General features: G+C 39.6%; 7 protein-coding genes across 16 annotated transcripts; 3 read left to right on the top strand and 4 right to left on the bottom strand.

The window, feature by feature from the left end:
* Nucleotides 1-3,262: 3,262 nt before the first annotated feature.
* Nucleotides 3,263-13,576, bottom strand: LOC127439974 (pentatricopeptide repeat-containing protein 2, mitochondrial-like). Its single transcript, XM_051696300.1, has 10 exons — nucleotides 13,438-13,576; nucleotides 13,031-13,123; nucleotides 12,143-12,272; nucleotides 11,759-11,876; nucleotides 11,273-11,351; nucleotides 10,995-11,086; nucleotides 10,772-10,885; nucleotides 10,442-10,516; nucleotides 10,253-10,366; nucleotides 3,263-10,014 (listed from the first exon to the last, which is right to left on the bottom strand). The coding sequence occupies exons 1-10, from the start codon at nucleotides 13,547-13,549 to the stop codon at nucleotides 9,790-9,792; spliced, it is 1,152 nt and encodes a 383-aa protein (XP_051552260.1). The 5' UTR covers nucleotides 13,550-13,576; the 3' UTR covers nucleotides 3,263-9,789.
* A 2,688-nt stretch (nucleotides 13,577-16,264) lies between these two features.
* Nucleotides 16,265-139,477, bottom strand: LOC127434981 (microtubule-associated protein 1B-like). 4 transcript variants are annotated; one of them, XM_051688079.1, is made up of 7 exons: nucleotides 139,340-139,477; nucleotides 40,083-40,184; nucleotides 25,672-25,754; nucleotides 25,236-25,376; nucleotides 19,781-25,040; nucleotides 18,948-19,180; nucleotides 16,265-18,861 (listed from the first exon to the last, which is right to left on the bottom strand). In XM_051688079.1, the coding sequence occupies exons 4-7, from the start codon at nucleotides 25,365-25,367 to the stop codon at nucleotides 18,706-18,708; spliced, it is 5,781 nt and encodes a 1,926-aa protein (XP_051544039.1). In that variant the 5' UTR covers nucleotides 25,368-25,376; nucleotides 25,672-25,754; nucleotides 40,083-40,184; nucleotides 139,340-139,477; the 3' UTR covers nucleotides 16,265-18,705. The 4 variants fall into 4 exon arrangements, with proteins under 4 accessions (XP_051544039.1, XP_051544029.1, XP_051544020.1 ...); XM_051688069.1 differs by lacking the exon at nucleotides 139,340-139,477 and adding an exon at nucleotides 135,601-136,197; XM_051688060.1 differs by lacking the exon at nucleotides 139,340-139,477 and adding an exon at nucleotides 43,008-43,286.
* On the bottom strand, nucleotides 124,087-127,209 carry LOC127435020 (soluble scavenger receptor cysteine-rich domain-containing protein SSC5D-like). Its single transcript, XM_051688127.1, has 2 exons — nucleotides 127,155-127,209; nucleotides 124,087-125,621 (listed from the first exon to the last, which is right to left on the bottom strand). Exon 2 carries the CDS (start codon nucleotides 125,121-125,123, stop codon nucleotides 124,530-124,532), a length of 594 nt encoding a protein of 197 aa, XP_051544087.1. The 5' UTR covers nucleotides 125,124-125,621; nucleotides 127,155-127,209; the 3' UTR covers nucleotides 124,087-124,529.
* Nucleotides 138,830-146,506, top strand: LOC127434999 (prostaglandin E2 receptor EP4 subtype-like). The gene is made up of 2 exons (XM_051688096.1): nucleotides 138,830-139,948; nucleotides 143,155-146,506. The coding sequence occupies exons 1-2, from the start codon at nucleotides 139,148-139,150 to the stop codon at nucleotides 143,752-143,754; spliced, it is 1,401 nt and encodes a 466-aa protein (XP_051544056.1). The 5' UTR covers nucleotides 138,830-139,147; the 3' UTR covers nucleotides 143,755-146,506.
* A 2,939-nt stretch (nucleotides 146,507-149,445) lies between these two features.
* LOC127435009 (tetratricopeptide repeat protein 33-like) lies at nucleotides 149,446-188,882 on the bottom strand. 2 transcript variants are annotated; one of them, XM_051688106.1, is made up of 5 exons: nucleotides 188,773-188,882; nucleotides 187,238-187,462; nucleotides 169,421-169,502; nucleotides 159,384-159,515; nucleotides 149,446-150,945 (listed from the first exon to the last, which is right to left on the bottom strand). In XM_051688106.1, the coding sequence occupies exons 2-5, from the start codon at nucleotides 187,459-187,461 to the stop codon at nucleotides 150,577-150,579; spliced, it is 807 nt and encodes a 268-aa protein (XP_051544066.1). In that variant the 5' UTR covers nucleotide 187,462; nucleotides 188,773-188,882; the 3' UTR covers nucleotides 149,446-150,576. The 2 variants fall into 2 exon arrangements, with proteins under 2 accessions (XP_051544066.1, XP_051544075.1); XM_051688115.1 differs by having other exon boundaries at nucleotides 188,858-188,879.
* A 2,417-nt stretch (nucleotides 188,883-191,299) lies between these two features.
* LOC127440188 (fructose-1,6-bisphosphatase 1-like) lies at nucleotides 191,300-215,079 on the top strand. 4 transcript variants are annotated; one of them, XM_051696648.1, is made up of 8 exons: nucleotides 191,300-191,511; nucleotides 192,141-192,303; nucleotides 194,686-194,778; nucleotides 194,880-195,020; nucleotides 195,813-195,950; nucleotides 196,358-196,477; nucleotides 196,576-196,729; nucleotides 214,559-215,079. In XM_051696648.1, the coding sequence occupies exons 1-8, from the start codon at nucleotides 191,321-191,323 to the stop codon at nucleotides 214,579-214,581; spliced, it is 1,023 nt and encodes a 340-aa protein (XP_051552608.1). In that variant the 5' UTR covers nucleotides 191,300-191,320; the 3' UTR covers nucleotides 214,582-215,079. The 4 variants fall into 4 exon arrangements, with proteins under 4 accessions (XP_051552608.1, XP_051552611.1, XP_051552610.1 ...); XM_051696651.1 differs by lacking the exon at nucleotides 214,559-215,079 and adding an exon at nucleotides 197,802-197,951; XM_051696650.1 differs by lacking the exon at nucleotides 214,559-215,079 and adding an exon at nucleotides 197,446-197,790.
* Nucleotides 215,080-218,767: 3,688 nt separating this feature from the next.
* Nucleotides 218,768-233,794, top strand: LOC127439703 (erlin-2-like). 3 transcript variants are annotated; one of them, XM_051695967.1, is made up of 13 exons: nucleotides 218,768-218,859; nucleotides 221,534-221,638; nucleotides 221,719-221,800; nucleotides 221,878-221,924; nucleotides 224,469-224,530; nucleotides 224,659-224,784; nucleotides 227,517-227,590; nucleotides 228,022-228,080; nucleotides 230,219-230,310; nucleotides 230,427-230,516; nucleotides 231,368-231,447; nucleotides 231,973-232,208; nucleotides 232,933-233,794. In XM_051695967.1, exons 1-12 carry the CDS (start codon nucleotides 218,783-218,785, stop codon nucleotides 232,150-232,152), a joined length of 1,074 nt encoding a protein of 357 aa, XP_051551927.1. In that variant the 5' UTR covers nucleotides 218,768-218,782; the 3' UTR covers nucleotides 232,153-232,208; nucleotides 232,933-233,794. The 3 variants fall into 3 exon arrangements, with proteins under 3 accessions (XP_051551927.1, XP_051551925.1, XP_051551926.1); XM_051695965.1 differs by having other exon boundaries at nucleotides 218,768-218,871; XM_051695966.1 differs by having other exon boundaries at nucleotides 218,768-218,871; nucleotides 231,973-233,794.
* The last annotated feature ends 10,856 nt before the right edge of the window (nucleotides 233,795-244,650 follow it).

The raw sequence follows: 244,650 nt of genomic DNA, 5'->3' as shown, positions 1-244,650 counted from the left end.
TACGAATCAAACTCGCTCAGACTCCCGACAGTTTCTTTTCCACGCATAATTTTTTTAAATTACATCCATGTATGTGGTTATATGGACAGGGTTGCCACTCGTCCCGTAAAATACGGTGGGGGTAGCTCAGCGAGTATTGACACTGACTAGCACCCCTGGAGTCACAAGTTCAAATCCAGGGTGTGCTGAGTGACTCCAGCCAGGTCTCCTAAGCAACCAAATTGGCCTGGTTGCAAGGGAGGGTAGTCACATGGGGTAACCTCACTGTGGTTGCAATTAGTTGTTCTCACTCTCAATGGGGTGCGTGGTAAGTTGTGTGTGGATTGTGGAGGGTAGCATGAGCATACACATGCTGGGATTCTCCAATGTGTCATGCACAATGAGCCATGTGATAAGATGTGCAGATTGATGGTCTCAGAAGCAGAGTCAACTGAGACTTGTCCTCCGCCACCTGGACTGAGGTAAGTAACCATGCTACCATGAAGACCTGCTAAGGTAGTGGGAATTGGGCATTCCAAATTGGGAGAAAAGGGGATACACAAATAATGCATATTAACTCAATGCATTTATTGCTAAAACTGTGGAGGATGTGGTTAGGGGCTGTGATCCCCCCCCCCCATTTAAGTGTCCCTTACTTTAAAAGTTAAAAAGTGAGATTTGGCTACCACCCCTGGATTTCGCAAGTTTGAATCCCAGTGCGTGCTGAGTGACTCCAGCCAGGTCTCCTCAGCAACCAAATTGGCCCGGTTGCTAGGGAGGGTAGAGTCACATGGGGTAACCTCCTCATGGTCGCGATAATGTGGTTCGTACTCGGTGGGGCGCGTGGTGAGTTGAGCGTGTTTGCTGCGGTGGATGCTGTGAAGCCTCCACACGCACTATGTCTCCGTGGCAACGCGCTCAACAAGCCACGTGATAAGATGCTTGGGTTGACGATCTCAGAGTGGAGGCAACTGGGATTCGTCCTCCGCCACCCGGACTGAGGCGAATCACTACACGACCACGAGGACTTAAAAGCACACTGGGAATTGGGCATTCCAAATTGGGTAAAAAAAATTGAAATTAAAATAAAAAATGGAAACCCTATACATGGATATAATAAATATACTCAAGGTTTGACAGTATCTCTGCATTGTTGACCCAAGCACTAAACAAAGGAAAGGCGAGATCAAGCAGTTCATCCTCATTGTCAACATGAAGCTCAGACTGGTCTCCTTTCTGTAACAACAAAAGACACAGTCTGGTCTTGTTTCGAAGGCTGCATGCTAGGTAGGACGCGTCCTTTGAAGGGTGCAGTATACCGAGTGTCCTCCTTTAAACAAGCCTCTTTAAACGAGACGGCCTTCATAGGACAAACGGAAACGGAACGTAACATGGTTGCTATGACAGCACGCCACTCTTTAACAAACGCCAGCGCTTTGAGTGAGAAGGGAACAAAGTCCCTCTGGAAGGGAATGTATGAGGCACATTTTAGGAGAGTTATAATGATGTAAAGAGAAAAGAAAATAGATTTTACAGGTGTACTTTTTGTCTAATAGTTTATTTTAATTATATATTAATATAATTATACATATTATATACTCTGCACCCATCTACTGAGGTATTTCAACTTGGGAATTAACATTCCTTGTAGGCGGTTATTTCCCAAAATGTTCACGGAAGTTCATGTAAAGGCTAACGAGGATTGACACTTTTAACCTACTTTATATGCTGTTGTTCCTGTGAGGATCATAGATGCTGGAAATTAGTTTTATATGGGGACGTTGGAAAAGGTAATAATTAATAATTAATAATTCCCGTGCGAATTGGTCATGCCAGTAATTATGACGGATTACACGTTGCATGTTTTTTCTCAAGCATTTTATGCTGTCCAGTGTTTATTTAGCCATGTATATATATATATATATATATATATATATATATATATATATATATATATATATATATATATATATATATATATATATATTTCAGAACATACTGTATTTTGCATAGGGACAAATATTATGTGTACGGATTGTCCTTATTGTTTATTCAAGGATGTAGCCTAATACAGGATTTCAGGCTCGCTAATATCACCAGTTCTGTTATATTTTGCCAGATATTCCAATCAGTTTCTTCTTATAATCCCAGATGCAGTATATGATCATGTTTAAAATGTACTGCATAATAATGCACTGCAATAAATATTCTGATAGGTCAGTTATGTGGCGACAGTGTGATTTCTGCAGACATCGCTTAAGTCCCATCATGCAAATCGACGGTAAATTTACAGACATCTGCAGTAATAACATCGACATACTGTAAGTCCGGTAAATGTATCCCGTCCGAATAGGGCTTTCCTTCCCCTTAAAGGTCCCCTTTACTGTATATCCCTTAAAATCACCATGATAACAATAGTTTTTCCACAAAATGCCATATTTACTATGCTATTATTTATCATTTGTCACATCCTCTTACCCCACGTAAAATATATATAAGGTCTCTTATCTTTACTCCCCCTGCTGGTGACTTTTGAAAGTGTTGATGAGAAGAGTTATGTAAATTAAAAATATTTATTTATTTATTTATTTATTTATTTTCGTTTTTCTTCTCTTCAGTTTTAGTTTTGAGAAGGGAGAATGAGAAACAAAAAACAGAAAAAGGCTAGAATTCGACTTTTTAAAAAATGAATCAATCTTTCTTGTGCAGAAAAATGAAAAAGAAAACACTTATCTGTAGTTATCTGTTTTTGATTTCAAAACGGAAATGGAATGAACGGAAGATACAAGGATTATGTTCGGCAGGGTCAGAAGTCTACTTTTCCATTAAGGGGCAATATTTGCCCCCTGGTTTTGATTTTCAGGGGCTTTTTATACTCTTAATGGGCAATGTTTTCTACCCTAATAAAAGATGGCGTTGTCTTCCTATTATGTCAAATGCTTTCAATTTAATCAATTAAGAAAAATTCTCAATATGAATAACTCGACTGATAAATTATTATCTCTAACACATTAATTCAATCACCATCAATTTGTACTTTATAAAATAACATGTATAAGTAAGTATGCCTAAATATAGGAATACGTTTTTCACTAATTTGTAATTTTTTTGTCCCCATATTCTGAATTTCTGGGGCATTTCATGAGGCACTTTCAGTCAGGGCCGGCCCGTCCTACAGGTGATACAGGCCGCCGCCTAGGACCCCGACATGCCTGAGGGGCCCCGCGAACACATGCAAAGTAAATGAACAAGTCATCAAATTAAGGTACATTGATTAATTTTATTTTGAAATTTTCCGTAGTCCAATGGTTTCTATCGCACAGTCACTGAGAGTGCAACACACGTGGACTTGATCATTTAACATACAAATCACAATGATGGTGAAAACTAAAAACAACATATTAAGTATAAAATGAGCTCTAAATAATCACAAAAATACAAACTACTGAAAGTTACAAAACTAAAATAACAGCAGTGTATATAAAATGGTCAAGAAGTAAAGCTAAGCAGTACACCCTAATCAGCAAAATGTATTCATAACGCAAAGCATTGCTGGGAACTGGAGCGTGGCTTCTTATAACAGTATTATTAGACACAGATTGCACGCAGACCTTGCTAAATAATGTGCATGCCTGACAGAAATGCAGGAAATACGTTATGAAAAATATTGCTTTGTGGCTATTTGAGTCTTTGAGGGTTACTTTGTGTAAATGATAGCAAATACAGCGCTTGCCAAATCATTTGGTCTTTTCTCGTTTTCTCAAGAATAATCTGTGGAAGGAATTAAAACACTGCTGATATAAAGATGCAAAAAACTCGCATAGAGTGAACATATGAGCAATTAGTCTCAAAAATAACCAAACTATCAGCAAAGATGTCTGCTCTCTAAGAGGTGTGTTTATTCTTTAATTTTGTTTATAAATATACATTTTGAGGTGTTGTGTTTATAGGCCCTATTTAAAATATGTAATTTAATTTATACATAATTAACTCCCCACCCCCATTGCTGTAGTTACCTTATTTTCCCTAATGTATTAACTTTTGCACACATTCTGGCAACTTTTTGTTTTCATTGATTTTGTTGCTCTAAATAAACATTTACACATTTATGCGGGTAGTTGAAATTGAATTTCAGGCATTGTCCGCAGTGTCCTATACTATTAAAACTATCTAAAATGATTTTAAACTGCATTTTCTTATTTTGAGTTACTTTAATTGGTAACACTTTTGGTTGTATTTGTTAACATTAGTTAACTACATTAGTTAACTTGAACTAACAATAAACAATACTTAATAATCATGGTTAATGTTCATTTCTACATATATTTTAACATGAAAAATAGCATGAGTTAACACAAAGTGAACTAACATGAACAAACAATAAACAATTTTATTTTTATAAATTGACATTAGACAAGATTAATAAATGCTGGAAAATTGTATTATACATTCTTAAAGGTGCACTCGGTAATTTTTTCCTCATTAAAAAAGTTTAACTCCTAAAGACATGAATTGTAATTTTGCAATATATGTAGGAAATTATGAGCACTCATATTAAAATGAAGACTCCAGTCCAGTCATATCAGTAACCTTATAAAAGCTGTTTTATTCTACATGGAGAGGGTCCGCACATGGGAGCTGCCATGTTAGAATCACATGACCAGCCGAATACTACTCGCTTAATCTCAGTAACCATCCTGTTATTTGACACTTTCACTCACTGATTAAAGTAATCATGGCTGAATGGGAATACTACATTTCTACAATGGCATCTGAAACTGAAAACTATTGATTTTAAATTATGCTGCATCCACACCACTAGGTGTCAGTGTAAGTCCAAGATGACACAAAGACAAAAGATACTGAGTGCACCTTTAATGATACCTATGCAAACCTTATTGTAAAATGTTATCCAGTAATTATCATACTTGCAGTTTACATGACCTCATATTAACTGAGACACGAATTTATTTGTACTTCTAGAAAAAAGTTGAAAGGCGATCAAAATAAAATCACAGCACCTAAAATACACATATTCCCTTATGCATGCATGTAAATTTTAACCTAACATCTTCATGTTGGGGAAAAAAGCTATCGGACACGTTATTGTCATCTACCGAGCTATACAGTATAGTGCTTTTTAAAAAAAAATGCTTTCTATTAAAAGAATCTGCTCATCACTTTTGCAGTGGTTCTATGGATGTTTTAAATTTATGACAATTGTCACACCGGGAGGCCCGTTTTCATGATTTTGCCTAGAGCCCCACAAACCTAAAGGCCGGCCCTGCTGTCAGTGGTCTAAGCCACCCCTAATTTCTGACCCTGATGTTGGGCATGCATTTTCATCCACTCAGATGATCTATTGTCTACTTTACTTCCCATGAAAAGTCGCCTAATTTCAACCCATAATTCCTGCCTGAAAGTGGAAACTTGGTAGAAATATCTTTGGCAATTTTTGTTAAACTGAATACATTTCACTCTGTTTATGTGGGTAATGGTGGTCATCCCAGATGACAGCATCTTATTTTCTTAACACTGTTCCAAGTAAAAATGATTTGAGGGTTCCCACTCCTCCAGAATGACTTTGTATGTGGTCATGTAAAAATTATAGGACAATGATTGCAAGGATACTGCATTGGGCATCCCAGGACTTTTCTCCATTTTTTGTCTTGCTAGATTTTGCTTTACTTGTGTTGGGTTAGGCAATGGCGTAGATTTGGTTTGAACATTGAGAGGGACAAAATGTGGGTCCGGTGGGGGGAGGGGCGGTGTGGGAGGGGGACGTAATGTTTCATTACAACATATTACACAATGCATAATAACAGTTCAAATTAATGCACAGATAAATAAAAAAGTATATTCAATGTAGGGATGCCGCGGTGTGAGTTTTTGACGTTAGATTACCGTCTGAGAAAAAAAAGAAAAAAAATCGCGGTTAACTGCTTTTACAATTATGCTCATTTTCTTATTATGCAACAGCACTGATGCAAAAAAATGCACATCATATTACAATTGTCCAAACGTCTAAGTGGACGTATTTCTGGGGGATATATGGACGCTAAGGGAAGCCCTATAATAAGAAAACTGATAAATACACACACACACGTAATAAGAGACGCTCCAATCTAGGGCACAACACAGCTTATGCACATCTCAAACTCAGTGATGTGCTTAAGTGTAAACAGAGTGCTTCAAAAGTGCGTAACTGTAAGATTATTGTGGGTGCGCAACATGTAGGCTAGCCTAGTTCACGGCATTAAACAGTTTTTTCTTCTGCATCAGTTTATTATAGTAATCCGTTGTCTGCCAGGCAAACCTAACATAAAGAATCAGCAACAGACTCTAAATACTGTCCACAACACCTTACAAATAGGCTAAACCTTTGGACTATGCATAATAACGGGAACATTGCTTACAACAGTTGATTTAAAGTCCTATAATGACTAAAATTGACATTTAATATTGAATGCTGTGAATTTGTACAGAAACAATGCTTTAAACAATGAGGACGATTTAAGACGCAACTTTTCAGTTTACTCACTGATAGCTACAGGCAAATGCACCATGCGCTCTCAGCAGGCTTAAACATTAAAAAAGTGGCATATTTAATTCATCACTTTAAAATCACCACAGCTAAAAATATTAAAGAGGACCATCTTGTGCCATTTGTAGAATGTGTGTCTTTCTATGACTTCTGTCTGCTTGTTTTACATCCGTCGTCTTCAGTCAGTCATTTAAATGCTGCCAAACAGCTCCTTTAAGTCGCTTTTTTGATGGATATTAATCTGGAAGATCGAATTCCTCAGTTATATTTTGGAATTCTTGTGTTTAAGCTTCAGTTTCACATGAACTGAAAGTTCAACTTCAGTTGCTGGACACCTGATTAAAGCACCATGGCCATCCTCCGTAACCATAGCAACAGCTCCAGTACCCACATAGAGTTTTCCCATTTAGGCTTACAAAATCTTACGAAAAACTTTTATATTTTATATTTATACATTATATATAATATTCTTTGCCACGTGTAAATAAAGCATTTCACGGTTTTTAACCGTATGATTCTAAATTCTTATGGTTAAATTAACCATGATATTTTTAATCGCAGTTAATAGTAAAACTGTATAATCGCGTCATCCCTAATTCAGTGCATACTCTTAAATATTTATAAACTGGCTAGGTGTTATTTGGAGCTTGTTTTTAGCATTGTGAACAATGTCACACAATGTAGTACAAACAACCATGAATGTCAGGCTACAAAAATGCCAGTTTATGAGAAACTTACAATGCAAAACTCACCTCTTCTAACGTCTTTCAAAGAAGTAATTTTAGTTAAATATTTCCCTTTTTAGATTTAGATTTTAGAAAAGGCAATCACACTCACACATCATTTTGATGTTGCACTTAAATTTAATGTATCGTAAAAACGTTTAAACGCTGATTTTGTACTAACATAATACGGTAGAAAAGAACATGTTTTTAAATACACTATATTGCCAAAAGTATTCGCTCACCCATCCAAATAATTGAATTCAGGTGTTCCAATCACTTCCATGGTCACAGGCGTATAAAATGAAGCACCTAGGCATGCAGACTGCTTCTACAAACATTTGTGAAAGAATGGGCCGCTCTCAGGAGCTCAGTGAATTCCAGCGTGGTACTGTGATAGGATGCCACCTGTGCAACAAGTCCAGTCGTGAAATTTCCTCGCTACTAAATATTCCACAGTCAACTGTCAGTGGTATTATAACAAAGTGGAAGCGATTGGGAATGACAGCAACTCAACCACGAAGTGGTAGGCCACGTAAAATGATAGAGCGGGGTCAGCGGATGCTGAGGCGCGTAGTGCGCAGAGGTCGCCAACTTTCTGCAGAGTCAATCGCTACAGACCTCCAAAGTTCATGTGGCCTTCAGATTAGCTCAAGAACAATGCGTAGAGAGCTTCATGGAATGGGTTTCCATGGCCGAGCAGCTGCATCCAAGCCATACATCACCAAGTGCAATGCAAAGCGTCGGATGCAGTGGTGTAAAGCACGCCGCCACTGGACTCTAGAGCAGTGGAGACACGTTCTCTGGAGTGACGAATCACGCTTCTCCATCTGGCAATCTGATGGATGAGTCTGGGTTTGGCGGTTGCCAGGAGAACGGTACTTGTCTGACTGCATTGTGCCAACTGTGAAGTTTGGTGGAGGGGGGATTATGGTGTGGGGTTGTTTTTCAGGATCTGGGCTTGGCCCCTTAGTTCCAGTGAAAGGAACTCTGAATGCTTCAGCATACCAAGAGATTTTGGACAATTCCATGCTCCCAACTTTGTGGGAACAGTTTGGGGATGGCCCCTTCCTGTTCCAACATGACTGCGCACCAGTGCACAAAGCAAGGTCCATAAAGACATGGATGAGCGAGTTTGGTGTGGAAGAACTTGACTGGCCTGCACAGAGTCCTGACCTCAACCCGATAGAGCACCTTTGGGATGAATTAGAGCGAAGACTGCAAGCCAGGCCTTCTCGTCCAACATCAGTGTCTGACCTCACAAATGCGCTTCTGGAAGAATGGTCAAAAATTCCCATAAACGCACTCCTAAACCTTGTGGAAAGCCTTCCCAGAAGAGTCGAAGCTGTTATAGCTGCAAAGGGTGGGCTGACGTCATATTAAACCCTATGGATTAAGAATGGGATGTCACTTAAGTTCATATGCGTCTAAAGGCAGATGAGCGAATACTTTTGGCAATATAGTGTATCACTTGCATGAGTAAGACCTTACCCTGGCCACATACAAAAAATAAACATGTTAAAGGAATAGTTCACCCAAAAATGAAAGTTCTCTCATCATTTACATACCCTTGTGCCATCCCAGATGGATGCAACTTACTTTCTTCTGCAGAACTCAAATGAAGATTTTTAGAAGAATATCTCAGCTCTTTTGGTCCATACAATGCAAGTGAATGGGTGCCCAAATTTTGATCCATAAGACTCCAGTGGTTAAATCAATATCTTCAGAAGCGATATGACAGGTGTGGGTGAGAAACAGATCACTTTTACATTCTTCTTCTTGTGTCTGTTTCTCACCCACACCTGTCATATCACTTCTGAAAAAAATTAAACACTGGAGTCCTATGGATTTCTTTTATGCTGCATTTATGTGCTTTTTGGAGCATAAACATTTTGGCACCCATTCACTTGCATTGTATGGCCCGACAGAGCTGAAATATTCTTCTAAAAATCATAATTTGTGTTCTGCAGAAGAAAGAAAGTCATACATATCTGGGATATCATGAGGGTGAGTAAATGATGAAAGAATTTTCATTTTTGGGTCAAATATCCCTTTAAGCACCCAATTATCTTCTAGCAGAACTGCTTTGATTTCATGTTTTGTTTAGAAAAGACATGCATGATTCTTACAATGACACTGATTATCAGTGTTTTTTTAATATTTTGAAGTATATTGCTCATAAGCAGGGTTATGACAACTAAATATCCTCTGGGAAATTAAGAGGGTTCACAGCTCTATTCAGCAAACCTCCTTTATATTTCACAAAAAAAACAAAAACAAAAATAAAAAATAATAATATTTCATAAGAGTTTACAGCATCCCAAATAACAATAAAAAAAAAATAAAAAAAACAAAACATAACTTTCTGATTTTAAGTCTTTAAATTACTTCAAAAGTTGAAGGTAACAGTAGGTTGTCTTGATATAAAAGGAGGTAGATGAAACCAAAGCCTGAGCTTGGATGTGCCGTCTTCAGAGTGTGCTGATCAAGGACCTTCACTCATAATAGTGCACACTAAAGCTGAGAGTCTTGTTCAGTCAGTGTTCACTCTGACAGTAGTGTGGACTGCAAAGGTCTACGAGTCCTTTGACTGGTCATTCTTTCCTGTTCCATTACTCCCAAAGGCCTCCTTTTCCCTGAGGGGGTGTGACACAGGAAATCATCCAGGGTCTGCCCTGTGATCTGGCCAGCCTCCTCTAACCGCCTCACCACCTGCTCCACCTTCTTCTCCCACAGTCCATTAGTACTCTTCTTCTTCAATACATTAACCTGTGAGACCAGAAGCAGGTAGAAGAAGGCCCAAAAGGAAAGACAGAGCGAGTGGGAGAGGAAAGGTATGAAAACATGCTTTGTGACCTGTTTTTTATTTTATTATTCTTTTATTTTTTTTTTACTTTTAATGATTTTGATACTAGAGGTAAATTAATGTGTTTTTAAATTGAGGACCTGGTGTGCTATCAGTATTATGTGCTTGTTTTTAGATCTAATAATAAAGTTGAGGTCTCACCACTTCCTGGGAGAACTCAGGTTTTTTCACAAGTACTGGAGTCTTTGACACTAAAGCTGTTGTGAGGGCAGAGACTGCATCTTTCATGGACCCTGTCATAGCCAATATGAGCACCTAGAAACAGTTGTTACACATTAAAAGCTCGATTTAAAGCATTAATTCAGATATAAAACAAAAAATTCAACTTACTCTTAAGTTCTGGCAAAGTCGACTGTCTGTGCTCATGATCTGAGAGTAGATTGTCTGGGCTCTCTCCACATCATTCTAAAACGTCAGTGAAATTGATCAGATTGTGAGATGTATTGTTCATCTTTCAAACACTGTGATTTAATGACAATTTCACAACACTTAAATGCCATTTGTCTACTAAAATCAGCTGTTACAAGGCATAACCCCCATCAGGACTAATTAAAATGATGTAGCATATATATATATATATATATATATGAGTGTCAAATATAAACCTTACTTAAATCCTATAATTTGAAACAGGATTGTGAGGGATCTCAATCAGCTTACGTGTTTAAGAGCAAGGGCAGCTGCAAAGCAATAGGCATGCCGAGGGATGAGGCTGCCCTTTGTATGACCTTCTTCCAACAGGGCCAAACAGATATGATATGACTTTGAAGTGTTCTGCCAATCCCAAGACACAGGGATACATATATTTGCATCTAATTCTTTGGTTTTAATATATTTTCTTCAATACAACACTTTGACATGCTTATATATGACTTGCCCTTACCAGTTTATAGCAAGTGGCAAAGGCTAGTATGAAGGTGTCTTTGTTGAATGGCACTCCTTGTTTCTTCATCTCTCCAACCACCTCTAGACCACCTGTAAGAACATGGTCTCTCACAGATTATTAAAATAAGAGACATTTCAGTTCTTTATCTCAATGACAATGCAACACATTTAAGCCAATGGGAAAGGCAACAGAAACAAACTGGGAACAGTATAACTCTCCGACTGACCCATAATTTACATTGCTGCTTTAGAATAGAGATAAACTGAAAAACTTACTTTCGTAGCATCCTTTAATGAAAAGCATGTCCATGGCGATATTAAATGATGTGGAGTCTGAAAAGAATCCTTTCAGAGCCTATGCAAGGGAAGGATGGAAAAGCAAATGTCAGAGTTATGCATAGCTGTTAGTACAATCTAAACCAGTGGCTCTCAACCATGGGAACTGCCAGATGAATAAAAAGTAAACTAAATATAATATATATAAACAAATTTAAAATTCTAAAACCAGCTAAAATATGGCCTATACCATATCAACAGATATTTCCTGAAACTTTTATAATAATGAAATTAATTATGTTTAAGAATTTTTTTTCTATTTTCACTCCTAGTCTCTGGGGGCATGGCGGACTTTAAATATTGTCTTGGACAATGGAGGGCCTTGGAGTCAAAAAGGTTGAGAACAGCTGATTTAAACAGTACATTCTGTATTGTTCATCTAGAAACAACAATGGATATGTACATTGTGAGTTCATGGGCATGTACCGGATCTGTAATAGTTGTGGCTGCCAGCTCCTCTAAACCCAGCTCATAGCATAACCTCATAAAAAGAGGGCCAAACCTGAATTCACCAAACGCCATGTTACGATTCTCTTTATGGTACCTGCCATAGACACAGAGATATACAGGGAACAGTGCTATCAAAAAAATTCAAATGCATCCCTTGCATAATCTCCAATTAAAGTGGTTTAAGAAATAGAAAAATATTGAGTAGTCTTGCTTAATTTCTTTATTATGATTTATGAACAAATAAGCACTCAAAATGCATCAAATTCCAATAGCATTGCTTTTTAGGTAAAATTATATCTCAGTACTCAAAAGATGTTCATAGCCCTATATGAGGAATAATGGATTTAGTCACATTTTTACCTGTAAATAGCATTTCTAGCCGTGATAACATCTTCAGCAGACTGGCATAAATGCAGAAGAAGTTTCAATTCGTCCTTCAAGATTAGCTCGTTTTTCTCAATTTTCTGATTTACGGTATCAAAATAATAACCTGTAAAAACAGGTGACATTCAGGGCAGGGCAAGAGAAAATGACATTTTCAGTTCTGATTGTTAAAGGAATAGTTCACCGAAAAAATGATAATTCATTTAAATCGTTTACTCACTTTAATGCATACTCAAATTTGTATGACTTTCCTCTGCTGAACACAATCAAAGATATTTTGATGGAGATAGGTGAGTTAGAGGACGAGGATGGAGAGGTGTTTTTGTCCATACAATGCAAGTCAATGGGGTCCAACACTTTAAAGCTCCAAAAAGGACATAAATGCAATCCATACAGTTTGGGTGGTTTAATCCATGTCTTCAGAAGTGATACAATCAGTTTTGGGTGAGAAACCGATCAAAATGTAAAATATAAATTTTGACATCTGCAGTCTCTTTGGCGAGATGTATGGATTGTATGGGTTACCTTTATGCTGCCATTATGTCCATTTTGGAGCCTGAAAGTGTTGGACCACATTGACTTGTATTATGTGGATATAAACACATCATATATCTGTCAAAACAACTTTATTAGTGTTTCACAGAAGGAAGAAAGTCATGCGAGTTTGAGATGACATAAGGGTCAGTAAAATGAAATAATAATAATAATAATAATAATAATAATAATAATAATAAAATAAAATAAAAAATGAAATGAATGAGAATTATCATTTTGGGGTGGACTATTTCTTTAAGGTACTGGGAATCACAGTCCAGAGAGTGCTCAGGGTACTAAGGTATTAAAATCATGCCAAACAATGCCTGCCCTTTGATCCTGACACTTGGTGTGCAACAGCGAGTTTTCTCTGCTGGAAATCCTGGAGCTTCACCACATCTTCAGACAAGAGATGGCGTTTTGCTGAAAAGAGTGACACGTTTGTAAACATTTTCTTCTTTCATCAAATGACAGAACTGTCAGCGGGAATTTAACACCGGCAAGACTATTTTAACATTTTGTTTACTTAAAGTACCACAGCCAAGAGAAATAGTAATTGTGCCAATATACAACTGTGCATTTGTGTAAATGACAACTCTGAATAAAAACATTTCCGAGATCAAACTAGTCTCCCAAATGACATTGGCCTTGGACTCTATTAGGGCCACTTGCTATTGTATGTTTAGTTAAAGTAAGACAAAACAAAGAAAGCATTCGCACGCAGCAATAGCAAATACCTCCATCTCGACATTTGAGACAGTGTGACTGTAGGGCGCCTCGAAGCACTGCTGCTCTTGATGCATCGGTCAGTATAATGCGAGCACAGCCGCTCAGTCCTCTCAGCGCCATGTCTGAATTCACTAACACACACACAGTGTGTTTCACTGTGTACTATTTCTGAGGACAACAAATGCGGATGAATATTTTAGCTGTTTGAATTCAGTAGATGTATTATTTTAAAAATAAATATTCTTAGTTTCAAAGCACATTAAGGAAAAACATAGAGTTTTGGTGATACAGATAAATAAAAGCCTGTTAATAAACCCTACACCCCCGTTAAGGGAAATTGGAATATTCCAACATGGCGTTCTCCTGTTGACAGAATGCCTGTTATTATTCTTAATACAATCAACCAGTTGCTTTTTCAGAAAATAATGTGATTGTGGGGGGAAAACGTTTTATTTTTTTATTTTATTTATTTCGTTTTTTGGTTGTTGCTTTCTCTGTGTTGATGATCTCAATGCACAGTGTATTTACCCCGTTTAAAGACAATGCGCGCATCTCAAACAGCAGGTGGCGCTACTGATTAGAGACTAAACATGTATACGTTATTATATATTTTGAAATAAGGGATGTTAATGACTGACATATTAGTAATAGCCGGTGACCTGTCTCAAGAAGTTGTCTTTACAAGAATTGAATCATATTGGAGATGTTTCAATAGTTGTTTTAATAGGAGAACTGTTCGTTGGAGGATGTACCATTTTTCCTGCCAGAGATAATAGTGGAAAAATTAATAAAATGGCGCTTTGAGATTTCCTAGATGCACTTTAGAATCATGATATATACCATGATCAGTGGAAACATGTAGATGCTTCACGCTGCACCCCTAATCCCCCAAATCTATGTCCTTGTGCAGGGATGTTTTATTATAGAGACCAGAGTGAGCAACTGGTGGGGAAAGACAAAGCAAAATATCTGCGTTTGCAAATGCTTTCCTTTGTCATCTGTTCTAACCACACAGCAGAAGATAATTGATTATAGCTGGTAATTGCCCAGCTTCTTTTCTCTACAGCTCTACAGAAATGGCACAATTAATGGTGGTGAGAAAGAGGGATATAGAGTTCCCCTAATGCATATGTCACAATAATACATTGTGTGTGACACATGAAGTCCTGTGGGAAGATTTTGTCATTGTCAAGGCAAGTTTTATATCAATTGTTATTGCCTGTCTAGATGGGCGAATTAAAGCAGTCTTTGGGAGCCATAGTCTCGTAGTTTTGTGATCATTTTCAGCTCTTGTGGGTGTGCATAACTACAAAATCAAAATGTCCTATCTAAATGGCATTTTCTAATTTGTAAAGAATATTCACATTGCCATTAGCCATTTTTGTCTAAATGTGTGTGACTCATTGGGTTATTCTGGTGCTGAGTGTTTCCTTAGCAACAGTACCTCACCCCATTCTGCTGAGACTCACTTGTGCCCAATTGGATGCTGACTCTTAAGTGTGCTGCATTATTGATGAGATCTAAAATAGCTGTGTTCAAATAAAATGGTGTATTTTGGATCAGCATAAAGTAAATTCACAACTTCATTCCTTCATTGTTCCTGCCATGGATATCATGTACATGTGTTCATTTATAAATTAAGATTTACAAAACTATTCGTAACACAAAGCTTTGGCCTTGGTATTGCAGCTTCACAGGTGTATTTTCTTGGTTCTTGTGCCTCCTCAAGACACTTTCGGTGGCATTTTTGCCTTGAATCCTGATTGATTTCTGACCCTGCTTCTCTGTTGTTTTGCATTTAAAGAGAGTATGGTGTACATGGCCAAGTTACGTATTTGTATCTAACCATTTAGGCTACACTGTATTTATTGTTTTTTGTTTAGCATAACTGTGCTACCAATTAGTAACTTAAGAGAAAACATTAGGAGTAATGAATTAAAATTACTAGGTTTATATTCATGATCGTAATTAATTCAATTAATTCATGGAAATACTTATAACTGATAATATTAATAACAAAATAAATATTCATAACATCCACATGTAAAATACAATACTTCCCTTGCTCCATTCACATAAAAGGAAAGGCAGCTCAGATCTAAAGTCATTTTAGGCTGCATGAACCATCTGACCTGCATTGATCTGAGGACATCATGTTCAGATACATGAAATTCACTGCATCCTGTGACCCAGAGTTCTCGCACTGAACTTCAGTCAATGTTATTTCACTGGCACTTCGCCGCTAGACATTTCCATTTTGATTTAGCACTACGATTCTGTCTGGGTTTGAAAAATGCCTGCAGTGTCCAAGTCATCATTAGTTAATGTCCTCAATGGCATGGGCATTAACATGGAAGACTGCCAAACACTGAGCAGTGACTTGTCTGTATTCACTCAATGCAACAGTCATAAATACATTCTTGATTTATTATAACCACAGCAGCACTTATTTTCAAGTGTCCATTTTTTTGTGTATTTATTGTTTTAAAAAGGCATATGGGATATTTCTATCCTTATGTCCTTATAGTTATGCACACTATTTTCTTTTAATATTTTGTCCTTTTGAGATGTATCAGAAAAAAAAGCACTTGTTGAATTTGACATATATGTGAATATGTACTAATCATATAAATCATGTGATCCTCTAATCATGTTCCTGACTAACCTGTAATAGCACAAATCCTGCAGATGTTTATAAGTAACCAAAATCCCTACGAGACATTTGATCCCTGGGGCATAGGCCTGTGTTGAAGCCAGTTAAACTCTCAGAAAAGCATGTGAGCAATCCCAAAGGCACCCCCTCCCCCCCCCCCCAATCACACACAAGAACACAAATCATTTTCCACAAAACTATTTATTGTGGGTTGATGTTCCCTCTTTTTAACTGTAAGTACCTTTACATCAAACATCCCAGATTTGGGAGGAGATATCGCACACAAACATCAGAAAAAGCACAAGTAATACTTTAATTGGAGACTATTAACTCTAGATATGGGATTAGGAATGAAAAGAGGAAAGATGCAAATTCACAAGTTATACTTCATACACAACTGCAGACATATTCTTACTAGCACATGAAAGTGTAATTAAGGAGAGATTGTGAGGGTTTGAGAGGAGAAAGTGAAGACAAGTGTTTAATAGTTGAATAGAGAGATGAAATAGATTGAATGAGCAAGGTGTTTTTAGCCATTTAGATGTCTTGCAGGTGAACAATAATGCATTTTGCTGAAGCATGTGGTTTACATCTGTTGCCTGTTGCTGCTGTTATCGTGGAATTAGAGATGATTCCAGTTCTGAATCGTGACATATATTGTGAAGTTTAAGAAGTTTGTTAACGAGTGTACTGTACTTCTATGAACAGTTGAAATGAGTTTGACCAAAATGGCACCAAGTTGTTCTATTTAAATTCCATTTATGGATTTGAAAGATTGAACAACAGGTTGTATAATCTCACTACATGATTCTTAGACTTATTTTCTCTATTGTTAAGTAGACATCACACAATTTAAATACTAGTATAAATTGTGTAAAATCTGTTCAGTATCGTGTGGTAGCATCATAGGAATAGGTGATTGAAATGTTATCTCACTGACAGCCTTCAATGAGATGGTAAAAATTCAGTGACTGTGGCTATTGATTAAATGCAATAAACCTGGTCCAAGTTTATGTTTCTCCAACTGTGAATTATTTTAGTAATTTCCTTGCAATGATCTGTTGGCTGTAAAGAGTGAGTTTCTCCTCTCAGTGAAAGAAAGTACAGATAAATGTGAAGTACAATATATTATACATGCACATCCGGCCACTCACTCTGTCACCAAGCTATTTATAATTACAGTACAGTGCAATTTTATAAAAGATTCCTAAGGAAAGGACAGTTTTCTGTTTCATCACATTCAATGTACCATAATCTGGATGGCTCTTGGCAACATTGACAAACTAAGAAAATAAAAATTGTAGATGGATAAGATTTGGACAAACAATGCTGAATAGCTTTAAACTTCAAAGACTCAATTTGGAGAAAGCAATAGTTTAAAATTTTTTTTTTTTTTTTTTTTAAATTTGACAATCTGAATCAACATAATTTCCCCCTGTGAGAGTCTTCATTTCACAATTGACTGCATAGGAATGCACAACTACTAAATTTCTAAATGTTAAATTAATGAAGCAATAAATAAGGCATTGTAAGATTTGGTAACTGTATTAATCAGTTAAAAGGATAAAACATATCATAAAGTGTGCAAATAATAAGCAGTGCAGACTGATGAGTAACAATTTTTTTCAAACATTTAATTTTTACCTATTTAAATTAAAAAGCTGGTGTTAAATTCACAAGATGTCAAGCTAATGATGGGTAGTTTTTTAAAAATTATCTCCTACACATAAAAAATTAAGGTCTATTACACTGGTATCAGTAGACAAGTCAGTATATTGTTTGCTAGTCCTGGAGGAAGAGGTAAAATATGAACGTTTACTATATAACTTTTAGGTTTTAATGTATTACTTATGGAATTTAATGTTCCATAAATTCCATTTTCCATTTTTTGTTTTACTCAAAAGTCTTTAAATTGGTTCTTTATTCTATTTTGCAATTCCAAATGTGGCAAGCCTCGCATTCATATTTTATGCAAGTATTACACAACTCAGTGCTGCTGGAATATGATTTTTTATGTTGCCTTTGCATAATATGCTATATATGTAATTTGTTTTGTGTCTTCTATGTGGTTGTGGATCATACACACCATTCATTGTCCTCATATTAAGTGCATCATGTTTATTGTACATTCAGTTTAACTTTCTAACACATTAAAACAATCCTTCAATCCTATTTTTGCTGATTTGATACACTTATCAACTGTTTTTAAACGATTAAATGATTAGTACTAGGTTAAGTTTTATTGGAACTGCTCAGTACATTGTTTATTCACCATCACTGTGTGTGTGCGCATGTGTGTGTGTGTTTTGTGTGGGTGGATGTGTGAGTGTGTGTATGTTTTGTGTGGGTGTGTTTGAGGAGGTTTCATACACACCAAACGCTACTCTAGGCATGGTCAACAAAACCTTTGCATAATCCTTTTGTTCCAAATGTTTTCACAATCGGAGGCCTCAAAATGTATTAGATAATTATATTGAGAAACATTTTAACTACTGGTTCCCCCATTTAGTATTTGGAATGTGATCCAAAACATTTGTTTTTGTAATTTTGTGTAGTAAGTTTTTTAATTGTTTTGTTCTTCAGTATACACCATCTATAACATCTTGATCATGAGTCATGACAATCACAGCTCAATCTTACATGCAGGGAAAGATTCATCTTGCATAACGACAGTGCTGCTGCTCGCCAAAACCATAATGTTTAAGTCTTGCTGCTTCTCGTGGGTTTCCTGATACCACTCCCTCATAACTTCTGTATCATGGGTTGGGATCAGTGTGACCTAGAGGGGACAGAAAATAAGTACAAATATCCTATGTAACCTTTTTGCTTGGACAAAGATTGCAGTATTAAATATTGGTAAGGTACCTGCATATTATTTCCCCATTGGCTCTTTCCTTCTAACACAGCATCAAGGACTGCCTTACTGGGCTCTTGTGCTGTTGGATCATTGCCACTGACTACATAGTAGGAGGATCTAATCTGTTTAAAGAACTCAGCATCCACATTCTTGGCATTGCAGTGATTTGGGATGTAAACTAGGTCCATATACATTGGAGGACAGTTAGGTACTGACATTCCACTGCTAGACTTGGTGCCTCCTTAACAACAATGAAAAAACAAAACATATTAATTATAAAAGATTTAAAAATTGAAGGGCTGTTTGAAGTAAAACCATGTTTTTACTGTCCCTTCAAAAATAATTTACATTTTAAGTTAAAATGTATATACTGTATATTTGTATAAAGGAAAGTGCACATTTTAGATGCTGTAATTGGGCACCATTTCTTTAAAATGTTGTACCTTTATGAGTTCATATCAATGGTCCTGAGATGTGACAAATGGGAGGCAAAACAGGTTCTTACAGACAGTCCTTTGATTGTCCTGGATTTTTTTTACTTGAGTCCCATGAATTATAATTTTGTTTTCTATCAAGACAAGTGTCATTTTTGCATGGTAAAATTGAGAAATATTGAGAGATGAGAATTTATAATAAAAATGCTTTATTCTTCATAATAAAATTCCAGGTGTATTTATATTTGTACATATTTTTATATCTTTTTTTATGAAGGAACAGTAAAAAAATATGATGTCATGTCAACTGCCCAATGATATACTGTATAATTGTAGAATACTATAGAAACAATGTGTTTTGTGGAGTATTGTTTGCCAACATGATTTTTTTTTTTAACTAGGGTTACCTGAAGTGTTGCTTTTCACTCCCTTTGATGCAGAGGTATTGGTAGCATTTTTGGCATCTTTGTTCTCTGTAGTCTTTTTTGGAGAGGATGTTTTCATCTCTTTCATGACACTTGCTTTTGTCAAGCTCTTTGTTGCAGATGACTTGGTCTTGTTGCTGATTTTGCTCTTTTTAGGTTTCCCTCCCTCCTCTTTTTGGGATGCCTCCTCAGCCTTGAGGACATCTGGATCCACCATGCAGACATCAGGATGTGGAGGAGCAGGAGCAGGGTCTCTGGGCGTAATTGGAGATGGGTCTGCATGACGATAAGTGAGAGTTCTATCTGTTGGTAATGTTTCTGAGTCATCCTCAGAGTCAATATTTGCATCTGCAGTTATTGATGGACACTCCTCTGTGCCAGGAGGAACATCAGAGTCAGTTTGAGAGGGCACTGATTCACTTACAGAGGTTGGTGGAGTTTCCTCACACTGCTTGCTCTGCTGTTTTTCTCCAGGTGGAGGTTGTCCTCCTCCAGACTTAGCAAGTGGCTTTTCTTCCTCGAGAGGATTTTCCTCATTCATGAAGTATTCAAGAGGGCTGGGGTTTATAAAGGAGGGGGAAAGCTCTGTCTTTGGATGCCTGTATTCACAGGAGGTCACCAAACACAAGTCCACATCTGCACGTGACTGAGAAAGGCTTTTATTTGAGGTATCTGGCCTTCTAGAGCTATCATCACATTTCTTGGTAGATTCGCCATATTGAGTGGTGTGGGAATTTGAAGTGGAGCTGCTGGAAAAATTTTCTTTTGTCTCTGTCTGATTGGAAGAGGGAGAACGTTGGGATGGAGATGACATTTTTGGACTGGTGGGGGACTTCGAGTCTGTAAAGGGATTGGTTGCTAGGCTAATTTTAAGCTCATCTGTCTTCTGAGAAAGACAAGATAATACAGTTGGAGATGAGGGTGACATAGCCTTCATTTTCTCCAAATTCTGTTGGGTGTCCTCTGTTTTAGGCATACTGCTCTCATGGTAAAGTGAGGTGGGACTTGTTTTACCTTTGTCCATTCCTTCATACAAGGTACTTGGTCCACCTAGAACAAGAGATGAGTCAGGAGATTGGGGAGAAAGGGACTGATTGTGGGGTGACAGTTTTGGAGTTATAGACTCTGAAAAAGGACCTGTAGTTGGGGACATTTCTTTTGGCTCCCCAATTTGGGAAGGTGTAGTAACTGATGGGGTGGACTGAGAGGCATCTGATGGGGAAGAAGAGGTAACTTGGGTGCTATCAGACTCTTTGAAAAGCATTGGCTTCTTCTCAGTTCCCCCAGGTCTGCCCTGTTCTCCCATGACATCAGCTCCATCTGAGGGGCTGTAATCAACTTCTGTTGGGCCATTTTCAGTGGCTTTACGCTGAATTCCTCCTACAGATGGATGATCTGGTGATTGCTTGCTGAAATCCAATGCAAATGAGTGTTCTGGGGATTCGTGGCCACACTCAACTGACATGGACTGTTCAGGGGATTTTTTTTCATGTTGAGGCATTCTCAATTTGGCTGTTTTTGATGAAACATCAGGGGAGATTGACATAGGCCTAGGACTTTCCTCCTTAGATGGAGAGACTTCTGCTTCTTGCATTGTAGTTGGGGTCTGAACAACAGAGACAGAGAGAGAGTCATCTACCTCTGTGGAATGAGGGGAGCCCACCTCAGCATGTAGTGATGGGGAGACATCATCAGTTGTAGGTTCGGGTAAAGAGCTTGTTGCAAGGGATGCTGTTGAGGCAGAGGCAATGTGAGAAAATATATCCTCTGCAACAACCTCATCAACTGGAGTGCCAGACTTATCTGATGTGGTTCCCTCAGATATGGACATTTTGCTGTCCTCTTTAAATGTTGCAAAAGGATTTGTATCAGACAGACTCTCTACTTTAGCTGGCGGCAGTGAAGATGTAAGTGAAGAACTATCAGTTGCTGACATTTTACCATTATTGTCAGTCTGGGTTGAGGTCTTGTGGTCAAGTTCGAAATATGAATTTCCTTCCTTGGTTAAAGAGTTTGCTTCATAACTTGGTGATTTCACCTTTCCCACTTGTGGCATAGGTACAGCTTCATCAATAGGACTAGCCTCTCTAGGAGAGTATTCTTTGTCACTTGTGATGTCAACAATAATAGGACCCTGGGGCTTGGACGATTCCTCAGTTGATAGAGTGCCAGCTTTCTCCTCCACTGGGGATTGATAGTAAGGTGTATGACCTGAGGACTGAGGAGATAAAGGACCCTCTAATGTTTTCTCATCTGGACTGTATGAGGAGTCTATTCCTTTTGACATTCCTGAAAGTGTGGTGCCCAGCTCAATTGGTGAAGACACACCTGCATGAACATGTGCAATGTTCACATTTTGGTCACCTGACGGTGATCTAACAAGAGGCAAAGTTGTAGTGGAAGCAGTGAGCCTGTGTGAATCAAAAGGGAAATTATCTTTAGCCAAAAATTCCTTGCTAGATTTGTCTTCCTCCAGTGAAGAAGGTGGTGAAATCGTGGAAGCTGATGCATGATAATCATGCCCCTCAGTGGCATCACTCTTTGAGTGATCTAACTCAGGAAGAACTTGGAGAGGTGAAAGTTTATTTCGTTCATAATCTGTAGTGATTCCGTACCTGACAAAATCTTGAGAGGGAGAATCAGTCTCATCATTCATAGTCTCGTCACTCATTATGTCTCTTGGAGTTGACATTTCATCCATAGGAGTTGGAACACTTGATATCTCAATTGTAGACTGAGTGTGTACTGATGTGGTATATTCTTCTGGAGGCTCATCTCGATTTTCATCATCAGAGGCAGCCTCACTTTCTGAACCTGCTGGCAGGGTTTCATCATGAATAGAAGCAGTGGGTGACACAGGTTCACAGAGATTTTGAGGTGTGGTTACTACCAAATTCTGCAACTCAGTTTCTTTGTCTTGCCCATAATGTGGTTCTCCTGCACTATCATCTAATCCACCCATGTTTTCCTGCTCTTCTTGCTCTCCATCAACTTTTAACTTGGCTATTATTCGTTCCTGCTCATCCACTTCCTCTGTATCACCTTTTTCTTCATAGTCTCCTGTCTCAGATGACTCTTCCAGCCCTGTTCCCTCATCTTCAAATTTTTCACTGGTGCCATTGCTTTTTTGATTTGTTTCTAGATCCCCTGGGGTACCTCCACATTCCTCCTCAGCTTCTGTGGTTGCTATTCCTTCATCCAGGGACTCTGGTGCTTCTGGAGACTCTTTGCAAAGAGTTATTTCTTCACACTTGACCATTTCTCCTTGATCAAAATCTTCTATTATGGTCTGAGTTAGGATTTCATCATCTTCAACAATCTCCTCTGCTTTCAGAGCCTCAAAGTCTTTGGTGAGGTCCTCTGGAGAAGACATCAGTGATCTCTCTACTTCAAGAGCATCTGTGACATCTGTGGCTTCAGTAGCAGGCCCTTCAACAGTAGCACCTAAGGCAGAAGGTGCTACCACTGATTCTCCAGCATCTTTTCTAATGGGCTTGGACTTAGCCTTGTCTTTGGATTTTGCAGGACTACCAGGTCCTTTTCCTCTTGTTGCAACCTTTGGTTTTGGTGCAGGTTTTTTCACCTCAGCTGCCCCAGGGGCATTTTTTTTCAAGCTTCCAGATTTCCTCATATCTCTTTTAATCTCTTTTTCATCTTTCTGAGTTTCTTTCTTTTCTTCTTTCCTGCTCTCCTTCAAAAGGGAATCTTTCCTAATGTCTCGTCTTTTCATCTCCTTCTTCGCCTCCTCTTTCTTTACCTTGTCTTCTTTTTTGACCCTTTCTTCTTTCTTGGGCATGGGCTTGTCATCCTTTTTATCAGCCTCACTCTTTTCCACTGTTTTCTTTGTCTCTTTTTTTATTGTTTTTTGTTTAATGTCAGATTTCTTTTTTTCAGGAGTGTCAATTTTGGGCGTTTGCTCACTTTTGCTTTTAATGTCCTTCTCTCCAGCTTTCACTTTTTTCACAAGTGTTTTTTCTTTCTTCTCTGTTTTTTGTGTCAGCTCTTGAGTTTCCACAGAACGAATGGAGTCAGCTTTACTAAGTATTTTTACTTTTTCAGGGGTTTCTTCTTGTAACTCTTTCTGAAGATTTTTGCTTGGGGATGGTTTTGATGTGGACTTAAGGCTCTCCTTGCTGTCTGTCTTATGTTTCAGCTTTGCTTGTTTGAGTGTCGGGGCTACATTTGAAGAAAGATCTTTCTGTGTGACCACAGGATGTTTGAGGAAGTCTAAGTGTTTAAGTTTCTCTAGACCTTCAAGAATATTATATTGAGTGGAATTACCTGGGAAAAGAACACGAACTATTTTTTCGAATGGGTTAGCAGGATGCCACACAATCAATGATGAGATAGAAGACAAATATGAGATTGGGAGCTCTGATTCCTTTCCATTTGGTAACAAGATGGCAGCTTTGTCTGTTTCACTGCCAGTCCATTCTTTCAGAAAGTACAGCAACTCCTTGCTATTCTTAGCTGGGTTGAGAACATACATTTCAAGCTTTCCAACACCCATTTTCTGGAAAAGTATAATGGGATCTACTGTATTCCCTATATTCCTGTGCAGAGGTTCAGATTTTAAAGACAACTTGGTTAGGTACTGAAGAGTGAGAGATGCCTCCTCAGCAATTCTCCTGATCTTGTAGTTCGGTTCTTGGTTATCCAGGTTCTGGGGCATGTTGACAAACATAACACCAATATCAGGTGAGATCATATTCTTTGTCCAGTCACTGTTAGCTGTGGAACTCTGTGACTGCTCCTCTTCAAGTTCAGCCATTTTGCGCTGCAGCATGCTATTGATACCAGGAAGGTTGTCATCTCCAATGTGTGTTAATAGAATAGAATCCACTCGGTCCAAATGCCGCACCAACTTCCAAAAACAAGACTTTCTATCAGATCCACCATTAATCAGCATGTTGAAGCCATTAACTGCAAACAATGCTGAATCGCCTCGCCCACCAGGGAAAATATAGCAACATGGTTTAGATAATTTAAGGAACCCTCCTGAGGTTGGAGGTTCCAGCATGTCAAACGGAGATGGGATCTCAACAGATTCTGAGAGGTACTCTGTGAATTCAGAGAGACCCTCCATTTCTGGAAGGATGGTTGGGGAGTTAAGTTTCATATTAATGAAGTCCTGCAAGTTGTGTTTGTCCAGATTGGAGTTTTTCCAGTCACCATGTTCAGGACAGAAAAGGGTTAAACTGGCTTTGTTGGCGGGATGTATGGTGCTTAGAAGCTCCCCAATCTATGAGACAAATTAGTTGAAACATTTCACACATAAGTGAGCTTTCTTTGGAATACCATGTTCAACTGCACTGTGCATGCGGAATCTTAAAATTTGTTGACTATTGCTAAATAATCTCTGCTCAAAAGAGACACATTCTAGCAATCATTGATTGGTGTCAAATCAAGCAAACAGCAAACACTGACAACTACTCACCTCTTGATCTGTAAAAATGTCTATGAAATTGGAGAAAGAAAAGGAGCCTGACTGGAGAATCAGCTCGCCTGTATTTTCAAAACACTGTCCCGCAAGGACAATCAGCTTATGGTGGGCTGTGTCTGAGATCATCAAACGTACCTGGATGTAGAAATAAAGTTTATAAAATATGATTGGCCAATGCCTGTATTGGTTGCAACAGAAACAAAACCTAACATATGAGGGCTATCCTTAAATATTTACATGCAATATCTACAAAACATACTGTTGCCTAAATTAAGTAATATTTTGGACTATAAAATACTAAAAATGCCAAATCATGCCCTTTACTTTAGTTGCAAGAACCAGGCTAACAGAAGTAAACTTGTAGTAAGTGACTGAAATTTCAACTGGAACAAATTGCGTTACTTTGGCTGTTGGTTTTCTTTCTCTTTACCTCTGTGCTAACAGCTTTATCTGAGGGGTTGATGAGCACGACAGTCTCCAGCACATTGCTTTTGTGATGCAGAATCTTTTGCCCTGCAAATACAATTACATGTTACTAATGCTCTTTTTGATGCTTTGGGTTGTGTTGTACACTGAAAATGTTTTATATATTTATATAAATTTAAGTCAAAATTTCAGTTAAATAGCTACAATGTTCAGGCTTTTTTAATTTTATGTAACATCTGTCTCACATAATTGCCTAGACCCATGCACATACTTTCTCCTTCTCTTCCTAATTTCTCTTTATACTTTATTGAAACAGATATCTAATTAACCATCCTTACTCTAGCAACTTCTCATCCTTTCTCTTACAATCACCTCACATGTGGAATATGAAAAAGCTTCTAGTATTCCAATGTGGTGTGCAGTAACCTTTCTGTTTATACATGTCCAATGAAACTATGACTGTACTGTACTGACTACGTATACAATTCAGCCTCTGATTGTCCAACATCTTATTTTCCCCATCTCCTTTTCAAAGGGACTAATGATAAATTCAAGTTAAAATCTCTCATCTGTGTGGGTAAATCAATCCTATTATTAATTCATCAAGTTAAAGCTTCATCAAGTGGTGAGGCTGTTGGATTGCAGGAAACTACCAGATGTGTCACTGTCAGTAGAGCCTGCACTATTACTGCAGAGATCTATGAGCCAATCTCCCCTTCTGTAACATCAGCTTCATCACTCGGTTACAGCAATTGTTGTTCATAGTCTCATAATACTCTACCCCTCATCCCCACCCAGTTGTTAGTAAAGGTTCGGTGATAGGGCTCTCCATGAATGCTGAAAGATTGCCCTTTTTTCCCTTGACAATACATAACCTCTCACATGCATTGTCATCACATGGCCAAATTAAGTTTGACAAATGACACAACTCTATGTTGTGGATAAATGTAATGCTTTGGTGCTCAAGAGGTTTGTACAGACATATGCGTATAAGCACATCCAGGTGGCTCTCTCATGCAGCGTAGGTAATTACAGTGATGTTTCCCTCTTTCTGAGTCATCAATAATGGTCTGAATTTCTTCCATCTCTCATATGCCTTGATCTCACTGTTTTTTACAGCGCGCCCTGCCATTCGTTCAATAATTTCACTATCTTTTTCTTCTTTCATTGTTTTTCTTCATCATTAGCTTTTTTCCGCTGCTCCCATCCTTATTTTTGGTCTATGCAGGAAAGAAAAAAAAATTAATACAAACCTTTTCTAAAAGGTACTATCATCATGTAGACTGAAACTCTCAATGTACCATATAAATAATACCTTTGTAGAGAAATACTGTAGACCACCTTGATAACCACAACTGAATGTGTGTGTCCTTAAAATGAGGTGCACCTGCCACTAAAGAGAGAGAACATCAAGTTTCCTCTCTACCGAGGTGTTCCTCTCACAGCAGTACTCTCTGTTCTAATTTAGCTGCATATATTCTTCAGAGCATAGACAACCAGATGGTAATGAATGACTCTATTCTAACCTTATTCCTTATTCCATTTGCTCTGCCTTCCTCCCTGCCCCTTTAAAATTGAACAGGTCTGTTAAAACAGCTGAGATGGCAATACATTTTCATGAATGCTGCTCTATCAGGAAGACTCGCAGACTTGAGTGAAATTTAAGATTATATTTATTTGAAGAATATAAAACAGAAATGTAATGTCTCTCTTTGGCGTAAGCCCCGTCTGGCGGTCGAATAAGTTGCACTCGGAACCGTCATATCCTGCTGGAGATAGGAGGCAGGGGCGAGGACCCTACCCCCATGCCTGACGGGACTCAACCTGGTGGTGGTGGGGTGGTGGAGGTTGCCCTGTTAGCACACTGAAACGCAATGTGATAGATTGTGAGCAGACTTATAAAGCATTGGCTTACATGTGATTGGCTAGGAGTTACCTAGTTAATGGTGCGATGATGTACAGCTGCTAGTCTTCCTGCAAGAACTAAGCTGCGCTTACATTTCCAGTGCTGCCCAACACACACCCAAACTCAAGCAGATAAGAGACATCATTACAGGCTAGCCTCACACTGCGGGGACAACCATTTACATGACAAAACAGTTGTTGTCGGGAACTCCAAAGAGATGAAAAAACAAAAACAAAAAAACAATTAGATTCAGTGGTGTGAACTAAAATTTCCCCTTGGTCGATAGCAGTGTGTTTTTCTCTAACTTTGAAAAATCTAACTACTGCCACTGAGTATTGTCCATATTGGTGGGTAAAATAAAGCTTTTACAATGAATCCCTCACCATACCCTACATCAGAATGTGTTCTTTCTACACCAGTGAATTTATTCTGTTTTCCTTTAATATTTTTATTTACAATAACATTTTGTTTGTAATAAAAATTTGTGATAAAATGGGTTATGGCATTGTCTGTGTAATTGCCTTCGTTCATTTCTGTTAAATAGATGTTTTTTCTGTAATTCCCTACCAATTGATAGATATCACAGATATAGGTGTCTAGAGAAATCTCACCTGTCTCTAACAGGTTAAATGCTCTATTAAATGTTCATTCTGACACCTTTAGTTCCACCAAATCTCACAAATCCATGTTTTTATAAAAGTAAAAATCTCTTTTCATGTAATCTTACACTGATTCTTGAGATGAGTGACAAAGCATGTTTTAAATCTGAGTTTTTATTTTTTTAATACTAAATTAATTTGAAACGGATATACAGTATTTGTAGACAAAGGTCTCAGCTAACGAACCATGTAAGGGAACAGGTTTTTATATAAAAAAATAACTGTTTTTCTGAAAATGGACATTTATTCACTTCATAACTTACATCTTACTGTAATTTGTGTAAACTCCATCAGACTCACTAAAAAGCATTATATTTTAATATGATCCATCCGACAAGAGTGTAAAGTCTTTAATTGTGTTCAGTAAAGGAGTTAACATTCTATACTTTTTTCCCCCGTTTTTTTCACACTATTCTAAAAATTCTGACGGAGTTGACAGAATTGAGTATTTTTCCAACTTAACCATGTGTTGTACACGAGCCATTTAGTTTTTTTTCCACAGTTAACGCTGTCTCTATAACCTAAACTACAATGCCAAAGTTATTCCACAACTCTTAACAGAAATATTCATAATGGGAAGATGGTGTTGACTAGGGGTGCAACTAATGATTATTTTGATAATCGATTAATCTAACGATTATTATAACGATTATTCGACTATTCAGCGATTATTGCAATGATTAATTATTAGCACTTAACCAATTATTCAACTTGTGTCCTGACTTAAAAGGTTGTATTAAACGTGCTTACTAACAATAAAGAGGACAACATCATCTTTTACAAATACCTCTAAATGAAATTCACTGAATTAAAGGGGGAAAAAATACTTTTTATTAAGTTTAATTGAGTAAAGAAATTCACTACAAAAAATCCTATTGTTATCAAGTGTTTTTGTCTTGTTTTTCATTTAGAATTGTCTAAAAATCCTTAAAACAAGAAACATTTACTTGAGAAGCAACATATAAGATATTTAGACTTGCTTTCAGAGAATGTATCTTAAATATAAGTGTATTTTGTACATAAGTGTATTTTTTCACTTGGCTATATTTCTGCAAATGCAGTATAGACAAAATATACTTATATTCAAGATCTATTCTCTAAAAGCAAGTCTAAATATCTTATATGCTGCTTCTCAGGTGAATGGATCTTTTTTTAAAGGATTTTTAGATATTTTAAAATAATTTTATTTATTATATTATATTCAGCATTCTCAGATAATTTTTTTTTCTTCTGCAGTATAGCTGCTAAAGTGAATGTACATTGTTTTAAAGGAGTTTTAGATATTTATATGAAAACAAGCCAAAACAAAAACAAATCAAAAATGTATTTTGTTGTAGTGTAATAATGGGGTGAAGACCTCACTCACCTTTCTGTACACTTCAATCCATCATTTAACTAAAAAAAAACAAAAAAAACTCTCTCTTATTAATAAAGCTGTGTATTGCCAGTTCTCTTCACGATAAGAAATGCACAGTGACACATTTATTATGATTCAATAAGTCGTGAGCCATCACGTTATAATCTAGCTGCATTAAGCATGCGCGCTGGAGGGATGAGTGTCCCCGCGCCAGAGTTTGCCTCAGCCGTGTGCAGTTTCAATCTCATCCCTATATATCGGGACATTCGCGCAACTCATAGAAGAGGGGCTGACCGCACAGAGAAATGCCAGTTTCTGAGTTTGTAGTAATTTACTTGATCTGCTTCCATATTATTTGAACTTTAATAAAGCTATAACGCATTAAATATAACTGCATTAAAGATGTAACGCTGGGGTATTTCCTTTAAAGATGCTCGACCCGCAAGTTTTGCTCCAGCTCCACTTATTCCACAACGAGGGTGCTTCTGTATTTACTTATTTGGTATTTTTGTGTAATTCCCTCATACTTTGTGATCTATATCACCTGAGGCTGTTTGGAAGTTTAGAGTGCATCTGGACTGTGAGCTTTGTAATTCTTCCTCTCCTCAGTCAGGCGCAAACTGCAGTGCTGCTCTCGTGCGTCATCATTAGAGTTTAATGTGATCTCATGTTACGTTAAATGAGATCAAATGACTATTCGACAACGAAAATGTTTGTCGACAAATTTTTTGTTGTTCATATTGTCGACTAATCATTTAGGCCCTAGTGTTGACATGTTGAAGCTGTGACCGCAGAGACTCAAACTTTATTTTATTAAAATATAAAAAATATAAATCTTACCAGAACACGTGTCCTACTGTTGCAGCCACCATGAGCAGGAAGTATGAAAGGGGTACTCAGAGTTATAGCTGACAATGACATTGTCTGATTTATTCAGGATTATAAAAAATCTGACACAAAGTGGGGGCATAAATTTGATAAGCAGTTTTTATGGAAAATATAATTTAAACTTTACTTTATGTATTGTTTAACATCTTACAGATTCCTGCATTTCATTTGAAATTCATGTTTATGAATTTGTTGCATTTTTAAACACTTTGTTTGGCACTTTGTTTGACCTGTTGCTGATGACAGGTTAAGTTACATGTGCTTCCAAGTATAGAATATGCATTAAAACATTCTAATGAATTTATTTAAAAATATACTGTAAGTAATAAATGCAGAATACATATATTTCCTTTAGATTTAACTTTTCAGTATTTTTATTATTATGATTTATTTCTAATTTTTTAACAAAAAGAGGACTTTTGTATGTAGGACTTGTTTTTCCCTTATATCAAGAATTAGTGCTTAATCTTATATATCATGCTTATTTAAAAAAAAAAAAAAAAAAAAAAAAAAAACCATTATCCCCTTTTCTCCCCAATTTGGAATGCCCAATTCCCACTACTTAGTAGGTCCTCGTGGTGGCGCGGTTATTTACCTCAATCCGGGTGGCAGAGGAAATGTCTCAGTTGCCTTCGCTTCTGAGACAGTCAATCCGCGCATCTTATCGCGTGGCTCATTGTGCACGACACAGCGGAGACTCCCAGCATGTGGAGGCTCATGCTACTCTCCGCGATCAACGCACAACTTACCACGCACCCCACTGAGAGCGGGAACCACTAATTGCGACCATGAGGAGGTTACCCCATGTGACTCTACCCTCCCTAGCAACCAGGCCAATACGGTTGCTTAGGAGACCTGGCTGGAGTCACTCAGCACACCCTGGATTCGAACTCGCGACTCCAGGGTTGGTAGTCAGCATCAATACTCGCTGAGCTACCCATCCCCTATATATCATGCTTATTAAAAAAGCAATTTAAAACTATATAAATATTAACTCCTTTATTGGTATTAAAATAATATGGGCTTTTCTGTCTTCTTGTACAAGCCCAATTCTGAAAAAACTTGACACCATATAGAAAAGCCAAATAAAAACAAAAAGGAGAGGTTATTAATTTAGATTCACCCTGTGCTATATGGAAAGCACCACAACAACATATTCTTTGATGTTTTACCTTGTGAGTTTAATTTTAAATTTGTATCTACACTCATTTTAAATCAGATGATTGTGACACGCTCCAAAAAAGTTGGGACCATAGAATGTTTACCATTGTGTAACATCACCATGAAAACCTTAAAATTCAAACGTCTGTCTATCTGACAATTTCTTTACATTTAATTTTATTACAATACTGTTGCGTATACTATGGGAAGCACAAAGTGTTTGTTGGTTCACTTTTTAACTCTTTTGCCGAATGCAAGTGGCAATTTTTTGTTGTGTGGTTCAAGTTTGCAAAATGGCTTACAGCACCTTTAAATTACCATATAACTTTATAGCTATTTCACAAACCTACAGTCCTCAGGGATAGTATAATTCTGTCGTCATTTACTCACCCTCTTGTTGTTTCTAACTCGTGACTTTCTTATGTGAAACACCTAAAGGAAATGTTAGCAAGAATGTTAGTCTCAGACATCAATCACTTTCATTGCATCTTTTTTTCCATACTATGAAGTGAATGTTAATTGAGGCTGTCATTCTGCCTAACATCTCATTTTTTGTACCACATAAGAAAGAAAGTCATATGGGTTTGGAACAACATAACTACCCTTTTAAGCTGAATCAGAGACACTTGATTGTCATCTAAAAGCTGGTGTACTTCCATGCCATTTGATTCTTGGGGCTGATGTGTCAACTACAATTGTTTAACTCACACACTAGCTTTGCTGTGCTACACTCTTGTCCTGATCTCAACTCACACAGTCGCTGATACTAACACAGACTGAACACCCTTTGGGCAGACAGCCTCATCTAATGACACACCACAACACACAAACCAAACAAGCATCCACAGAAAGGCAATGTCATAAACGTGAACTTGACTTTCTCCCTAGCATTGTCTCGCTTCCAACTCTGTCCTGTCCTTTCAATGTGGTAACAAAATGTGATTTTGGAAAGGGCACAGAAAAGGCCCTGGCAAACACAATGAAATACTTGAAAGAAATAACAATGCCTCTTAACAATCACAGTCCCTCTTAAAAACATTTAGACAAAAACACAACATTGAAAAACTTAGAAACAATGGCAGCAGAATCTCTTGGCCTTGACAAAAAGGCACTTTCCATGGCTTCATTCCAAAGCTTCATTAAATGCATATTTACAAGAATTAAAATTAATTGTGTAGTCTTCGAAAAAAACCTATTTTAACTTTATCAAGTAACATACAGTACTTCATAATATGATATCATATTGAATCACATTGTTCGTTCAAATATCATACTGCACTATATCATACCATAAGGTTAATATTAATCATATAACATAGTTTCAGATGATCAGGCACCATGTAAATATGTGAACAGTGTAATCATAGTTAAGTGCTTATTGATTACATCACAAAACCTGATGCATTACTATTGATTACATACTGCACTCTCTGCTGCTGTGCAGTTCTGCTGAACTATGATGGCTGATCTAATTTTAAACCTCCAGGCATATTTTAAGGCTCAATCTCCACTCCAATCAATGCAACAGTCAAATTGTCAAGCACTATATGACCATTCCAAAAGGCCCTGAGTTAGCTGAGATGCAAAGAGATGCATCCAAGTGTTTCAATACTGTGCCTTCCTTTTATCTTCTGAGCCTAACAGCCAAATTATCTATTCTCTCATAACTTTTTCTCAAGCACTCTTTCAAGTGCTTCCTCATCTTATTTTACTGTAATCTCTTTTTACTGTTTCAAACCTTCATTCATCTTCCTTTACAGAGGGGTTCTACATGTTTTAAATGCATTTCAATGGTATTTTGTACAAAGGATCTAATGTTGTTATAGATGACTCCTCAAATCATTTGTTTCTTCTTTTTACTTTTTTTTCTCCATGTGGCTTTAGATCTCTTTGATGGCTTATAGTGATAATAAGCATGTTATTGTGTTTATTTGTCTATGTGTGTGTCTATGCTCCCCGTGTTCTCCACAAGCCTCAGATATTTAATTATTTATATTTCACCATCCACCACACAGACTAGTCATCACCCTCCTCCTCTGCCCCCATTTATCTGTCTAAGTCTAAGGAGACAATATAGGAAAGTTAGACTCTCTTTCAAATCTCCTATACTCTTCACTGAAAATCATGAAAGACAAATGTTTTGAATGTAAAACTATAAAGTGCTATAAAATTGGAAATGCTGTAAAAATAGGAACAATACAAAACAAAATGGTCTTGTTGAGGTAAAGCCATTATCCACTAGGTATTTGTCTTTGGTGGACAGCAAATGGCTTTTCATTTAGAAGGTTTTACAGCCAACAGCATTCATTTTCTAAAAAGGCTCTTTGAAAACCACTCACCAAGCAATAAATCTGATTATGCAAATTAATCAACACGTAAATGTGTTTATCCTAAAGGGAGTATTAGTAGCCAATGATATATTCATGTTTTTTTCCTCCTAGACATTGTAATAAGTGAATTAGAATTCCAAACTGAATTCTGATGATCTCAGCAAAGTAAAGAGCTTTGCTGCCCGTGCAACAGCAGAGGTCGCAATGTCTAGATTGCTTCCTATACTAACAGAAATAATCAAAGAGACAGAAATAATGAATGGTCGTTATTGTGTTATTTGTGTATGTGTTTGTGTGTTTCTGTTTTCCTTGGCTAAAACAGATTACATTTCAGTGATAGAAGGTCAGTCGTGTTGGCTCATCATTTGCTGAGCTTACATGAGCAGACTCACTGTCTCTACTCAGGAAGAGATATTTCCATTATGACAGACAAAACCCTTGTGATTAATTTTTCAGCTAATTATCTTGTGTTTAGCTTTGCAACCCTTACAGCGAATTCAGCTAGAGAGAGACGAAAAGGGAAAAAGATAAAGGAAAGAGAGAGAGAGAGAGAGAGAGAGAGAGAGGGAGGAGGGGACACAAGTGACAGGGTTTGATCAGACAGAGCTCCAGGCAGCCAGTCTAAACTCACCTCTTTTATCTCCCATCAAAAGAATTCATCAAAAACACACAACAAAATCACAATGTAACAGAGAAACATGGTTTAATCCTAAATCAGATATATATAAATGAAATAAACTGACATTTTTTGACAAATTATAATAAACTTGGTATGCTTTACTAAATTCAACAATTCAACAGGAATATTGTGACAAAAATATCAATATAACAATGCACGTATAGCTTAAAAAAATGACTGAGAAATACTGTGTGGTACCCTGAAAATTGTGAAGAAAGTGTACATTTATGATCCTTTGTAAATAATCTGTAATTACCACCTCCAAAGTACTGCCTTTAAATTAGAATGGGTCATGGGATAGTACATTTAACAGTAACAGTGATGTGGTAGACTATGGTATTTACATTTACACATTGTGGTCATAATGACAACTTCACTATGCAATAAAGTTCCATGTTTTTGTTTGGCCATTATACTGAATTTATATTAATGTTGATGTTTGTAGCATATCTATTTTAGAAAGAAAAAAAAGATCAGTGACTAAGTCAACAGTGTAGACTGTTGTGGAAAGGTGACACAAGCTTCTGAAATTGTTTAGGTAAGATCATATTTGACATTGATATTAATGCAGTGTTTTAAGCCTAAGAAACAGTATTCACCTTATTCAGCCCCGCTCCTTTTCCGCGCTCCACTCTTCCGAATTTTGTCATCTATCTTCCTGTTTGTATTGAAGCTACTGAGAAGAGTTGATCAAAATGGATTATGTGTGTGAGAACAGAAAGTATTTTTCCCCAATAGTTGATGGTGTGAATCTACAGCACTCCTTTACTACGTGAAAATGCTAGTGAGGTGTTTTTCTGTCACTCTAAATGTTCGTTTTTGTTTTTTTCCGACACCCGCTGAGGTAAACTGGACCTGGCAGATCACATTCAGACTGCTATGACACACTGCACTTTTTCATAATACAAGCGTTAAATTGTTATACGTGTATTTCTCCTTAATTTTTAGGTTTCAACTTATTTATATTATAAAATTATTATAAAATAATTTGTGTTAAAATGTGTGGTTGATATGAAATTTCAAACAGTGGCAGCACGTATTATTACATATGCAAGTTCAACATTAATGAAAATTATGATTGTACTTTTTAAAATTAATTTGTCTCCCTAAATTTTTTAGAGGCTTAAATGTGATTAAAATTGTTGTAAACAGAATATTAAATAAAACATACACTGGCGGGACACGTGATGCCATGCGAGAAGCAGATGTGTGAGCGACTAGCTCTGTGCACTTTGCTAGTTTTTTTTATTATTTTCATGTTATAATCTGGTGAGATTCGATATACCCAGTTACATACTTGCTTTTTGAGGTAAACATGGCAAAGAAGTCAAAATCCTCAAGACTCTGGAGACATTAAAAGACATTTACGTGTTCAAGCTGAGGCCTCTGATGGGCCTGCAAGCCGGGGACTCGATTTGGAAGGCACGTCAGGAGAAGAAATTCAGCGTCAACTGTCCAACATCTCGGTGATGCTGACGAAGGTTGTTGCTGACTTGGAAGATCTCGCTGTAATACATCGATCGATTACGGCGATGGAAACAAAATTCTCTGAGTTGGTCATAAGAGTGGCAGATGTTGAGAAACGGATCGATTATCTGGAGTCATCGTAAAGGGAATTATCCGCTAATCTGCCCGCGTCCAATACATACTTGGAACACATTTTGGAAATCTGGAATATCTCGAAAATATGAGCCGACGGAATAACATACGGATTGTTGGAATTCCTGAGCATGAAGAGGGCAGAGCATGAAGAGGGCAGAGATATGGTGAAATTCCTTGACGAGCTCTTCCCGAGTCTGCTCAACATAACAGGCCATAAACTGGAAATCGAGCGAGCTCACAGAGTTCCTGCTCGAAGATCTGCTGAGGGAGACAGGCCTCGATCAATTCTGGCCAAGTTTCTGAGATCATCCGAAAAAGATCTCGTGCTACGCGAGGCGAGGAGCAAAGGAAAGCTTTCTTGGAAGAATCACAATATTTTCTTGTTCCCGGACTTTGCGAATTCGACAAGAGAGAAACGCGATCGGCTCAAGGAATGTAAGAAACTCTTACATCAAAGGAAGACCGCTTTTGCACTAATGTTTCTGGCCAAACTGAGAATAGACACCAAGGACGGCAGCAAAGTATTTACATGTCCCAAACAGGCACTCTCTTTCATAAATACATTGGAGTGAGTAAGCCATTTGAGGTTTCTTATTATCTTATTTGTGGACTAACTCGCTGTTCAGTGACTCGATTGTCTGAGGAAGCTGGGCGCCATTTTTGTTTCTTTTTGCGTTGGCTCCGCCTAGCGGCTGGAATTTGTTTTGTGGAATGACACTTCCTTCAAGAAATATTTGCATTGACGGAAGATCGTTTTTACACTGAAGTTCCCAGCCAGATTGAGAATGGACACTACGGATGACCGCAAATATCTACATGCTCACATAAAGGACATCTTTTATAAAGTTGACGGGCTGAGTAAGTCATGGTGTATTTTTTAATTTTTTATTTTTTATTTTTTGTGTGGCCTCCGAGTGAGTCTGGCTCTTGATCATCGCTCTTGATCATCCGAGGAACCGAGATGCCTGTTTTTTTCAGTTTTGTTTTTTTTTACTGGTTCCGCCTAGTGGCTGGAGCTTGTTTTGTGGAAAAACACTGCTTCGGGGCAGTTGTGGATGAATCTATTCGTTCTTTGTGCTTATGCCTCCTGTTGGTTGGAGTTTGTTTTTGTGGAGTATTTTTAAAGGACATTAGAATGATTCCGTCATCTGCCGTTCTCATAAACAGGCGGCTCAATGACCACTTGGTTGTCTGTCCAAGGAAACTGAATGGCTTTATATCAGCTGGAGTCTGTTTTGTGAAGGAACACACCTTCGAGACTGTTCTGTGAATGAATCTACATGTTCTTTTGTGTTTATTCTGCATGTTGGCTGGGGTCTGTTTTACAAAGTATTTTCTGTTATGTAATTTTGCCTCACAAAATTTGTGCAGAAGCTCACATAAACTTGACTTGAGCAATCCGATAGCAAAGTTGTCGCGGGGACTCTCATAGGCGTACATGGACCTTATGAGTTTAGAGGGATTGATGCCAGTTGGCGCTGTCGTGCGCACGTTTTTCTTTTTTCTGTTTGTTTTGTTTGGGGGGAAGTTCGGGGTTTGATTGTTGCAGTAATGGGGAATGTGGTCTGTATAATCTTGTTTTTGACACACAATTTATTTTTTTTTTATTATATCAATATGTCAAATGTTAATATGAGTAGGTTATCTCTCTCCACATGGAATGTGAATGGGTTGGGGCACCCCATAAAAAGAAGGAAGGTTATTTCTTTTCTTAAGCGTAAGAAATATGAAATAGTGTTTCTTCAAGAAACACATCTTTCCCCGCAGGAAGCTGAAAAATTTGGGAAGATATGGGGTAGACATATTTTCTTTAGTGCTGGCTCAAGTAAGAGTAGGGGAGTCATTATACTGATAAATAAACATCTACAATTCAAATGTCTCAAACAGAGTAAAGATAAAATAGGAAGTCATTATTGTTTTAGGAGAAATTCAGGGGAAAAGGTTGATTTTGGATAATATTTACGCACCTAACGCTGATGATCATGGCTTTTTTATAGATCTTGCAATAGATGTTGCAAGCCACTGGCACTCCTCATGATATAATATTGGGAGGAGACTTTAATCTTTTGATGGACTCAATCCTTGATCATAGTGAAGCAAAAGTGTGTAAGCCCCCTAGAGCAACACTGACGCTTCACAGGATGTGTAAAAATCTTGGTCTTACAGATATTTGGAGACTTTTTAACCTATTTGGGAGGGACTATACATTTTTTTCATCAGTCCATCAGATTTATTCTAGAATAGATTTTTTTTATTTTTTATATAATAAAGTCCCTCATTTCATCTGTTTTTGACTGCTCAATTGGAAATATCTTAGTCTCAGATCACGCCCTGGTGAGTTTAGAAGTGTTGCCACATATGGAGAAAAAGAAATCATATAGTTGGCGCTTTAATGTATCCCTTTTGCAAAATCCTGATTTCCAACAAATTTTAAAGACTGAAATCAATGTATATATGGAGACCAACTGGTCCTCAGTATTCTCTGAGGGCGTGGCTTGGGAGGCACTTAAGGTGGTTCTTAGGGGTCAGATCATACAGTATGCCTCATTCATCAAAAAATCCAAAGCACGAGAACTCGTGGAGTTGGAAGGGAATATTAAAAGTGCAGAGGCAGAGCTAAAGCGGGAGTTTGGTAGGGGGAGGGGATATAGTGGGGGTTTAATGTTAAAAGTGATTGATTTTCTTTGTGTTAATTTATGAATCAATAAAAAAATGTTAATAACAAAAAAAATAAAAAAATAACATACACTTTCACATGTGTGTGTGTGTGTAAATATAGTAGTTCCCCTCCCCTCGTCCCAGTTTAACACTCAAAAAATGACATGATATGATGGTCAGAGGTGTCATACAGAGATATTTTAAATGACTTTGTGTTGTCTCTTGGAGTTTCATGAGCACAGAGGTCCATCAGTATGCCCACAGCTTGAAGGTAGTGTATTTCTGTGTATTTCTGAAAGAAGTACTCTTGTTTTAAAATCTCCCCGTTCTGCTTTCTGTTGTTATGACATCCCCTGGCCTGAACACTTTAAAATACTCATGATAGCTTTTGACAACTCTGTAACCTGTAAATTCCACTTATTTCTGCTTGATTGACTGATGTTTCTTAAAAGTTCAGTTTTATATATATATATATATATATATATATATATATATATATATATATATATATATGTATATAATGTATATATACAAGATAGATTTGGAGCAGACTTTCTCAGAAAAATTAAACTCAGTGTAAAATTGTTTTAAAGTTGAATGTGACAAGAGATTTTGCTCAGTCATGCTAATGCTAACTATGCCATTTATAATGCTAATGACATCTTGTACAAATGCATAATACAACTTGTTTTATTTATCTCTAGACAATGCTTACTCTTAATTGTATTATCACAATTGAACCTTGGGGTCCTTATTGTATTAAATCTGAAATGTATAATTTCCATGCCACAAGTGTCACCAAATTAATTTTTCAAAATAATTTTTGTTTTCAACAGGTGCCCCGAACTCTCCCAGCATCTGCAATTGGGCAATAAAAAGATTGCCCTGCCCACTTACTCATGGCATTAATTGAGCCAGCGTTGCTGTGTCGGGTTGGTCAGGATGCTCAAACAAACAGAGCAATGATTTGATAGAGTCTCAGTATTTACGCTTTTCAAGGGATATCAACCTATTGTAGAATTGGCACACTTGTAGCTAGATGTCTCTGCATATTAAGCTGAGCTATGAAAAAATTTAATTCAACACTGAAAAATTACTTCAGCTTTAAATATTTAATATTAGGTCATCATTTAGAGCTGGCTAAGTGAGAAGTGAACAGATCATGTTCAGCCTACCTCTCACATCAGCTGAAAACCTGGCAGAGTGTCGAGAAACAAAAAGCTTCAGCTCCTGGTCCAAGTTACAATCAATAAGATTTGTGTCCCATGAACGAATTCCTGCAAGTCAGAAGAAAAGTGTAAAAATACACAATGTGTACCACTCTTTATCGATCATGAAGTTTCTAAAACCTCTTGAAATCAGTTTACTTATGCATTTACAAGACAGGCTACCGCATGTAACAAATGCATTTTTAATTCAACAGCTTGTTCATGAGAATAATAATCATAAAAAAACAATAAATTTGAAACCAAATTGGTCTTATTTGAATGCCTGTACTACTTAATAACATTTACTGCATGTCAGATCAGACTAAAGAAGAGAAAAAAGACAGGCAAAAAAAAAAAAAAAACAATCAAAAGATATTCAAAGAGAGAGTGTTTTTGGTTGTTTTTCTTTAAATTCCATGTCTTTTCCCCCTTTCAGATACATCATGCAGTAAATGTATGTTATTAATAAGGAGAGGTATTCAAATTATCCCAACTGGGTTTGTCTGAAGCACAATACCACTTACATTTGTTTTACTATAGCTGGGTTCTGCTGGTTCACATGCAAAAGCTAATCAATGTATGGAAACATCTATGAAATGTTCTGAGACGGGACGTCTGTACTAATACTCTTAGCCAAGTCATGATCAATGGTGAGCCAGAATAGAGATTATATGTTGAAGAGAAGAGGGCATTACTGCTGTCTGCCCTTGAATGGTGTGAGCTTAAGGAGGCAATTCATCATTTATGACAAACACTTTTATGATGGCCTATAGTCTATTGCAACCCGGGATCACAGAAGAATATTACTACCTCTATAGTTCTGCTGTCCCAAAAAAACACACACACTATTACAATTAATAGGCTATGCCTTCAAGGCAAGTACTGCAATATACAGTACAGCTATTACAATAGTAAATTTATGGTCTCACTTATTAAGTATTTATGGTCTCACTTCAGAAGTAGGCTACTGCATATTTCCACCTCCATCTCTGCCTTGGTTACTTGGTTGTTTATAATTGCAAATCCCTAATATCGTTTATCAAATTCTGCATGTATATTATACATTTGCCAAAATGAAGAATTGATTAAAAGACATTTAACAAAACTGAATAGATATATTCTCCTTCAAAGTTCTCCTTTGTTTGAATCAACAGTAATCCTAAATCTTCAAAGGCTCAAAAATGGTACGACTTTATACAGATGACAACTGTATTATCCACCTTTTTTTTTTTTTTTTTTTTTTTTACGTAATTTGGGCATGGCCATTTTTTATCTATTGTGTGGGCCGCTTCTGGTATAAGCTACTTCCAGTTATTTTAGTGGTACAAAAATACCATATTATGCTGCTTTATATACGTACTTCTATTGCTTCAGCTGTATTTGCCCCAAAACTGCATCTTGTTTTATCTTGGCAATATGATAAACACACTATTCTATCTTTTTTGTTAGAGTGAGAGAACATTCTCCCTTTCTTTGCAGGTGTACAGTCACACGTGGCTTGATCTTACAATCAGCATGACTTCTGAAACATCAGTGTTCCATTTCTGAAACTTTTGAAACGTTTATGTTCCATTTGGGACAGTGCTACACTTTGAAAATTCAGACACTACATGGCTGATATTATAATGTTAATTGTAAGTGCATACTGTCTAGTGTCATTTGTGACACAGCTATATAATCTCGGTACACGGAAAAGCTTGTTGCCTTACCTTAATATATTAAAAGGGGTCTCTAACGACAGTTATAATTAATTTCCCAACACAATGTTATCATATTCATAGGGACTTAATAGATGACGCTTTCCGCAAGTTCCAGTGACTGGAAACCAAAACGCCCTTCTGGCAGAAAAGAAAAACACACAGACCTTCTGACTTTCCGTAGGGACTGCAGTGCGGACCGCGCCACGCCTACAAGCCGGTGTCTGACAAGACAGGACAGGAGTGAGTTGAATGCAAGAGGATGGAAATCAGTTAGATGCGCCGCAACAATGTCTCTAGGTCTTTCAGGTGGACAAAAGTTTTGCCTTTAGCCATATAACGGTAATCTGTGCATACGGCCATTTAATATGATTCTTTTTTTAATTACTGGGTGCATTTCGAATTCATTTAAAGAATTTATTAGTCTTTGTTGCATTGAGCGCAGGACAATCTCTCCCGTGCATAGCATGATTTATTTTAGGGTAGCTCCCACTCGAGAGACATATAATAAGAAAAACACAAGCCTAGGAAACAAAGAAGTGGCGCGCCACATTAAATCCACGATCCACGCTCCTTATGATGACTCTCCATCCCTTACGAAAAGCAATACGCTTTATTGATTGACACTATAAATATGCATGCTGAATCATCCTAGCCCACTTAGACCTGTTAGAACTCTGAAATTGAACTTCGTCGTAGGATTATGGCCAACAACAAGACATCTGTATGCAGCTGAGCGCGCCCAATGAAAACAGGCATAGCCCAGAATGGTGCTGATGATGCTGTCTTTGGGAAACGGGTGTCAAAGGGTGGCGTGATGCGATCTCTTTGATAAGACATGCAATAGACTCGCCATTTGCAAACAGGGAGGGGCTGCGCTACAGTTTCCATCTACATATCCACACAACAAAGACATACAATAACATGATGCATGGAAAGTTTCTTGCAGTCAGCAGAAATATTTGTCTAGAATTACCAATTCAATAAAATATCACCTATTCTTTCTGCACCCCCAAAGTGGCTTCAATGGTAGAGAACTGAACTTGAAAAGGCAACTGCAGAGCCTGTGCGCCTCAACATCATTTCAAATAGATGTAAAATAAATTACACTGAGGCAATACACATTATTCATTCAATAAGATGTCTTTTTCAATAAGCAGTCTTTTGAACACCACAGATATGACAGCTGAGCTACCTTTCTCAATGTCCGCAATGGCACACTTCAGATGCTCGTCAGTCACCAGCTCCCCAATGACAACCAGCAGGTGATATTTGCTCTCATCGAAGTGATGTGTCGAGGCCGTGGGTGATGCCGTGTTCCTGATGCTACTGACACCACCAAAGGGTGCTGGAGCATCTACAGGATCAACTAGCGTCGCCATTCTCTCAGACACTCACATACACAAAATAGACGCACTCGCACCCTCTGTCCGGCAACCTGAAGTGAGCTCGTAGCTACAGTATCTGTAGCCGAGCAGCGGGGCGCAGAAGGAGTGGCCCAGGCTTTTATATCCCCAGACTGTGTGTCATGAGGAGCCGCTGCTGCCTCTCCTCTCATCCAGCTGATGTCATCCAGCAAATCATAAAACAGCCCGAGACCAATCGGAACCTTGAAACGGCAGCGTTACATAATTAAGGGATGTCCAGATTTACCACTGACACTGCACTAACTTGTCGACATGTGTATTAAACATCCATATCCATAAAAGTTCAATCACGAAAGATTGTAATAGTTAAAAACTGCTAATAAACAGTTGACTATATCGCTAAATTAGCCTATCTCTGTTAAGCTGAGTAACTACATAGGCCTAATGTCCATTAATTTTTTCCATTGCATTTTGAATAAACAATTGCTTTTATTAGCACTCTCACACATTTAGACTGGTATTTTCCTTATACTGGGTTATGTACTGTACTTATACACAATTATGCACCTATCAGATTGTACTGCACACCTCAGTTTGCATCACTGGTCTTACAAGGTTTCAGTTACACGTAAGCTAATGCAATGAAAAACAAAAAAAGAAAAGAAATGATGTGTTGGCTCAACGACACTCATAACGTATGAAAATAAATAGCTTCTACTCAGAAACGTACACAGCCTATGTATAAAATTTTTAGCTTTACTTAATTTGCATCAATGTGTACAACACAAAATATCAATTATAAGATGAACTCAGAGTGATACATAAAGGCAATGAATAAATGTGAGTTCCTTGTACTTCTTTGGCTTAAAAATCCACAAAATTAACATTTTAAGTACTGCTAACTATCAAGTACAGAACTGGTTGTGGGGAACATACATAAGCCCTTGTGCTTGAATCATTTAAGCATGTTTGTTTGGTCAAAAGGCACTTATGTGGGCATTTAATTCGTTGTTATTAAGATTTCATAGACATTTTAGCTGTTTAGTCTAATTGATGTTGTTTTACTGTAAATAGTGATTTGTGTTCCATAAGTGGTGAAGTTGAATCCTGTTCAATCTTTTCTTGTGCATAGCTGAAGTGTAGCTTTCTCTGCACTTCTTTGGGGACCTCAGTCATTATTTTCTGTTGAGTCAGTTAAAATAAGTAGAAACACTAATATAAATATAAGTTTAAATCAATGTGGTATTAGTTGTTAGATCTTATCCGTGTGACATACCTTTTTAAGTAAATAAAGTTGAATGAACTGATACATTTGTGTATTTCTAACAAAGGTTTTCTAGTTATGCTGACATAATATGACCATAAGTTGAAGTTACTTAAAAAGTGTGATGCAAAAATGCTTCATACTGTATATATTTTAAGTAACTACAACTCATTTTTTTTTTCAGTTTGAAGATTGTACATAATATCTTGGATTCATTCATCTATTTGTTGCTCCCTTTGCTGTAATTTGTTTGGTTATGGAATTAAAGAATTGCCATTGTATTTATGAGAAGCAAGCTCTGATGATAACAGATGAACAATTTTGAAAGACAATAGAAATGCAAAGGAATTCTGTTTGCTCTTTTTCTGCAGAGGACCTTATATTGATGGAGAAGAGGGTGTTCCTCTTTGTCTCATCTTGATGATGTCATGTCATGCAGAGTCATGGCACTGATTTTGCTGTTTCATTTTTTATAGTGCATGCACTGTGCAGCTGTGTCATTGGGCTTCGCCTGGAACTATGCATCAGATCCAATGTCTTTGGGATTCATAATTCAAGTTATTATGTGATTTATACATACTGTACACAAATTGCAGTCTTCTATAGAAAAATATGTTATGCCATATTGTTTTAGAGCTTCAGGGTTATTTCCATTGTTTATTACTAATGGTGTAATTTTTTTTATTTTATTTCTATTGGTCATGTCACAGTCTAGTTTTCACAAATGTTGCTTTTCATTTCCTGCAGCTATTTCAAATTAACCTGCTATCTCTATGTGTCCATTTGTAAATATTTCAGGCAGATGTATCAGTGTGTCACTGTAGTGTGTACTTGAGCCTATTGGAAGTAGGGCATGATTCAGCATATTATAAGATAACCATGTGTGAGCCAATCTGATGTGATTTTGTTAAACGTGCTGTGATGTTAAAGTTTAGAATGGTGTATGATGTAAAGTGACAGGAAGGAATATCTTGGAAACAAAGACTGATTATGGACAGGGCCAAACGGGCCAGTGCCTCGGGGCCTCTGACTACCAGGGGTCTCAAGTTAAGTGAAACCAAGAAATATGACAAGCACTGCAGATGTAAAAATTGAGATAGACAGATGAAATGTGTTAGAATATGTGCCGGTGATTGTTGGCAAAATGTGAAATAAATGAAGAAATTACAAATGCTATCTGTTCCTGGACCCTTCTCAGAACAAATAATGTCTTCTGACTATATTATTGCACCTTTGATGTTGAGTACAGTGATAAATTGTCTTCTCTTTTGCAACATATTACGCACATGAATTGTTGATTCTTGCTATTTCCATTTTATTTCTCGTATTTGTGGCTTATATCACAATTGCAATTCTATTTCTCATATATGCACCTCTCGTTGGTTGAATTCTACATCTCACAAGTGCGACAAAAGGGCCACCAATGAAGCTGGTGTCCAAGATCCGTCCATGCTTGAAGGAAGTGAAAAATGTTAATGCTGAAAGACAGTGTATGCAATATGATTGTGTTTCTTTCACTCTCTCTCTCTATCTCTCTCTCTCTCTCTAGAGAGAGAGAGAGAGAGAGAGTTAAAATCTATATAAGGAGATTGAGTTGCTTGTGTTAACATTCAAGAATGAAATCAGGATACAGAGTGAAGGAAGACAATGAAATTATTTCAGCAGCAATTATGGTTAAGTGATGTCTGTCATGACCACAGCATTTGTTGCTATGGTAGTTGCACCACTGGGACCGCAATCAGCCCATCACTGGGTACGAGATTAAAAAATTTACATTGCCATGGAAATGCCCAATCTGACATATGAGTGACCAATACTGTACAAGATTGTTATAGTTACATTTGATACGTTTTTATAATGTAGATCTTTAACTAGAAATGCTCCAAATGTTGGTCATATTCTTTTATAATTATGATAAGATATTTATCTCCATTTTCATAGAAACCCATAAATGCTTTCCAAATGTAATTCTAATTTCATATCTTTTTTTTTTTTTTTTTTTTTTACAATAAAGTATATGCAAAACTTAATTTGGTTTGAATCAGCATTTCAACTTTTTTAACACATGTAAGACCTATTCTTAGCTGAGGACTGAAATTTAAAAAGGGAATAATAAATATAAACAGAGGAATGATGTGCAGGACTAGTCTTAATCTGGAAAATCTTAACAGGCACATGAAAACTCAGTGGGGGGCATTCAGTGTGTAAAAGCACCTAATCTAATGCCCACTTGCTCACGTATTGTCGGATTCCTGTGGAAGACACTCACAGCAAGCAGTCTTGTACAGTCAGCATTGTTTTTAAATGCACCTGAAAATAACCTTTCAATAATATGTCAGTGTAATTATTGTGATAAACATGTCAGCCTGAGAATACCAGCAAATTAAAGGATAATCCCTTTCACTCTGCAGAACTGGTAAAAAAAAAAAAAAAATCCAGTTTGATAGTTTTTGACTGAATAACTGTGTGGTGATTTGATATGTCTGAGTCATTCTGCCATCTACACAGTGGTCTACCTGTCATATTAACAAGCCCCATATGGGTCAAATAAGGTAAAAGAAAGGGAATATACCATTCAACACACAAGACACAACAATCTTAATCTTGATCTACTACATTCCACATTTTTTTAAAAAACCATTTATTCTAAAAGCTGAAAGTAGATCTGGTTTCGAATAATACAATGCACGTTTGGGAATACTGTCCAAGCTAGTAAATAGCTCTCTATGTAGGGTACAACGGGGCTAAAGGCTCCATGGGTAAAAATGCTCAAGATGCTAACACTAAATAGCATCAAAAACTACCACAGCACTTTCCTAAACACTTGCTTGTCACTATGCACTGCAAAATTTTCCTGATCCATGAGTTTATTGAGTGTAATGTCTAAAATTTAATTCTGAGGTCATTTGATCTTATTTTTTATATATATTTTTAAAATGCTGTAAATTTATGTAGCTAATGAAAATCTTTATAATTAACAAAATTATTTTGAGACAAAATACATATTTACATTTTCAGCTTTGTTTAAAGTCATTAAATCATTAAAACATTTTTCAATAACTGTCCCATAAGTGAAAGGATAGCATTTGGGGTAAAAAGCCCTCCTGTTGCAGGGGCTAAAGGCCCCTATTAAACACATTGTTTTTCTTAAAATGGGGGGAATAGATTAATTATGAAAAATGTTCAAAGTGGGCTCACATTGACTGATCCAATCATAATAGAGATTAGTTTGTTTATAGAATACTTGAGATGTAATACAATTTCAAATGTGTTTGAAATAAAAAAGAAGAAAAAAAAAAAGGCAAACCCTTTTTTGAAGTTGTTATTTTGAGTAAGTATTATCTTAATTTGTTACTCAAAAAGCATCTTGCTGTTTCAAAATTATTTGCATTAGCTGACAACATTTTTCAATATAACTATTGCCCTTATCCACACAATATCACTTTAAACCCCCCAAGGGGCCTTTTACCCACCTTTTTACCACCTTTTTTTAAAAACTGAATTTTAATAAAAACAATTTTCCATTATAATTTATTTTCACACCATTTATGTTGCTCTTTCAATATATATATAAAAAGAAATACATTTTCCGATCTCGATACATTTGACCAGAAAAAAGCAAAATTTCCTTAAAGGGTGCCTTAAGCCCCATTGTACCCTATAACTTTCATACAGAAAATGTGTATACTATGCACAGTAGTACTGTATACTAAACACTTTCTTCAAATATACCAATACTTGTATATACTGTATAATATATGTATACATTTCATCCATATAAAGGCCAAGAGTAAAACATTTCCTCAGTGTTATCTGTTCAGGCAGATTAGAATTGTATCTGTATTGTGCAGCCCCCTAGTGTTTAGAAGATGTGTGACACAATGTAGATGTGTTCTCTTTTTTTAAAACTAGTTTCTACATTACAGCATCTCCAATATAGAACACCTGTATAAGACATTAAAACAGTAAAGAACAGTAACAGTAAAAAAGACATTAAAATACTTCTTGGACAGTTCAAACCAAGCACCCTGTACAGAGAAAAAGGAAGAGCATATCGTTCCAAACCTGTGTGACTTTCTTTTTTCCATGGAACATAAAAGTGTTCAATTAGCATGAATGGGGACTGGTTATAGTAAGTCCCTAAATTTCTGCCTGTGTTCTCCTTGTGTGTTCCATGGAAGCAAGAAAATCATCATACAGGCATGGAACAACATGAGGGTGAGTAATTGATCACAAAACTATATTTTTGGGTGAACAGTCACTTAAAGATTCACTTTCTTCACTGTTCACTGTACAACTAGAAGAAGAAAAAATGGTCAAGTAGGTGTGCACATCCAAAACCCAAGTTGGGCACAGGTGCAGGACGAAAAATGTTCGCACACTGAAATTAAAGCTCCAAACCTTATTACAAACCAGTTAGGTCTTCATCAGGCACCATCTCCATTCACCAGGTGCCTGATGAAGACCCAGCTGGTTTGTAATAATGTTTGGGGCTTTAATTTCAGTGTGCAGACATCTACCCCTTTTTTTGACACTTCAACTTGAAACAGTCTGCAGCAACCACAGCTTTCCATCTGTCTCTCAAATATCTGCTACAGTAAATAACCAAGATTATTTACAGTACTGTGCTTTTATAGCTTTACATTGGTGCACGGTCCTTCTAATGTTCTCTGTAGTTCAAAGAGCTTTGAGATTGTTTGTGAATTGAACTTGTTACCGTTTCCTTTAAAACTCTTCCGGATCATGTCCACTGGGTGGCGCCATTATGCTGTTTGACACATCTTTTTGCGCACATGTACTAAATACTGTATGTATTCTTCAGATGCATACTTGAGACCACTTTTTTCCCTCCTCTTTGATGTCTGTTAGCTTTTAAAGAGATGAACAGACTCTCGATCTGCAGATTGCAGTAATTTATGTTGAGCCACTCTCAAATCAGTCTGCTGAAAGAGTTTTTCTCTTTGCCAGTAAACAGTGCTTCTAACTGCAAGTCTAAGCAGCCTGTGTTTGGATAAAGGGGGTGTGCCATGACTCATGTATTATCCAGTCATAGTTTATGGTTCTTTTAAAAAAGCGTTTTACTGAGGACAATGCACATCTTGAGGTATTTTAGATTTATGGAGTATAAAACACAAAACCACTAATCTCTGGTGTCAAATGAGCCCTGACATTAAATCTCCATTTGCAAATCCTTATTGGCATGTCAAAAGATATCTTCATATATCACTCTTAACCTAAGTCCAGACTCCTTGAATAATGATTGTTATATTCACTGTTGCTCAATGGGTGGTGGTTATGGCCATGATCATAGTCAGCTTACCTTACAGAAATATAGGGATGTATGTGCCAAACATGTGTATTCCTTGGGATATCTCTTCTGTTCATTAAAAAATTATTAACTTCTGCCTGTTTTAAATTGCTGAAGGTCTTTTTTAAATAATTGGTAACCCATAAGTAATGAGTCGAGTGTTTCCACATAAGTATGAAGGAATTACTAATTATCTGGACCATTATTTTAAAGTGAGGGTCATGGTAACACATTATTAATTAATGAGATCTTACTGTTTTCTTCCTTGGGAGTTAAAGGTTCTGGAAATTCTAAAGTGTAAACACATTATAAACCATTAATAGTAACTGAGGTGTTACTTGTCAGTTAGTAATGAATACTCAAGTGTTTGTTCCTACATTTTATTCATTTAATCAAACAGATAGTTAAAAAACCTTCACATACATTCAGAACATTTTTTCTGGCATTAAATTATGAATCATTGAAATAACTGAACATAATTGCATAGGCTACAAACCTTTAGCAGGATAATGCGTTTAATTGCTGGTGCTCACGGTTACTACATGTTTTAAAAGTCTTATCTCTTAACTTAAAGTAAAATAATAAAATGATGTGTCTAAAGGACAAGTGTGTTGATCTCCACAAGACTTCAACAGAAAACGGAGAGGAAACCGTGAGGACGATTCAACATGTGTACTTCCGCTCTAGACAGTCCACTCTGTAAATACGTAGTTTTTATTAAATTTATTTGACATGTTTCCTCATTTGCCTATGTTCGGTCTGAACAGATCAGAATGTATGTTAAAGTTTAACGGGTGCAGGCGGATCGACGGGAGGGCGGAGGAAAATCTCACTCGCTCTCCTTTCAGTTTCAGCACGAGCATCGTATATGACGAACCCTGATAAGATTAGAAGCTTGATGGACCAGACATTCATTTTTTTTTTCCACATTGGATCCATTAAGTTACTCAGAAATAAATACATAAATAAATAAATAAATAAATAAATAAAAGAAAAGAAAAAAAAAATGCACTTCACATAAAATTAAACACTTCTTGTAAGATTAACCTATGAATATAAAATTCATTTAAAAATATTGTGTATATTCAAGAGTGTATTCATTCATAAATAATGCATTACCATGACACTCACTTTAAAATAATTAGTAATTCATTCATGTTTATGTGGAAACACTTGACTCATTATTTATAGGTTAGCAGTTAAATAAATAGTAAGTTATTTTAAAAAGACCTCCAGCAATAACAAACCTGCCGAAGTTAATAATCTGTAATGAACAGAAGTGATATCCCAAGGAATACACATGTTTGGCACATACATCTGTAAGCTGACTATGACACTCTACCAGACACTGTAGCCATGATTTAGAGAGCTGTTATGTTCATAAATTAATTCCAGCAAAGAACACATGAGGCATATGTTTCTCTGAATGCGCATTTCATGATCATGTTCACAAAAACATAATATTTCACCTTTTAGACACATGTTAATGTTTTGATTAGTAATTAATTATTAGTTATTTTAAATTAACCATAGTTAGTTAATAGTTCTCAATTAGGCAGATCAAATGCAGTAATTATTGATTACCTAACAGTGAACTACCTCAGTCATCAGTTCGCTATTACTTACTAATGATGTTTCCATATTAGTTAATAGCAGTAACTAAAGTGTTAATGTAGTACTACTCATTTGTCCTGCATTAATTCCTTCATAGTTACCTATTAATGACGGACCATTATTATAAAGTGTTGCCTAAATTTATAGGCTACATTAGGGAAGTGAGGGAATATCATTCAATTTTGTTACAACTATGGCAGTTTATAAATGTTTATATTTTGTATTTATAGTTTTAAATGTGTTTAGGATACTGTTTTTCTTTACAAAAACGCCAAAGTTTGTTTTATAGAAATGATGTTACATTTTAACATCTCACGATCCATGCTTGGTTTTACCTGATGTTACCATGGTCTTGTTACAAATAAATACCACTGTTTAAACTATAAAAGTTATGGTACATTTTCATAAGGGCAAATGCAAAATAGAATAAAGGCATTTAAAGCCCTAACGATTTATGGACAAAGCTAGTTTTCCTTCTGTGTAAAATCTGTTCTCTTTAAAAAAAAAAAAAAAAACGTTTATTGAATGTTTCCTGAATAAAAATAAAATTCATGATTAAAGTAAAACCTTATGCACTTTATTAGACACATTTATATAAATAAACAAGGCAATCCCTTAAAGTTGTCAATTTTAATATTTCAAAATTGAATATAGGGTCAAATGCTTTTCAGTGCTTACAGCAAATTAGTTAATCCCTGGAGATGATTTTACAAGTGCTTCCAGAGAATGATAATGATATCAGAGGAACTCTAGCTGTTGTTCTACTGAACTTTGAATATAAACTATTGTAAAAGTATTTTTCCCCAGTAATGACAGTAATGACTTTTTTTTTTTTTTTAGGACAGAAAAAAGTTTACATACTTAAATTTCAACCATCATTTAACTGTAAGCATGGCTCTGGTGATAAGCTTGAAAAATTGTGCAATTTGGCTAGTGGAGTGCTCATATTCTTAGAATTGCTGATATGGTTGACTCACAACATCATCTATGGCAGGCACGTGCCGTGGGCTTTGAGACTGGGCAAGCATCAGCATTTTTTAACACACATTACTAAACACTGTGCCCAAAACGTTTTATATGGGTAAGTTTAATGTCGTGGATGTGTTACAGATGTAAATTGTTGCCTTAGAACCCACCAGTCAATGGAAACAATTGTCACAGTGGTGAAATTCATGACAACAAATTTTAAATTCAGGACAGTAATATTGCTCATATCACACAAATTAAAGATTGCCATATATTGAGCCGAGCATGTTTATGTCCATTAAATCATACAATGAACCATAGTGCCAGAAGAGCTTGTTTTGACATAGCAAAAAGAAAAAGAAAAGATTGCCAGTTACTAGTTTCAACATCATAGGCCTTCCAGTTCAGAACCACTGGAATGGACAGCAGTAATTAACTAATCTGACCACCAAAGACAATAATCTTTACCTGAATGCACAAAGCAAATGTAACGTAGACACGGCAGTCTACATTCCTTAAAGGTGCAATATGTAACAATTTTCATGTAATATTCGCCTTTTTTTTTGCCAATGTGTGAATGGCTTTGTAACATGACTTCACAGCAGAAGGGAAGGAGGACACAGGGAAGTGGGTTCCAGGATCAGGTAAGACTTTTTAATCGGCCACTTCAGTGCTTTACAACTTCACAAACTCATCAGCTTCACAGGCACATAGTTACTTAAACATATTAGCTTCACAAACACAATAGGTTAAACACAACAGCTTCTCGAGCACCGTGGGCTTCCTTGTACCAGGCTCTCTCTCTGTGTCTGCAGGTAGCGTGGCCGCTTATATGCCGCTCTCCCCATGCTAACTGGAATTAGAGACAGGTCTTAGACATAATTTAGCTCAGGTGTCAGCGCCCTCACCGCTTTCTCTCTCCCCAGATGGACGCTCGACCTCGCCCCCACTGCCACATATCCCCACCGCCCGACTCAGGCCGGGGAACTATCTGGCCTGTCTACCACTCCCCCCCATTTCTGGAAAGGAAGTCAGCGACAGCCATCTGTGCCCCCAGTCTGTGGACCACCTAGAATTTAAAGGGCTGGAGAGCCAGATACCACTGGGTGATCCATGCATTGGTATCCTTCATGCGGTGGAGCCATTGGAGTGGGGCATGATCTGAGCAGTGGGTGAAGGCCCACCCCAGCAGGTAGTAATGGAGAGAGAGGACCACCCACTTGATGGCCAGACACTCCTTTTCCATGGTGCTGTACTTTGTTTCCCTCAAGGAGAGCTTGCGGCTGATGTACAGCACTGGGCGCTCCTCCCCCTCCACCACCTGCGAGAGTATGGCCCCCAGCCCCCTGTCTGAAACGTCCATCTGCAATACAAAAGGGAGAGAGAAATTAGGTGCATGTAAAACCGGCCCCCCGCAAAGTGCGGCTTTAATCTGTGTGAACGCCTGTTGGCACTGCTCCATCCACTGGACCGGGTCTGGAGCTCCCTTTTTAGTGAGATCAGTCAGCGGGCTGGTGACATCCAAATAGTTAGGCGCAAATCTCCTATAATAGCCAGCAAGCTCCAGGAACTGTCTCACCCTATTTTTGGTCTTGGGTCTCGGGCAGGTCACAATCGCCGCCGTCTTGTCAATTTAGGGATGCACCTGCCTGTGGCCCAAGTGGAATCCCAGATACCATACCTCCACCCGCCCAATCGCGCACTTCTTAGGGTTTGCTGTTAGCCCCGCCCGTCGCAGCGACCTCAGAACCGCCCTCAGATGCTGCATATGCCGCTACCAATCATTGCTATAAATGATGATGTCATCCAAATAGGCAGCGGCGTAAACCAACTGCGGTCTGAGGATTCAGTCCATGAGGCGCTGAAACGTGGCCGGAGCCACAAACAAACCAAACGGAAGTGTCACAAATTGGTGTAGTCCAAATGGTGTGGAGAAAGCGGAAAATTTCACGGAAAATTGGTGTCAAGGGGATCTGCCAATAACCCTTTGTCAAATCCAGTGTCGAGTAAAAATGAGCAGTGCCTAACCGATTGAGCAACTCATCAATACGAGGCATTGGGTAGGCATCAAATTTAGACACCGTATTGACTTTTCTCCGTATTGAGTAATCCACACAGAACCAGGGGCAGTGGTAGCTCAGTGGTTAAGGCTCTGGGTTACTGATCAGAAGGTTGGGGGTTCAAGCCCCAGCACTGCCAAGATGCCACTGTTGGGCTCTTGAGCAAGGCCCTTGACCCTATCTACTCCAAGGGCGCTGTATCATGGCTGACCCTGCACTCTGACCCCAGCTTGGCTGAGATATGTGGGAAAAAAAAGAATTTCACTGTATATGTGCAAATGTGTGATAACTAAATATAATTAATTAATTAAACTATTATAACCATACAGACCCGTCGATCTTAGGCACCAGAACAACCAGGTTGGACCAGTTGCTGTGGGATTCCTCTGTTACTCCCATATCAAGCATTGCATCCAATTCTTTCCAGACTATTTTTTTGTTATGTTTGGGCAATCGGTAGGGACTGGTAGGCACCACCACCCCTGGCTCAGTCTCAATGTGGTGCTGGATGAGGTTCGTGCAACCCGGTAGAGGGGAAAACACATCTGTGAATTCTTGTTGTAGTTTGGCAACCTCTGCGAGTTGGTACAGTGAGAGGTGGTCTCCGCAAGTGACCGTGGTGACTTCATTGTGTTTTGTGTTTACATCCGTCCCAAGCTCCGCCCTCTCCGGAACTACCGTAGCCAACATTACAGGGTCCACCTCCCTCCACAATTTCAGGAGATTGAAGTGATAAATTTGACGCGCACCCCCTCTATTGGTTCGCTTTATCTCATAATCAAGATCCCCCACTCGTCGTGTGACCTCAAAGGGTCCTTGCCACTTGGCGAGTAATTTGGAGCTCGATGTGGGGAGTAATACGAGTACCTTATCTCCCAGTGCAAATTCCCATAGCTGAGTTCCCCTGTTATACAGTCGGCTCTGTCGTTCTTGAGCTTGGAGCAAATTCTCCTGTGTTAGTTGCCCCAAGGTGTGGAGTTTTTCTCTAAGATCAAGAATGTATTGAATTTCATTCTTACTGATTGAAGGTCCCTCCTACCAAGCTTCGAGTATGACATCAAGGACGCAGCGCGGGCGCCGCCAATACAGCAGCTCAAATGGGGAAAACCCAGTGGAGGCTTGTGGGACCTCTCGTACTGCGAATAACAGGGGATCGAGCCATTTGTCCCAATTTCTAGCATCCTCGTGCATGAACTTACGAATCATATTTTTAAGGGTTTTATTAAATCGCTCCACCAGGCCATCTGTTTGTGGATGGTAAACGCTGGTGCGAATTGACTTAATGCCCAATAATTCTTAAAGCTTGCGTAGTGTCCGTGACATAAAGGTTGTGCCCTGATAGGTGAGGATTTCTTTCGGAATCCCCACCCAGGAGAATATTTTGAAGTGTGCCTCCTCAAAACTGCGTGCTGAGATGTTGCGCAGGGGCACTGCTTCCGGATATCGCGTTGCATAATCCACTAGGACCAATACAAAGCGATGTCCGCATGTTGACCACTCTAATGGCCCGACGAGGTCCATGCCAATTCTCTCGAAGGGGAACTCGATCAGTGGAAGGAGGTGCAAAGGCGCTTTTGGGGTGGCCGGTGGATTCACCAGCTGACATTCATGGCAAACCGCACACCACCTGCGAACATCGCCGCCAATACCTGGCCAATAGAAATGGGCTATTAGTCGGTTCAGTGATTTCTTTCCCCTAGATGCCCCGCCATAGGATTAAAATGAGCCGCCTGGAACACCATTTCCCGGCAATCTTCCTTAGTTTGAGCATCCTGCGTCACTCTATACAACCGCTCATTTATGATTGCGAAATAGGGATATGAAAGTGTGACATTCGGCTGGAGTTGTTGACCATCGATCACTCTCACTTGGTCGAAGGCGTGCTTGAGGGCTTCGTCTCGCGACTGCTCCAAAGGGAAATCCCCTTCAGGAAATCCCCCGAGGATGGGAGGGGCTGCAGCCTCTCCCCCCTCACGTCATCCTGATGTGGAGCTGACGAAGATGGCCCCGACTCCACCTCCCCCGCCAGAGCATCGCACATTTCACATTTTCGCTTTTGTGCAGGACCCATCCACGCATATTCCCTTTAATACATTTCTAAATTCAGGCCAATTAGTCCCCAAAATCAGCGGATGGGTGAGGTGGGATCTAACTTCGGCCTCCACTCTATGTTTTGTTGCCCAGAATTTAATCACAAGGGTCACCACAGGATAGTTGTGAATATCCCCATGCACACATCTGTCCTCACTATTTTAGCTGTGCCCAAAGCCTCGTGTTGAACCAACCATTGGTGGATAGTGGTTTGATTACTACCCGTGTCCACCAATGCTTGGTGAGTACCCCCCTTGACACTTACCAGTATCCGGTACACTGTGGCCCGGTCGAGGGCAACCTGCGGAGTGTCGGGGATCTGGACCACCATCCTCAGCTCCATCACAGGGCAATGATCCCGGAAGTGTCCCGGATCTCCGCAACTCCAGCAGGCTGGCCCAGGTGCTATGCCCGCACCTGCATCGGCGGGCGCCTCCACCTGAGGGGGAGAATGTCGGGGCACCATAGATGTTGGGGTCCCGACCCCGCTCACGGGGAACTTGCCTCGGTGGTGGGACTTCTCGCCTCCGCGGGGCAGGAATGCGCTCTGGACAAAGAGCAGAGTGAGAGGGAAGAGGGGAGGGGGAAGAGAATGGGGAAAACACAGGGGGAGGGAAGAGAGAGTAAGAGGGCTCTTCTGCCCTTGGGTACGCTGCCATATGGTCCTCCGCCAGTCGGACAGCTTCCTCCAGCACCACCAGGCGGTGGCACTGGACCCACTCCGCCATTCCCTTTGGCAGTCGATGGATTAGCTGCTCCTGCACCACCTGGTCAATCACTCCCACGATGTCGTGATCCCCCGCCAGCAGCCATTTCCGGCAGGCATCTCGGAGCCATTGGGTGAAGGCAAACGGGCGGCCGGTCTTCTCCAGCTTCATGGACCGGAAGAGCTGGCGGTACTGCTCTGGACTGTGGCCAACCCGCTGCAAGATGGACTTCTTTAGGTCATCATAAGCCAGGAGGATAGCCGCCGGCAGTTGTTGAGCAGCAAGCTGGGCTTCCCCGGCCAACAATGGGAGGAGCCTAGCCGCCCATTGGTCATGCGGCCAGCCCCAGATCTCGGCGGTTCGCTCAAACAGGTCGAGGAAGGCTTTGGGGTCATCTTCCGCCCCCATCTTCAAAAGCGTGGGTGGGGGCAGGGGGCAGTGGTTGCCCGGGGATGCGGCCGGGGCTCTCTCCTGGCTGAGAAGGCTACGGATCGCATGCCGGTCCTCTGCTTGAGCTTGTAGGATCTCAAAAGAACCGGCGATCTTGGTTTTGGCAAAGCTCAAGCAGGGATTGTTGGTGGGTCTGGTGTAGGCTGGCGAGGGACATGAGGATCTCTGCCAACTGCGAGGACTCCGTGGGACGTACTTCAGTGTCCTGGGTTTCGGCACCAGTGTAACACGACTTCACAGCAGAAGGGAAGGAGGACACAGGGAAGTGGGTTCCAGGCTCAGGTAAGACTTTTTAATTGGCCACTTCAATGCTTTACAACTTCATAAACTCATCAGCTTCAAAGGCACGTAGTTACTTAAACACATTAGCTTCACAAACACAACAGGTTAAACACAACAGCTTCTCGAGCACCGTGGGCTTCCTTGTGCCAGACTCTCTCTCTCTGTGTCTGCTGGTAGCGTGGCCGCTTATATGCCGCTCTCCCCATGCTCACTGGAATTAGAGACAGGTGTTAGACATAATTTAGCTCAGGTGTCAGCACCCTTACCGCTTTCTCTCTCCCCGGACAGATGCTCGACCATGCCCCCGCTGCCACAGGCTTGTAACGCAACTTAAAAAATGAGCCCTTCCCGGACTTCCTAGGTTGCCTACTAAAGCCTGTAGACTGATTTTCATGCGAAGGGAGTGGGTCGCTTTTCCAAAGGATGTGACGTTTATGCGTGCTCCTGAGAGCCTTTTCCTCAGACAGTAATAGCTTCTCTTATGCTATTCAACAGCGACAACAAATTGTAACACTATAATTTATAATTATAATTTTATTTATTTATCACACATTTGCACATATACAGTGACATTTTTTTCACATATCCCAACTAAGCTGGGGTCAGAGTGCAGGGTCAGCCATGATATGGCACCCCTGGAGCAGACATTGTCAAGGGCCTTTCTCAAGGGCCCAACAGTGGCATCTTGGCAGTGTTGGGGCTTGAACCCCCAACCTTCTGATCAGTAACCCAGAGCTTTAACTGCTGAGCCACCACTGCCCCTGGTAACCCTCTAGGTAATGTATCTTAGAGATGGAATCCAGCAAACATCCGGCTCCCAGCACAACACCGACTCCTACACAAACTCAGAGCAAGCCAAAAAAATAAATAAATAAATAAATTATAATCTATCTACTGAATCCCATCTGGCTAAGCGGGAATGTGATCGTGGTTGAGCGAAAAACTAAAGTGAACATCAGCAGGGCATTTGATTCCTGGAGGGACCTTCGTTCAGTTTTGGGGATCAAAACTGACCCTGAATTGGCGTTCTTCTTATTGGACAGGTAAGCATACATAACTACAAAGCATGTGAAATATAGTGCCATAAAGATTGATCTGTGTAAATTTAGCTAACTTGATCTTGCATGCACAGTAACTGTCATAAACAATGTTAATCTGTAATTATTCAGCAAGGTAAACTACAATAACACATGAAATGAATGCTAGACAATGTTCAAGATAATGCAAAAAGCTCAATTCATTAGTGTAACATAACTTGGTTATACAGAAAATATACACATTCTATTATTATAAAACAATAGCGCATCGATATATCAAAATGACAGTTGTGATGGAATCACATCAATACTGAATTGTGTCAACATATTTATAATGTACAGTCTATTTTATAAACAGCTACTCTCATCATCCACCGAATTTAGCTAACAGTTATTGATAAAGCTGGCTAGCAAGCTAACGCCGACATAGGCTATCGTATAAATGCAGTCAATTTATCATGCAAAGAAAAGTGATTACTTCAAACTACAGTCTCGCATAGTCAGACCTATATCCAGACTTTGTTTTAACCCTGTACCAGCACTGGAGAGTCAAATATAATATACAGTCTCAAAGTTTGTAGTAAAACAATCATAACTGTGTAATTTTAATTATGCTACCTCATCTGTCAGTATGATGCCGGTGAATCACATTGTCTCTTTGTGCATTACGTCATTGTTTTGGCCGATGCTCATGTCCCTATGGAGTGTGTGCACGAGCAAGAGTAACAGGTAGCTGGCTACAATTCACTTAACTGCCACAGGTGTCATTAATAACAAGGGTTTCTGAATTTTACATACTGCACCTTTAATATATTTATTTTTAAACATTAGAACTGTAAACATAACACAAGAAGGACATGATTGCCAGATCACCACTTCATAGCCTCAGAATAACCAGAAACAATGACCTACTATCTACAGTATAACCTAGTATCAATAACACAGATTTTTATAAATATATTAACTTACCTTTACTTGAACGCAAAATCCATGCGTCTCTCCTTGCGAACGAACATCTCCGTCACCTTGTTGTAAAAGTTGCCCACTTGTTAAAGTTTCGATAACCTCTCTTTCTCGATTTGTAATTGAAATTAACGTTGCCATATCCGCATAGGTCATCGATGCTTACACTGCAGGTATCCATTTTAACGATTAATAACGCATTAGTTATGTGAACTTGAACATGTTGACACAAAACTAAAATCTAGCCTATCAGATAGTGTGACTGAAGGAAGGAGCTTCTGATTGGCTTGCTTATCTTGGCCATTTGTAGCAGGCGTGCTTCCATTTGAATGAATGTACAGTGTTGAATGAAAGAGCGGTAAACAATGCTTTGAATCAGAGATAGCATAACATTAAGTGCTTTTACCTGAGGGTGGCGCCAAAGCGAATAAATGAATAACTGTCTGTGCTGCTCAACTGAGATGAAAGATGACGAATTTGAATGAAAACAGTAGTTTATATTAACAATTATATTTAAATATTTAGTTGAGTCATTTTTCTTTTCACCCTTCTGTTAGGTAAGCACTGCTTGCCTTGCTTATATGGACAGCATGTCCCTGATCTATGGGAACAGCAAACTGCAGTTCACATTTATTTCCTTCAATCAAACCAATATCTTGTATGCTAACCAGGGGCATAGCATAGCCAGAAAATTAATTTTGGGTGGGCCTCAATAAAAATGGGTGTGCAAATATACATACACACTCCATGGCATATTTTCACCAGATGTTGTGTCCTATAATTTTTTAATTTGTCGGACATTTTAACAGTCAAAACCACTGGTAAATATCAGGTTTTGACCATTAAAATGTGCAATGTCCAGTTAAAATAGAGTTTTAACATTTCCAGAAAGCTTGCAAAGACCTAATCCACAACTACAGAGGGTTGTATCCTGCACACTGGCAAAAGCAGCCTGAGTTATTCCTGCCTCGCATGTCCGCAGTGAGAAGCTTCATACTTCAGAACTGTAATGTTGGGTTCTTGGAGTGGAAGAGGAAGAGAGAAGATGCAGGAGTAGATACCTTTAATAATGAATGTTGGAGTGGAACAAACGCTGGAGTGGAACAAACAGTAAAGCTTAACAATAGTAATCGCTGGAGTGGAACAAATGCTGGAGTGGAACAAACACTGGAGTGGAACAAACTATAAAGCTAAACATCACGAACTAACAACACAACGTAACACTTCATCTACACAACATAACACTTCAAGGACTACCAAATGAATGAACTAGAGGGTATTCAAACACAAGGAGCTACATGAGGGAATGGAATACAGGTGCGAATGATGAAGAACAGATGGAAGTGATGAGGGTAGTGAAACTTGGGAGATGTATTCTGGAGGAAAACTTCAAAATAAGAGTCCTTGAAGAACGTGAGGGAGACAGACTGTGACAAGAATGACATTAAAACAACCTTGTGTTGCCGTCTTCTGGAGGAGAACTACACCCGGCTTATGTGCATGTTCAGAAGCTGTAGAGAAACGCTGCACACTTTTGATGTCTTGCAAGATGGCGGTGTGTGCACAACGTGAGGCTCAGTGTCTCTCCAGTTTTTGAAAATTAGTTATTATTTACCTAGTTATTTTCAGCTCAGTTGTTTGTCACAAATTTGCATTAACTTCATACAGCCATCACACACTGTTGGACATCAAACTTCACTGCACAAACACTGCAGTGGATACAACATTAAACCTCCATCTGCTACCTCCAGAGTTACTCCGGTCCCTGGACTCGAGTGAGTCAGCCAGTCTGACAGGAAGTGCCCGGTGCCGCGAAAGTAAACAAAGACGGAGTAAGCGGGGCGGCCTGTAGGCTAAGTTAAAGCTCAACCCACATCGCCCAGCGCTACCGAGCATCTTCCTTGCTAATGTATGGTCTCTAGCAAATAAGATCAACGAACTACGGCTCCGGATTACTCAGCGAATGTTTTTGGACTGCAATGGTTATGGTTTTCACAGAAACTTGGCTCAATAACACCATTCCAACCAGCGTGATTGAGCTAGAGGGGTGCAATATCTGTAGAGCTGACAGAACGGCTGTGGACTCCGGTAAAAGCAAAGGTGGGGTGTTTGCATCTATGTAAACAGAACTCGGTGCACTGATGCTGTTATTACCAAATCCCACTGTTCTTCTGATATTTAGTACCTCTTTATCAAGTGCAGACCCTTTTACCTGCCCCGTGAATTTACATCTATCATAATTGCTGCAGTATATGTACCACCGGATGCTAATGCTAAGTTAGCCATGAAGGAACTCTCTTTTGTTGTAAGTAAACTGCAAACAACGCATCCGGACGGAGCTTTTATCATTGCTGGGGATTTCAATCAAGCCAATTTGAGGACAGCACTCCCCAAATTTTATCAGAAAGTTTCTTGCCCTACAAGAGGAGACAACACTCTTGATCATGTTTATACAAACATCTCTGATGCCTACAAAGCCACCCCCCTCCCCCATGTTGGACAATCTGATCACTTATCCCTGTTCCTACTCCCCAAATACACCCCCATCATCAAACGTGTGAAACCCACAGTGAGGACTGTAAAAGTGTGGCTGGAAGGAACAGACTCTTCACTACAGCATGAGTTCCCGAACACAAATACTGTTCTGCAACACATCAACACGTGTGTCGACAAGATAACCACCCATAAAACAATTAAAACATACCCCAATCAGAAACCCTGGATGAACAAGGAAGTCCAACTCCTGCTGATCTGGTGACTGGGAAGCCTACAATTTATCCAGGGCCAATCTGAAGAGTGGAATTAAATCAGCCAAACACAATTACAAACTGCAGATTGAGGACAAATTTAAGAACAATGACCCCCAACGTATGTGGACAGGCATCCATGCCCTCACAGATTACAAACAAGCAAACAGTACCCCCCCAACCAGAAATGCCACCCTCCCAGACGAACTGAACACTTTTATGCTCGCTTTGATCATGGAAACACAGAACCACCCATAAAAGCTGAGCTCCCACCTAATGATCTGCCACTCACATTTTCCACCAGTGTTGTGTGCTCCACCCTGAGCAGAGTGAATGCACATAAAGCTGCTGGCCCTGATGGCATCCCTGGCCGAGTGCTCAGGGCCTGCACAGAACAGCTGGTAGATGTCTTGACCAACATTTTCAACCTTTCCTTGGCCCAGGCCATTGTCCCCACCTGCTTCAAAACAGCCACACTGCACCAGAACCAAAACATGCTGCTGCAGTGGCCCTCAACAACTTCCGCCCCGTTGCTCTTACTCCCATCATCGCTAAGTGTTTTGAGAGGCTGGTCCTCTCTCACCTGAAAACATGCCTGCCCCCAACACTGGACCCATATCAGTTCGCTTACAAACCCAACAGGTCAACTGAGGATGCTATCGCCTCAGCTCTTCACTCTGCCCTGACTCACTTGGACAAAAACAACACATATGTCAGGATGCTATTCATTGATTTCAGTTCTGCCTGTAATAATGTGATCCCATCCAAGCTGATCTCCAAGCTCACTGATCTTGGCATTAGCCCCTCCCTCTGCAACGGGACCTTGGACTTTCTCACTAACAGACCACAGTCTGTTAGGATCAGCAACCACAACTCCTCCACCCTCACTTTGAACACTTGTGCACCACAGGGCTGTATGCTGAGTCCAATCCTCTACTCCCTCTTCACCCACGACTGCATACATGAGCATGGCTCCAACTCCATAATCAAGTTTGCAGATGACACCATGGTGGTAGGCCTGATCAGTGGCGACGATGAGACAGCCTACAGGGAAGAGGTACAGCACCTGGCAGTGTGGTGTGCCAACAACAATCTCACACTCAACACCCAGAAGACCTAGGAGCTGATTGTGGACTACCGGCGGACTATGAAGGGCCACACATACACTCCCATCTACATTGATGGGGACGAAGTGGAGCGTGTGACTAGCTTCAAGTTCCTGGGTGTCCACATCTCTGAAGATCTTACCTGGACCTACAACACCTCCACTCTGATCAAAAAGGCGCAACAGCACCTTTACTTCCTTAGGAATCTAAGGAAAGCTCATCTGTCCCCCCACATCCTGCTGAACTTATACCGTTGCACTATTGAAAATATACTAACAAACTGCATCACAGTGTGGTAAGTCAACTGCACTGTCTCAGACCAGAAGGCCCTCCAGCGGGTGGTGAAAACTGGCCAATACATCACTGGTGTTCAGCTACCCTCCATCAAAGATATTCACCACAAATGCTGCCTAAGGAGGGTGAGAAGCATTATCAAAGACACCTCGCAACCCAACCATGGTCTGTTTACTCTTCTCCCATCTGGGAGACGTTATAGGAGTCTTCACTGTTGCACCAACAGATTCAGGAACAGTTTCTTTCCCTCAGCTGTCAGCCTACTCAACTCAGGCGCTGAACACTACATCCCACTCAGACAATATATTTTTTTGCACATTCCCTTGCACATTTCTTTGCACATAATTTCTACCTCTTGATGCCACTTGCACTGTTATGGTCACCGGCCCTATATATATAATTACATATTTATACTTCATTCTGTACAATGCAACTTCAGTGTTTATACTTCTTCATTTGCACCTTGTACTCTATTCATAGACATTTGCATTGAGCTGGTCTCTGCTGCTCTACCTCATAACTTTGCACTCCATAAATAATCTTTATTGTATATACTCATATATATATATATATATATATATATATATATATATATATATATATATATATATATATATATTGCTATTTGCACATCTGGTTAGATGCTAACTGCATTTCATTGGCTCTGTACCTGTACTCTGCACAATGACAATAAAGTTGAATCTAATCTAATCTAAATCTAATGTCTCGTCGGCAGCAAAACACTTCTGTGTTATGAAAAAAGTGGAGGAAAAAAGCAATAAAAATAAAGAGAAAATAGCTGCAAGCAGCGATGACGGGCCAAGGCACAACTGGTCCATTTCCACCCGGTGGCTTTCTGAAAACAATGCAAGGTTGTCACATGCATTTGGCATTTGACATTATTCTAAACAAGAGGACTATTTTAAAGTCTGTTGTAAGAACCACACTTCCTGCTGCCAGGTGGTAGCGCTATGACTGTGACCCAAAATAGTCCAATCCATGTGATTAGCCCCCAAGACTAAACATACATCCCAATTTTGATCTAAATCACACATTGCACACAGAAAATATGTGACACTTCCTGTTTCCCATTTTTCGCCATTAATTTAATGCCTCGCCATGGCAACACCTTTTGATATATCAAAATCTGTTTGCAATTTAGCATCTTCAGTGTCTTGGCATAATGTTGTCTAATTGTGGTGACAGTCTCATGAATCACCTAGGAGGAGTATTTAAAAGTTCAGAGACTGCAATATTCAAAAAATCCAAAATGGCTGACTTCCTGTTGGGTGTACCTAATGACTATAATGATATGATACATGAAAGTTGTCTGGCTTGATGAGAACTATATATGTACCAATTTTGGTGACTATAGGTGAAAATGGGTGTGCTACAGAAGCTGTCTTACACACCCGTGTGTGAAATTTTGCCCAGACTTAATGGCCAATGACTCTGATGTGTCTGCAAAATTTCATGACATTTTAAAGGTGCTATATGTAATATTTTTTACTATACTAAATCAAAAAATGACCATAATATGTCATTAGAGAATTAGGAAACATGCTAAGTTGAAATACTGGCTTCTCCGATAACAATGCAACAACCAGTATATTCTACTTTGAAATTTCCATTCTGGGCCAGAATTTCTGTTTATATTTTGGCCTGTGTGATCCCGCCCACTGCCCACTGCCCACTCACCAGTAGTATTTAGACACCGCTGGCTTGCCAGATTTGAACAAGTTTGCAGGCAAACAACACTGCGTGCTGCAGCCATGTAAGCCAGCAAACAAACTGGATCAGAGATAACAGATTCCACCCAACCTAAAAAGCCTTGCCATCCATCTAAAAACCACCATGACCAGAGGCGTAGTAAAACAAGAATAAATATTGGAGATGCCTTTGGAAGATGGAGACAGCTTAAAGCCCAGAAATCCTTTAAAACGGATGCTGAGTTGGCTAGTTTGCGTGTCAACATTCTGGCAACCCGCATGAGCTTCGAGTCTGGGGTGAGGCAGACAACTCTCCAGTATTTTGAATTGGACTGCAGTACCCATTTCAAATGCTTGTTGTCAATCTTACATATAGCACCTTTAAGCATGCCAAGTGCCTTAAAAACACCCAAATATAGGAAGAAAGGAATAATAACAATTAATGCATTGCCATGGCAACAGTATTTAAGATATCAAATATCCCTTTACAAATTTACATCAGCAGTGTCTTTTGAATTTTGAATTTTGAATTTTGAAGCAATTAATGTAAACATTAGAGGGCTATTTCAAAGTCTGTTAAAAATGCCATACTTCCTGCTGTCAGTTGGTGGTGCTATGACCGTGACCCATAATAGCCGCATCAAAATCATACAATGCACACAGAAGATATAAGCACTTCCTGTTTCACATTTTTTGCCATAAATTTATTGCTTCACCATGGCAACACCTATGGAAGCCCAGGAGTGCCATTTACAAAAGAATGAAGGAATAAATTATCAATCTATTAATTTGAAAATAAAAATGTGAATAAACCAATTTATAAATGGACAAATGAATAGACACTTTTAAATTTGAATAAATAAACCAATTTAAAAATGGACAAATAAATAGACACATTTAAATGTGTTTATTTCATGTTTTAAAATGTACTTAGATTTAGCAATAAAATAGCACACTAATAAGTCATTTTTAAATGCACCTTAGAAATGGCGTTTTAAAAAGCATTTGGCAATTGCTTTTCTTCATCCATTTTCCAGTTGCTTTTCTTCATCCATTTGCCAGTTGCTTTTCTTTATTGTTTGACTTTTCCTTTTCTTTTACCATTTGTCAGTCCATACCAGCTGAAGCCCAGGAGTGCCAATTAAAAAAGAATGAAGGAATAAATTATCAATCGATTAATTTGATAATAAAACTTGAATAAGTAGATCAGTGTATAAATGGACTAATAAAAAGACACATTTAAATGTGTTTAATTAATGTTTAAAAATGTCATTATATTTAACAATAAAACAGTGTATTAATGAGTCTTTTAAATTCACTTTTTAATGCACTTTAAAAGCACTATTTAAATTGCATTTTAAAAGATATTTGGCAATTGCTAAAGTCATTTGCCAAATGCTTTTCTTCATCCATTTGCCAATGGCTTTTCTTTTTTGTTTTGCTTTTCTTTTTCTTTTTCTTTTCTTTAACCAATTGAGAATCGAGTTAAAAAAAAATGCCATTGGACTGTTGACTGTGAGAGCAACCAATGAACTTTTGATTCAGTTATAAGTCACACCCCCTCTCCCAGTGCCACTCGAAGAGGATGTAAGACGGCCTGTAATTGGACAATGGTACGAGCAGTTTACATGATATTATTGGATCAGCGCATAAGAAACGGATGCAAAACATATCAGAAGTTAATGGTGGCTTGTTCACTGTTGCTTTGAAATACTGAACGCGGCACTGTCATGGCTCCGGTGTTTGCCGGTTCATTCTGTTGTTTGTTTTTCTCTCTCCCTCGTGTTTCACAGGTGGAGTCAGTGAGCTTAATCGGCATTTCCATGGCAACACTGATAGCTCCCGGGGAGGCTTCGATTACGGTAATGGATTTCTCACACACCCTACCAGTCTTCCTCAGATTGCACAGCCTACTTTATCCCTTGTGTGTTCCCTGTATCTTTGCTGGTTTATTGTTTGCTGTACCTTAACGTTGTTCTCCTGTTCAGTGTGAAGTTTCATTCTGTTGGTTGCTTTGTCTCCAGTGGTGTTTGCCCATCAGATTGCCGTTGCCTGGTGATCGCGCTCGAGGAGGATTCCTTGGTTTCTGCCCACGTGTTGGGAGACTTGTTCTAGGCTCTGTTTCGTACCACACCACTCTTCAACGGATTGTTCCGGACCTATAATTGTCTCTGCGATAAGAGTCGTTATTTTAACATCGGAAAAAAATCACTTGAGGATGTTGGTTCACATTATAAAAATATATATGTATATGTATTACCGGTCTGAATTGGCTGCATACTATTAGTGCTTATAATTTAATTCACCCTTAAACCAGAGATAGTTTGTTTTCGGAGATCAGCCTTATCAAAATCAGCTGAGGATGTCAGTGAATTGTAACAGACTGAACTGTACGATGACAACGTAAACAGAGAACGACAATCCCCTGCACCTTTTGGGTTTCAAATATTTATTTGAGGGCTTGCTTTCAAGAAGGCCATGAAGAGGGCACGTTAAGTGGTTTGATGATAGTGGTGAGTGTTATTTAATTTTATATAGATCTCTGTTTGACTGTTTTAGTAGTTTTAACATGATTGCATGGTAAATGTATCTATCCTCACTGGCATGGGCTATTATTGTATGTATTCCACAGTCTAAACAAAATTATTTCTGTCTGTGTTCATACTAACGGCCATTCAAGGGCTGATGTATTTACTATTTGTTCTTTATTGGACAAGCTTCAACATGTGTGTCATTGGTGAGTCTTCTGTGATCAAATACTGTATGTTGGTAGTTTGCGACTCTTTGGGTCATGAGCGAATATTTAGGGGCGTGGCTCATGAATATGAATTATTAATTTGTTTATTATGATGTTGATCACGTGACCTAATTAATATTCATGAGCTAGCCCAGGGCCCCGGGGAGGCTTAACCCGGTCCTGACTGCGGGGGCCAGTTCCCCTCTGGCTGAACAGCATGAATATAATGCCAGTATTAGTTATTTGTGTGCTGTGCAAGCCATGGTTTAAAATTAATAAACTTAGTAAGTGTTAAGGGCCATCATTTAAACAAAGATTTTGTATGAACTGTAAGATTAATGACTAATGTCTTTGAAGTTCATCCTAGATTAACTGCAGAAGTTCACATAGATGCATTGTCCTTTGTTAGTTGGCTGATGAAGGCTTTTGTTGGCAATTAAATTATAGTCTATGTATTCCATTATAAGAGTGTAGTCCATCATTAGACCAAGGTGATACAGGCAGAGATCGGTGACGTGCATCGCAGTTCAACCGGCAGGTCATTTTGGTGAGGTCTATCCTAAGTGCAAGGTTCAGGCAGCGGCATATGAAGTATCCTATGTCTTATGGTTGGAGTTGGCATCAGTTCATCCTCTGAAGTCCATCGTAATAGACTGAAGTGATGTCTGACTGGCACCGGCTGCAGTTAGTCGTCATCACTCAGCGACACGTAGCAGTGGAGTCTGACACCAAACAAGAATGGAGCTGGATCTGGCCGGCTATGATAACCTTGGCATATGAATCCCGAGGTTGAGACAGGGAAACAAATAGAATAATATTAGCATAGATGCGCGCACACGCATATTCTCTCGCACACACACACATGCACACACACGTGCAATGTTGAAACTCCGACTATAGTGTGGTAATAATGAGTAAATGGTGTACTGTGAGATTTCCCTTGTGTGTGTGTGTGTGTGTGTGTGTGTGTGTGTGTGTTTCATGACCTGTTCATGATCTGCCCAATTAACCAGCCTGATTGTTAACATTTAGACAAGAGACCACACTGTAATATAAAGACCATATTAGTAACATATGCACTTTTGTACTAAAGTTACAATGAGGTTGGCATTTGACTTTTTAGTCATGTCAAAGCATCACTTGATTCTCAGTGTTCTTACAAATGGCTGTATTTCTTTAGATATCTTTTCATGTTAAATGAGGACTACAAAGGGTCATCTGTGGCAGAAGAGATTTTCCAGATATGAATATAAAAATTAAATAATGTTTAATACAAGATTTCTAAAAACTCTACTTTTTCCATTCATTAATTTTATCTTGACAAATGAGTGATAATATTTGGAGTTGCCTGCATACAGAAGTCAGTGGAGAAATGTTACCCTTCATACAGCAGACCAACTGAATGTCACAGTATGCTAAAAATAAAACATTACCTCACAATTTCTACAAATACCTCCATTATAAATGGTTTGTAATATGCAATATGACAGGGTACTTTATCACAATCATAATGATTTTCAATCACGAGTAACATGGACTTATATCTGATGGTGACCATGTGCATATGTTCAGGATAATAAATCATTACTGAACAATTTCTCTTTTAAAATATCTCTGAATTATGCAAAATGGGAGCCAATTGCCTAGTTTTTTGGAAGTCCTTAAAAAAGAGGGGTTAAAAAGAGTCTAAAAGCTTTATAAATGTCTTGCATGATGCTCTTGGTTGTATAATGATCTACAGCTCAGATGACATTTTATTCTGAAGAAAAGACAATTTATTTTTTCCCAATTTGGCACAGGTGCTTCATTTCAAATTGCAATATTTTATGGCTTGTTCACTTGTTCTTTGCATTCTGATTATAATTATGATGAACTAGGTCTAGAGAAATCATCCACTGTATACAGGCATACCAAAATGACACAAAGTGGGCCACCTAACAGAATAATACTGTTTGATTCTTTATTATGGGAAGATGCTGAACCCATCTGTGTTAGCATCAGGCGCGTAGCCACAGGTGGGCCTAGACCCAGGCTATTAGAGATTATTCTTTTTGAGATACACATTTATGTAATGTTAAAAAAACAAAAACTTAAGTTCTAATTTTAAGTTAATTCTAAAGTCTGTTCTCAAACAAACTCTAACAAATTTGTGAAACTGAGAAAATAAAATTAAACAAATAAATAAATGACAATGAAATCTAATTGGCTGTGCTGCTGTCAATCAACTCCTCTAGATATGTCATCAGCATGCCAGCGCTGTAGTCTGCTGGTAAGTGACAGTTCAAGCATGGCAAACAGGCACAGCAAACGATAGTTTTGAGTTATTTTGCCTGTACTTTTTTAAAAAGATGATTGAACAACAGAATTAGTCAAATTAGTACTAGACATTGTCATGATGTGCACAAAATGTGAGATCTCCCCTCAGAGACAAAGAGAAAATGATGAGGTACAAAGGTAATTTAACAGAAATCAAGTCATTTTATTTGTAAAGCGCTTTTTAAGATGTACATAGTTCCAAAGCAGTGCTGCAGAAAGTCATGCCTTAACCTTGGAATCTCATGCCTTGTAAATATTCAGACTTGCTGTGAGATGTGACCCCAGCATTAAAAACGGACTTAAGACAACACCTCAAAATGCCACTCGAGTCCTACAGTGGGTGGGACAGAAGGGAATATAGAAATACAGAAGGGTGATGTAAGCACATTTTTTTCATGGAATGGTATGGAGAAAATATTCCTACTCCCTGAAAAATATCACTGAAATAAGTGTCCTAAAATTAAAGCTGAGCTACACGAATCTCCGTTTACTCTTGTGGTCATCTCTGAAAGTCCCGACACCTTCGACTGATGCGTCAAAGTATAAGCCAAAAGTGTTTAAGCTATTATTATTCATACACCTGCCAAGGCATATGCAGTTTTTATACAGTGTTTAGGTGACTTAAGATAGCATCTGTAATTATTGTACTCATGTTAGTTCATTGGAACTCTTGTTGGTCATGCATCAGTGAATCTGTTATAAAGTTGTATGTAGGCTATCATATTTTTCCCTGAAAGCAGCCACTTCTCCTTGTCTATTCGTACATTTGTGTTAGGATTTTTTCCCCCAATCCATTCAGTATCATGCCTAATGATTATGTAGATAGGCATATGTTCAGTTTATGTCTAATGGAAGTAAAAGTTCCTTTCTTATGGAAAGCTTTATAGCAGTTCACTATTGACAAAAGAAACAGAGATGTTGTTTTGTGGTGCATATGATGTCTTATGAGTTTTTTATATAATATGTTTCTTTTTATGGGGTTTTTGGGGTTCCCTGTCTGTCACTCACTCGAAGTTGTGTCGATATAGTGACATTAGGGGTCACTCTTGGGAGCCCGAGACACCTCTGGTCTTTGATAAAAGGCCAATGAAAATTGGCGAGTGGTATTTGCATGCCACTCCTCCGGACATACGGGTATAAAAGGAGCTGGCGTGCAACCACTCATTCAGATTTTCTCTTCGGAGCTGAACAGTCCATGTTTACTGAGCTGACTGTTCATTCACCTCTGCTGGATCTGACGGCGCATTTCAGCGGCTTCTCCCTCCTCTGCACTGATGCACTGCAGAGAACGCCCCTGGGCACTTCTGCAGAAAAAAGAGAGTATATTTTCCTAAAAGAGTAATATTTCTCTAAAAGAGCGGCACACACGGAACGTCTTTTTAAAGACGCGTCTTTTTAAAGAAGCCTTTCCGTTTGTGTGTTATTCCTGGTTGCGGTCGTTACCTCTCAATGGTCACAATCGCTGTCTATGTCTGGGTGCGACCCACGCAGAGACAGCATTCGTGGATGGTTCATGTACTCACTGCGAGAACATGACCGTGGCAAAGTTGCGGTCGTGGCTGGCTTTCGTTAGAAAGCAAGCCACCCCAGCGGCTCCCCGCCTTGGTCCTTCTACCTATGGGTATGAGGACAGTGCGGCTTGCACTGTGGGCGATTTGGGGACCCCAATGGGACCACCTCAGCCGGGTATCCCCCCGCGGACCTCCTATTCCCCAGCACGTTCGTCTGCCCTGATCGGGCTTCCGGATGAGTCCGCTGGCTCGTCTCACGGCGAGTTCGACCCCTTGTTCGGAGCCTGTGAAGCTGATGAGTTCTCGAGTGCAGCATCGGAGAGCAGGCTTGTCCAGTCGGACACAGAAGCCTCAGCTGGGCTACCCCCTTCGGGGATGATTGCCCAGTCATAGGCTGATGCAGAAATGACGGACATGCTTTCCCGGGTGGCTGCGAGCATCGGGCTAGAGTGGAACCCTCCGCTCTCCCCCGAATCCCAAGAATCCTCCCACTGCCAGCTCTGGTACGCCCTGACTGAGGCATCTCTCGGTATAGATGCGCTGGCACACAGCTGGCCCCCTGGCCTGCGCAAATATGCGCTTCCCCCAGTGAGCCTACTTGCACAGACTCTGTGCAAGGTCAGGGAGGACGAGGAGCAGGTCGTCCTGGTAGCACCCTACTGGCCCACCCAGACGTGGTTCTCTGACCTCACGCTCCTCACGACAGCCCCCCCCCCCAGCGAATTCCCCTGAGGAAGGACCTTCTTTCTCAGGGACGGGGCACCATATGGCACCCACGACCAGACCTCTGGAATCTCCATGTCTGGCCCCTGGACGGGACGCAGAAGACCTAAGCGGTCTACCACCCACGGTCACTCAGACTCAGTGGCGTCTGTTCGCTAAGTGGTGTTCTTCCCGACGGGAAGACCCCCAGAGATGCGCAGTCGGATCGGTGCTTTCCTTCTGGTAGGAGAGGCTGGAAGGGTGGCTGTCCCCTTCCACCTTGAAGGTGTACGTAGCCGCTATAGTAGGACACAACGACACAGTGGACGGTAAGTCCTTAGGGAAGCATGACCTGATCATCAGGTTCCTGAGAGGCGCCAGGAGGCTGAACCCCTCCAGGCCACACCTCGTTCCCTCATGGGACCTCTCTGTAGTTCTTCAGGGTCTAAAGAGAGCCCCCTTTGAGCCTTTGCAGTCAGCTGAGCTTAAGGCACTCTCCTTGAAGACTGCCCTCCTGACTTCGCTTACCTCCATCAAGAGGGTAGGAGACCTGCAAGCATTCTCTGTCAGTGAAACGTGCCTGGAGTTTGGTCCAGGCTACTCTCACGTGATTTTGAGACCCCGACCGGGCTATGTGCCCAAGGTTCCCACGACCCCTTTTAGGGACCAGGTGGTGAACCTGCGAGCGCTGCCCCAGGAGGAGGCAGACCCAGCCCTGTCGTTGCTATGTCCGGTGCACGCTTTACGCATCTATTTGGATCGCACGCAGAGCTTTAGGATCTCTGAGCAGCTCTTTGTCTGCATTGGTGCACAGCGGAAAGGAAGTGCTGTCTCCAAGCAGAGGATCGCCCACTGGCTCATTGACGCCATAGCTATGGCATATCATGCCCAGGACGTGCCGCCCTCAGTAGGGCTACGACCCATTCTACCAGGGGAGTAGCAGCAAACTGCGTCTTCCTTGGGCAGAGGCCCCTCTGCCACAGTCTCCATGTTTGTAGTAACTCCTCCCCCGTTGGGTAGGACTTCTCCACATGACATACTTCCGACATAGTTCGGCAAGACCATGTGACTTATTTTCCACTTAAATATCCCCCCCTCTCTCTGGGCGAGGTGTGGTCTCTGTGGTGTCCTCCCCTTGGGAGGGACACCCCCCGACTAGACCTGGTCGGCCCAGTCAGATATTCCCCCTTTTTTTTAGGGAGTGGAAAAAAAAGAAAGGGAAAAGAGGCCACGACTGGGCTAGCCTGTCTCTATCTTTTGGGTAGTCGACTTGTCCCCAAAGGGCCGTTCGACACTCATAACTATGTTGGGGGAGGTTACGTGTCGGCCTGGTGCACTGGCTACGAGGCACACAGTTGTCTGCCCGTCACACACCGCCAGTTCATGTAACACAGTTCAGCCAGTTGCGGCGTTTTGTATAGGGACCCCTAGTGTCACTACATCGACACAACGTCGGGTGAGTGACAGATAGGGAACGTCATGGTTACTTGCTTAACCTCTGTTCCCTGATGGAGGGAACGAGACGTTGTGTCCTTCCTGCCACAACGCTGAACTACCCGCTGAAATGGCCGGACCTTGTCTCGGCTCCTCGGCATAAAACCTGAATGAGTGGTTGCACACCAGCTCCTTTTATACCCTTATTTCCTGGGGAGTGGCATGCAAATACCACTCGCCAATTTTCATTGGCCTTTTATCAAAGACCAGAGGTGTCTCGGGCTCCCAAGAGTGACCCCTAGTGTCACTACATCGACACAACATCTCGTTCCCTCCATCAGGGAACGGAGGTTACGCAAGTAACCATGACGTTTTCCACTGCGTTGCGCCGTAATGCGATGGACTATGCAAATATTCTATATAATGATGATACAATCAAGTCAAATGAATGATGAACAATTGCTCATTATAGCTGCTTTTTCCATTAAAAAAAAGTAAATCTCTTACCTTGGCTAATTTTTAGGGCCCAAGCAATGAAACTGCAGAGGCCCTATTGTTCTTCTAAGGATTATTAAGGCCCAAGCACTGAAAGTGCGGATGCCCTATTGTTTTTCTAAGGATTATTATTAGGGCCCATGGACTGAAAATGTGGAGGCCCTATTGTTCTTGTAAGATTTATTAGTGTTATTATTTAGGGCAAAAGCACTAAAAGTGCGGTGGCCCTATTGTTCTTCTAAGGATTATTATTAGGGCCCAAGCACTGAAAGTGCGGAGTCCCTATTGTTCTTCTAAGGATTTTTTTTTTTTCAAGGTTTTCGGTACTTTTGGGGTACATAACGTGTGAAAACTCTTGAAATTTTGCACACACATCAGAGTCATCGGCCATTAGGGCTTGGCAAAAGTTGCAGGGGAGGGGGGCAGGGAGGGTGGGCTCTGTAGCACCCTCTTTAAAATGGGTGTGTAAGACGGCCGCTGTAGCACCCCCATTTTCACCAACAGTTCACCAAAATTGGTACATATATAGTTCTCATGAAGCCAGACAACTTTCGTAATTATAGTCATTAGCTCAGCCCAACAGGAAGTCGGCCATTTTTGATTTTCTGAAAATCGCAAGCTCTGAACTTTTAAATATTCCTCCTAGGGGATTCATGTGACTGGCACCAAATTTTTGCAACATCATGCCAAGACAATGTAGATGCTAATTTGCGAACGGATTTTTGATGATTTGAACGGTGTCTATGGAAGCTTACAAAAGAATGAAGGAATAAATTATCAATCTATTATTTGAATAAATAAACCCATTTATAAATGGATAAATAAATAGACACATTTAAATTTGAATAAATAAACCAATTTAAAAATGGACAAATAAATAGACACATTTAAATGTGTTTATTTAATTCATGTTTTAAAATGCACTTATATTTAGCAATAAAATAGCACATTAATAAGTCTTTTTTAAATGCACCTTTTAAATGGTATTTTAAAAAGCATTTGGCAATTGCTTTCCTTCATCCATTTGCCAGTTGCTTGTTCTTCATCAATTTGCCAAATGCTTTTCTTTATTGTTTGACTTTTCCTTTTCTTTTACCATTTGTCAATCTGTACCAGCTGAAGCCCAGGAGTGCCAATTAAAAAAGAAAGGAGTAAATTATCAATCAATTAATTTGAAAATAAAAACTTGAATAAATAAATAAATGTATAAATGGACAAATAAAAGACACATTTAAATATGTTTATTTAATTCATGTTTAAAAATGTCATTATATTTAACAATAAAATTGTGCATTAATCATATTTATTTAATCTTTAAAATGTCATTAAATGTAGGAATAAATGAGTACATTAATGAGTCTTCAAGAGAAAAGGAAAGAATTCCTGGTCACACACCCTCCAACCCCAGGTGAAAGATCTTCACTATTCATCACCAACCATGGGTTGTCTTCTCAAGGGGGGTAGAGTGTGGCGGAGTGAATATGTGCCCTGTCACTTTAAAGATCTGCCACTAATCCCTAACCTGAGACTATAAATGGCTGCCCATTGAGGTAGGATAAAGTTGTGTGCAGAGTTGGCGAAAGGAGAGAATTTGCTATAGTGTATTGTACTGTGAGAAATGAAATGGCGTGAGATCTAAAAGGGACTCCTAAATAGTGCCTGACACTACAGTTCATGTTTGCCTGAACTTATTGATGGAACAGCTACCAGTGAAACAATTCTGTTTTGTTTGGAGTGGTGAGTACAAAGCCTGCTGACCACTGAATTGGTCTGCGACGGAGTAGATCTGGAGCCAACATCGGAAGCTAAGAAGCTATTCTGACCAGCCCAGATCCCTTAAGGTTTAACTTGCCCTCCGTGTTCTTGCCGCTTGTGCCTCACACTCATTCAAGGGACAGGAAAACGCACTCCTGACCAGTGCACACTATTTCTTTGATCCCAGAGCGCTCAAACTTTCTCCCATACACACATACTGTATACCTCTTACACACATATACCCTATACACACATCCACATACACGCAGATGGGTTTATCACTTGTTTAATTTAATTGATTGTTTGCTTTATTTACATTTACTTATTTTATCAAAATTTTCATTATTGTTTAAAATAAATATTGTATAGTGTTTGTCACTGGCACTTGTGGTTTATCTTGTCTGGTGCCCGAATTTATTTATAAAGAAAAAAAAGGTGTTGAAATTTATTCAGGACAAGGCCCCACCGTTACAGTGGCCTCTTTGTGCATGTGGGATATGTGTGGAAATCGTTACAATGTTCCAGCCAAAGTAAAATTTGTATGAGATCAATGACAGATTATCAATGATAGTAGGAAGAGTGTTCAGGGGAACTGCCTGAAAATGTATTTATTGTGAAACCAATGGCGGAATTTTTTTTTCTCAGAAATACTCTACATTCATAAAATACGCAAGTGTTCAATGCTCAGTCTTGTTTTTTACTGAATGTTTGAGTTTGTTGCTTTTGTTTCTCAAACTTCTGCATTCAAGCCCAGTGTTCTTGTCTGAATGACAAATAGCCTTGCAACCAGCATTTGTGTTTTGGATGCTGGTCTCCAGCACGGCTTCCTGGATGAACCAGTTTCACCAGAAAGACCATGCTGGTCGAGCAGCTTCACCAGCTTTGCAGGTGAACAGCATGGCTGTGTTGCAGAACATTACCAAACCAGCAATGAATATAAACTAACCTTGACCAGCATGGAAATTCATGCTGGTCTAAGCTGGTCTTTTCATAAGGGAGAACTACCGAACACATTTACATGCATGATACATGATTACATACACTGATTATACTTTATAAATGACAACATGTGGTGGTGCAAATGCCTATAGACAGCTTTTCCATAAGGTCTTATATGATTTAAGCAAAAAGTGATAGACACTGATGGATTTTTGCCCATTACTTCAATTTTGCTCTGCATGTAAACACGTTTACTGGCATTTTTAGCAGCTTATCCAATGTATGCAAATGTGTGCAAATGTATGCCTGTTTATGTTTTGACGTCAAAAGCTAAGAATAACCAGATGATTTCAAGATGATTTGCATTGTGAAGTTTTTTGAATAAGCTGATTTAGCTGTTATCAGCGTATTGCTATTCATGTAAATGTGCTTAATATGAATAATCAGTAAGTCTGTAAACAGTCCTGAGATAGCTTTTCTTTTCCCTCTAAAATGTGAAACTTCTCCATGTCCCGCAAACTAAACTAGCAACAATCTCAGAATCTGGTAAACAAGAGCAGAGTTAATGCATAATACCTTTAAAGGACTGATGTGCCATTTCCTCTTCATTAAACAATTCTAAACATCTTGTATATTGGCATGACAAACAGCATCAGTATGACAGGTGGCTTGAGAATGGACTGGGGAATCGCATGGATTATTTGGAGTCAGGACTATAAAAATGATATAAAATGCCTTTAGAGTTCCCATCTGTTTGCCAGGGGAAATGCCAAGTCAGATCAGTTTCACTGGTGTGCTCACTGAAACCACAGCATTTCTGGACAGAATTTGTACAACAAGAGGGCCAACTATCCACTCCATGGGACAGCTGCTTTGCCAGGAATGCTTGGGAACGCTCCCGAGTGTCTCAAAAATACCACACTGTATGCTATTTTGTCTGTTGAGTCAGCTATGTCTGATTTATATTCAGAAATGCTCCATCATATTGTTCAATACCCAACCCGTATGACTTTGTGGAACACAAAAGGACATGTTAGACAAAGGAAGCTGTAGTTCTGCCAAATATCTCCTTTTGTGTTCTAAAGACAAAGTCTTATGGTTTTGAAACAACATGAAAGTGAACAAATAATGACAGAATTTTCCAAATGTATTTCGCACTGGCATTTACAAGAATGCCAAAAAGTCATGCATTTTTATATATTGGGTTTTTCTCCCATGTTTAGCAAAACAAAACTGTGATAATCAGTAAGTTTTTGAAAAAATTCAAAACAAGGCAATGTAAATTAATTTCATTTTTTTTATTTTTTTTTATAAATGTGTAAATTTATTATCCTGCCATGTGAAACTGGTTAGTTCTAGACAGATTACTTTGAATGCAGTAAACACATTCAAAACCACATCAGTAACTTACCAGTCAATAATAAAATTACTGATCAATATCAAAAGTCTCAAAAAGTGATGACACCTTTGTAAAAAATTGTCACCTACCTGAAAATGTCAACTCAATTTTCTCTCACAAAACATGAATGAATTATCAACTTAAGAGATCTAATTTCCTGTGCTCTTCACAAAGAGATGTTTCATTCAGTGTCTGTAGAAGTCATGCTAAAATATTCAAGATGATGTATGACAGCTGTTGAGGCACCAGCATACTCTGCTCCACTAAAAAGTTATTTCACCCAAAAATGATTTAATCTTCATTTACTTACCCTCATGACATCACAGGTGTGTATGACTTTCTTTCTTCAGCAGAACACAAATTAAGAGTTTTAGAAGGATCTCTCAGCTCTGTAGGTCCATACAATACAAGTGAATGGTGACCAGAACTTAGAAGGTTCAAAAAAATGACATAAAGGAGGCATAAAAGTAATCCATATGATTCCAGTGGTCAAATCCACATCTTCTGAAGCAATATGATAGTTGTTGGTGAGAAACAGAGCAATATCTAAAAAAAAATTATTTATTTTTTCTCTATTAATCTCCACCTTTGACCAGCCCCAACCAGTATGTGGCTGAATGTAAAAGTGAAAATCACTTCAACACCAGAATGTGAAAGTTAAAGTGAAAGTGTAGATTTGGAGTTAGAAAAGGACTTAAATATTGATCTATTTCTCACCTACACCTATCATATCACTTCAGAAGATATAGATTTAACCACTGGAGTTTTATGGATTACTTTTGTACTGTCTTTTGGGTCTTTAAAGTTCTGGCCACCATTCATTTGCAGTGTGAGGACCAACAGAGCTGAAATATTCTTTTAAACATCTTTGTTTGTGATTTACAGAAGAAAGAAAGTCATACACACTTTGGGGGTGAACTATCCCTTTAACACGGCAGCACTGTGTTTAACCAATTCATCATTTACAATTAGCTTAAATCTGTAGACAGTCACCAATTACCTCTAATCATCCTTCATTGCTTGCTTTCTAAAGCCCACACATTACTGTATCTTTGTCAGTCAATTCTGTCTCAAATTTATTATGTTCCAACTACTGATTAGTACAGAAAATAAAAAAAACAGTAAGAACATCTTAATTTAGATGATTGTTCACCACCTTCTAACTTCGGCTAAAGATGTTGACTTTACACATTTACCACTTACACACTTCCATCAATTAGTCTGATGTAGTGATGAGAAATATCTCAAGGAATTCATGCTTGCAAGCTGTGAAACACAGAATAGGACTGTTCAGCACTGCAGTATCTGATTATACCAAAACTTAACCATCTCAGTTCCAACCATAACAGATCAAATAAGGTAACCCTAAGCTCCACATTCTGTAAATACCCTACTGCTCAAGCATGGGTGATTTGATAGGAGTCATATCAGAAGATAACAGATACAGATCAGGAAATGGAGGACTCTCTTAGTACTCTTCTATGTGCAATATGTGTGATATGTGCAGCACTGTTTTGAGAAGAATAAATTGTTGTTTAGTACTTGTAGGCTTTGGAATCACTACATGAGTATTGTGTATTTAATGAACATCTTATAGATGCATTGAAGCCCTAAGGATGCTCTAAGCCATGTATAGTGTAAGTGCTTAACTATCTGCACAAATACATACAGAGGTATAAGCACGAAGCGTGGGGCCTGGTGCGACTGGACCAGTTGCACCGCCCTAAAGACGGCCCTTTCTGAGAAAATAATCATATTATAACTGAAAAGAAGAATGACAGTGACAAAGCAAGAGAAAATGCTTACGATAGCGAAGTCTAACAACAAAGAAAGAAATCTTATTAGCATGGTTCAAAAAGGTCAGTTCTTCCTGATTAATGATTTGCTGCCTGAGGTCTAGGTTTTTGTCATCACTAAGCTGTTTTTAGTTTTTATCTTATAACTGGGCCAAATGTCAGTGGCTTATGAGCTATTTTTGAAGAATAGCACCATTCCCAGGTGACATGATATTTGGCAAAGGGTTGCAGGTCATCCTCATGCATTGGACAGCTATCAAAGTTGTCGTTTAGTCAAAATATTGTTTTTGAAATATTTGCATAAAGAGCCTATGTGCTGCCTCATAAGTTTATAGTTCAAGATATTTCTTATTTTTTCTTAAATTCAAATACATTGCTTTTCCCATGCTAATTAGCTAGTTAATGTGGAGTAATGTTTCAGATTAAATTCGGCCAGTTAGTTTGTATATTTTTCTCTGCAAACAAAACTAATTCCAAAAGAAGCCAATTAGCATGAAGCTTTGCATGTTGCCAAACAATGCAGAGACTGACAGCCTGTTTAATGTGTGTGTATTGTGTGTGTAGAAGCATTCTGTAATAACTGGTAAAAGATACCCCACTCTGAGTGATCTTGGAGTCAGAGAAAACAGTGACACACAAAATCATGCAAATAATAATAATAATTATTACTTTTTTTTAAATCACAACTTCACTCCTCGCTCTACCTCCACTCCGCAACGCTCTAATGCTCTGGTCTGATACACCATTTGGTCTGTCGAATTAGAAGACCAGAAATACCTATTGTATGCTAAACAGATCAGAAGCTGTTGTACATTTAAATATTCATGTTTATATTAAAAAACATTTAATCCAAGTTAAATGACATTTCTTGCCTGTTAGCATTATATAATGTCATAATATTTGTTTGTTATAAATAAAAATTATTTGAAAGTGTTATCAAAATCACTACAAAAATTAAATTAAAGTGATTGCAGAATTAGATAAAGCACCATATCAGCAGTCTTAAACAACTGGAATAGCACTTGTCATCTGTTCTCTGTCTTTTTATTTGTCCATCAATGCTGTAATTCAAAAGTTATGGAATTTTTTTATTATTATTATTATAATTAAACATCACAAAGATAGTTATTGATCTCTGCATTACAAAAATGAATTAAATAATTAAAAAATAATTATTTTAAAAATCACATAAAAACTATGTTAGAGGCCAGAGATGGGTGAAATTTCTGTTACATATTGTACTTACATGCAAATGCTTATAATACAGCACTTGTCAAGAACATGCATTCTTGACTTGGAGTAATCACATTTTCTAATAAAAGGGTTATTGTTAGCTTCTTTTAGGCTTTAAATGAGTACAGAGGTATACAAAGGAAGACCACACTAGCAGAATTATGTAATTTGTAACCCCTGGCATATCCCACGCTTTGGATAAAATAACTCCCAGGTTTATTCAGCCTCCAAGCACATGACAAGTAAACTCTCAAAATCCCTTACTATGGGACTCAACAAAGTCCCACAGAAACATGTGCACACATAATACATATACAAAGGCCGATCAATGCCGGGAGTGTAACCTCCAAAGATGGTGTTTGTTTATGTTGGTTTTTTCCACTAATTTTGTTTGGTTCATTGTTTGTTATATTTTCCATGAACACTCTGGAAGTATATTGAGCAGTTGTCTAGAGGATTAATAATCTAGTGATTTTACATACCAGTATTCTGGGGTAATTTATAATTGACACCCTGGTTGCTGATATATCCAGAACTGATCTGTAGGACTGCCTTTAAGAGACAAATAGAAAAAAAATAAAAATAAAAATTTTGCGGTTACAACATAACGTTAAATGCATTTAGATTAGAAATGTTGCTTTAATCTCGTCTAGATACAATAATAAAGCTCTGTCAATGTGCTCATGTTCTGTGATCATTGGATGATAAAACAGTCTTCCACTGACCTTGAGTTTTCACCATATTTTCTAACACAGTTCAAAGAATTTTCTATTTAAATCTTAATGTGTATAATTTTTTTAATTTTAAAATTACATCACCTATCCCATCTTAATATGCAGAGTCAACTATAAATAAGCCATTTGTAGGCGGTGGCACTATTAAAACATCTGTTTCTTAGAGAATCCTGACCAGCCTGACACAGCAACATTAGCTCAAAGGCGTTGTCAGGCACAGGAAGGATGAGGAAGACTGACGTTGTTGGAGTACCCAATTTTGGGAGTATTTTAATAAAAAAAATAAAATAAAAGAACAGTACAAATTTAAACTTTCACGATAACAAAATGAGCACAAAGAATAAGTAACGCTTAACTTGGCAAACACTGAAGAGGATGGTGTCAGACTATAGCAGGATACACGGAAGGGTGTATGCACAATCAAGACTTGACAAAGACTGAACCACTGTAACTGAAGGGCTTAAATACATAATTGAGGTGAGCAGGGTGGAGCCGAGCAGCGTCTGGGAAGAGCGAGGCCGGGAAGATAAGTGGCGAATGACTTCCACCTGCGTGCCACACCGGCCTCACGTTCCAGCGAGGGGAGGTGGGAGTATTTAAGGAGAAAAGACAGTGGCAGACGGGAGAGAGATGTACGAAGCTTGTCCACATGTTTGACTGTCTTTATGATTTGACGCAGCTGGCTGAAAAGCAGTGCGTGTTTTTGTTTCTTTATATACTGAAAAGTGTCATTAAATGTCTATGTGTTTGTCAAGACGGTCCCAGCTTCCTCCTTACCGTCTTAAGTGTTACAATAATATACCGATTAAGGGAATGGGCAACAGGTGTGTGGAATGAAGAGTGGGGCAAACTAAAACACTGGAGAGGTGGTTCTCGTGAGAGCGGGAGAGACTGGAGAGGGCGTGACATTTGTGAGTTTCAAGTGGGATTATCTGTTTGTACAGCCAATGGTAGACAAATGGAGCCTAGAATCTGCAATCTGAAAACAGTGGCTGTGTCCGAAACCAGGAAAATGAAGCCTCTGGAGGCTGTATACGGAGGTAGGAAGGGATCAAGGCACATCCGAATCCAATGTTTGTGTCACATCCTGTCTACTGAGATACCTTCATCTGATCGATTTTTGAAGGCAGCATAGATGTATCCTTCGCTGCCTATGAAATCCCACAATTCTGTGTGCACAGATCCACGGCGATTGAGCTGAAGGAAAACAAATGGTGGTAGAAGAGGCAGCTGATAGCCAATTTGTGAATAAATGTACATTTATTCCCACTTTTTCCAACTTTTTATTCCATTTCTAGTGAGAAGTTAGTATTGTAGATATGAAATATACACTTGGTTTTTGCCAAAACTCTTTTGATTTTGTTTTAGATTTTTAGACCATTGTAGTTTGGTTGGATGAATGAAGTAGACGCATTACCTTTAGTGGATACCAGATGGTGATAATCAGTTGCTGGTATCATTCCTAGCAACGATGTGACATTATGCTGCCTCAGTAGCCTGTCCAAAACCAGTTTCTGGAGGTACCTTTGTTTGCAAACACTGTCTGTTGAGTCATTGACTGGTAGGGCAGCGAGGCCACAAGACAGCTTCCTTTGGTTTCGGATGCAGCCAGTGAATATTTTTGTTATCCAATCTGGTGATGCCAAAGTGGTGCAGAAATTACATCCTTCATTTTTAGATAAGTCTAAAACTTTCTGTCACAGAACTCCTATAAATTTACACTGAGGTACAACTTAATAAAGAGTAATAATTCAAATGTAACTATCAACGTCTAAAAGCAACTGAAATATATGTCTTATTTTGTGTGCCATAAAAACTAATCTTAGGCAAAACATTTGAAAGCTTTTACCAAGATTATGGAATGGATTTAACTTTATCTCCAAACATTTTATGACCTTTATCACTAAGGTATTTTTAAAGACAGCATTAAGATAACAGAATGATGTATTTGATGATATAACTTCTTAAAGTTGTTGTTATAGTACTGTATTCTGTTTATCACATTATGTCAGTACAGTTAAGTAATGGACACATTGAAAGTTTAACATTTAACCAAGATGTTTTCTGAATGTGTACCCATTAATTGCCTGCACTTCCTTGTTAATATTCATAGAGTTGAGAGAGGCTATTTAGAGTGTGAGCATGTATGTGTGTGAGCGTGTGTGTGTGTGCACGCGTGCCCATGTTCTGAACCTCAGCAAGAAATTCTTCCTGGCAGAAGGTTATAAATTATCTCCCTAAACAGTCCATTATTTCCATAAAAAAGCTGCTTTCTTTTATTTGTAACCCTGAAGGCACCAAGGTTTTGCTTTTAGACTAAACCTTGACACTTTGTTCTAAAACATAAAAAGAAACATTTTATTTTTTGTAAATGTTTTACTTTTCAAATTAAAAATATGGCAAAACTGAATCACCCAGACTGTTAGACAGACCCATCCTCTTTTCTTCCTATTTAATCTCTGTCTCTTATGTTAAAATATTTTCTGTGGGAGCATAATCTTTTAATTTTATAAGGTTTTTAACAAGAGAAGATGGAAAGGATTTAAGGCATTGAAAATATGTTGAATCACAAAGAATAAAGAGATCTAGCAAGTCTCTTTGCAAAAACGTTGCAGGAATCTAATGTAGAGAAATGTACTAAACTTTTCATTACATAGCCATAGAATTAAAGGAATAGTTCATCCAAAAATGAAAATTTTCTCTGTGATGCACGCTCATGAGAGGGATGATGTAAGGTCTCTTGTTTACAAGAGAAGGAGCGCTGCACAAAAGTTTAGTTGTCTTTGCTGTAGATTTGCCTCCCCGAGACTTTTGATTGCACCGCTGCTGCAGCCTCCTCCATCTCCCTCAGTTCCTCATCGGTGTATTCGAGCTCAAATAGGTAGGGTTGGGCGAAAAACTCCATCTCCTCTTCTAAAATCAAAATCCTCAGAAATCGTGTTTGAAATTGTTTTGGACTGTTTTGGTTTGTGAACGGCGCTTGGTCTGTGGTCTGTGCAAATTTCTCTTGTAAACAATGACGCGCTTCCTGCCTCCTCCTCCACGCATGACCTTACATCATCCCTCTCATGAGCGCGTGTCACAGAGATGTACAGAAGTGAACATTTGTAGTTAAAAAGTATATAAGTATTGTTTTGTTTCTAAAAATAATCAATTGTTTGGGTTCAGAAGAACTTTATTTGTCAACTGGAGTCGTGTGGATTATTTTGATGCTAAATATGCATTTTGGACCATCAAAAAAATGGAGTACATTCACTTGCATTGTTTAAAGGAGGTTTATGAAATCCTAAAAATCTTAAATTCTGTTTTGTTGAAGAAAGAAACTCAGATACATCTTGGATGGCCTGAGAGTGAGTAAATTATCAGCAAATTTTGATTTTTGGGTGAACTATTCCTTTAAGTGTGGATAAGACATTAAATGTGTATGTCTCACATGTTAAGCTCTAACATGCTGAATCATACTGTTACCAAATGTGTCATGTAAATGACTTAATGAAGACATAAATGATAGAAAGTACATCTTAGATATTTGAAGAGCTCATAATTTTACATAATATTGTCACAATTTGTCATAATTTGTCTTGGAGATTAAGAGCTATTTTTGTACATCTATGATTTAGAAGAATGGCTGGCTTGCAAAGAATGGCATTGCTCAAAGGAAGAATAAATTCAGCTAATTGGTGAAAAGTGATCATTTATTGTCAAGGAATAGTTAACTTTAAAATCAGATTTCTCTCATCATTTACTCACCCTCATGCCATCCCAAATGTGTATGACTTTGTTTTTTTGTTTTTTGCTGAACACAAACAAAGATTTTTAGAAGAAGATCTCAGCTCTGTAGTTTTGTACAATGCAAGTCAACAGTGTCCAAAATCATGATCGTGCATTAAGAGTGCAATGGCAAGATGTACAGTGAAAAAGGAGAAGCAACTGTGTCTGTTCTCACCCAAAACTGATTAGATTGCTTCTGAAGCTTGGATTAAACCACTAGAGTCATATTTATGCTGCCTTTATGCTGAGATATTTTTCTAAAAATCTTCATTTTGTGTTCTGCAGAAGAAAGTTGTCCACATCTGGGATGCAATGAGGGTGACTAAATGATGTAAGAATTTTCCTTTTTGGGTGAACTATTCCTTTAAAGTGGATGAAGACAATCAACAAAATTAATGGAAGCAAAAGCCACTTACTTCAATTACACTGAACAACACTGAACATCTCTGTTGATAGATCTTCTGGGGGATATTTATGAGATAGAATCACATTTGTATTCGAGGTACAGTATACGTATGTATGAGTGTGTGTGCATGTGTGTCTGTGTGTTGGGGGTGGGGGTGAGGGGGGATGTAGTTAAATAATTTCATGGCCAAACTAATTTTCACCTTTCACCTCTTTGTGAGAAACACACAATTTCTCAGAGGTGCAGATACTGATAACACAGTCACTGTGCGAACATACTTAAACAATGCAACAGATGCTGAGATGAAGCATGCCAACTGATATAAACAAAGGTTTCTATTTGTTCCTGTTTAATTTTTCCACCAGGCTATTCAAATGATTGGAGGGGGTTGACAATAGAATGTGTGTTTTATATATTTTAGATATTTGAGGACACAAGAAGTAAATTCTGGATTCGCTCCATGTGACTAGTAGGATTCACTGCAGGATTATGAGCTCACATGGAGGCAGGGTTAGATAACCGATGACGCAAAGAAGAAAAGAGTCAATCCCTAATGCAAAAATTAATTTATTGCCTTTATTGTGATAAGATAACTGTTTTATATTATTTTTGTGAGTACAGTTATATACTTTTTTCTTTCAATATGTAAATATTAGAAGTCAAAACACATTTCGCCTTTATATGCATACTGATATTTCGAAAGGAAAATCAGTGGCCATAGGTAGGTGTGTTGCTATATGTACTGACAACTTTAAGATTTTGGTCCTGATATTCTTAGTTTCACCACAAATTTTATGCCATCTTTTTGTCTTTCAATCTTTTCTCATGCCCTCAGACACTGAGAAATAGCCTGAAGGTTGCTTGCTTGACCCAAGAGTTTAGCAGAACTAATAGAGCCTCGATGAACTAGGAGAGATTAAGCCTCCCGGGTTCTGATTGGCCAAACCCTTAGCTCTGTCTTGCACACAGGAAGTGGGCTGTGTTAACAGGAAGTGCTTTGTCTCATACAGCAAATATTTGACTCCCACACAAGTGACACAAGGAATACACACACACAATTTACTCTGCTTGTCTGTGTTCACTGTGTTTTAGACAGGCTGTCAGTCTGTATGTGCACAATGACATGAAACAGCTGATCCTGCCTTGGTTTCGTTTGGAACTATTTTCATTAGAGAGCCCTCCAGAGATACTGTTGTACCGTTTAAACTGTTGTAATCAGAGATATAGCAGCAGAGCAGCAGTCCATCGTCTCAGTATTACATGAAGCTGAATATTATGTTAAACTTGAATGATCCACTTCAACTACCATGCTCTCAGCTTCCTGCTTCCCATGTACGTATGGGCTGCCCTGTAAACATTCAAAATGATTGACAAGCAGAAAGCACATCAAAGTCTTCTGATTGGCTAAACTCAGAATCTGACACTGGCTCACAATCACATTTTTGCTTCTAGTTGATTTTAGTGCTGACACAGAGATAGGGGTGATATTTCAGGACACCTAATTTGCTGTTATGTGTCAGGTAATATGAATATTTTATGTGCTCCATCAAGTACGTTGGCATGTTCACACGAGAACTGATGCAATACAACCAGAAGTGCAGCTCGATTTGTTTTCAAGAAAACACTTTTCACAGCCTTCATTGATTTTTCATTCATTTGAACATGCCAGCGCATTTATGTCACACGAGAGGCAGCATTAACAGATTCCCTTCATGGACGCACTGTATAAACGAGTGTTACGGCCCTTTTAAGACCTCACCTCAGACATTTCAAGTGATACAGCAAGAGAAAATGTGAGAGAAAGGGCGTGCAGAAACAAGTTGGAGAGTTATACGTGTGCATGCATCTTATAAAGTGAGTTTTCCATTGTTAATACACTTATGATTCAGTTGCATGTTGTAAACTAGCATCTATGTGAGTTTATGGTAATTATGTTAGAGTGAATGAGCGCGTTTAGCGTACGCTCATTTCATGCATGTTTGGTTGCACGTGAGTTGTTAGAACAGACGATTGCATTAATAATAGTGTTTGCACATTATTATTTCGTTTGATAATTGTTGTATGTGTTAGATATCTGGTGTTAATTACCAGACTCGATGTGAACTGATGATGTTTAATATTAAATGGATTAGTATGGCAATGTCAGTATGGCAATTCAGATTGTCAATACACTGATTGCAGTAATATATTTGATTACTGATAGTGTTATTAATTCTTGTAGTGACACTTGAAGTCTGTATTGTTGTTCTTTCATTTGAACTGCATTGTAACTATTATTTAATCTTTATTTTGTACAGACCACACATCCTATGTCATTGTTCATCCTACCTGTACTTCATCTATACATCTAAGCCATCTAGAACTGATTAAAGTCACTAAAAGTCACAACTGTGGTTGACTGGGTTATCAGGCTTTGACCGACCTGCGAGTGGTTCCAATATAACAGTCCTCAAAGTGTCAAACCCAAATTTCGTTGTTCTATCTTACATTGTTGTCCCTTAAGCCGGGTCAGCACTTCCCCTGGATTAAGATGTCAGCCAGTTCTGAACCAGTAACTCCCTCTGTTCCCCTAAAGTGCCATCCAGCCCACCTACAAGATTATGAGGTTGATTTCCAGAGCCGTCTGAGATCAAAGCCACCAGCCAGTAAAACAGAGCAGGCACTGGAGTCAGATGACTTCTCCTTGTCACATGTGGGAGCGGCTGCTCCAAACCCTAAAAGAGCACACAGTCCACCTGTTTTATCCCCTACATCAAGCCTGGCCATCATGGATGAGTGGTGTACCCCCACAGATCCTACACAGCAGCTCATTTCCCACTCTTCGTATCAGTCAGCAGCACAGTTTTACAACTGACAGCCACAGCCTCACCCGAATGCATTGTCCCTTCCCCTCTGTGATAGTGATGGATATCAGAGTGATCGTCAGATGCTAGCTTTATAAAATTACAAAAATTCTAATTCAAAGCTCCGCAAAACACAACAGACTATTCAGGCTGACCATAAAAGATTTGAGATAGTCAAAGACAAACTGATTAAGCTCTTAAAGAGAGCCTGTAGTCTCCAAATGCCTTCATACACACCTAATAACCAGTTCAACCATCCATCAGTCACATTCCGCAACCCAGCATAAGTCGGTGTTGAAGATTGGCCAGATCTGCATCCTCCAACCTCATTTTATGAATCAAAATCCATCAAGGAGCGAGACATTCCAAAAACCAGTTGTGTGACGGGTTGAGGCTGCCCAGCGATATAAGAGCTCCACCCATAATTATTAGTCCCAGACTTGCTTCAGAACCTGTAATAAAGAATGTCAGCCATCCATCTCGAAATGATGACCAGTGGAGATACAGCCAGTATCCTACACTTGTCCAACAGATAATCAGCCAAGTGATGCCTCCCACATCCTTATCCTGATAGTTATAGGATAGTGCCCCATAGCATGATACCTGCCCTAGTATCTACAGATCTGACAGAGAAATAATACAGAGGACCAAGTCCCAACATTCATTATTTCCGCAGTAAAGAGTCCAAGTGAGTTTGCTTGCCTGAAAATGGCCTTGGACAACCTCTTCACTCAGTCAGGGCCAGGATGGCAGAGTCTCTTATCATAGTCTTGGAGGAGTAACTTCACTATTGGATGTCTGGAATCCAGTATAATAGGATACTTAAGGTTGGGATCTAATGCCTCAGCACGTCTCAGCCTGCCGCCAACTCAGATTAAGTCTGATTAATCATACTCTGGAGCCATGGTAATTAAATGACTGCTAGGTTGGAGGGCTTTACTCCTGACTCTCCAGCCGCCCCGTGTAACTCCTGTACAATGGTCTCTACCAGTTCTTCCCATGTTTGGTACTCCTTGCCAACTAGTTCTTCTGCAGCTACTACTCCACAGAATGCAGATTTTCTGAGCTCAGACATGTCCATTCCAGGGCTCACTGTAGGTTTTTTTGGTCACTTTTCTGGAGGCAGGGGGAGGAATGTGGGACCTTGACTCCATCTATTTGCATGGTCTTTCAGGGTCTTCCCTCTCGTGAGGTCATCATCTGGATTTTGGGCTGAATCCACGTAGTGCCAATTGGTAAGATCAGTAAGCTCATGAATCTGAGCCACTCTGGTGCCGACAAAACCTTAAAATGGCAAGACTCTGATTGGAACCAGGACTGCACTGTGGTAGAATCTGACCAGAGCACTGTGTGATGAAACGGCAAGGTTAACTCTTTCTTCAAGAGTTTCATAAACTGTGCACAGAGCTCCAAACAGTGCTCTTTTGGTGCTACTCTAGAACGTGCCATAGTGAATGACAGATGGATCTTACCGAGCTGGTCTTCAGTGCGCAGGTAGGCAACTGCTCCAGTGGCTTCCAGTAGCTTAATGGCTTCTCGGTCTTGATGCTATGATGTAGTAGCACTCTAACCACCTTGAGTAAAACCTTATTACTGCCAGCCGGTTTATTCACGTACAGCGTCTGTGTCACTGAACTGACTAAGCAGGTCTCTGTTTTAGACATGCCTCTCGCTGACATCTCGTTGACCTCGTGGAGGACACATAGATGCTTTCTCTGGCAAAGTGGACATGGATTCTTTTGATCACACTGAGCAGCCTGATGGGCTCGGCCACAATGCCAGCACTTTCTGTTGGTGCGTATCCAGTCTGAAAGCTGGTCTTTGGTGAGAGTTGGGATTTTGGGGATAATGGCAGTGGTTCAACGTGAACGGGAAGGTACTTGTGACTCAATTTTAGGCCAGCTTTCTCTTTTCACTGGCTGGCAATCGTAACTCTGGCACCATACTTTAGCCAGTATGCCAGGTCTATTAACGAGTAAATTGCCCCAGGCTGGTGCAGCATGTGACAGCAGAAATCAGCCCTTCTTTTTGGTGGGAGTTTACTTAGAAGGCATGCAACATGGGACCCACACTGCAACTCAACGCTACCCTCACGTCCTAATGTCTTGAGCATGCCAACAAGAGACTGCACTTGAAGGGAGAAATTCTCGAAGGCTGATGGGTCACTGCAGCTGACATCAAGTGAATCAAGAATAATGGCTATCCTCCTCAGTGCTATCTGGTGAGGCTGACCAAATAGCTCACTAAGTGCTATCATGGTGTCTGTGTAGGGCATAGGGGAGTGTAGGAAGGAGTCGCTTATTAGACAAGCCTCGTCTAATTACAGGTGTTCGACAAGGACTTGATATTTGAACATTTCAGTGCTGAACATTGATTAGAATTAACACTAGCTTACTGATCCTTCAAATCAACAATCATCAAAGATAATTATCAATAATCAAAATCAATAGAATATTAATAAGGATTAATATCGCCAGGGCACCACCCTGGAATCAGGGACTAAAAACCAGACAGTATAGCAGTCTCACTATAGGATTGTTCTCTTAGGAAAGTTGATGTCCAGAGAACATCGACATTCAAAAGGAAAACAATGAAGGCTTGAATCCAGTTCATGCAGAACAATACCAAAACATTTCTCTTTAAAGTATAACAAAGTTTATTAATGCAGTAATATCAATTAATAATCAATACAATACAGTCAATAAACTTCTGACATCCAACTACAAACTAAACAGTAACAAGATTAGACATGGTAACAATTAAGCCAATAATACATGAGAGGACGGTATGTATGTGTGTGTGTGTGTGTGTGTGTGTGTGTGTGTGTATAAGGAGGAAAGGAGGGCACAAAATGATGGACGTGGCTCTCGTGGAGAGTACGTCATGTGAATGTGGGCTGAGAGACTGGTTAATGGTGTCTGCCCGTTTAACGCATGTCTCCGCTGGTCATTAACTTAGGGACAAAGCTGAGCTTTATAACCAAGTTATCTACTCGCCAAATGTGTGTGGGTAAGTTTGTGACTGGTCATGTGTGTGTGTGGTTAGTACGAGAGAGAGAGAACAGGGTAACGGCACGAAGCCAGTTTTAGCGATTGTGGTTGAGAATTCAACTGTTAGTTTATCACTCAGAGACACGGTGAACGGCTCGTAATCCATCCGCCGGGATCGTTGGTTCTTTAATGGATAAACTCAGTGTGCCAGTCTCACCTGCAATGACAGAAATACACAACAGTCCAACGTGGTTGGACAACACAGCAAATCTCATTCGTGGTAACAGTAAGTTACAGTAATACCTTGAGTATTATTAGCAGCAATGAGAGGATTCAGCGGTCCGTAAACTGTACAAGCAATAGCCTTGATACACAAGAATAACACACTATAATCATCTATCTCTGCCCAGACGTAAACCTCTTACTTTAGTCGTGTGAGGACGCGGGTAGAATGTGTGTTCATCCGTCGTTTGACTCCGACTCGGTTCCTCAAAGCTTGGGTGATGACGGGAGGCCATTTCCTCGCTCTGTCGGTGGGTGGTACGGCAGCTGATTCTTGGTGGGTCGGCAGAGAAAACAGTGAAGTCGACTCGGTTGAAGAAGGTAGGCAAAAAGGTGAAGATGCGGACTGCTTGACGGTCTCCTTCGGATCCGTTAGCATGTTCGGTGGAACACAGAGTAATCTCAACTCGAGATGGAGATCGTATGGCCAAAGTTTCAGGTACTTACGTTACTTCATTGGGCAACGAAGCTACACCTGGGAGCAGCAGAGCTGCATCTAGACACGGCACATACTGTTGCTGGAAGCAACGCCTAGAAAGATCTCAGTGGTTTTTATGCTACTGATGATGTCATGGTTGAGGGACGCATTCTGTTGTGCACCTCATCCAATAGGAGTTGAGGGTTCGATCCTTCAGAATTTCACACATAGGTGTAAAGTGAGCAAGGCTTTGGAGGGGTGTGGGAGAGGGAATTCAGGTCCATTAAAGTGGCCCTATCTGCAAGCATTGGTGCCTAAATGGTATCAGAAGAAGTACTCAGGACTGTGTTGATTGAGGTGGAGAACATCTTGAATTCATAAACCCTTGGGTACGTCTCTTCAAATGTGGCCAATATCGATCCAATAACACCAAACCTTCTACTTATGGAGCGACTAGACAATTCCCTGACCACGGTCATATATCCTGAGGAGGAGGGCCTGAGTCGTCACAAGTGAGGACACTCTAAAGTGCTGGCTGACCATTTCTGGTCCTCTTTCATCTGCCATTACCTTCCAAACCTGCAGATCAGACATAAGTGGCATCAGACATTGCCAAACATAATGTCTAGGTTACTGTCATAACCCCCGTTCCCTGATGGAGGGAACGAGATGTTGTGTTGATGTAGTGACACTAGGGGTCACTCTTGGGAGCCCCAAACACCTCTGATATTTTAAGAAAAGGCCAATGAAAATTGGCGAGTGGAATTTGCATGCCACTCCCCCGGACATATGGGTATAAAAGTAGCTGGTGTGCAACCACTCATTCAGGTTTGTGCTGAGGAGCCGAGCCAGAGTCCCGGCCATTACAGCGGGTAGTTCAGTGTTGTGGCAGGAGGGACACAACATCTCATTCCCTCCATCAGGGAACGGGGGTTACGACAGTAACCATGACGTTCCCTATCTGTCACTCACTCGACGTTGTGTCGATGTAGTGACACTGGGGTCCCTATACGAAACGCCACAACCAGCGTGTTACGTGGATTGGCGGTGCAGGTGCAGGCAAGCCACTGCGTGCCAAGTAAGAAAAGCACCGGTCCCACAGTAACCTTCCCAATGCCCTGTGCACGTCGTATGGACCCTTGCCCCCCGAAAGCATAAAAGGGGTGGTCAGACGTGCCCACAATGGGAAGAGGCCGCACCAGCTGGTTTGGCCTTTTCTCTTCTTTCTTCTCCCGGAGAAAGAACTTGCTTGATTCCAGCGTATTCATGTCAGGGTAGGTGTCCTTGGAAAAAGACACCGCGGAGACCACACCCTGCCTGAAGGGGAGGTAATTGTGTGGAAATACGTCACATGGGCTTACCGATTCCTTATCGGCAGTATTGCATGTGGAGGAAGTCCCCGTGGTAGGTCCTACCTGGAAGGGACAGAGCTCTACAAACACGGTGACCAGTGACAGAGGGGACTCTGCCCAAGGGGAGACATGGGTCTACAGTCAGGGAGACCGTACCATGGAAGATTACATCATATGGTGTTACCGACAGGGAACCAATGCATATGGAGCACCTATCCCAGTACAGGAGCTGACCTGAACAGGGCATACTGACACAAGTACTGGGACAGGCGTCAAATTCCTCTGCCGAATTTGCTTGTTGCAGGTGCTGGGGGAGGAATCCAGGGTTCACCGATCCCGGGAACTCACGTGAATGAAAGAGCGCATGTCTTCCCCTCAGAAGGGGAAAGGCGCTTGTGTGCCAGCAGTACACCCGGCCAGCTGCCCGCATCCTTACCTGTTTGTACTTGCCAACACACGGGACGAAACTGGCTCAACCCGGAGATGATAAAATCTCGCAAAGGTATTGGGTGTGGGGTGGGCCCGCTGCCCTACAGATGTCTGTTAGAGAGGCGCCGTTGGCCAAGGCCCAGGAGGAGGCTACGCTCCTGGTAGAGTGTGCTCGTAGTCCCAAAGGGGACGACGCACCCTGGGCCTGGTATGCCAATGCCATGGCATCCACAATCCAGTGGGAAATCCTCTGTTTGGAGACAGCATTCCCCTTCTGCTGTCCCCCGAAACAGTCAAAGAGCTGCTCGGAGCATCTAAAGCTCCCCGTGTGGTCCAAATAGATACGCAAAGTGCATACCGGACACAGCAACAACAAGGCTGGGTCTGCCTCCTCCCGGGGCAGCACTTGTAGGTTCACCACCTGATCTTTAAAGGGGGTAGTAGGAACCTTGGGCACATAGCCTGGCTGGGGTCTCAGGATCACGTGAGAGTACGCTGGACCAAACTCTAGGCACGTATCGCTGACAGAGAATGCTTGCAGGTCCCCAACCCTCTTGATGGAGGTGAGCGCAGTCAGGAGGGCCGTCTTCAAGGAGAGGGCTTTCAGCTCAACAGACTCTAAGGGCTCGAAAGGGGCTCTCTGTAGGCCAAGCAGGACCACAGAGAGGTCCCATGAGGGAAGAAGGTGCAGCCTAGGAGGATTCAACCTCCTGGTGCCTCTAAGGAACCTGATGATCAGGTCGTGCTTCCCCAAATACTTACCGTCCACTGCATCGTAGTGTGCCGCTATAGTGGCTACATACACCTTCAAGGTGGAGGGGGATAGCCGCCCCTCCAACCTCTCCTGCAGGAAGGAAAGCACCAACCCGACTGCACAACTCTGTGGGTCTTCGCCTCGGGAAGAAGACCAATTTGCGAATAGGCGCCACTTCAAGGCGTACAGTCACCTGGTAGAAGGGGCCCTGGCCTGAATGATCGTGTCTACCACTGTGGGTGGTAGATCTTCTACGTCCCATCCAAGGGCCAGACGTGGAGGCTCCAGAGGTCTGGTTGCGGGTGCCAGATCATGCCTCGTCCCTGAGAAAGAAGGTCCTTCCTCAGGGGAATTTGCCAGGGAGGGGCGGTCACGAGGAGCGTGAGTTCCGAGAACCAAGTCTGGGTGGGCCAGTAGGATGCTACCAACAAGACCTGTTCCTCGTCCTCCCTGACCTTGCACAACGTCTGTGCACCAGTGCGTCCATGCCGAGGGGGGCCTCGGACAGGGAATACCACAGTGGGCAGTGGGAGGATTCCCGGGAGGCAAACAGGCCTACCTGTGCCTTGCTGAATCGACTCCAAATCAGCCAGACCACCTGGGGGTGGAGCCTCCACTCTCCCCTGAACGTCACCTGCCGTGACAGCGCATCTGCTGTGCGATTGAGTTCGCCGGGGATATGAGTGGCCTGCAGCGACTTGAGCCGCCGCTGGCTCCAGAGGAGGAGATGGCAGGCGAGTTGCGACATGCGGGGCAAGCGCAAACCGCCTTGGCAGTTTATGTATGCTACTGTCGACGTGTTGTCCGTCTGGACCAAAACATGCTTGCCCTGGATCAACGGCCAAAGCCTCTGTAGGGCGAGCAGTACCGCAAACAACTCGAGGCAGTTGATGTGCCAATGCAGATGAGGGCCTGTCCAGGAACCTGCGTACCCATTGCAAACGGCGCCCCAGCCCAACTTGGAAGCGTCTGTCGTGACAACGACTCGCCTGGAGACCTGCTCTAGGGGAACCCCTGCCTGTAGAAATGCCAGGTCCGTCCAATGGCAGATCAGCATGATAGCCACGTGATACGTGCTGCAGCGCCATGCCCATCTCTGGACTCGAGTCTGAAGCCAGTGCTGAAGCGGTCTCACATGCATCAACCCGAAGGGTGTGACCGCCGCCGAGGATGCCATATGCCCCAGGAGCCTCTGAAATTGTTTCAGTGGGACCGCTGTTCTCCCCCTGAATGCCTTCAGGCAATTCAGCACCGACTGAGCGCGCTCATTCATGAGATGAGCGGTCATAGCGTTGGGGCGAGCTTGCTCTTTTCCCAGTTGACCTGAAGCCCCAATCGGCTATTGTGGCTGAGCACCAGGTCCCTGTATGCACAACAGATCTCGAGAGTGAGCATCGAGATAGTTGAGGATGCGGATTCCCACTTCCCTTAGCGGTACAAGGGCTGCCTCTGCATCTTACGTGAAGACACGAGGCGACAGGGACAGACCCAAGGGGAGGACCTTGTACTGGTATGCCCGACCCTCAAAGGCAAACCAAGGAACGGTCATGAAAACGAAGTACGCGTCTTTCAGGTCTACCGCCACAAACCAATCTTGGTGCTGGATGCACGATAGAATGTGCTTCTGCATGAGCATCCTGAACGGAAGCCTGTACAGGGCCCGATTCAGTGCCCGCAGGTCCAAGATCAGTCGCAACACACCGCCTTTCTTGGGTACGATGAAGTAGGGGCTGTATGAGGCCACTCTTCATCTCAGCTGGAGGGACAGGCTCTATCGCGCCCTTCTGCAGAAGGACCGCGACTTCTGCAAATAGGCAGCGGCATCCTCGTCACCTACCGAGGTGAAACGGATGCCGCTGAACCTGGGCGGGCGCCTGGCAAACTGAATCGTGTAGCCGAGTCGGATCGTCCTGGCCAACCATCGCGACTGGTTGGAGAGCGTTAACATGCCTTCAAACTCCAGGCGAGGGGCTGCTGACGTACCCGCAGAATGGATCTTGTGGCGGAGAGGGGCGGAAAGTGCTATGTCGGGGGGCCTCGTGTCCCGATCTCACTGTATAGGGAGAGACGTTAAGGCACTTACCTTGCTCCGCGTACCCAAAGTAGGACTGGTCAGCGACGGGGGAGGAGGCTGAGTGTCCTCTTAGCCAGCCACAACCGCCTTTGCGTGGGTGTGTGTGTGTCACGGCCGGGTGCGTGGAGGTGAGAAACCCACACCTGCAACGCCCTGGCCGCGAATGCTCGGTGCATGGCTGTCGTAATGACGACGGCTGAGGGCATCGAGTGTATGATCCAGAGAGTGAGGAAAGCGCTCTTTTTAAAAAAATGTGGGTACCGCAGCTCCTCGGGTGTGTGGCGAACTCAACATAAAAGGAAACCAAGGATTCTCCCTCAGGCCCTCCACCGGGGGATGGAGTGGTCTGTCTACCACCTCCAAATGTGGCGCGGGTCTCACCTCTGGGTCGCCCATCTCAGGGGCGCATAGAAGCCTTCATAGGGTTCTTGGTCATGGACAGTGAGACGGGGGGCGTCAACTTCCTGCGGGGAGCTCTATACCGGGGTCGAGCCATTGGCTCAGGCTGCGGTGGAGCCGATGTTGCCGCTGCAGGGAGGTCACCAGGGCAACGGGCAGATGGGGTGCACAATCTTGAACCACGCCGAGGCAAGATGTGCTGAATGGCCTCGGTCTGCTGCTTTAACATCGTAAACTGCAATGCGAAGTCTTCGACGGTGTCGCTGAAAAGGCCAGCCTGGCAAATGGGGGTGTCAAGGAAGCGAACCTTGTCGGCGCTGTGACCTTTGTCACCCATAGGGCGTGGTCGGTCGCTGAGCACAGCTCCTGCATTACTCCCAGGTCAGGACCACCCTCGTGCAGCTCTTTCAATGCCTTGGCCTGGTGGAACTGCAGGAGGGCCATGGCATGCAGAGCGGAGGCGGCCTTCACCGTCAGAGACGACATACTCTTACAGGCCTTGGATGGGAGCCTAGGATGTTTCCGCCAGGTGGCGACGCTCTGTGGGCACAAGTGCACCACAATCGCCTGCTCTACCTGGGGAACGTCCGTGTAGCCCCTGGCCTCCCCGCCGTCGAGGGTGGTGAGAGCAGCAGAACTCGATAGCCCGGTCCGGGCAGTGAAAGGTCCTCCATATCAGACTGAAGCAGCCTGCTCTCCGATGCTGCTATTGAGATCTCATCCTCCTCTTGAGCACTGAATGAGAGGTCAAACTCGCTCTGAGGCGGGCCGCCTGATTCATCCCAGAACTCAACCGGGGCGCATGAGCATGCTAGGGAATGGGAGGTCTGTGGGGATTCACCCAGCGAGTTACTTCCACTGAAGTCCCCAAATCGCCCCCAGCGCTAACCGTCGTGGTCTTTTGCCTGCGGGCAGAAGAACCAGGGTGGGGAACAGCTGGAGTGGCTTTCCCTATAAGGAAGGAAATCTGCGATCGCAACATGGCCATGGTCATGCTCTCGCAGTGCGGGCATGAACCATCCACGAACACTGTCTCAGCTTGTCTGGGCTTGGCAGCGATCGTGACCGTCAGAAGCGGAGAGATAGCGACAACAACCAGGAAGTGCACATAACTGAAAAGGCATCTTTAAAAAGACCATTTCCACTAGTGCCCACTCTTTTAGGGAATATATACTCTTTATAAGGAGAAATATACTCTTTTAGCACTCCACACGCGCTGCTAAAGTGCCCAGGGGCATTCTCCGCACTTATCTGTGCGAGAGGGGGAGAAACCGCTGTGATGCGCCGTAAAATCCAGCAGCCGCGGAGATTGCTCTTTGCTTTCTCTTGCAGAGATGAATGGATTGGCAGTGGAGTATATCAACACCGTTCGGCTCTGAAGAAAATACCTGAATGAGAGGTTGCACACCAGCTAGTTTTATACCCGTATGTCCAGGGGAGTGGCATACAAATTCCACTCGCCAATTTTCATTGGCCTTTTCTTAAAACATCAGAGGTGTTTGGGGCTCCCAAAAGTGACCCCTAGTATCACTACATTGACACAATGTCAAGTGAGTGACAGATAGGGAACCATAGGCACTGTAGTCATGATAATGGATCCCCAACAGCCAAGGGCACATTGGCCTTTTGGAAAGGTTGTCAAAGTACGCCCCAGTTAAGACTCCCAAGTGAGGTCAATCGAAGTCCAAGTTCAAGGAATGGTTTATACTAGACCTGTTGCTTGACTTGTGGCTCAACCCCCAATCCCAGAAGATGAGAGGAAGGAACTTGACAAACCATCTGTGAGATCAAGCACTCACTCGCAGTCTTCATAAAGCTCACAAACTGTGGAAACAATTTGGGGGCGGCTGTATAAACGGCTTGGTGTTACGGCCCCTTTAAGACTTCACTTCAGACATTTCAAGAGTGAGCAGAAACAAGTTGGAGATTTATAAGTGTGCGTGCATCTTATAAAGTGAGTTTTCTATTGTTAATACACAATTATGATTCAGTTGCATGTTGTAAACTCGCATCTACGTGAGTTTATGGTAATTATGTTCGAGTGAGTGAGCGCGTTTTGCGTACGCTCTTTTCATGCACGTTTGGTTACATATGAGTTGTTAGAACAGACAATTGCATTGATAATAGTGTTTGCACATTATTATTTTGTATAATAATTGTCTTGTGTTAAATATCTGGTGTTAATTACCAGACTCAATGTGAACTGATGATGTTTAATGTTAAATGGCTTAGTCAGATGTCAGTATGGCAATTCAGATTGTCAATACACTGTTTCCTGTAATATATTTGCTTACTGATAGTGTTATTCATTCTTGTATTGACATTTGAAGTCAGTATTGTTGTTCCTTCATTTGAATTGCATTGTAACTATTATTATTATTATTATTATTATTATTATTATTATTATTATTATTAATATTATTATTATTAACTATTATTGCATTGTATATTATAATCTTTATTTTATACAGACCACACATCCCTAAGTCATTGTTCATCCTACCTGTACTTCATCTGTACATCTAAGCCATCTAGTAGTGATTAAAGTCACCAAAAGGAAGAACTGTGGTTGACTGAGTTATTGGGCGAGTGCTTCCAATCTAACAGTTGTTCTCCCTCACATGCGCATTGGAGAGCGACCGGAAGTAAACAATTACAGTGAAAAGGACTTAAATATTGATCTGTTTATCACCCAAAGCAGTCATATTGCTTTAAAAGACATTAATTTAACCAGTGGAGTCGTAGGGATTACTTTTACTTTGATTGTCTGTGCTTTTTAGAGCTTTAAAGTGCTGATCACCATCCACTTGCACTGTGTGGACCTACAGAGATGAGATATTCTTCTAATAATTTTCATTTGTGTTCCGCAGAAGAAATAAAGTCATACACATCTGGGATGGCATGGAGGTGAGAAAATGATGAGAGAATTTTCATTTTAGGGTGAACTAAACCTTTAATTTCTTATTTATAGAACTGTAAAAACAAAATAATTAATATATTATTTGCAGTTGTGCTGTTGTACAGCTGTGATTACCAGTGGCCAAATCACAGCTCTTTCTCATGTGATATACACAGGGGCGGGTTTACGATTTCTGAGGCCCCAAGCAACCGACCAACTGGGGCCCCATTTTGAAAATTTTTGCTTAAAAAATTACATAAAATTTATTTTAAATCATAATTTTTAATTCATCCTATCAACCATTGTAGCCAAGTACATTCAAAATGTTTAATGAAATACAAATTTAGTTAAAGATAATGAATGCATGTCTTCCAGTTTTTCCACAATACAGTAATAAAAGAAGCAATATTTACCTACATAAATTTATACAAAACAATTTTTTGAACAGGGTGTGCAAAACCTACTACTTCACTCAGTAACATTTTGGAATTCAGTTGTTATTTATTAATTTTATAACCCAACAATTATTTATTGTTGTCCAGTTTGCCATTATAATATGATACAGTATTTTTATTACTTTGAGGATTTGTTGTATACAATAGTAATATATTCCTGTCTTATTTACTTTACTTTCACCTGGAGCTTATATTCTGACGCTGAGGCCGTATTTTACGTAAGCATTGTAGGCAATATTCGTAACTAACAGTAAACATACAAAGCAAGGCAGCCCTTAGCACACTAGAGCAGAAGGGAAACAAACATTGCCGTTTATCAAACACTGAAACTTTGCTTGTTGCAGAACAATCTGGAATAATGTTAAACATTGTAACAGTCCCCCCTTTGCAACCTGAACTTGTTCAGAACATTAAATCTTTGTGACACCTGTGCTAAAAGAAAACAATCTAGACAGAGTTCAACGACTGAAACAGAACACAGGTGTCTCCGCATGCATTTTTGAAACCTGAAGCTCTTATTAACTTGACACAGTGTCTAAAAATGTGCAGCAGGAAAACAATGGCAAAACAGAGTAGACGCAGGCAAAAACACATTCGGTGTGAACAACCCCTAACTCATCCGTTTGCACATATCTGTGAGTGAGAGCGCGTGCGCGAAACAATTTGGGATGGCCTATATATTTTTTCATAAATTACAAACCTGAACCCTCCAAGGGTGTATTCGCACGTGTACCCAGAACAACATGTCACCCCTCAAGCATTTTTTGCGGAGCTTTCCTACCGGGGCGGCCGGGTGGCCCCCCCAATTGCGTGGTTTGCGTGGTGGTTAAAACTGCTACTGGATATACAGTATTATAAGTGGCATAATACACATGAGTCAAATCCATAAAGGTTAACCCAAACTGGTTGTGAAAAACTTTCTTTGATGAATACCAAAATGGCATCTCAAAAGACTCTTTTGGAAGAGAGCAACTTTTCTTTACCTCTTAGTAGTAATGCATAGACAGAAATATTCAGTGATATCCCTTTAAGAACACACTGTTGCCATGACAACATTAGCAACAGTGTAATTAGTGTGATATTGACCTTTGAATAATAAATTTGCAGTCCAAAGTAAGTGGGAAAAGTAAATTTCAGCGTTTTTTGTGTGACATAAAATTGATGATAGAAGAAAAACAGATGTCTGGTCTCAGAGGAACCCAGTTATTCCCTCTCATTCTTTCTTTATTTTGGTGAATTCTCAAGAAGCATCACTTACTGAGTGTCTCAGTACAAGGTTGACAGCAACTAAAAGAAGTTGGCAGACTTTACAGTAGGAGGAAGCACTAAAACTTGAAGGGTTTTGGTTAGATTTTTGCCCCAGATTTACTGTAATATATTGTCATTGTTACTGGCTATTGAATAGAGCAACTCTTTAAATCTCATTTATTCTTCAGACATGGTTGTGAAATAGAGAACAGTGAAACATCACATGTGTTGAACAGGAGATAAGGTTCTGTTCAGATAGATGGAGGGTAACAGTGTTCCTCAAATTCAGTAGAGGAGTTCAGTGACCTGGTATTCCAGTGAAAGCACATGCATGCATATCTGAGGAGGATATGCAGACATGTGCACTCAGAAACAGACATGTTATTGTGTAGCTATGATTTACAGAGGAGGGTTAGGATGAGGTCATATACAGTAGAGCAGTGGTTCTCAAAGTGTGGCACCGGACCCCTGGGGGTCCATGACCCATAGCCAGGGGGTCTGCAAATAATTTGCTATAAATTATACAATTGTGCTGTTTTATTAAAAAGTGCATATTTACAGATGTGGAATAAAACAAGCATATTGTGTCCATTACTCCCACCCACATTAGCTTTGGGCCAATAGAAATTCTGATATGATTGTAACTCATCACGTCAATCTGTCATGAATCACTCACTTCACTCAGGAAAAAAAACTCTCTTCACTCAGGGCGCAACAAACCATTCCTGCTGCTGCTTACCTTGGCTTATTACCTAGCTAACAGGCGAGCATGGAGAAATATTTGAGTAAATCCACATCGTCAAGTGACGCTAAGCCCAAACTAGCTAAATTGAGAAAATATAATGACAATTATATCGAGGTTGGTTTTTTTGAGAATGGTGACGGGAGACCAAAATGCGTCATGTGTCTTCAGGTGCAAGCGAATGAAGACATGAAGCCTGCCAAGCTAAAGCAGCATCTGATTACAAAGCACCCAGAATATAAGGGCAAAACAAAATTATCTTCCCATCGAAAGAGCGAGGAATACATCCAATACAATACAAGTTATGATTTGTTCATGATTCATGTTTATGAATTGTTGTTTGTTCTGGCAGTGATTTGAAGAAGGAGCAATAAGTTCATTATTTTAAAGTTGAAGCACTTACTGAAAGTAACCTTAAACTAGTAATTTTAAATGTTTGGGTTTATTAAGACTATGCCAGTCTTACTACTGCTGATTTTATGAAAGCTTTTAAGGTCACTTACTTGAAAAAGTATAAATGCTGTTGAGTCCAAATGCAATTTGAATAAAATGACCCTCTGTTTGAAAGTATATACAGTAAGTAGTATTAACATGATTCAAACTGAAATGTGTTTCTGTTTATCACTATGAAACAGGTCTGAAGTATTTAGGATGAAATTTTTTAGAATACAAATAGTTCCAATGGCATCTTAGAGTAAAAATGGTAGTAAGCATATGCTTAATCAGTGTTTCGATTATGAGGGGGGTCCTTGGAAAATGTTCTCCCCTGTAAGGGGTCCCTGGCCCCAAAAAGTTTGAGAACCCCTGCAGTAGAGTAAGACGAGCACATGGTAACAAAAAACACGTGTGCAAATATTTGATCATCTTTACACAAATTTTAAAACCATGTGCTTTTGAAAATGTGACTGCACCTTATAAAATTAACTGCTCTTTGCGAATAGTTTCTTTCTGGGAAAAGATTTATCATTCAGGTTAAAAACTTATTTTTCAGTCAAAGTGTTTTTGAAATGTAACTCTATGACTATTTTTCATTCTCACTAGATGTGAGAGATAAATTGCCTTTAATATTAGCTTGTGGTATCTCTCTAGGATCAACTTACAAGCACGAATCACAAAATCACTCACACACACAAATGCAAACATGTTATGTAAGAAGTGATTTGAAAAAAAAGCAAGAAGGTACCAGTTTTACAGAATGGAAATCTACTGGATGCTATTTGCACAGAAATACAAATCTTACAAAAATAAATAATAATAAAAGAAAAAAGATTATAAATGAAATGTCTGCAAAACCAATTAAGATGATTAATGACAACAGGTTGAATAATACAAATGTTCTATTTTATTGTGAAAAGCAGTGAGACTGAAATAGGCTAATGACTAAAAATATATCAGGCTATTTAAAAATTATTTTTAGTTCTGTTGATATTGTAGTTGTAAGATACAGTATAATATACACTACTGGTCAAAGGTTTTGAAACACTCATTCTTTATTATAATGTTTTTTTTTTTTTCACATTTAGAATAATAGTAAAGTCATCAAAACTATGGAATAACATAAATGGAACTATGGGAATTACGTTGTGACCAAACAAAATCCAAAATAATCCAAAACTGTATTATATTTTAGCATCTTCAAAGTAGTCACCCTTTGCCTAGAATTTGCAGAAATGTACTCTTGACATTTTCTCAACCAACTTCTTGAGGTATCACCCTGGGATACTTTTTAAACAGTATTGAAGGAGTTCCCATCTATGTTGGGCACTTATTGGCTGCTTTTCTTTATTATTTGGTCCAAGTCATCAATTTCAAAAACTTTCTTTTATTTTTTTAAATTAAATTTTAGTTTTATAATGAAATAAATTAATATGGTGGCACAATTATATTTTTGTCTACAAAACTAATTTCAAACATTTAAGCATACACCTTCAGATCAAAAGATGTTTAAGATCATGAGAAACATTTCAGTCAAGTGTTTCAAAACTTTTGTGTACATCAGTTTTAGCAGTTAATGACAAAGAAACCCTAAGATAATAATCAATGTGTACATGGAGATAATATACAAAGCAAAACTTGTTTCGCCATCTCATAAAAGAGAAAAGTATAAAGATTTCAGTAACATTGAGTAAAAAAATCACCTAAACCTCTTTTGTATAGTAGTGCATTATAGTAACACCAGCTTAAAAGTACCTTTCAGTTGTAGGCCTATTTCAAATGAGGGTGAGAGACAGGAAATGAGATAAAGATGGAGGAGAAAGAAAAATAAAAGATAGAGAAAGAGATAGAGATGGAAAAAATGAGAGATGAAGACAAAGGAGACAGAGAAGAGAAAGAGAAGCAATGCAGGACACTGTTTGTGGTTTGCTGCATGCTTCAGTAAAGTTTCTCTCTCTCTCTATTGTTTTGTTCTTGCACATATTTAGATAAGCAGAGAACCTGCTACCAAAGAGTGAAGTGGTAAATTGACACGTGCCTTGCCACACACATAAACACAAAAAAACAGCATGTCACAGTTACTTTCATAACACTATAATGCTTTATAAAAGAAAAAAAGAAAAAGAAAAAAAAAAACACAGTCATGCAGTCAGTTCAGAGATAATACAGCTGTCACAGTCGTTTTTGTTTATTAAACATTCTCTGAAGATTACATGGGCACATTTAAATTTCTATCTTAGGTCCAATCCTTTAAACTAAAAGATTTAAACAAGCAAACTTTTCATGTACAAATGTTTTCTTTCTAAGTCAAAAAACGTCCTGAGTTTTGTATGTGGCCCAATAGAAGATTCTGCTTTTAAGGGCAGTAAGCGCCCTCTTAAGGAAGACACATTTGAATTTCAGTGACTGTGTCAGGTAAGGGGGTGGATTAGAGGTGCAGGATATTTAAATGCTTGTATAACTACACATCTAGCATCTAGTATGTGTGTTTCTATTATGACATAGGCTTGTGTGAGAGAGTCGAGCCAGCAACTCATCAAAACGAGCCAGTTTATGTCAGTACAAGGATGTTTGCATTTTTAACTATTTCATATTTTCTGCAAACAATGTAGTGCATACATTTACCCAATACATGTTTTATTTTTCACATTGGAGAAGAATAGGAAAAGCATGTTTTTAAAATAAAATAAAATACAGGAAATAAAATTAGACCTTCATTATCAAAATAGTGCTAGTGAAAAAAACAAGCTAATATTTAATATGTTGGGGCAGAGGAGAGAGAATGAGACTTGTTATATGAGGAAATATTGTGCCTATAAACAATATACTTTCGCGCATTTTGAATGATGTCCACCTTGCTATATGTCCTTACCAACTTTCAAACCAAACCTACGCCCTTGCCTGTTCTCACAGTCAAGCAGCTCACTCTCTTTCCTGTGCACGCACACAAACATAAAATGTGTGTATGTGTGAAGCCATGTTTATTTCTGCCATAAAGTTGCTGACGCCATACTACCGGTGACTGTTCTACCGCTATACACAAGGGAGAAGTGATCATGCTAAAATGACCAATATACGGATATTACCAGTATGGGTATTTTGTTTGTCCCATTATATGCAAACTGCTCCAGAGTTGGTTTGCAGTCGGACTGAGATCACCTTGTCCAGGTGGTCTCGGACCGATTGTTTTGGTGCAGATCCAAGTGCGATTGCTGCGTTCATGTCTATACTAACCGCACCAGGTTCCGAAACAAATGCTCTAAACAAGCCAGGAGTGCGATTCATGGAGTAACTTTATCTTGTGAAAGTGCGTGACTGTATATTTATCCCCTTGACGCTTGCCATAGAACGCATATGTCCATATGCAGTTGTCAGTGAGTTAGAAATTACAGCATGTTAAAAAAAAACAGACTGTTGTGGCTCCACTTTCTGATGTCATTTTAGTGTTGGAAAAATGGCAGGAAAAACGCTTGTGACAGACTAACTATGGATTATAATCAGCATTTATGATGAAATGCAGCTGAGTGCGATGAAAACGTTCAAATCAGCTTGATGTCTTGTCAGTTTCTCAGAAAGGAAGAAGCTCATTGGTCACTTGACAAGAACACAAGACCCCGCCTCTGCGACAGAATGGGTGAGTTCGGAATGGGTATACTACCCATACTACTCTTACTACTTCTGCCTATCTGTCTATGGCAGAAATAGTAAGAGTAGCATGGTAGTATGTCATTCTGAACTCGGCCACTGATTTTTTCTAACAGTTTTGATGTGCTGCTGAACCATTAACTCAGCAGGGAGCTGAGTGACTTTAATGAATGCTCTGTCTCCATCTGCCTGGCCGGCAATTATGTTAATGAAGCTCACACCTGAAAATAATTGGAAAAATCAGCTAGTGTGTCACCAGCTTTACTCGTTTTGTGAGTCCAGCTACACGATATGATTGCACAGCAATATACAGTAGATGGTAGCAAGGAGTGCAATTCCTTCCAACATTCCTATTAGAGATAGGACAGTCTAGACTGTCCCCTTGTCAGTGCTATATATGGCATTTCAAAGGAAGAGTAAGATAAAAGAAAGAGTTTCAACCAGATACAGTTGACTGACTGATCAGTCAGCCGTGGAAATGGTAAACAGATAAATAGCAGGTAAAAAGCTTAAAAATGATAAGCATTTGATTTTAAGAAGTGCTTGTTCTGCATCACTGCAGTTTGGAAAATCTAAAAATATGCTTTTTATTCTGGCATGTGTAACGGGAGCCAGCTGGTAAATGATAGCTGTGTGGTATGTGTAAACCTCTCTCCCCTGGCCTCAAGAGGCGCACTAGCGACTGACGCTATGGGCTGTAGCCTTTAGCCTCCTCATTAGCATGCCTGCCTCCCATGCTGGAGACGCAGGTTCGAATCCTTTTCGGAGTGGGTAGAGCGGGACCGGTTACAGTGGTGCCGTGACCCGGATGGAAGTGAGGTTTAGGGGGTGAGTGTAACAGGAGCCAGCTGGTACGTGATAGCTGTGCAGTATGTGTAAAATTCACTCCCCTGGCCTCAAGAGGCGCATTAGCAACTGACGCTAGATGCTGTAGCCTTTAGCCTCCTCGTTAGCGTGCCCACCTCCCATGCTGGAAATGCCGGTTCGAATCCTGTTCGGAGCGGGTTGAGCAGAACCGGTTACAAATGCACGAAAACATTCACACTAAACTCATGAAACAAGTGTCCAGTTACACAGTTTCACACACCTTCACATTAAATGTAGAAGAGGACAAAGAAAATTAAAAGAGAGCAAGAAAATCTACAAAATCTACTCAGATGGCTAGAATTAGAATGAATTACTTTCATTATGTCCTGCTTCGCTCTCCAAAATTTCCAGAAAAAAACGTCCAAAACTATAAGTAGAAATGCCCAAAAGTGTGCAATTAGCACATGCAAATATTAATTGTTCAAAGTTTTATCATTTACACTGTAAAACCTAATTAGTTGACTTAACTTGAAGAATAACAGGAAACTGACTGCCCTGAAAAAATTAAGCAATGACTTTAAATGAAGCTGTTTATCATTTTTAATTTATCCTTAAGCTGTAGTTACACTTGGCTTTGAGCATGCAGAATTACCTGCAAAGGGCAAGATATGATATAATGGTTGTGTGCTTCTTGTTTTAATAATAATACATCACAAATAAAAAATAAGATTTTATTCAAAATGTTAAAATAAATCATCTGCTCCTGCAACAATAAAAACACACAGCTGTGAAATAAGTATTCTTTGTATTGAGCCAAGAGGAAGTTTTGATCTTCCAATGGTCACAAGTCTTCTCGTCATTCAAATTTGCAGGTCACAGTTCACCAAACTTGAATTTTCATGCTCAGCAGAATGAGAAATTTCTTAGCATGAGCTTGCATTTTTGGTCTCCTGCATTCAGAAGCATTTGAATGAAAGTTAAAAGGGCGAAGTGTGAAGCGTAACTTTTTTTTGTCTTTTTAGTAAAATTAACCATTTGGCTTTAGAGTTCTGAGAAATATATAGTGTTACGTAAGTGTAATTTTTTTTTGCTGTGTAATGTTTACTCAAACAAGGTCATTGTTACTAAAATATATGCAACTCATCAATAAATGTTGGATGCAAATGTGGTTTACAGAAGAGAAATGGTCTGTACATGGTGTTCAAAGTCCTCAAATGGCTTTTACAAAATAAAACTTCAATGTGTCACTCAAAAACTTGACAAGCAGCTTCTTCAGCCAGTCACTCAATGTACCCTTAATGCCTTTTCAGACATGTCTTCTAAATTTAGCTAGCTTAAAAGACAACTATTTTTTAATGTTCTGTAAGTCATCATTAATGTCTTTGAAGTATTTAAACAATTGTAATCTTGCAATGACAACTTTTGCATTGTATTTTCAAATTTTTCAGGAACTTCTCTAATGCTGCCACATCCTCGGTCTGAGCAGCAAAAAATAAATAAAAATAAAAATAAAAACTCACTAATACACACACAGTACATACACACACAAAAATCACCAGCACAATACATTCTCTTCAGGGGTTGAGTTGGTGATTGCTGTGTTGTTTTAGGATTTCCCGAGGGAGAATACTTCGTAACTGTCAAGACTTGTTGTACTAAAGTTTGTGTTAATAACACACACATGAAAGTCAGTGATGACAGGCATAATTTAAGCCATCATTTGTTTTATGATTGTTCTCTCAGCAAAGCAAAAACGATGAATACCCGGGATCTTACCAAGCTCCTAAAATTATGCACAATTCAAAACTAGGAGGCAATCATGCTGGTGCAGCTATACTTATGAGGACTCTCCATAGACATAATGATTTTTATACTGTACGTACTATAGATTGTATCCCCTAACTCTAACCCTACCCCTAAACCTAACCCTCACAAAAAACTTTCTGCATTTTTACATTAAAAAAAAAAAAAAAAAAAACATGGTTTAGTATGATTTTTAAGTGATTTGAATTATGGGGACACTAGAAATGTCATCATAAACCACATTTATAGCATAATACCCTAGTAATTACCAATTTGTAACCTAAAAAAATGACCTTGTAAACCACCCAAACCCACCCACACACACGCTAACAGTGTCAGGGAGTTCTGAGCACTGTCTGTTTTGTGTCTCCCTTTCCACACACTGTTCTTTATCGGTCATGCCTTCAGCTATTTATATTAATAATGCACCAATGCCATTGTGTCAGACATGCCCATTTCTTAAGTTCTGTACATGGATTACAGAGAGTGTTACAATTTGTAGCCATACTTTAAAGCAACCCGATTTCATGAAAATTCATACATATTTTACGAGTTATTTTGTATGTTTTCATATGATTTCGCTCATATAAATTCGTACGATTTCATCACATGCAAATGCCTGGATGTCTAATGTGGAAGTAAGCACAAGTTCCACACAGAAGGTGTTAAGGACATGCTTAATAATAGTACGTCCTTACCCAAACCCCTTATCTAAACCTAACCAATCAGTAGAGTGTGTAAACATGATAGGAAGCTGTTGTGTGTAACAGAAGCAAGTAATTGTTGCATATTAGATGGAAACGAAGTCCAGTGACATCATTGGCTGTATAGTGAAAGTCGTAGGATTTCATACGTGTAATGGCTAATTCGTACGATATCATACAAATTAGCCAAATTAGAAAAGTCGTACGAATCCTTACGATTTCACCATGAGAGTGTGTTGTTTAAAGTTACGGAATGTATTATTTAACTGGCGATTTATTGCTAGGAAGTAGGGGTGTGACGATTTGCTCTGACAACGATTCGATTCGATTACGATTAGCTACCTAAAAATCGCGATTAAACGTGAAATCTGAAACCAGTAATTCCAGATGAAATGTCATGTGCAGGCAGGTAAGATCCAGGTTATAATGGGATAGGCTCAGCAGGGTCATAGAAAGAAAAACTGTCTAATAGCATGTAAAGACCACAGTAAAGATGGTTTGCGATTTGAAATTCAGATTTCAATTAGCTATAAATCCGCTATGCGCTGTGGTAGACATGTAAATAATGTTGCATTTTATTCTTCATGATTTGTGAATTCGGATGACATAATCCTCCTCTCTGCAATCGGTCATTTAAATTTTACTAATCCAAATAGCTCCAAAAGTTGAACACCTAGAAGACAGAAACCACTCTCATCTTGACCAGTCTGATTTGTGAATTTTTTAACAGCAGTTTGTTTTCCTGTCAATCCTTCTTAAGTCCATGATTCGGGAAGGTGAAAAATAAGCGCTTTTCACTTTTAAGGGTTATTTCCAGCTAACACGCAGTCTGGGTTCATGCAGATTCACTTGTATTAGATGGAGCCTGATTTGTGAAAACATGTAAAGGCAGTAACACGGGATGGTAACTGTTCCCTATTTATTTTGGGATAGAGGGAAAGAGGCGCAAGCCGGCTAAACGGAGGCGCCTCTGCTTGTCAAGCCTGTTCACAAGAATTGAATCACATTTTCATGGAGGACTGTTTGCGGCACACACTGCAAAAGATACAAAATGTATAATCTTTTCACGGCTGCCGCGTGTCATTGACCAATCACAGGTGAATGTAATCAACTGGTTAGTTCCCTTCAGAACAGTCTGAAATCGTTCCCTATTCTGTAGCATTCACTATAAAGAAAATAAATTAACAAGTGAGTGTTTTCCTTCACAGACAATGTCTGCCCACCAGTCACCTTTATTTATGCCATTCGTGGTTAAACTGTTTTATGGAGAAATTACAAATTTTATGGAGATACAAAAGCAATATTAACATATCGCCGTCAGAGAAGAAGGCAACACCAATGAACTTGTTCAATGGATGCAAATAGTTTTGAATAATGACACAGAAAGCCGAACCATCCATCCATTTTATCTTATAGTCTATAGTTTTGCAGGGTGAACTCGGCTGCACAAACTTTCTTTATTTCAAAGTGCGCTTTCTTTCCCTTTAATCTCGCGTGCTCCACTCCGTGTCTGCTGCAAAAAGGTTCATGTAGTATGAGATGGACACATTGGGTATTCATTTATAATGATAATCGATTCTTAAATTTCGTAATTGATGCATCGAAATTTCTTTAATAGATCGATGCACCACGATGCATGCATTTTTCCACCCCTACTAGGAAGTGCTTCAAGGGTTTCCCACATTTATCCAGATGATTACATTTTGCGTGTTTATAAACCATCCCTAACCATTCCAACTTATCAATCAATGTTTCATTTATTAAACACAATTCACTGGAAACAAGTTCTCATTTCACGCAAAAAAAATAAAAAAGCTTTTTACAGTAAAATGTGCCTTTTCCAATGAAAAATTTCACAGTATTTTTTTTCTTCCCTCTGTCTGCAATCTGTATCTTATCTTGAGATAAACACACACTCTTTTTGAGTCTTTACATAACACACCCTTTTACATACCTGCACACCAGTGTGTTACAAGCTACGTGGTTCTGGTTCAGAAGGTCAGCCTATAAATTCCTCCAATAGAATATTTTCCTGTAGCCTCCCACACCGATGCTCTATAATATACGGGCTTACAGATGTGTTTAATAAATGTGTACTGCTAGCCTGTCAAAATGAAGTATTTTTTTTGTCAGTCATTGTTTATTGTTGTAAGATGGCATATCTGTCAAATTTATGACATAGCTGTTGACAATGTGTTGCTGTTTGATGTCTAAATAGTCTTGTCTATTATTTTGACAACCTTGCTGTCTACTTTACCCTGTTACAATGTTTTAACCGAACTGTGTTAGGATGTAGTTTGCTCTGAACACTGGGGTTCTAACTAGGGTTGCAAAATTCTGGGAATTTTCAAAGTTGGAAACTTTCCATGGGAATTAACGGAAATTAATGTGAATAAACTGGAAATTTGCAAAATTGCAAGTTAGCCTATAACAGGGAACTTAAATGTAGTTGAAAAAAACAAACAAACAAAAAAAAAAAAAAAACATCTTGCAGCATAATCTTGGTTAAAACAAATTGATGCAAATTCAGTTGAATTTCTACCCTGTGCATTCCTCAATCACATGCACACAGCACACTACTTACTGTAGGCTACTTACTACAGCAGGACTATTGAAGCCACACTACTGCATTTGAGCCCAAGGACTACATCCAGTCAAGTAAGTTTTGATGATATTTCTAGGGTAAATAAATTTGATTTATGGTATTAAAGTTTAACTAGCATATACTAAATCAAAATGTGTTTATACAGTAGCTCGCTAGCCAGTAAATCAGATATGCTAAATGTAAATTAGCTAACACCATTTTATTGACAATTTAAGAGGCTAGCTATCATGGTGCTAGCTAGCTCAACTGTGATGCTGTTTCTTCTTGGTTGTTGTCCAGCATCTTTAGAGCAACTGAAACTGAGTTCTTGTCGGTTCACAGTAACCTGTGGGTTATGCCATCCATGTATTCCTGATAGGAAAGAGAAATGGTTGCACAGTCCATACAGTTCATTAGAGTTCACAGAGGCTTTATCGTCTGGACAGAGAGGCACATCTGGGCATAGAACTTCTAGCTAATTCTAAAACTACATTCATCACACATAAACATTTCAAGTTATTGGAAGGCACAGCATTAACCATAACACAATCCTTTGTTTTTCTTTGGTCATAACACAAAATCAAAGTAGAACCTGACATTGGTTACTAGGAACAAAATGTTAGAGGAAAGGAGGGTTAAAGGTTAAAAGGTTTATCCTTGGAAATTATGGGGTTAACGTGGGATGGGCTCAGACTGGTGTGTAAAACGCGGCTGTATGAGAAGTGAGTCTAGTCTGGCCTGTAGGTGTTTAATGTACCTGTACATGGCATGGGCAATAATTGCGATGATGATCCAACCACTAAGGAGGTGCCAGAGGGCAACCAAACTGATAGGGTGTTCTCGGTAAGATGACGATCTGCTTATGTGACTAGGAAATATAGTGGTCAGGCCAGTCGGTTTGAGACTGAACTTCACTAATTTCATCCCTTCAGCCTGAAGCTGCTGTTGAAGGGTGTCATCAACGGTGAGGCTGTGACCTCTAAATACGTCCATGATCTCAATTTCTTCGTCATGTTTGTCGACGTTGAGATGATGGAGGACAATATCATCAATGTGCACGGTGGCTCCTTTGGGGAACCATTAAGAACACCATTTGGTTTGGTAGCCTTAGTTTAGTGGCTGTATCATGGCAGTCGTATGACACTGGGACTTCAGTGGCTGGCGTGTTAATGAGCCAGCGATTGCCTGCTCGATCTACCCTTGTCTCTGTTCCTTCATCTTTGATGGACATGCTACCATGACACTTGTTCAAGAAGGTAGTTCGTCACCTCTCTAACAAAGGGGTTGCGTTTGGACAAACCCAAAGAATGTTCTTTGTCTTGGTACACGTGTTTAGGTTAGAGCGAGGGGTCCTCATCATGGTAGGTGAATGTTGGTGGTGTTTTGAGGTGAATGTGTGCATTACCTCTCTGAAAACCAACATTAAATACAGATTTTAGTCTATATATATTCTGCCTATGATGGTAGATTGAGGATAAATCCTATTTTGAGGTTCTGAGGATTTACATGGATTGGAATTTCAATGCCAAAACTATATGCCATGTGTATCTGTGAAGGTTGCACAACGGAGATGGTAGCAGATCTAAGGATTTGTTCGACAAGGTCTAGGGAGACCAGGTAAGCTGGAATCCTTCCACCACTCAGACTGTTGACTAAGGAACTAATTTCCCTGAGGAGGTCCTGCATTAGATCTCTAACGATACACGCATAAGTTGTTTTCTCTGACAAAGTCCCTAAAGCGTGCAAAGTGTTATTGATAAGAACGGATTGCAAATTTACAGTGACTATAGTACCCTGAAGGATTTTACCCAGGCCCTGTAATTGTTCTTATTGGAGTCGTCATCTCTGCTGGATTTTTAGACGATGGCGACGTGTGCATCTGAAGCTGGCGAACTGTTTTCTGGACCAAGTGGTCTCGGTATGTCAACCTGAGCCCACATGTGTCCACGACGGCAGTCAATGAGCGGAGTCAGTCGGTTCAGTAGGTCCTGGCCAACTAACAGTGGTTCCGTATTAATGGGACATATGTAAACAGGGTCTATTAGCATCATCTCTTGAAAGGTGTCAATCCAGGCCCGTTTTGTGATAGACGACCTATCTTGCGTGTAGCTTGTGATGCTTACGTTGCAGGTCTCTGTCTATAACGGTTTGCCAAGGGAGAGCTTTGCTCTAGCCACCTCTGCGAAGGTGTTGGAACCCATTAGACTATTTTGGAACCGGTGTTGAGTAGTGTGTAGGAGCTGAATGACCCATGTGTCAGGCGTTGCCCTTACGGTACAGATCGCCCAAGAAGGTCAGAAAAGGAGGGTGTGACATGTTAGGAGTGACTGTTTTGGGGAGCAACTTGGACACAGTTCCCCTTTTCCCAACCTACAAAGTAAACTTTGGCGTTAACGGGAGGGGGTACATCGTCTAGTCATACTGACGGGGTTTCAGTGCCGTGTTCCTTTGAGGAGGTCGACGGACCTGGTGAACAACGGAGCACGTCAAGCTTAGTTACTAACTCAGTCAAGCATCTCCTTATGTCCTCCATTTCTTTTCTCAAATCTTGTCCTCTGAGGGGGTTTGAAACCTTTTTTACCCACTCACCTTCTTGTTTGGGTTTTTGTTCGAACCGCACATTTCCTTTCGGCTGGCGAACATTTTGTTGATTAGGTCTGCCGTGACCCTGGGGGTGTGTCTGGTTACCACCCCCCTGGTTCTGTTGCCTTCCCTGCTGGCGGGGTGATCGGCACCTCTGGGGTCCTGTTCTAGCATTCATCTTAACGCGAGGCATTTCGTTGCCTTCAAGCACTAGGTCTGCATATGAGGCTTGGATCCCCAGGGCTCTGGTGTCACCTTCGTGCCCTCGGGCAGGGTGCACGCGTGTCTCCCATGCCAGTTGCGCGTATCTTCTGATTTCCTGCATGGTGGGGTTGCCCATTCTGCAGTGCATCGTGACGTCATATCGCACGCACTCATGGAGGTTGTGAAGGAAAAGAGACTTGAAAGCTCGTTCCTCCTCCAGGCCTGTTTCGTTACTTCCTTGGGAGTACGTGGTTCTCAGGCATCTATATTACTCACGCGGAGGCTCGTGCCTCTTCTGAGTGATGGCGAAAGCAGCTATGGTAGCGGAGGCTTCGTCGATATACAGCGAATACTCCTCGCGTAGGGCTTTACACAGAGCTGAGTAGTGGTTTCGTGTACCAGTCGGTAGCGTTTCCATGAACGCATGGACACACCTTACCGTGGTCTTCCATATAAGCTTGAGTTTTTCACGCGACGAAGCATAAGGCAAATCAATCAGGCAGTGCTCAATTTCCCGAAGATAATTGTCGATGTTTGAATCTTGATTACTTGGGTCAAAGCATTCTATGTCCCCTGCGAGGGACTCGAGTTGTCAGATGTGCAAGCGTTGGTGTCGGTATGACCACGGGTCGTCCGAGTCATCCAAAACATCATAGTCACTCGGATCGCTATAGCGATGAGGACGACTTCCGCCCCTTCATGGTGGGGAAGGAGTTCAGTCGACACGTGGGGGTGGACCTCGGGTTGCGTACAGCTCCCTGGCTAATGGGATCTTCGAGCCGCTTACACCACTCTGGGCTTGAAAATAACTGTCCCCCCTCCGTGGTGTGGAATCAGTCGGTTTGAAACGCACGGTGGCGTGACTGAAAACTGACTGAGGAGGGCAACTATAAGGAGGGGCACCTGCATCCAACCAGCGGGCCGCTGGAGGATTTTGAAAGGTGTCTTGGAGGACGAAGTCAGAGACTGTACCACTAGGGGCAGCTCGGCTCCTAGCATGTATTCCTGGGTTTCTCAGGGGCACATTTCTATGCGTAGCGCTAAAGAGGGGGCCCTCTTCTATGTCAGATGTTGTGCTGTGCAATTCAGCTGCACTTACCTGATCTGACTCTACTTTTAGCTGGGCAGCTTGAAGCTGCCTGCGCAGGGTTTCATTTTCCTCCTGCATCCGGGCTTTATCTTTCTGTGCCTGGACTTTCTCAGCTTGGGTGCACCTAACGTCTTGGTGCAGGCTGAGATTTTCCTTCTGCACCGCTTGGTAGCTGCTCTGCAGCTGGGCGAGCTGGGCCTGGTGCTCTGCGGTTTGCAGTTGGGTTCTGCGGTGATAAAGAAGGAACATTTGGCCCACAAGGTCCAGGATTGTGCGCATTGGCTTCCCGACCAGATTGTTGACATAATCAACTAGTTCGTGCAATGCTTCATCACAACGACTAATATTGTAGCTGTTAAGGTTATCTCTCTCCTCTATGGAGAGACGGAAGAGAGCAGCAACTACATCTTGCAGTGCTGGGTTGACTAACCTCTGTGGAGCTTCAGCTCCAGTCACGCAGAGCGATTGGTGACTCATTTTACTGGGCAGTAAAAATTCTTGTGACAGTGGCTCTGATAGCTTGTTGTTTTACAGTTGCTATAATGCTGAAACGAACGCACAGGTGAGAGGCTTCGACCTGTGGCTTACGGACTACTGTTATGATGTGCGAATTTCACTGTGTTCTCTCTTTGGTGGACGTCAATGAAGTGACTTGGCACCTCTCTGTATCATTTAGATGAAAGCGTTAGGAATTAAATAACAACAACAGCAGATTTTAAGCAGACTATAGTAAATTTACCAACCCCTAATTCACTCTTAAGAGCACTTTCACACCACACTGGCTTATGTTTGGCAAGTTTTGAGAAGTAAGTTGTCAAACAGAACCAAACTTTGAAGTAATGATTCAAGTTATTACTTTGGATTCTTTTGCATACACACTGTGACAGAACTGGCATGTAGGATGCCTCACACGGGGCACCAATTATTATGTAGTGCTTTACTGTTTGTTTAGATCAGTGTTACTATCAGAAATAATTAATAATTATTTCTGTAATTATTAATTAATATTTAAATTAATCAATTTAATCTAACTCATTAAAACCTCATATGGGGCTCCAGTAAATGTAGTGTGCTAAGTTTAGGAGCAAGTTTGGTTATTAGCAATAATTATCAAAGATAATTATTAATTATTAAAATCAATAGAACATTGATGAGAATCAATGTTAGTTTTTTTTTAATCCTTTAAATCAACAATTATCAAAGATAATCGTTAATTGTTAACATCGATGAAACATTAATTCAAATTAACATTAGCTTATTGGTCATTCAAATTCAACAATCAAAGATAATTATCAATTATCAAAAATCAATAGAATATTAATAAGGATTAACATTGATGGGGCACCACCCTGAAATCAGGGACTAATAACCAAATAGTAAAACAGTCCCAATATTAGATTGTTTTCTTAGGAAAATCGACATCCGAAGAATATCGATTTTCGGGAAAAAAAAACAGTGAATGAAGGTTTGAATCCGAGCACTGACATCCCATCAGCATGACACAGGCGTATGCAAAACAAACCAAAACACTTCTCTTTGTAATATAAACAAAGTTTATTTATGCAGTAATATCAATTAATAATTAATACATTGCAGTCAATAAACTTCCGACGTACAACTACAAACTAAATAGTGATATGATTAGATATGGAAATAAAAATAATCCTATAACACATAAGGTGTGTGTGTGTGTGGGGAGGTGTTAGTACGAGAGAGAGAGAGAGATGATTAAGTGACCGCCCTAAAGCCGATTTCGCGATAGTGGGAGAGAAAGCAGCTGTTAGTTTATCACTCAGAGACGCGGTGGATGGCTCGTAAAAGTCCCGCATTATTTGACTCTTTAATGGATGAACTCAGTTGCTGTCTCACCCGCGATGGCGAAATTGCACAACAGTCCAATTTGGTTGGACCACAATACAACAAAACAAATTCGTGATAATTAATACCCTGAGTATTAATAATGAGCAGACATGGCGGTCCGTAAACTGTACAAGCAAAAAAAACATTGAAACACAAGAATAACACACTATAATATTCTATCTCTGCCTAGACGTAAAAGAATGTTGTAAGGGGGTTCAGTGGAAAGGAGGAGGCGAGAACCGGCTTAACAATTTAAATAATAATTTAATAAACAAATTTAAACAAAACACACAACTATAAACACACAGCACAGCTGTGTAATTCCCTCCCTCTCGAACTGTCGTCCCCGGCCACCTTTATCCCTCGCGCGCCCCATCAGGCTGATTGGGGACCGGGTGTGTCTCATTCCAACCCGGCCCCGCCCTCCTCGGCTCTACAAATGTGTTTTCCTCCGTCCTTTAACTCTGACCCAGTTCCTTGAGGCTTGGGTGATGATGGGAGGCCGTTTCCTCGCTCTATCGGTGGGCGGTATGGCTGTTGATTCTCGGCGGGCTGGCGGAGAACTCAGAAATGTCGACTTGATTGAAGATGGAAGAGAAATCTTTAATCTCTTCACTTCTGTAGGCAAACGGATGAAGATGCGAATTGCTCGGCGGTCTCCTCCGGATCCGTTAGAGTGTTCGGTTGAACACAGAGTAATCTCAACTCGTCCAGCGAGATGGAGATTGTATGGCCACAGTTTCAATTCGGATGTTACTTCCTTGTGCCACGAGGTTGCACCTGAGAGCAGCGATAAACTACGTCTATACTCGGTGAACAAAGTTGCTGGAAGCAAATCCTGAAAGCATTTTAGAGGTATTTCAACTCCTGATGATGTCATGTTTGAGGGACGTTCTGTTGTGTGCCTCATCCAATAGGAGTTGAGAGTTCGATCCTTTAGTGAGCAAGGCTTCATGGGATTTGTAGTCATTTTTGGACTCCCTTTGTTTGATTTTGGCACGATTTTTATCAGTATAATTTACGACTTGGAATGTGGGGGCTTGAGTTAGGTTTTTACAACTGTGTTAGGCCTGCCTTTGTCTTCTATCTGAATACATGAGGCCCAACATTTGTAAAATATTTTTACCATTCCAGAACATTGCAATTGTTTAGCTAACTATTTATATATCTGTGCATGGCATTGCATTAGTGTTTTTTTACAAGCTTTTTTCTAATCTTATTCTACAGAACAATGCCACGTGCGCCATCTGATGTGTGGATACATTTCACCCCAGCCAATGTAGAAGGAAAGGCTGTGTACATTTGCAAATACTGTGCAAAGACCTATGTTAAGAATGCCACAAAGATGCAACAGCACATAGCCAAGTGCCCAAAGTTTTTTTTCCATACAATTTCATTCACCATGAAAGTGAATGGTGGCTGAGGTGTTATTTTGCATACCATTTTCTTTTGTGGTCCACTAAAGAAAGGAAGTCATACAAATTAAGGACAACATGATGGTGAGAAAATGACAGAATTATTATGTTTTGGGTGAAATATCCCTTTAAGTGTAGAAAACATTTACAGGAAAGGCACTGAACTCCAAGAGAGCACTTTGAATTTCAAGACTACAAAGAAAGTTAATGAATTGTGTGTATGATTTCATTTATACAATGTAGAGGCCTGTATATTTTATAATCTTCTTCATCTTACAACTTTTATAACATGTGCACCAAAAACATTCATGGTCTGTTGATCTGTTGAATGCTGGTTGAGGTTGAATTAATCAAAGCTCTCAGCTCAACAGAGAGATCAGCACTCATTGACACCACCTGCGTCAGATCCTTATCGATTTCATATAAACATCAGAGAGAATTTGAAAAACAGCATGGTTAAGACAGCTTCTTCGCCATAGCCTCTTGGCAAACCGTAATAGCAGAAACCCAGCAGCTTTTGTCCGATTGACTGGAAAACATAGTGATTAGATAATGGAATATGGCCAGTGCATTTGAGAGACTGAACCCATTTGAAAACAGCCTTCTTGTATTAAGAGCTGTTTTTAAATGTCTGATGTTTACACAGTGTGGAGACCTTTCTTCTCTTGGTGAGATAGTCATTCAACAAACTACCATTGAGTTATAGCTGAACATGAGTGCATTTGGTTTGAAATTGGTCATGAGTAATTACAGAAATGGAACGTTCCATTTCTGTAATTACTCATGATAAATTTCAAACCAAATGCACTCATGTTCAACTATCACTCAGTGGTAGTTTGTTGAATCTGTGTGAAGAACCATTAATGATGATAATTGATGTAATTAAATGTCAATCTTAGCTGTTCATTCTACACTACACTGTAAACAAAAATCTGTCATTTTAATGGGAAATGTAAAAAAAAAAAAAATACAAGACAATATATGCAATTTTACAGTAAAATGTTTTAAATTGTTTTCAGATGTAAGTATGATTAACAGTACCATTATAATTAAAAGAATACATACTTTTATGGTATATTGTTAACATTATGGTGAAAAACAATAATCAGGTGTTTCCAGAAGTCCCAGCGTGACCCATCATATTTCATAATATTTAATAAATAGTTATGTTTCTTCTTATTTCTGACATCAGTTATCTACTTAGGGTTGTTTTTTGTAATATTTTATGTAGTTTTGTTAATATTTATTGCATTGTTGTTACTCTGATGGTGTATTGTGTTTGTGTAAGTGACACTGCACTGTCTCTGCATGTGTATTGGTAATTGCTCGTGGAAGGCCCACTCTTATGAACTTTACACAGTTACTATGCTGTCACACTACATTTTAAAGAGAAAATATTTTTATTGAAGGTTAGTATATTAAGTTCAGATCATTTAATAATATGAACCATAAAATATACAGGCATCAATATGACTTCCCATAACGCCTGAAACATAGTCACTATATTTTTATGGTGAATTTCTATTAACCACAGCTGCTGGTATTTTACTGTAAATGTAACACTTTTTTTTTTTAAAGTGTATGTAGTTAGGAGAATAAAATGTGTAAGGGGAGAGCAGGGCTAGTTGTCACACTTTTTTGTTTCTGTATCCATGATTTTCACGGGTGGCGAAATGATCCATTATGCTTAGCGCTTACTCCCAACAAGGATGCTACAGACTTCTGGCTCACACCTTATTCACATTACCAAGCACTGAAATAATCACTAACGATAGTCAAAAACGATGGAGCTGTTTACTTAACGCAAATCCCTTTCTCACTAAAATCTGTGTATGGACGCTTTCGACGGCAATCGCTGAATATATAAGTACACAATCACACACATTTACATGTTAAAGTTACTACACTGGGCTCTCATGCTTTCTGCACACGTCCTGTGTGTGTGTAAAAGAGAGAGAATTCACATTTATGATGTGCTAGATTTCACCGGGTTTCTTGTTGCACACACTATGTATAATGATGATAGAAAGCACTTCAATATGAAAACGGTCAAATCTGGGAATTTGAATCCGACCGGATGGTTTTTAAGGTCCAAAAAAAAAAAAAAAAAAAAAAGACATGTATGTGAAGAGGACGTATGGTCCTCTAGGCAAATAGGCCTAGAAATGACGGAGAAAAAAAAAAAATAGGCAAATGACGGAGAATGTTAATGCAACCTCTGCTTACTGCATCTGGTGCAACTCAAAGTTTCAGGCACTGACAGCTTTTGGGTGGGTTTATTGTTGTAACATTCATTTTCCAGTAATTAGTAGTTGTTATAACATCCTCTAACAGCACACATAGCTCTAGCGTACAATAACAACAACTAAGCGGAAGTGAGGTGCATCCGAGAGGATGCAGCTCGCTGTAATGGCGCCGCCCATGGAGAAGTCAGGAAAAAGGTGGATAGATACCTTAAAGCTTGGCAACAAAAAGCTATTCAACATTTCCACCATTGTTGCCATACAGTTCATTGGACTCACATTGACCATTTGTGACAACATGACCCATGCCCCAACAGCAGGCCATGCTGATTCACCATCACAATGGTCATAAAACAGCCTTTTAAAAACTTTAAAAATTTAAAACTTTTGTGGCAAAACTTAAAATTAACAAAACAGTGAAACTGCAAAAGTTTAAAGTGTAATGTACATGTAACGAATCAGGAGAGGTTGGAGGATCTAAACGCAGCATTTTTAATAAAAAAAAAAAAAAAAAAGAAAACCAGGTAACTCAGAACATACAGAAACAAAACACGGGGAACAAACATACAGAGTAACGCATAATACATGCAAAAACTGACAAAAGGAAACAAGAAAAAACAAGGGCTTAAAATATACAGGGGCAAACAAGGGAACATCTGTGGAAACAACCAGGGGAAAAACCAATCATAAAATGAAACTACAAAAAAGGACTATAAAAACTAAAATAGGAACTAAACAAGAATTTCAACATAAGTCAGGGCAAACACGGGGATTACATGACAGAAACCCCCCCCCCCCTTTAAGACTGGATTCCAGACGCTAAAAAAAAAAAAAAAAAACCAAACAAAAAAAACATTTGTCCACGGGGTGTGGGGGAAAATAGGCCATTCTGGGGGGCACAAGAGGGGGCAGAGGAACAAGGCAACCAGAGCAGATCAGGCGGATGGCCAGGAGACCAGGGAGATCAGAGCAGATCAGGCAGACAGCCAGGAGACCAAGGAGACCAGAGCCAATCAGGCGGACGGCCAGGAGACCAGGGAGACCAGAACAGATCAGGCGGATGGCCAGGAGACCAGGGAGACCTCCTCAAGGTGGGGACTGGGTAAGGAGTCCTGGGAGGCGGCCGCAGGGCCGAGACAGGGTCAGGAATCCTGGGAAGTGGCCATGGGACAGGAGGCCTGGGAGGCGGCCACGGGACAGGGTCAGGCGGCGAAGCCACTGTAGGAGGAGTCTCTGGGGGAGCGGGCGGGGCCGTGGAAGACGGAGTCAGGGAAGGCTCAACAGAAGAGGCCGTGGAGTGCTCGGGGCTGAGGGCCGTGGAGGGGAGTACAGGCTGAGACTGGAGATTGACCTCCGTGGTCGAGAGCTCGGGTAGAAACTGGGGAAAGACCTCCGTGGTCGTGAGCATGGGTGGAGACTCGGGAACAGCCTCTGTGGTCGTGGGCATAGGCGGAGACTTGGAAACGACCTCTGTGGTCGTGGGCATGGGCAAAGACTTGGAAATGAAAGCCTTCTCTGCCTCCTCTGGGAGGCCGAAGTTGGCAACGCTGGCTCTGGGACGGACGAGGCTTCCTGCTCGTTGGCCGTGGCAGGTGTGGACGTTGGCTCATTGGCCATGGCAGGCGTGGGTACAGACAAGCTGTGAGGAAGGGTCTTCATGATCCTAAGCACTGACATAAGTGGTGGACAAATGAACTTGGAAACGAGGGCTGTGGGAGGCTGGGCTGTGGTATGGCGTGGAGTAGACTTAAACTCGGTGGTGACATGGTGTGGAGCAGATTCAGGCGTAGCTGTGACATGGCATGGGCTGAGGTTTGGCCGTGATATAGTGTGGAGCAGGTTGAGGCGTTGCTGTGACATGGCGTGGAGCAGGCTGTGGTATGGAAGACTTGGAAACCAGAACCGGGATTGAGAGGGGAGGATCCTCAGAAGCAAATGTCTCCAAGATTAACTACACGTATTCCTCCCACATGTGATCACTGGACTCCGGCAATTCCCTCCACTTGTGAGCTATGAGGCCGATCTGATATAGGGATTTCAAGTGGGAATTGGTAAATTCTGCGTGTCTGGCAATGGTGCTAAATAAATGAGAAAATTCCCTGATTGGGAGGTTCGCTCAGCTCAACTGGATAAAACACGCTGCTAGATCCATTTCGGAGGGTCAGTCTTTCTGTAACGAATCAGGAGAGGTTGGAGGATCTAAACACAGCGTTTTTACTCAGTAACTCAGAACATACAGAAACAAAACACGGGGAACAAACATACAGAGTAACGCATAATACATGCAAAGACTAACAAAGGAAACAAGAAAAAACAAGGGCTTAAATATACAGGGGCAAACAAGGGAACAAGGAACACCTGTGGAAACAATCAAGGGAAAACCAGTCATAAAATGAAACTAAAAAGGACTACAAAAACTAACAGGAAACAGGAACATGAGAACTAAACAAGAATTTCAACATAAAAGTCAGTGCAAACACAGGGATTACATGACAGTACAAAGATATCAAACCATTACTGTGGCCAATAAGTAGTGTAAAAAAAAAAAAAAAAAAACAGTTAAAAAAAACAGTAAAAAAAAATAAATTAAAAAAAAAAATATATATATACATATATTATTATTATTATTTTTTATTTATTTTTTTTTTATAAAATGTGCTTTTTGGAGCTTCAAAGTTCTGGGCGACCATTCACTTGTGTTATATGGATCTACAGAGTTGAAATATTCTTCTAAAAATCTTAATTTGTGTTCAGTAGAAAAATAAAGTCCTACACATCTGGAATGGCATGAGGGTGAGTAAATGAGAGAAATTAAATTTTTTTGTGAACTATCCATTTTAACTTGGTGTTTGAAACCAACATACAAAACCACTGCTAGTAAAAAATGCATTTGTGTAGTTGATCTTTTGACTAAACACCTTATAGTTAAATAGTTATATGATATATATAGTTCTTATACAGTAAATAGTTCCCTGAGTGACATCTAGCCCTTGTCTTCCCTCTGTTTTATTTTTTTATTTTTTTATTAATTGTTTTATTTTGTTCAAAGCTTGAATTGAACAGTCCATACTGTAACATTGCTGTTAGTGGTTAGACTATTCTGTCTCTCTCTTTCTCTTATGCCCCCACACATATATATTTCCTTTCTCCTTTTCTGTTTATATTCTGGGAATTATAGCTATTTGGTATCTTTGATGTGGATTTTGTGGCCCCAGTACAGTCTGAAATGCAGGTAAGTGTGCGCTGAATACCACAGCCCTGGCATCCTTTAGCTCTGAAACAGTTCTCTTGAAATTTCCCTCCCTCTCCTGATAGCATAGGGAGCATGTAAATGTGACAGGCTGCACCAGAAGAGAGGTGGAATAATGATAAGAAAAGACACTTGCATATTCAAACATTTGCACAAAGCAGCACACAAATATGTGGCAGATGACAAGTGTATATGCACACATAAACATTATCTAAAAAAAACAAAAAAACAAATACGATAAGCTTGCACTCAAACCATGGTTAATTAGCCTCGAGTCAGTCTAAAACTAATTTAAACCACAAGGCAGGTCGTGCTAGTTTTTGTCAGTAACAGAAAATGTTCCAGCACAATTTGTCTCATATCCTCATACATATCCTCTAATCTAAATGTGAAAGATAAACAATTACTGCCTATTTTTCATCTTATCCGGTCACTTCACGTACCTTTCAAACCAACTGCTTCAGATAAATCAAGGGGTCCAATGAGAAAACGATCTGTTAAATTAATATTTATAACCTACTGCTGAAATTCTTTCAGAAGACTATGGGGTAAATAAGCGTGTATTCTTCCTTAATTATAAACTACTTGCCACAGTAGCTGTCTCTGAACAGCTAAGGCTAATTCATCTTTAACTCTCTCACCTCTCTCTCTTACAGTTTCTGGTAGAGACAGTCAAGTGGGATGTTTATGGATTCATTTGAAAGATGGAATGACAGATTGAGGCTTGTCCTGTAAACAGCAGCCCCTCCGATCTCACAGAGAATGATCAAAGAGAGGTTCTGTCAGCTCTTACCACAGCAGCAAATTTAAATGTGCCAAAGGGCACAACACAACTGAAGCTGTCATAGTAAAACATAACTTTCCAAACACATAAACAAAAAGAGATGCACCTGTATGAAGTCACACTGTCTGCCCACAGCATGTATTTAATGCAGGCAAATGAACCACAAAGAACATTGTCTGAAATTTGTGTGTGTGTTTATATACTTATGTACAGTACATTAATGCGTTATTGCATTTTTTTATGAAAATACAACCATTCCATTACAAAAACCTAATTTCAATGCTCATACAAGCTGCATCAAATGGTTTATTACAACAAATCAGACTTGTTCTGCATTCCCAGCAGATCTCAGGAGAGTGCAACAGTGCCTATTAATTTGAAGTTAATGATTATAACTATACAAATAATATATTTTAATTGCCAAATTTTTCAGATATATACAAATATATAAGTAGTTTGAGTGTAGGAGATACAGACTCAATTGCGTTCTTCACAAAGCATCATGCGAGTGGGTTAGTGTAGTTCTTCACCACAAATTCCGCTATTAAACAAGTGGAATTTGACATAAATTATTTTCAAAGTCAAAATAATGTGGACTGAAAGCTTCAATAGAAGAACCATATTCCATCAATTAACAACCTCGGAGCTCACGGATTGTATTTAAAGGTTTATAAGTTATTGCTGAAATCAATTCGCCTATAGAGGAAATTAATGGGATTTTAACTTCCAGAACCAGACTGTTACACTCTATTGTCATGTAACACGGTTTGTTGTTGGGTGGAAATGAGGAAGCTGGGACCAGCTTGAACAATACACATATACTTTAATGTTCAAATTAAACACAACATAAAACTTTGCTTTTCACCAGAACACTGACACGCAGACACACACACACACACACACACACAGACAGCTCTGTGTCTCTCTCTCTCTCTCTCTCTGGTGTCCCCGGCTCCTCCTTATCTCTCTCCACCACTGATTGGGCAACTCAGAGCCAGGCGTGCACCCTCACGGTCCGGCCACGCCCTCCTCCTCATCACGTCATTACACTCTTCGTTTCCTATCTTTCAAACACCACACTTGAATTTTGAGCACTAAGACGATTAAGTCATACATGCACACACACACACACACACACACACACACACATACACACACTCCCACATTCACATAGGGTCTGCATCTTACAACACAGAAAAGTTAAACTTTTTCCAAACAGGGACAGTCGTTCCAGTAATCAGATGCCTTATCAGAGTGATTCTTTAGTAAGAAAGCACCCTTGGGTGAACAGAGGAATTTGTCTTGGCTTAACTTTCTTTTCAAAATGTGTCTGACTGTTTGGTGAATGACCACGCTCCATAAATAAATGTCAATCCAGTGACACCAGAGATTGGTGTCAAGAGTTGAGAAATAGCCTTGTTGTATTGAGTTTAAAGAGATATTCTCTAATTAAAAAATAAATAAATAAATAAATAAATATATCAGAAGTGAATAATACATAAGATTTGTTTCACCTTACAGGCAGGGACGTATTATGACTAGCAAGGGCCCCGGGTCACTTTTCTTTTAGGGCTCTCCCAGTCCAGTTATCTTTTAAAATTGAGATCTACGCAATCAATTGATTTAAGTCTCTTTTAATACCTGTTCTGTTATTTACAGCCAGATTAATTCAAACACACAGCACAGATGTGGTAAAGAAACCACTCAACCTAAACACATTAGCTGAACAGACACTGTTTGTTATACATAATGTAAACTCAATGTAAATACTACAAATTATACATACAAATTCATATATTTACAGGGGCCATAATAAATTATGAAATATTTTAACTCCATCAAACGCTTTAAATATTGATGAATTAAAAAAATACAGTGGGCTCCTTCAGTATCTGTGCAAGGGTTTGGTGAAATTCGGCAAAGAGTTCAGACAGTTCAGGCTCGCGCTGCTATATCTTTTCAACTTGTCTGAATGATGGGGTGTGTTCCATTCAGAGGTGATCATCCCAACACCTATTTCCTTCAAAGACTTTACCCTCCATTTTGACCACTTCGAAGGACTGAAAGGTGTGGGTCTCAAAAATAGTGGTCATTTGGTCATTTTTTTGGGGAAATTCTGTTTGGAATGACCCTACAGCTTGGCTACCATTATAATTCTTCCATTGAAAAGCCCTGCGAAGGCATCATTTATGCCTTTTCAAAGTGACCAAAAATCCCCTAGACTACATTACATTGACAGCATATTTAAATGAGCTACAAGTCTGTTTTGGAATGTTTGTAATTTCAAACTTCAGCTCTCAAAACTTACACAAAGGCCCTTTATTCTGCTTTAAGATGTTCTCTTCTTTCTTTATTTCTTTCTTACTGTAAAACCTATAAAAATGTCTAACTTCAACCATTTAAAACTATTTTATAGTTTCAGATAAGGTTTTGTCAGATCAACATTATAGTTTGTCTCGACATCTAGTTTAACCAGTACTTTTGAACCACACAAAGTAAAATATCAATATTTTCTTTTTCCCAACCTCCTAAGTTATTTTTTGTAATGCAGGGCAAACTTTCATTATAGCAATAAATAGTATAATAAAACTTTTTGTTCAACAGCCCTTTTATACAAAGAAAAAAGTTTACCCTTATAAAGCTGACATATTAAAATATATTCAGAAAATTATATTTTTAAACCTGATTAAACAAAACAATGAAATTTTAAGCACGTTGCTTGAATTCAATAAATAATAATTTTGAAATAAAAATAACAAAATAAATGTTATTGTAAATTTAACTTTATCAAAATCAGCAAATATTTCACATAAAAAAGAATGCATCAAAACACGATAGTTGCTATTTTGGAAAATTACATAATAGGTGTTCTACTTCCAGTACAGCATGACAGCTTTCACCAGGAGACAGTGAACATCTCATACACATCGTGATGATGATGTAGAGGCTTTAGAAAATAATGTATCAAATATGATACGCATAGTGTTATAAGGTTAAAGAATTGCTCAAAAAATTTCATTAGAAACAGGAAGGCAAAAGGGTCCTATAAGAGGGCTGGGGGCCCTCATAGTCACGTGCCCCTGTTGAGGGGTCCTTGTATAAGCTCTCACATAGCATATATAACATTTGTAGACCTTGCAGCCCAGGCCCCTTACGTCAAATCGGAGTAATCTTGACCTCCTTGTTTGCTCATTATTGTTTCATTAGTAACACCTGCCCTATATTAACTCGCTTGATTTCTCTCCCTATTTTAGTCTCCTTGTGTGTGATGTCCAGTGCCAGTTCGTCTGGTTATCTTGTTGGTCCTGTTTGTGTCTCCCAATGTTCTTGTCGGTCCTGATCACCTTCCTGGTTCTAGTTCGGTCCGGTTGGTCCTGTTCCCCATTTCATCTCTGCCCCAGCTTGGATTCCTTTTTCCCCTACGGGGTAGTTTTTGTTGTTTTCTCCTCGTGGGAGTTTGAGTTTGTAAATCAAGTATTTTTGGTTTTTAACTCTGCATTTGGGTCCTCATCTCTGCATAACCGTGACATTACGAACTGGCTCTAATGGACCCAGCAGAGACAGATTTTTTTTCAACTGCTCGTCAGCACACTGCCCTTATTAAGCAGCTTTTCAAGCTACAGCAGGAGGACAGGTCCGTGTGGAGATAGCAGCATGACAACTTTCACCAGGAGACAGTAAACATCTCATACACATCGTGATGATGATGTAGAGGCTTTAGAAAATAATGTATCAAATATGATACGCATGGTGTTATGAGGTTAAAGAATTGCTCAAAAAATTTCATTAGAAACAGGAAGGCAAAAGGGTCCTATAAGAGGGCTGGGGGCTCTCATAGTCACATGGCCCTTTGTCCTCGGGTCTAGGATACAATCAGGCCCACCTAGGTGAGCTTTTTTGTGTGGGTCTGAACAAGCCAATTAGATCTTGTATCCCAGATCGGGGTGAGAATGGAGGTTTTTTCAAGGCAGCCAGGCTGGCTATGAAGTGGGAGGAGTTTATTTCAGCCTGCACCTCGAAGGACTTCCATTCTTCATCCCAACCAGAGGACGAGGGCACCCCCCAAATGGATATGGATGTCTCGCCTGAGCCCGCTGCTACGAACCGCCATGAGGCAGAGGCTGATATTGCAGCAGTGCCCCTCACCGCCCGGAAGAGGAGGAGGAGTAGAGCACTTACTCCTCAGGCGGCCACGGCCAACGAGCCAGTGCCCACGCCTGCCACGGCCAATGAGCCAGTGCCTACGTCTGCCACTGTCAGTGAGCCTGTTCCTGAAGCCTTGTCCGTCCCAGGGCCAGCGTCTGAAGCCTCGTCCATCCCAGAGCCAGCGTATGAAGACCAAAGCCTGGGCCGTCCCAGTGTCAGCATCCTCGGTCATGATGGCCACTCCCTCAGCAGTACTCCCGGCTGTCCGGAAGAGGAGGAGGAGGAGAAGGAGAAGGGCTCCTGCTCCCCAGTCGCTACCAGCGCTCCCGGCCACGGAGGCTGTTCCCCAGCCGCTGCCAGCGCTCCCGGCCACGGAGGCCATACCACAGCTGCCGACTGAGCTCACATCCACAAAAGCTGTTCCCCCGCCACAGACAGTGCCCGTGACCACCGAGGTAATTTCCCCATCACTGCCTGAGCTCACAGCCATGAAGGCTGTTCCCCCATCCCTGCCAGTGCCCATGACCATGGAGGTTGTTTCCCCATCACTGTTGAGCTCACAGCCACTGAGACTGCTCCCCTGTCACTGCCAGTGCTCATGACCAAGGAAACTGTTACCCTGTCACTGCCGGTGCTCACTGCCATGGAGGCTGTCCCCTGCCTCTGCCAGTGTCTAAGCCTTCCACGGCTCCGCCCCCTGAGCCTTCCACAGCTTCGCCCCCTGAGACTTCCACGGCTTCCAAAGCTGCTCCCTCCTGACCCCTGTCCCAGGCCGCCAAACCCTACCTCTGCCCTGTGGCTGCCTCCCAGGCTTCATGACCCTGTCCTTGCCCTGTGGCCGCCTCCCAAGCCTCCAGACCTTCATGATCAGGCTTCATGATCTTTTTCGGTAGGGACAGTGGGCCAGGTTGACCATTAAAAATATTTGGGAAAAATTTATCAAATGCTTATGGGATAACTGTTGTAGACCCTTCTCACATTACCAAAGGCCAGGTTGGACCAAAACAATAGGGAGGTACATTTTACGAAAACATCTATCTAATATTTACCTTAACCTCATCTGATTACAACACCATTTCTCCTGCTTTTGGTATCCCCCGCTGGACATTTCACTGGAAAACTGCAGCCAAAGATGTAATAAGGCACGTAATTTCGTTTTGCAAAAATGTTGACACCAGTCATAATTAATTCACTTAAGCAAACACTCACACACACATGCATGCATTCATGTTGTTTTTATGAAAAGCTTTTTGCATATTTTTTAATTTTCACACTATTACCCCTCTTCAGCACCACTGAACTGCAGCACAGACTATCCCTGCATCCAAATATGCCTACTTCCCTACTACATTGTATGCCAAAAGCAGTATGTCAAAGGACATCGACTGGACACTTAACTATCTCATAATGCCACAGGAGCCCAAGAGCCCACAAATTCAAAACACTGAATTAAAAAAATGGAAGAGAACCGCAACTTGGAAGGCCCTTTTCAACTGTAAGCAGGGTTGGGGTGTAACTAAATACATGTAACGGGATTACGTATTTAAAATACAAAATATAAGTAACTATATTCCACTACAGTAACAATTTAAATAATTGGTATTTAGAATAGATACATTCAAAAAGTATTTTGATTACTGAAGAGATTACTTTGCATTTTATTGTCATTTGTTTCATTTAATATTTAGTCCTTTCAGATGGAAACATTTATACATTTAAATGATGCGATCCAAAGTGCATTTAAACAGCGGTGAAACACTTTCTTATGATGTGTACATTCATACAAGCAGACAGAGAAGTAAGTTTGGAGCAGAAGAAATAGAAATATACCTTGTGTAAATTGTCACCTTTACGCTAAGCTAAAATGCTATTTCTAGCCATTTTACATGCACGTTACCAGGCACGATCATATCTTTTTATCAAGAAAATTCACGTTGGATCATAATTTCTTTTTTTCTAGTAAGACCTTTGATATTAGGGCAAAAATCATATTCTTGATGATAATTTTTGTATTGTTTTCCTGTAAAAATATCTAAAAATACTTAAAACAAGATCAATTTGATTTATCTTGTTTTAGAAACAACACTGCATAAAATATTTAGGTTTTTCAGAGAATGTATTTTTAACATGTGTATTTTGTCTTACTGTACTGGCAGAGTTTTCATAGTCAAAACAAATGAAAAAATCTACCAGTGCTGAAGAAGTAATCCAGAGTATTTAGAATACATTACTGACCTTGAGTAATCTAATGGAATACATTACAAATTACATTTTACAATATGTATTCTGTAATCTGTAGTGGAATACATTTCAAAAGTAACCCTCCCAATCCTGACTGTAAATGCTATATAAGCTGAGAATTACATTCTTCATTGAACACAGTACTTCCTCTAAAAGTATGTCATTTTGCACATGCATTCTCTAGACTTCAAAGGGTATGACACACAGAACTCTCTCTCTGTCAGTTAACCGCAGTTCCTTTTTTAACCTTCCACTGCATTGCTTCATTCAAGCAATGTTTACAAAGACAACTTTTCCAGTGCAAAAGTATTAACTGTAACTTTTGAAGGAAGTGGTCACATCAGGTCTTACATAGGATGAGAGCAAAACAGGAAGTGTTCTAAATTGTTCCATCGAGCTTGTTGTTTTATCTTTTTATCTTATGTCATTCTTGCACATTTTAGTGGCATCATAGTTACGTCAAAATAAGGTGATTTACATTTTCACTTAAGTATGTTTAGGTACTATTTATATATTTGATGAAATTTCATAACAGCTATTAGCATAATTAGTGTTCTTTTTTTGGTATGTGTAAGCGTTAGTGTTTCTCAACTCTTCTTCCGTAGGCCTCACAAAACTTTATGTTTTAGATGTCTCACTCATCTGCCCCAATTTGGGTCATGGAGCACTAATGTTATAATAAGTTCAATCAGATAGTGATAGATAAGGGAGACAGATAAAAAATATGCAATTCTGGGTGGCTAACTAAAGCAGGATTGCAAAATACTGGAATTACCCTTTGTAATTTAAAACTTCTTGAATTACTGAGCACAAATGTGAAAATCTTTTAATGGTTGTTAATGTGACAAGGTCATTAACTAATGAACGTTGATGACGTACATGATCAATGTTGCGTCTATTGCAGTTTGCCACCGGTTCCGACCCAAAAGTGAATAATCATGGCCCTGTTCAAGCTGGCAACCAGCACCAAGTAGTGGGGGAAACTTTCGGTCTTAGTATAAGGACCATCCATCAATGTGTATATGCCATTGGCGGACTGGCTATTGGGAGATCTGGGACCTTACCCGGTGGGCCAGCCGTGAAATGGGGCCGCATGGGCCACCACCTTATGCAGAACGCACCACAAAACGGCGCCGTGATATGTGGAAGGGTGCCGCGATATGCAGAAAAAGACAGCAATTAATAATCAATACAATGCAGTCGATAAACTTCTGACTTCCAACTACAAACTAAACAGTAACATGATTAGATATGGTAACAGATAAGCCTATAATACATGAGAGGGGGGTAGGTGTGTGTGTGTGTGTGTGTGTGTGTGTATGTAAGGAGAGAAAGAGTGCACAAAATGGCAGGTGGTTTCCAGCCAGAGAATGTGGCCGTGAATGTGTGTGGAGAGACTGGTTAATGGTGTCTGCCTGTTTAACACGGGTCTCCACTGGTACGATAACTTAGGAACAAAGCTGAGCTCTATCGCCAAGTTATCTGTTCACCAAATGTGCGTGCGGGTATGTTTGTGAGGGGTCGTGTGTATGTGCGGTTAGTACGAGAGAGAGAGAACAGGTTAAGTGCACCAAAGCTGGTTTAGCAATCGTGGGAGAGATGGCAACCGTTAGTTTTATCACTCAGAGATGCGGTGAACGGCTCGTAATCCATCCGCAGTCGTCATTGGTTCTTTAATGGATAAACTCAGTGTGCCAGTCTCACCCGTAATGGCGGAAATGCACAAACAGCCCAACGTAGTTGGACGACAACACAGCAAATCTCATTCGTGGTAACATTTAGTTACAGTAATACCTTGAGTATTATTAGCAGCAATGAGCGGACTCGGCGGTCCATAAATTGTACAAGCACTAACCTTGATACACAAAAATAACACACTATAATAATCTATTTCTGCCCAGACTTAAACCTCTTACTTGAGTCGAAGCTCGGTTGATGACGGGAGGCCATTTCCACTCTCTGTTGCCATGCGGTACGGCAGCTGATTCTTGGCGGGTCGGCAGAGAAATCAGCAAAGTCGACTTGGTTGAAGAAGGAAGAGAAATTGTCTTTCTTCACTTCTGCAGGCAAAAGGGTGAGACGCGGCTTGCTCAGTGGTCTCCTTCGGATCCGTTAGCATGCTCGGTGGAACACGGAGAAATCTCAGCTCATCCAGCGAGATGAAGATTGTATGGCCAAAGTTCAGGTATGTACGTTGCTTCCTTGGGCAACGAGGCTAAACCTGGGAGCAGCAGAGCTGCAAATAGACGTGGTGCATACTGTTGCTCGAAGCAAGCTTAGGAGGAATCTCTGGGGTTTATACTCTGGATGACATCATGGTTGAGGGATGCATTCTGTTGTGCGTTTCATCCAATAGGATTTGAGAGTTCGATCCTTCAGACTTTCACACCTAGGTGTAAAGTGAGCAAGGCTTAATGGGACTGTAGTCTGTCTGGACTCCTTTTGTTTGATTTTGGCAGCTGATTCTGTGTTATCAGGCTTTGCGTGTTTCCTATAGGCCTCAGTCAGGCTTTATGACGGTGTGTAGGCCTGCCTTTGTCTCCTATCTGAGCACATGAGGCCCAAAAAAGTATTTTAGAACCGCTTTTATACAGCTTTGCATTTTTACACAGAATTGGAGCACAGAGCATAATTATTAAACAATAACAGAGGCTTTACACTCAGCTTTGTAAAGATGCCTTTTGACTGGTGCATGACATGTCTGTGAACTTTGCAACTCCTTATTGCCGCAGACTTTCTTGGTATATGTTCAACTACTACAGAGCAGTAACACAAAAAGACAAATGTTTCCACTCGTCAACCTCACGGGAAACCACACCACACTGTGTTCTCTGATTCTGGTGCAGTTGGTGCATGTATGGCTTTGTAGAACATTATAGCTTCAATAGACATTGGATGTCAGTAGATACCAGGCATACCACAAAAAGGAAATAAATTCAAAAACGTAGAGTTGAATGACATATCAAAGGCCATGCAATACATGAGTCATTGTGTTGGTCTTCAAAAACATTCCAGCAACTTGTGTCCCAGCAAAATGTGTTAAAGAAATGCAGTAGTTTACCCAAAAATGAAATTTCTGACACCATGCTGTGCCAAAGCTTTACGACTTTCTTTTATCCATGAAACACAAAGGGAGATATTACACAGAAGCTACAATTCACTTTAATGGCATCTTTTTTGTCAACATTCTAACATCCACTTGTAACATTTGGTTAGTGGAGAGGAGATGCAGGAGTATCGTTCAAGTCTTAAATAAGGAAGCTTGCTGGAGTGGAACAAAACATAATGCTAGCTACACAAACAAATAACACTAACAACATAACAATACAAGACCTGACAAGGAATGAATAAAACTGGAGGGTATTTATACACACAGGTGCTGATGAGGAAATGGAGGACAGGTGAGGAAGATTGGGAACAGATAGCAGTGATGAGGGCAGTGCATTATAGGAAATGTAGTCCAGGGGAAACTAAGGATGACACAAAAACCATATCAAAATAAGAGTCCACAGAACAGAATGGTGAATAACTGTGACACTACCTTTGTGTTCTAATGAAGAAAGAAAATTATACCAGATTGTAACTATAAGAATGGTTAAATGGTGACAGAATTTTCATTTTTGGGTGAACTAATTCTTTAAACCACATGAAGATATGCCTGAGCGGTCAAATTTTCAGACCATCTAGCACTGATCATAGTGCCAGGTAAGTGTTTTGTTTATTTGTAATTTCTGTCACATTCCTAATGAAGAGAGGACAATGCATGTGAACTATATAGGTAAATATTACTAGATATTTTATGAGGAGGCCAAAATTTGGAATAATGTACAAATTTTGCTGTTTCGGAAGGAAACTGGTTCTTTAATTCACCAAAGTGGCATTCAGCTGATCACAAAGTGTAGTCAGGACATTACTGATGTAAAAAAACAGCAGCATCACTATTTGAAAAAAGTCATTTTTGATCAAATCTAGACAGGCCCCATTTCCAGCAGCCATCACTCCAACAACTTATCCTTAAGTAATCATGCTAAATTGCTAATTAGGTACTAGAAAATCACTTGCCATTATATCAAACACAGTTGAAAGCTATTTGGTTTGTTAAATGAAGCTTAACATTGTCTTTGTGTTTGTTTTTGAGTTGCCACAGTATGCAATAGACTGGCATGTCTTAAGTTCAATATTAGCAAGGTCAAAAATGGCAAAAAAAAAAAAAAAAAGAAACAGCGTTTTATAGAAACTCGTCAATCATTGTTTTGAGGAATGAAGGCTATACAATGCTTGAAATTGCCAAAAAAACTGAAGATTTCATACAAAGGTGTACACTACAGTCTTCAAAGACAATGGACAACTGGCTCTAACAAGGACAGAAAGAGATGTGGAAGGCCAGATGTACAAATAAACAAGAGGATAAGTACATCAGAGTCTCTAGTTTGAGAAATAGATGCCTCACATGTCCTCAGCTGACAGCTTCATTGAATTCTACCCGCTCAACACCAGCTTCATGTACAACAGTAAAGAGAAGACTCAGGGGTGCAGGCCTTATGGGAAGAATTGCAAAGAAAAAGCCACTTTTGAAACAGAGAAACAAAAAGAAAAGGTTAGAGTGGGCAAAGAAACACAGACATTGGACAACAGATAATTGGAAAAGAGTGTTATGGATCTTAAACCCATTGAGCTTTTTTGGGATCAGCTAGACTGTAAGGTGCGTGAGAAGTGCCCGACAAGACAGTCATATCTATGGCAAGTGCTACAGGAAGTGTGGGGTGAAATGTCACCTGAGTATCTGGACAAACTGACAGCTAGAATGCCAAGGATCTGCAAAGCTGTCATTGCTGCACGTGGAGGATTTTTTGATGAGAAATCTTTGAAGTAGTTTAAGAAGTTCTGAATTTTTTTTTCAAATTGTCATAGTAATTTTTCATGTTATTAATGACCTGACTATACATTGTGATCAGTTGAATGCCACTTTGGTGAATAAATGTACCAATTTCTTTCCATAAGAGCAAAATCTGTACATTATTCCAAATTTTGTCTGCCAGAGTATACTGTATGTGTCAACTTGCACTGGCAGGAGGGTGCAAGACTGCGCACTAAAGCTCGGGGGCGGAGTTGACAAAGCTTTAAAAAAAAAAAAAAAAAAAAAAAAAAAAACGTGTGTCAGTTTGGTGAGACAGAAGGCAACTGTGGACTACACACCTAACCAACCAGAAACAGAGGGCTCGACTTGTGAAAACTCGCATGTATATACGACTCAAAATGTATCCTTATGCGAAACATTTAGTAATGTATCCTTATCCGTAAAGACCCTTGGAATGTACATTTACGTTCATTTGAGTGTGAGAAAAGTATGATTGTGGGATTTTTGACATCGCGCACTGACTGCGCGCGATTGGGTAAGTCCTCAGTTTAAGAGATATGCATCTAAAGCGCCTGTAAACTGACATTTCTGACTTCACCATCAACATGCTTGTGAGAAACAACTCGGTGATGATCAACGAGCAGAACAGTAAAGGTCGGGACCCGACCATTCCGGTAATTATGTTTATATTCGGTGTTGTCGGCAACGTGATTGCTATTGTAGTGCTTAGAAAGTCACGGAAAGAGCAAAAGGAGACTACTTTTTACACTCTGGTGTGTGGACTTGCTGTAACCGACCTGTTGGGTACGCTGCTGGCGAGTCCTGTTACCATTGCCACCTACGTGAATGGTGTGTGGCCCGGTGGGGTACCGCTGTGTCAGTATTCCGGATTCATTTTGCTCTTCTTCTCCTTGGCTGGACTTAGTATTATTTGTGCCATGTCCATTGAGAGGTACCTCGCCATCAATCACGCGTATTTCTACAGCCACTACGTGGACCAGAGGGTGGCAGGTTTGACGCTCATGGCCATCTATGCGTCCAACGCGCTCTTCTGTGCGCTTCCCACTATGGGACTGGGGAGTGTGGTGCATCAGTATCCAGGAACGTGGTGTTTCATCGACTGGCGGAGCAACGACAGCACGAACGCCACTTTCTCCTACATGTATGCAGGCGTGAGCTCCGTTCTCATCCTCGCCACCGTTATCTGTAACGTGCTGGTGTGCGCGGCGCTGTTAATGATGCACAAGCGCTTCGTGCGCAGGACCTCGCTTGGCACGGACCAGGGGCGCATCGCGGAGATCAGGCGCAGGCGGAGTTTCGCCCATCTGGCTGGCGCAGAGATTCAGATGGTTATCGTCCTCATAGCCACCTCTATAGTCGTACTCATTTGCTCCATTCCATTAGTGGTAAGTGTGATTTGGTGGCCGCCTTTGTTTTTAGGAAGTGAGAGTCGACTATATACTTTCATTTAAAGCAGTTGCACAATGAGTGTTAATATGGGTACGGACTGGAAAAGTACATTAACAAATATCAGTATGTACACGGAAGCCCATAAATTAAGTTAAACAATTAGTTCAATAGCTCGGATTTTAATAGCCTACAAGAATTTCTATGACAATACAAAGTGTTTCGTCAGAAATGTAGGTCTGTTTTGTTCATAAGATTTATCACAAATGTACCTAGTGAAAATTTAAGGGGGTTCACTATTATACATATATTGCAAATAAGAAACGAAAATTCAACTGGGTCATATCGAAATACTTAAAATTCTAAATACTGCATAAAACGTGTAGGCTTACGATACAATATGACTTTATGAGCAGTTAACTGTAAATAGAAATAAGATTATGCTATATACTGTAACACTGATAGCAGCCTATTGTTAAAGTATTATTTATAAATAAAAAAGGCAAATTTGTTTGGAGCAAATCTGTCTGAAAATCACATTTAAGCAAAAAGCAGCAGTTTATCTACTGTTCACAATCTGAAAGAACGGTTCTAGACCATTTTGGCAGATACACATATCAACTTTTATTTTGCTGTTGTAATATTTGCGAACATGCAATTTTTTAAAAAGATAACCAAAGATTCACCAAATTTGGTACAGTTTTATTTTGTAGAATATGTCAACAAACAGGCTCATGGCAAATGTTTCAATGAGTCAATACACCCTAACATTCTGGTTTTACCCACAAACTTTAAGCTATGCTGTTCTTTAGAATGACTAATGCAGTTAAATTCTTGGGTAAAATTAATGATAGGCTACATCAAGATTTTACGTTAGAATTTCATCAGTAGGCTAAAATCAGCATGTACAAGTCTTGTAAATGGTCACAATTTCCTTTAAGATTCTTTTAAGAATTTTTAAGCACAATTGTAAATTCACTAGTTCATTTTAAATGGTCCAGTGCAACAGATTAATTTTTAAATGTATGTATCTATCTCAATTACTATGAGTTGAAAAAAGTTGCATGCATCGTAATTATAAGTGTCCAATAAGATGCCTTTAATGTGGTTTTTTTTTCCTTATCATTATTATGTCTGTCAGTGTCTGCGCATTCCTTATTGAGCGCGCTTGGTGTGCTCTTATTAGAGAATGCGGTTGCTAATATTAAGATCAGTTCTTCATTATTGAGCATATGTGTGCCTCTCCCTTGTGATTGGTGCGCCGCGCATTAAGTATTTGATTGATAAATGGTGTTTGTTGTCTTCCCTGTAAACTATTTAGTGCTTCTCTTGCATTTCGTTTGCAAGAGAAGCAGCAGGATGAACTCTGCAACGTTGTTTTCTCTCTTTCCCGAATGTTCGTCATTTCAAACTTCAGCTCTCAAAACTTACAAGCCCTTTAAAGATGCTTTAAGATGCTATCTTCTCTTTCTTTCTTAAAAATTTCTAACTCTAAGCATTTAAAACTATTTTAAACTTTCAGACAAGTTTTCCCAACCTCCTAAGTAATTTTTTTGTAATATAGGGCAAACATGCACTTATAGCAATAAATGGTATAATAAACGTTTTTGTTCAACAGCCCTTTTATACAAAGAAAAAAGTTTAACCTTATAAAGCCTGACATATTAAACAATAGTCAGAAAATTATATTTTTAAACCTGATTAAATATATTTTTCTACAAAATAATGAAATTTTCAGTGGGATGGAAAATGAGAATAACACTCTTACCATTCTACCACTCCAATTTAGGGGGGCCATGCCTACTGAAACGGGGGCACTGCACCCCAACCCCCGCCCCCCCCTTCCCCGATGTGAGATTTATTATTATTACTCATACCCTTAATTTTTCTCTTTGAAAGTTCTCCACATGACATCTATTTTCCATAATGGTCCAGTAAGATATGTTCATACACCAGTGACAATTGAGTATTGATTCATAGTGGAAAACCTATGCAGATAACCAAGATCTGGGGCCTGTTGCATAAACATAGCCATTAACTTAAGACTTCGTCTAACAATTAATTTAACTCTATAGACGCCATAGAAAACCTATTGCATAAAACAAGCTCACAGTTGTCTTTAATAAGACAGTCTAATTTGCATTGCATTGTGGGAAAAGTAAGACACTGGACAGCTTTAATAAAATGGCCGACAGTATTGGGCACTCACCACAGTTTTCCTTTGCTGGAAAATATTTGCCTATTAGAAGAATGCAATGCTTCAAAATCGAATGTAATGAAAAAATTTAGTGATTTTTAACCCAAATAATAATAATAATAATAATAAAAAACAAGGAATTTTGTTACCTTGTAGAAGTCAAATCTTCTTCAAAGTCTCAGCTCAAGCCCCTTTTAGCCCCCACTGGTTCAGCTGACAGTTATTCTCCATGGCAACATGGAATGTAAACAAAAGTTAGCCTATGGGTGTGCTGTCTTACATTTTGGTCAATTAGATCAATATAAGTTTTTATGCAACTGACTGAAAAAGTTAAGACCAAAATTTTAGACAACTAACTTGTAAGACAAGTCAAAAAAACAGTTTTATGCAACCGGCCCCAGGTGTGACATCACCGGTTGCATAAACATAGCCATTAACTTAAGATTTTGTCTAACAATTAGCCTGACTAGCTAAAGACGCCATAGAAAGCCTATTGCATAAAACAAGCTCACAGTTGTCTTTTGTAAGACAGTCTAATTTGCATTGCATTGTGGGAAAAGACACTGAACAGCTTTAAAAAAAATGGCCATTTTACCATCGTAGAAGTTAAAGTCGTCTTCAAAATCTCAACTCAAGCCCCTTTCAGCCCTCAACTGAAGCCCCCACTGGCTCAGCTGACAGTTATTTTCCATGGCAACATGGAATGTAAACAAAAGTTAGCCTAGGGGTGTGCTGTCTTACATTTTGGTCTTAAATTAATCTAGTTTAAGACCAAAATCAAGTTTTTATGCAACTGACTGAAAAAGTTAAGACCAAAATTTTAGACGACTAACTAGTAAGACTAGTTTAAAAACATTTTATGCAGTCGGCCCATTCATCATTTTGGTTTTACTTGTTTGACAGTTTAAATAATAAAAAGTATAAATAAATTAGCTGTTGCTATCAGAAACAGATTTAGGATAAATATAGATAACAAAATCGATTGTCACGTCTCTTTTTCCCATCTAGGTGCAGGTGTTTGTAAACCAGCTGTACTGTTCCCCTGTGGAGATGATAATAGAGCAGAACCCAGACCTTAAAGCTATCCGAATTGCCTCTGTAAATCCCATTCTTGACCCCTGGATCTACATCTTGCTTAGGAAGACGGTTGTGCAGAAGCTTCTAGAAAAGATAAAGTGCCTCTTCTGCCGTATCGATGGGCGAAGTCATGGGAGGAACCCTACAGATTTCCACTGTAGTAGTGGTGTCCACAATTTGTCAGTTGTGTCTAGGGATTTGCCTAAGCTGCCAGAGGTTATCAGCACATCACAGACGTACCTTCACTCTCTGGAGGGGGTGCAGGAGAAAGGGTCCTCCACTCATTCCGTGCAAAGTGGGACTTGTTCAGCTTCAACCAAACAAGCGCTTCTGTGCGACTCTAAGGGGTTGGACCTCAGTAGTGGACACAGCTCCAACAACAGGACAGAAAGTAGGGAATGTAGAACAGACTTTCTGAAAATGCACTTGCTCACACACTCCAGCCCAAATGAGATGCAGTGTTCCAAGCACCAGCCCTTACAAGTAACATTTAAAGATGAGACTCTTACCTTACAAGAAAGGCACATATGAAAGATGCTCTGAACAGAATGCCAGCCATGTGGAGGGAGCTTTTCAACAGTGCCCAAGAAACTCTTGATTTTTATTAAAAGCTTGATTGACCAGAGCATGATTTCTGTTGGTGGTATACATTTCAAGAGCTTGATGTGAGTGTTTTCAAATGGAACCATAACTTCTCAGTGCAAATAATGTGCAAAATATGGAGTGGTGGTGGCGTAGTGGACTAAAGCACTGAACTGGTAAGTGGAAGGTTGTTGGTCCAATCCCCACAGCCACCACCATTGTGTCCTTGAGCAAGGCACTTAACTCCAGGTTGCTCCAGGGGGACTGTCCCTGTAATAAGTGCGCTGTAAGTTGCTTTGGATAAAAGCGTCTGCCAAATGAATAAATGTAAAATGCAAATACTGAAAGGAAAACTCCCCAAGAACGGATATTTAAGAGAACTGTACCAGTCAAAGCATTAAACTAAAGTTTCTGTAACCAACCATGATGGTTCGAGGAACATATAAAATTAAACAAAAATGAAAATTCTCTCATCATTTATACTCACCCTTATGCCATCCCACATGTGTATGGCTTTCTTTCATCTGCAGTAAATTAAGATCTTTAAAGAATTTCTCAGCTCTTTTGGTCCATACAATGCAAGTGAATGGGTGCCAAAATTTTGAAGCTCCAAAAAAATCAGCATAAAAGTAATCCATACGACTCCAGTGGTTAGATCAATATCTCCAGATGCGATATGATAGGTGTATAAATTCTCCTCCCTGATCAGTCAATCTCCACTTTAACTTTCACATTCTTCTTCTTCTTCGCCCTGTACTGGGTAGGTATAAGAATTTATAACAAATATAGACTAAATATTGATCTGTTTATCACCCACACCTATCATATCACTTCTGAAGACATAGATTAAAATACTGGAGTTGTACGGATTACTTTTATGCTGCCTTTATTTGCTTTTTGGAGTGAAAAATGTTGGCACCCATTCACTTGCATGAATGTAGCTCTACAGAGCTGAGAAATTCTTCCAAAAATCTTTGTTTGTGTTCTGCTGAAGAAAGAAAGTGATACACATCTGGGATGGCATGAGGGCGAGTAAATGATGAAATAATTTTTATTTTTGTGTGAACAAATCCCTTTAAGTCTTCTGAGAGATTTCAGTGGATAGGTACATTGGCTTCTTTTTCTGGAAATAACTAATTTAAATAGATATGTCTGTAGTTAAGCAACAGTATATGCAGTGAGTATACAAAAGCTCTGATAAATGTGTCTCAACTAGAAAGAAAACTGCAGAGAAGGCTAATTTTGACCAGAGAAAATTCAGAATTTGATTCAGGGGGAGGGAAAGCGATCCCACCCTGTTTTGATGGATGACCTTGTGAGCAAATATCTCTGCGTTAAGTTCCCTTTTGCAGACATTCTGTTAAGATCTTGATAAGGTCGTAAGTTAAACCAGCCAGTGTGCCAAAGTGTCATGTTCTCGTGCTGAAACTCCTGCAGCTTGCATAATCAAATATTTCCATTTCCTTACGTTAAGGTGAGCAGACAATCATACAAACACATTGATGCATAAACAACTCTCCACTATTTTAAACTTGTACTTATGTAAAAGAGTACAATATAGCTAGACGTAACTGTACATTCTTTGGGAATCCCATAATATGTACATTATTCTGTGAATTTACCAAGCAATTTTATATCCACATGTTTAAAGACAATATGATCTTTACAAAATACCTTAGCACTAAATCACAACATACAAAGTATGAGCACAACAATTCACAGCATTTCATTTTCTAAAGAGGTTTTTTTTTTCTTTTTAAGTAGATACAGATGATAGAATGTATACCAAGGAGATGATGAAAGCTACAGACATCTAAAATGTCTTTTTTGAGGTCATACATGTTGCACTTTTAAACCCTAGTAACCACTGAAAAATAAAAAAAATTGATCACTATGGCCTTGATCAGTCAGTGGTCGTCAAGGAGGAATTGAGTCAATCTGTACATATTTGTGATGCTAAAATGTGAATGCCATTTCATTGTATTTGATTTAATTTATTGTAGAATTTTTAGACAATCTATTGACTGTAGGTATTTCTTCTCTGTGAGAAGGTCAAATTTGACATATTTCTATCCTTGTCAAAGCAATTATATGAAAAGGTTTATTTCATTTTACATATTTTATGTGCATCAAAAACAATGCGAGGTGTGATTCAAACTGTACTTATGGCAATGCACCATCATCTGTTGCGTGTGTATAAATGATTAAACATTACAATGTATATTTACCTCTATTGATTTTTTTAGACATATTGCAAGACATGAATTTTAAACTTTGTCTTACTTAATACCCTTGATGAATAGACTATTCAAAATGCACAATAGCTATCTAATGCTTAAATAAATTGTGGCACTGAGATGTCAAATAGATCACCAAAAACAGAAACCCAGTGGTATCTGCTTTCTCACTAACACCCATTATGATAATCTGAGCAAAGTAGCCTTAAAAAAAAATTTAAGGCATCATAAAGTTCTCAGTATTACAAAGCAGTTATTCTTCCATATTGACTGCAGCTGTACTAAACAAGACATTCTCCACTTCTATTGGCAATCGAAGGCAAATTATTTATTAAGTAATTTGTAGGATGATTATTCATTATTTGATCCATTATTGCATCACTGTTTAAAAATTGTTTTATTGTCTACAAAAGTCACTTTTAAGGAAAATAAAGAAACTGAAGTGAGTTGCTTCATATTTCTTATCATTAAGACTTTCATTTGCCATTTTGCCCTGTATTCACATGCAAGCAGATACATATGAGATAAAATAAATAAATAAATGCAATTCACCAGCCCAGGGTTAATCAATCAGTCAAACCCTTCTCTATTCACATAAAAGGTACATTATCTATTTATGGGACAGTAGTTCTATTACTAAAACTCATGACTAATAATTAATAGACATATTGATAACACTGTGTAACACATTTATTTATTTATTTTTTGGTTCCTGGGTAGTAAATGTTACTTCCTAATTGCTTATGCCTCAAAAGTATAGAAAATGGCTATTATTCCCCACAAACTTTGCTTTTGTGACCAGGACAGTAATATTTTGAAATGTACCTATTTTCCAGAACATTCCAGATAGATTCATTGCTGAGTAAACTTGGAGTAACTTCTAGAACTTTCTAGTAATATAAATAGTAGTATAAATGCAGGGGCCTTAAGCCCACCAGTTCAGTTTAGTTCCAGCTGCCTAAGTGGAGACATAAGCAATTAGGAAATAGCATTTACTTCCCAGGAACAAAAATTGTGTTACATAGTGCTAGCAATATTAATCATCAGTCAACATAGAGTAGCTTTAGATGACTAGTCACATTTGATATGTGGAAAAATATAGATGAAGCATAACAACAGTCAAATCTGCTACAAAACAGGGACAGCAGGGAAAATGTCTTCAAATTTATTGTAGTAGTGATGCTTATGTCTATCTAAATGATTATGATGTGTGATGTACTGTACAAAGAAATGACATGACATAAACAAGTCAGAGCTAATCAGATTTTCAAATGACTGGTCAGATAAGGTCATGTTAGAGCACTTGCATTCTGTACAGTTTGAGGATAAAGCCAGCTAATATATCAAGTTGTATCCACATCATTAAATATACAAACTATGGCATTAATTTGCTTTGTGGTAGAAAATAAATATATCCAGTGATTCAGTGTGGTATCAATACATGAGCCAAGGCAGACCAGAGCAGATGATCCTTACACGATGACCAATGTGCAGGGACAGATTTGGAGACATTCACCGACTGTAGACATTCAATAATTCCAATAGGTACGGTGGGGAAATCAGTTCAACTTTCCAGTGCAAGTATTCCTTTCATGAATTATTAATTTGTACACTTGATATGATGTACAGTATGCACTGCCACCTGTCCTGGTGCCTTACGTGTAGAACAATTGGGAAATTGCAAACACAATATTTCACTTCGCAGTCTGTCCATAATACACATCAGAGTCAGGCATCCCCTTAAATCATCATTAGTGAAGATGTTAACTTCCTCATTTATGCAAATAAAGAAACAATTAGCAAAACAATTGAGGGAGACAGAAGGATGCTGGTAGCTTCCACCTAGTCCCACAAATGCCTATTAAGAACCATTAGAGACATGAATCACTAAGCTGGCAGCCTGTGCACACAACTGGAAAGTATCAATGCAGATGTGAATGCCTATGAAACAACTTTGTTTTGATCTTTTTTTTTATTATTAATTTTTTTATAAAACCAAAGACCAAAGGGTTTATCACCGTCAATTTCCGGGACTTCACTTATTCTTGTTAAACCACTGCAACACACATTTCTTTCCCTAACTGAACATTGGTGATGTAGCCTTCTGTCAATGAAGACCTTTTAACAACTGCAGTATATATAATGACGGTTATTCCAGATACAAGGAAAAATGATAGGGGTAAGAAGTATATTTCTCAGTTGTTTCCAAGTCATCATTGAATGAATGTTAGATACGATTCATTCATCGTATCTAGCAACTGGGTTGGAAGCGGATCTGTAATTCAAATTAAATTATCTATACATTTATTTAGGCCTTACTTAGTGACAATGTTTGGTTTCATATGGCTCCTTACAGCTAAAGAGGCAAGAGCAATGAATGGATGCTCCCTTCTGTTTTACTGAGGATGGCTTCCCTGGCTAAAAGAGGTGTCAGAAGGCCCTGGATATATGTGGGGGAAAAAGTCTAATCAGTATAATATATATATATATTCAGGACTTTATTAGGTCCAGATGAACATGGTCTGTGCATGCACTCTCTGTGAGTACACCAAGGTTTGAAACAAATAAAAATAATTAGCCCGCATAAGGTGATCTTTAGTCCAAACGTGTCCACGCAGTGTGTGCATACATGCAGGAGAGAGAGATTAAGGCTAGTAGTAATGAATATTTTTTAATATTTTTTGTTATGTATTTCATATTCAGAATATATTTATTAAAAATAAATACTCATGCCATCCCAGGTGTGTGACTTACTTTCTTCTGCAGAACACAAATAATTATTTTTAGAAGGATATTTCAGCTCTGTAAGACCATACAATGTAAGTTAATGGTGGCCAGGCCTTTGAAGCTCCAAAAAGCACATAAAGGCTATATTAAAAGTAAATCATATACATATAACAGTGGATTAATTAATGTCTTATAAAGCGATCTAATCGGTTTTGGGTGACAACAGTCCAAAATGCAAGTGAATGGTGACCAAAACTTTGAAGCTCCAAAAAGCATGTAAAAGCAGCATAAAAGTAACTCATACGACTCCAGTGATTTAATCCACATCTTCTGAAGCAATCTAATCGATCTTCTTCCAAAAATATACCAACCACACAAAAATGATAAATTGAGTAGTTTCTAGACTAGCGTTAACAAATAAGTAATTCTGTTTTTAATTTTTCACACAGGGTAATATACAAAAACAAGGTGCAACACACCTTGTTTTTGTATATAACCCTGTGTGACAAATTAAAAACAATCGTGTAAAAGCAGTCCAGAGGACAGTATGAATTCTGCAATTTTTACAGAAGCCTGGAGCTTAAAATTTTAGATATTTCCCACAGTGGTGCTGTCACCCTGGAGCAATTCTGATTGACTATTGATCCAAATGATAGATCCAATCCTCAGACGAAGACAGTGTAGTAAACATTTATTTTTATGGACAACTAAGCAACTTAGAGGCAGTCTGCTTTCTATGTCCATCATATATCTCTACAATGACAAATAGTCAATTTATTCTATCTCTCACTACTGCATAGGCTAAATAACTTCTCTATGTGGTCTGCATGACCTCTCTCCGCTGCTGCATGCTCTTCAGCTCCTAGCCTAACCCAATTACTGCATTAAAATTCTCTTTATCTCTTACTAGTTTCACTATCCCAACACAGACAACCCTGCTAGGTAACAGAGCAAAAGTGATCCAATTCTGTTTATGTTGTGTGTGGGTGTATACAGTAGTTTGCTTTTCCCGCTCGGTATTGGCAGAGCAGAGTTTCATACTGCTTTAATACCGCTCCAGTTCCCAGAGGAGGTTGATATTTAAAACAGAACTGCAACGAAGCTGACTGCGAATTATGACATTCCTAATCAGAAGCGTACATTAAGAGGGGATTGTTCTGCTTTTGTGGGAACTTAAAAGGCAATCTGTATTTAAATGGAACAGCAGTTGATGCATCAGTAAAAGGAAGGAATTTATGCTCTGTTTGAGTGAAAATGGTCCACACAGTAAGCATTTTTATCTGGTACTCACAATATAAGCTCACCACCAACAGTAACTGTTTTAAACACTACACTAAAGCTAATCAGAAACCTGGAGTATCAATCCAAACACAATAACGCTAAACAATACACACAGAAGAGGAACAAAGTATCAATCCAAACAGTCCAAACACATTAACGCTAAACAATACACACAGAAGAGGGACAAAAACTCGATTTATTTCACATCTGAACCAAATTAATGGCTGCTTACTAGTTCTTTGAGCTATTATGACAAAATGTTATCCTGCAGTACTCTACGGGAACTAAATATAATTTACTAAACACTTTTTCCATTATCATCATCTTCTGCAAAAAAAAAAAAAAATGAAAAAAGAAAAAGAAAATCCCACTTCAAAACAAAAAACAGCACACTACAAATTCACTGGCAACTTTAAATGTATTATACACTATAAGAAAGCCAATCAGAACGTTGGAGGATCAAATCAACAGTATTTACATACTCTAAACAATATACACAGAAGAGACAAAAACATATCTATTTCTCTCAGAGTCCTCGTGCCTTCACCAAAACACTTTGTGATGAGGAAGTGGGTCTGTTGTCATCCTCGACAACCACCTCCTTGGCCACTCCCTGTGCATTCACAACAACTGCCGTTTTCTTTAAGTCCTCGTATTGTTTCTGTCTCTCAGCCATGGCTGAGCAGGCCTCAATTACTTCATCACTTTCAAAATTATAATCTCTCTTCAGCTCAGGAGCTTCCACAATGAGCCGCCGGGCTTCATCTTCCTGTGTGGCTCTTTGGCGGATGGCTCGTTTCTGCTCCTGGAGTTGTAAAGCCCAGTTTAAGTCCTCTTCCCAGAGGGCAAACTGGGATGGATAAAGGTGCACTGCAACTTGAAAGGACCGCACAGCCTGGAATACACACAAAGACCATTTAGCATGTGCATATACACTATGTGGACAAAAGTTTGTGGACACCCAACCACTACAAACATATTATCCTGTTGGTCATTTACAGTGCATTCATTAAGTATTTAGACCCCTTCATTTTTTTCACATTTTGTTATGTTGCATTCTTATGCTAAATAAAATGCTTTAAATTATTATTTTTTTCACATCAATCTACACTCCATACCCCATAATGACAAAGCAAAAACAAGATTTTTGATAACTTTGTAAATTTATTAAAAGGAAAAACTGAAATATCACATTGACATAAGTATTTAGACCCTTTGCTATGGCACTTGAAATTTAGCTCAGGTGCATTCAATTTCTCTGCATCATCTTTGAGATTTTTCTACACTTTGATTGGAGTCCACCTGTGGCAAATTCAATTGATTGGACATGATTTGGAAAGGCACACGCCTGTCTACATAAGGTCTCACAGATGAAAATGTATATCAGAGCAAAAACCAAGCTATGAGGTCAAAGGAACTGCCTGCAGAGCTCAGAGACAGGATTGTATCGAGGCACAGATCTGGGTAAGGCTACAAATAAAAAAAGATTCGGCTGCATCGAAGGTTCCCTAGAGCACAGTGGCCTCCATAATTCCGAATTGGAAGAAATTTGGAACAACCAGTTCTCTTCCTAGAACAGGCCACCCGGCCAAACTGAGCAATCGGGGGAGAAGGGACTTGGTAAGAGAGGTGACCAAGAACCCGATGGTCACTCTGGTTGAGCTCCAGAGATCATGTGTGGAGAAGGGAGAAACTTGCAGGAAAGCCCGCTTGGAAAAAGCACCTTAAGGATTGTCAGACTCTGAGAAACAAGACTGTCTGGTCTGATGAAATGAAGATTGAACTGTTTGGTCTCAATTCCAAGTGTCATGTCTGGAGGAAACCAGGCACCACTCATCACCTGCGCAATACCATCCCAACGGTGAAGAATGGTGGTGGTAGCATCATGCTGTGGGGGTGTTCTTCAGCGGCAGGGACTAGGAGACTGGCTAGGGTTGAAGGAAAGCTGAACACAGCAAAATACAGAGATATCCTTAAAGGTGCACTCAGTAATTCTAATCCAACACACTTTTTGTCAAATTCTGCAAATACCACCTCACAGTCTGCTAGCTGTCCATTCTGTGGGTGGGCTGAAAAGAAAATCTAGTATTTGTACACAGCCCTGGCTCTGTAAATGGGACAAAAACAAAGTGGATCAGACCGATCCACACAACACTACTCCAGCCAATCAGAAACGGGGGTGGTCCTTGCGTGTGCACAGGATGGGGGGTGGAGGTAGAACGAGAGGGAAATTCATTAGAAGAGCGATGGCAAATCTGGCTGATGCAAACTTTCTAAACTCCAAGTAGGACAAATGACTGAGAAACAGACCAAGAGAAAAAGGTCAGACGAATATAAACTAAAAAAAGAAGGATTATGATAAGTCGAGGGCTAGGAGCTGCGTCAACATCGGCGAGGCTTTTCAGCGGTGGAGAGACCTCCAAGAGGTAAAAGGCATGAAGACGGATGCTGAAGTTGCTCTTTTTCTTCTCGATAGGTGGGTAACATAAATTTTGCTATGTTTCACAGAACCCATATATGCTGTTGTTGTGATGTTAGATTTAGTAGCAGGAGAGCTGTGAGTGTCTGGAGCTGGTGTGTGTAAAACTGTCTCGTCTTCTCTGCAAGTTATTTTAGCAGCAGCAACTTACTGTTGCAACAGTTTGCTAACCCACTACATAGCTAACGTTATTTACATTACTTGCTGTGTTGTTGTTCGCTCTAATCGTCTAATGGTATTTGTCTGCACAACATTTGTAAAGGGTTTTATACACGTTTGGTAGCACCCTCTTCAGTCACTGGTTTTGTATGTGTTACTGTAAAATCAAACTAAACAACTAACTCTCGCTAGTTCTAGTTGCTGTGTTTTGTATGCTGTTTTTGTGCTTGCTTGTCTGTTTGGAGGGGGCGGAGCATCCAAAGGAGCACTGAAGGGATTAAGAAGGGTGTGTTTGTTTTGGCAGTTGAGTTCGAATATCAACAGTGTTTCTCAGGAATCACTGAGTGCATCTTTAATGAAAACCTTGTCCAGAGCGCTCAGAACCTCAGACTGGGCTGAAGGTTCACCTTTCAACAGGACAGTGACCCTAAGCACACAGCCAAGACAACAGAAGAGTGGCTTAGGAACAACTCTGTGAATGTCCTTGATTGGCCCAGCCAGAGCCCGGACTTCAACCCAATCGAACATATCAAGAGAGACCTGAAACTGTCCACTGACAGTCCCCATCCAACCTGACAGAGCTTTAGAGGATCTGCAGAAAAGAATAGCAGAAAATCCCCAAATCCAGGTGTGCAAAGCTTGTTGCATCATACCCAAAAAGACTTGAGGCCGTAATCGCTGCCCAAAATGCCTCAACTAAGTACTGAGTTAAGGGTCTGAATACTTAAGTCAATGTGATATTTCAATTTTTCTTTTGAATAAATTTGCAAAGTTATCTAAAATCTGTTTTTTGCTTTGTCATTATGGGGTATGGAGTGTAGATTGATGTGAAAAAATGTATAAAGCATTTTAGCACAAGGCTTTAACATAACAATGTGAAAAAAAATAAAATAAATTAAGGGGCCTGAATACTTTATGAATGCACTGTAATTGAAAAACCACTGGCATTAATAGGGAGCTGGTCCTTCCTAGCAGCTTTGATTCTTCCAGGAAGGCTTTTCACTTGATGTTGGAATATTGCTGCAGCGATTTGCTCCAATTCAGACTCAAGCATCAGTGAGGTCGGGCACTGATGTTGGGCAATGGTGCCTGGCTCGCAGTCAGTGTTCCAATTCATCCCAAAGCTGATCAATGTGGTTCAGGTCTGGACTTTGTGCAACACAATCAATTTCTTACACACCAGATTGAGAAAATAATTTTTTTAAACTTGCATTGGGCACACACAGGGGCATTGTCATGCTGGACTAGAAAAGGGCACTCCCCAAACTGTTACCACAAAGTTGGAAGACAACAATTCTTTAGAATATCATTGTCTGCCATGGCATTATCTTCAATGGAAATAAAGGAATAGTTCTCCATCATAATTCATGCCATCCCAAACTTGTATGACTTTCTTTCTTCTGCGGAACACAAACAAAATAGTTTTCACCTTTTGAAGAGGTGTTTTTGTCCATACCATGCAAGTCAATGGGGTTCAAAACTTTCAAGCTCCAAAAAGGAAATAAAGGCAACATAAAAAGTAATCCATAAGACTCGCACGGTTTAATCCTTGTTTTCTGAAGTGATACGATCGCTTTGGGTGAAAAACATATTAAAATGTACAGTATGTCCTTATTAACTTTAAACTTGACATCTGGCCCGATTGGAACACAGTGCAGGCTTCAAGAGGGAAATGCTTTGACGCTGCACGTGAATGCCAGGTACTTAATTTTGGATCGTTGCACATCAATTATTTTTTTAGTGTGTTTGTGTTTCCCGTCAACCTTGTGAGGACAAATGTACATTTTAAAAGTATCGTAAAAAACTTGACCCACAAGGTGTGTTGTACTCTTATGGTAAAAACTGAACAAAAATCTGCAGAATTACCTAGCTGTTTACACTAGTCTAAGTGAAATGCAAAACACCGCAAACCTGGCAACACTGTGTCTAGTTTGCGTACAGAGCTCTGCACATGCATTAAGCATAAAGAAGTGTGAACAAGCTTCCCTCATGAACGTGCCAAGGAGATTATGGATGCCAAGATTTATAGTTAATAATGAGTTACATTTTGGTCTGTATCTCACCCAAACGATCTTATTGCTTTAAAAGGCATGGATTAAACCGCTCGAGTCGTATGAATTACCTTTATGCTGCTTTTATATCTTTTTTGGAGCTTGAAATTTTGGTCCCCATTGACTTACATTGTAAGGAAAAAACAAAACAAAAAAAAACACCTCATACATTCTTTAAAAAAATCTTTGTGTTCCACAGAAGAAAGTAAGTCATGCGAGTTTGAGATGGCATGAGGGTGAGTAAATGATGAGTGAATTTTCATTTTGGGTGAACCATTCCTTTAAGGGGCCAAGGCAAACTGTTCATTCGAAGGGGGTTGTGAGAAGGAGGAGGGCATAGCCGTAGCCATTCAGCTGATCAGCGGGAGAGCGAGATAAAGAGGTGCCAGTTCAAGAGAGACGCATTCGTTCCACATTACATGTGTCTGTGTTTATGTTTGTTTTAAGTTAAGTTTGATATTAAAAATGTATGTTTACTGTTCAGCTGGTTCCTGCCGCCTCTTGCCCATCCTTGAACTGATACTGGGTAGTCCAAAAACTTTTGACCATATAGTGTAAGTGAAACGAGATATGACATGTACAGCATATGCACGGTACAGTCAATATAGAAATGGGTAATATGTATCCATTCCCATCTGATTACAAAATCTATCACATTTGAACTTTCATCTTGCTTCTACACTCCTGGATTTCTGAATGACATTCCCATTTTTACTAATCATAAGGCTTTGAAAATACAGTCCATAATAGCTGAATCACATGAATTATCTTGGGTTACAATCAAAATGAGGTGCTGAAAACGGCAGTATCTGAAGAGATGAATGAGTTTGTGCTCGTTTATTACTAACAGAGCCTTGAGAGCTGGCTATTAGGACCTTTCAAGCTTGATTATGCCAGCTGGATTAGATGTGCGGGCACTGTTTTCAGCTGTATTTTATGACACATCCACCTTTAACAAAATCACAACACAAATCTTCCACATGAGATTAATCTTTAATTGAAGCACTTGGTTTAATACTCTCTCCACGAGACTAATTAAGTTTAAAATCAGTTTCATTTGTATTTGTAATTTATTTTTATGTAATTTTATATGTATATGACCACACCGACAGTGGCACACAATATGTAACTGAATACTGATTCTGCACTCCAATGTTGTGTTTTGCCAAAATATAACGACATGCACAGTTGCTCTGTAGTACTCCAATGAGAGCACATACGTTATACTCCAAAATGAGCATGAATGAATGTTATTTATATATTTTATTATCAATTTTGAGAATTAATGGATTCTAACTAGTTCTTTGAGTTGTCATGATAAAATCCTGTAGCATTCTGTGGGAACTAAATAAAATTAGCTAAATCATGCATGCTCACGCAATAGTCAATTCACATTTCCTCAAAAAAAAAAAAAAAGAAAAAGAAAGAAAATCCCACTTCAAGACTTAAAAAAAAACGGCATGTGGTTAGGCTGAATAAAACTAGAAATCTGATAATAAGCCTTAAAAAAAAAAAATCACAGTCTGTGCTTGTATGCAAACAACAGGAGTTGGTTAAAGAGCTGCAAACCACATTATTAGGAACACAACATCCACATTACTTCAGTACAGTCATTACGCAACAACTACAGTATGGAAATGTAGGCAGATGTGTCACAGATGTATTCTACATAAGAGCATCCAATAAACAAAATCCACACAGTATTACAGTGACTGTCAGAAAGCTAAACATTTATTCTATAAAGATGGGTTTATGTGTGCAAACAGCATTACAGCAGCTTGACTGCTTCTCAGGAGATGACGTACCATGGAGAACAGCTCTAACATATGCTCATTTATTTCTATATGAGATCTAAAGTCTAGTTCCTGTTGTGAATAAGTCACCCAGGTCATGTTACCAAAGGGACAAGCGGGAGTGGCAGGGAAAGAGAGAATGAGTCAGAGGAAAGAGAGTTTTTTTTTTTAATCTCATGGATAAATAATGATTTCATAAATAGCATTTAGTGGACAACTTTACTTTCATAAATGCCCAATTGACCCAACATTTTGAAGGAATGGCAGATTACTTCAGAAACACAAGATCACATATCAGTCCTAAGAGAAGAAGAATATAAGAGCTGTTGCCAGTGTGAGCTGGAGCCAAGAATCTAGCCCTAGTCAAGAGGAAAAACTTTAATGAGGAATAAAGCCATCTGATGGCTTTGGGAGACCTCCTCTGCTCCAGGGGCCTCATCGATTTAACAGAAAGTAGATGATTTCATCAGTTCACCCAATCACACTCAACGATAAGGAAAAATCAACAGCAGCAACAGACCGAATGGCACTGAATCCTGAATTGTGCTGAGTTGTTTGGATTTGAAACTATTTTTGTGCCATTGTGACATTTTTATGAAATTAGAACAATAACATTAAATAAATAAACAAACCTGCATCCCTCCTGTAAAAGAACATCCAGACAGGGAACATAAACAACAGCAGTATCTAAGAAAAACTTCTATTTTCAGGGTTCCCACTATTTTTGACCAAATAATTTCCAGGACTTTTCCAGTCGTTCATGATTAGGATGTTTAAATAAAAATATAAAAACATTTTTTTTTGAGATTGCATTTGAGAAGAGCAATTTCTAGCTAATAAAATTCTTAAGCGCTGAGCATTGGTAAAAAATATATATACTGGTATATTATGTTTCCATGACCAAATGTTTTTTAAAGGAATAGTTGACCCAAAACTGTAAATTCTGTCATTATTTACTTACCCTCAGGTCACTCAAACCCATAAAGTGCCTCACTTTAAAGTTTAAAGTGAATGAGCTTCTTATAAACACTCATGCATGAACGTGCAATGGATGTCAAGTTTTTAACTGCAAAATGACTTAAATTGTAGGTTGTTGTATGCCTTTTAGAAGACTTGGAATATGACACACAAATCAAATGGACTACATCAATGTTATTTTGGGGTCCTTTTTAAGCTTTAAAGCGAGGCATTACCCACTGCCATTGTATTGAAAAGATGGTTTTATTTAATCTCCTTTTGTGTTCAGAATTAAAATGTCATACATGTTTGAAATGACACAAGGGTGAGTAAATTATGAATAATTTCATAATTCATCATCAGGCCTGCAAGCTACATTTGTAAAGTTTTTGTTACTTATTTTGTGCAAAGACATTTGAATAATAATATATATTGTTGCTTAGAAAATAAACGGCAATAATTACCATAGCTACAGTTCTAGGAAATATGTTCCATCATCTTTAGAAAACTAAATCTCACTTGAAAAATACTGCATGTAAACTTCAGTTTTAATGTTTTTCTTGAGTCCTCTGTCATCCTCCGGTTATTTTTCTCTTTACTCAGTGACTTGACATGACATGCTTGGCCCAAAATAGAAAAGTATTCACTCTATCTCTAGCCAAGACTTCAAGCTTGGTGTTTAGAGTATAATTCATGCATTGACATACACATACAAACACACAAGCAGTTAAGTGCCAAAGAACTGCAGGATCCGCAAGGTTTTTATTTCTTCAGTAAGCACATCACCTGTCTAATGCACAAATTTACACACAGGTTGGGGCATGTAAGGTGGGGCAGTGTTCTGTAATCTTTCATGCTCCTAGGCTTGGATGTGCTCAAGCACATATTTTATCACAGTGACACTGCTGAATGAAAGATAACTGGCAAGATGACTCCCATTCATCTCATACTGACTGACAAGCGCAGAGAACCAACAGGGGAAAGTTAACCCTCTTGTTATGGTCAGGTCATTTTGACCAGGTAATCCTCATTGACTAAATTAATGTGTTAAAAAAACTTTTACAATATTTGTTTATATTTATGGACTATCAAACTTTTCGCCTATGCTCGGGTCAAATCTGACCCGGGGGGGAATACTGCTGGTTTTCAATGCAGCTGTGAGCTTCTCTTGAGTGAAGAGTGTCACTATCTCTCTAACTCTTTCTCTCTTACAAGCACGCACGCACGCATTTCTAGTTCAATTGCAAAATGCTCTTTTTGCAATATTCCTATGGTTGTAATTTTGCTAAATATAAACCATGATTCTGTTTTCTTTGAAAAATCAAATTTTTAAGTAATCTAAGTATCAGCTTATTTTAAGTAGTGTAAATCTTTACAGTAAAGCTAAGGATTTCTGTATATCTACTGTACACCAGTAGTACCACCACTGATTTTCCAGTTAAAATGTTGCTATGTAAGCCTGTGTTCAGTGTGAAAACATGTAGGTAAGCCTATGCCAGTTTTCATGTTCAAAATTTATAGATGAGAGTGCTGTAAATCTATTAAAAATCTATTGAACTCTATATAGGTCATTTCTGACAGATGTTATTAATTTTAAACATAACAGAAGGGTTAATGCAAAAAGTTTAAATACAAAGAATTGCTGTGAGGCAGAAGAGAGTAAAGGAGAAAGGCATCGATAAAAATATAAATTAATGTTTTGAGGAGACATAGAGATGGAGAAAGATGGGAAGGTAGAGATTTATAAGGGGAAATAGAGAACGAAAGACATAGGAGAAATAAACTAATGTCAAATGTAATGATTATGTCCCCACTAATTCCATCAATTTGCAGTTACTTTGGTCCATTACTGGGCAATTTTATTTTATTTTGTAAATTAATTTTCTGTACTTACTAGCTCCACTTCACCAAGACTTAGTTGGGCGCGACCCAGAGTTTGCCACGCCTCCCACCAGAGGGGGCGGAGTCCGGTTGCCATCTCCGCAGACTGCACAGCCAAGAACACTTCTTGAAGGATGATCAACACCTATGGGTTGCATTTTAAAAGGTTAGAGATTGATGAAATCTCCTGAAACCATTTTGTCAGCTCTCTTCTCACATTTACAAATATCCAAATAAGTGGGTTTACCCAAAATAATAGTGCATCTGACAAAAATCATTCTGTCTCCCAAAGACAAGTTTTTCAGGAGTCTGTGCTTTCCTCCTTCAATAATTTCCAAATGAATGTTCCTCATTTTCAATAAGAATTGTATGCTTTCTGTTAGAGCAACTCACAAGAAATTGCTTTCTAAAACTTTACTAAAAAGATGTCGATTGTGTCTTTTTGAGTTTCCCCATCTTTTTGTAGTGAAAACTGTTTTGCTTTGGGTTTGTCAGGAAACAATTCAACACCCTTAATAACCATATGTTATTCAAGGACATAAACTATTAACTCAATAACCAAGCAGATGTTATTTGACATTTAGTTTTAAAGACCAAGAAACTCTTATCACACACAAAAAACGTAACTGAAATAAAACCGGATCCTCAATTAGATGCACAACATACACTATATATAAAGACAATAAAAAACAATGAATGAGCAAACACATTACATGGCAGCACTAGGATGTGCTTGCATCACAGGCGTTTCCATTACAATGATTTATTTGCTCACAGCCTATAAAGGCTTTGAAATCAGGTCAACCCAATAATGAAAGTAAATAAGCCAGCTTGTCCAAAGCAGGTTGTTACCAGAAAAGCATGTGATATGTTTTCCAGCAGCTTTTCATTTTGAATTTGCAGACTGGCTGAAAATGTTATATTCACATGTTGAGGTGAATGCCACTGTTAAACAGGTGTGTAATGAGCAGATGCAGGGAACAGAGTGAGAAGGGAGGGAAAAGAAGATATAAGGAACAAACTGAGAAGGTAGATTAAAAAATAAATCTTGTGCAGACTCTACTTTGATGTCAAATATTGCTCAGACTGATCAGGACAAGACCAGAACCAACCAGCCTGTCCAATGGTATCAGATTACTAATGAGATAAGTTGTGCATTGCCCCTGTTGGTGCTATAGTGACACATTCACTCATCACCATCTAACTCTTTTTAGGTGACTCCCCTGATGTGATCACATGATCTGTCTGGAAAAGGTCACTACTTTAGGTTTGGTTTACAAGACTGGGAAAATAAAGAGCATTAGTATCTCCTACTGCAATCAGTGTGCACAGCCCAAAACCTAAACCCTGTCATAGATGTTAGACCTTGTGGGGGATATTATTTAGTGACATTCAGAGAAAAACAAACAAACAAACAAAAAAAAACCATTCTATTTAATTAAATAAATAAATATGAAATTAACAAAAGTTGTGGAGCAGGACCTTGTACAGACATTTTGAGAGGCAGTGACTCAAACTGAGGAAAAAGGGCACCCCCCTCACCCTCACCAGTACCTGACTCTCTGACCTGGTGCCTTGTGACTGTAATAGTATTGTCTATATATTAATATGCTAAATACACAACTCATGTAAAATAATGTATATAACTACATTTTTTTTATTTTTTATCTGTAAACTCATATTAATTTTAGTTTTACTTAAAATATGCTTTACTTGCAAACACAAAGTTATACATTACTTCCTCCCATGGCAAATGATTTTGAGGAAAAATACTTTCCTGGAGACACAGTGTGCACTGTGCAGGATCTTTTGCTATATATTTTCATCACATGATTCACCTGCTTGCTTGCTGGTGTTTTGAATCCAGCTTTGCAAAGAAACACTTCCTTTAGCAGCCTTCCTTACACTCTTTCTCTTTCTGTCTCAAATTTTTTTTAATGAAAGTGTAGTACTATAACAGTGTGCAACACAAAATTTGAACATATACAATATGTACAGCATAATGTGTTGCCTGATATGCAGACGTGGTGTTATTTAACATTATGCAGTTATATTACAAGGTTCCTTAAGTGTTATCACTTTTATAAACTGTATTGACAGTACAGTATATGGCTTTATATATGTATGCACTGTATACTTTAATACACCGTAATTTGTAGAAAACAGCTTGCTTCATTCAGTTCAGCAACAGTATAAGGGCTCACTTTATTATTCTTTATCTTATATATTATAACTTTATGATTTAGATAAACAATAAAAAATTACGCAGAGAGTGTTTTACTCTTCATCATGTCTTAATCGCTTTGACGCTTTGGATAAAAAGCTTCTGCAAAGTGAATATTTGCAAATATAATTTCTTTCTCCAGAGGGGCACCTCAGCCCAGGAGGGCAAAGGGGCAGTGGCTTGGGCCACTGAGCCACTCCCCTGTGCGCATCCCTGGTGTGGAGCCCCTATTTGTGTATGTTAGTCATCGTCTTATTTCCGCCCAACAAGATTTTCCGCCATTTTAAATGTTCTGAAAAACCTACTTTTTCTAATTACTCATAGTCCGTATGTGCAATTCTCAAGGAATTCTTGGTATTTTAGAAACAAATTTCTGTCTCATTACGAAACCAGGTTACCAAACCTGGCATCCAATTAATGAAACGAGATTGGATGTGTGGATTAGAGCTACTTTAACTTAGTAAATCTTTATTGTCCCTTCAGAGGCCAATATATGTTCTGTTGCAGCATCTGATGACAAACACCTACATACATACAATATACAGAATAAAACAGATACAAATCACAACTAATAAAATTTAAATAATAAAGTAGTACAGCACCATATTTCAACCTTTATATAAACAATATAAATATAAATGTCTTACTTATCCCCTACCTCAGATAAACATTAACAACTGGACAGCATTTACTAAAATGATCTTGAAGCTCTTACAGTCCTAAACTTAGGAACTCTATATTGCCTACCTGAAGGGAGGACTTCAAATTCCGAGTGAACGATATGAGAAGAATCATTTAATATGGTCAAAGCCTAAGAGCCCGCTTTTCACATAGAGCGGACAGACTTAGCTGCCCTACACCTGTAATACCCGATCCCAAATCCACAATTCTCTGCAACTGCGCTCTACTTTTAACATTCATTCCATAAAAAACCAACAGATGATGGTAAATGTTAAGACAGATTCAATAAAAGATCTGTAAAACAATGCAAGTACAGTTTTACCCACATCAAAAGACTTCAGCTTCCTAAGTAAATACAAGTGCTTCTGTCCCTTTAACACAATCAAATTTGTATTTCCACCCACTTTAACTTTTTATCAATAACTGTGCCGAGATGTTTATAAGCACAGACCATCTCAAACTCATTACATTCAATAATAATTTTGGTATAGGTACTAACACTTTTGTTGAAATCTATTATCACGTCTTTGGTTTTGCCCACATTTATTTCTAAAAAAGTTTGCAATGGGGTAAGGGATGGGCAAGGAGGCAGCGGAAACTGGCAGAACAGTCAACGTAAGTTTTAATAAAATAAGTGAACTCAAATCATCTTAAACACAAACACATAGACACACACACACAGCGGCCGCATGTTGCTCTCTCTCTCCAACTGGTGCCTCCGGCTCATCTCTATCCCCCTCCCGGCTGCTTAGCCTGATTCAGGGCCGGGCATGTGTCCTCATGGCCTGGCCTGGCCCGGCCCCGCCCTCCTCCTCGTCACAAACATGTTTCGCACAAATCTAAAAAATACTTTAAAAAAAAGGTCCATGTTCACTCTCCCCCTGTTTTAAGAGACTAAAAATAACGGTGTCATCTGCATATTTAATAATATGCCTATCCGGATAATGAATTTTGCATCTATCAGTACAGAGAATAAATGACAGCAGTGAAAGAATACAGCCCTGTGGAGAACCTGTAGAGGAGAAATGCTCATGGGAATATTCTACACTTTAAAAATGCTTTAATGTATTGATATAAATCTTTGAATGTGTCACTATCATGTGTCTAGTATTTACTGTTGGTGGTTTTGAACCATAACTAGACATGTCCAATTCATAAATTAATCTCACTTGAGTCATTTCTTTACAATGAATTGGTAACACTGGACAGCAAAACGGTCTAAATTGGTTTGCATTCACTCAGACAGCACAAGTATGCACTGTATCATTTGAAGTGGTTTCTCACTCACCAACATGGTCACAGAATACTATAAAACAAGGAGAACAAAATGAACGCTGGTTGCAGTGGATATTTATCTGCAATCAATGAAAACCAAACCTACAAATGCGTCATATCGTTTGCCAGTGATGAAGAAGGTCTTATTAAGTTCCACACGTGTGCAGCTTGTGAATGACTACTGCAGGTAAAGATATTTTACAACCAAAAGAGTAGCCTACATGAAACGTATCTTAAAAAAGTGCCAAAGCATTACCATTTTTTGGACATGTACCATTACCAGGAAGCACCGTGTAAATACAATGTTATACGAATAAGGTAATCATATATCGAAGTACCATGGTAGTACCATGGTATTCTTTGAATTTCCTTAAGGCCCCAAGTAAATACAATAGTTTATAAATATGGCAACCATATTTTAAAGTACTGTAGTAGTACCAAGGTATTCTTTGAAGTACTCTGAAGCACCCTTTAAATACAGAATTGTACATAAATATTGTAGTTGTATATCAAAGTACCAAGGTATTACCATCTGATACTATCATATAATGGAGTGTTATTGCCCAGATGTGCTCACACACAAGGAATTAAGCCTCTGAACATAAACTTTCATTACAAACAGAAATACAATAGCTACACACAAAATTACAGGATAAGATGTATAGCATATGTACGTAGAAATGTTGTACAGGAATTTGCAAATGAAACTATGTGCAAAGAGGTATGAGTTTGTACAGGTAGTAGGTTAGTACAAGTATGAAAAATAAAATGTAAAAATTGTGATTTTGCATATTGAACACATGGGTTAGTATAGGTAGAATGTATACAGTTGTGCTCAAAAGTTTGCATACCCTGGCAGAAATTGTGAAATTTTGGCATTGATTTTGAAAATATGACTGATCATGCAAAAAAAACTGTCTTTTATTTAAGGATAGTGATCATATGAAGCCATTTATTACCACATAGTTGTTTGGCTCCTTTTTAAATCATAATGATAACAGAAATCAGCCAAATGGCCCTGATCAAAAGTTTACATACCCTTGAATGTTTGGCCTTGTTACAGACACACAAGGTGACACACACAGGTTTAAATGGCAATTAAAGGTTAATTTCCCACACCTGTGGCTTTTTAAATTGCAATTAGTGTCTGTGTATAAATAGTCAGTGAGTTTGTTAGCTCTCACGTGGATGCACTGAGCAGGCTAGATACTGAGCCATGGGGAGCAGAAAAGAACTGTCAAAAGACCTGCGTAACAAGGTAATGGAACTATATAAAGATGGAAAAGGATATAAAAAGATATCCAAAGCCTTGAAAATGCCAGTCAGTACTGTTCAATCACTTATTAAGAAGTGGAAAATTCGGGGATCTCTTGATACCAAGCCAAGGTCAGGTAGACCAAGAAAGATTTCAGCCACAACTGCCAGAACAATTGTTCGGGATCCAAAGAAAAACCCACAGGTAACCTCAGGAGAAATACAGGCTGCTCTGGAAAAAGACTGTGTGGTTGTTTCAAGGAGCACAATATGACAATACTTGAACAAAAATGAGCTGCATGGTCGAGTTGCCAGAAAGAAGCCTTTACTGCGCCAATGCCACAAAAAAGCCCGGTTACAATATGCCCGACAACACCTAGACACACCTCACAGCTTCTGGCACACTGTAATTTGGAGTGACGAGACCAGAATAGAGCTTTATGGTCACAACCATAAGCGCTATGTTTGGAGAGGTGTCAACAAGGCCTATAGTGAAAAGAATACCATCCCCACTGTGAAGCATGTTGGTGGCTCACTGATGTTTTGGGGGTGTGTGAGGTGGGTGAAAACTGATGGCAAGATGAATGCAGCATGTTATCAGAAAATACTGGCAGACTATTTGCATTCTTCTGCACGAAAGCTGCACATGGGACGCACTTGGAATTTCCAGCACGACAATGACCCTAAGCACAAGGCCAAGTTGACCCTCCAGTGGTTACAGCAGAAAAAGGTGAAGGTTCTGGAGTGGCCACCACAGTCTCCTGACCTTAATATCATCGAGCCACTATGGGGAGATCTCAAACGTGCGGTTCATGCAAGACGACCAAAGACTGCATGACCTGGAGGCATTTTGCCAAGTCGAATGGGCAGCTATACCACCTGCAAGAATTTGGGGCCTCCTAGACAACTATTACAAAAGACTGCATGCTATCATTGATGCTAAAGGGGGCAATACACAGTATTAAGAACTAAGGGTATGCAGACTTTTGAACAGGGGTCATTTCATTTTTTTCTTTGTTGCCATGTTTTGTTTTATGATTGTGCCATTCTGTTATAACCTACAGTTGAATATGAATCCCATAAGAAATAAAAGAAATGTGTTATGTCTGCTCACTCATGTTTTCTTTAAAAATGGTTCATATATGACCAATTCTCCAAGGGTATGCAAACTATTGAGCACAACTGTAAATATGAGTTACATGTTTGTAAATTATTTTTTTATATGCATATACATTTTATATTGCACCATACTGTATACTTGTATACTGTATTGCACTATAATGTACCATGACTTTGATGAACTTCATGTGAATAATCATTTTAGACACTATGACAGTATGCTCTATGCATATGGTTGAAAAAAAATAAAAAATAAAGCAGCTTAAATGTAGAAAGCTTCTTTTGGTGTGTGGCTAATAGTGTGACTTGCTACTTTCTCTGAAGTGTAGCTTTTAGCTTAGCTAATTTAAATAATTTTTCTGTCAAGTAGTTGGTAGCTTAGCTAGCTAAATGTTTTGAGTAGCTTGCCCAAATCTGTGAGCCGGTAGCCACCGGTACGCAGTACCTGCAATGATGAAAAAAAGACGCCACAGTACTAGCAGCATACCGCAGCTATTCTTAAATGGCGGTACTGTCACCCAGAAGGAGAAACGCTAATGGGCACCTCACCTCTGGGTGGATGGAGAAATTCTCAGGGAAGGAGTAACAGCACTGATATCAGTCCACTTCAAGCACTGGTTTTGACAGAAAATGTAATGTAGAGATCAATCAGAAGAAGGGTGTGCACCATTCAAACTGTCAGTTTAAGCACACTCCTCCATGCCCCCAGCAACAGACGATGATACTGAGATATTAAAACCAAAACACTTGCCATAGATAATATGAAGAAAGATGAAAGGGGCATTAAAAAGAAGACAGTAAGTGTAGAGGGAAAGATGCATGGGGGAAAAAAAGAGTGAGTGAAGGGATCAGAAAGACAGAAAAGGGTTGCCAGAGGACAGATAGGGGAAGGTGATTGGATCTAAAGACTGCTGCTGAATACAACCTGTATTAGTGAAAGTAGTGAGCAAATAAGGGTACTTTTGTCTATACTTGCCTCAGTGAGTATTTCTATATGCGTATACTTGTGTGTGCATGAATGAGTGAGCAAGTAAGCAACATATGAGGTAAGAGATTGGGCCACTGAGCAAACTGTCAGATGCAAATCAATTAAACAAAAATATATAAATGTTGAATTTTCAAAGGTGCTTAAATTGGAGATATAATGACATTTTAATTAGATTTTTCAACACTTTACAATAAGTAAATTGGAGTTTACGAATAGAACCTTAATGTAAAGTGTTACCGAAATAATTAAATAAAATAAATAAAAACTCTGTGATTAGCAGCAATTTAAAAAGTATCTACCGCATATGTTAAAAGATATGATAAAAATTATCAACAGAAAGAAAAATATCTGTCTCAGTCTGAACCAAAATGTCCTGTAATTTCTTGACAAAAGGGTCTTATCTGAACTGTCAGAGCTAAAGCTGAAATGAGATAGGAATTGATGATGGACTGAAGAGAGTAAAAAAGAAAGGATATGAAAGGCAAGATGAGAGAATGAGGTGAGCAAGAAGGGATAAAAGATGAGATAAGGTTGAAAGAAACCAATAGATGTATTTGGCTTGTAATAGCTTCAAAACAAAATTGGACAACTCTTATTCAAGCACTGTCATCTTAACAATAATGCTATCTATTTGTTGACTTATGAAAGTGATTGCTTGTAAGAGTTATGCAAATGTTTTTCAAACACTTTCTAAATGCATTGCTGCCTGGCAGCAATTGCCCCAACACTGTGCCAGTGTAAATAGCTGTTCTTTGATTTGAAATCACAAAATTCAGGAGATGCACATACACACAGTGGGGTTCAATAGTTTGGGTCCACTTAAAAATGCTTTTAAAAGCTGGGGTACTTAAACACTTTCCATGAGTACATAGTCACTGGAAGAAGTCGTTGCTCCAGCTTGTTAACACTAAAGGTACAGCCTGCTTGCATGTCGTCAACGTTTTTATTTCCTTGCACATTACACAGTCTAAATAGTGTCATTCATCATCGTAAAAAAGGTTTGCTATTCATTATCTATGCCTATAACTTTAATCAACATTCAATTATTAAACATACAATCAATTAAATGCTAATATTACTTATTCTATATTTATTATTTTATACAGAAACTCCCACTTATAACTCCCACTTACTCTAATAGTCTACAACTTTAACTGAATTTGTTTCAAATTATCTCATAACCGTTCATCTAAAAGCTCATGCTTAAGTGCTTAAAATTATCTTTGAAGACAAATATAAAGTATGCCCATGTATGAATAACCAAAAATATAAAGTCCCATCTCATCTTAGGCCACATCCACCCTAACACACTTCTGTTTGAGAATGCATTGATTTTGATACGTTTACATCTCTCATCACCACTGAAACAGCATTTTCCTCCACCCCAAAACTTTGGAAACAATGACAGTAGGAAACTGAAAACAGACTTTTAAAACTTAAACTGATCAGTGTGGATGTAGCCTTAATTTCACATTTAGATTCCTCAAAGTAGCAACTTTTAGCGTAGATTACTAGATTGTAGATGCTCAAATGCTTGAAATTAGTTTAGAAAATAAATATAAATTGTTCCTATTTATGAATTTCTTCGCCAAACAGATATTGTAATATTTCTTGATTATTAAATTGATGAGTTGGACTGTATAGTGAAGGAAAAGCAGCCAACAAGCAGCCAGCATATACAGCAACGCATCACAGGTGGACATCTCAGGGAGCTGGTTGAGACAATGCGTTTGTAGAGCTGTAGTCTAGGTCCTTTACAACTAATTTTAAACAGCAATATGTTATAAGCAGAGATTCAACATGTGCTTCAAACTTCAACACTGACTTATTCCACTGTCATATAAGAAGCTATGTGACATATGAAAAGGCCTTTTCAGTTGCTGGTTCATTTATATAATAATTTAATAGTATTCAATACATTTATTCACAAATAGGTAGTAGCCAGATAGTTAGGCATCTGGGCCACTAACATGTATGATGGAATTTTAATCCCAGGTAAAAGTGGCTAATGAACTTGTGAGTTAATGCCATAATCTTGCACTATCACCACTTACCCCTTGAACAAGAAAGAGAAATGGCACTATTTATTTTTGTTTATGTGAGTTGCCTTCTATGGACCTCACTTTAAAATCTGCAGTGTTCTAAAGGAATAATAATTCCATCCAGAATGAAACATAGTATGAGACTTAAAGTGAGTCCATAGTGTTCTCTCGGCAAGATACAGTTTGTTTGTGCGGTACCAGTACATGGCAGAGAGAGAGAAGAGAAGGCAGATCATGGGGAAAAAAAAAAAAATCTAGATGTCAAAACATTTTGTTATAAAGCCACAGATAGGGAGTGTGTTTGGGGAGTGGAACTTGGAAAAGAGGAAATGAAAACAACAGCCAGAAATAAAGAGAGAAGTGGGGAAAAGAGAGTGTCAGCAGAACAGCTGTGTATGTGTGCCAGTACATTCCACAACGGCAGACCCCTTTCATGTATAGTGCATTTGAATTTAAATGATTCTTACCTGTGACTTCATTTCATATAACACAGCATCATCTGGTGTGAGCTGAAGGGCCTCGTCCCATCTCTTTAATGCCTCCCAGTTCCTAAAACACACAAACACACAAACACACACACACACACACGTTTGTTTTTCTATCATGATGGGGACTGTACAATGTAGGCAAAACCTGACCGCACATACATGCAGGACACAATTATACTAAATTTCAGACGACATTTTTATTACCATAAAATTTATTTTGACTTAATTAAAAAAAGAAAGAAAGAAAGAAAAAAAGAAAGAAAAATATGAAAGAGAATGGGGCCAGTCAGTGAACGTTAAAATACTCACTGTTTCAAAAGTATAGCCACAAGACATGACTTAGAGCAGGGGTACTCAACAGGCAGACTCCGGTCTGGATCAGGGCCGAAGGACATTTCAATCCGGACTGAGATCTAAATCTTTGTGCTAGTTATCTGACACATGGCTAAGTTATTGTGAAAGCATAAGTCTATAGGTGCGCGGAGCGGAAATTGCGTGTTCCGCGCTGGAAAGAAATATTTCTCTCTAGAGCGGGATTAAAGCACATCCCGAGGGACGTGAGGGACGCATAAAGCCTGATTTACTGTAAGTAGAACAGGCACGGTTATTTTAACTGAAGTAGCCGAGACCGCGCAACAGATACTGGCATCTTTTGCTTAAACACACTGTAGAAAACAAAAATGAAGCAAACTGAATCTATCTTCATCTGTCTGATATGTGAGTGATTCAGACGGTTCAGTTAAGCCAGGTTTGTGTCAGGACTTTTTTTCTATCTAAATTTAGCTTCATGAATCAGCATGTTAGGTGCCTTTTTTTTTTTAATAATAAACAAACAGATTTGTGTTCTAATTTTGTGAAAATTAATCAGAGATGTCATTGTCATCATGGCATGGATGACAAGGAAAACCTATTTATACTTAAATTAAGCAAACAAATGCTTCACTGTAAGTAATGTAAACTGTTTGTTTGTAGATTCTCACTTTAAGGAAAATATAAAAATGGTCAATTCAGACTTTTAAATTTTTATTAATTTTCTCTCAGGGGACAACCACTGAACCCCCATACAGTATTTTTTTATCCGTCAAAAGGCCTCCTATGTCCCATACACATACTATATATTCTGAATGTAAAAATATTTAAACACAAAAACTGGACTGCTGTCACTCAGCTTCAAAACAAACTGATGGTCTTATCTTTTAACATTCATATCCAAGTGCCCTCCACTGATGAAGTCTTGATGAAATATTTTAATCCTCTGGTTGATGAATCCTTAAGACCCCACTACTTTGGCTGTCTCCAGGCCCCAGTGTCCTCATCCCTGACCAGTTTTGAAGAGACTATTTTGACTGTTTAAATTATTATTATATCATTTCAAAGCCATATGACTACTGACACCATGTAAGCTACGTATTATTACCCAGACCTTTGCTGGGAAGGAAATGTAGAGACCGGACCTCTTGGAACTTTAGTTGAATACCCCTTACTTAGAGTGATAAAATAGCTTACTAACCTTTTCTGTGTAAAAGTTGTTTTTTTACAACAAAATTTTACAACTTCCTTGCCATGAAAATGTAACAGCTAAAACGACCATACAAATGATGATATAAACAACTTTACAGCTCAAACATTATTATAAAATTAAAACTTCACATTTCTGCCTTTAAACCCTCCAAAAATTAGCCCCATCCACTTCCATTGAAAGTGCCTCATTGTAACCTCGATTTAATTTAATTATTTTATTTTTTTAAGGAGGGATGAGTCTAAATGATTGTTTGTGGTAATCAACATTATGCCATAAATGCTATTGATTGAGCTGAACTTGAATTGAGCCCGGAATATTCCTTTAAAAGATCAAACGCACATAGCAAATACACTATGTTCAAACATACTGTAGCAATTAGTGTAACTACACATACATGAATGCAAACATATGTACATCTACAAATACACCTACACAGTTGACCTTCAGTCAATACATTTACTTCTGTAAGCAACAGGTTGCTTAGTAAGAGCCTCATAATTTTAACACTCAGTCAATTTGATTTCAAAGACCAAATTTCTAGCAAAATCTGTTTTCTTAAAGAGGATTCGTTTGACAATTGGTATTTAAATGTATATTCTGAGGAATCAGTCTTTGTCACTCTAGTCAGTAGTGCAGGAAAAGTACTTCAACAGACAATAACAGCACACACCAAATAAAGAGGTAAATAATGTCATATACTGTTAGTAAATAGATGTGATATACTGTTGTATTACAAGCTAAGGAACATTCTTAAACTTTAATTTTGCCAATGACCAGACAAACCATCATACTGAGTTTCTTGGGAACAAATTAAGTTTAGCTATAAAAATGTAGAAAAAAACATCTATTATTTAAACATGAGAGTTTTCTGGTTCAAAACACTAAACATAGAAGGCTAGAAAAGCAAAAAGGGAAGAAACTTCACTTGTTCAAGTGTACAACCACATGCTGACCCCAAACATGGAACACATGCCTGCACACGCAATGTGCAAAATCAACAATTTTGGCAGTCTGTGCCATTTTCCCTGTTAGGCATGAACTGTTTTTCCCATGGGGTAAAAACAGAACTTTTGTCAACATCTCAGTGTGTTTTACATGTGTCACTGCATGTCTTCTCTTGTTTTCCCTCCAGAAAAGGCAAACCGAGAAAGTAGTATAAATCAACATTTTAATAGCTCATCAGAGCAGAGGAGAAAAATAACAACTTTGTGACTATAAACATTACTCAAAAGAGAACAAAGTCATGGGGCCCTCCACGATCTCCTACAATGACGGTAAACTTCATAGCAATTTGACTGAAAAATTTACTATTTGATATTTAGATAACAGTACAAATGTTTAAATTACATTGCTGTGATAAGGGCTTCCTATGAAGGAATTCATCAAATCACCTTTGGAGTAGGGCTGCAACTAATGATTATTTTGATAATCAACTAATCTATCGATAATAACGATTATTCGACTATTTGGGCGATTATTGCAACAATTAATCATTAGCTCTTAACCGACTATTCAGCTTGTGTCCCAACTTAAAAGGTTGTATTAAATGTGCTTACTGACAATAAAGAGGACAAAATCATCTTTTAAAAATACCTCTAAATTACATTCACTGAATAAAAAAATAAAAAAATTATATATATATATATATATTATTTTAAGTTTAATTCAGTAAAAACTTCACTGCAAAAAATCCTATTGTTATCAAGTATTTTTGTCTTGTTTTCCATTTAAAATTGTTTAAAAATCCTTAAAACATATAAGCAACATATAAGATATTTAGACTTGCTTTAAGAGAATGTATCTTAAATATAAGTGTATTTTGTATATAAGTGTATTTTTTCACTTGGTTATACTTTACTTGTGCAGTAAAAACAACATATACTTATATTCAAGATCTATTCTCTAAAAGCAAGTCTAAATATCTTAAATGCTGCTTCTCAGGTGAATACATTTAAAGTATTTTTAGATATTTTAAAATATTTGTATTTTTAATGTTATATTCAACATTCTCAGATAACAATTTTTTTTCTTCTGCAGTATAGCTGCTAAAGAAAATGTATGTTGTTTTAAAGGAGTTTTAGATATTTATATTAGAAAACAAGCCAAAACAAAAACAAATCAAAAACGTATTTTGTTGCAGTGTAATAATGGGGTGAAGACCTCACTCACCTTTCTGTTCACTTCAGTCCATCTTTAACTCACAAAAAAACAAACTCTCTCTTATTAATAAAGCTGTGTATTGGCAATTTTCTTCACAATAAGAAATGCACAGTGACACATATATTATGATTCAATAAGTCGCGAGCCATCACGTTATAATCTAGCTGCAGCAAGCGTGCGCACTCAAGGGAGTGTGCCTCAGCCGTGTGCAGTTTAAATCTCTCCCCCTTAGATCGGGACACTTCGTGAAACTCATAGAAGAGGCGCTGACCTCACAAAGAAAGGCCAGTTTCGGAGTTTGTAGTTATTTACATGACCTGCTTCCTTATTATTTGAACTTTAATAAAGCTATAACAGATTAAATATAACTGCATTAGAGATGTAACGCTGCAGCTCTGGCTCCGCTTATTCCACAACGAGTGTGCTTCTGTATTTACTTATTTTGTATTTTTGTATAATTCCCTCACACTTTGCGACCTGCATCACCTGAAGCTGTTTGGAAATATTATTGTGCGTCTGGACTTTGAGCTGTGTTTTCTTCCTCTCCTCAGTCAGGCACGAGCTGCAGTGCTGCTCTCGCGCGCGGCATCATTAGTTTCATATGATCTCATGTTACGTTAAATGAGATCAAAGGACTATTCGACAACGAAAATGGTCGTTGTCGACCTTCTGATCAGTAACCCAGAGCCTTAACCGCTGAGCCACCACTGGCCTACTCTCTAGTCTCTAGAGTTTACTGAGAATGGTGCCAAAAACAAAAAACAAACAGTGAGTGGCAGTTCTGCAGACGTAAATGCCTTGACTGACTGGTTCGAGCTGACAGAAAGGCTACGGTAACTCAGATAACCCCTCTGTACAACTGTAGTGAGCAGAATAGCATCTCTGAATGCACAACATGTCGAACCTTGAGGCAAATGGTCTTCAACAGCAGAAGACCACAGTGTATTTTTATTGTATGCAGTCTTCTTTGTGTATACTGTATATTGTATATTATTATAATTTTTTTTCTTTTGTATACAGTCTTTTTATTTTGTGTATCCTGTTTATTGTATATTATTAGGTGTATATTGTGTTGTGTAACAGATGTGTAAACCGTGTTGTGTAAATCAGATGTTTATTGTAATTGTCATATTGCTATGTTGCTTGGAACCGCACCCAAGACTTTCACCCACTGTTGCACTTGTGTATATGATTGAGTGACAATAAAGGGATTTGATTTGGATATATCCACATAATTTTCCTTCCTCATGATGCCATCTATTTTGTGAAGTGCACCAGTTCTTCCTGCATCAAAGCACCCCTACAACATGATGCTGCCACCCCCATGCTTCATGGTTAGGATGGTGTTCTTCGGCTTGCAAGCCTCACCCTTTTTCCTCCAAACATAACGATGGTCATTATGGCCAAACAGTTCAATTACAGTATACCACTGAAATGACAATCTATTTCACCACTATGAAGTCTGGGACCCCCAGTCCTCCATTCTTGGGGATACTGGGAAACAGAGTCTAAGGTGCTGTTCTTGTATACAAGTTGAGCTAGGAGTCACGTGAAGCCGGGAAATGTTATGCACCATTACCATCATACTTGATGTATGTGACACTATGACACCACTGTGTCAATGTACTATCTGCCTGTCACTGTGTATTTGTGCCTTAGACTTTCCCTGCTCATGTCCGTGTTGAACTGCCAATGCTTAATAAAGCTTCTGTAAATGCAACTGGGTTATAACGTTCAAGAGCTATGGCTTTAAGGGACAGTTCAACCAAAAATACAAAGACAGAATGAAAGCAAATGGCGACTGAGGATGTCTTACTTCCCCGTGATTTCACGAAAGTCATACGGGTTTGGAATCTCATGAGGGTAAATAAATCATTAGAGAGACAATAAGTTAACTAAACAGAAAACATGGAAAATGCAGTTTAGTCCAGCACTAGAAAATTGCTGAAGAAGTCAAAGTAGCTCAGGTGCTGTTGTTTTGCTATTGTTTGATTGCAAAATGTGCCAACATAACATTTGCACTTTTGATCTTTTAACACCTGAAACCAAAACTTCAGATGTAGAGAATGCGTAAGCTTAATCAATTCTGCAATGGGAACTTAAAAAGGGTCTCATTTCATCACACTGAGTGATGCCAAAGTCTTTTTAGCAAGTTAGTTCACTTGGCAGCCATCTTTGGAATGCTCTAGAGCAGCTATTTTTGTATGCAAACAAGCGGCATACAAGTGCAGCTCCTATCTACTTGAATGGGGAAAGACCGAAATCTCCAAAATGGTTGGTCAAGTTTATGATCAAAGAGCATATTTCAAATCACCAGTAAAATCTGACAAAACTTATCATAAACTGTGCTACTTTACCTGAAATTACTCTAAAAAACAAAATTTTCCTGGCTTGTACAGCTAATGCGCATGCGCGTTCTCAAATTGATTGACAAGCGATGTCTGTGCCTAAAAGGTGATTGTCTCTTTTACCTTTTACCTTCATTTCTACATCCATTGACTGCTGAGCTTTCCAGTTTCTCCCATTCATTTTATTAGAAGTGGCCATCTGTGCTAAATTGTCTCTGGCGACACATGGTAAGAAAGTTCAACTTGAAATGTAAGTTTTCCAGGAAATAGTATACAAGATGGCGCCGCGGATGGTCGCCTCGGTGTGTAGCTCTTCAGTTGTTTTGTTGTTTTTGTTTGTTTGTCCTGTGTTTAGAAATATTTTTCCAGTCAGTTTTACTAGGGACGAACTGCTGAACATTCGGCAGCATATACCAGACAACCTTTTCCCGGTTTTTGAATATTTGGACGTTTTGCTGGACATTTTAGTCAGAGGCGCGGCTGTGTTGTTTAAACGCGCTATGAGAGGCAGGCGAGGGAGACGAGCAGGCGCGCTGGTCAGGCTCCGTCGGCGCGGCTTTCAAACAGCGCTGCCGAGTATTCATCTAGCAAATCTCCACTCTCTTCCTAACAAAACGGACGAACTAGATCTCCTCACCCACGCAAACAAGGACTTTTCAAACTCTCCTGCCTTGTGCTTCACAGAAACCTGGCTGAGTGAAGCCATTCCGGACAGCACGTTACATCTGCCAGGCTTTCAGCTGTTCAGAGGAGATCGCATCACGGAGATAATGGGGAAAAGGAGAGGCGGTAGAACATGCTTTTACATCAATGAAAGTTGGTGTACAGATTTAACAAAGTTAAAGAGGATGTGCTGCCCTAATTTGGAAGCACTCTTTATTAACTGTAAGCCGTTCTACTCTACTCGAGTTTTCCTCGTTTATTCTGGTGAGTGTGTATATCGTGCCAAACGCGTGTGTGAACAGCGTTGCAACAGCTGACTGATCAAATCACAGGCACAGAACAACAATACCCGGACTCAGTTATTATTATTCTTGGGGATTTTAACAAAGCAAATCTCACACGTGAACTGCCCAAATACAAACAGCACATTACATGCCCCACCAGAGACAGGAACATACTGGATCATTGCTACACAACAATAAAGGATGCATATCGCTCTGTCCCTAGAGCAGCTTTGGGACTCTCTGATCACTGTCTGGTTCATCTTCTTCCAACCTACAGGCAGAAATTAAAATCAACCAAGCCAGTAGTAAGGACTGTAAAGAGATGGACCAATGAAGCAGAGTGGGAACTACAAGCCTGCTTCGATTGCACGGATTGGAGTGTTTTTGAGGCTGCAGACACCAATCTGGATGAGCTCACAGATACTGTTACATCATACATCAGTTTCTGTGAGGATATGTGCATTCCTACTAGGGGTGTGCGCTACAACTAATTTGACTGTCGTTTAAACGTAAGTTTTGTAACCGACTAGTCTAAAGAGAAACCAACCTTCAGAAAACAGTAAAAAAAAAAGGTGTGTTTATGCGACCCATTTAAAATACTTAATCTATTCCAAATCCAATGCTAAATTCCACTGAAAAGGGGCATTTATCTGCAACGTCCTCACCTTGAATTATGATCATTGTACATTAAAAATAGAACATGACACGCATTCACTGAATCAACTTTAGCGAATATTTTACAGACATATTTATTGAAAACAACTGAATGAAAAGTGCAGGGTCAATGGAACAACCATTAAAAGCCTGTTCAAAATGGAAATCACCAAGTAAAAGTTACTTAACATATTAAAACATTTTTGAAAATAATTAACAGGTAGACTAAGCCAAATCTACGAGAGAGAAAAAAATGCTCTGAAAAGTTGCACGTATTTCACGATGTGCAGTCGTGCATTAACCACTGATCTAATATGACAGCTGTTCGGTAAAGAACGTTAACCAATAACAGTTACGATGTAAAAAAAAAAAAAAAGTAGCTATAGGATAGAAAACAATAGACCTGTGATGTAGCCTACAATAAAACTAATGTATTCTAAACATGACTTGTACACAGAATAAAGTATAGTTTAACCCATTCAGCAGTCGGCACCTTGTTGAAAATAGCCTTCTTAATCGGCAGATTAAAAAATGGCATACCTAGCCTAAAACAGTTATTTTCTAGGCTACTTACTCAAAAGCATAATTTAACCCATCAACATGGTCTGGTGAAAGATGGGACTTGACTCACTTAGGCCCGCTCAGTGGAAAAATAACGCACAAGCATGCACAGATTTAAAGAAGACTCAAATGTGAAAACATCCATAGAGACTTTCAAACATTTGGAAAGCCGATTCCCACACCACCGAAGTGATTTCTTTACTACTTTGCTGATTTTGCTTGTCTAGCGAGAGGACATTTTCCTGCGCGCGCCGCGAGTGAAAGAGGGAAGAAGCATGCGCAGCCTGAGGTGAAATTAAACCCTGTATCTGCTCCAGAAATCCTCTTCTTTAAATAATATTTGTATTATTAATTATATTTAAAATATGTAACATTAATATGATAGTAATTTAAGTGCAGCCTCTGTAAAAATATAAGGCCAAATGTAAATGTGTAAAAATTATGATCAGTTTAATGGGGGGAAATATTAACCGACTAGTAATTCCAGTGTCGACTAGCAGCATCAGAACCGTTTATTCGACTAGTCTCGCACATAGGACTTATTTAAAGTTCAACAACGACAAACCGTGGTTTACAGCAGAGCTCAGGCAGCTTCGTCAGGGCAAAAAGGATGCTTACAGGGGTGGGGATAAAGTCTTGTACAATCAGGCCAGGAACACACTGAACAAGGATATCAGAGTGGCTAAAAGAAGATACTCTGAGAAGCTGAAAAACAAGTTTTCAGCTAATGACCCTGCATCAGTGTGGAGTGGCATGAAACAAATCACAAATTACAGGACTCCTACCCCCAACCCTGTGGTGGACCAACAACTGGCTGACAACCTGAATGTGTTCTACTGCAGATTTGAAAGGCCCAGTCTCACACCCCACACCCACTCTGACTTTCACTTCACACAAACACCAACACCTCCTGCAACCCCCCTCCTCCCCCCTCCTGCTACTCAACCTGCACTTAAGATCTGTGAAGATGATGTGAGCCGTGTCTTTCGGAAACAAAAGACGAGGAAAGCTTCAGGCCCAGATGGCGTCTCACCACTGTGTCTTCAATCCTGTGCTAACCAGCTGGCCCCTATCTTCACACAGATCTTCAATAGGTCACTGGAGCAGTGTGAAGTCCCATGATGCTTCAAACGCTCAATCATTATTCCTGTCCCAAAGAAACCAAAAATCACAGGACTTAATGACTACAGACCTGTCGCCCTGATGTCTGTGGTCAAGAAATCATTTGAGAGACTGGTGTTGGCCCACCTGAAGAACATCACTGGACCCTTTCTAGATCCCCTTCAATTTGCTTATTGAGCAAACAGGTCTGTGGAGGATGCAGTCAACATGGGATTGCATCATATCCTGCAACATCTGGACAGACCAGGGACATATGCAAGGATCCTTTTTGTGGACTTCAGTTCAGCTTTCAACACCATCATCCCAACTATACTCCAGAATAAATTACACCAACTCTCTGTTCCCACGTCTATCTGTCAGTGGATTACCAGCTTTCTGACGGACAGGCAGCAGCTTGTGAGACAGGGGAAACTCACTTCCAGCACCTGTACAATCAGCACTGGTGCACCCCAGGGATGTGTGCTCTCCCCACTACTCTCCTCCCTCTACACCAATGACTGCATCGCCAAGAACCCCTCTGTCAAGCACCTGAAGTATGCAGACGACACCACTGTCATCGGCCTCATCTGACATGACGATGAGTCTGCATACAGAAGGGAGGTTGAACAGCTGGCTGTCTGGTGCAGTCAAAACAACCTTGAGCTGAACACGCTCAAAACGGTGGAGATCATTGTGGACTTTAGGAGAAACACCCCAACACTGACCCCCCTCACCATTCTAAACAGCACTGTGGCAGCAGTGGAGTCATTCAGGTTCCTGGGCACTACCATCTCACAGGACCTGAAGTGGGAGACACACATTGACTCCACTGTGAAAAAGGCCCAGCAGAGGTTGTACTTCCTTCACCAGCTGAGGAAGTTCAACCTGCCACAGGCGCTGCTGATGCAGTTCTATTCAGCAGTCATTGAGTCTGTCCTCTGCACTTCAATAACTGTCTGGTTTGGTTCTGCTACAAAATCAGACATCAGAAAACTACAAAGGATAGTTCGGACTGCTGAGAGGATTATTGGTTGCCCCCTGCCCCCCACCCCTTCAAGAACTATACACTTCCAGAATGAGGAAAAAGGCTGGAAAAATCACTCTGGACCACACTTACCCTGCCCATTACCTTTTTGAACTGTTGCCTTCTGGCCGACGCTTCAGAGCTCTGAGCACCAGAACCATCAGGCACAGGAACAGTTTTTTCCCTCAGGCTATCTATCTCATAAACAGTTAAACTGCCCCATTGAGCAATAACTATGTGCAGTACACAGTTTAGAAAAAAAAATCTGTACATAACAGATTGTATTTGCACTGTACATAACAGATGACAGATTTGTATTAGATTTGCACTACGTATGTGTATGTGTGTATGTATGTATGTGTGTGTGTGTGTCTGTGTATGTACGTATGTGTATAATTATTTTTTATTTTTTATTATTATCTATGTCTTGCTGCTGTTTTTGTATTGTTGTACACTGGAAGCTCCTGTCACCAAGACAAATTCTTTGTATGTGTAAACATACTTGGCAATAAAGCTGATTCTGAAATAGCCACTAACAGTGAGAAAGTTCAGATAAATGTCAACATTGGTGACAGGGAAAATGCTGACTCAAGTCATCTGCCCCTGTCTGTATTTCAATAGACAAGGTTAACACACACATACAGGTTTGTTTCGCTATCTTAGTGAGGACATTTTATATACTTCCATTAATTTTATACTAGGCGAAATATATTTTCTATCCTCTAACCCTAGTCCTAAAACTAATGCTATAAAAAATTAAAAAATATGCACAACACAAGATTTAAAGCTAAACATGATAGGCCAATTTATGAGACTTTTTAACTAGTGAGGACCACCTAAAATATCCTCCCTAGTTGGTTTAAAAACATGTTCAACTATATTAGTGAGAACATTTAAACACACATACAAAATCATCCCCACACAAGTGCAAGTGAAAGCTATGTAAGAACTAGGATAACCATTTGGTCTAAGGTTCAAGTCAGTGAATCGCTGAGAAAAGCAAATTTTCAAAACTCCCATGCAACTCAAGGAAAAACGTTTGATAAAAATAACACGTTTCCATGCAATGAGCAAAATATGTTCTATATATGCTCATCCACACCATTCCAGTTATGAGATCACCAAGAAGGAAGGTGAGTTTCATTTGCAGACATATAGTGAGTGCATATATTGTGTCCAGCTCTATGTAATTTCCTCAACACAATCCACTTATTCGGCAAAAATTTTATTATAAAGGTTGGCAGGGGCAACTCGCCTCTTCAGGGGCTGCTGGGTTTTCACTTATTGATGTTAAGTATTAGCCATGACCAATGTTTAAGGGAGTATCATCGTCAACAGCAGCAATAATAGCTAAATCTATATAGTGGTTAGGTGGAAGGTTAAAATTGATTTAAAGAAAAAAAAAGACATTTAAAAGACTTACATAACCACTTAGAATAAGAGAGTGAGGAGAGAGCTCACTACAGTTACCAGCAATGTGAAAATAAGATAAAGTTGGGGTGACAATCTGATACCCATTCCATTTCTAGAATAAAAATCTCTGAGGGATACAGGGATCTTTAAGAAGAGTCCTGATATCATTAATATCCAAGTAAAAACACACAGTAACACTTTACAATAAGGTTGTATTTGTTAATGTTAGTTAAATACATTAGTTAACACGTACTAACAATGAACTATAATTTTACAGCATTTAATGTTGGTTAATGTTACATTGTTGGTTAATGTTAACATTAATTAATGCATTATGAACTAACATCAACTACCTTTAAATTAACAATTGTATTTTCATAAATTAACATTAATAATAAATGCTGTAAAAATATACTGTTCATTGATAGTTTATGATACCTACTGTAATGTATTAACTGTAAAAAAAAAATCTTTTTTTGTTACCAGACACACTAACACACTGATTGTGTGAGCACTTTTAAATTTTACATGTGCATGTCAATTTATTCCAGCAGATCTCTTTTAGTCACTCCTTTTGTCAACAGATTTAGGGACCAAATCAACTTAATTTTCTCACAGAATGATGATGTATGGAAAGTACGGAAGTCTGGTGACCCTGTCATGGCTCTGGCGTTTGCCGGCTCATTCTGTTGCTCCCTCGTGTTTCACAGGTGGAGTCGGTGAGCGTAATCGGCGTTTCCATGGGAACGCTGAACGCTCCCAGGGAGGCTTCGATTACGGTAATGGGTTTCTCACACACTCCACCTGTCTTCCTCTGATTGCACGCCCTACTTTATCCCTTGTGTGTTTCCTGTATGTTTGCTGGTTTATTGTTTGCTGTACCTTAACATTGTTCTCCTGTTTAGTGTGAAGTTCTGTTCTGTTGGTTGCTTTGTCTCCAGTATTGTTTGCCCATCAGCTCGCCATTGCCTGGTGATCGTGCTCGAGGAGGATTCCTTGGTTTCTGCCCGCGTGTCGGGAGACTAGCTCTGGGCTCTGCTTCACACCACACCACTCTTCAACGGATTGTTCCGGACCTCCACAGCACACAAACTGATGAACAAACCATCCTCACCCCAGTAGCTTCCTTACTGAGCTCAACCAAGCTGGCGCTGTAGCGCTTTTCCAAGGATGGGGAACCCTGCTCCTGGAGGGCCACTGTCCTGCAGAGTTCAGCTCCAACCCTAGTCAGACAAACCTGAGGAAACTAATCATGGTCTCCAGGATTACTTAAAAAATGTAAGGGCAGGTGTGTTTGATTAGGGTTGGAGCTAAACTCTGCAGGACAGCGGCCCTCCAGGAGCAGGGTTCCCCACACCTGGTGTAGACTGTTTCATTAAAGACTTGTGGGCTTTACCTCTGCGTTTGGGTCCTGTCTTTCCCCAGTGTGACAGACCCTGGAAGATCCTTTTTGGACACCTATTTAAACATTTCCTGGAGGTAACACTGTGTTATTATGCCCTCCTTGGTTAAACAGGTCATTTAACGTTGAGCAAAAAACAGGCATATGCTCTGAATCTTATGCATGGCATGACAGTCTAAATATTCAATAGCTACATCACAATTTAAGAGCCACTAAAATAAGAACCAAAATTAATTGGTGCTAAAACAATAACAGTTGAGCATTCTGAAGCTTGTTCATTTTCATCAAGAACCCAGCAGTGAACACCACAAAGTTATCCTGTTAATATTTAACACACAAAAAACAACAACAACTTGGCTTTGTTTGTCAGTCAATAGATATTTCTAAACCAATAAACCTGCTTCTAATCATTCTGCACTCATTGCACAGTTACCTGTTGTGTTTTGACAACACAACTGCTATATAAAGACTTATATAATCTCTATAAGGTTATGTTCACAAAGCCCAAAAAAATCTGATTTGGCCACATTTCACTTGCGGTTTGAACAGTCACTCAAAAAAATCAGATTTGAGGAAAAATCTGATTTTTCCTGCAGTGTGAAGAAAGCCTAAGAACCAGAGAAATTACAGACAGTCTCCAAATACAGACAGCACCAAATCTGCAGCCACCCTTACAAAAATTAAGAGTTCACAGCAAATTTGCCGCAAACTTGCTGCAAATTCACCACAGATAATTTTCACATGCGAATTAGATTTGCGGCAAACTTGCGGAAAATTGTACGTTGCTGCCAATGATTTGCCAGAGGTTCACCACTCCTGGTGAAGAGTGGCAGACTTCTGGCAAACATTTGTGGTGAATCACATGCTCATTTGCATGTGAAAATAACAAGCGGCAAGTTTGCAGCAAGTTTAGATTTGAACATTAAGGGGACAAACTGCTCTGAAGCAGGTGAGAACAGCAGAGATAATTATCCATAAACACTAAAATCAGTGGCCCTGTCATTTACTCCACTTGATCTGGCACTAAATAAATTCAACATGCTATCATAGGCAAGCTGCAAACAAACCCTAAGGGACATCACATGTCTGCCAAACACTTTCTGGCCATCATTTGAAAGTGCAAAAGAGAATGTCTTATTTCCTCTGCAAAACAGGTGCTTCACATATTGGCATAGTGCTAAGGTAATCACTTCAGGAGTAGCAGCAGCCCACAGCGCACTATTACAAAGTTAGAGCCAAAGTGTTGTTTAATAATGCCATTAAAAAACATGTCAGACTAGAGCTCTTAAGGGAATTAAAGCAAGGACAAGAGAGATGAAGACACACAGAGAGTCAGTTACGGAAGGAACTAAAAGGCTGTAAAAGTGAAGAGTGACACTGTTCTCTAACCTCTCATGAACTTAAGACTTTTGGTTAAAGCCATAATAATTATGGCTTGACTTTAATCCCTGCCTCTGTACCATCTTCCAGTAAATTCAAGCTATTCCTTTATCCTCCCACAGCAATGCTGGCTATGACGTTTATAGCCTTTCTTCAGGCACTGAGAAAAAACAAGTGGCCTAATTCGGCTTATTGTTCTGGATAAGTGGGGGGGACTCTTAGTAAGATGAGAAAGTTGAGTTGAGATACTATTCTCTAGCTACAGCAGCTCTCCTACTACCCACTCAGCTCAAACAGATGATGATTATCCAAATGTTTACACGGACACACCTGCTATGCAGATTAATACACAAGAACCACAGTCAATCTCTAGGAGCAGAGAGTTCAAATTAAACAATGGCTTAATTACTTACAGCTAAAAAAATACATTACCTTTGTTTCAGCCCAGTCTGGCTTCATCAGTTGAGCTACCACAGATCTGCTAAAACACATCTCTCACTAAAAGTCCCATTTAGGTGCTAAAATGCTCACAGTCTATTAAATGAACTGCACTTCTGTTTAGGCCTCTCCAGCTGGTGTTGAACTTTCTTTCTGAAAGCCAAGGTTACTGATAGAAAGAACAGCAATAAAGGTACAACATGGACATAATCCTTTTCCCCTACTCTAAGTAAGAGATTTGCATTAACATTTGTTTATTTAGCAGATGCTCTTATCCAAATGGACTTATAAATGAGAATAATACAAGCAAAAGCAATTCAACCAAGGGAGAGCACAATCCAATTAGTGCTACCATTACAAAGTTCTATAAGCACCAGAGTAGTACAAGGTTTTTAAAATGACCCTGGACCACGCTGTGATGGTACCACCAGGCATCACTCATTCAACAAGAGGGAATGTAAATCTGAAAAGTGTTTATTTAAGCGGGTGCAGACCTAGAGGTGATCCTGTAGAGACCTCTTTGGCTGACTGAAAAATACCAGACAGACGCGCTGTTGCGTTCTACAAAGTCATATTACAAGCCTGCTACCTTGCTGATCTGAGTTCAGTCTGGCTTTTTCATTCATGATGAATAATGTAAAAACGTGGCTGGAGGTCACTGATCCTTAACCAGTTAAAACAAGTGACATCTGTATGCAGCGCAGCCTTAAAGGGATAGTTCACCCTCATTATTTACTCACCCTCATGATATCCCAGGTGTGCATGACTTTCTTTCTTTAGCAAAACACATTTGAAGAAAATTAGAAAAATATATTAGCTCAGTAGGTCCTTAAAATACAAGTGGATGGTGATCAGACATTTGAAGCTCCAAAAATAGCAGACAGTCAGCATAAACGTCATCCGTACGACTCCAGCAGTTAAATTAATGTCTTATATAGAGAAACAATCGCTTTTGGTGCAAACAATATCAATATTTAAGTACTTTTTAACTATAATGCATCGCTGCCAGTTAGAAACGGAATGCGCGTGACATAATCGCATTGGCATGTTCATGTGAGAACTGATGCACATGCGTCACACACGGAAGAGCAGTGCTGTTAACAAATGAGTAGGAGGAACACTGTGCAGAAGCTTTGTTGGTTTTGGTTTAGTTCTGCATTTGTATCTGTTTGTTTACTCGCAATGGTGCGTTTGTGTGCTTATCCTGGATGTCTCAAGAGAAGAACGTGAGATTACATGCCAACGCAAATTCGTCACACTAGAGACTGCATGAACTCAGCATATTACGTCACACACATATACTGCTGCTGACAGGTTTATATTTAAAAAGTACTTAAATATTTATCTTTTTTGCAAAAAAAGCAATAATTTATCTTTATAAGACATTAATTTAACCGCTGGACTTGTTTGGTTGATGTTTATGCTGACTGCGTGTTCTTTTTGTTGCTTCAAATGTCTCATCACCATCCACTTGCATTTTAAGGACCTACTGAGCTAAGATATTTTTCTATTTATCTTCAAATATGTTCTGCTGAAGAAAGTCATACAAGCCTGAGATATCATGAGGGTGAGTAAATGATGAGAGAATTTACATTTTTGGCTGAACTAGCCCTTTAATTACATTGCTAACCCACAGCCCCATCTGCTGGATGCATATGGTACTGGTATACTAGATAACTCGAGATCAGCTTCATTCTTCACTGTTTAAGTAATTGACAATAATTTCTTCATCCTGTAGCAGCAGCTGACCAAAGCACTGACCTGCTTAAATAACAGATGAATAACCGTAAAAGAGAACGCCTGTCAGTTTTTCCTGGAATGATCTGGCGCTTTGCTCCACTTTAACAGATACATCCCTGAGAAAAGACAGACTGACTGAAAATGGGTAAGATAGCAGGGGAAAGTGCCGGGAAAGTTAATTTTTTTTCCCACAAGCCTATATGTATTTCAAATTATTATGTAACTTGTTATTTTATGGCAAGTATGTCTAAACGACATTGCAGGTGGTGAAATATTGTCCCTTACCAAAAAAAAAGTGTCTCTGTGTGTAAGTCAGGAAGTTTTGGACCAGCACACAGAGCAGATTATAATAGCATTTGTCTACAAAACTGTGTGGAAACATTTTAAGTCTTTGCATAATTTTTTTTTAACCAACTGATTTACATTTTGACCAAACACAAAAACAGACACAACAAAACTTGTCAAAGTAAATCGGTTTACAGAATAACACATGATGCTTTAAAAGAGTGTACAGAAGGTAGAAGGACAGAAGAGCTATGTTGTTTGAGACTAGTGTGTTATTAAATCACACAGTTAATGGAGAAAATGTATAATACGTTTAACAAGACAATTAATGTGCTTTTACAGTAAACAAGTGTTAACATTACAGTGAAAAAAAATAATCGAAAGTTTATGTTACTTCATAGTTTTGATATCAGTTCTGTACATTGGGTTGTTTTATGTCACATTTTATGTTATTTGGTTTCTGTTTATTGCATTATTTTAGTGTCAAGTGTGTTACCCTGATGGTGTTTTGTGTTTGTGTGAGTGACACTGTACACTGGCTATACATGTTTATTGGTCATTGCTACAGGAATGTCCATTTTTTATTAAATTTAAGTCATGTGGCCTTTTGTTTTATCACCTGTAATTCTATGGTGGTTAACGGTAAATTAAAAGTGCAAAGTAAATTTTTGTAGCCCTAGTAGGTAATTGGTAAATTAACATTACATCATTTCATGAATATGTAGTGTAGTGAACTGTAAAATACACAGGCACCAAAATGACATCCCGAAACACTGTCGATGTATTTTAAAACAGATTTTTATTTATAGCGAGACCTGTACCTGCCCTGCTCGGCGAGTAGTGCACCCTCGTCCTTGAGTCTCTTGCTCTTAGCAGCACAATCCTCCAGCAGCACCTCTCGCCGCCGTTTGATCACATGCAGCCAATCAACTCCCTCCTTCTCCACCTCATCATCAACTGCCTGCTCCGAGTCCTGCTCAAACTGCTGCACCGTCGCCTTAGAAACTCTCTCCCCCACCTTACGTTTCCAGCCGAATGAGGCCATCCTGACAGAAAAACAACCAAACTGTGAATAACTGGTGTATTGTACTGTATACTGAAATGTTAGGAAAACTTTAATTACAAGTAAGTTAAATGTCATTTAAGTCCTTCCTCAAAAACCATACACACTCCAGCTGAACATTTTTCAGTAGAATGAAAAGACCCAAAGCTGTTTCAGTGTTTGTGTAAGTCACACTTCAAATGATCATTCAGAAGACAGCTCTATTGTTTTGTTACCACAAGCATCCCAGTATTAGGAAATTCCAACGGACAGTACATTTGTTGATTTACAAATTTACCATGGGACCATAACTAGATTTGCAAGGCTTTGTGTATCATTTTGGTTTCCAGCAAAAGACATTTGGCCCACACTTAAATGTATTATGTGCTCGAACTCTGAATAAAGATACCGTTAATGGTATAATAGGCTAACACAGGTTGGCAATTTTGTTAGTGGCATTTTGAATTTGGTTTGAGTTTTTATTTGTCAGTCAATTATCAAAAGTTTCCTAATCTGCATTTAAATGTTACACTACAGTCGTACTACATTGTAATTACAATGTAAAAACATATTACCATTGACAAAATAAACCCCTAGTGTGAATTTCTTTGCAAAAGAATAACAGAAAATTTACAGAAAATGTCTTTGAGACAGAGGCTAAAAACTATTTATATATATAAGAAGTTATGTAGACATGTAAATAGAAGTGCTTTAATGAACAAGGTGTGTTCAGTGCAAGTTTCAGCAGTGAACAATATAACATTTTCCCACTGACTTCCATGGTATGGAAAAGAACACCTCATACATTCTTCAGAATATATTTTTGTTCCACAGAAGAAAGTAATACAGGTTTTGAACAACATGAGGGTGAGGAAATCATTAATAATTTTCATTTAGGGGTGGACTACTGCTTTAAAGCATTGAGGCACCAAGTTGAATGGCAGTATTTATACCAAATGCACCTTTTGCATTTTTGTCTTTGCATTTCATTTCATTGCACTGCATTCGACACTACTTAGTTTCTAGGTACAATGCCCCTTCTCTGATGATCTCACATTGAAACTTTTTAGAATTAAGTTCACTTGTGTGATTTACAACAGTAAAGATTTTCAGCTGATATAGTCCTGTAGTAGCACAAGGCTTGTTTTTAGAGTACGCTGTTGGGTTTACACTTGCAGTACAACTCTCTACTGCACAGGCTACATGCATACTACTACTTGATATCACATGTACACCCTTCATCTTTTTACGTGGCTGCCATAAACATGTTCACGATTGCGTGCTGCTAAACATGTGCGGTCGAAAAAGCCAAACCTGATTCATAAATGGAAAATATTTCGCCCCAGCATTACTGACAGACGTTTCTGTTTTGTTTCTGGCGCAGCTGCCCGCTACTCACAAATATTTAGGTTGTCCACTCCGCCCTGTAACCCGGAAGTACTAAAAGACGGTGATAAAGGTAAAGAAATAGATCCGTGTATAGAACCAATTTTTTTGGAAAGCAATAATCATGGACAATCTGGATAATCCAAATGCAATATTATATTGCAGACGGCTTTTAGACTCCAGTACCATTATTATTATTATTATTATTATTATTATTATTATTATTATCACATCATCATCATCATCGTTGTTGTTGTTATCATTATTATTAGACCCCAGTACTATATAAATAAGCATGAAAAAAACGTACACTCAAAAAAATTTAAATACGCATTTCAATTTTCCATCAAATATAATTGTGTAATATTTAACTTAATTCACTTAAAGAAGTTAAATAAAACTTTTGTATGAAAGATTACTCAATTCCCTTTGATGGAATTTTGATATGAAATTGAAAAGCATATCTTAAAAAGAATTAATGTTGTTTCTCCTGCTTTTTATAAAAAATAGTCTGATAAAACCATTATCATTATTATTATTATTATTATTATTATTATTATTATTATTATTGTAGTTGTTGTTGTTAGATCCCATTACCAAATCAAAACATGACAAAAACTTAAAAAATATATTTTTCCTGCTTTATCATCATCATCATCATCATTATTTTTATTAGTAGTAGTAGTAATATTACTATTAATGTAACGTCACAGAAAGACTGACCAAAAATGGATCTAGCGGCTGTCAGACTTTTGCTTCTGAAGCAAGGGGACTGTCCAGTTGAGGATCACGTCCGTGAGTTTTTAGAGCTAGCAAATTTAGTGCACTATCCAGACCGCTCTCTGGTGGTTTTCTTCCGGACTGGTCTTAATAGTGCACTGAAGGAACTGATGCCTCCGGCTGATCCTCACTGGACGCTCTGCGAATATGTGGAGAAGGTTCTAGAATATTACGGATCCCTTTACACAGTGGATTATGACAGGAACCCTGGGCCAAAACCTGCATCTTCTGCTCCCTCGTCCAAGCCTCCCGCGGCCCTTTACTCCAAGCCTTCCGTGGCCACGTCTCCAAGTTGAATGATCTGCCACTGATGTCGGTGCGTAGGGCCATGAAGACCCTACCTCACAAATTGCCAAGGAGCCGGAAGCCTCGTCCGTCCCAGAGCCAGCGTTGCCAACTTCAGCCATCCGGAGGAGAAGAATTCTGTTCCCAGGTCTTTCCAGAGTCTCCGCCCATGCCCACGACCAGTTTTATTTCATATAAAAGGAAAGGTTCTCCCTGATTGTTTCCCCAGGTGTTCCTTGTTTTCCCTTTTGTGTATTTAAGCCCTTGTTTCCCCTGGTTAGTTTGTCAGTCTTCACATGTATAGTTTGATGCTCTGTGCTTGGTTCCCTGTGGGGTGTTTTTTTTTTTTTTTTTTTTTTTTGTGTTAAAGCTGCATCTGAATTTCATAGCAATTCCATCAAAATGAATGGTATGTTTAACTAGCAATAATTAAACTTCAAAAGTTTACTTTTTTTATTAAAGATTACTCAATTCATTTTGATGGAATTGTTAAATTGAAATAAATCTTAATCATTTGAGTATCTTTCACCTGCTTTTTATAATAAAAGGCTAATAATACCACTTATGTGCATAATTGTACCAAGTCCTTTGTTCAGACCGACCTATAATTGTGTAAATCAAACCTTCGAACTCAAAGAACAAAACTTTTTTTTTTTTTTTTTTTTTAAGCTTGCGTAAGATCCCACTACATCACAATATCCAAATTAACCTGAGCTGCTTTCCGTCACAGCTGAATCAAGCACACTGACCTTTGGATTGCACATTAATCACAGTCAGTCCATGCTGCATATGCAAAAACTGTTTCTGCTGACGGCTCTGCACTGCCTCTGATCAATCATTAGCCACAACTACTATGTCATATGTGATATTGGAGAATAGATGATTGAATGTTGTCAAATATCTGTAGAACAAAATATTGATTCATTTTATTTTGAAACGGCCTACTTTTAAAGGTCATTCCTTAATACTAATTATTGATAAAGTACAGAAAACTGAGAACTAGATACCATTTGTTGCATAATCTATAAACAACTGCCTAAAGTGCAAACATTCGATATAACACTTAATGATATCCTCATGCAATGGCTTTGTGTCCACATACTGAATTTAAACGCAACCAAAATGTTAAGCACTCCGTCACAAAGTGAGTAAAACTGATCTGATCAGCTCCATTGTTATTGAGTGACTGTATTCCCCCCACTCTCAGGGTAAAATCTGTGATCAAATCGATGGACTTTGGCTAGGCCCTTTTCTCCATTCACTAAATGAGCAAAAAACCACACCTACCTTCAAACCCTACCTGCAATTGGCCAGACTGCTCTCATGCCCCTTTTAAGATCAGTAAAATATCTAGACAACCTTCAATACATCCTCTCTGGCACAAATTTGCAGGAACTCAAGAGGAAGCTGCATGCACCAGCAGTCATTAATCATGTCAGACAGAGGTGCATTCGATACCAATGTGGTGACCCTCACCAGGTTTGTCTTGGAAGAGGGCAGAAAAGCCAAAGGAACTGGGGAGCTTACAACTCTTCTCAACTCCATGTGCACAGCAATCAAAGCTATTTCCTCTGCTGTCAGAAAAGCTGGTATTGCCAACCTGTAAGTACAGTATCTGGGAATGCATATTTACCTCCTGACAAAAATGTATAGGCATTCAAAGAAAGTTAAAAAGCATTAAACAGCAGGTTATGCAAGATACAGCTTCATTTGGAGGACATAAGATGATTATTTCTGAATATTGCAGGAAATGTACTGTATCCTATAATTTTTGCTACCTAAAAAAGTCAGGAAACCTTTCCGTATTTAATCCTATCCTGCAGATACCAAATTTTATGGTCAGTTAAGTGCCCCTTTTGTTTAGAGTTGGTTGAACTGTTTGGGCCTTAGTTTTACATCTGTGCAAAATGTTTTAAATTCTGATTCATTGTGCATGCAAAATGTATTATATATTTTATTATGTAAGTGTGCAGCCATGATGCTCGATCAGTTCTGCTAATATGCAAGCAAACACAGAGGCAATGATCAGACCCTTGTCTGTAGTTGAAAAAGGGGGCAAAGTTTCTCTCAGTCAGATAGAAGCCTACAATATCAAAAACTGACTCAGATTGACCACACAGTAAGGAATGTAGCAAAGCAATTGCAACCACCTTTAGTTTGAGTCAAATCTGTTCTTTCATTCTCCATGACTGCCACAATCAGTGTTAATAATCTCCCTTTCTTTTTCTCAGCTATGGGATTGCCGGGAGCACAAATGTAACTGGTGACCAAGTGAAAAAATTGGATGTCCTATCCAATGATCTGGTTATAAACATGATCAAGTCCTCCTTCACTTCCTGTGTTTTGGTGTCTGAGGAAGATGAAAAAGCCATCATTGTAGAACCAGAGAAAAGGGTGAGTGTGTGTGTTAAAACACACATTTCTGTATTTTAACCTGTACCTTGCTGTTTTCTTCTGAAAACTACAGTATTTCAACCAAATTTGATTGAGTGTAACCCTTTACACACACTCCCTACTCTTAACATGACTTAACACAATGTTTCCCCAGCAGGGCTTGACCCAGTTCAGTTTTATGTATACAGATGTGACACAGACTGTTGATTCAATACATTTTCCATGGTAGTTTATTGATTTACACAAGTGTGTTTTATATTATCATAATGTTTAGCCATAGTAGTAAGAGTATTACATTACTTGCTTGTTTTAGTCTGTGTCCTGGTTGATGTCTTTGAAATCTGATTTGTTTAGCTGCTTTGTTACATCTATTTGTAACTAATACTTGCAGCTTTGATGCATGTGTGTGAGTGTAACGTCTGAAAGGAGGTCACGAGAGCAGGATCCAAGTGCAGCAAGTTTGAATGATAAATGAATAAATCAAAATACAAAACAGGGTAAAACTGGGGACCACGAAGCAAGAACAAAACGTAAACAAGAACTAACCGGGAACATGAACTTGAGAAACACATGCATAAACATAACAACTCACAAGGACTGATCAGAAATCAGGGCATTATATACACAAGGGATAATGAGTTAATGAAACACCGGTGAGGACAATCGAGGACAGCTGGCAGTGATGAGGGCAGGGAATTATGGGAAGTGTAGTCCAGGAGGAACAGATGACAGGGGAGAAACATAAAGCAAACAGTGAATACGTGACAGTGAGCCAGTAATGGTGAACTTGTATGACATCAAGTTTGGAGCCACCCTTTAATGGGTGGCTCCAGATGCCCAAGGATGGCAGGTAAGGGAGGCAGGGCCAAGATGGAGCCAGAGACCAAAGTGTCCAGAGCAGCTCAGGCGGACGGCCGAGAGACCAGTGAGATCAGAGCAGATCAGGCAGGCAGCCAAGGGACCAGAGCAGATCAGGCGGGCGGCCAAGGGACCCAGGAGACCAGAGCAGATCAGGCAGGCAGCCAAGGGACCCAGGAGACAAGAGCAGATCAGGCAGACAGCCAAGGGACCCAGGAGACAAGAGCAGATCAGGCAGACAGCCAGGAGACCCAGACGATCAGAGCAGATCAAGCGGATGGCCAGGAGACCAAGGAGACCAGAGCAGATCAGGTGGACGGCCAGGAGACCAAGGAAACCACCTCAGGGTAGGGACAGGATCAGGAGGCCTGGTTGGCGGCCATAGGGCTGAAACAGGGTTAGGTGGCCAGGGAGGTGACCACAGACTAGAGACTGGAACGACCTCTGTGGTCGTGAACACTGGCAGAGACTCGGGAACGACTACTGTGGTTGTGGACATGAGCAGAGACTTGGAAACGACCTCCGTGGTCGTAGGCATGGGCAAAGACTCGGGAATGACCTCTGTGGTCGTGAACACTGGCAGAGACTTGGAAACGAAAGCCTTTCCTCTCCTTCTCCTCCAGACGGCCGAAGTAGGCAATGCTGGCTCTGGGACGGACGAGGCTGGCAACGCTGGCTCTGGGACGGACGAGGCTGGCAGCTTGTTGACTGTGGCAGGCGTGGCCATGGGCTCGTTGGCCGTGACATGGCGCAGAGCTGACTATGGCGTGGCTGGGACAGGGCGCGGAGCGGACTCAGACGTGGCTGGGACAGGGCGCGGAGCGGACTCAGACGTGGCTGGGACAGGGCGCGGAGCGGACTCAGACGTGGAAGACTCAGAATCCGGGATCGGGATTGAGAGAGGAGGATTCTCTGAAGTGAGTGTATGTCAGATTAGCTTCACGTATTCCTCCCACGTGTAATCTCCGGTCTCCGGCATTTCCCTCCACTGGCGAGCTCTGAGTCCGATCTGGTATATGGATTTTAAGGTGGAATCATCAAATCTTGTGTGACTGGCTATGGTGGTGAAAAAGTGGGAGTATTCTCTTATGGATACGTCCACATGGCTCAGTTGAATGAAGTATGCTGCTAGATCCATTTGTGTGGTAAGTTGTTCTGTAACGTCTGAAAGGAGGTCACGAGAGCAGGATCTAAGTGCAGCAAGAATTTAATGATAAAAGAATAAATCAAAATACAAAACAGGGTAAAACTGGGAACTAGGAAGTTGAACAGATTGAACAGAGGATTGAACAGAAATCAGGGCATTATATACACAAGGGATAATGAGTTAATGAAACACAGGTGAGGACAATTGAGGACAGCTGGCAGTGTTGAGGGCAGGGAATTATGGGAAGTGTAGTCCAGGAAGAACAGATGACAGGGGAGAAACACAAAGCAAACAACAGTGAATCGTGACAGTGAGCCAGTAAACCTCATAATGCATGATGTCATACAATAACTTGTGTTGTTTTATTTTTCACCCAGGGCAAATATGTGGTTTGCTTTGACCCTCTGGATGGTTCTTCAAACATTGACTGCTTAGCCTCTATTGGAACCATTTTTGCAATCTACAGAAAGGTTGAGTACTCAAGATGAAGTGCAATACATACAGATCTCTTTACAGTCATTGGAAGACTTATAAAATGTATATGTCTTTTTGTGTGTGCATTTGTCTCTAGGACACTGATGATGAGCCCTCAGAGAAGGATGCCTTGCGGAGTGGCAGAAACATTGTGGCAGCAGGGTATGCCCTCTATGGCAGTGCCACCATACTGGTTCTCTCGACAGGCCAAGGAGTCAACTGCTTCATGCTTGATCCTGTAAATCGCCACAATGTTACCTTCACTCAAAAAAATTAACTTTAACTATCATCAGATTTACGCAAAACTCCCATGTTCATATTACTCAAAAACATCATGTAACCAAGGGTCTTTAGATTAATTGAGTTGATTTAACTAAAATAAAGTGTCTTGTCTGCTTTACTTAATTCATGTGCTTTGGGACAACATTAATATTTTCTGTTTGGTTAAATGAAAGTGGACAGAGTATTTCTAGTTCTCAGCATGTTTTGTATTGGACTCGACAGGGAGAGTAAATGTTAAAATTAAGTGTTATTTTATGTTTCTTTGTGCAAGAAGAATACAAAGGGGGACACTTTCTAGTGAAGCTTGAGCCTAGGTAGAGGACCAATACATTTTGAGTATTCTATATATTGCTTTATCCACTGAGCAATCGCTTTGCTAACCATAGAATAGTGACTAAGTTGCACTTCCCACAACATGTATTTAGCATGTGAACAATTCCTGTCACTAGCTAGCATTTTACTAAAATAGTTTCATTTATATTATTTTGACATGTTCACTTTTGCTCCATTTACTTGATTCAGTTAGGTTTCCTTTCCTTGATGAATTTAAGTTGAAATTATGTAGTAATTTTAATTCAAGAAAACTTATAAACATATCAAAATGTGGAACCACTGTTCATGATTGTATCAAGTTCAGCCAAAGAATTATGTTTTTGAGTGTACTTCATTTGCTATATAACTTTAAATAATTACAAAACATCTAAAACAGTTATCTTTCTACATCCTTTATCCCCCCCACCATCATTAGGCCATCGGTGAGTTTATACTTGTGGACCGGGATGTGAGGATCAAGAAGAAAGGAAAGATCTACAGTCTCAATGAAGGCTATGCACAGCATTTTTACCCAGATGTCACAGAATACCTGCAAAAGAAGAAATTCCCAGAGGTAAGGGCCTCCGTTGAGGAACCAGGTGTCTACTAGCTGAGCTTTTGTTCTGAACACATCTCACTGAAGTACAGACATACTGTATCCTTTAGCCTTTTAGCATTTTTTAAAAAATAGGGCTGGATCATGGTCCCACGTGGCCCCTGGGCAAATGTCTTCAGTGCCCTGGGGCCTAGTGGGGGTCAACTCAGGGCCTAGTGTTCAGGTTCCTTTGGCAGTCAGTGGGCTCAGTCCATAATCCAACCCTGGCTAAACATGCTCTTTTGAATGATAGAAATAGAGAAGTTCATATCCACAGATACACAAAGTCCATATAGTTCAGCTGAGATTGAGAAAATTGTACCCCACATACAGTATTTAATAAATCTCGCTCACTGAGAAGATAACTTTTTCTCTGTAATCTGCAGAATGGCAGTTCACCATATGGAAGGTGCTATGTAGGGTCCATGGTTGCTGATGTGCACAGGACGCTGGTATATGGTGGAATTTTCCTGTACCCTGCTAATGTCAAGAGCCCCAAGGGCAAGGTGAAAAATTCATGAATCATGAGATATTTCAAGGAGTTTCTAGACTGTTTATTGAAGACATGTTTTTTTGCATCTTATAAGCCAGGGGTCTTCAACAGGCGGTCCGCGATCCTCAGGGGACGCTAAACAATTGTGACAAAACTGAGCTGGTCGGCAGAAGCACGCAGCGTGGACAAACCGCGCCCATGATCATCACGAGCTGCTCAAAGCGTGACACACATCAGTTTCAGCAGCGCCACAATAGAGAGTCGCGTGAGTAAACATGCATTGGTCACGTTGTGTGGTTGAGCAGATGACAGCCTACAGTTTCTTTTATTATTAGTTGCGTTTTGCTTTCAGAACAATAGCCTACTTGCCTGGTGTAAATAAATAGTTACCATTGAGATTATCAAGTTGGCATACATGGTCTTTAACATTCCACACACACACACACACACACACACACACACACACACACACACACACACGCACACACACATTGGTGCAGCTATCCTTATGAGAACTCTCCATAGACATAATGATTTTTATACTGTACAAACTATAGATTCTATCCCCTAAACCTAACCCTCACAAAACACTTTCTGCATTTTTACATTTTCAAAAAAACATTGCTTAGGATATTTTTTAAGCAATTTGAATTATGGGGACACTAGAAATGTCCTCATAAACCATATTTATAGCTTAATACCCTTGTAGTTACCAGTTTGTAACCTAAATTTTTTTCCTCGTAAACCACCCAAACCCACCCACATACACAAACACACACAAGATGGTGACTCTCAAATCAACATAATTAAAGGTGCGCTCAGTAATTGTTTTCCTCACAGTAAAGTTTTACTCCTAATGAAATTTAATTTTAAAATATATGCATAAAATTGATGAACACATGAGATGAAGACTCTGTCTATCTGTCTGTCTGTGTCTATCTGTCTGTCTGTCTATCTATCTGTGTTTTTCTTTTTATTAAGGTGGGGGTATGGAACAGTGATTAACAAGGAAAATGAAAAATGTCACTTCATGTCAGAAAAGTTGCAGACACCTGCTATACATTATTTTATGATTATTTCAAAAGCTTTGCAATATAAACATCATAAAGTATGTACATACAATAATATGGTAGCCTACCAAACAGGTTTTTATAGGCATAAAATGCAACACTCAATTTTATACAGTATGTAACATTGGTCCAGGCTCAGTCTCTCTACACACTCTTGTTAAAGCTGTTTGAGTTACAAAAAGAGCAGTGTTCCATGTCATTTTACAATGTATTTTAAGGAAACAATCTGATGGGCTTTATCTTTATTTTTGGTTGGTTGGGCTACAGCTAAGGCTCTTGTATGAGTGCAACCCCATGGCCTTCATCATGGAGCAGGCTGAAGGTATGGCAACAACAGGAGCCGTGAATGTTCTGGACATCAAACCTGACACAATCCACCAGAGAGTTCCTGTCGTGCTGGGCTCTCCTGATGATGTACAGGAGTATATTGCCATCTTCAAGAAACACAACTAATGAGATGCAACCAGATGACCATCTTTTGCCATCTACTGTAGACATCATCACTCCAGTGAATTTTGAAACCCAGGGATATGAAATGTCATGAAGCATTGTCTGTATATACATAGGGTACATTAATTTTTCATTTTCAGTTTAATTTTCATAAATATTTGTGCTGGGTTGATTTTTGTACTCTTAATATGTCCCCCCAGTTTAAGTAATTTCAGTGGCATATATGTTTAGGGTGACCAGATTCCTGCTTGTGGAAAACGGAACAGCCCCCTCCCAGCAAAAATGAAATTGACGTATTCTTACCTAGGTGCAGATCAATGCGAAGTAGAGGGTGCATCCACAAATGTAACTGTTGTCACCTTGTACTTTTCGCTGGCAGCAATTTTTCTCAGTGTGCGCTTGTCTTTCAAGTCCAGTCCAAAAGTAAGACTTATGAAAAGTATTGCCTTCATGACCGTTACACTGAGTCGAGATTTATCCGGTGTCCACGCTGCATTCATTAATGAGTACACACACTCCACTGTTGCAGATGTCCCAGGCAGGCATAAAACAAACTCCAAAATTGATGGTCTTGCTCTCCAGCTCACGAAAAACATCTGTCCATCTCTCAGACATGGCCGTCTTGTTCATTGATGCGATGAGTGACAATGTTTTTCACGCAAGCCCACTCTTCAAAGAGCGTGGTTTCGTCAATCAAACTGAGATCGGGGATTCTGGAGTAGAAGTGTTTGTGGCTGCTCTTAATGTCTTTCCACTCTGGGATGTCTCTCATTAGGGCCCACTCAAGATTTTCTGTGTTCTCCTATGAGTGGCTCCAGTTTTGGAGGTAATGCTGAATAAAAGTTTCTCACTGCACAAAAGAAATCATCCGCTTGCATGTCATCAGCTTAAACCAGGGCATCCAACTGCTTTTTAATGTCAGAGGGTATGAATGATTCCACCAGCCAGGCCTGCAAGACTTTTCCTTGGTAATGAATGTGCAAAGCCACTTCTATGGCTGATATGTGGTCTTGCTCTACCATCTCCAGTGCATGGTTAAAAGTGGCTGTTTGCTTGAGTGTGAAGCCAATCCAAAGTTTAGTGCAAGGATCGCTGAAAATGTCTCTTAGAAACTTTTGCCATTTTTCTTGAGAAATAAAGTATGCACGCAGACCATTAAAAATGTGTAGTATTTTGTGTCTTTCAAGAGCTGAACCAAGAGTGAGGTAACATGTGCTGCCATGCTGCAGTAATGTCTGATAGTTCAGCTGCGCAAAAGCAAGTATGTTGCATTTGACAGCTTCAGATTTGGTGCGGGCAGAATAAAATTTCTGATCATACAATTTCTTGATCAATTTCGCAGTGCAGTCAGCCGACCGATAACTATGGCCGTGCACAACAGAATGATAAGCAAAAAGTCCTTCACTTGTGTGCACCTTGTCAGATTCTGAACTTATCCTCACAAAAAAAAAATTGCTAACACTTGGTGTGGCACACTTACTTTTAGCAGCATCCACATGCTTTTTTGTATGAACATGCTGCGTGATGTCTGTGCAACCTCCATGGGTGATGATAAAGCGAGCTCCACAAATCTCACACCTCACAGACTCTGTCTGTGACTCCTTTTTTTTAGAAATGCAAACTCTTTTTGAAGATCCTCATTAAATGTACATGCAAACTTCCTTGACATTTTACCAGCCACAATTTCATCTTCAAACTGACTCTTCAATCAGTTCACTAACTGGACGTCTGTTGATAGGGGATTGTGATTGGATAGTTTAATCCAATCATGTACGTCAAATAACACAGTGTGATTTTATTGGGTCTCTTTGGCTACCTTTGATTAGAATACTCACGTGACTGAGAAAGCCACATTAGCGATAGAGACATTTTAGGAGAGGGGAAATATGGGACAAAACCCGATTTTTTTTATTTTTTATTAAGACTAGAAAAAGTGCTTAAATACAGGACTGTCCCGGGAAAACCGGGTCCAATAAACACTTCTGTTCATCTTCAAAATAAAATATATACATTGTTTGATTTTGTCTATTTATATGTGCAATTATATTTACATATTTCTATATCTATACATGGTGTCAACCTCTATGCATCATTTGATGATCGGAAATCTTTGGAAATTTGTCCATGTTGTCGTCCCTGACAAGGTTCTTTGCTGTGAGTCTTTGTAATAGCAAAGTTATAAAGCATTTTACATTTACATTTAAATTTATTCATTTGGCATGCGCTTTTATCCGAAGCAACTTATAAAAAGAGGAAGAATACAACATAAGTTTTTCATCTTAAGGAGACTGTATTATGAAAAGTGCTGCATTACAAAGTTTCAGTTGCATCAGAAAAATACTATCCATGAAAGAGATTAGAGTGCAACAGGAATATATACCCTATAATTAAATATATTTTATTATTGTTATTATTATTAATTTTTTCACAGAATGAGTTTTGTTGCCTAAGGTCTGTTGTAGCCCTGCTCAGAAACATCATTATATAGAAATTAGCTTACAAATACAGTACAATGTACAGGAAAAGTGAGCTGATTTTCACTTCAAATTATCATTGGCAAGTGCTTTTTTTGTGCAAGTTTTCTAATTTGTCAAATGTTTTGCGGGATGTTATGGGCAGAATAATGACTTGAATCCAGGATGTAAACTGATATTTTCTTTAAGGCTGTAAAACCTTAGACACAGGGATCCTCATCCACCCCCTGAAATTCCTCAACATCATCAATTTAAAGACTGCCAAGATGGTGCCTTAAATTCTGAATCAACCTTGTGTAAGAAAGCACATCTGTTTATTCTCAGCTGTATTCTGAACAAAGGAACCTTTTCAGGATAGCACATAGCACATTTTTTAAATCATGATGGCACCATGGATGGCCGCCTCGGTGTGGAACGCTTCTATTGTTTTGTTGTTTTTGTTTGTTTGTCCTGTGTTTAGTAATATGTTTCCAGTCAGTTTTACCAGAGACGAACTGCTGAACATTCGACAGCATATACCAGTCAGTCTTTTCCCGGATTTTGAATATTCGGACGTTTTGTTTGACATTTTAGACAGAGGCGCGGCTGTGTTGTTTAAATGCGCTATGAGATGCAGGCGAGGGAGACAAGCAGGTGCGCTGGTCAAACTCCATTGGCGGGGCTTTCGAACAACGCTGCCGAGCATTCATCTAGCGAATCTCCGCTCTCTCCCTAACAAAACGGACGAACTACATCTCCTCACCTGCACAAACAAGGACTTTGCAACCTCTGCTGCCTTGTGCTTCACAGAAACCTGGCTGAGTGAAGCCATTCTGGACAGTGCATTACATCTCCCAGGATTTCAGCTGTTCAGAGCGGATCGCATCGCGGAGTTAACGGGGAAAAGGAGAGGCGGTGGAACATGCTAGTACATCAATGAAAGTTGGTGTACAGATGTAACAACGTTAAAGAAGATGTGCCGTCCTAATTTGAAAGCGCTCTTTATTAACTGTAAGCCTTTCTACTTGCTGCGGGAGTTTTCCTCGTTTAATCTGGTGAGTGTGTATATCGCGCCAAACACGTGTGTGAACACAGCGCTGCAACAGCTGGCTGATCAAATCACAGACACAGAACAACAATACCCGGACTCAGTTATTATTATTCTTGGGGATTTTAAAAAGCAAACCTCACACGTGAACTGCCCAAATACAAACAGCACATTACATGCCCAACCAGAGACAGAAATATACTGGATCACTGCTACACAACAATAAAGGATGCATATCGCTCTATCCATAGAGCAGCTTTGGGACTATCTGATCACTGGCTGGTTCATCTTCTTCCAACCTACAGACAGAAATTAAAATCTGCTAAGCCTGTAGTAAGGACTCTAAAGAGATGAACCAACAAAGCAGAGCTGGAACTACAAGCCTGCTTTGACTGCACGGATTGGAGTGTTTTTGAGGCTGCAGCCACAGACCTGGACGAGCTCACATATACTGTTACATCATATATCAGTTTCTGTGAGGATATGTGGATTCCTACTAGGACTTATTTAACATTTAACAACGAAAAACCATGGTTTACAGCGGAACTCAGGCAGCTTCGTCAGGCCAAAGAGGATGCTTACAGAGTTGGGGATAAAGTCTTGTACAATCAGGCCAGTAACACACTGAATAAGGGAATCAGAGTGGCTAAAAGAAGATACTCTGAGAAGCTGAAAAACAAGTTTTCAGCTAACGACCCTGCATCAGTGTGGAGTGGCATGAAACAACTTACGAATTACAGGACTCCTACCCCCAACCCTGGTGGACCAACAACTGGCTAACGACATGAATGTGTTCTACTGTAGATTTGAAAGGCCCAATCTCACACCCCACACCGACTTTGACTTTCACTTCACACAAACACCAACACCTCCTGCAACCCCCCTCCTCCCCCTCCTGATACTCAACCTGCACTTAAGATGTGAAGATGATGTGAGCCGTGTCTTTCAAAAACAAAGGATAAGGAAAGCACAGAGCCCAGATGGCGTTTCACCTGCATGTCTTAGATCCTGTGCTAACCAGCTGCCCCCCACCATCACACAGATCTTCAATAGATCACTGGAGCAGTGTGAAGTCCCATGCTGCTTCAAATGTTCCACTATCATCCCCATCCCAAAGAAACCAAAAATCACAGGACTTAATGACTACAGACATTTCGTCCTGACATTAGTGGTCATGAAGTCATTTGAGAGACTGGTGTTGGTCCACCTGAAGGACATCACTGGACCCTTTCTAGATCCCCTTCAATTTGCTTATTGAGCAAACAGGTCTGTGGATGATGCAGTTAACATTGGATTGCATCATATCCTGCAACATCTGGACAGACCAGGGACATATGCAAGGATCATTTTTGTGGACTTCAGTTCAGCTTTCAACACCATCATTCCAGCTATACTCTGGACTAAATTACACCAACTCTCTGTTCCCACGTCTATCTGTCAGTGGATTACCAGCTTTCTGACAGACAGGCAGCAGCTTGTGAGACAGGGGAAATTCACTTCCAGCACCTGTACAATCAGCACTGGTGCCCCCCAGGGATGTGTGCTCTCCCCACTACTCTTCTCCCTCTACACCAATGACTGTATCGCCAAGGACCCCTCTGTCAAGCTCCTGAAGTTTTCAGACGACACCACTGTCATCGGCCTCATCCGAGATGATGATGAGTCTGCATACAGAAGAGAGGTTAAACAGCTGGCTGTCTGGTGCAGTCAAAACAACCTTGAGCTGAACACGCTCAGAACGGTGGAAATTATTGTGGACTTTAGGAGGAACCCCACAACACTGTCCCCCTTCACCATTCTAAACAGCACTGTGGCAGCAGTGGAGTCATTCAGGTTCCTGGGCACTACCATCTCACAGGACCTGAAATGGGAGACCCACATTGACTCAAACATATTGAAAAAGGTCCAGCAGAGGTTGTACTTCCTTCGCCAGCTGAGGAAGTTCAACCTGCCATAGGCGCTGCTGATACAGTTCTACTCAGTGGTCATTGAGTCTGTCCTCTGCACTTCAGTAACTGTCTGGTTTTGTTCAGCTACGAAATCATACATCAGAAGACTACAAAGGACAGTGTGGACTGCTGAGAGGATTACTGGTTGCCCCCTGCCCCCCTTCAAGAACTATACACTTCCAGAATGAGGAGAAAGGCTAGAAAAATCACTCTGGACCCCACTCACCCTGCCCACTTCCTTTTTGAACTGTTGCCTTCTGGCCGACGCTTCAGAGCTCTGAGCACCAGAACTGTCAGGCACAGGAACAGTTTTTTCCCCCAGGCTATCCATCTCATGAACAGTTAAAACTGCCACTTTGAGCAATAATTAATGTGCAAATCACAGCTTAGTCTTTTTATATTATCCAACACATCCTATCTCTTCTGCCATTACATTCCCTTGCACTGTACATAACTGATTTGTATTTAGATTTGCACTACGTATGTGTATGTGTGTGTGTATTTATGTATGTATATGTATGTATATATTCATATATGTATATATGTGTATATGTATGTGTGTGTATATGTACAGTATGTATATGTGTATGCGTGTATATATATATATATATATATATATATATATATATATATATATATATATATATATATTGTGTGTATATGTGTGTATATATGTATATATATATGTGTGTGTGTGTGTGTGTGTGTGTATATATATATACTGTATATATATATATATATATATATATATATATATATATATATATATATATATATATATATATATATATATAGTCTATTGTGTATTCTATATATTTTTTTTCTTTTCAATATTTATCTATTTTTTTTATTCAATTTTAATAATTTTTTAAAAGTCTTGTTGCTGTTTTTTGTATAGTTGTGTACTGGAAACTCCTGTCACCAAGACAAATTCCTTGTATGTGTAAGCATACTTGGCAATTAAGCTCATTCTGATTCTGATAACCTTCCTTCAGACCCCTCCTCACTCATGTTATAAATCAGGAAATACCCCCACACTTAATCTGCACTCTAACATCTGCAAGAAACTCTCCAAAGAAACCCTCAGGATTGCAATGGAAAGCGTAGAATCCTAGACTAAGGCTTCTTTGTTCTTGGACCAGTTTGCTACACTTAAAATTAAAACTCATAGGAGATCATGAGACATCATGATCAGTTTCCTGCAAACAGCAGCTAAAAATACACTATATTGCCAAAAGTATTCGCTCATCTGCCTATAGACGCATATGAATTTAAGTGACATCCCATTCTTAATCCATAGGGTTTAATATGACGTCGGCCCACCCTTTGCAGCTATAACAGCTTCAACTCTTCTGGGAAGGCTTTCCACAAGGTTTAGGAGTGTGTTTATGGGAATTTTTGACCATTCTTCCAGAAGCGCATTTGTGAGGTCAGACACTGATGTTGGACGAGAAGGCCTGGCTCGCAGTTTTCGTTCTAATTCATCCCAAAGGTGCTCTATCGGGTTGAGGTCAGGACTCTGTGCAGGCCAGTCAAGTTCTTCCACACCAAACTTGCTCATCCATGTCTTTATGGACCTTGCTTTGTGCACTGGTGCGCAGGAAGGGGCCATCCCCAAACTGTTCCCACAAAGTTGGGAGCATGGAATTGTCCAAAATCTCTTGGTATGCTGAAGCATTCAGAGTTCCTTTCACTGGAACTAAGGGGCCAAGCCCAGCTCCTGAAAAACAACCCCACACCATAATCCCCCCTCCACCAAACTTCACAGTTGGCACAATGCAGTCAGACAAGTACCGTTCTCCTGGCAACCGCCAAACCCAGACTTGTCCATCAGATTGCCAGATGGAGAAGCGTGATTCGTCACTCCAGAGAACGCGTCTCCACTGCTCTAGAGTCCAGTGGTGGCGTGCTTTACACCACTGCATCCGACGCTTTGCATTGCACTTGGTGATGTATGGCTTGGATGCAGCTGCTCGGCCATGGAAACCCATTCCATGAAGCTCTCTACGCACTGTTCTTGAGCTAATCTGAAGGCCACTTGAACTTTGGAGGTCTGTAGTGATTGACTCTGCAGAAAGTTGGCGACCTCTGCGCACTATGCGCCTCAGCATCCGCTGACCCCACTCTGTCATTTTACGTGGCCTACCACTTCGTGGCTGAGTTGCTGTCATTCCCAATCGCTTCCACTTTGTTATAATACCACTGACAGTTGACTGTGGAATATTTAGTAGCGAGGAAATTTCACGACTGGACTTGTTGCACAGGTGGCATCCTATCACTGTACCACACTGGAATTCACCGAGCTCCTGAGAGCGGCCCATTCTTTCACAATGTTTGTAGAAGCAGTCTGCATGCCTAGGTGCTTCATTTTATACACCTGTGGCCATGGAAGTGATTGGAACACCTGAATTCAATTATTTGGATGGGTGAGCGAATACTTTTGGCAATATAGTGTATATGAAATATAACACTATCAAAAGACTCCATTGTATCATCATTCTACACTGCACAATGCACAGTCTATTTTTGATAGTAAAAATGTATCTTACACAAATGATTATAGCCTGATGTAAACTTTAAAATATGTGTAGTGACTTGTAATCACTTTTATAACTGAGAAATTGGTGATTATGAATTTTAATCTTGTATTATCCATGTTGAAATAGTTAACTATTTTTCAGAGCAAATGTTTGCCAGAGTGAATACATTTTTTTTTTTGTTATAATTTGTTTTAAGATATCAAACGGATGATTAAAACATGTACTTTTTCACAACATGTACCTTTACACAAAGGATTTAAATTTAACTTTGAAAAAGGAGGGAAAGAGGTGATCATGTTTGTAAAGACGTTTCTGATTGGCTCAAGACACCTTTGGGGTGCGGCCAACCTCAACTCAACAAAATCTCGCCTCCTAGGATGAACTCTCTCTTTTCTTCTCTATTGGCTCTTGCTCTTTTCTTAGCCCTTCTTCGGCTGGCTTCGCTTCTGCACCCCTCCACAATGTAAAGTTCAGGACACTCGGAACACAAAGTTCCGAGAGGAGTTCTCTTCTCTGCTCTACGACTCACACGTGACGGGGAGTCATGAGTCTCCATTGCGGGAGGCCTCGCTTCAAAGCCCCGACTGATCATTCCAGCACCAAACCATCCGGCATCCAAAAACATAGACGGAGAACAACCTGAACTTTCAACGGACTCAGCCAAAGAGCCAAAGAGCCAAAGAACCAAAGCAACGCAACGGAACGCAAGTGCACCTCCAGAATTTTGCTAGAAAGTGCTTGTGTTTTATTTAAATACTTTGGGTAACCCGATTGCAAATCGAGGTATAATAAATTAAGTATTGATGGTTCTCAGGGCTTGGCCTATAGACTCCATAATGTAAAATTTTCCCCGTTACAGGTCATTTCCATTCACTTTCTGTTACACCTCATTCACCAACCTGTTTTTATGTTTGTCTATGTGTGTTAGTTTAGATTTTATGTTGTAAATTTGAAATAAAGTCTTGTTTGTATTCAAAGAGAATTTGACTGTGGTATACTTCGATAAATAATCTCGTCAATTGATTCTTAAAGGTCTACGATCCATGCTCGAATAATATTTCAACATATTTGTGATATTATTTTCGATGGCCATGAGAATAGTATTACTCAAAAGAGTTAACAGATGCGTCATATCAACTCAGCGTGGCCGAGTGAGCAGACGTACACCTTAATTCTTTCAATATTCCCAGAATTAAACATAATTCCTTTCTTGAGCTAGAATTCCTCATATATAAATTGTGAGCAGATAAAACGAGTCTGTTGTATTACATATTTAATGGTGGAGAATTTTTATTCAGACTTCTAATCTGATCATTTGTCATTTATCCTTCATATAATGGTGGTCGAACAGGGCCAAGATGCCTAAACTAATTTACATATAATTTCGTACTTATAATTGTTGATGAATGCTGGCAGTTGTAAATATACCCTGCCACAAAGTTGGTAATTTCCTCCAGCTTACAAAGGGTTTATTTAAATTTAAGCTAAGTTGTCTTAAGTATTTGGTACCAGATCATGTTTTTGTTGGTGGTTTTCATTTTGGTGGTGGCTTTTACATTGGTTAAAGTTTAAGTATAGTTGTCAGTAATGTCAGTATGCCAGAAGTCTCTTTCCTACAAGCTGGCTGTGACTTAAGGCTGGAGTTCCCTTTCGATTATGGTTCACTCACATTGCATCAGCTGATGCTATGGGGAATTCCTTCTCCAACAACCTACTGAAGCCCTTATGCCATAACGTCAATCTGCTGATTGGCAGTGGAGTTTGAACCCTGCCAACCTAGGCACTGTCAATAAGCCTATGTAAGCAGGTGCTCAAACACCATTTCTTCAGAATTTTGTTCCTTCAAGACTGTGACCATACCTCTCGTCTTGAATGCCCTCTCAACTTGGCTTTGCCGTCGAAGACACGCATTCAGCGGACAGATTCTCAACATAGATGCGAGCAAGACAACTCGTTGCCTTGACTGTCAGTGCACATCAGTTGACTGAACTGCCCCCTGCAAGTCTTCCGGCGAGGAATTTCCCATGGGCAAATGGTCATGTCAGGCAGATGATGTTGCTGTCCCTTCCCCCACGAGGGCGAGAAGCGTGCACACGCCATTGATACGAGTTAGTCCACGTCATTGCACGGGCGGTTGAGGAGCTCTGCCTTGAGTGGTCTCCCTGGCGGTCGAGGAGCTCGGCCTTGAGTGGTCGCCTCCTGTCGAGCCGGAAAATTCTCATCTGAATTAATGATTCCTGCACACCATACGCCATCAAAAGGCCATGGCTCGGAAAGCAGTGTCGTTCTATCCTGAGGTTCATATGGAGCTTACTGAGACCTGGTGCGTGACCTACTCTGCTTGCCCAGATCGGAGGGGCTGCCGTCCTCAGGCATATTTTAGCGTCAGTTTTTATTGCAATGCTTCCTTGCATTGCTTGAATAGCTTGCATTGATGGGTGATTGGTGTCTATTGTTAGCTCATTCGAGCCTTTACACTATGAGTGCTGTGCATGGATGCATGACGCACTCTGAGTGAGAAGCTCCCATCTGATAAGCGGCAGCTATCTGTGCCCATTATTCACGCGTTTCATGATCATGTGGTGCACTTCCGGGTATCTCAGAGAAAAATCAACCCACACTCCACACAAAATGCTCCCATCTTATAAATGGCAGCTCCCCTCAACACACGTGTGAAACTTGGCGCCCACCCATGCATTAAGCAGTCGCGTGGCACGTGTTACCGAGCATTTCTCAGTGTGTTAAAAAAAAAAAGTAGTGCCACCTTGCTTCAACAGTGTTCTATCCTTCACATTACCATGCAGGACATGCCCATTCTGAGCTCCGAGGTAGTAAATCTTCTTGTGAGAGACGCAATAGGGGTTGTTCCCGTGCTGTGCACAGAGAGAATGTCACAGCCGTTATTTTCTTATCAAAACACAGAGAGACGGTGTCCTCTGGCCTATCTGCATCTATGACAGTTGAATTGAGCCCTCTTTGGGTTCTGTTCATAAGGATCACATATAATTAATTCTCTCTTATGTTTGCACGATAATAAACCATAAAAATGCATACCATAGTGTACTTATTAACTTTGGCTCAGGCCATTCTTGAGAATTTGCTTTGCTTCCCCATTTCACACACTGTGCACAACTGCTCCCAATGGTGAGTGGCACGCTATCACTATTAGTGTCAAATATAAAGCACCCGCTATCCTGTTACATGATCGCATGGCATGTCAGATTGGGTGCTAAAATGGATCGAACATGGGTTTTCGATCCAATTCGCATGCAGACCGCCTCGCTTCAATGGCATTTTGTCCTTGATGGTTCCGTCACGGGACGTGCCTGCATTATACACGATAGAGATTGTTCCGAGCTGCCAAGCCTACAAAGGTATTTACAGCTGCTACCTTTTTTTCTGAAGAAAGACAGCTTTTAGACAGATTTTAGATCTGAGACACTTGAACCACGTGCTTGTAAAACGCCCGTTCAAAATGCTAACTCAAAAACAGATCTTATCGCACGTCCATCATAAGGACTGATTTGCATCAATAGATCTGCAGGACGCATACTTTCATGTACAAATTGCACCTCGCCACAGGCGGTTTTTGAGATTTGTGTTCAAGGGAACGGCGTATTAAAGTCCTGCCTTTTGGCTTACCAAAACGAAGTGTATCGATGCGGCGCTCGCCTTGTTGAAACTATGTGGCATATACATTTTAAATTACCTCAGTGACTGGCTGCTACTAGCCAGTTTGGAGTCGCTGCTGAGCGAGCACAGAGAATTTATCAATCTCAAAGTCTCAATGTCAGCTGGGTGAAAGGCACACTTTCTTCCAGCCAGCATATCCCTTTCTGGGAGTCCGGACTGAGTCTGTGAATATGCGTGCACATGTCACGAACAAGCGCATAAAAAACATTCTGCAGTCTCTGTCTCAGTTCAAACTAGAAAAAGCGCTCCCCCTGAAATCATTTCAGAAAGCGCTGGGGCTTATGGATGCGGCATCTGCCATAATACCTTTAGGGCTCTTACACATGAGACCTCTACAGTACTGGCGAAAGCTCTGTGTACCACCACATTCTTGGCGCCAGGGGCTTATGCGCATTGTCATAATGCGCCGCTGTCTTGCTGCTATAGCACCATGGACAGCTCCAACCTTTTTCCAACAGGGAGTCATGTTGGGTTAGGTTCTCAGGCAGAAGGTGGTGACTACAGATGCGTCAAACACAGCTTGGTGTTTTGGCACTTGAACGGGTGCCAAACGGGCATATCAGCCGCCTGGAGCTACTAGCTGTCTTTCTAGCCCTGGAGGCTTTTCTTTCTGACATAATTAATCACCATGTGCTGATTCATTTCGACAACATGACAATATGTGCTGATTAGTTTGGACAACATGACAGTAGTGGCATACATAAATCACCAGGGCGGAATTCGATCACACCAGGTACAATGACTGGGAAGTGGAGACTGCACCCCCAGACAGTAATGAGGATTTGGGAAGTGTTCAGGAATGCAGAAGTCAAGCTGTTCCCCTCTGCAAAATGACACATTGTCCTCTATGGTACTCCATGTCAAAAGCCCCGTAAGGGGTGGATGCCATGGCCCACAAATGGCCGGCAAAATGCAAGTATGCATTTCCCCAGTACACCTCCTCCACTCTGTCATTTGCAAAGTCTGAGGGGACAAGGAAATGATAATTCGAAATGACCCAATCAGCCATGGTTTCCGATGATGTTAGAGTTACTGGACGGGCTGCCTTGGAAAATACAGAGATTTCCTCTCTCAAGCGCAGGGCATGATTTGCATCACAAACTGGAGCTTTGGAACCTGTACGTTCGGCCATTGAATCAAACTCGCCAACAGTGCTGCTACTGTCCCAACTTGGGATTTAAACTTGGTGTTAAAGGTGCTCACAGGCCCCGTTCAAGCCTTTAGAATCTGCTGAACTATGTGTGCTCTCTTTAAAGACCACACTACTTTTGGCTTTGGCTTCAGCTAAACATGTGGGTGACATGCAGGCCCTGTCAGTTGACAGCTCATGTATGGAGTTTGGACCAAAGCTTTCAAAAAGCTACCCTCAAGCCTAGAAAAGTTTATGTGCCTAAAGTGCTGCCCAGAGCCTTGAGAGCTTAAATAGTGCATTTACAAGCTTTCTTTCCCCCTCCGTTTAATACAGATGAGGAGCGTACGATGAACTTGTATGTCCTGTTCAGGCATTAAACATTTACAGTGCATCCGGAAAGTATTCACAGCACTTCACCTTTTCCACATTTTGTTATGTTACAGCCTTATTCCAAAATGGATTAAATTCATTATTTTCCTCAAAATTCTACAAACAATACCCCATAATGACAACGTGAAAAAAGTTTGTTTGAAATCTTTGAAAATTTATTCAAAATAAAAAACGAAAAAAATCACATGTACATAAGTATTCACAGCCTTTGCAATGACACTCAAAATTGAGCTCAGGTGCATCCTGTTTCCACTGATCATCCTTGAAATGTTTCTACAACTTGATTGGAGTCCACCTGTGGAAAAATCAGTTGATTGGACATGATTTGGAAAGGCACACACCTGTCTATATAAGGTCCCACAGTTAACAGTGCATGTCAGAGCACAAACCAAGCCATGAAGTCCAAGGAATTGTCTGTAGACCTCCGAGACAGGATTGTATCGAGGCACAGATCTAGGGAAGGGTACAGAAAAATTTCTGCAGCATTGAAGGTCCCAATGAGCACAGTGGCCTCCATCATCTGTAAAGGGAAGAAGTTTGGAACCACCAGGACTCTTCCTAGAGCTGGCCGCCTGGCCAAACTGAGTGATCGGGGGAGAAGGGCTTTAGTCAGGGAGGTGACCAAGAACCCGATGGTCACTCTGACAGAGCTCCAGCATTTCTCTGTGGAGAGAGGAGAACCTTCCAACCATCTCTGCAGGACTCCACCAATCAGGCCTGTATGGTAGAGTGGCCAGACGGAAGCAACTCCTCAGTAAAAGGCACATGACAGCTCGCCTGGAGTTTGCCAAAAGGCACCCGAAGGACTCTCAGACTATGAGAAACAAAGATTGAACTCTTTGGCCTGAATGGCAAGCGTCATGTCTGGAGGAAACCAGGCACTGCTCATCACCTGGCCAGTACCTTCCCTACAGTGAAGCATGGTGGTGGCAGCATCATGCTGTGGGGATGTTTTTCAGTGGCAGGAACTGGGAGATTAGTCAGGATCGAGGGAAAGATGAATGCAGCAATATACAGAGACTTCCTTGATGAAAACCTGCTCCAGAGCGCTCTGGACCTCAGACTGGGGCGAAGTTTCATCTTCCAACAGCACAACGACCCTAAGCACACAGCCAAGATAACAAAGGAGTGGCTACAGGACAACTCTGTGAATGTCCTTGAGTGGCCCAGCCAGAGCCCAGACTTGAACCCGATTGAGCATCTCTGGAGAGATCTGAAAATGGCTGTGCACCGACGCTCCCCATCCAACCTGATGGAGCTTTAGAGGTCCTGTAAAGAAGAATGGGAGAAACACATGGTAGCTTGAGAAGAGTATACAATACACTTTCATACATGACTAAATAAAATACATGTCGATGTTAACCCCCAAAAAATATTTTTCCGGGGAGCACTCATCCACCACAACCACTCTCTCAGCTGGCGCAAATCTTAAAGACCCAACTGGAACCAGTTTGCTTCACGGCACCAGCCAATGGGTGGAGAGTGCAGCTTAAATATAATTAAAGGGTCATACACATGTACACACATCATTATTCTCTTAAAACTGCTTAAAAAGCATACTATGCAACTCTTATCAGCAGTAGTGGTTCAAATTCTGGTGTTTTGTTTAGAACAATTAACAATCTTATCAAACATATCAGAAATGTTAGTTGTTCTACTACCGAGCAGTGCAACAAAATAATTTTCATATAAGATTGAAAATATCTACAACTCCATTGCTTCTGCCCGATTATCTGACTTTGTGGAGTTTGTTCCTCTTCATTCTCCGGTTCCTGTATTTTCAAGTTTTACTGTTGTTAATAATGATTTTATTTTAAAACTGGTTCCTATGATGAACTCTACTACCTGCATACTTGATCCTTTTCCTACTGTTGTGCTGAAATGATGCTTGCCAGCAATTGTTCCCCATATCACTACTATTGTCAATATTTCACTTGAAACTGGGGTTGTCCCCTCCGCTCTTAAAATGGCAGCAGTTGTACCAGTCCTTAAAAAAACCTGGAAGTGACACTGCTGACATGTCCAATTACAGGCCTATTTCAAATTTACCATTTCTGGCAAATGTTCTTGAATGTGTGGTTATTGGTCAACTGCAAAGTCATTTATCTATGAACTGTTTATTAGAACCTTTTCAATCAGGGTTTAGGTCTGGACATAGTACAGAGACTGCACTTGTGAGGGTCATGAATGATCTCCTTATTACAGCGGATTCAGGGGCTTGTGGCATTTTGGTCTTGTTAGACCTCACTCCCGCATTTGATACTATTCGTCAAACTATTTTTTGGACAGACTAGAAAAGTGGATTGGCCTTTCTGGCATTGTTCTCAACTGGTTTAAATCTTACCTATATGAGCGTTCACAGTTTGTCTATATTGGCTTTAATAGATCCCAGACTGTTCCAATGTGACAGGGGGTTCCGCTGGGGTCAGTTCTGGGTCCTATTTTGTTCAGTATCTGTATGTTGCCTCTTGGTCAGATTATCCAGAAGTTTGGGCTGGGTTATCATTGTTATGCTGATGATACCCAGATTGATATCAGCACTCAGCCAGATTGCTCAATAGCATCTTCAACATTCTCTGCTTGTTTGTTAGAAATCAAGACCTGGATGAAACATAATTTTTTGAAACTAAATTGTTCCAAAACGGAAATTCTTTTAATTGGTACTCCGAATGCTGCGAGTAAATGTAATAATTTGGAACTTTATGTGGATGACAGTTCAATTATTCCTGCAAACCAGGTGTGGAACCTGGGTGTAATTTTTGATGCACAGCTTTCTTTTATCACCCATTTTAAAATCATTACAAAAGTGGCCTTTTTCCATCTCTGAAATATTGCCCATATTAGGCCTTTTCTTTCTCTGCCTGTTGCAGAAAGGCTTATTCATGCTTTTATTACATCCAGGCTTGATTATTGTAACTCACTTTTTGTAGGTCTACCGGCAAATTCAATTAAGATGTTACAATATATACAGAATTCAGCTGCTCGTGTTCTGACTCACGCATCTTCACGTCAACACATTACCCCTGTCCTTTCTCAGTTACATTGGCTCCCAGTTCAGTCTCGTATTGTTTTTAAAATTCTTATGTTAACTTTTAAAGCAGTACATGGGCTGGATCCAGTTTACATTTGTGATTTGGTAACACCGTATACTTCCACCCGTTCTCTTCGCTCTGCTGATACTTTCACACTATCAGCCTCTTTGTAAATTGAAAACTATGGGCGGTAGGGCCTTTTCTTGCATTGCTCCAAAGCTGTGGAACTCATTACCTGTTTCCATTAGGAGTGCTCCGGAGAGAGAGAAAGCAGTAAGTGTGCTTATACCTGAGCTAAAATTATTAAATTATGTCTAACTCCTGTCTCTAATTTCAGTGAGCACGGGGAGAGCGGCATAAAAGAGCCACACCGCCAGTAGACAAGAGAGAGAGATTGGCACAAGGAAGGCCACGGCGTCACATGTTGTTATGTAGATGAAGTGAGACTGTCTAAATAACTATTTGTTTGTGAAACTGTGTGGAACTGTAGATGACAGAGTGCTCAATTAAACGCCTACCTGAACCAGGAAATCTTGCTTCTCGCCTCCTCCTTCCACTGAGAAGTGTGACACTGGTGCCGAAACCCGGGATTAGTTTGAAGATGGATGGAAGTCACCCCGTAGAGTCCTCCCAGTTGGCCGAGATCCTCCAAACTCTTACATCGGAGCCACCAGCAAACCCTGCTTGAGCTCCAGCAAGATCAGGATCGCCAGTTTGTGGAACTCCTACGCGCTCAAGCAGAGGATCTCACTAAAAAGGGAGCTCCAGACCCGGTCCAGTGGACGGAGCAGTGTCAGTGGGCGTTCACGCAATTTAAAGCCGCACTTTGCGGGGGGCCGCTTTTACATTCACCTGACTTCTCTCTCCCTTTTGTTTTACAGACAGATGCTTCAGACAGGGGGCTGGGGGCCGTACTCTTGCAGGTGGTGGAGGGGGAGGAGCGCCCGGTGCTGTACATTAGCCGTAAGCTCTCGTTGAGGGAAACTAAGTACAGCACCGTGGAAAAGGAGTGTCTCTCTATCAAGTGGGCGGTCCTCACTCTCCGATACTACCTGTTGGGGCGGGCCTTCACCCTCTGTTCCGATCACGCCCCGCTCCAGTGGCTCCACCGCATGAAAGATACCAACGCGCGGATCACCCGTTGATATCTGGCTCTTCAGCCATTTAAGTTCAAGGTGGTCCACAGACCGGGAGCGCAGATGGCTGTCGCCGACTTCCTTTCCAGGAATGGGGGGGGGGAGTGGTAGGCAGGCCGAATGCCTCCCCGGCCTGAATCGGGCGGTGGGGATATGTGTTGTTAATGTTATTGTAGATTATGTTTTAAAATTGTGATTGTAATGTACTGTAGCACTTTGAGTACAAGAAAGGCGCATTTCAAATAAAATGTATTATTATTATTATACACAAAATTAAGTAAAGCAAGTGGAATCACCTTTCTGACCCTATTACACAATGAAAAATGAAATGGCCATAGAAATAAATACAATAAATTAAAATAAGAGATATTGCAATAAACTTTATTATTTTTACACATTTCAGTCCTCCTGCTTTTCACAGGTGTTGGCTGGGTTTCCCGAAGAACGTTAGTAGCACTTAAGTAATACTTAATCTCTATGGTGCATTTCCCAAAAGCATCATTATAAGTAAAAACGTTTGTAAATTAACGAGAGCTTTGAATCACTCTTAAGTCCATTTAGTGCAACATAAATGTATCTTTCTCGCATCTTTCACAGCTTATCAGAGACAAAGGGAGATTGAATAAATTATATTAATATATTTTGAAAGCCATTTGTACCATTGGAAAGCCATTGTACACTGTTTTAGAGGATAAAAAAGTGTGGAAAAAAATCGCATTGAAATCAACTGGCAGTCTCCGCAGTCTGCGCATGCAACGTGATAGGTCTAAATTACGTATAAAGATAAATCTAAATTTACATAATCCAATATAAGGTTTTATTGGCCTTATTTGATAATCATTACTATGATAGCAATAGAAAGATTATCTAATAAACAGATTTCTTTAGACATATGTGAATAAAGTGACCCTGCAGTTTAAAGCTTAAATAAATAGGCCTAAATAAATAAATTAAATACATTTATCAAAGGAGGTTAGAGTGTGCAATGAGAGATTCCCTTCATTCTGTTTAGAAAGATTTATCAGTAGTTCAGTACTGATGTCCATCATTTTAATCCTGTTTTTTGTGAATCTGTTCAGTTTCCAGCCAAAGAAACAACACAGGCTACGTGAGATCCCCTTATTATGATGTGATGCTCACCGGGTACATTCACGTTAAATGCACTCCTTGCGTCACTTTTATTAATCTCTATAAGCTGAGCAAACATCTGAAACCTTGTCTTACCAGAGCCATAATTATTTATTTAATTGGATTCTGTAATAGTTAATACATTTCGTCGCCTCAACAAGGTTACAAACAACTTCCATGTTTGTTAGTATTTCCACATTATTTTCATTTTGAGAAGACAAACACCTGGACATATTTTCCAAAGTGATCAGCACCTTTGGAAAGGACAGCTTCCATAACAAAGAACTTAAGTTCAACTTTATAATGAGCGACCTACGTGCTGGTTTGGGAAACAAGTGTTACTCCATCATAAAATAACGAACAATGTCAGTTAAGATGATCGTAAAAGGCTTAAGTTGCAACGTTTTCGGGAAACCCAGCATTGGCAATTCTCATTTGGCTTACGTTCTGGGCTTCGTGGAGCTGCTGCAATGTCACAAAATAAGAGGTCTGGAGAAAAATGTGAGTGATTCAGATGTTTTATTTAACAGCTGTCCTATAGAGTTGGGGAATGTTACATTCAAATGGAGGCTAAAGAATACACAGCTGTGGTTGTAGCTACTGAATTATGACACATATGACAATTCACCTGTCGTCCCAATGTCCTTGCATCCTGAGATGGTCTGAGATCATATTCAGTGTTCTTATAGACGAAACTGTTCCTGCAAATTGTTCCCAGATTACGAACATGGAAGAAATAGTGAGAACTCGTAATATGCGCGTGTTCCGCGACACATGCTCACGCTGCGCACGTGAACGCCTACGCGCCAATAAACCTCTAAACACACAGTGAATCAGAGACACGCATCGAAGTCTTCTCTGTCTTCTGTTACCTTCCAAAAATTTGATCAAGTGTGCTTCTTCAAACGTGCATATTTGTGTCTAACAGCGTTTCTGGTCATTTGTCACTCCGAGAAGTCTGAAAGGTCGCCTGCCACACAGTTGCAGGTATATATACACATATTTCCCTATAATTAGATTAACTCCTTCCCGCTCTGACCTTGTAGGTGTTAATCACTCATTCATTCACTTAACTTATACTTAGTGATGTCACTGCCCCATGCGGGCCATGTCGCCCTGTGAGTACTTTTATTGGGTGCACCCTCTGTGGGGTTTCATGTTACGTCATGTAGTGCAGTGTCATGGAACTCATTCCCCATAGTGTCAGCTGACGCAATGTGAGTGAACCGTAATCGAAAGGGAACGTCTCGGTTACACATGTAACCTCGGTTCACTGAGATGTAGGGAACGAGACATTACGTAAACTGGCCGTACTAATGTCTCAGAATTTTCGAGGGAGGAGAGATAGGCTACGTGCTTCGTCTCTCAATAAATTTTACTAAGAAAGTTCTGATGAAATGATGTTTGAGCACCTGCTAATATAGGCTTGTTGACAGCACCTAGGTGGCGGATTGGCTTTATGGCATAAGGGCTTCAATAGGTTGTCGGAAAAGGAATTCCCCATAGCATCAGCTGATGCAATGTCTCGTCCCCCACATCTCAGGGAACCGAGGTTACATGTAACTGAGACATTTTCAAACTGGGGTCTGGGGAACCCCAAGGAGTTGCTAGGGGGTCTGCTGAAAATTTGAGAGAAAATACAAGATTTTACAAAATGTATAACAATAAAAAACAAATCTGCAAATAGGTTTGTGAGGGGAAAATATGTCAGTTTTCATCTCTCCTTCCTTGCAAAGTATATATGTTTATATATTGCAATGAATATATACATATGTACAGGTATATTGTATATTTCTAGGGATTGTTTCATCATCACTGTTGTTCTTTGCTTGCACACTGGTTATAATATATATTTCCTGTAAAGTTGCTTTGAATTTGGAACAATAGTTAGCATTACTGATAATAATTATTTTCACACTAATTTACCAATAATAACTATTTCTCACTTGACATTTTAATAAAATGATTTGGCCACAGTACAATAACAAATAAAAGCCAATTATTTAATTAAAAAAACATAATGTTTTCTTAATATCACGTCTATTTTTCTCAAATAGTATCAATGAGTCGGTGAATGGTGGGAATAACAAAGTGTTACTGTGCATTAGAAGATTACATAGTTCAAAAAGTGTAATGAAGATGAGTTTTGCATAGTTAAAACAGCACACTGTACTTTTCTATGGATCTATCTTCACTTCGCTGTCACAATCTTCTTTTAGGAATGTATTTGTCGTCATCTAGTGGTACAATGCTCGAACCACACTGAAAAGTGGGTTGACCAAAACTGCATAACTGTGATGACGTCAGACGCACAAAAGCGTCACTGTATTTTCTCATCGCTGGTGTCTTCACCGAACATTACGAAGGAGTTACAGTACGTACTTAGGTAACATCTCATTTAGTTCACATTAATTAATAAAGTTAATGTTCACAGCGTATCTTATTTATGTTGTTTGAATGTACATATTTTTATAGCTAGCTAGTCATGCTTTCTACAGGTTAGATTGTAGCAGCTAGTCTTGCAGATGTCAGACGACTGTATTAAGTGATTCTTGTTCTGGTTAGGAATTTTGGCGTAACAGGAACAGATTAGCAAAACTGTATCGATCACTTTGTTTTACTAGAAGAAGAAAAAACTGGTGTTACGGTTTAACTGGTGACCTTCTTCCGTTTTACACCAGATCGGCCGCAGATTCGTCGATTCCGAAAGTCATGCTTCTGACTCAATATTTTGATCTTCATTAAATGTAAACTTACTACACGAGGCTGGCATCATTGTACAGATTAAAATAAGTGGTATTATTAGATCAAACGGCAGAAGTACGTAAGATTAAAAATAAATAAATAAATCACCGAGGTAGGAGATTCTAACTTGGCCATCAAAAATATGATCATACGACACTTTAGTACACTTTTTATTTGAGCTACTAGATAGCGACAATTTAAAGGGGCATCTTTGTATTCACATGAGTGTGTGTTCGGTGTGAAATGGTGCATATAATCCAGCAGTGTGTCCATGTTAACTTGTGCCTCAGTTTACAAGCTGATGGTCTTGTCTGATTATGATATTGTTTGAAATATGAACGTCATTTTCTCGTCGAAACGCTACACCCAAATATTATGCGATATCATAAAATCAATCAGTAATTGAATGAACAACAATCTATATCAATGAATATATTCAGACATAAATATCGACAGACATAAATATCGACACAATGTACTTACCCACTGCTCATGTGTAGAACGTCACCACAAGCCCGTCAGAGCTTTGAAAGTTTATCCGATTATAAAATTAATTAACCCCTCTTTTTGCAGTTTGAACAAATAGTTATAGTCTGGTAGTCTGCAGTCTGCTACAGTTAGTTACACTATTAGACACAATAACCTACTGCATGCCAACATGACAAACCATTTCATCAAATGCTGAAATGACAGTGAAGTAAACAATTTGACTACTTGTTGGCTACTTTTTTTTTTTTTTTTTTTTGATTTTATGATGTTGATCTACATTAATATCACTATTTAGACCTAAGCCTACTGATCATATGTCCACACTAATAACAAACAAACTCAGTATGGCTTTATTAATGTTGGAAGTTTGTTCATTCAGTTGCTGATTGATTTTATATCGCATAATATTTGGGTGTAGCATTTCAACGAGAAAATGATGTCATAATCGGACAAGACCATCAGCTTGTAAACTGAAGCACAAATTAACATGGGCACACTGCTTGATTATATGCACCATTTCACACCAATCATATGTAAACGGTCCTGCTCGACCTGCTCCGAACGGGACCGGCATCTCTGACATGGGAGGTGGGTGCACTAACGAGGCTAAAGGCTACAGCCTCTAGCGTACCTCTTGAGGACAGGGGAGTGAGGTTTACATACTGCACAGCTACCTACCAGCTGGCTCCTGTTACACTTACCCCCCCCAAACCTCACTCCCATCCGGGTCACGGCACCACTGAAACCAGTCCTGCTCGGCCCACTCCGAGTGGGATTTGAACCGGAATCTCTGGTGTGGGAGGTGGGCACACTAACAAGGAGGCTAAAGGCTACAGCCCCTAGCATCAGTCGCTAGTGTGCCTCTTGAGACAAGGGGAGTGAGGTTTACATACTGCACAGCTACCTACCAGCTGGCTCCCATTTCACACACACTCATGTGAATACAAATCAGACAAGACCATCAGCTTGTAAACTGAGGCACAAGTTAACATGGACACACTGCTGGATTATATGCACCATTTCACACCGAACACACACTCATGTGAATACAAAGATGCCCCTTTAAATTGTCGTTGTCTAGTAGCTTAATAAAAAGTGTACTAAAGTGTCGTATGATCATATTATTGATGGCCGAGTTCGAATCTCCTACCTTGGTTATTTATTTATTTATTTTTAACCTTGCGTACTTCTGCCGTTTGATCTAATAATACCACTTATTTTAATCTGTACAAGGATGCCAGCATCATGTAGTAAGTTTACATTTAATGGAGATCAAAATATTGAGTCAGAAGCATGATTTTCAGAATCGACAAATCTGCGGCCGGTCGTTCACATCTGGTGTAAAACAGAAGAAGGTCACCAGTTACCATGAAAACCATTTGAACCGTAACACCGGCATCTGTAAGCCAATTTAGCTTATCTACACTCATGTTATGCACTTAATAACAATTGTGGCTGAATTCAGACTTCTTGTCTGTCATTACCTTCTATAAAACCCTTTTAACACGAGTTTTGCACCCTCTAGTGCTGGTTAAATCAGATAAGTTTTCGGTTATCACAAATATACAGTCATGCTAAATAAAACAAACAGTTGCATGTTTCACTCAAACCTCTAAAAAGCAAAGTCTCAGCAATGTAACTAAGTTCCACATGCTCTTCCAATCTGTCATGAGAGAGAACTGCAGTCTTGGTTTTTCACACTGGGATTCACACCATATAAAATATACAAAAGGCCACAAGAATGACCCTTCCTTTGATGCACTATAAACAATGTAAATCCTGTTCTTTGGTAAATCTATTTCTTTATTTTTCAGGATGACTTTGGGAGCAGTTGCCTCCGTGATCCTCGCCATAGGAGGAGCTGCTGTGTTTTCTGCTCTTCTTAAGATTGAAGAAGGACATGTGGGTGTTTACTACAGGTCAGTTGCTCAAGATATTCCAATAAAATGCTTCCAGAAGCAAAACCAAGCCGATGCTGAGGATGCTTCTCTTCTATTAGGGGTGGAGCTTTGCTGACTGCCACCAGCGGTCCTGGATTTCATCTGATGCTTCCGTTTATTACGACATTCAAGTCTGTACAGGTGAAAGACAGACTAACAGAGAGCAGTATAGCCAAACTTAAAGTTTTCTGTATCTTACAGGATCTCTTTTCTTGCAGACAACCTTACAAACAGATGAAGTAAAGAATGTTCCATGTGGCACAAGGTAATGTTGATTGTTAATGCATCAGATCTTCTAAAAGCTAAAGGTGTGGTGACAATACTTTGTGTTGCTTACATTTTCTTTCATACGCATGCAAACACTTTTGCGACATAGCAAAATTACAGTTTGGTGAACACTCTACGAGTCTACGAGTTTGTATATTGAGAAGATGTTTGACCAGCATAGTATCTAAACATCAGAGATTATTGATAGACTATTGATTCTTTTTAAATAAATATTTGGGCTAGTGCATGTGCTTAAACACATTGAGTGAAATACATGTTGATACGTGCCAACACGTGCTGATATACAGAACAACAGCATGAATGCGAGTGTGATATTGCATTTATTCTACTGTACAGTTCAACAAACAAGTCAATAATATTAAATAACTTACATTTCAGACAAAAATTGCCAGTGAGATCATGTATTTTTTTTCTCTGCCAGCTAAAATAGTACAAAAAGAAGCCAAATTATCATGCACAACTCTTCTCTCTGCACTGCACTCATACTCATCAAAGTCCCTTTCAAGACAAGTCAGTCCACTCGGCGGCCATCTTTGGAACGCCCCTGGGAAAGCTGGGCAGCTATTTTCAATAAACATGTGGCAAAAGTACAGCTTCTATTACTTGAATGGGAAAAGACTGAAATCTCCAAAATGGTTGGTCAAGATTATGATCAAAGAACATATTTAAAATCAGCAGTAAAGTCTGACAACAATGCTTTCATAAATAGTGCTTCTTTAGCTCAGATCATGCTAAAAAACACTGTTTCTCAAACTGGTTCAGCTAATGCACATGCACGTTCTCGAGTCGACTTACAGGGAATGTCTGTAACTAAAAGGTGATTGGCTCTTTTACCTGTAAGGCAGGACTTCCTTATCTACATCCATTGGCCGTTCCAGTTGTACCAGTTGTCCTTCTCTACTAAAGCTGGCTCCACGCTAGCAGACTCAGAATAACTCAATTTGGGTGGGGTGTGTCACACTTAGTGACTGTTTTTGCTGGTCTTGCCTTCGTAGTTAGTGAGCCTGTCACACTTACCAATTAAAAATGGAGGGAAGGTGTCACACTTAACGACTGCTTTTGACTTTTCTCAACGCTTCACTCTCACCCCCAATTTTCACAGCCAATCAACCTGAAGCTTTTGAATATACAGGTATTTTTCAATATTGCTCCAAGAGTCTTCAGCATCTACTATGTTTGGTTGTTTGTTAAAGACGTGCTAAAAGAAATTGCATCCTTTTCTTTTACACATTTATTGTCACGTTGTGCAAAGAGCTGGGCAACAAATTTGTGTCATTTGGTAGAAAGTGAACTATTCAAAAGTATATTAAGGCACCATGAACTAAAATTAAACAAAAGTACAAACTTGTAAGGTATGCATATTTATACATAATGTTATATAAATGTAGACTACAATATATTTATATAATCAAAAGCTATATATAAATATAAAGATTATGTTTACGTTATATAAAATAATATAAGACCCAAGTATTAAATGTAAAAGGTCATAGAATGCATGTCCACATGCAGCTTTCAGTGAGTAAAGAAATGCATCCAATAAAAACAGACTGTTGTGACTGATTTTAGTGCAAGAAAAAAGCACGTTGACAGAATCTGAGTGCGATGAAACCATTCACATCAGCTTGACGTCTTGTCCGTTCTTGAGTAAAAGAAGAAGCTCATTGGTCACTTGATGAGAACACAAAACCGTGCCTCAGTGACAGAATGATTTTTTCTAACAAAATGGATGTGTTTTTTCAGTCTTTGAAGCCATTAACTCAGCAGGGAGTCCCAACAGTCAAGTGATTAACACCTCCCACTTAGAGATGCTAATGCACACTCTGTCTCCCTCTTCTGGACGGTGATTATGTTAATGAAGCTAACACCTGAAAATCATTGGAAAAATCAGCTAGTGAGACACCGCCTTAAACTGTCTCTGTACAGTACTCACTCATTCATTACATAAAAGATGCTCATTTGTCACCACCTACTGGCATACATATGCAATCTCCAGAAATGGTCACTGAACGAATCACTGAATGAAATCAAAATTAATGATTAATCAAAATCCCCACAATCATTTGGAAAGCCACAAACAAGAAGTTTGAATAAATTTTGAAGTATCCCAGTGCTGTCGGACTCACCAAAATCAATCTAAATCCCCGTTCACAACCCATTTTAATTTTGTAATGTGACATACTTGTATTTCTGAGTGAAACAGGGATTCAATGAGAAAAATCTTGATTTTATCCATCAGGAATTGATTGGATTGTGAGAAGTCGGTGTTCTATAGCAAAATGTAGCCAGATCTGAATGTAAGTTTGCAAATAAATAAAAATTGGCTAAATAGCTATAAGGCTGTTGGGTCGAATTTGATTTAATGCTCACTAATGTCTGTTAGTGCTGGTCATCTCTGAGATAAGTGCCGTTGCTTTCTTTCTGAAGTCAGGGCAACCCCACATGAAATTTACATCTTCATTTGTTCTTTTTTTGTATGGATTTTCACACACATTCATTTATGGCATTTTTTGGCTTGCAGTGGAGGTGTAATGATCTACTTTGATCGCATTGAGGTGATGAACTACCTTATACCATCAGCAGGTAAAAAGGCTTTGTTCTTATTTATAGTTGTCCAGTGTAGAACTGTGAAAGTTATTTATTTTTTTATCTTCCCTGTTCATCTCATCAGTTCCATTTCCTCTCTTACATCATCTTCCCCTCTGCCGCAGTGTATGACATTGTAAGAAACTTCACTGCCGACTACGACAAAGCCCTGATTTTCAACAAAGTTCACCATGAGCTGAATCAGTTCTGTAGTGTGCACTCACTTCAGGAGGTCTACATAGGTCTATTCGGTAAGTGTTGACCCAGCCACGGACTTCATGATGCCAAATTTGATGATTTAGAAACTCGTAAGCTTGTTAAGATTTCCCTGCTTTAAAACCCATAGTGCTTGTCAAAGGCCTTTTCCGTAGCTCTCTTTTTAATGAATTTCAGGAATGTTCCTTATAAGTTAAACTCTATTGACATTCAATGCCTTGTGCAGTGGATCAGAGAATTCCTCTGTAAGTGCGGGAATCTAAGCGACAAATATATTTTCTTTGGCAAGAGCTTGACTCATATTAAACCTGGAACATTTCTTTAATTATTATTTGTGTAGATTTATTCAGAAGAGTGCCATTTTTAATATGGATGTATTATTTTAAGGCTATGAGGCATAGACTTACAGTCTTTTCAATTCCATGCATTGTATAATACTGTATAAATGTCCTAGATAATATCTAACTTTCTCAAGAGTTTTTCCATCTACTGTAAATTTTAACCCTCATAGCCTTGTTTCCATTCCCATCAAAAATTAAATATGGGCCACTCTGACTAAGATCCATAGTATAGTTGTTACAATTAGGGGTGGGTAAAAATATTGATTTTCGAATGCATGGCGATCTTCATTTGAACGATTTTGATATTGATTCTTAAATCCCAAGATTAATCTTTTACTCTATGTGCAACCTTCCACTACAAGAGATGAAGTCACTTGCATATGCAACCAAATTTCCTGCTATGACACCAAAATTGTAATATTTGGCAACTGACTGGGTGATTGTGTAGTATAGTGGTAGAGTATTCAGCAGTGAGATCCTTTCACTGCATGTTGAGAGTAAAAGTTGTTCTGTGTAATGTGTGTCTAAAAATGAAATCCACGCAACCCATTGTAATTGAATAATGTCTTTTAATACACTTTATGTTCTCTATTGTCAGTTGTTGATAAAAAAATATATCTTTTTTATTGTAATCATGCATAGCACAGATGAGATAAAGCCACCAGAGTCCTCTCTTGTGAACATGTGCTCATCTACAGATGCTCTTAACAGAAATGGCAGTTTTGTTAAAGAAACAGTACTGGTTTTAGCACGTGTTCAGCAAATTAATGTAAAAAAAAAATAACTGAGGATTGAGGCGAGTCACTACGCCACCATGAAGACTTAGAGCGCATGCGAATTGGGCATTCCAAATTGGGGAGAAAAGGCAAAAAAGAAAAAGCCAAAATGTGACCAAAATGACGAAAAACTAATAAAATATAATTTGCTTCTTTCATATGTCAGCAAAAGAGACATTATAACTGAAATATACCCATATGAATCAAAACGAACCAAGAGCTTGTCAATCTGAATTTAATCGAATCTGGAAATCTGTATCAATACCCAGCTGTAGTTACAATATACAGTATATACTGTTAGAACTGCTGGCACAAGTTTAAAATGCACCTTTTCAAAATATATGTTGATTAAACTGTAAATAAACCATGTAGTCCAAACCTTGTTGACTGACTAAACCAGACTTAACTTGTACCCTTCTTACAGATAGTACAACACTTATGGCGAAATTTCTTCCTGTTGGTTTTTTCTTAGTACTTTATCTTTTTCTGCTTGCTGAAGAGGAATGTCATGTCCAAGGATGCAGCCAAACATTGGTGGGAACCAAAAATATAAGTGCAAAATGCTAGAATTGGTCATTAAAAAACATCTATGGTGCTTACAGCCCTAGTGGTCATGATACTACTTGTATTTCCAGTGTGGCAGGGTGAGCAAGAGACAGGACTGTGTCCTGTGGCGTCAAGCCTCGGAGAGGCATTTATTGGAAACAATAATAAATGTAAAGTGTCCAAGGGGAATAGTGTTCATAATAAAGGGGGAATCTGGAATCCTCGCAGTGAACGGGGCTCCGTGAAGGGCGGGGTAGTGTCCATAGGATAGCCCAGGCACGGGCTGGATCAGTTGGCCGCTCACGCTCCCCTCCAAAGTCCACGACGCGAGGGGCGGCGGTGTCACTGGCGGCCTGGCCAGGCCCGCGGCAAGCGTGAGGAGAAGGCGGCCCGGCATCTATCCCGCCGGTGGCAACGTGAGCTGTTCATCCCCGGTGACTCAATAACGTGTCCGGGGGGTCCAAAGAGCGGGTCCGGCAGCACACCATCTCGTCCAGTTCCGAACCCTCCCAGCTCTGGTCCTGGGCGTGCGAGGATGCCAGTGTGTGCACACGTGGAGGTTTGAAGCCAGCTCCCCGAGGAGAGGTTCGCTCTGGGTTTTAAAGACAGCGGTGATGAAGCATTATCCCCATCAGGTGTGCTTCATTCACCGCTGACCAAATGAGGCTTATTAATTATGCACCTCTTCTTGCTCTCCCGCCTAACTCCCGTCGTGAGCCTGGCTGAAGGGCGGCCCTAAGAGGCAGGGCGATGATGATGAGCCGGAGGGGTGGATCATTCCGCCACACCAGGGAAGGGTTGCATAATTTTTGAATTAGAAAATAGAAATCTTTCAGTTAACTCACTTCTTTGGCATAATGAAACTTCTTACAGTAGTTCATTTACATTTTCTTGACATCCATAAATGCATTTTTGAGAGTTTTGCCATGTGGAGAAAAAAAAAAACAATTTGCTTTAGATTTCATACTTAAATTACCTTTTGAAAGCTTCTCAGCTGTTGTTTTATATGCAGTTGTACATAGTACATTGTGATTCAGTCTAATTGATGAGTTTGGCCTATATTGATAAATTTACATCTTTTTTCTTTGTTTTTTTTTTTTTTAGATCAAATACATGAAAATCTAAAGCTCACCCTGCAGCAGGATCTGACCAGCATGGCACCTGGCCTCATCATTCAGGTGGGATTCAGCAGATATTGTCAATCCATTCATAATTTTTCCCTTCCATTCTAGTCAATAACAATCCATATAATACATAGGTGACAAGTAGGGCTTAGCAAAACAGAAAAATAAATTTAGGAAAAATAACCTTATTTTATTATTATTATTATTAACTACTGTATAAAAGCACAAAAGACACTTTTTTCTGAAACTGAGACTAAACTGAATATGACCTCTTTGTGTATTTGTTGATGTGTCTTTCTCGTGCTATATTTAGGTTTGGTTTGGCAGGATTACATTTTTGATCAAATCCATCTGGTGCTGAACAAGCAAGCTCAGAGTTTTTCTGGACATAAAGCAAAGCTTTTAAAAACCCAGCCAATTAAAAAATATGAATACATCTCTTACTTTATTCCTTCTCTCTCTCTCTTCCTCTCCCTCATATGCAGGCAGTACGTGTTACCAAACCAAACATTCCAGAAAGCATTCGTAGGAACTATGAACTAACGTGAGTTAATGAGCTCACTTTGCAATAGGCCTGTTGAAGCAAAATACAAGTAATAGCAGTTTTAAAGGAAAGTTCACCGAAAAATCTACATTCTGTCATTATTTACTCACCATTATGTTGTTCCAAAACCATAGGACTTTCCTTCTTTGGAACACTGTGTATATGTTAGTGAATTCCAAACATTTGTAAATATGGGGCGTGTGCACATTTATTCACAATTATCCTAATCCACGTCCATTGAAAATACCAAGAAGGCACCGGACTTGCTAGAAAATGCTTTTAGCATCTAGTGAAAATGTTTTTATGAATAAAGGGCATTCACATCATAGCATTTTGATTTAGCAAACACAATTGCGTCTCAAAGAAAGTAAGGAACTTATTGTCATCACATGTTTTTGTAGTCATCAGAGGCTCTTTTTTGAATCAAACATTCCATGAGGTCAATAAAAATCGCATGAAGCTTAAGTGTAAAACATGTTCAGAACATGCCAGCTGGAGTATGTCCACCACCATTAATGTTCTCTGGTTCTATTCATTGACCAAAATGCTGTAAATTATGAAAGATCTGTGTAACGGGGTAGAAGGGAAAGGAAGAGGCGAGAACTGGCTTGACAATATAAATAATCATTTCATAATTAACTTAAAGCAAAAAACATATAACACAAACGCATACAGGGCAGCTACCTGTAGCTCTCTCTCTGCCACCTCCGGCCGCCTTTATTCCTCTCGTGGGCTTGATTAGCCTGATTAGGGGCCGGGCGTGTGTCATCACGGCCCGGCCCCGCCCTCCTCTGTTTGCCACAATCTGCAACCTACAACAGTATGCAGGCTTTTTTCCATTTTTTGTTTTCATTGTACACACCTGTCTGCGACATGTATTGATTTATAGGTTATACAGCATTAGCATTGAACATACGTTATCTACTGAATGCAATTTATCGATGCCTAAATTGAACTATGAATCCTAAATTATAGACCGCATATCAAATGATATCTGTCAGACCAGTCATGAAGAGAGTATCAAACACAAACTGTGTCTTCCCACAAACTTTTCACCCCATGCCAAGCACTTCTGCGGGAAAAACAAAATAAAATGTATGAAGCACAGTTGGAAATAAACGATATACTTTGCAGAAATAAATGAAAGCATCAAAGAAACATTTTCAATTGAGTGAATAGACCTTTTTCTCACACCGGGTTTTGGAACGCTGAAGTAAACGATTGCAGGGTAAACTTCGACAGCAGTAAATTGGAGTGAATAAGAGACCACAGCAAATATTATTTTTACTTGCCCATTTGTTCCAAGAGCAAAAGTAAAATTCCACTATTACATTTGAATGACTTTCCAGAAGAAAAAAAACAAATAGAGAGCTGTGGATTAAGACAGTCAGATGGAAGTAGATGCCAAATTTACTGTCACTCTCTCAATAGCTGTAATAGAAACCCCCTCGCAGCTATGGTAATTCATTTTTTAAAACAAATTCCAAATTCCAAATTTACACTCAATAGTTTAAAACATCATACAAAAAAGTTTGCTAGATTTACGCTGCTAAATAAGGCAGAAACGCATCATCACAGTCTGTGAAAAAGGTCTATGTATATATGTATTCACTTCCATTAAAATGTAGTCATGGCAGTTTGCATGAAAGTTTGCCTGAAAGAACACAAAACATTCTTTTTTTTTTTTTTTTTTTTGTAGAGCTGATTTTTTTACACGTGATTTACACGTGGTCAGGAGCAGGTGTGAATTTTGTTCATACCAACTAACGTTTTACACACAAAAATGGTTCTGCACGTGTTTCATGTACGAGGAAAAAAGAGCAACATAAACATTCTTCAAAAGTTCTCTTGTGTTCAACAGAAGAAAGTAAAGTCTTTCAGGTTTGGAACAACATGACGATCAGGAAAAGATGACAAAATATTTATTTTTGGGTGAACTATCCCTTCATTGATCAAAATGGGTAACAACGTAGCTGCTCATTCTGTGTCGGTTCTAGTGTGAGAATGCTTTGTCAGTGAATAATCATCTATTGAAATGTTTGTTTAGACACATTTAGTGACCACATTTTAACTAAATTTATTGTGTGTATTCTTTCTCCCTCTCTTTTTCTCTATTTCTGTTCATGTGCATCTCTCAGGGAGAGTGAGAGGACAAAGTTACTGATTGCAGCTCAGACCCAAAAGGTGGTAGAGAAGGAGGCAGAGACGGAGAGTAAAAAAGCTGTCATCGGTGAACTTGCATGTTATTCTTTGGTTGTGTGGATTAGATTATAATTATTAATAATTATAGTTATTGCTCAAATAAAAGTAACAGTATGGTGCTCTGCCTCCTCTTCTTGCCTGCAGAGGCAGAGAAGGTGGCTCAGGTGTCTGAAATCAATTTTGAACAGAAAGTAATGGAAAAAGAAACCGAGAAAAAGATATCAGAAATTGAAGGTAGGTTTACATGTATTTATGTTGGTGTAATTCAGTGTCCCTTACTTACATTCCATTGTGCCCTGTTTCCTTTTTCTTTTTTTTTTTCTTTTCTTTTTTTATCCTCTTTTCTCCCAATTTGGAATGCCCAATTCCCACTACTGAGTAGGTCCTCATGGTGGCGCGGTTACTCACCTCAAACCGGGTGGCGGAGGACAAGTCTCAGTTGCCTCCACTTCTGAGACCGTTAATCCACGCATTTTATCACGTGGCTCATTGTGCACGACACAGCGGAGACTCTGCATGTGGAGGCTCATGCTACTCTCCGCGAGCCACGCACAACTTATCACAACCACGCGCCCCATTGAGAGTGAGAACCACTAACCACTAACCCTAAACCTTACATATTTAAGAAACAGCTACATGCAATAGGGGTTGAATAATTATGACATGGCTGTATTTTTAAAAAATCCTGCTATTTACAAATATTAGGTTATATATTCACACTCTGACTTTGAATGTGTCTCTCAACTGTTATAGATGTAAAGTTGAACAATTCTGGGTCATCAGAAAAGCTTACCTTTGTAAATCCTTACTGTTTTGGGGCGTTGAATAATTTCGATTGCAGCTGTATTCTCTGATGAATGTGAAATGGGATGGTTAGAGTGAATTTTCAATGACAATGAATTTAAAATGCTATTGACATGTCCTTCATCACTCAGTTCTGAATGTGAGTTTCCAAGGGAACTGTACGAGGCAGAAGTACTGAAATCCTGCTCTAAAACAGATGAATGTTTCTGTGGTTTTTGTGGTGTTCATTTTGCTCTCTCAGTTGTCTCCTTTCCTCTCTTTCTGTCTCTCTGATGTTATAGATGGTGCTTTCCTTGCTAGGCAAAGAGCAAAGGCAGATGCAGAGTTATACACAGCACAGAGAGCAGCTGAGGCCAATAAGGTAAATTACCACAGTATTTCCAAAATTGCTCCCGATTATCGCAACCTGGCCTCATAGAATGAACGTTACTCTACAAACATTTTTGCAAACTGACTTTTACCTGCCGCTCTCTACGTTTCACTGCAGTTTCCTGGTGAAATGAAAACGAGGCGCTACAACAACTGTGCAATTTATTCATTGTCAGACAAATCACGAGTACAATTGCTGATTATGACTTTATAAAAACTTATTTTTCACTCTATTATTCACCCCCCGCTATGTTATGATAACAAAACACTTTTACTTTAATGCATGATTTAAAAATGATATATTTTAACACTTGTATTACAGACTCACCTACTTTTGCTTGGGTTTGGCACCCCCCCGCTGGACATTTCACTTTGAAACACAACGTGGAATGAAGCACGTAATTTCAGTTTTGCAAAAACGTTGCAATGCTCACGTAAATTTCACGAGACCAGGCTGGATTATCCTGTGCTAATTATTATATGAGATATTACATGTTCTTCTCTCCTCTCCTCTCAGCTGAAACTGACTCCTGAATATCTCCAGCTGATGAAATTTAAGGCAATAGCTGCTAATAGTAAGATTTACTTTGGAAGTGAGATCCCTCACATGTTTATGGATTCAGGACCAGGAAGTTCCTACTCAGCTGCCTCCAAAGCCATAGATGTCCTCTCAGAGGGGATACTGGACTTGGAATGACAAGAAAGGGGACCGAAAGCAAATTTGTAGCACTGAAATTATGGATAAATGAACAGGTAATGGAAGAGCATAGACTAAAGGCCAGTCAACAGACTGCTTTGGTACAATAAATGCAGCTGAAACCAAGGGACCACTTCAGTAAACTAACATGGTACAGTGTCAGTCGGGCAAAAACACTACACCCATGTCTAAACAGGTGTTAAGCACACCCTGCTGACTGTGCTCACTACCAGGTGGTGGCTGAATGGAGCGTTATACTTTTGAATAGAGCAAAGGAAATGTGGTGGTTTATTTGAATGTGAGTTTAGAACCCAATGGATGAAAGGTGTGACATTCTTAGAAATGTTCATTTATTTGTATGCACTCATAGTACAATACGCAGGGTATTTCTTTTTTTAACTGAGGTATTTATACTTATTTATATACTTATTATACACTTATTTACCCATACATCAGGGGTACTCCTATATTTGTTGGGTTTTAAATGTCATTTATTTCTCTAGCTCCTCAAAAAAACATAAGGTCCTGCAACATAACGATAAGGTCATTCAAAAACCATGTAGCACACTACAACTTTTATTGTTACATACAGAGTACTGTATTATATCTTTATAAAATAGTATGCAGAATGTTAGTATGTGATCAGCAGAAAACCTTTCATCCAAAGCAAAGTCCAGGACACAAACTGTAAGGATGTCCCTCTTTTTCCAGTGCACAGTAGTGATCTCTGTTAACTCCAGGACTGTGATCTCATTAACTCAGTTCTTCTGTCACCCTTAGATTTTCAAGAAGTTGGCATTAGAGCATTGTGTTGGCTGACTGCATCAGAACTGAGTCTTTGTATTGGCAAACTCACTGTGGTTGGCCTTTAGAGATCAGGACATCTGTAGGCTGTTTCTCAACACCGGAATCTTGGAATACTCAAAAAATTTTAGTTTGTCAGTGTGTCATTAGTAAAACAGTGAATGTTGTCCAGTTCCCCTAAACTGAAGCTCCATTACATAATTTATACAGCCAATTGTTACCAGGTAGTGTATTGAATTATGTAACACACGAAGATCATATTCTGTTACCTCCAAATATTAATATGTGGATCAATAGCTTGCCTCAACAATTGTAGTCAGGAATGGCAATGTTTGACTAACATCAATGCTTTAAAAACCAAATGAAGCTGCAAGTTTGTTTGGTTTTTTTATGTTTCCATGATGAAAAGCAAAACTAATTTTTGAACAAATTATTTGTAATCATATCTTTATCTTGTTCCTGTTTTGTTTTTGGTTTTTTTTATTTGTTTTTTTATTGGACTTCAGAGACTCATTAGAGCTTCCCAAAGACCTTGACTGTTCATGTCTTTGCTTTGAATAAATGTTGAATTACTGTCTCATTATGTCCTCAAGTGTTTTCACCTTTGCCCATGTGTAGTATGTACTGTACATGAATACATAAGGAATAATTCACCCAATAATGAAAATTCTGTCATTGTGAATTCTGTCAACTGGAATTCAATTTTTCATTCATTCCCAAATCAAATCATTGATCAACTCTCATTTGCAGCACCTGAATCAAATACAGTATGGTGACTATGGCACAGATTTTTGGGTGAACTGTCTCATTAAGAATAAAATTTTTGTTTTCAATAATATTCAAGTGGCATGCTTATGTATGATTGATTGTTTAGTGTAATTAACCAGTAAAGTATGTTTATGTTATGTGTATGTTTTATGCGTATAATGAATTATATGATAAATAACTTCTATAAATGAACTTTTATTATTATTATAGTCACAGCACAGTGATATTTCAGTTAAATTATAACCTGTTGCATCTCAGATATGTTTGACTCCAAAAAATAAATAGATAAATAAATAAAAATATTAACATAAGTGTCTCAGGAACCAGTGTGTACAGATTTAAGTATTGAAGTGCAGTTAAGTATTTTAAGGAGATACACCTGTAAATGTTGGTAGATTTTTTTTGTTTTTTTGTTTGTTTTTTATAATAATAATAAAAAAAAAGCAGGCCAAGATTCAAGTATTCCTCTCCAACTGTCTTCTTTTTTTTTTTATTAACTACCTTGTTTGTGGGCTGGCACCTTTTTAACAAAACCTTTTTCCATCTAGTTAACAACTGTATGTGGAGGTTGTGTGGTTATGACTGCACTAGCTGCTTCCCTGTTTTGATTGGCTAATTTCTATGTAAACTTGCCTGTTCCTTCAGACACCCAAGTGCAACTTTGTGATCTCACAGTAAGCACATTTCAGGAAATTAGAAATGCTTAATTCTGTCTTATGAAATTTCCCAGAGATCATGTTAAAGGAGAACAAATTGCAATTCTATGAAAATATAGAAATATAGAATGTTTTTGATTTGATTTGATGCTCAGTGTTGTTTAATTAATTATAACTAAGGTTTTTAATTAATTTTAACACTGACATTGTTTAAAATAAACATAGGTCTACAAGGCGGTTCGGTGGTGGATGAACAAATACAACAATCTCTCATCTTCCCAGACTGTGTCCAGTACTAAAAACAGATGTTTTTTTAATGACCTTTGACTTTTATAATAATAATAATATTGAGAATAGCAGCTTGACAGATAAAGTGTGTCACAACTAGTTTTATATCAATTTGGAATTATTTAGATTATGTTTTTAATAAGCATTTAACAAACCATATATTTTAAGGAATATTTACAACATTAAAGGAATGTTTCAGGTTCAATACAAGTTAAGCTCAATTGACAGCATTTTTAGCATAATATTGATTACCACAAAAATGTATTTTGACTCGTCCATCCTTTTCTTTAAAAAAAAGCAAAAATCTGGGTCACAGTGACAATTAAAATTGAAGTGAATGGGGCCCAATTTTTTTGTTAAAATACTCACTTTTTCGAAAGTATAGCCACAAAACAATTTGCATGTAAACATGATTTTAGAGTGATAAAATCACTTACTAACCGCTTCTGTCCAAAGTTAGCCAGTTTTACTTCATCCTTGCCATGACAATATCAACAAAACCTAAAATCCTAAAACGCCTGTAAAAATTAAGATTTAAACAAATTTACAGCTCAAATAATTTTAACAGAAGAATGAATATAAGTGCATTTATAAAGTTACAAGTATAAACCCTCCAAAAATTGGCCCCCATTCAATTCCATTGTAAGTGTCTCACTGTTACCTCCATTTTCGCTCTCTTTTTTTTTTTTTTTAAAGAAAAGGAGGGACAAGTAGAAAATAATTTTTGTGGTAACTAAATATATGCTAGTTTGAGTATTTCTGTAACTGTTGATCTCCTGGGATATTAATGCACAACTGTCTCTAGAGTGTAAAGAGAATGGTGTGAAAAACAAAAAACATCCAGTGCGTGGCAGTTCTGTGGCCGAAAATGGCTTGTTAATGACAGAGGTCAGAGGAGAATGGCCAGACTGGTCCAAGCTGACAGGAAATAACCATACGTTACAACCGTTCTGTGCAGCAAAGCATTTCTGAACATGCAACACATCAAACATTGAGGCGAATGGGCTACAGCAGCAGGAGACCCCTCTGGGTACCACTATTGTTAGCTAAGAACAGGAAACCGAGGCTGCAGTGGGCACAGGCTCACCAAAACTGGACAGTAGATGATTGGAAAAACATCACCTGACAAATCTGGATTTCAGTTGAGGTACACAGATGGTAGGCCCACTGCAGCCTCAGTTTTCAGTTCTTGACTGACAGAAGTGGAACCTGATGTGGTCTTCTGCTGTTGTAGCCCATCCACCTCAAGGTTCGACATGTTGTGCATTCTGAGATGCTATTCTGCTCACTACTATTGTACAGAGGGGTTATCTGAGTTACTGTAGCCTTTCTGTCAGCATAAACCAGTCTGGCCATTCTCCATTGACCTCTCTCATCAACAAGGGGTTTCCATCCGCAGATCTGCCGCTCACTGGATGTTTTTTGTTTTTGGCATCATTCTCTATACACTCTAGAGACTGTTGCATGTGAAAATCCCAGAACATCAGCAGTTACAGAAATACTCAAACAAGCCCGTCTGGCACCAATAACACAAGTTCCCGACCCATATCTGCATGATTTTATACATCACATTGCTGCCACATGATGGCTGATTAGATAATCGCATGAATAAGTAGATGTACAGGAATACCTAATAAAGTGGCTGTTGAGTGTATATGTCACATCCACACCGGACTCCCATTCCCATTCCACACTCCACTCTCTCTCCACTGATTATGAATTGCCTGCACCTATTCCTAATCCATGGCTCATCATTCTCCACTATTAATATTCACTCCACCACTTCGTCATTGTCAAGTCTCTGCAAGGAAACCTAGACTCACTAGCTCTCCCTGTTTTTAACATGAAGCTGAACTCGGAAGCAGAACTCCTCTCCGCTAACCTTCATCCAAGTCCTTCTAAAGCTCCTTTGTCTCCCAGAGACTTCCTGTGCTCACTCTTCATCAACCTTCCTGCGATCTCCAACTCTGTTGTCTACAAGCTAAATTTGCTTCCTTACTAAACTGACTGCTCTCTGATCTGTGTGTTCAATAAAACTCCCGCATCTGGGTTAACCAACCATCTGTGTCTGTGTGCTACGTTACAGAAAACTTGACCAGCGAAATATGAACCCAGCGAGAGCCGATCAGAACGCCATAGAAAGTACCATCGATCTATTAGTGAATCAACTGAGACAAACATTACTCACCGCTGCAGCCAGCAATGCCCCGGTATTGTCACAACACGAGCCAAGCGAGACGCCGGCAGCCATGCTTTCCACTACTTACGCATCTTCCTCGACGCACCTTCCCATGCCCATTTCGCCACCAGCGCTCTTCTCTGGATCGGCAGAGGACTGCAGCAGCTTCCTTTTGCAATGTTCATTGTCTATGGAAATGCAGCCAGGTAGATTCACTACGGAATGTTCCAAGGTGGCATATTTGATATCTCTTCTCTCTGGGCGAGCTCTGCAGTAGGCAACCACCATATGGAATCAAGATGGCCCTGTGATTCAAACCTACAATTCTTTTGTGTCAAGGAGGTGTTCGGACACCCAGTTGGGGACTCTCAGGTCCATGGACAGCTTTATCGACTCCGCCAAGGCAGATGACAAGTGTCAGATTATGCCCTCCAATTTCGAACCCTGGCTGCTGCAAGCAGATGGAACGAACCAGCTCTCCTTACCATCTATTGACAGGGACTGGAACCAGCTCTCCAGCTTCAGCTCTCTGCTTATAATGACAGTTTGGGACTGGAACATTTTATCCAGCTCTCCATACATGTGGCCAATCGAATGAAGTCCTGTTTGGTTGAGCGTACCAGCGAGACCCAGTCTCCACTCAGTTCAGTACCTTCCAGCCATCACCCTGGGCCATCAGAGGAGCCCATGCAAGTAGACTCCTCTCACCTGAGACCTTCTGAATGACAACGCTACATTCGCTCCCATCTCTTTCTCTACTGCGGCGTGGCTGACCATCACATTGCCCAATGCCCAATCCGTCCTCCAAGACTCACGGTGAGTTCAGCTACCACCACACCTGCCATCTATTCGCCCTTGAGCACCACAGTGACCATCTCGTCTGCAACTTACTCCTTCACAGTCTCCGCCCTCCTCAACTCTGGTGCTGCAGCCAACTTCATCTCACGGACACTCTGCAAACGGCTCCACCTCCATCTGACCAAACACCAACCCAGTCCACTCCATAATTGGCCAACCACTGGGCAAGGGGTTTGTCACTCACCAGACAGCTCTAATATACCTGCGAGTGGGTGCGACCCACCTAGAATCCATCTCCTTCCTGGTATTGGATGGCACGACTTCTGAAATCATCCTCGATTGTCCCTGGCTAGTTCAGCATTCCCCTGTGTTGTCATGGACATCGGGTGAGGTACTGTCCTGGGGTCCTAACTGCTTTCAGGAATGTCTAGTCCTCCCTCGCCAACTGCCGAGAAATACAGTCCCCACCAGGGGCCCTACTCCGGCCCAGATCTTTGCAACCTCGTTGGAGAGTCCCCTGCTTAACCGTCAGATTAACATTTCTCCAACCTACTCAGGGCGCCAGGATGTCTTCAGCCCTCAGTTTGCTACACAATTTCCTCCTCACAGACCTTGGGATTGTGCCATCAATCTGCTTCCTGGTGCCCCTCTGCCCAGAGGAAGAATTTACTCGCTGTCACTACCCGAACAGAAGGCCATGGAGGAGTACGTCGAGGAAGCCCTGTCCCAAGGATACATTCGTCCATCCACTTCCCTTGCCGCTTCCAGCTTCTTCTTCATAGCCAAGAAGGATGGGGGCCTATGACCCTGCATAGACTACCGGGCCCTCAACAATGTCACCGTCAAGTACCGCTATCCCCTTCCCTTGGTTCCAGCTGCCCTGGAATTGCTTAGAGGAGCAACGGTGTTCACCAAACTGGACCTGCGCAGTGCTTACAACTTAATCTGGATACGGAAGGGGGATGAGTGGAAGACCGCCTTCGTCATACCCACGGGGCACTATGAATATCTGGTGATGCCGTATGGCCTGGCCAACGCCCCTTCCGTTTTCCAAAGTTTCTTGAACGAGATCTTCAGAGAATTTCTCCAACACTTCGTTATCATATACATAGACAACATCCTCATCTTCTCCCGAAGTCTCCCGGAACACATCCATCATGTCACGCAGGTCCTACAAAGGCTACGCGAACACCATCTGTTCCTCAAATCTGAGAAGTGCACCTTCCATCAGCCCTCAGTCCAATTCCTGGGCTACAACATCGGCCCAGAGGGAGTGGAGATGGACCAAGGGAAGGTACAGGCAGTCCAGTCTTGGCCACCCCCGACCATGATTAAGGAACTCCAACGTTTCCTCGGATTTTCTAACTTCTACCACCAATTCAGCTGGAATTATAGCACCCTCACTGCACCGCTCAATTCACTCCTCCGCTCCAATCCAAAACTCCTGTCCTGGTTGCATCCGCAGCCTTCCAGTGGCTCAAAGGTGCCTTCACTTCTGCACCAATCCTTGTACACCCCAATCCTGACCTTCCTTTCGTGGTCAAAGTAGACACCTCCACCACTGGTGTCGGAGCGATACACTCCCAGCAGCATGGGAATCCTTCCAAATTACACCCCTGTGCCTTCTTTTCCCGTAAGTTATCCCTGGCAGAGCAGAATTACGACATTGGCAACCGGGAGCTTCAAGCTGGCACGTGAAGAGTGGTGCCACTGGTTGGAGGTTTCCCGTCACCCCTTTCAAGTTATCACAGACCATCAGAACCTGAAGTACCTAAGGGACACTCATTGGTTGAACCCTCACCAGGCCCGGTGAGCATTATTCTTCACCAGGTTCAACTTCCACATCACTTATCATCCAGGGTCTAAAAACACCAAGGCAGACGCTCTCTCCCGACTACATTCAGCTGTACATACAGATTCCATTTCTACTACTCATGAAACCATTTTGCCATCTTCCCTGAAAGTCAGTCCTATCCACTGGGCCCTGGATGGCCAAATCGCAGAAGCTACCATCACTGAACTTGCTCCTCTGGGGTGCCAAGAGAGGCGCACTTACATTCCCACTCCACTCCGTCAACAACTCATGGAAGCAGTCCACTCCTCCTTGGGAACAGGGCATCCAGGAATACACCAGACCCTCTTGCTCCTCAAGGATCGTGAGGTTATACGGTTCGTCCAATACTGCCCAGACTGCACCATCTCTAAATCCTCCCATCACCTTCCTTCCTTCCTTATGAAGGCCCTTCCCATGGCTCTAGAGACCGCGGAAGACCTGTTCCACCACATCTTCCGGAATTTCTGTCTGCCAGAGGACATCGTTTCAGATCGTGGTCCCCAATTTACTTCGAGAGTATGGAAGGCCTTCTTCTCCCTCCTAGGTATGTCAATAAGCCTCTCCTCTGGTTATCACCCCCAGGTTAGATTTAGATAAGGGGTTTGGGTAAGGGCATAATTTTAATAAGCATGTCCTTAACACCTCGAGCGCGGAACAAAATATTTCAGCTCTGTAGGTCCATACAATGCAAGTGAATGGGTGCTAAAATTTTGAAGCTCCAAAATCCATATAAAGGGGGCATAAAAGTAATCCATGTGACTCCAGTGGTTAAATCCATGTGTTCAGACACGATATGATAGGTGTGGGTGAGAAACAGATCAATATTTAAGTCATTTTTTATCTTAAATTCTCCTCCCTGCCCAGTAGGGGGTGATATGCACAAAGAAAAAAAAAATTAGTGAATGTGAATCACCAAAAACAGAAGAAGGAGAAACCTGTTTCTTACCCACACCTATCATATCACTTAAGAAGAGATGGATTTAACCACCAGAGTCATCTGGAATACTTTTATGTTGCCCTTATGTGATTTTGGTAGGACTGTTCGATATCAGAAATTTGGGAATCGACTCCGATTCCGATTCCTGGTTTTGGAATCGATGGAACCAATTCCAGGAGTCGATTCCAGACTTATGTTTTTGATTCTTTTTCGATTCGGAAAAAAACAAACAAAAAAAACCCCAACAAAAACAGGAGGTAAAAGTTATATCTCATAATAAACAGCTCACTACAAAGCTTTCTTTGCACTATTTATAATAGTATGAATGGCATTTAGGCCTACTATTAATAGCTCCATTCTAAGATTAAATGGGCACATGCCTAAGCACAATGCTTCAATCCCATGAGATAAATTTGAGGGAAGTTTGAGTAGATGCACCTGTATTTCAAAGAACTACCGTATATAATCTTAAAAGCACCATTTAACCTACATTGAAATTGTCTGTTATCACTCATGAGTTTGGTCAAACTTTCTATGAAGCTCATATTTATAATGATTTGTAAAGGCATAATAATGCATTAGTAATAAATAATTGTAACCACAATTAAAATGCATTATAATAATTACCTATTCATAGTTATACCTTAGAGTATAATGCATTATAACACAAGCAACATCCGATTTTATCTGCAGAAGTTATAATGTATTATATATATTTGTTATATATAACAGGTGTGCTTTAAGTAAAGTGACAAAAGCAATGTCTTCTTATAAACATCCATAAGATATTTGTAAGTGGTTATAAGACATTACAAGTCATGCTGGAATTTATATATGTTACATGTGCACAAAATACAAAATAACACACATTCAGTGTCAATTTTGAGATATTACGAAAAACACTTATAAAGCTAAAAGGTTCAAATATATCAGAAATTCTCTCTATCAGAAAAATATGTATGTTGATCACACATGTAAACACACAAACTGATTCTATACAGGACTCTATTCAATAAAATTTAATGTTTGTGCATCTTATTTGGAGACTTATTTCATAATAACTTCAACTGTATAAGCTTGACTTGTAATGTGTTGTGTTACAAGTTTATGTTATGGCTGTTTATAAGAAGATATTGCTTTTGTAACTACTTAAAGCAGGCAAAGAGCACTTATAATATGATCGGGTCATAAAGACATTTGACTGTACATTATACAGCACTAATACCATTAACTTTATTAACTTCTGTTAAAATGGGATGTTTCTTGTGTTATAATGCATTATACTCAAGTATAACTATGAATAGGAAAAGTCTTATAATGTATTATAACTGTAGTTATAATTATTTATGAGAAGTTATAACATATTTTAATGTGTATTATGAGACATTATGAATGTAGTATAATGCCTTTACAATGCATTATAAATATGGGCTTCATAGAAAGTGTTACCATGAGTTTTTGTTTATAAAGAGGTTTATATTAGAATGTACAGTAATAGTCCACTACTGTTTGTACACTGAATAAAATGTCCAAACAATACACACTTCAGTTTTATTTTAAAATCCAGGTTGTTGTACTGGTTTATTTCATACATGTATTTACTTTTTTATTTGATTTAAAAAAAAAAAATTTCATGTAAAATTGTGTAAAATCTAGGGTAACTAAAACAAATTATGCAAAAAGTTTTAAAACACTGTGTAAAAATGTCGAGAATGAGAAGTGTTAGATTCTTGCTTTTATAATTGCAGCACATTGATCAATTAAACTTCAATATACTGATTTATTTATGTAAACTGGGAAGCTAACTCAACTCTGCCATCTCCTTGTTGCAGACTTGTTTGTAACATCGGGGAAGTTATTACTGTTTGCCAATTTACAGTCACAAATTTGGCACATTGATTAAAATTTGAATCCAAAGTAAATACTGGCAGACTATACAGGTTTGGAAAGCAGACGTGTTGAAGGGCTTGTCTGATTGCTTCATACAGATCATACAGAGTGGATTTACAGATGCTGACGGACTGCAAAAGACTCAGAGTCAGGTTAATGATCGTTAAGATGCAGTCATTTTATAATCCTTTTGTAAATTGTATTAGTGCTCTTAGGCTTCTGAAATGTGTAGTTCAGTTGTCGAGTAAATAAACACAGTCCGAAAATATCAACCGGTTTCCCTGAAAGGAATCAACTCCAACTCTGGCACTGAGCCCAAACTAAATCCATGACTAGGTAGGCCTAAAATAGAATATTATTAAATATATCAAATGTTTGATTAGAAAAACAAGAGAAATGCAGAGAGGGAATTAAGAGCTTTTATTAAACAAACAAAAACAGAATCCAAATTACAAATCAAATCTCTAAAGGGACAAAAACAACAAACTAAAAAGACTAGACTGACTGACGAACTGGAGACAGGAAATGACACAGCAAACTCACAGGCTAACAAACTCAAAAAACAATAACAGAAGACAAGGGAGAGAATAAATAGGGGAAGGGTAATAAGAAGCAGGTGCCACTGATGATGGGATGAGTGGAATAGCAAGCTGTAGTCCTGGCAACGGAGCTGGCATTCTCCACGTGGCACCTGCAACACACGATAGGGAGAGAGAGACACACAGACACATGCACAAACATGACCAACAGACAGAAACGAGGGACTGTCCAGCAATGTCTGTGACAGTCAGACATATAGATGTTGCCTTGGGCTCTTGAAGTGGTGAGTATGAAACAAGGGCCATCCAGAAAAGAAGAGAGGATTTAAATGAATGATCCTTTCTTCCTGTTTTTACACTTACTGTGTATGCCATGCTAAACAACTGACCTTTATCCATAGGTCAGCAGCCATGTTGTGTGCTAACCATGTTGTTTTAATTACCACCCTATGCATTAATGTAAGTGAAAGTGGCACTCTTGTATGAATCAGTTCTTTGCTGGCTGAGGTGAGAGCCTTGCATATTGCTACAACAATAAAGAACTGACAGTGTCAAATAAAATGTTTTTGGCATCTGTCTCTGCTCACTGGGGATCTAAAAAAAGAGTATTATTCTCTTACCTTTAAGGAGATATCAGGTATGAATTAAGCTCCCATAAAACATACAGAGATGCAGTTAGTAATTTGAAACCATTTTAAACTCTGCATTTGCACTTTAGTAAAAAGTTACTATAAACAATATTTCATAAAAGCTTTTTTTATATTAACTTAATATTCATTAATATGAATAATTAAAAAAACTGTGAATGATAAATATTAACAATGTTTTGCATAGCCTACTGTTCAAACTGATTTGGTTTAGAATTAATCAGTGTTTTTGATGTTCACAATCACTATTGATTCCCCCCATAAGGTTTATTATTTTATTTGTATTATTCACTTATATAAAAGTTATGTAACAGTTACATTTATTAAAGTAAAACACACAAACAGATGTGTTGAAAATGAATGGAAGTGATATTTCTTGGTGTGTTAGTTGATACATGTTCTGTTGTGAACTTTTTGTTTAAATTTAATTGACTTAATTGTTTTTCAGTACTGGAGAATTATATGTTGTACAGTACCTGTAAAAATTGTAATTTTAAAATTAACCTTTTAGTTTCCTTTGAAATTCTTCCCCCTATAGGCAAAGATACATTTTGCTGACTATCTCTAACAGCAAAAGAAAACAAATTATGACTATTAAAACGATTATGCTCCCACAATCTTTTAAGAGAGGAAAAAAGAGAGAAAGCTAGATTACGGCAGTCAGAAAGAGAAAGATGCCAAATTTATTGTCACTCAGCAGCTGTAGGCTATTTGAAGCCCCATTGCAGCAGTGTTGACCAGTTTTCTTACTTTTTTTTTTTTTTACACTGAAATGCATATGTGCATTTCATAAAAATTACACTGCCATCTATATTTTGACTGTAATTTTTCTTACATGAAGTGGTCTTTTCATCTGACACTCCAGGTATTCCTCAGTTAAGGTGTCTTTGATCATGTGATTTGACATTTGTAACATTTATCTTAATATTTTTTTAAATTATAAGAATGTTTGCATCACTACCCATAGAATGCATACAGTGGGTCCTACATATGTCCCATGTGTGTTTACTATACTGTATGGTATGAAGGGGGAGGGTTTACCCATGTCTCTTTGGCCTATTGATGAGTTGAATACATTCACTAACAACTGTTTTAATCAAAAGGAAATCACAGCATTTTTAACCATGTGCATTTATTCCTGATATGTTCTAATTATGA

Source organism: Myxocyprinus asiaticus, chromosome 4 (genome assembly GCF_019703515.2).
Source record: "Myxocyprinus asiaticus isolate MX2 ecotype Aquarium Trade chromosome 4, UBuf_Myxa_2, whole genome shotgun sequence".
Taxonomy (NCBI): domain Eukaryota; kingdom Metazoa; phylum Chordata; class Actinopteri; order Cypriniformes; family Catostomidae; genus Myxocyprinus; species Myxocyprinus asiaticus.
Note: the sequence above shows the minus strand (reverse complement) of the source record. Positions and strands in the feature narration are given on the sequence as shown.

Excerpts from the sequence above, each read along its gene's own strand:
- LOC127439974 (XM_051696300.1), bottom strand. The coding sequence starts at position 13,549 with ATGGCGCTGAGAGGACTGAGCGGCTGTGCTCGCATTATACTGACCGAT. Across the intron at positions 12,273-13,030 it reads CCAAGTGTCAGGATCAAAGG|GTTATTATTTTGATACCGTA; the intron begins GCAGGCATTGTT and ends CTGTTTTTACAG. Across the intron at positions 10,367-10,441 it reads GACTTTGCCAGAACTTAAGA|GTGCTCATATTGGCTATGAC; the intron begins GTAAGTTGAATT and ends AACTGTTTCTAG.
- LOC127434981 (XM_051688060.1), bottom strand. The coding sequence starts at position 43,194 with ATGGCGACGCTAGTTGATCCTGTAGATGCTCCAGCACCCTTTGGTGGT. Across the intron at positions 25,755-40,082 it reads GTTTTCAGCTGATGTGAGAG|GGCAAAAGATTCTGCATCAC; the intron begins GTAGGCTGAACA and ends TTGTATTTGCAG. Across the intron at positions 19,181-19,780 it reads AGTGAAAAGCAACACTTCAG|GAGGCACCAAGTCTAGCAGT; the intron begins GTAACCCTAGTT and ends ATTGTTGTTAAG.
- LOC127435020 (XM_051688127.1), bottom strand. The coding sequence starts at position 125,123 with ATGTCACAGCAACGCCTCAACCTGCTCCACACTATATCACGGCCAAAC.
- LOC127434999 (XM_051688096.1), top strand. The coding sequence starts at position 139,148 with ATGCTTGTGAGAAACAACTCGGTGATGATCAACGAGCAGAACAGTAAA. Across the intron at positions 139,949-143,154 it reads TTTGCTCCATTCCATTAGTG|GTGCAGGTGTTTGTAAACCA; the intron begins GTAAGTGTGATT and ends TTTCCCATCTAG.
- LOC127435009 (XM_051688106.1), bottom strand. The coding sequence starts at position 187,461 with ATGGCCTCATTCGGCTGGAAACGTAAGGTGGGGGAGAGAGTTTCTAAG. Across the intron at positions 169,503-187,237 it reads CTACTCGCCGAGCAGGGCAG|GAACTGGGAGGCATTAAAGA; the intron begins GTACAGGTCTCG and ends TGTGTGTTTTAG. Across the intron at positions 150,946-159,383 it reads GTCTTGGTGAAGTGGAGCTA|GCTGTGCGGTCCTTTCAAGT; the intron begins GTAAGTACAGAA and ends TGTGTATTCCAG.
- LOC127440188 (XM_051696652.1), top strand. The coding sequence starts at position 191,321 with ATGCACCAGCAGTCATTAATCATGTCAGACAGAGGTGCATTCGATACC. Across the intron at positions 191,512-192,140 it reads AAAGCTGGTATTGCCAACCT|CTATGGGATTGCCGGGAGCA; the intron begins GTAAGTACAGTA and ends TCTTTTTCTCAG. Across the intron at positions 196,478-197,801 it reads TCAAGAGCCCCAAGGGCAAG|CTAAGGCTCTTGTATGAGTG; the intron begins GTGAAAAATTCA and ends GTTGGGCTACAG.
- LOC127439703 (XM_051695965.1), top strand. The coding sequence starts at position 218,783 with ATGACGTCAGACGCACAAAAGCGTCACTGTATTTTCTCATCGCTGGTG. Across the intron at positions 224,785-227,516 it reads GGTCTACATAGGTCTATTCG|ATCAAATACATGAAAATCTA; the intron begins GTAAGTGTTGAC and ends TTTTTTTTTTAG. Across the intron at positions 227,591-228,021 it reads CACCTGGCCTCATCATTCAG|GCAGTACGTGTTACCAAACC; the intron begins GTGGGATTCAGC and ends CCTCATATGCAG.